The sequence below is a fragment of the Somniosus microcephalus genome, chromosome 12, assembly GCF_052327205.1.
Source record: "Somniosus microcephalus isolate GS21.2 chromosome 12, FLI_Smic_1.0, whole genome shotgun sequence".
NCBI classification, from domain to species: domain Eukaryota; kingdom Metazoa; phylum Chordata; class Chondrichthyes; order Squaliformes; family Somniosidae; genus Somniosus; species Somniosus microcephalus.
The window spans coordinates 27619916-27908273 of NC_140998.1; the positions used below are offsets into that span (position 1 = coordinate 27619916).

At 47.3% G+C, this 288358-nt stretch overlaps 1 protein-coding gene across 3 annotated transcripts; it reads right to left on the reverse strand.

Moving 5' to 3' along the window:
• Positions 1-41897: 41897 nt before the first annotated feature.
• Positions 41898-217520, reverse strand: syndig1l (synapse differentiation inducing 1-like). Of its 3 annotated transcripts, XM_086002703.1 has the most exons (5): positions 216913-217520; positions 173675-173802; positions 145976-146578; positions 112723-112860; positions 41898-42519 (listed from the first exon to the last, which is right to left on the reverse strand). In XM_086002703.1, the coding sequence occupies exons 3-5, from the start codon at positions 146411-146413 to the stop codon at positions 42361-42363; spliced, it is 735 nt and encodes a 244-aa protein (XP_085858829.1). In that variant the 5' UTR covers positions 146414-146578; positions 173675-173802; positions 216913-217520; the 3' UTR covers positions 41898-42360. The 3 variants fall into 3 exon arrangements, with proteins under 3 accessions (XP_085858829.1, XP_085858828.1, XP_085858830.1); XM_086002702.1 differs by lacking the exon at positions 173675-173802; XM_086002704.1 differs by lacking the exons at positions 173675-173802; positions 216913-217520 and adding an exon at positions 214684-215170.
• Positions 217521-288358: the final 70838 nt, after the last annotated feature.

Sequence of the window (288358 nt, forward strand, 5' to 3'; positions counted from 1 at the left end):
AGGAGACCATTCGGCCCATCTTGTCCTTGCCTGCCAACAAAGAGCTATCCAGCCTAATCCCACTTTTCAGCTCTTGGTCCGTAGCCTTGTAGGTTGCAGCACTTCAAGTGCATATCCAAGTACTTTGTAAATGTGATGAGAGTTTCTGCTTCTCCCACCCTTTCAGGCAGTGAGTTCCAGACATCCACTACCCTCTGGGTGAAAAAATTTCTCCTCAAATCCCCTCTAAACTTCTGACCAGTTACTTTAAATCTATGCCCCCTGGTTATTGACCCTTCTGCTAAGGGAAATAGGTCCTTCCTATCTACTCTATCTAGGCCCCTCAATTTTATACACCTCAATAAGGTCTCCCCTCAGCCTCCTCAGTTCCAAAGAAAACAACCCCAGCCTATCCAATCTTTCCTCATAGCTAAAATTCCCCAGCCCAGGCAACATCCTCGTAAATCTCCTCTGCACCCCCTCTAGTGCAATCACATCCTTCCTGTGGCCTAACTAGTGTTTTATTCCTGGAGACTCCAGGGCAATCCGATCTGCAGATTGCCCAAGACTAAATTACCAAAAAAAACACTGCCATAAAGGACTGGGACATGGGTTTGCACTTCAGCTCCCTGCTCTGCTGCTAAGCCTGACTACCTCACCTTCTACCTGCAACTTAGAATACAGAATAACAGCAGGTCAGGTAATGGAGACAGGAACTGTTAACTAAACTACTTTTGACAGCGAGGCTTAAAAGCAGACTGAATCACAGTGCAATCCCCATAGCAATATATACACACATTCGGAGGAAGGGGGGGAAAAAAATCAGCTATAGGAGATGCAGGCTGTAGATTTATTTCTGGGGGGTGAGTATAGCTCGGCTCATTTAAGAAGGGGAAAAATTGGGTTGATTTGAGCCTCTAGGGGGCGCCAACGGGGCACAAATCCCCCAGCGCCCAGGTGCAGCGCTGCTAACGCCTCCTGCGAAATTCAGCCTGAGGTTAACGGCAGCGGTAGCCGGTAGCACTGCGAGCGATGACATCATCGGCGTGCACAGCGCCCCGCTTGCGCCCTGGCCGCAACCTTCCCTTGCGCCCCCTGACCTATCGCCGGACAAGATGTCCGACAGGGTCAGGGTGGTGTTTTTGCAGTGGCGGCGGTATTTAAAGGGGCAGGTGTTGGGCGGCCATTTTTATTTTGGCCGACTGCCAGCACCTGCCCCCTTTCCCTTTTTTTTTTCCCCCTCGGGGTGCCGGCCGCGATCGCTCAGCCCGGCACTCCTCTTGTTTTCACAGCACTCCGCTCCCCAGTGTTCTAGCAGAGCCCCAGTGCACGCAGCGCTAGGCCCTTCCCCTTTAATCGGGGGGGAGGCCTGCAATGATGCAGCGCTATGTGCCTCCACGTGTGGCACTGTTGTACGTAGTGCCACGATCTTCAGTGGTAGCGCCCCAAGAAGGAGCTTGGGGTGCGGCGACTGAATTTCCGGTGGAAGGGCGTTAACATTTTCGGGGCTATAAGATGAGCGCCCCGGTGACCTTCGTGCCACAAAAGGGGTGACACCCAATTTTTCCCCCCCATAAACTGTTGTATGTTTATCTCCATCTCATCTGAAATGAAGCTCAATGTAAACTCGAGGAACAGCACCTCATCTTTCTATTCGCCGCTCTACAGCCTTCCGGACTCAAAATGGAGTTCAACAATTTCAGACCATAACCTCTGCCCCCATTTCCTTGGATGGCAGCTGTTGCTGATGATTCTGCTATTCTCATTTACACCTCCTCGAGACCAAATTTTTGTTTCTTTACTTGTCCAATTACCATCTCCTTTTGCCTTGCACCATCATTCCCTTTTGTCATTTAATCACCCCTGTCCTCCACCCCATCACAGGCCTTCCCTTTTGTTCTTTCCTCCTCTTCCCCCCCACCCGCCCCTTTCCCTGCCTCTGCACTTGCTTAAAATCTGATAGATCTCTAACTTTTTTTCAGTTCTGACAAAAAGTCATCGACCTGAAATGTTAACTGTTTCTCTCTCCACAGATGCAGCCCAACCTGCTGAGTATTTCAAGCATTTCTGATTTTCTCTCTAGATTACTAGTCCAGTAACATAACCACTGTGCTACAGTACCCTGCTGGCTTTTGTGGAGCTAAAGTGAATTCCCACGTAGTCCATGATTGGTCCTGCATGAATCTTTGGTGCAACTGGTTACAGGACTTAAGTGACCCCATGAGAAGTGGCACCACACACACACACTGGTATCATGGTGCAACAGGTCTTATCAGAAATCTTCACTCGAAACAATCAGCAGCAGCAAGAGCTGGTAATGAGTCAACTGGAACGGGCAAAGATCAGAAAAGGAGTGAGGCAAGGATATGCTACAGGAAACTTTCGATTTACCGGCACCTAAATAACCGGAAATCTCGGTTAACCGGCAAAATTCAGGAGTAGGTTCATACTTCATATTACTTGCCTTCCTCGATCTGTTGCTGTGCAAGGGTGTGGCTGCAGCAGTTGCTAAGCTGCAGAGACGCTTGGAACTTGTGGCCATTGTTCTGAACCTGTTGCTAAGCAACAGGGTTTGTTGCTTTATAAGGAGCTCTCAGCTCTCCGTATCTTTTACTATAGCGCTCGGTTATCCGGAATTTTTGATGAACTGGCACCACGTCGGTCCCGTTGGTGCCGGATAAAAAAAAGTTTCTTGTATATCATCCAATTCTATCAACGTATACTCTGAATTCATTCTGAGTGAGTCAGGAGGACTGAGAAGTTGGATTAAAAATCAAAAGTAAATTATATAACCTAAAGCATGCTGATAATACAGTATTGATTGCAGATACTAAAAGAGAGATTACAGGGGATAATGGAAGAGGTAAATCAGACAACTGTGGGATATGCATTGATAGTAGACACTGATAGTAAACACTAATAATAAAGGGTGCATCCAGGCTACAATTGTAGCATTGGTGTGAAGTGGTTTCATTTCTCCCCGATGCTATAGTGACGGCATGAATGCAGCCTAAATCCAGAATCAGGGTCTGACCCAACTCTGGGGTGAACATAAGAACATAAGATATAAGACGTAGGAGCAGGAGTCGGTCATTTGGCCCCTCGAGCCTGCTCCGCCATTCAATAACATCATGGCTGATCTGATCTTGGCCTCAACTCCACTTCCCTGCCCGCGCCCCATAACTCTTGACTCCCTCATCGTTCAAAAATCTATCCATCTCCACCTTAAATATATTCAATATCATTTCTCATTACTGCACTGATCTCATCCCTTATTAACAGAGCTACACCACCCCTTTTCCTTTCTGCCTATCCTTACGAAATGGCAAATACCCCTGAATATTCAGTTCCCAGCCTTGGTCACCTTGCAGCCACATCTCTGTAATGGCTATCAGATCATACCCATTTATTTCTATTTGTGCTGTCAACTCATCTATCTTGTTACAAATGCTGCGTGCGTTCAGATAGAGCTTTTAATTTTGTCTTTTTTACCATTTTTCCCTACTCTGATCCCTCTTTCTGATGCACTTATGTGTATACGCTCTGTCCCTTCCTGTCACACTCTGGTTATCATTACCCCTATCGCTACTCTGCACTTTTGCCTTCTCATTTTTCTTTGAACTTTTAAATTTCCGCTCAGCGTATCCCTCCCCCCACTATTTAGTTTAAAGTCCTATCTACAGCCCCAGTTATTCGATTCGCCAGGACGCTGGTCCCAGCCTGGTTCTATTTCATTCATTAAAAGATAGTCTCACAACCCTGCAAATGTTCCCTAAATTTCTTTCTCACCGCAACAGGAAAGAGCAGTGGGAGTAGACCCTTTAAGAAAAACCCCTCTGGAGAAGCCTCTCCCTCTCACTTCAACAGTAACCTGTGGGTTTTTTTTCTGTCTAGAAGCTGACAGACCTGCTGTGTGCTTTCCAACATTTCCTGTTCTTTAACTCTGATTTCCAGCAGTTGCAGTATTTTTCCTTCATATCTCTACAGCTAATCCTGAACTCTGTATGTGACAGCTCTATCAAGATGAAGGCAGCTTTCTTCCACTGCTTAGTGATGACAGTATCTCTGCATTCCGGTGAAAAAACTATGTATTTTGCTCCACAAGAAGCTTTTTGATGCTCTTTATATAACATTCATCCATTTACTTTTAGAAGAGTTGCTGATTGTTTGGAAGTGTGCAGTGACATTCACGACCATGCATTTTACTTTCCCTGTCTATTGTTTTGCTTTCATTTATCGAGACAAGCTACTAAAGTGGGACCACTGTCTCTATAGAAAAATATTTGGCACACCTTTTACTGTTCAGGGAGGGAGGAGATTAGGAAGCGACAGCACGATAACTTTATGTATAAATGCGTTTCAGCGTGACTGACATTGGACAGTGACAAAGGGCCATCCACCAGAAACGTTAACTCTGTTTCTCTCTCTCCACAGATGCTGCCTGACCTGCTGAGTATTTGCAGCACTTTCTGTTATTTTATATTGGATGGTGGGCGCGGTAATGTAGTGGTTATTTTACTGGACTAGTAATCCAGAGAACCTGAGTTTAAATCCCACCTGGGCAATTTGTGAATTTGATTCCATGTTAAAAAAAAAGTTTCCGATTGTCGTAAATTGCACCTGGTTCCCTAATGTCCCTTAGGGAAGGAAACCTGCCGTCCTTACCCGGTCTGGCCTATATGTGACTCCAGTCCCATGCCAATGACTCGTAACTGCCTTCTGAAGTGGTCTAGCAAGCCACTCAGTTGTATCAAACCAGCGGACCAAGAAGGAGGCCCACCACCACCTTCTCAGGGCACCTAGGGATGGGAAATAAATGCCAGCCTTGCCAGAAATGCCCACATTCTGAGAATTTTCGTTTATTTTTTAAAACACATCCCTGTTTTAATGTTTGCTACCAATTTGTTTTCCCCCAGAGAGACACTGCCCCTTTAACCAGCAGGTTTGTGCTGAATAAAAACGCAAGTAGGAATGAAGAGGCTTTTTTCTGTATATAACGCTGCTGCACTTTACTGGGCTGTAATTTAATAAATCAATAAAGCCCAATATGGCTGTTGAAATGTTTCAGCCTCTTCATAAAATCACTATCTATTATAAAAGGCCTTGACACACGATAAATTACATGGAACAGAATGGCAGCTGTCTGTCCGTCCACTGTCATTTCAGTCACTATTTTTAAACCCCTGGAAGGTTGGTGCAGCCTCTTGATTTTGATGTCAGATATATAAAGAAAGAACTTACATTTATATAGAGCCTTTCACAACTTCAGGACATCCGAAAGTGCTTTCCAGCCAATTAAATACTTTCAAAGTCACTGTCATAATGTTGGGAAACGTAAGATGTTGTTGCTCAAAATATTGTATCGTGATAAAGATGAGGGGGGTGATTTTGCCAGTGGGGAGCTTTTGGAGGTGGGACTCCCACTTGTCGGGTTTTAGTCCCGCCTCCATCAACTTCTGGCCAACCCACGCTATTTTCCCTTGATTGACCTTGTTAAGGCCACCCAGTGGGCATAGTAGGCCAATTAAGGGAAAGCCGGTTGCAGAGAACGTCAACGTATGACGTTTCATCTGTCAAAAATTTTTGACAGATGAATTGTCATCATTTGACAGCTCTGTGAAGCTGTCAAACAGTAACATTCTCTGTAGTTTGATGAGGTTGTAGGAACGGAGGTTCCTAGCTGAAGAATTGAGATCAACGCAGAGAATCAAAAACAATAAAATTTAATGAACAAACGAAGTTAAACAGTAAACTGCTGGATACAATGCAAATAGGTCTGGTCTGGTTGAAAGCCTCTCTAGAACTGCTAGAAGGTTCCGAGCACTGACATCATGACGTCATCACGTTCTTCCCGCCATTGGGGAATCACGTGACGGGCGGCATGACGTCATCACGCGGAGTAAAGGAAAGAAGCCATAGTACAGTTAACAGATACATTAAAGGTGCAGCCCCCGGTTGCACTACATTGCTGTTAAAGGAATTATAAACAATTGTCCTGAATCCCCTGGTGGCTCTGCCACATACGCCCCCCCAGAATTGTCTTTAACAGAAAAGGTAAGACAAGAAGGGGGTCTGACGAGTCTGTCCGAACGACTGCGATACTCTGGCAACTGGAACGGAGCGCTAGAAGACAAACTGGCAGTTGGCCGTGGCTGAGATGGTGCCGTAGGTGTAGGAGAAGAAATGGCTGGCTGTGGCTGTACTGGACTGACGGTCGACGGTGGACGCCCATGTCGAGGCGGTTGAGCAGTGACGACTGGCTTGCTCAGGTCCAGATGAGCCGGTTTTAACCAGTCGATGGAGATGTGGTCAGGCTTACCGCCGACGTCGACTGTGAAAGACTTGTCACCTGACGAGATGCCGCGGAACGGACCAGTGTAAGGCGGTTTGAGCGGGTCTCTGTGAGCATCTTGATGAATGAAAACGTATTCGGCGCTCTTAAGCTCCACCGGGACATGGGAGCGCTGCAGGTCATGATGAGACATAGGCACTGGGATGAAATTCTTAGCTGCCTCTTGGTGGCTGACGAGCTGCTGAGCTGCGGACCAGGGTTCCGTGTGAGGAGGAAGAAAATCGCCAGGAACTCTGAGTGGTTGGCCGTAAACCAGTTCTGCAGAAGAAGATTGCAGGTCATCCTTAGGAGCTGTGCGAAGACCCAGTAGCACCCAAGGGAGCCTGTCCACCCAACCAGTCCCACGAAGACTAGCACGCAGTGCAGCTTTAAGGGACCTGTGAAATCTCTCGCACAGACCGTTTGCTTGTGGATGATAGGCAGTGGTGCGATGAAGCTTGGTACCCAAGCTCTGAGCCACGGCATTCCAAAGTTCTGAGGTAAATTGAGGTCCTCGGTCGGAGGAGATGTCGGCCGGTACCCCGAACCGAGCCACCCATGACGAGATAAAGGCTCTGGAAACGTCCGCCGCTGTGGTGGCAACCAAAGGAATTGCCTCTGGCCACCGTTGGTGCGGTCTACCACGGTGAGGAGATGCGTGAAACCACGAGAAGAAGGGAGAGGGCCAACCAGGTCCACGTGAACATGGTCGAAGCGACGCACTGGAACTGGAAAAGTGGCCACTGGGGCCTTAACATGGCGTTGGATTTTGGACTTCTGGCAACTCACACAGGTATTGGTCCAGTCACGGACGTCGAGATGCATGCCTTTCCAGACGAACTTCTTTGCCATGAGTCGTTGTGAAGCCCTCATACCAGGGTGCGACAAACCGTGGATTGCGTCGAAAACTCTCCTGCACCATTCAACTGGTACAATTGGTCGGGGGACTCCCATCGAGATGTCGCAAAGGAGTGTGTTCCCTGCGGCCTGAAAACTGACATCAGCCACTTGTAAGCTGGAAGATGCGGTCCGGTATACCTGCACTTCAGGGTCTGCCATCTGTTCTTCTGCCAAACCAACATAGTCGATTCCCAGGTGGACTGCGTGGACCGGGGCGCGGGAGAGACAATCCGCCACCAGGTTGTCCTTGCCAGACACATGTTGTATGTCTGTTGTAAATTCTGATATGAACGTAAGATGACGTTGTTGCCGAGCCGACCATGGTTCCGCTGTCTTGACCATGGCAAATGTAAGTGGCTTGTGGTCTACGAAAGCTGTGAATGGGCGTCCTTCCAGTAAGAAGCGAAAATGGCAGTTGGCCAGGAAAAGTGCCAACAACTCCCTATCAAAGGTACTGTATTTGCGTTCATTTTTTCGCAATTGGCGGCTGAAGAAAGCCAGTGGTTGCCACGTGCCGTTGACCAATTGCTCCTGTACTGCCCCGATGGCATAGTCAGATGCATCTGTGGTAAGGGCGATGGTTGCACCTGGAAGAGGATGTGCATCAGCCAAAGCATCCTTAGTGTTGAGGAACGCCTGGTCCATCTGGGGTGTCCAGCCGATGGGGTCTTTACACGATTTACCTTTTAGAGCCTCGTACAACGGTTGCATTAACAGGGCCGCCTTGGGGACGAAACGATGATAAAAATTGACCATCCCCAGGAATTCCTGGAGAGCCCTGATGGTCTGAGTATGTAGGAATGAGGTAACTGCCTCCACCTTCATAGCCAGCGGAACGGTGCCTTCTGAGGTGATTCTGTGTCCCAGAAAATCAATGCTTTGTAAGCCAAACTGGCACTTGGCCGGGTTGATAATAAGGCCATGCTGGCTGAGATGAGAAAAAAGGGTACGCAAGTGCGTAATGTGCTCTTTGGTGCTGGTACTGGCGATGAGGATGTCATCAAGGTAGACGAAGATGAATGGCATATCGCACAACACAGAATCCATGAGACGCTGGAAGGCTTGCGCTGCGTTCTTCAACCCAAATGGCATACGAAGGAACTCAAAGAGCCCGAAAGGCGTGATGATAGCGGTTTTGGGGACATCCTGAGGATGAACGGGCACTTGATGATACCCCCGGACAAGGTCTACTTTGGAAAAGATGGAATTCCCTGCCAGGTGGGCCGAAAAATCCTGTATGTGCGGAATCAGGTACCGATCTGGAGTAGTAGCTTCATTCAGGTGTCTGTAGTCGCCGCATGGTCGCCATCCGCCACCTGGTTTAGGAACGATGTGTAATGGTGAAGACCAAGGACTATTCGATCGTCGAATAATTCCCAGGCGCTCCATGGTATGGAACTCCACCTTTGCGGCTGCGATTTTACCGGGTTCCAGCCTTCGAGCCCGTGCATAAACTGGGGATCCTGTCATGGTAATGTGGTGCGCCACACCGTGCCTCGCGACTGAAGAAGAAAAAGTGGGCCTGGTGAGATCCGGAAACTCACCGAGAAGACGAGAGAATTCATCTGGAGATGGGACTGCACAGGCAACTGACCAAGACACAGCGGTGCTGCGGTGGCAGGGGACCGAATGAAAGGTGGACGCGTTGATTAACCGGCAGTGCTGGACGTCGACGAGAAAACCATTGGCGCAAAAATATCTGCCCCCAGGATGGCCTGTGAGACTTTCGCCGTAATGAACTCCCAAACGAAATTCTGGCCACCAAAACGCAACTGGACCCAACGCTTTCCGAACGTGCGGATGGCTGCACCATTGGCTGCCTCGAGGGAGGGACTGTGACCGCCGGATTGAAGATCGAGCTTCGACACTGGCAGGATACTGCACTGGGAGCCAGTATCACAGAGAAAACGTTGACCTGACAGGGAGTCTGTGATATAAAGGAGTTTCCCTGCGGAACCGACGGCCATCGCAACTCCGGCGTGTCCCTCAGGCCCTGTCGCCCTTCTCAGAAACCGCTGGTTTGAGGTAGGTTTTTTTTGGGGAAAAACTGCAGGGCGGACGGCAATTTCTGGCCTTCGCGCTGAAACGAGCGTGGTATGCACACCAGCCTGCTGGCGTAGGAGTCGGCTTCGCTCTTGTGGGGGATGGGCGCCTCGTGGCTGCACAACCTTGTTGTGTGACAGTGAAAATTTTATCCGCTTCTGCAGCGAGTTCAGCACAGTCCGTGATCGCAGAATTGGCCAAGGCCGCCTGTACTGGCTCTGGCAACTGGCAGAGAAACAACTCCCAGAACAGAAAACATTCCGATTCCAAGCCCAAGAGCGTGAGCATCTGGCTCATGAGCTCTGATGGCTTTGAGTCCCCGAGGCCGGGCATGGAGATAACTCTGCGAGCGCGCTCCGACTTGGACAGACCGAAAACCTGCAGTAACCGTGTTTTTAAAGCTTCGTACTTGCCATCGTCCGGAGGACTCCCGAGGAGGCTGACGACCCGCGAGGCCATGGCGCTGTCGAGGGTGGAGACCACGTAATAATAACGGGTCGAATCCGCTACTGCTCCCCGGATTGCAAATTGGGCTTCCGCCTGGAAAAACCACGCAGCTGGTTGTTGCTCCCAAAATTGCGGCAGTTTGAGGGTGACGGCGTTCGTGTGCATGATGTAACTTCAACGAAAATCGTTCGAAGAAATCGGGGTCACCAATGTAGGAACGGAGGTTCCTAGCTGAAGAATTGAGATCGACTCAGAAAATCAAAAACAATAAAATTTAATGGCCCAGAAATTCGGGTCGGGGGCTTCCCGCGGGTGCAAGCCCCCGACCTACACTTACCTAGCGCGCCGGCAGTTGACCTCTTGGCCTGTGTGGAATTCCTCTCCGAGGCATGTCCCAGAGGCCGGCGCGCTATGCTGGCGTGTCCCAGGGGCGTAGTTAGTGCGAAGCGTCCCCTGGGATCACGTGAGCAACAGGCAGCCAATCGGAGCAGGGAATGCTCCATTCATAAGTCTTGACAGATAGACCTGTCAAAACGTATAAATGCTGAGGCTGTAAAACTGTACTTTACCTTCAAATACATTAAAAAAAAAATCACACTTTGTAAATAAACTATAAATGACATTAAATAACTATTTTAAACAAAAATTTAAATTTTTGAAAAAAATTATTTTATAAAAAAATGGGGCTAAAAATAAACTTACCTTGCTTTAAAGTATTTAAAAGTAAAAAGCCTGTGGAAAAAATGTTTTATTTTTAAATAATTGACCACTTACCTTTGAAAATGAAGTCCTTACGGCTGCTTTTTACATTTCTAAAATGTACAGACTTACCCGCACGTTAAAACCTGAAAAAAAAAAGGAAGTTCAACGCGCACGCGCAGACTCCCGCGCGCACGCGTTCGACCTCTGAACCCCTCGGTTCAGAGGGTCGGAAGTGCCAGTTTCCGCGCATGCGTAGTGCATGCAAGATTCCGGCACTTCCATCGGGTCCACGCGTGAGTACTCCGTCCGTACTCACGCGTTGGGACCCGAATTTCTGGGCCAATGAACAAACGAAGTTAAACAGTAAGCTGCTGGATACAATGCAAATAGGTCTGGTCTGGTTGAAAGCCTCTCTAGAACTGCTAGAAGGTTCCGAGCACTGATGTCATGACGTCATCACGTTCTTCCCGCCATTGGGGGATCACGTGACGGGCGGCATGACGTCATCACGCGGAGTAAAGGAAAGAAGCCATAGTACAGTTAACAGATACATTAAAGGTGCAGCCCCCGGTTGCACTACATTGCTGTTAAAGGAATTATAAACAATTGTCCTGAATCCCCTGGTGGCTCCGCCACAAGGTCTTCAATTCAAGACCTCATCAAACCTCTTTCTGTTAACAGGCAGTTAATTGGCTTTAATCCCTTCCCGCCTCCAAGGAGACGGGACCTGACGCGGGACTGCTACCCGCCTCCTGGCAAGATGGCATGGAGGCAGGTTGGGGGCAGGTTTGCCACCCGCCCCCAAATTCTGCCATTTTCCCGGCAGTTTCACCTCCATTCCCGCCTCCCCAGGGCTGGCAAAATCGCCCCCAAGGTGTGGGTTCTCCCCAGGCACTGATTTCCCATGTGACGAGTTCCTACTTTGTAAGACTCTTGAAGAGGAGGTTAGGGGGTGGGGTTACTAAGCGGAAGCAGATCCCGCAGGGAGGTAGTAGTACTGGAACTGCAGGCCACATCAGGGGAAGTCATTCATTCATGGGCAGTTGCTAACAGACTATTTTCGACCAATCTGTGGCTTTATCCAACCTTTGGCCTGTTGACAAGGCACCAAGAGACAAAATAACTTTTAATAAAGCATTTTTTTTAAATTACACGTGGGCTTGATTTCTTCTGGAAGTTATTTTTTAGCAGGCTCATCAACACATTGGGATAAATTCTGTGGAAAATGTCAGTTTGGTTCAGTTGGTCATCTAGGCTCAGTTGGTTGTCTTGGTTCAGTTGGCTGTCTTGGATCAGTTGGTTGTCTTGGCTCAGTTGGTTGTCTTGGCTCAGTTGGTTGTCTTGGCTCAGATGGTTGTCTTGGCTCAGTTGGCTGTCTTGGCTCAGTTGGTTGTCTTGGCTCAGATGGTTGTCTTGGCTCAGTTGGTCATCTTGGCTCAGTTGGTCATCTTGGCTCAGTTGGTCGTCTTGGCTCAGTTGGCTGTCTTGGCTCAGTTGGTCATCTTGGTTAAGTTGGTTGTTTTGGCTCAGTTGGCTGTCTTGGCTCAGTTGGTGGCCTTAGCTCAGTTGGCTGTCTTGACTCAGTTGGTCATCTTGGCTCAGTTTGTTGCCTTGGCTCAGTTGGTCATCTTGGCTCAGTTGGCTGTCTTGGCTCAGTTGGCTGTCTTGGCTCAGTTGGTTGCCTTGGCTCAGTTGGTTGTCTTGGCTCAGTTGGTTGTCTTGGCTCAGTTGGTTGTCTTGGCTCAGTTGGTCATCTTGGCTCAGTTGGTTGTCTTGGCTCAGTTGGTTGTCTTGGCTCAGTTGGTTGCCTTGGCTCAGTTGACTGTCTTGGCTCAGTTCGTGCGCCTGGCGCGATATTGGGTTGCTTCGCCCCCAAAGGGGATTGAGGCGCTAAATCAGCCATTGCACGGTGCTCTTAAGGCGCAAAAGGTCAGGCGCTACTCAATATCGATGCGGACGGGCGCAGCGCAGGTGAACTCAATTACGGGAAAGCACGAGACCTACAGGCGTCGGCCGGCTCTTAAAGGGGTGGGTCAGTCAGACTGAGCTTCAACACCCAACGCTCTGCAGGCCTCAGATTCGGCACTCGCCCTTGTCTGGCGGTACAAGGTGATCATTATGGAGAAGGTTAGGCAGAGAGCAGAGCGCTTCAGCACTGAGGCTCTGGACCACTTGGTGGCTGCAGTTGAACACCGTCGGGAGGTCCTGTACCCGGATAATGGCAAGAGGCCAAATCAGAAGGCTTACCGACGATCTTGGAGGGAGGTTGCTGTGAGGGTCAACTCCAGCAGCATGGCGACCAGGACCCCTGTTCAGTGCAGGAAGAAATTCAACGACCTCACATGGATCGTTAGGGTGAGTGATGGTTTACCAAACTTGTGCTTCCCTCCATCTGCAGCTGACTTCGGGCACCCTGCTGCAATGATGCGCCAATGGCCATCTGTCAGTATGCACCCATGGCCCTTTCTGGGCACACACATGGACAGATGTCTCAAGGCCTCATGTAAGGGCTCTTGCACCATGGGGGGCATGCGATGAGGTCTCAAGGCCTCATGTAAGGGCTCTTGCACAATGGGGGCATGCGAGGAGGTCTCAAGGCCTCATGTAAGGGCTCTTGCACAATGGGGGGATGCGAGGAGGTCTCAAGGCCTCAAGTAACAGAACCTCCCCTTCTTTCCCCTGCAGTCCAAGATGGCGCAGATTCGGAAGGAGCAACGTCAAACCGGTGGCGGACCTGCACAAGTGGTCACTCTAACGGATCTGGAGGAGAGAGGGCACCAGATACTTGGAGGATGTCTGTCTGGTCCAGTCACCACTGCATCTGCCGACCCCATTACCGACAGCGAGGGTAAGACTCTCACCTTTTCCACCTGTTGCCTTCCACTTGGTCCCCCCGCCAGCATGCATCCTCAGTGTGCAGCCATGTCAGAGCCTTGCCGCAATCTGGCATGCCTTTCAGCAAACCTGTCCTTCTGCTAAAGCCACTCTTCCACCTCCCACTTTCAGATGAAGCAGCACCAACTCGGGCTCAATGCGCTGAAGCTGCCAGTGCCAGTGCCACCGGAGGCGAGGACCAGGAGGAATCCGGACCAGCCGCTGCAGAATCCGGGGAGCTGAGACATCTGCAGACTGGGGATAGCAGTCCCCTGGAGGGGAGGGGGGGTGGCTCTGAGGATGAACCAGTTGCCGGACCAAGCGGCATGGAGCAACGCAGGGGGGATAGGCAAGTTCGGCCACTGTCTCCCCGCAGGGCAAGGCAGGTCGTCATGACTGCCGCACAGAGTGCAGATGAGGTCCGTCGCCTGGCAGAGATGAGCAAACAGGCCCGGGTCAGACACACGGAGCTGATGGCTGCAGTGGAGAAGATGCCTGAGTCAATAGATTCATTGGCTAGGAGTATGCTGGACTTTTGGGCAACAATGGAGAGGGCTCTGCAGGGCTTTGGCGCAACAATGGAGAGGTCTCTCCAGGTGTTCGGGGAAACAATGGACAGGTCTATCCAGGGCTTCGGGGCCACAATGGACAGGACTATCCAGGGCTTCGGCCCAACAATGGAGAGGACTGTCCACGGCTTTGAGTCGGCAATGGAAAGGACTGTTCAGGGCTTCAGACAACCCCTGGAAAGGTCTGTGCAGGGCTTGTCCGAGGCAGTGGAGCGGTCGGCTCCTGCCTTGTCCGAAGCCATGGGAAGAACTGTCCAGGCATTCTCCGAAGCACTGGCACCTGGCACACAGGTCCTCACTGTTGCCACACAGTCACTTGCTGGGCTCCTCCACAGCCAGATTGAAACAACGCGATGTCTGACTGCAGCCACCCTCTCTGCATCAGATAGGATCACCCCGGGCCCTTCCACTCCCGTACAATGCCAGGAATCCGTGGAGCCTGCGATTGTGGCGGATGAGGCGAGCCGCTCCCCTCAGATAGCCAGTGTGTCGTCCGACCATGGTGCAGGTGTCCTCTCTCATCAGGAGACCGTTGCACATGCCAGCGCTGGGACGCCTGCATTGCAGCTGCCACCACCTGCAGCCCACACTGCTTCCAGCCATGCTCAAAGCAAGCATCCTGCGTCCGCACCCTCCAAGCCCAGAGGTCAGCCAGGCCATACCTCAGGGGCTTCTGCGCATCCAGACAGTCAGCAAGCGTCCCCCAGCCTTGAGCCCGCCACTGGGGTGCAATTACGTAGGAGCAGCAGGGAAGGAAGGGGCCGGGCGCGAAAGAGAAGTCGTTCTCCCTCAAGGGGCCAGTTGTAGAGGGAGGTGGTGAGACGTTTGTTTGTCCAAATTGAAGGACACCCTCAGCTGCTGTTATAGTTGCAGATTTTTGTTGAGTTTTGCGGCTTGGCCGAACAGGTCACATTTATTTTGTAAGTTATGGTTTCTGCTCACTTTACGTTGTTTAGCTGTAATGAAAGACTTTTGTGTCAATAAACAGAAGTTTCAATGTTGCTTGGTGCATGTGACTACTTTCAGTGATGCTGGCATGCAGAGGCCCTCAAATATCCAAAGTGCGCATGAGGTAAAACTCTCATCATTCCGCCACAGGGGTGTCGAGACGAGTCCAGAGGAGCCTCTGACGTATGGACCTTCCACTTTCAGCAGCCCTTCCATCTTCCTCCTCCTCCTCCGCCTGCTCTTCCTCCTCCTCCTCCTCCTCCTCATACTCCTCCTCCTCGGCCTGCATGTGCAGGGTCCGAGGGAAGGTAATGAATGGACGCGTTCGCCTATAAGGGCCTCTGTCACTTGCCGGATGCAACAGCGGACTTCAGCCTGAGCGTCAGTCGCATTGTCCCCAATGGCTGACTGAAAGGATCCGTTGGCATAAAAATGGAGGCCATCAGTCAGTGTAGCCATCACGGACAGAGAGGTTCTGCAGCGTTCACGCGGCTGCAGATCCTGACCAAGCAGGTGGCACAGATCAGTAACAATGTCCCTCCAGATTTGGAGCCTTCGCTAACACTGCTCCTCCGAAATGTCAAGGCTTGTCACCTGCTGCCTAAAGACCCTTGCAGCATCCTGTCGGATTGGCCGACCTCCATTGCCCCTCCTCCTTCTGGCCAATCCCTGCCCTCTCTCCCGCTGTCTCTCTGCCCCTTCACAGTGTTGGGTGATGAGGCCGTCGCCCTCCGAAGAAGCTCCCATTCCGATGCCAGTTGGTCAAAAGGCTTTTAGGTGTAGTGCTGCAAGTGCTTTGGACAGGGTTGAGGGTCCCAGGTACTGTGAAGCTCAAATCCCAGAACTCCGCTCCACATTGGCTCGCCAACTCTCTCTAGCAGCGATCGCAATGAGCAGGCCAAGTGGCAGAAGATTCTGCACTAGAGCTGTCCCCTTTAAATAGCGCCGCCCTACTCCGAGAAGGGCCTGTTAGCCCTCCCTCGAACTGTCACTAATAGCGCTGGGCGCTAAGGCTCCGGGCGCCACCCAATATGCGCTCAGGCGCTCCTAAAAGGCGTTGCACACTGAAATGACATCATGAGCTGCTTGCGCTCGCGGGCGCGCGCAAACACTTAGCGCAGGCGCTAAATGTATAGTCAATTTCTGAGTTGGCGCTATCTTCATAGCGTCCGCCCCAACATAGGGCTTCGCCCCAATTCTAGGTCTCTTTAGGCGCTCAGCGCCGGCGCTACCAACCCAATTTCTAGGCCATAGTGTTATACAGCACAGAAAGAAGCCCTTCAGCCCATCGTGTCCGCACCGGCCATCAAGCCCTATCTATTCTAATCCCATTTTCCAGCACTTGGTTCGTAGCCTTGTATGCTATGGCGTTTCAAGTGCTCATCTAAATGCTTCTTGAATGTTGTGAGGGTTCCTGCCTCTACCACCATTTCAGGCAGTGAGTTCTGATTCCAAACACCCTCTGGGTGAAAAAGCTTTTCCTCAAATCCCCTCTAAACCTCCTGCCCCTTACCTTGAAACTATGCCCCCTGGTTATTGACCCCTCTACTAAGAGGAAAAGTTCCTTTCTATCTACCCTATCTCTGCCCCTCATAATTTTGTACACCTCAATCAGGTCCCCCCTCAGCCTTCTCTGCTCTAAGGAAAACAACCCCAGCCTGTCCAGTCTCTCTTCATAGCTGAAGCATTCCAGCCCAGGTAACATCCTGGTGAATCTCCTGTGCACCCTCTCCAATGTAATCACATCCTTCCTATAATGTGGCGACCAGAACTGCACACAGCATTCCAGCTGTGGCCTAACTAGCGTTTTGTACAGCTCCATCATAACCTTCCTGCTCATATAGTCTATGCCTCGGCTAATGAAGGCATGTATCCCATATGCCTTTTGAGCCACCTTATATACCTGTCCTGCTGCCTTCAGGGATCTATGTACATGCACACCAAGATCCCTCTGATCCTCTGTCCTTCCTAGGATCCTACCATTCATTGTGTATTCCCTTGCCTTGTTAGTACACCCAAAATGCATCACCTCACACTTTTCAGGGTTAAATTCCATTTGCCACTATTCTGCCCATCTGACCAACCCATCTATATCGTCCTGTAGCCTGAGGCTTCCCTCCTCGCTATTTACCACTCCACCAATTTTTGTGTCATCTGTGAACTTATTAATCATACCTCCTACATTCATATCTAAATCATTAATGTACACTACAAACAGCAAAGAACCCAGCACCGATCCCTGCGGTACACCACTGGACACAGGCTTCCAGTCACAAAAACAACCTTCGACCATCATCCTCTGCCTCCTGCCACTAAGCCAATTTTGGATCCAATGAGCCAAATTGCCCTGGATCCCATGGGCTCTTACCTTCTTGACCAGTCTCCCATGTGGGACTTTGTCAAAAGCCTTACTGAGGTCCATGTAGACTACATCAACTGCACTACCCTCATCCACACACCTAGTCACCCCCTCGAAAAATTCAATCAAATTGGTTAGACATGATCTCCCCCTGACAAAGCCATGCTGACTATCCTTGATTAATCCTTGCCTCTCCAAGTGGAGACTAATTCTGTCCCTCAGACTTTTTCCAATAATTTCCCTACCACTGATGTTAGGCTCACTGGCATGTAATTTCCTGGTTTATCCCTACTACCCTTCTTGAATAATGGTACTACGTTAGCTGTCCTCCAGTCCTCTGGCACCTCCCCTCTGGCCAGAGAGGTTCTGAAAATTTGTGTCAGAGCCCCTGCAATCTCTTCCCTTGCCTCACACAGTAGCCTGGGATACATCTCGTCTGGGCCTGGGGATTTATCCACTTTTAAGCCCGCTAAAACCGCTAGTACCTCCTCCCTCTCAATACTAATTTGTTCAAGTATATCACAATCCCCCTGCCTGATTTCTATGCCTACATCGTCCTTCTCCATAGTGAACACAGATGCAAAATATTCATTTAAAACCTCACCCACTTCTTCCAGCTCTACACACAGATTCCCACTTTGGTCCCGAATGGGCCCTACTCTTTCCCTGGTTATCCTCTTGCCCTTAATATACTTATAAAACACCTTGGGATTTTCCTTTATTTTGCCCGCCAGTGTTTTTTCATGTCCCCTCTTCGCTCTCCTAATTTCTTTTTTAAGTACCCCCCTGCACTTTCTATACTCCTCTAGGGCTTCCACTGTTTTTAGTCCTTTGTATCAGCCAAAAGCCTCCCTTTTTTTCCTAATCCATTCTGTTCCAGGGAGCAGCGAGGCAAGGAGGAGCCCGGTATAAAAACCGGCGCGAGTACCGAGGCCCGACCAGTTCCAGGGAGCAGCGAGGCGAGGAGGAGCCCGGTATAAAAATCGGCACGAGTACCGAGGCCCGACCAGTTCCAGGGAGCAGCTAGGCGAGGAGGAGCCCAGTATAAAAACCGGCGCGAGTACCGAGGCCCGACCAGTTCCTGGGAGCAGCGAGGCGAGGAGGAGCCCGGTATAAAAACCGGCGCGAGTACCGAGGCCCGACCAGTTCCAGGGAACAACGAGGCGAGGAGGAGCCCGGTATAAAAACCGACACGAGTACCGAGGCCCGACCAGTTCCAGGGAGCAGCGAGGCGAGGAGGAGCCCGGTATAAAAACCGACGCGAGTACCGAGGCCCGACCAGTTCCAGGGAGCAGCGAGGCGAGGAGAAGCCCGGTATAAAAACCGGCGCAAGTACCGAGGCCCGACCAGATCCAGGGAGCAGTGAGGCGAGGAGGAGCCCGGTATAAAAACCGGCGCGAGTACCGAGGCCTGACCAGTTCCAGGGAGCAGCGAGGCGAGGAGGAGCCCAGTATAAAAACCGGTGTGAGTACCGAGGCCCGACCAGTTCGGACCAGGGAGCAGCGAGGCTTACCAACTCAGCAGCGGGGAGAGAGGTAAAAAGTAATCAGAGTGTGATGTCACCAGGGAGCAGGTAAGTGATTGGTTGGTGATTATTTCTCTTTTTTAAACTTTAACTCTGTGGTTTATAGTTGCTAAGGTCTTTTCTGGTGTAGCGGGGACTGTTGGTAAACCATACAAGCGCCTTAGAGTTTATCTTTAATTGGTGATAGTGAATTAATTTAAATTAATAAAGAGTAAGTCATGCCAGGAGAGCCCAGCCCCGTGTTATGTTCCTCTTGCTCTATGTGGGAATTCAGGGACACTGCCGGTGTCCCTGATGACCACGTGTGTCAGAAATGCATCCAGCTGCGGCTACTAGCAGACCGCATTGCGGCGCTGGAGCTGCGGATGGATGGGCTTTGGAGCATTCACGATGCTGAGAGGGTCGTGGATAACACATTTGATGAGGTGGTCACACCGCAGGTAAGGGCTGCACAGGCAGAAGGGAAATGGGTGACCATCAGGCAGAGCAGTAGAGGCAGGCAGGTAGTGCAGGGGACCCCTGTGGCCATCCCCCTCTCAAACAGGTATAACGATTTGGATACTGTTGAGGAGGATGACTTACCAGAGGAAGGCAGCAGCAGCCAACTTCCCGGCACCAGGGATGCTTCTGCTGCTCAGGAAGGGAGGAAAAAGAGTGGGAGAGCAATAGTGGTAGGGGATTCTATCATAAGGGGAACAGATAGGTGTTTCTGCGGCCGTAGACGTGACTCCAGGATGGTTTCTTGCCTCCCTGGTGCCAGGGTCAAGGATGTCACTGAACAGCTGCAGGGCATTCTGAAGGGGGAAGGTGAACAGTCAGAGGTCGTGGTTCACATTGGGACCAATGACATGGATAGGAAGAGGGATGAGGTCCTGCAGCAAGAATTTAGGGAGCTAGGTAGCAGATTAAAGAGCAGGACCTCAAAGGTTGTAATCTCTGGATTACTCCCGGTGCCATGTGCTAGTGAGTATAGGAATAGAAGGATAGAGCAGATGAATGCGTGGCTAAAGAGTTGGTGCAGGAGGGAGGGCTTTAGTTTCCTGGATCACTGGGCCTGCTTCTGGGGAAGGTGGGACTTGTACAAGTCGGACGGGTTGCACCTGAACCAGAGCGGGACAAATATCCTTGCGGGGAGGTTTGCTAGCACTGTTTGGGGCGGTTTAAACTAAAATGGCAGGGGGTTGGGAACCTGAGCAGGGAGACAGAGGAAAGGGAAACAGGGATAAAAGCAAAAGATAGGAAGGAGAAAAACAAAAGTGGCAGTCAGAGAAATCAACGGTTTAACTCAAACGTGGCCACAGTAAATAATAATTCTAAAAGGTCTAAGAGCGTTAAAAAAACAAGCCTGAAGGCTTTGTGTCTTAATGCGAGGAGCATTTGTAATAAGGTGGACGAATTGGCTGCGCAAATAGAGGTAAACGAATATGATTTGGTTGGGATTACGGAAACGTGGCACAAGGATGGCCAAGACTGGGAACTCAACATCCAGGGGTATTCGATATTCAGGAAAGATAGGCAACAAGGAAAGGGAGGTGGGGTAGCATTACTGGTTAAAGAAGGGATTAATACAATTGTAATGAAGGATATTAGCTCTGATGATGTGGAATCTGAATGGGTAGAATTGAGAAGTACTAAAGGGGAAAAAAACATTAGTGGGAGTGGTATATAGACCTCCAAACAGTAAGGCGGAGGTTTGGGATGGCATGAAAAGGGAAATTAAAGAAGCGTGCAATATGGGCACAGCAGTTATCATGGGTGACTTTAATCTACATATAGTTTGGGCCAACCAAATTAGTAACAATACTGTGGAGGAGGAATTCCTGGAGTGTTTACGGGATGGTTTCCTGGACCAATATGTCGAGGAACCAACCAGAGATCAGGTCATCTTAGACTGGGTATTATGTAACGAGAAAGGATTAATTAGCAATCTTGTTGTACGAGGCCCCTTGGGTCGGAGCGATCATAATATGATCGAATTCTTCATTAAAATGGAGAATGAAGTAGTTGACTCAGAGACTAGGGTCCTCAATTTAAATAAAGGAAACTATGATGGTCTAAGGAGCGAGTTGGGTAGGATTGATTGGGGAACGGCACTCAAAGGGTTGCCGGTGGATAGGCAATGGCAAACATTCAAAGACCAAATGGATAAGCTACAGAATTTGTTCATCCCAGTTTGGCATAAAAATAAAACAAAAAAAGTGACTCAACCGTGGCTAACAAGGGAAATTAGGGATAGCATAAGATCCAAGGAGACGACATATAAATTGGCCAGAAAAAGCAATAATCCTGAGGATTGGGAGCAGTTTAGGATTCAACAAAGGAGGACAAAGGGATTAATTAAGAAAGGGAAAATAGATGAGAGTAAGCTAGCTGGGAACATAAAAACTGACTGTAAAAGCTTTTATAGATATGTGAAAAGAAAAAGATTGGTGAAGTCAAGCGTAGGTCCCTTGCAGTCAGAATCAGGGGAATTTATAATGGGAAACAAAGAAATGGCAGACCAACTAAATTCATACTTTGGTTCTGTCTTCACAAAGGAGGACACAAATAACCTCCCAGAGATGCCGGGGAACATAGGGCCTGATGAAAGGGTGGAACTGAAAGAAATCAGTATTTGTAGGGAAATGGTGTTAGGAAAATTGATGGGACTGAAGGCCGATAAATCCCCAGGGCCTGATAATCTACATCCCAGGGTACTTAAGGAAGTGGCCCTAGAAATAGTAGATGCATTGCTGGTCATCTTCCAGAACTCGATAGACTCTGGAACAGTAACCATGGATTGGAGGGTAGCTAATGTTACCCCACTATTCAAAAAAGGTGGTAGAGAAAAAGCGGGGAATTATAGACCGGTAAGCCTGACATCGGTAGTGGGGAGAATGCTAGAATCTATTACAAAAGATGTAATAGCAGAGCACTTGGTAAGCAGTGACAGGATCGGACAAAGTCAACATGGAATTACAAAAGGTAAATCATGCTTGACTAATCTACTGGAACATTTTTGAGGATGTAACTGGTAAAATAGATAAGGGAGAACCAGTGGATGTGGTGTATTTGGACTTTCAGAAGGCTTTCGATAAGGTCCCACATAAGAGATTAGCGTGCAAAATTAAGGCACATGGGATTGGGGGCAAGGTATTGACTTGGATAGAGAATTGGTTGGCGGACAGAAAGCAAAGAGTTGGAATAAACGGGTCGTTTTCCGAGTGGCAGGCAGTGACTAGTGGGGTACCGCAAGGATCGGTCCTAGGACCCCAGCTGTTCACAATATATATTAATGATCTGGACGAGGGAATTGGATGTAATATCTCCAAATTTGCAGACGACACAAAGCTGGGTGGGAGGGTAAGCTGTGAGGAGGATGTCGTGAAACTCCAGTACGATTTGGACAGGTTGGGTGATTGGGCAGAAACATGGCAAATGCACTATAATGTGGATAAATGTGAGGTTATCCACTTTGGTGGCAAAAACAGGAAGGCAGATTATTATTTGAATGGCAATAGATTGGGAGAAGGGGAAGTGCAAAGAGACCTGGGTGTTCTTGTGCACCAGTCACTGAAGGTAAGCATGCAGGTGCAGCAGGCGGTTAAGAAGGCAAATGGTATGCTGGCCTTCGTAGCAAGAGGGTTCGAGTACAGGAACAAGGATGTCTTGCTACAGTTGTACAGGGCCTTGGTGAGACCACACCTTGAGTATTGTGTGCAGTTTTGGTCGCCTTACCTGAGGAAGGACGTTCTTGCCATGGAAGGAGTGCAGCGAAGATTCACCAGGCTGATACCTGGGATGGCAGGAATGATGTATGAGGAGAGATTGTGTCGATTGGGCTTATACTCACTGGAGTTTAGAAGATTGAGAGGGGATCTCATCGAAACCTATAAAATTCTGTCAGGCTTGGACAGACTGGATGCAAGAAGGATGTTTATGATGGCCGGGGAGTCCAGAACCAGGGGTCATAGTCTAAGGATAAGGGGTAAGCCATTTAGGACTGAAATGAGGAGGAATTTCTTCACCCAGAGAGTGGTGAACCTGTGGAATTCTCTGCCACAGAGGGCAGTGGAGGCCAGTTCATTAAATATTTTGAAAAAAGAGTTGGATATATTTCTTAACGCTAAAGGGACCAAGGGATATGGGGAGAAGGCAGGGACAGGGTACTGAATTTGGATGATCAGCCATGATCTCATTGAATGGCGGAGCAGGCTCGAAGGGCCGAATGGCCTATTCCTGCTCCTATCTTCTATGTTTCTATGTTTCTATGTATATCCCTTGACAACCAGGGTTCCCTGGGCTTGTTGGTCCCACCCTTGACCTTTACAGGAACATGTTGGCGTTGTACTCTCTCTATTTCCGTTCTGAAGGACTACCACTGCTCTGATGTGGATTTTCCTACAAGTAGCTTATCCCAATCCACTTTGGCCAGATCCTGCCTTATCCTATTAAAACCGGCCTTCCCCCCAATTTAGAACCTTTATTTCCGGTCCTTCTTTGTCCTTTTCCATGCCTACCTTAAATCTCACCGAATTATGGTCCCTATCACCAAAATGCTCTCCTCCTGACACTTCTTCCACTTGCCCGGCTACATTCCCTAGAATTAGGTCCAGTACCGCCTCCTCTCTTGTAGGACTTTCTACATGCTGGCTCAAAAAGCTCTCCTGGATGCATTTTAAGAATTTCGCACCCTCTAAGCCTTTCACACGCTGACTATCCCAGTTAATATTGGGGAAGTTGAAATCCCCTACTATTATTACCCTATTATTTCTACACTTCTTTGAGATTTGCCTACATATCTGTGCCTCTATCTCCCCCTGACTGTTTGGGGGCCGATAGTACACTCCAGCAAAGTGCTTGCCCCCTTTTTGTTTTTAAGTTTTTAAGTTCTACCCATTTGGCCTCATTAGAGGAACCTGCTAAGATCTTGGCTCAGTTGGTTGCCTCTTCCACCCCGACCACACTCTAAGGAATTTGTTGAACTTACGCATTTTAAAAACCAGTAGCAATGAGAGCAAAGGAACGTTCGGTGGCTGTTCACCTTTTCCAATTATGCATCATCAACGCATTCAAATGTTACAGGAAAAAAATAACCTTTTCCCAGCACACTGCTGGTCTGTGACTGCTTCTCCCAGCACACTGCTGGTCTGTGACTGCCTCTCCCAGCACACTGCTGGTCTGTGACTGCCTCTCCCAGCACACTGCTGGTCTGTGACTGCCTCTCCCAGCACACTGCTGATCTGTGACTGCCTCTCCCAGCACACTGCTGATCTGTGACTGCCTCTCCCAGCACACTGCTGATCTGTGACTGCCTCTCCCAGCACACTGCTGGTCTGTGACTGCCTCTCCCAGCGCACTGCTGGTCCATGTTGCCTCTCCCAGCACACTGCTGATCTGTGACTGCCTCTCCCAGCACACTGCTGGTCTGTGACTGCCTCTCCCAGCACACTGCTGGTCTGTGACTGCCTCTCCCAGCACACTGCTGATCTGTGACTGCCTCTCCCAGCACACTGCTGATCTGTGACTGCCTCTCCCAGCACACTGCTGGTCTGTGACTGCCTCTCCCAGCGCACTGCTGGTCCATGTTGCCTCTCCCAGCACACTGCTGGTCTGTGACTGCCTCTCCCAGCACACTGCTGGTCTGTGACTGCCCCTCCCAGAGCACTGCTGGTTTGTGACTGCCGCCCCATCAGTCTACTCTCAATCATCAGCAAAGTGATGAAAGGTGTCATCGGCAGTGCTATCAAGCGGCACTTACTCACCAATAACCTGCTCACCGATGCTCAATTTGGGTTCCGCCAGGAACACTCGGCTCCAGACCTTATTACTGCCTTGGTCCAAACATGGACAAAGGAGCTGAATTCCAGAGGTGAGGTGAGAGTGACTGCCCTTGACATCAAGGCAGCATTTGTTCGAGTCTGGCATCAAGGAGCCCGAGTAAAACTGAAGTCAATGGGAATCAGGGGGAAAATGCTTCACTGGCTGGAGTCATACCTAGCACAAAGGAAGACGGTTGTGGTGGTTGAAGGTCAATCATCACAGCCCCAGGACATCGCTACAGGAGTTCCTCAGGGCAGTGTCCTAGGCCCAAACATCTTCAGCTGCTTCATCAATAATCTTATTGATGCGCCTCAATAACTTCAAGGCTCAAAGTTAACTGGATAAAACAAGGCTTTTATTAGCAAAGAAAGATGCCTGTGTCTTCACCTAGCTTCACCTAGCATTCTGCTGTTCTGCTGCAAGACAAGCCTGGACTTGTCTTAAGTAGGGCCAGGTATGGGCGGAGCCGACACACCCAATGGGGAGAAAGGGGGCGGTGCACTATATACAATACAAGGTAAAACACCGGAGCAGGCAATACAATATATGTAGTTAAATACAGAGTCTGATGAATGACATATTTCATCACATTCACCCCTTCTACAGATTTAGTCTGTCCGGGGGTGTGATAGTCCTCTGTGACCGACGTAACGGTTGCGGTGCCGGCTGGGTGTCCCGGGTGACCTCCTGGGTCTCTGCCGGGGGCGCCACCGGGGTTGTTGAAGGAGTAGGTGGTGGGGGTACCGTTGGCTGGTGTTCTTCCGGGGGTGATGAAAGAATAGTGGGTGGAGTGGGTGGGTAATAGTTGTTGTGGTTGTTGTCGTTGTTGCTGTTGTTGTTGTAGTCGTTGTCGTTGTTGCTGTTGTTACCGGCTGGGGCGAGGTCTTTTATGGACACAGTTTCCTCCCGTCCGTCGGCGTGCCGGACATACGCATATTGTGGGTTGGCATGGAGCAGGTGCACTGGCTCCTCGAGAGGGTCCATCTTGTGGCCCCTCACATGCTTCCGCAAAAGTACCGGACCTGGGGTGGAGAGCCATGACGGTATGGATACGCCTGAGGTTGATTTCCGGGGAAACACAAACATTAGCTCATGAGGCGTGGCATTAGTGGCGGTACACAATAGTGACCGTATTGAGTGGAGCACATCTGGGAGGACTTCCTGCCAGCGGGAGATAGGGAGGCCCTTGGTCCTTAGAGTTAGGGTGACTGCCCTCCATACTGTCCCGTTCTCTCGCTCCACCTGACCGTTACCCCGGGGGTTGTAGCTGGTGGTACGGCTCGTGGCAATCCCCTTGGACAGCATGTACTGGCGTAGCTCTTCACTCATGAAGGACGCCCCCCTATCCGTGTGGATATAGCTTGGCATACCGAACAGGCAGAACAGGCTGTTGAGGCATTTAATGACCATGGCGCTGGTCATGTCTGGGCAGGGGAAGGCGAATGGGAAACGGGAGTATTCGTCCACAATGTTCAGGAAGTAAACATTGCGGTCGACGGACGGGAGGGGGCCCTTGAAATCTAAGCTAAGCCGCTCAAAGGGCCGTGTAGCTTTGATTAGGTGGGCTCTATCAGGGCAGTAGAACCGAGGCTTGCACTCAGCGCAAGTGCGGCAGTTCCTGGTCAGGGACCGAACTTCCTCAATCGAGTAGGGTAAGTTGCGGGACTTTATGAAGTGGAACAGCCGTGTGACCCCTGGGTGGCAGAGGTCGTTGTGGAGGGTCTGTAGCCGATCCCCGGTGGCGTTGGCACACATCCCTCGTGAGAGGGCGTCGGGGGATTCGTTAAGGGTTCCCGGCCGGTATATGATGTCGTACTCGAAGGTGGAGAGTTCGATCCGCCACCTAAGAATCTTATCATTTTTAATCTTCCCCCTTTGTTTATTATTGAACATAAACGCTACCGATCGCTGGTCGGTAAGTAGGGTGAAGCGTTTGCCGGCTAGGTAGTGCCGCCAGTGGCGCACTGCCTCCACGATGGCTTGGGCCTCCTTTTCCACGGAGGAGTGTCTGATCTCGGGCCCCTGGAGGGTCCTCGAGAAGAAAGCTACGGGCCGCCCCGCCTGGTTGAGGGTGGCCGCCAAGGCAAAGTCAGACGCATCACTTTCCACTTGAAAGGGAGTGTTCTCGTCCACTGCCTGTAGCGTGGCCCGCTCAATATCCTGCTTAATGCTTTTGAAGGCAGCATGGGCCTCAGCAGAGAGCGGGAAAGAGGATGCTTTCAAGAGGGGGCGGGCTTTATCGGAGTAGTTAGGGACCCATTGGGCATAATACAAGAATGACCCCAGGCACCTTTTCAGGGCTTTGGGAGTGTTGGGCAGGGGCAGCTCCCGTAGGGGGCGCAATCGGTCGGGCTCTGGTCCGATTTCCCCATTCTCCACCACGCTGCCTAGTATGCAGAGGCGCGTGGTGTTGAAAACGCACTTGTCCTCGTTGTAGGTGAGGTTGAGTTTTTGTGCGGTTTTCAGTAACCTCGTGAGGTTTGAGTCGTGGTCCTGTTGGTTGTGGACGCAGATGGTGACGTTGTCGAGATAGGGGAAGGTTGCCTGCAAGTGGTGGTCATCGACCATGTGGTCCATCTCCCTCTGAAAGACCGAGACCCCATTCGTCACCCCAAAGGGGGCTCTGAGGAACTGGTAGAGGTGTCCGTTTGCCTCGAAGGCGGTGTACGAACGGTTCTCTGGTCTGATAGGGAGCTGGTGGTACGCTGACTTGAGGTCGATAGTGGAGAACACCCGATATTGGGCGATTTGGTTCACCATCTCGGATATGCGGGGTAGCGGGTAGGCATCTAGTTGGGTATAGATGTTGACTGTTTGACTATAGTCAATCACCATCCGCTTCTTCTCGCTACCCCTCACCACCACCACTTGGGCGCGCCATGGGCTGTTGCTGCGTTCAATAATGCGCTCCCTCAGGAGCCTGTCTACCTCGGTCGCGATAAACCGCCTGTCCTCCCAGCTGTACCTCCTGCTTTTGGTCGCTATTGGCCGGCAGTTAGGGGTAAGGTTCGCGAATAGCGAAGGCGGCTTTACCTTCAGGGTAGCCAGACCGCACACTGTGAGGGGCGGCTGGGTCCCACCGAAATTGAGCGTGATGCTTTGGTGGTGGCACTGAAAATCCAGGCCCAAGATCACGCTCACACATAAATCCTTCATAATTAACAGTTTAAAATTATTATATACAGTGCCTTTAACGGACAATCGTACCGCGCAGTAACCCGCAATAGCCGATATCTGGGTTTTGTCGGCCATAGAGATCGTGCCCTGAGTAGGGACTATAGTTAGAGAGAGTCGTTGTACCAGACCAGGGTGAATGAAGCTCTCCGTGCTCCCGCTGTCAATTAAACATTTAACCTTGCACCCGTTTACCTCGATGTCCACCATCGATTTGGATAGTGGGTGCGGTCTGGACTGGTCCACTGTGATCGACGCCACTGTAGGGCCCTGATAGGGACAAGATGGTGGGCCACACGAGGCCGGATAAGATGGCGTCCACGATGTCTGCTCGCGAGATGGCGGACCCCACGAGGTCGGACAAGATGGCGTCCAAGATGGCCGCTCCCACGGCGCGCACGCGGCGGTGGCGGGTTTGCCTGCGGGGTTCCCTCTGCACACCTTCCCAAAGTGCCCCTTCTTACTGCACTTACAGCAGGTGGTGCCTTTCGCCGGGCACAGGTTCCTGGTGTGCTTCGGCTGCCCGCAGAAGTAGCATTTGGGGCCCCGATGCGTCGCGGCGGTCGTAGGGCTTCTGGGGGGAGAGCAGGGCCCCGACGGTGTTGGGCTACCGGGCGGGGAAGCAGAGGCGGCGTGGGCCGCGTGGCCTGACGAGTAGGAGTCAGAGTTCTTCTGAGCCACATCCAGCGATCGCGCTGTGTCCACAGCCTGTGTCAGATCTAGGCCTGTTTTCTCTAGCAGTCTCTGCCGGATGTAATTAGAGCTAAGGCCTGCGATAAAGGCATCCCGAATAAGCTCGTCTGTGTATACCGTGGCTTTCACGTCTTTGCATTTGCAGTCTTTGCCAAGCACTTTTAGGGTGACTAGAAAGTCCTCTAGCGACTCTCCGGGTCGCTGTGTGCAGGTAGCAAGCAGATGCCTGGCGTACACCTCGTTGGTAGGCCGCTGATAGTGGGCCTTTATAATGTTGCAGGCATCCAGGTAGGTGGCGGCGTCTTGGATGAGTGGAAAAACCCGGTGGCTTACCCGATTCTGCAGGATCCCGAGTTTCACATCTCCGGTGGCTTTAGAGGCTGTGACGGCTTCGGAGTTGGCCATAAAAAATTCCAAGCACTGCAACCAGTGTCCAAACCGTGCCGATGCATCCGAAGCATGCGGGTCCAAATCCAAGCGTTCCGGTTTCAATAGTTGATCCATCGTTGAAAGTTTGCTAATAAAATTGATGCGCCTCAATAACTTCAAGGCTCAAAGTTAACTGGATAAAACAAGGCTTTTATTAGCAAAGAAAGATGCCTGTGTCTTCACCTAGCTTCACCTAGCATTCTGCTTTTCTGCTGCAAGACAAGCCTGGGACAAGGTAAAACACCGGAGCAGGCAATACAATATATGTAGTTAAATACAGAGTCTGATGAGTGACATATTTCATCACACTTTCCTCCAATATAAGGTCAGAAATGGGGATGTTCGCTGATGACTGCACAGTGTTCAGCGCCATTCGCAACTCCACAGCCTCTCCCAGCACACTCTGCTCTGTGACTGCCTCTCCCAGCACACTGCTGGTTTGTGACTGCCTCTCCCAGCACACTCTGCTCTGTGACTGCCTTTCCCAGCACACTGCTGGTCTGTGACTGCCTCTCCCAGCACACTCTGCTCTGTGACTGCCTCTCCCAGCACACTGCTGGTCTGTGACTGCCTTTCCCAGCACACTGCTGGTCTGTGACTGCCTCTCCCAGCACACTCTGCTCTGTGACTGCCTCTCCTAGCACACTGCTGGTTTGTGACTGCCTCTCCCAGCACACTCTGCTCTGTAACTGCCTCTCCCAGCACACTCTGCTCTGTGACTACCTCTCCCAGCACACTGCTGGTCTGTAACTGCCTCTCCCAGCACACTTTGCTCTGTGACTGCCTCTCCCAGCACACTCTGTTCTGTGACTGCCTCTTCCAGCACACTCTGCTCTGTAACTGCCTCTCCCAGCACACTGCTGGTCTGAAGATCGAGGGGGTGATTCTAGGCAATGCTCTCTACTATAGTTCTACATGTGGCAAGGAAAGGGGCGGTGGGGGGTGTGGCTGGTGCTGGGGCGGGGGGGAGCACTTGTGATTCACGGCCCCCGTAACAGAGGAAGCCGACCGCATGTAATTTCAGAAGCTCATTCTACAATTATTGTGACTCTCCCAGCACAGATTCCTGGCGCGCAGGCCAATTGGGTAGGATATCCAGCAGGAGCAGTTCTTAAAGGGCCGCTACTCATGTCTTAAAGGTACCTTGCTCATTGACATGGCTGAGATTTTCCACACACACAATTACCACGCAGCAAAGAGGGCAAGGAGCAGGACTCCTCCTTTTTGAGAACAGAGCTTTGGAGATTTTGCTCCACCAGGTAAAGAATGGTGGTCCTCTTCAGAGCTCAATACTGGCTAATGCGTGCAATGCCTTGATAGAGCTGGTTGAGCACATGAATGCTGTTTCACATGTGAATAGGTTTTGTCAGCAGATGAGAGAGAAATGTTCAGGACTCAGGAAAATCACCAAGATAAGTGTTCTGACACATTTGGTATCAAGCCTTGCGATGAAAACCCCTTGTTTGGAAATACACCTACATGCCCAAGTTGCTGCAATCCACACTTTGTTGGGAAGGATTTCGAGCTGTTGATACTTGTCTTCAAGAAGAGCAAAATGATGGACCCTGAAACCCTCGATTTCTTGCTAACGAACACAGAACTGTCAGCTTGACTGAAAATCAGGATCCATGATGGTCTTGGCTTATTGTCCACAATGCTTGGAGAGAGAAACGTGTGTGTCAGCAGGACAAAATGGAACCTTCGTCAGATAAAACGTGAAGTAACTAGTAAGAAGGAACTATGCGGACAGCTGCAGAGATAAGGAGCCAAGGCCTGCAAACTGATAAGAGATACTTTGATATTTAAAACACCCCTTGAACGGTATGATAATTAAACAGCAGAATTTGGAAAGAAATCCATATAAAACAGCCCATTCTACAAGGGCATTCAGGAGAACTACATCCGACAGCGGGACCAGACGGTGTAGGAAAGGAACTTTCTTCTCCCAAGACTTAACAACTTAATCAATTCTTTAATAACAACAGAAAATGTTGGAAATACTCAGCAGGCCAGGCAGCATCCATGGAGAGAGAATCAGAGTTAACGTTTCAGGTCTGGGACCCTTCATCAGAACTGGAAAAAGCTGGAAATGTAACAGATATTAAGCAGGTGCAGAGACGGGGGCGGGGGTTTAGGAGGGGAGGAAGGAAGTGAAAGAACATCCTGTGAAAATGTTGCAAATGGGAATGGCAAAATCATACTGCATGAAAAATGGGGGCAGGGATTATTATCTGAAATTGTTGAACTCGATATTGAGTCCAGAAGGCTGTAAAGTGCCCAATCGAAAGATGAGGTGCTGTTCCTCAAGCTTACGTTGAGCTTCATTGGAACAATGTAATAGGCTGAGGACAGAGAGATCAAAGTGGGAGTGAAGCGGAGAATTAAAGTGACAGGCGACCGGAAGCTCAGGGTTACCCTTACGGACTGAACGGAGGTGTTCCACAAAGCGGTCGCCCAATCTGCGTTTGGTCTCCCCAATGTAGAGGAGACCGCATCGTGAGCAGCGAATACAGTACATTAAATTGCAAGAAGTACAAGTAAATTGCTGTTTCACCTGGAAGGGGTGTTTGGGGCCCTGGACAGTGGGAAGGGAGGAGGTAAAAGGCCATGTGTTGCATCTCCTGCGCTTGCACGGGAAGGTGCCAGGTGAAGGAGAAGGGCTGTTGGGGGTGATTGAGGAGTGGACATCCAATCCCTCTAGACCTCCATCCCCCACCAGGATGGCCTCCGGGCGCTCCGTTTCTTCCTTGAACAGAGGCCCAACCAGTCCCCATCCACCACCACCCTCCTCCGCCTGGCTGAACTTGTTCTCACATTGAACAACTTCTCCTTTGACTCCACTCACTTCCTCCAAATTAAAAGTGTTGCTATGGGAACCCGCATGGGCCCTAGCTCTGCCTGCCTGTTCATGGGATATGTGGAACATTCTTTGTTCCAGTCCTACTCAGGTCCCCCCCCTCACCTCTTTTTCTGGTACATCGATGACTATGTTGGTGCCGTTTCCTGCTCTCGCCCTGAACTAGATAAGTTCATTCACTTTACTTCCAGTTTCCACCCTTCCCTCACCTTCACATGGTCCATCTCCGACTCTTCCCTTCCCTTCCTTGACTTCTCCGTCTCCACTTCTGGCGATCGGCTTTCGCCAAACATCCACTACAAGCCCACCGACTCCCACAGCTACCTGGACTACACTTCCTCCCACCCCGCTTCCTGTAAGGACTTTATTCCATTCTCCCAGTTTCTCCATCTCCACTGCATCTGTTCTGACGATGCCACCTTCCATACCAGTGCTTCCGACATGTCTTCCTTTTTCCTCAACCGAGGATTCCCCTCTACTGTGGTTGACACGGCCCTTGACCGTGTCCGTTCTATTTCCCGCACTTCTGCTCTCACCCCTTCCCCTCCCTCCCAGAACCATGATAGGGTTCCCCTTGACCTCACCTTTCACCCCACCAGCCTCCAAATTCAACAGATCATCCTCCGCCATTTCCGCCACATCCAACGTGATCCCACCACCAAACACATCTTCCCCTCACCTCCCCTTTCAGCATTCTGAAGGGACCGCTCCCTCCGCGACACCCTGGTCCACTCCTCAATCACCTCCAACAGCCCTTCTCCTTCACCTGGCACCTTCCCGTGCAAGCACAGGAGATGCAACACATGCCCTTTTACCTCCTCCCTTCCCACTGTCCAGGGCCCCAAACACCCCTTCCAGGTGAAACAGCAATTTACTTGTACTTCTTCCAATTTAGTATACTGTATTCGCTGCTCACGATGCGGTCTCCTCTACATTGGGGAGACCAAACGCAGATTGGGTGACCGCTTTGCGGAACACCTCCGTTCAGTCCGTAAGGGTGACCCTGAGCTTCCGGTCGCCTGTCACTTTAATTCTCCGCTTCACTCCCACTCTGATCTCTCTGTTCTCAGCCTATTACATTGTTCCAAAGAAGCTCAACGTAAGCTCGAGGAACAGCACCTCATTTTTCAATTAGGCACTTTACAGCCTTCCGGACTCAATATCAAGTTCAACAATTTCAGATAATAATCCCTGCCCTCATTTTTCATGCAGTACGATTTTGCCATTCCCATTTGCAACATTTTCACAGGATGTTCTTTCACTTCCTTCCTCCCCTCCAAACCCCCGCCCCCGTCTCTGCACCTCCCTTAATATCTGTTACATTTCCAGCTTTTTCCAGTTCTGATGAAGGGTCCCAGACCTGAACCGTTAACTCTGATTCTCTCTCCACGGATGCTGCCTGGCTTGCTGAGTATTTCCAGCATTTTCTGTTGTTATTTCAGATTTCCAGCATCCGCAGTATTTTGCTATTGATCAATTCTTTGTCTTGAGTTGTACTGGCTAGGAAAAAGATTGTATGAGAAGCTACTACATTCTTGCTGTTTGTAAAGATTAAGGGGGAAAAATTTGGTTGCTTTGCACCTCGCATTAGTGCCCCAAGGGGGTGCTAACAGGGTGCAAAGCAACCAGCGTCCGGCGCAGTGCCGCTGACGCCTCCCCCGAAATTCAGCGGCGACGGTAGCCGGTAGCGTCCTGCGGCGTTGCGCCTCTGGCGATGACGTCATCACCGTACACAGCCCCCCGCTCGCGCCCCGGCCGCAAACTTGGTTCGCACCCCCGACCTACCACCAGACGATATGTCCAACAGGGTCAGGAGGGCGTTTCTGCGGCCGGGTGGGGGCAGTGATAATTAAAGGGCAGGTGCCAGGCGGCCATTTTTTTTGGGCTGCCTGCCAGCACCTGCCCCCTCTGGCCTCCTCCTGTGGGGTGCTGGCCGCAATCGGGCAGCCCAGCACTCCTCTTGAGTGCCGGGCTCTTTTGCCGGCACCCCGCTCCCCGGTGGTCCAGCAGGGCCCCGGTGCACGCTACGCTAGTCCCCTCTCCTTTAATCAGGGGAAGGAGGCCAGCAGTACCGCGGCGCTACGTGCCAACGCGCGTGGCACTGCTGCACGTAGCGCCGCTATATTCAATGGGAGCGCCCCAAAAGGGAGGGCGAGTGCTTCCAGCAGTGCCTGCCTCCTGCTTGGGACGCTACCATTGAATTTCGGGCACGGGGGCGCTAGCTTTTTGGGTAGCGCCCCGGCGAAGCTATCGCCCCAAAGGGGGCGCGAGCCAAATTTCCCCTGTAAATTCTTTAAAGTTAGAAAATAACGGCAATATCTCTCTTGATTAGCCTTTTGTATTCTAAACAAGAGAGAAAAGTAATCTTACAGTTGCTGGCACAGAAACACACTGGGACCATCAAGCATGCTGCCAACACAAACCACCCTCACGCTGCAGGTTCATGGACTTGCACAAAATGCCTGTTTGGCAGGACACACGGATGGCAAGGCTTTGTATTTTCCTCCACGATCCTACCTGTGACAGAGAACGAGAGAACAATTTTGTCAGTGGTGCCTAGTGCGACCTCACTGCCCCTGACCTGTGTTTCCCTCCACCTTGGCCATGCCGACCCTGCTACTGGCTGCTCTTTCGCCACCCTGCCACATGAAAATCTATGGTGGGGGAGCAGGCCCACAGCACCGGTGGATTTTCCTGGTGTCGGCTCTCCTCGCTGTATAGAAGGTGATTGTAGGCCTTGGAAAGTGGTGGTAATGGCCCCGAGTTCCCCATACTGAGGGAGGGGCCTTGCAGCATCCTCCTCTCCCTCCACCTACCTTCTTGTGTAAGCCTCGGTCTCTGCCGGGGCCTACCAGGTTGTAGCTTTCCTGATCTTTAAGGCTCTTCAGTCCCTTTCACAGCCTATTCCGGTGCTGCAGCAGCAGTCCATTTATAGCTGGAGAGTGGCAGGCTCCCTCTTGGTGGTGGGAGCTTGTTAGGCATCATAGATGACCCCTGACCCAGAAAAAAGGCAAGGTTATCCACTTTGGTGGCAAAAACAGGAAGACAGATTATTATCTGAACAGCAATAGATTGGAAAAAGGGGAAGTGCAACGAGACCTGGGTGTCCTTGTGCACCAGTCGCTGAAGGTAAGCATGCAGGTGCAGCAGGCGGTTAAGAAGGCAAATGGTATGCTGGCCTTCGTAGCGAGAGGGTTCGAGTACAGGAGCAAGTATGTCTTGCTGCAGTTGTACAGGGCCTTGGTGAGACCACACCTTGAGCATCGTGTGCAGTTTTGGTCGCCTTATCTGAGGAAGGATGTTCTTGCCATGGAGAGAGTGCAGCGAAGATTCACCAGACTGATACCTGGGATGGCAGGAATGACGTATGCGGAGAGATTGGGTCGATTACGCTTATATTCGCTAGAGCTTAGAAGAATGAGAGCGGATCTCATTGAACCTTATAAAATTCTAACAGGACTAGACAGACTAGATGCAGGAAGGATGTTCCCGATGGTGGGGAGTCCAGAATCAGGGGTCACAGTCTAAGGATAAGGGGTTAGCCATTTAGGACTGAGATGAGGAGGAATTTCTTCACCCAGAGAGTGGTGAACCTATGGAATTCTCTACCACAGAAGGCAGTTGAGGCCAATTCATTAAATATATTCAAGAAGGAGTTAGATATATTTTTTAAGGCTAAAGGGATCAAGGGATATGGGGAGAAAGCAGGGACAGGGTACTGAATTTGGACGATCAGCCATGATCTCATTAAATGGCAGAACAGGCTCGAGGGGCCGAATGGCCTACTCCTGCTCCTATCTTCTATGTTTCTATGTAAAATGGGTCAGTCTTCGGGCGGGTAGAAACCTTATCCTGCCAGTACTCTGCCCCCAAAAGCAAAATCCAGCCAATGGCCTCTGCTCTTTCTATTTCCAACATACGTTCCTTTTGTATCGACAGAAGAAGGGTGCACAGAATAAGGAAGTGCAGATGTGAAACGTAAGGGACCTCCCGACCTGCTACCACTGATTCCTTATGAGGAGTCAACCCTCCAAACCTGGGGCTGGAGTGTCTCACCTCCTGACTCCCCAAAGCCTTTCCACCATCTACAAGGCACAAGTCAGGAGTCTGATGGAATACTCTCCACTTGCCTGGATGAGTGCAGCTCCAACAACACTCAAGAAGCTCGACACCATTCAGGATAAAGCAGCCCGCTTGATTGGCACTCCATCCACCACCTTCAACATTCACTCCCTCCACCACCGGCGCACTGTGGCTGCAGTGTGTACCATCTACAAGATGCACTGCAGCAACTCGCCAAAGCTCCTTCAACAGCACCTTCCAAACCCGCGACCTCTACCACTTAGAAGGACAAGGGCAGCAGACGCATGGGAACATCACCACCTACAAGTTCCCCTCCAAGCCACACACCATCCTGACTTGGACCTGTATCGCCGTTCCTTCACTGTCGCTGGGCCAAAATCCTGGAACTCCCTTCCTAACAGCATTGTGGGTGTACACCATATGGACTGCAGCGGTTCAAGAAGGTGGCTCACCTCCATCTTCTCAAGGGCAATTAGGGATGGGCACTAAATGCAGGCCCAGCCAGTGACGCCCACATCCCATCAATGAATTAAAAAAAAGTGAAAGTGGAGAATGGGAGGGAGCGAGGGAGAGATAGAGAAGTTTCCTCCATGCTCATAAGAACATAAAAACATACAAACTAAGAGCAGGAGTAGGCCATATGGCCCCTCGAGCCTGCTCCGCCATTCGATGGCTGATCTTCAACCTCAACAATGGCTGATCTTCAACCTCAACCTCAACTCCACTTTCCCACCTGATCTCCACGTCCCTTGATTCCTAAACTCTATCTCAGCCTTGAATGTACTCAACGATTCAGCATTCACAGCCCTTTGGGATAGAGGATTCCAAAGATTCATGGTTAGTGCAGTTCTCACCTTTTATTCTTTCTACCCCGGCTCACTCATTCATTCATTCATTCATTCCCTGACAGACACGCATTACAGCAGCACAACACATAGGGGTGAAGCCTCTCTCAGCACACGGCTCTCCTTTGTGTAGAGTCTCACTCAGCACACCGCTCCTCTGTGGCTGAAGATTGACCAAGTTAGAAAGTTACCAATCCCATGTACAGCTGGTGATTATCCTGACCAGCTTTTAAAACCAAAAACAGCTGTTCGAAAACAACAACAAAAAAATACCTTTGCAGAGCTGAAGCAGATTGAGTGTTTATTATGGATTATAACATTGCTGCTCAATCAATCAGAGTCCACTACCCATAATCGAATGGTTTTTATTCGGGCTTTACCTCAGAAAACTTGCAAAGCTCCCACTGACCACACCTCATGACAAAAAGCAAAAAGATGTCGGAAATTACAAATAGAACCACTCCGAACCCAAAATATACAAAATACTCCACATTATACAACAGTTGATTTTATAAATTACATTACAGTGTTTAATAAATATTATACAAATTACAATGTTTAATAGATATTATACAAATACAATACTGACCAAAAAAACAAAGAGGTGTTTTCGAGGAAATCTGGTACAGAAGGGTGGGGCAGTCTGGGAGAAACACGTCTGACATCAGGCGGTCGTCCAGTGTCAATCAGAACACACGTGGGAAATAACAAATTGCTTTGGGGTTTACAAGGCTTCGCGGTATATAGGTTGCTGAAATATATTCTGACACCCTGCACTGAGCCAATAAGTGAGTCATGAGGTGGGGGGGTGCTGTGGGTGAGAGAGTGTGTGGACCAAGTTGCGGAATGAGAGGGGAAGGTGGAGAATGAAGGCACTCCACAGAGATGAAGAGGATACTGGAGGATGGGTCAGTTTGATGAAAAGTAACTTGTCCTGGACTCGTTGGCAAGTAGTGTTTCCAGCCCATGCATGTGGAGGGGGAGGGTGCAAACTAAAACTATTTAGACAGTCAGGACTTCATAATACATCATGTAATCCCATTGTGCCAGTTTGTAGCCCTCTCCCCTCTGGGTTGAAAAGGTCGTGACTTGAGTGTGTGAAGCTCCCACTCCAGAGCAATACTGAGGGAGTGCTGCATTGTTGGACGCGTCAGTGAAGATGTTATGGTGAGGCCCTATCTGCCTGTTCCAGTGGCTCAGGTGAATGTTAAAGATCCCATGGCACTAATCAAAGAACAGGGATTTCTCCTGGTATCCTGGTCAACAGTAGTCCCTCAACCAACAGCACTATCCAATACACGACCGGAGTTAGTGATTGAAGAAGAGACCATGTCAGCCCTTAAGAATAGGTTGTGTAGGAGCTTGAAGGAAAGGGGGGTGGGGGATAAAGGATTAGGATTACTCCTCGTGGCATGTGCAAAAACACCAACAGGGGCTGGTTGGGCTGAATGGCCTGTTTCCGTGTTGTAATTTCTATGTAAAAAAAAAAAAATTCGATGTAATTTTCTCTTTGGAAACAACTCTTTAAAACTAAATGAAACAAATCATGCTGAAACAATGTATTGGCACAGGATGGTGAAATGCTGGGTTCGTGCCAAAAACAAAAAATGACTGAAGAATCATAGAATCACAGAATGGTTACAGCACAGAAGGAGTCCGTCGAGCCTGTGCCGGCTTCAAGAGCACTTCAGCTCATTCCATTCCCCTGCCCTCTCCCCGTAGCCCTGCAAATTTTTTCCCTTCAGGTACTTATCCAATTCCCTTTTGAAAGCCGTGACTGAGTCTGCCTCCACCACCCTGTCAGGCAGTGCATTCCAGATCCTAATCACTCGCTGCGTATAAAAGATTTTCCTCATGGTCAGTCATCTCATTGCTGCCCATCAGATGTGGCAGCTGCAGAATGGCTGCAGTGTTTGCTGACATAACACTAATGATTGTACTTCAAAAAGGTAATTCTTAATGTATAAAGTGCTTTGGAGAGTATTCATGTGAGAGGTGCTATGTCAATGCAAGTATTGGAATTCTTCATTCAACTGAATGCACTGTTCCCATTCACTCCCATTATGCAGAATTCTTGGTTGTTTATTATTCCTCTCAGAATGTAAAACACCAGAAAAGAACAATGTGTTCCACCTTTCTGTCCCAAAGTTCAAAAAATTCTATACGGTATTTCTTCTCTTATACGCCTCAAATGCAAATTAGCTATAAAAAAAACTTAGCACGCTCACTTTGGAACTTGCTGGCATTATCTTCTGTCATTACATCTGTGCGGGCAGTCTGTTCGCTAAATTCTCCACCCTCTGTGTAATTAAATGGTTGTCGATTCTGGGCTAAGTGCTGGGATGGACATGCCGGTGACTCCAACACTGACCTCGCCAAAGTTTCGGGGGTCGGGGGAGTTCACCCTCTTTACATAATCCCGGGCATCTGCCAGAGGGCGAAGACTGCAAAATGAGGTGGAGGGTGCCCGCTCCCACGTATCATATTGGCCCCCTTCCCTTAAAAGGAGGCTGAAAGAAACTCTTAAAAAAGTCTTTGGGGGTCCAGGCCATGGCACAGGCCTGGATGCTGCCCCAGGTGGGCCCCACTTCTGCTGGACAGCCAGGCTGGTAGACCTCCTCTTACTTGATGTACTGCTGCTCGTCCAGAGCAGTGATGAGAAAACCCCCTGGCCTGGCTATCTCCTCCCCCCAGCCACGCTGCCTCTGATACAGGGGACCATGTTTGGGGTGCACAGAAATTCTGATCCTAACCAGACCAGGCAGAAACCAGCGAAGAAGATACCAGAGGGTCCGGCCCCCAGTTTTTTATGCATCTTTAGATTTTTATTTTCTTCGGTACAAACAACCTCTGTTAAGGGTTTAATTACCTTAACTCTGTAGCCAAAGCCACGATGTCCCCACTGTTGTATGGTGCCCAAAACTGTAAACATTACTCCTAGTGGGCTGAAGCTGTGGTCAATAAAGCTCACCTTTACTCCCTTTGTTCTAACCCTTTAGTTGTACACCCCAAGGTCTTGTGTGCTGGGCATTGCACCAATAGCTTTATTGAGCTATTGACCAGTACCTTTGATCCCATAGAACCTAGAACGCAAGAAACATTATGCTGAAACTATTGGCACAGGATGGTGAAATGCCGGTTTCGTGCCAGAAACACAAAACGACTGAAGAATCATAGAATCACAGAATGGTGGAACACATTGACCCAACTGGTCAATGCCGGTGTTTACACTCCACATGAGCCTCCTCCCACATCCCACCTCGGCCCCAGTATCTCTCCGTTCCCCTTTTTGTGTTGAGTAGTCTACTATTGTCCATTTTATGGCTCCTTATTCCTAATTCCCAGTCTTACCACCTTGCATTTGTCCACATTAAAATTCATCTGCCACTTTTCAGTTTAATTCCCAATCTATCTCGATCCTCTGTGAATGTTACCCGCTTGTTACCTGCGACTGCCCCAGTTTTGTATCACAAGGAAGCTCAGACTGCTTTGTTTCTGTTCCCACTTCCAAATCAATCACAATGTAAATGGTAATAGTGCTCAGTAGTGACCTCCCATCACCCCCCCCCATCCGAGGAGACCCCTTCTTACATTCTCATGCAGCTCCAGGCAAACGTCCTCGAGATTGAGCCAATCCATTCCCCACACCCTCACCACCTGCCTATTCTGTACCTTCTGAGCTTCGGGACCAATCTCCTCTTCGCTCCCGTGTCAGAAGCTTTGCTAAAATCAAAATATTAATGTTAAAAGACTGAAAAGACTGGGTTGAGTGAACATAAATTCCTGACTCCGGTGAGTGAGGCAATGCGCCGTGATCGGGAAAGTGGAAAATGTGTCTACTGAGCACCTCTTGTCCACTAGGCCTATGCTCTCCATGAAGAAGTCGAATAGATGCGTCAGACATGATCTTTCTCTCACAAACTCATACTGGCTCCCTCTGACTGTACCATATTTCTTTGGGTGCTTCAACATTGCCTCCTGCAGGATGATCCCTAATATTTTACCACTGGCCTATCATTCCCAGGATTATCTTTATACCCCTCGTCATAAATGGGTGAGAAGTTTGCCCTTATCCAATCACCGGGCACTTATTTGAACCAGACCCTAGCAATGCTTGCCAGGATGTGACCAATTTCATTAGCGACTGCCTAAGTATTTGCCCTCGTGTGGTATCTGTGGGGGCCAGGTGTCTTGTTCCCTTTATGTGCTCTCTGCTAATTAAGAAGCCGAGCTGTCCTCATTCTTACTCGATAAGAGTTCTTCGTTTGATTAAATGTAATATTAAGCTTTATACAAAATTCCTTATCTAAACAAGAGTTAAGTACATTGTTATTCCTGTGCAATCTCATTACATAATTTCTCCATTTGGGTTAAATGCGCTATTTACATTCCCTCCCATTCAGTTAAATGCACTGTTCCCCAGCACTCCCATTGTGTAGAATGCCTCTCTGCGAAACATTCTGCTGATAGAAAGTTAAATATATTCGTGACTTACAAGCCCATTTGAATCCTTCAGTTGGTGCAATCCTGCTGAACTCTCTCATAGGTATCCAGTCTTGTATCTGTTGCTGACATTTTGCCGAACATCAGGCTATCTTGATAAAGCTGGCGCCGAGGTATGGTAAATGTCAGGAGCGAACCAATATAACCCAGTTAAACAGCTCGTCGCTTTGATTAATTCATATACTTTGAAAAAAACTGAGCTTCTAATTTAAGGAAAGCTACTAACTCTGGTGAGATGTTAGTGTGTGATTGTGAGGGGGAGGGGAAATATTAATATTCACCAGGATAAACCCAACTTATGCTCATGAGGGGGTGATGAATAGTGAAACAAATATTCCTTATTAGTTAGACCCAGAAGGTCATAAATTATGCTTTTGTACCTGTGTTTGTCATGTCGGAGTGTTTGACACATAGGCTGATCATAGTCAAGATGTGATATTAGTTTTCGATGAAATCAGATTTTTTTTTTTAAAGTCACATTTAATTTTCAGAAGATTCTTGACTTTCACAAAATAAAACAGTATGATTGTAGATTTATAGTGGGATCCAGGCCTTTTTATTTCACACAGCGTTTATAATGGACCAGGCATAATCAAAGAGGTAGCCTTTATGACACAGCTACATTAACGTTGAACAGCTAATTATGGCATAATTGGCTTACTGAGAGAGAATGATCCAGGGCATAGTTTGCTTAGCAACAGCGAATGGCCTATTTTCATATCAATGGCTTATCCACTCTTGCCCTAGACCAGTTATTTACATTTTTACAGAGTAGTTCCCCCGCCCCCCGCCACCGCCCCCCACCCGCTCCCCCTCCCCCCCACCCGCTCCCCCTTTTCCTTCCACTTAGGCATGTTCTGCTTCTTCCAGCTTCCTTTAAGCTATCAGGACAGGGGAGACGAGGCCACAATTTTTCCCCGCACCACCATCCCCAGTGCCATTCTGTGTTAGCTCAGCAGGGTGAGATGGCTTTTCCTCGCCCCCGCCTCCCTCCCACAGTAAAGTGCTCTGCTTCTGCCAAGGCATCTCATGTGGTTGCCCGGTCAAGAACTGAGGAGACTCTGGTGGACTTGAGTGTCGGCTACGGTTGTCGCTCAAAGCTCCCAGTGCGGAAGTGTGATGCAAGCATCTTAAACCTCCTCATTACCAGGCACCACACATTCCCTAGATCCAAAATGGCCATACAATGAATAATACACACAATTTACTCAATTAACAGGGCAATAAAATTGGCTAATCAAACAGCTGAAGGACTGTCTTTCAAAGATCTTCACATTGAGCAGACTGAAGTTCAACACTATACATGTCCTGGTTTTGACAAGTAAGCAATAAGAGCCACAATGACCCCGACATAAACTCCTGTTCCAATGGTGATGGAGAGTGCTGCTAGGAACAGGGCTCTTCGCGATGCTGAGGTTGCACGTTGATAGTCTCCTTTCGCAATAGCCTTGCTTGTCTGTAAATGGAGAAGTCATTTGTTACCACCAATATTAGCAATTCCAATCATGAAGGTTTTAATACAGTCTCACCCAGGGTGAGTGAGTGTGTGCTAACCAGTTAGATAAACAATAGACATTTGAAGGATGAACTGTAGCCAAACATTGTTAATGACATCTCACACTATCCTTGGCACAAACGTTCCATCCATCACATTACCATTCATGCAGTCATCTCAACTTCACACTGCCATTAACACGGCTATTTCAACCTGCCATTGACAAACAGTCACTTCAGCCTCCCGATTCAAGTTACTGTTAATATAGAGCCATTTCCTGTCTCTTTGGAAGATGGCCCAGTACAGACAACTACGATTCCGAAAACATCTCCTCCTCCAAAGAACATGGTACCAGTGAATGGGCAGATGGACACATGTTCTTCAGCCCCCATATTTGTTAAGTGTGCACTTAACAGTTTCCTCCATCATTGGATGAGTGGTTGCCATTTATGCAGGAACCGTGGCAACAACAGCGTAGGACCCCGATTTACATATCAGGACAGGTGGGTGTGCTGTTTGCCGATTTAATGAAAATTGCATCAGGCAGGCCTTGGCCATCTCAGGGCGGGGGGAGCTGCCAAGTTGCCCCCACCTCCCCCCCTCCCCCCGTTTCCAATGCCACCCTCAGATAAGACACGGGCAGTTGAAAATCTCCCCGGCACTGTGCTGTTTTCAGAGGTAAGTTCATTATCATTTTGTGCACCGCCAGGTGTAGATTTAAGGCTAAAGGGATCAAGGGATATGGGGAGAAGGCAGGGACAGGGTACTGAATTTGGATGATCAGCCATGATCTCATTGAATGGCGGAGCAGGCTCGAGGGGCTGAATGGCCTACTCCTGCTCCTATCTTCTATGTTTCTATTTGGATATGCGTGGCGAGCACAGTGGTGATGGGAGTGGAATAATCATGTGTGAGCGGAATTAAAAGGGGAGTAAAAGAAAAAATCAGAATCTTTGGAAAAGCTTAAAAGGCATCTCAACCCATGATGCCACCAATGCCAAGGCTGAAGTAGGTGAGGGCCAAGAAGTGCCTGGTAAAAATCAAGATGCGTTATGGAGCAGCCCAGCACTGGACCCTGTTTGATGACCGTTGAAGTTGAGGTGATGCTACATGAGATACTTTCGAGGAAGCATTTCCATGGCACAATCCTCATGGGTCAGCATTGCTGCATCCTGCAAGGAGGTGAAGCCGCTTCAGGCCACAGCTAACCGCCACTGTCACCGCCTATGACAGCCCCTGTGCTGCACCGTAGCTGCAGGTACCCTTGGAGCACACGACAGGGTTCGGCATCAGTTGGCTATAACATTCTATGGAAAATTCTATGGGATCAGAATGTGAAGACAAAGGGTGGAATGCCTTCAGAGCTGCTCCCACTCTGCTGCCGCAACTTTCACCCAGCTTGGGAAGAAACGTTTTGCCAAGAGTGCGGTTTCTCTTGGACTGCAGAAATACTGAAGCAGGTACACATTTCCAGCACTCAGCACCTTTTTTTTTTGCAGAGTGAGCACTGACATGACTGTATCAGCCAATGAATTGGAGATGGGGCGGGACTTAAGGCAGGACTTACAGCAAACAGTCTATTTTACAGCAAACAGAGTTTATTTAAACAATCTCTATGAACTACAGCGAACAGAACTCTTGATCGAAACTACAGCAAAGTCTCCCAATAAAAGTAAGTTTAATTCCCCAGCAAAATGCAGTGAGTAGGAGAGATTAACTTAATGCAAATTGATTATTTCTCCAGCAAAATGCAGTGAGTGGAGGATAGTTACATAATAGAAATTCTGTGTGTAAAATCAATCCCACTCATTTACAGCAGTGCGGCCTCCAGGCGTGATTGACAGGGGAATTATCCAATCATCTTCACTTTGGCCGGGACTTGTGGTGACACTACATGCCGCATTTTTTTCATCTCTCTTGCTCATATTGGCAGCAGCAGAAGCAGTCATTCTAACTTCTAACCTTTTCCCACAATTACAGCTTCATTGTCGCTGGGTCAAAATCCTGGAACTCTCTCCCTAACAGCACTGTGGGATTACCTTCACCACACGGACTGCAGTGGTTCAAGAAGATGGCTCACCACCACCTTCTCAAGGGCAATTAGGGATGGGCAATAAATGCTGGCCTTGCCAGCCACGCCCACATCTCATAAACGAATCTTACATTTTTTTTTACAAATCACGAAGGAAAGATGCTAACAGTGTAACCCGGGGATTAACACGATGGGCAGGATTTTCATTGGGCTGTGGAGGCGGGATTGGAGGCGTGTGGGGGGTTAAAATCCCGAAATCGGGGGGCACGAACCCATCCTGCCCCCAACCCGCCTCCATGCCAGTTTCAAAGGAGGCGGGTACCCGACCCGTGCTGGGACCTGCCCCCCCGAGGCGGGAAGGGGATTAGTGCCAATTAACTGCCTGTTAACAGGTAGTTAACAGGCAGTTTTTAGCCTAATCCCTATTTTTATTGCTGAAGTGTGGGATCCCCGATGGCTCCAAACCACGGCAAGTTAGCGAGGCGAGCCGTCGGGATGAAGGGCTTGGAGGGGTCGAGATGTCCGGTGTTCAGGTGAGTGATGGGTGCATGAATGCAGAGGTAAGTGTGTTTGATGTGTGTAAAGTGTTTAAAGAAGTTTTACTTACATGTACTTACCTTTACAGCCTTCCTTCCTTCAGGTCTCAGGAGTCCCTCATCTCACCAGCACAGAAAGCAGAATGGCCACGAGCTGTCAAAAGTTGCAGCATTCAGCTTTCTGTTCCGGGGAGATCTCTAAATCATCCTGAGAGGAAGGAATTAACCTGGAGTACAGATTGTCAGTGTTTGACAGCTTCAAACAGCTGTCAAATGCTGATATTTAATCTGTCAAAAGGTCTTGACAGATGAAATATCAATCTGTGACGTCACCTGTTGCCGGGTGGCCCTTAATTGGCCTGCTGAGCCCGCTGGGCGGGCTCAACAAGGTCAATCAAGTCAAAATCGCGTGGTTTGGCTACAACTCGATGGAGGCGGGACTACAACCCCAAAAGTTGTAGTCCCGCCTCCTACCCGCATCCTCAATGAAAATCTAGCCCGATAACTCCCCCTCCCCTATAAATCATTGTCAGGTTACATGCAATAAAACGAAGACCACCTCCAGTCAACATAAACACAGTGGCGAAATAAAAACACAACGAAGAAGTTCAAGAAGAAATTAAGTATCTCGTAGATAAACTTTACCGAAGCTGGTTCATTTACTCTGCAGCAGTAACAACTAGGTCCATTACAGTATAATTGATTCAGATTGTTAATGGGTTTCACACCATCTGTCACAATGTGTAACTGTGTCTAACAATGAGGTCTATAATAGAGCTATCAGCTCATCGCATATTGTAATATATTGAAGTTGACTCAACCCATTCTTTGGCCAAATAGACAATTACCCAGTTCAGACAGAAAAAGACTCATGCAAATGGAATTGATTTCTGTGCGTACTGGAAAAACCCCTGCTGAGTTGACTACTGAAAGATCTATTCGATGCTCTTCCTCACTGCTGACCTGGAGATATTATGCAGTTATTATGCAAACACGCAACATCCTCAAATACCTCAGCATAGAAAGTCGGAGTTGATCAGACTGAACGCTGTTCACTAGAATCACAGCACAGGAGGAGGCCATTCAGCCCGTCTTGACCAGTTTAATAAGTTTTTATTTTGAAGGTAATTTCTCAGCTAGGAGGCAGGGTGGGAAATCTACTCTCAGGTACCTGCCATTGGCACTCTGAAAATGGTCGTTTGGAGATGCACAGAAGCAACCCAGGATGATGGTCCTTCGGATATTACCCACCATTCTGATTTCTGTCGAGTACCTCACCCCATGGCATAGCTGAGACTACTATGTGACAGACCATGGCTGTCAACATCCATCCAAACCCTTTTGCTGACCTTTGATGTTCAAACATGCTATGCCACAGAAGTCCTGTAGTAATAGCTGTAACCTGTGCTGATGAGGGATGAGGGATGCTCCAACCTCCCCCTGGTTGGACTGGAACCAAGCTTTGGACTCAACTGTTCAATCCTGACCCATTAAAACAAAGCTCAAAAATGTTCTCCTCACTAATACAAATGATTGACAAAAAAATGAGAGGATGAGTTTTCTTCATGCAGTCAATAAGTCAAGCCAGGAGTGTCCATTGAGGATAGATTTGAGAATATTGCAGTGATGTTGAAAAATACTACTTGAGCACTTCAAGCAAACCTACTATCAAGACGCAGCACTTTCATAACAGTCTGTCAAGGACCTTATGAGAGGACCTAGCGCAGAAAACCCTGATCATTGGTAGCTGACAGGTCTGACATGTCTACTCTACAGAGGAGCCTACAGAATTGATAATGAAATCTTTGAACATCTGTAAAGGAAAATAGTGGTTTACGAGGGGTAATTTTGAGAGTCCATGCAGTGAGTGGATGATCAGAAAATGGTGGGCAGTGCGTGCTGAAGTCCCAGTGTGCACTGCTGGCATGGGAGGCTCCCAATCGGCAATGTGCTCCTCGTAAAATTACCGCTCTGAATTTTCACCAGGGAATCCCAGAGAGTAGATTGGAAAAATCTCAAGTGTCTGTAGTGGGCAGACCAGAAGCACCCATTATGAATTGTAAAGTGATACACTTTGTGGGGACTAATATGGGAAGACAATATACTATAAATGGCCCGATTTTGAAAAGTGTAGATGAACAGAGAGACCTTGGTATCCCTATGCACAAATTCTTAAAGGTGGCAGGGCAAGTTGAGAAGGCGGTCGAAAAAGCATATGGGTTACTTGTGTTTATAAATAGAGGAATAGAATATAAAAGCAAAGAGATCGTGCTGGAACTTTAACAATCACTGGTTAGGCCTCAGCTGGAGTATTGTGGACAGTTCTGGGCACCACACTTCAGGAAAGATGTAAAGGCCTTAGAAAGGGTACAGAGGAGGTTCACCAGGCTGCTACCAGGGATGAGGGACTTCAGTTTTGCAGTTATGAGGAGAGGTTGGAAAAGTTAGGCCTAGTCTCCTTGGAACAGAGAAGGTTAAGAGGTGACCTAATAGAGGTTTTCAAGATGATGAGAGGTTTTGATAGAGTAGATAGAAAAAAAAAACCTATTCCCTCTGGTGAGTGGGTCAATAACTAGAGGCAAAACATCTAGAGGGGAGATGAGGAAAACTGTTTTCACTCAGAGAGTTGTCGGGATCTGGAACGCTCTACCTGAGAAGGTGGTGGAAGCTGATTCCATAAATAATTTTAAAAGGGAGTTGGATAGGTACTTGAGGACGAGGAACTCACAGGGTCACGGACAAAAAGCGGGTGTGTGAGACTAAGCATGACTGCTCTTTCAAAGAGCCAGCACAGGCACGACGGGCCGAATGGCCTCCGTCTGTGCTGCAAGTTTCTATCATTCTAGGATTGTTGAAAGTCTTCAAGTATCAGTCAGACAACGAGGTGCATCTGTTGGGGAAACCATAGCAATTGTACATTATGAGAAGCCTGGAGCGATTATTGGGACAAAGGCCACTAAAGAAAAGGCCTGGATAGAGGCGACATTAGAAAAGGAATCTGGAATGGGAAGTCCTTATTGATCTTGGAACTGGAACTTATCATCAATGAGGCCATGGATGATGGATACAAGTAGGGAACCTTTGTGGCAGGGGCATAATTTTAAGTGAGTGAGCCAGTGTTCGGGCCTGTATGTGCTAGAGTTAGCAGCTTAGACAAAGGGATAATAGTGTGGGAGACTACGGTCTCCCGCGTAAAGAAATAGGCAACACAGCGAGCTACAAGAAATAGGTCTTTACTCCAACTTTCACAATACAGTACTGAATTCGTAAAGCCCGCGAACCTGTGATGACTCACAGATTGGTCACCTGCTGGAACCTGATTGGTTTTCCTTCTCTCAGCAGCAGGCAAGTCTGAACGTGCCTTATTCCTCTCAGCTTGCAACTGTCTTGCGGGGGGAGGGGAATACAGCAGTTAAAAGGGGATTATACAGGTTTATCTACATACACACAGTGTTTCCCCAATGTGGCAACGCCACATAAGCCCCCCCAGAATCCTCGTTAACTGTAAAAGTCAGTCTCTGCGGAGGTTTGACCAAACGGCCGTAGCGGCTGTAGTAGCCATCTGGCGTGTGAGGAGGGCTGTCTGGGAGGTCGGCCGGCTGGTTCGTCGGCTGGTCTGGCGGCTGGTCTGCCGGTGGGCTGGCTGGACGGGCTGCCGGCGAAGGTGGGGCGGCGGCCGGGAAGTAAGGTTCTGGCGTGTCTTGGTCCTCTTGTGGGGCCGCCGCCAATGCGGGAGGTCTGCCCCGCCAGGCGGATGGGACGACCGGCCTAGGCGAGGGGACTGAGATGTCGCACAGGAGGGTTGTGCCGGCTGCGTGGAAGTGGATGTCGGCCAGAGTGAGGCTGGTGGTTGACGTCCTGAGGGCCTGGATCTCCGCGTCGGCGGCCTGGTCTCTCGCCATGCTGGCGTAGTCGACGCCCAGGTGCACTGCGTGGAGCGAGGGTCTTGAGAGGCAGTCGGCCACCAAATTGTCCTTGCCGGCGACGTGGCGGATGTCCGTGGTGAACTCCGAGCTGAAGTTGAGTTGGCGCTGTTGGCGCGCGGACCAGGGTTCGGTTACTTTGGCCATGGCGAAAGTGAGCGGCTTGTGGTCCATGAATGCGGTGAACGGCCAGCCTTCCAGGAGGAAACGGAAGTGCCAGATTGCCAGGAACAGGGCCAGGAGCTCTCTGTCGAATGTGCTGTAGGCCTGCTCGTTCTTGTGCAGCTGTCGGCTGAAAAATGCCAGTGGCTGCCACGCGCCTTCGACCCACTGTTGCTGGACAGCGCCGACGGTGTAATCCGAGGCGTCCGTGGTGAGGGCGGTCTTGGCGCCCGGGATGGGGTGGGCCAGTAGTGTGGCGTTGGCCAAGGCGCTTTTGGTCTGGTGGAAGGCTGTCGTCATCTCCCTGGACCAGGTGAGTTGCTCTTTGCCCGTTTTGCCCCTGGTGGCTTCGTAGAGGGGGCGCATGAGTGAGGCAGCCTTGGGCACGAAACGGTGATAGAAATTGACCATCCCCAAAAATTCCTGCAGCGCCTTGACCGAGGTGGGCTGGGGAAAGTCCGCCACCGCCTGCACCTTGGAAGGTAGGGGAATGGCTCCCCTTGGCGAGATTCTGTGGCCGAGAAAGTCAATTTGGGCTGCTCCGAACTGGCATTTGGCCGGGTTGACGATTAGCCCGTGTGGGCTGAGGCGCTGGAAAAGAGAGCGCAAATGCGCGATGTGCTCGGCCTTGCTGGTGCTGGCCACGAGGATATCGTCCAGATAGACGAACAGGAAGCTCAGGTCCCGTAGGACGGAATCCATGAGCCGTTGGAAGGCCTGTGCGGCGTTCTTGAGCCCGAAGGGCATGTGCAGGAACTCGAACAGTCCGAAGGGGGTGATGACCGCCGTCTTCTGGACGTCTGCGTGGTGGACGGGGACCTGATGTTAGCCGCGAATCAGGTCGACCTTGGAAAAGACGGACTTTCCTGCTAGGTGTGCCGAGAAGTCTTGGATGTGCGGAATGGGGTATCTATCGGGCGTGGTGGCATCATTGAGCCGTCTGTAGTCGCCGCAGGGGCGCCAGCCACCACCCGGCTTGGGCACAATGTGGAGGGGGGACGACCAGGGGCTGTTTGAGTGGCGGATGATGCCCAGTTTCTCCATCGTGGCGAATTCTTCCTTGGCCACCGCCATCTTGGCTGGGTCCAGGTGTCTGGCTCGGGCGAACACTGGTGGTCCCGTAGTGGCGATGTGGTGCTCGACACCATGCTTGGCTGCCGCGGCTGAGAAGGTCGGTTGTGTGAGCCTCGGGAAATCTGCGAGTAGGCGGGCGTAGTCGTCATCCGCCGGGACAGAGCAGGACCCGACGAGGGCCGGGCTGTTGCTCTGCTGGCAGGCCAGTGAAGCGAAAGTTGCTGCGTCGATCAGGCGCCTGTCGTGGACGTCGACCAGGAGTCTGTGGGCGCAAAGAAAATCGGCGCCCAGCAAGGGATGTGCCACCGAGGCCGTCACGAAATCCCACGTAAGTCGCTGGCCGTTGAAACAAACCTCGGCCCGTCGCTTTCCAAAAGTAGCGATGGCTGCGCCATTTGCCGCCATGAGGGGTGGGCCGCTGCAGCCTGCCTGGATGGCGAGCTGGGAGGCAGGAATTATGCTGCATTGAGCTCCGGTGTCACAAAGGAATCTGCGCCCTGAAAGGGAGTCGGTTATGTACAGCAGTTTACCTGCAGTGCCGATGGCCATCGTGGCGGCGGGGGTGCGGTCGAGCGGGCCTAGACGGCGGCGCTGGGCTGGCGCGTTGGGCCGGGCGGCCATCTTGGTTTGATCGAAAGAGCAGGGTGCTCTGCAGCTTTGGGCCTTGTGGCCGAAATGCGCGTGGTAGTAGCATAGTTCTGTGGCCTGGCGTGGGGGCGCACGCTCGGTGGTGTCGGGGAGCCTCGCAGCTGCACAGCCGAGTTGGGCGATGGCGAAGACTTTGTCCGCGGCGGCTGCCAGTTGTACGCAGTCCGTGATCGGGGACCCCGTGAGGGCAGTCTGTACCTGCTGAGGAAGCAGGCTGAGGAAAAGGGCCCGAAACAAGAAGCACTGCGGCTCAGAGCCCAGGAGCGCAAGCATCCGGCTCATCAACTGGGTCAGGGTAGAGTCGCCGAGGCCTGGTAGTGAAAGAAGCCTGTGGGCCCTCTCCTCCCCGGACAGGCCGTAAGCCTGCAGCAAGCGGCCCTTAATGGTTGAGTACTTGCCGGTCTGTGGTGGGTTCCCCAGCAGGTCGAGAACTTCGGCGGCGGTGGAGCTTGCTAGTGCTGAGACTACGTGGAGGTACCTTTCTTCATCGTCTTGAACCCTGTGAAGGGTGAATTGGGCCTCCGTGTGCGCGAACCAAGCCGGTGCTTGGTGTTCCCAGAAGGTGGGGAGCATCAAGGACGCGGTGCCGGCCGACATCGGGCTGCTGCTGGTTGCCGTCGGGTCGTTGCTGGCCTCTGTAGGGCTACGTGAGTCAGGGGCTTCGGCCGCCGACATTCGGGGTCACCAATGTGGGAGACTACAGTCTCCCGCGTAAAGAAATAGGCAACACAGCGAGCTACAAGAAATAGGTCTTTACTCCAACTCTCACAATACAGTACTGAATTCGTAAAGCCCGCGAACCTGTGATGGCTCACGGATTGGTCACCTGCTGGAACCTGATTGGTTTTCCTTCTCTCAGCAGCAGGCAAGTCTGAACATGCCTTATTCCTCTCAGCTTGCAACTGTCTTGCGGGGGGAGGGGAATACAGCAGTTAAAAGGGGATTATATAAGTTTATCTACATACACACAGTGTTTCCCCAATGTGGCAACGCCACAATAGTATATTTTAGATTATAATAGTAGAGGGGACTGAGTGTGTTCATCTGCTTTGTTCAGGCAGTGGGCTGGTTGAAATATAACTCGTCCAAGCCAATGAACTTTGGCTGGTTTACTTATTCTACCAATGACTCATTACTACCATTAAAAAGTGAAGCATGCTGAAAATCTGAAACAAAAACAGAAAATGATGTAAACATTCAGCTGGTCAGTCAGCATCTGTGGAGAGAACAGACTAGTTGACGTTTTGGGCGAGGAACCTTCGTCTTGGCAGGGTTCACACCTGAAACCTTTCTGTTCTCTGAAGAGATGCTGACTGACCTGTTGTGTGTTGGCAGCATTCACTGTTTTTGTTTCTCAGCACGGTGGCATAGTGGTTAGCACTGTTGCCTCACAGCGCCAGGGACCCGGGTTCGAATCCGGCCTCGGGCGACTGTCTGTGTGGAGTTTGCACATTCTCCCCGTGTTTGCGTGGGTTTCCTCCGGGTGCTCCGGTTTCCTCCCACAGTCCAAAGATGTGCGGGTTAGGTTGATTGGCTATGATAAAATTGACCCTTAGTGTTAGGGGGATTAAATACGTGGGGTTACGGGGATAGGGTGGGATATGTGTTGGTGTAGGGGTTACGGGGATCGGGTGGGATATGTGTTGGTGCAGGCTCGATGGGCCGAAATGGCCTCTATCTGCACTGTGGGGTTTCTGTGATTCTGTGATTCTGTGATTACCACAATACCCTACAGAGAGCTAAAGGCTCTGATACATCTCCTGCATAGATGAAACTCTGAAGAAGTGTTCGATCAACAATTCACACATGTTCCACTTTGGACAATTCAATACAAAGCTCTGCGATCGGGGGGTGATTTTATCAATGGGGATGTGGTGGAGGCGGGACTGCTGATTGTCGGGTTTTAGTCCCGCCTCCATCGACATCCGGCCAACCCACGCTATTTTCCCTTGATTGACCTTGTTAAGCCCACCCAGCAGGTTTAACAGGCCAAGTAAGGGAAAACCAGTAACAGAGAATGTCAGAGAATATCATTTTTGACAGATGAATTGTCCTCATTTGACAGCTTTGAGAAGCTGTCAAACACTGACAATCTCTGTTGTTTGGTGAGTTCTTGTATTCAAGACTCACCAATCCTATTTCCTGAGCAGAAATCAGATGGCTGTTGCATTGGAGAATGCAGCAGCCTTTCTGTCACCTCTGCCGTGGAGATGCCGGAGCCTCCGGATCCCCAACGATTGAAGCCTGCAGGAAGAAACAAAGGTAAGAAAAAAATTTCTAAGACATTTCACTCACCTCTCCACACTTGCACCCATCGCTCACCTCCACAGCGCACTTTTTGAACCCTCTGGCCCCCGCAGGCACACTGCTCGCCTCGCTGACCCTGACGGGTTTTCCCGACGTCGGGAAGCCCGCACTTGTGTTGGAAAAATGGGGACAAACCTCTTTACTGCCTGTTAATCCTCTTTACTGCCTCGAGGAGGCAGGCCCCAGCGCAAGTCAGGGACCCGCCTCCCGGGAAGATGGCACGGAGCCGGGTTGAGGGCGGGTTCGGTACCCGCTCCCAGTTTCTGCCATTTTCCCAGCAGTCCCGCCTCCATACCCGCCTCCGCAGGGCTGGCAAAATTGCCCCCAGTTGTTGCGGACTCTCGATGAGATCTGGTTCCTTGAGTCACTGGTAACCCGACCCTTAGAGGACTAGTATTCAATCTGCTATCTCCGAGGGCCCAATCCATTCCACACTAATATCGTACCAAAAGAGATGTTCAGCATGATATCAAATTTTAACAGCTATGGGAAGTGCAAATGTACAAATGACCTCTTTATTTCATCAACCTTGTAAGAGGGATGCACTGTTGAGAATTCACTGTAGATTTTAATTGATTCAGCTTGCTTTTTAAAACATTAAACTGTGTCACCTTGGGGTCGGTTGGTACCACTCTCATCTCTGGATCAAACGGTTGTGGGTTTGAGCTCATGATTCTAGGTTGACACCCTAGTGCAACACTGAGGGAGTGCAGCATTGCTAGCAGTTCCATCAGTCAGGTGAGCTGTTATAACAAGTTCCAGTGGTTTCAGGTGGTCATTGAATCTTCTGACATTTCTTAAAAGAACCAGAGTTTTCCCAGTGTCCTCTGTCACTCAATACCACACAAACCGATTCACAGGTCAACGGCCTCATTGCAATGGTGAGATGTTGCTGGTGCACGATAACTGCTGTGTTCCACACACAGCAGCCACTGAACTTCAAAGCTAATTCATTATGTTAGGAAAAAAATAACTTGCATTTCTATAGCGCCTTTTATGACCTCGGGGTGTCCCAAAGCGCTTTACAGCCAATGAAGTACTTTTTGAAGCGTAGTCACTGTTGCAATGTAGGAAACGTGCCAGCCAATTTGCGCACAGCAAGCTCCCACAAACAACAATGTGATAATGACCAGATAATCTGTTATGATGTTGGTTGAGGGAAAAATATTGGCCAGGACACTGGAGAGAACTCCCTTGTTCTTCTTCGAAATAGTGCCATGGAATCTTTTATGTCCACCTCAGAGAGCAGATGGGGCCGCAGTTTAACGTCTCATCCAAAAGATGGCACCTTCGACAGTGCAGCGCTCCCTCAGTACTGCCAGTCTAGACTTTGTGCAAGACTTTGGAGTGGGACTTGAGCCCACAACCTTCTGACTCAAAGACGAGAGTGCTAACCACTGAGCCACAGCTGACTTATGTTAAGTGTTTTGAGATTTTTTTAAACTAATAAAGTACTATATAAATGCAAATATTATGTTAGCTATGTTGTGTGGTTACATAAGCAAAAGGAACAATGCACATGCTTGCCATGGTACATCCAGAGCCCAATACAATTGCTTTGGAGTGAGCTGTAATGTTGAAAGAGAAGGTTTTCTTCCCTCACATCCTTCCGTAAGTTAGAATTGAAACAGCCCTCAGGCATAAAGAATGATCAACCCCTACAGATCCAATACATGGTTTCCAATATCTTCCTCACAGTTATGCAGGAAAATCTGACCTAGCTCCTACACAAACGTCAAGGATTTAGTTTAAGACTCCTGTGTAATAACAACCTATTCTCCAGACTTCTTTCTATCAAAACATTACCTAAGAAGTAAGAAATCTAAAGATGAAGATTCTGAGATCCCTGATGGAATTCCTGATGGATTTATATGGCACCAATTCGCCCACTTTTTACCCTACTTAGCAAACTTTACCCTACTTAGCAATCTGACACTGAGAATCCCCAAGGGCAGATGGTGTTGGGAGTGGAGCTGCCACACTCTGCAGTCAGGGACACCTTGCTGAGATCAGAGGCACTGCACATATCATAGGGCTAAGACGTACATTTAAAAGGTCACTGGCTCCATAAAAGATGTTTGCAAAACCTCTTCTCAATTGATGAGATAGACAAGTAAGAGCCATCATAGGTCATGTTTGCTAAGCCGCACAAGTGACACAATAATGCATTTTGGAGAGACCTTTGCAGTTATCTGCTTGGCAAAGAACTATTTCAAAAAGATGGTACCTGGCCCATTCAAACTAAATGGACTATTAGAAATAAACTCAGGTTTTCTCAAAGAACTGAAAGGTCAGTGGCAGGCAGATGTCATCATTCAATGACAGGGCCTGTAGATGGAGCTCACTGTTGAAGGAGGCTGGCTATGCACAGGTGTGAAATGCTGCATGTCTGAGCAGGTCCCATCTTACAGCTGCTGAATGTAGGGTTGCTCTCGACTGGAGACATGCCACCTGTCCTGTGAGTGCTTGACATTGTAACTTGCAACAAAAAACAGGTAAATATTCTATTCTCCAGTACAGTGCTCCAGCGCAGTCCTGAGGGAGTGCTGCATTGTCGGAGCTGCCGTCTTTCGGATGAGACATTAAACCGAGGCCCCGTCTGCCCTCTCAGGTGGACGTAAAAGATCCCATGGCCACTATTTCGAAGAAGAGCAGGGGAGTTATCCCCGGTGTCCTGGCCAATATTTATATCTCTCAACCAACATAACAAAAACAGATTATCTGGTCATTGTCACATTGCTGTTTGTGGGAGCTTGCTGGGTGCAAATTGGCCGCCACGTTTCCCACATTACAACGGTGACTACACTCCAAAAGTACTTCATTGGCTGTAAAGCGCTTTGAGACGTCCAGTGGTCATGAAAGGCGCTATAGAAATGCAAGTCTTTCTTTCTTTTCCAGCAACATTGCCTCTCACCTTTATGAACATTCGCACAATCCACAAGAAAAGTAGACCAGGGGCATATTTTTTCTAAACCAGGAAATAGTTGTAAACATTTGGATAAAGGGAGTCTTGCGCCTCCAGCCTCTCACTTATTTTGACGTTTTTCATTCTGTGTGAGAATATGATTGCCAAATTAGCTTGATGCCCTCAAGCAGCACAATTTCACTTTTTCTCATTTTGAATAATTCATAATCCACAGAAAAGTGTTAGCGAATTCTCTAAATGTACGAGTGTGTAAATGTACTGAACAATATTTACCTCAACAGGACAGCTTGATCCCCGTTTGTGCTGAATTAATTGACTTCAACTGTGTCACAATAGAGGTCACCATAATTGTCTTTAATTTCCCTGGGCAATAGGAGCCGAAAATTGGTCTTCATTACTGCCCAGTGATCATGTGTGTGTCTGGGAAGGCCAATCAAGAATAGGACAGGGCCTGGTTACAGAATCCCTTACAGACAAACATCCATTGCCAGGCATAAATGAAGAAATAGCATTCACTTGGGTGACGTACCAGAGAGCCACGGAAAACATTGGACCTGTATCTCAGCACCAGTCTTTGCCTTCAGGAGAAGAGAGGGTTGAAAATTGGAGGGTGAAGAAGAAAATGATCTAAGTACCCATCTATTTCTTCATACTAAATTGTGGGTTTGCATTTGACTGACAGGAGATGTTCAGATCTTACTGCCACACAGGTTAACGTTTTAGTCGGTTCCTGGCTGAACTTCTATGTGTAACTCATTCTTGGACTTGGACCATGTACAGCAGGCACCTCAAAGCACTGAAGAGGTACCACCAACACTACCTCCGCAAGATCCTGCAAATCCATTGGCAGGATAGGTGCACCAATGTCAGTGTTCTTGCTCAGGCCAACATCCCCAGCATCGAAGCTTTGACCACGCTCAATCAGCTCCGATGGACGGGCCACATCGTCCGCATGCCCGATACGAGACTCCCAAAACAAGCGCTCTACTCGGAGCTTCGGCACCGCAAGAGAGCCCCAGGTGGGCAGAGGAAACGCTTCAAAGACACCCTCAAAGCCTCCTTGAAAATGTGTAACATTCCCATCGACACCTGGGAATCCCTGGCCCAAGACCATACAAAATGGAGGAGAAGCATCCGGGAAGGCGCCGAACACCTCCAGTCTCTTTGCCGGGAGCAAGCAGGAGCCAAGCGCACGGAGCGCACGTCAACCTAAGCCCCCCACCCACCCGCCCCTTCAACCACCGTCTGCCCCACCTGTAACAGAGACTGTAGGTCCCGCATTGGACACATCAGTCACCCGAGAACTCAGTTTTAATGTGGAAGCAAGTCATCCTCGGTTCCGAGGGACTGCCTAAGGAGAGGAGAACTCGTTCTTCTATAAATGAGAAGGGTTGGGGGGGGGGTGCAGGGGGCACAGGTAGAAAGAAAAGGTTTACTGGAATACTTTGTAGTGGCCAGCCGAGTACAGGGCACCTCTGCAGGAGGAGAGTTTAGAATAAAGAGAAAGAAAGAAGGGAAAGAAAGAAAGAAGGGAAAGAGAGAAAGAAAGAGAAAAAGAGAGAAATAAGGGAAAGAACGAAAGAGAGAAAGAAAAGAAAGAAAGAAGGGGAAGAAAGAAAGAGGGAAAGAAAGAAAAAGGAAAAGTGAGAAAGAAAGAAGGAAAGAAAGAAAGTAAAAAAGAAAAAGAAAATAATAAAAAGAACTTGCATTTTATATAGCGTCTTTCAAGACTAGCTGAGAGTCTGCAGAGGCTTGATGGGCTGAATGGCTTTCTTCCGTGCTGTAACCATTCTATGATTCTATGAAGACATCAGAACATCCCAAACGCTTCACTTTTGAAATGAATTCGCTGTTGAAATGCAGGCAAAAATAGATGGGACACAGGTGAAATAAGCTGATCAAAATCAATTGACACTGCTCCCTCACCACCTTTTCATCCAGGTGAGACTGTAAGCTCTGCTAAGGCTTTTTGGCCTTGCTACAATTCTATAATAATTAAGTTTCAAATGGCCTTCAAACTGGATGCACAGAGGCATATAGATTGACCACTACATAGTATTGACTCTGGGAGTCACAGTCTATTTATGGAGGACATATTGTGTCAGCCATTGTTAAATACTGACTATGTCTCTTGATGGCTCTGAAAAAAATTAAGTTATATATAGAAGCATAGAAGATAGGAGCAGGAGTAGGCCATTCGGCCCCTCGAGCCTGTTCCGCCATTTGAGCTAATAAGCCGCAAGTGCAAGGCATTTCTGATCTGGAAACAGCAACAGAACTCGAGTGCAAGAAAGCAGCTCTACAGAAGCCTGAAGGCCGAGGTCCAACAAAAAACTCGCGACCTAAAGAACAGATGGTGGGTGGAGAAAGCGCAGGAGATCCAGCAACTAGCCGACAACCACGACGTGCGTGGATTCTTTACTGCAGCCAAGACCATTTATGGCCCAAGCACCCAAGGCCCTTCCCCGCTGCGCGCCAAGAATGGAGAGGTACTCATCAAGGACAGGGAAGCAGTCAGTGCCCGCTGGAAGGAGCACTTCGAAGATCTCCTTAACCATGACTCTGTCTTCGACACGAGTGTCCTCAACTCCATCCCACAGTATGCTACCCGCTACCATCTCAGCACAACCCCAGCCCGGCATGAAGTTGAAAAGGCCATCCGACAACTGAAGAACAACAAGGCCTCAGGAGCAGATGGAATCCCCGCCGAGGCACTAAAGCATGGCGGAGAAGCAATACTGGCGCGAATTCATGAACTTATTCCTCTTATCTGGAAGGAGGAGAGCATGCCAGGGGATCTCAGAGATGCCGTAATTGTGACCATCTTCAAGAAAGGTGGCAAGTCCGATTGTGGTAATTACAGAGGAGTTTCCCTGCTATCTGCCACAGGGAAAGTCATTGCAAGAATCCTCCTCAATCGCCTTCTCCCAGTGGCCGAAGAGCTCCTCCCAGAGTCGCAATGCGGATTCCGCCCACTAAGGGGCACAATGGACATGGTCTTCACCGCACGTCAATTACAAGAGAAATGCAGGGAACAGCACCAACCACTGTACATGGCCTTCTTTGATCTCACAAAGGCCTTCGACACTGTCAACCGTGAGGGATTATGGAGTGTCCTCCTCAAATTCGGCTGCCCTCAAAAGTTTGTCACTATCCGCCGCCTGCTTCACGACGACATGCAAGCCATGATCCTGACCAACGGTTCCACCACAGACCCAATTCATGTACGAACCGGGGTCAAACAAGGCTGTGTCATCGCACCAACGCTCTTCTCAATCTTCCTTGCTGCAATGCTCCATCTCACCCTCAGTAAGCTCCCCACTGGAGTGGAGCTAATTTACAGAACAAACGGGAAACTGCTCAACCTCCGTCGCCTCCAGTCCAGATCCAAGGTCGTCCCATCCTCTGTCGTCGAATTACAGTATACAGACGATGCTTGCGTCTGCGCTCACTCGGAGGTCGAACTCCAAACCATCGTAAACACCTTCACCAAAGCATATGAGAGCATGGGCCTTACACTAAACATCCATAAGACAAAGGTCCTCTACCAACCTGCCCCCGCCACACAGTGCTGCCCCCCGATGATCAAAATCCACGACAAGGCCTTGGACAACGTGGGCCACTTTCCATACCTCGGGAGCCTACTGTCAACAAGGGCAGACATCGATGACGAAGTCCAACACCACCTTCAGTGTGCCAGTGCAGCCTTTGGTCACCTGAGGAAGAGAGTGTTTGAAGACCAAGACCTCAAACCCGGCACTAAGTTCATGGTCTACAGGGCAGCAATGATACCTGCCCTGCTGTATGCCTCAGAGACATGGACCATGTACAGCAGGCACCTCAAAGCACTGGAGAGGTACCACCAATGCTGCCTCTGCAAGATCCTGCAAATCCATTGGCAGGATAGGCGCACCAACGTCAGTGTTATTGCTCAGGCCAACATCCCCAGCATCGAAGCTCTGACCACGCACAATCAGCTCCGATGGACGGGTCACATTGTCCGCATGCCTGATATGAGACTCCCAAAACAAGCGCTCTACTCGGAGCTCCGGCACGGCAAGAGAGCCCCAGATGGGCAGAGGAAACGCTTCAAGGACACCCTCAAAGTGTCCTTGAAAAAGTGCAACATCCCCACCGACACCTGGGAATCCTTGGCCCAAGACCGCACAAAGTGGAGGAGAAGCATCCGGGAAGGCGCCGAACACCTCGAGTCTCTTCGCCGGGAGCAAGCGGAAGCCAAGCGCAAGGAGCGCACATCAACCCAAGCACCCCACCCACCGGCCCCTTCAACCACCGTCTGCCCCACCTGTGACAGAGACTGTAGGTCCCACATTGGACTAATCAGCCACCTGCGAGCTCATTTTAAGGTGGAAGCAAGTCATCCTCAGTTCCGAGGGACTGCCTAAGAAGAAGAAGATTGACCACTACATAGTATTGACTCTGGGAGTCACAGTCTATTTATGGAGGATATATTGTGTCAGCCATTGTTAAATACTGACCATGTCTCTTGATAGCTCTGAAAAAAATTAAGTTGTGGCGGTACCACTGGTTGTCCCTTACATTGAGACACTGATGCGCCATCAATTACTCAAAAGACTGAGGTTAAGCGAGTAACAACCAGGCTTTTATTAACTAAAGAATGAAGGTCTATTCTCGAGTGGTCGACCCGTCCAGAATACTAAGGGACTGGGAGGTAGTCACTTATATACCTGGAATAGTGGGAGGAGTCAGCCGAGGCATGTCCAGACCTGTACCTAGTGGAATACACATACACATACAGACAGGTATAACAGTGGTTTACCACATTCACCCCTTGTTTAAAAATGAGTCCGGCGGGGTGAAGTGTATTTAAAAGTTCGTGTATTGGAGTCTCTCCGGAGGTCTTGTCTGCCGCTGTGATCGACATGGCGACGGCAGGGCTGGTGGGGCTTCCGGCGTCGCGTCCCGTGTAGGTTGGGGCACTGGAGTGTAGTCCTCGTGGGTGACGGTCCAAGGCGAGCCGGCTGCTGGGGTTGGATATCGGGTCGTGGGGGGGGTGGTAATGGGTAGTGGGTTACAGCGGTCCCCGAGGGTGCGAGGTCTCGTATGGAGACTGTGTCCTCCCGCCCGTCCGGGTACGCAATGTAAGCGTACTGGGGGTTGGCGTGGAGGAGGTCGACCCTCTCGACCAGGGGGTCTGTTTTATTGGTCCTCACGTGTCTTCTCAGTAGTACCGGCCCTGGGGACGTCAGCCATGGCGGTAACGCTGTCCCCGATGTGGACTTCCTTGGGAAGACAAACATTTTCTCATGAGGGGTGGCATTGGTGGCAGTGCAGGGCAGTGACCGAATCGAGTGGAGCGCATCGGGGAGCACCTCCTGCCAACGGGAGGTCGGAAGGCCCCTAGACTTTAAGGCTAGTAGGGCGGCCTTCCAAACTGTTGCATTCTCTCTTTCCACCTGTCCGTTCCCCCGGGGGTTGTAACTGGTGGTCCTGCTTGTGGCTATACCCCTAGCGAGCAGGTACTGGTGGAGTTCGTCGCTCATAAACGATGAGCCCCGGTCGCTATGGATATAGCTGGGGAAACCGAACAGGGTGAAGAGGCTGTTCAGACATTTAATGACCGTGGCACTGGTCATGTCCGGGCAGGGGATAGCGAACGGGAAACGGGAGTACTCGTCAATGATGTTGAGGAAGTACACATTGCGGTCGGAGGAGGGGAGAGGCCCTTTAAAATCAACGCTCAGGCGTTTGAATGGGCGAGTGGATTTTATCAGGTGGGCTCTGTCTGGTCTATAAAAGTGCGGTTTGCACTCAGCGCAGACTTGGCAGTTCTTGGTCATGGTCCTGACCTCCTCAATGGAGTAAGGCAGGTTGCGGGCCTTGATGAAGTGGAAGAACCTGGTGACCCCCGGGTGGCAGAGGTCATTGTGGAGGGCCCTCAGCCTATCGATCTGTGTGCTGGCGCAGGTGCCATGCGATAGGGCATCTGGGGGTTCATTGAGCTTCCCAGGCCGGTACAAGATCTCGTAATTGTAGGTGGAAAGTTCGATTCTCCACCTCAAGATCTTGTCATTTTTGATTTTGCCCCTCTGCTTGTTGTTGAACATAAAAGCAACTGAACGCTGGTCAGTGAGCAGGGTAAATCGTTTTCCGGCCAGGCAGTGCCTCCAATGACGCACAGCCTCCACAATAGCCTGGGCCTCCTTCTCGACCGCGGAGTGTCTGGTCTCCGGGCCCTGGAGGGTTCGTGAGAAGAATGCCACAGGTCTCCCCGCCTGATTAAGAGTGGCGGCCAGAGCGAAGTCGGACGCATCGCTTTCCACCTGGAAGGGGATGGATTCATCCACTGCGTGCATGGTGGCTTTGGCAATGTCCTCCTTGATACGGTGGAAGGCCGAGCGGGCCTCTGCCATCAGGGGAAAAGAGGTGGATTTGATCAGCGGACGGGCTTTGTCTGCATAGTAGGGGACCCACTGGGCGTAGTAGGAAAAAAACCGTAGGCACCTCTTCAGAGCTTTTAGGCAGTGGGGCAGTGGGAGTTCCATAAGGGGACGCATCCGGTCCGGGTCGGGACCGATGACCCCGTGTTCCACAACACAGCCCAGGATGGCGAGGCGGTCTGTGCGGAATATGCACTTCTCCTTGTTATATGTCAGGTTCAGGAGTTGGGCGGTGCGGAGGAATTTCTCGAGGTTTGCGTCATGGTCCTGCAAGTCATGGCCGCAGATGATCACATTGTCTAGGTAAGGGAAAGTGGCCTGCAGCGCGTTTTGATCGACCATCCGGTCCATCTCCCTTTGGAAGACGGAGACCCCGTTGGTAACGCCAAAGGGAACCCTAAGGAAGTGATAGAGGCGGCCGTTTGCCTCAAAAGCAGTATACTGGCGGTCTTCGGGGCGGATGGGGAGCTGGTGGTACGCTGATTTCAGGTCAATGGTCGAAAAGACGCGGTACTGCGCGATCTGGTTGACCATGTCAGCTATGCGGGGGAGTGGGTAGGCGTCCAGCAGGGTGTAGCGGTTTATTGTTTGGCTGTAGTCGATGACCAGGCGTTGTTTCTCGCCGGTCTTAACGACCACAACCTGGGCTCGCCAGGGGCTGGAGCTGCCCTCAATAATCCCCTCCTTCAGGAGCCGCTCCACTTCAGTTTTGATGAAAACCCTGTCCCCGGCACTGTATCGCCTGCTCTTTGTGGCAATGGGCTTACAGTCGGGGGTGAGGTTAGCAAACAGTGGGGGGGGGGTGGGACTCTGAGTGTGGAGAGGTTGCATCTGGTGTGCGGCGGGCAATTTGGAGGCTGCTGGCTGCGGACTGTGAGTGGGGGGAGGGGGCCACCGTACGCCATCGTAATGCTTTTGAGGTGGCACTGGAAATCCAACCCCAGTAGAACGGCAGCGCAAAGTTGGGGCAAGACCAGGAGTTTAAAATTATTGAACACAGTCCCGTCTACTACTAGTGTCACCACGCAGTAGTCGCCAATGTCCGCTGACTGGGACTCGGCGGCCATAGAAATCCGCTGGTGCGCAGGCAGGACTGGGAGAGAGCAACGCCGCACCGTGTCGGGGTGGATGAAGCTCTCTGTGCTCCCGGAGTCAAAAAGGCAGTTTATTGCATGGCCGTTTACCTTAACGTCCATTTTGGACCGAGCTAGTTGGTGCGGTCTCGTTTGGTCCAGCGTAACAGAGGCCAGCATAGGGGTCGGTGTGTCGCTGCGGGTATCAGATGGGGGGGGGGGGTTGGCGGCCTGCTGCGTCCCGGCTGGTGTCCAAGATGGCGGCGTCCATGATTCCCATGTGGCTGGAGTCGTCCATGATGGCTGCTTCTGCGGTGGTTCGCACATGGCTGGGGAGGCCCAAGATGGCGGCCCGCACGGCCCACACGCGGCGCTGTTGGGGGCCCAAGATGGCGGCTCGCACGGCCCTCGCACGGCCCACATGCGGCGCTGCTGGCGTTCGGGGTGGCTTTGGCCTTGCAGACGCTAGCGTAGTGTCCCTTTTTCCCGCAGCCCGAGCAGGTCGCATTCTTCGCCGGGCAGCGCGCTCTGGGGTGTTTGGCCTGGCCACAGAAGTAGCATTTCTGGCCTTGGGATACTGCTGTCTGGCTTTGGGACACTGCTGCGGTGGTTGGGCCGTTGTTGGGCTGTGGCTGGGGTGGCACGGTGCTATGGAGCTGTCCTACCGTGTCCCAGGTTGTCGTTCCCCGCGGCGTCCATGGTGCAGAGGAGTAGGCATCCATGCCCCGGTAGGCTGCGTCCAGCGTTAGTGCGATTTCGGAGGCTTTGTCGAGGGTGAGGTCACTCTGCTCCAGCAGTCGCTGTCGGGTGTAGTTGGACCTGTGGCCCGCTACGAAGCCATCCTGGATCAGATCCTCCGTGTACTTAGTGGACGTTACCGCCTTACACCCACAGGCCCGGCCAAGCACGGACAGTGCTTGGAGGTATTCCTCAGTCGATTCCCCAGGTTGTTGCTTGCGACTCCCCAGGAGGTGCCTGGCGTAAACTTCGTTCACAGGGCGCGTGTACTGGGTCTTGAGGAGCTGGAGGGCGGCTGTGTATGAGGTCGCGTCCCGGATGACTGAGTAGACTCGATGGTTCACCTTGGAGATCAGGACAGACAGTTTGTTCGCATCCGTTACGACCGCAGTGGAGGCAGTCAGGAATGCCTCGAAGCACATGAGCCAGTGAGCAAACTTGCTGGAAGCGTCCGCTTCCCGACTGTCCAGGTCCAGGCATGCTGGTGTGAGGATCTTCTCCATTATAAAAAATTTAGTTAATAAAATTGATGCGCCATCAATTACTCAAAAGACTGAGGTTAAGCGAGTAATAACCAGGCTTTTATTAACTAAAGAATGAAGGTCTAGTCTCGAGTGGTCGACCCGTCCAGAATACTAAGGGACTGGGAGGTAGTCACTTATATACCTGGAATAGTGGGAGGAGTCAGCCGAGGCATGTCCAGACCTGTACCTAGTGGAATACACATACACATACAGACAGGTATAACAGTGGTTTACCACAGACACATAATTCCCTTTAACTTACCTTTTGGGGCCGTTGCCCTTTTAACTTACCTGTTGGGGCCATTGCCCCTTTAAGGCGCGCCCTAGCGCGCTGATGTCACGTCACGTACGACGTGATGTGCGTGCGCCGGCACAGCCCGGCCTAGCGTCTTCGGCCTCAACGGTCAGCCGACAGGAGCGACACAATCTTCCGCTCCCGCAGCAAGCACCGGCACAGCCCGGCCTCCCGACTTCAGCCTCAACGGCCAGCGACGCAAATCACGTGACGCCCTAAGCGCGGGAAACGCGAGCAACGTGATAACGTCACAACACAAACGCGATGACGTCATCACACTCCCCACAGGACTGCGAACTCAGTCCTCGTGGTGTCCCCGCTGGGACAAGACCTACACCACGGTGCTCCTACAGTCAGCCATCTTACCTGCTATCTTACCTGCTGTAATTAGTCTGTTCCTGTAAATAAACAACTTATTTATAGCTCGTCGAAGTCAAACTCTCTTATTTAGTGGCGATCTACACAAACCGCTACATTGGTGAACCCACGACGTGAGTACGGGAGCTCATCAATTCCAACGCTACAATTGGTGAACCCGTATCCGTGAACGATTTTCACGGTAGCAACGCAGCCTGACCCTCATCTTCCCACAAGATGACCAACGCACAACCGACGAACAACCACGGAACAGCAACCGCCTAACACCGATTCCAGCACAAGCGACCCCGTCTTTGCGAACGTCTTCGCAATGAAAGCGCAGCTTGGAGGTGAGCCCGTTTTTCACGAACGATGTCACAGAGGTAGAGCACGACCAACGGCAACCGTCATCCACCAGCGCTACAATTGGTGGGTTTGTGAACGTCTTTCACAAACGAAGCACGCTATGGAAGCATCAGCCGTTCTGCTGTCGCTACCGCAATCCAGGGAGCCACGGTCTCCCTCGTGCTTTGTGCAGGTAGAAGCCCTGTTCGCCAAGGACATTGATGCGGCACAGACCACGCACGTGCTCACGGTCTCCGTATTCGACTCTTCTACCGCCACACGGATCGTCCGCCTCTACATCCAAAGCAACAGCAAGTATACATCTCTCCAAGCGCGGGGTACAGCATGTTCGAGCCCACAAGATCAGAGCTCGCCCCGCGGGGATACCACGAGGACTCACCCCCGCAAAACACGAGGACGCACTCCTCGCGCACGAGGATCCATCCCTCGCGAACCACGAGAACCCATCCCTTGTGAACACCGACGATTCTTTCCCTGCCGATGACGCACCAGCCCTTCAGCCTGCTGGTTGTGTTACCTACTGTACGATTTGGCGTGAACAAAAGGCGTGCCGCCCTCCCTGCTGTTTTCTCCTAAATCTACAACTGTTACAAGTGTTGCCGCCCTCCAGGCAGAGTTAACCCCTCCTGAAAGCAACAACAACCTGGACCGTTGCCACCCTTTCTCCAGTTTTCCCTTTAACAAACACAAACGTCGACTGAAGCTGCACACATCGAGGACGGGTCCAACGGGCATCCTGCGGCCGCAATCAGCCACGTGAAAGTTGCTAGCCTCACCGATCACTGATCAACGCAGCAACTCTTCACCCTCCGTTGTGTTCACGTCGTAGCACTATGGCACGCACCGTTCCGTGCATTCCAGCCTCCCGAAGATTTCGCTCACCAGCCAACGGAGACATCACCCGTGTCTGCCCAACCTGCCCGTCACTGTGACAAGGACTGCTGTTTCGCACATCTCCACGGTCCTTCGCCTGGCGGATATGTTTTATTCGCCACGACGCGCGTAAGGATCCGCTCACGAGCAGCATCTTCATACCTCGCCTACCAAGCCGAGACAGCACGACCGCCGAGACCACCAGCTCGTCAGACCATCTCATCCTTGGACTTTCGTTAAAGCAAATTCTGGGGGGGCCTATGTGGCGGTACCACCGGTTGTCCCTTACATTGAGACACATAATTCCCTTTAACTTACCTTTTGGGGCCGTTGCCCTTTTAACTTACCTGTTGGGGCCATTGCCCCTTTAAGGCGCGCCCTAGCGCGCTGACGTCACGTCACGTACGACGTGATGTGTGTGCGCCGGCACAGCCCGGCCTAGCGTCTTCGGCCTCAACGGCCAGCCGACAGGAGCGACGCAATCTTCCGCTCCCGCGGCAAGCACCGGCACAGCCCGGCCTCCCGATTTTGGCCTCAACGGCCAGCGACGCAAATCACGTGACGCCCTAAGCACGGGAAACGCGGGCAACGTGATAACGTCACAACACAAACGCGATGACATCATCACGCTCCCCACAGGACTGCGACCTCAGTCCTCGTGGAGTCCCCGCTGGGACAAGACCTACACGGTGCTCCTACAGTCAGCCATCTTACCTGTTATCTTACCTGCTGTAATTAGTCTGTTCCTGTAAATAAACAACTTATTTATAGTTCGTCGAAGTCAAACTCTCTTATTTAGTGGCGATCTACATGAACCGCTACAAAGTTATATATAGAAACATAGAAGATAGGAGCAGGAGTAGGCCATTCGGCCCCTCGAGCCTGTTCCACCATTTAATGAGATCATGGCTGATCATCCAAATTCAGTACCCTGTCCCTGCTATCTCCCCATATCCCTTGATTCCTTTAGCCTTCTTGAATATATTTAATGAAATGGCTTTAACTGCCTTGTGTGGTAGAGAATTCCACAGGTTCTCTGGGTGAAGAAATTCCTCCTCATCTCAGTCCTAAATGGCTTATCCCTTATCCTTAGACTGTGACCCCTGGTTCTAGACTCCCCAGCCATCAGGAACACCCTTCCTGCATCTAGTTTGTCTAGTCCTCTTAGAATTTTATAAGTTTCAATGAGATCCCCTCGCATTCTTCTAAACTCGAGCGAATATAAGCCTAATCGACCCAATCTCTCCTCATACGCCATTCCTGCCATCCCAGGTATCAGTCTGGTGAATCTTCACTGCACTCTCTCCATGGCAAGAACATCCTTCCTCAGATAAGGCGACCAAAATTGCACACAATACTCAAGGTGTGGTCTCACCAAGGCCCTGTACAACTGCAGCAAGACATCCTTGCACCTGTACTCGAATCCTCTCGTTATGAAGGTCAACATACCATTTGCCTTCTTAACCGCCTGCTGCATCTGCATGCTTACCTTCAGCGACAGGTGCACAAGGACACCCAGGTCTCGTTGCACTTCCCCTTTTCCCAATCTATTGCTGTTCAGATAATAATCTGTCTTCCTGTTTTTGCCACTGAAGTGGATAACCTCGCATTTATCCACATTATACTGCATTTGCCATGCATCTGCCCAATCACCCAACCTGTCCAAATCATACTGGAGTTTCTCTGCATCCTCCTCACAGCACACACGCCCACCCAGCTTTGTGTCGTCTGCAAACTTGGAGATATTACATTTAGTTCCCTCGTCTAGATCATTTATATATATTGTGAATAGCTGGGGTCCTCGAACCGATCCCTGCGGTACCCCACTAGTCACTACCTGCCACTCGGAAAAAGACCCATTTATTCCAACTCTTTGCTTCCTGTCTGCCAACCAGTTCTCTATCCAAGGCAGTACCTTACCCCCAATCCCATGTGCTTTAACTTTGCACGCTAATCTCTTATGCGGGACTTTATCGAAAGCCTTCTGAAAGTCCAAATACACCTCATCCACTGGTTCTCCCTTATCTATTCTACCAGTCACATCCTCAAAAATTCCAGTAGATTAGTCAAGCATGATTTACCTTTTGTAAATCCATGTTGACTTTGTCCAATCCTGTCACTGTTTTCCAAGTGCTCTGCTATTACATCTTTTATAATGGACTCTAGCATTTTCATAAGAACATAAGAACATAAGAAATAGGAGCAGGAGTAGGCCAATCGGCCCCTCGAGCCTGCTCCGCCATTCAATAAGATCATGGCTGATCTGATCCTAACCGCCAATCTACTATCACAGAACCATCTCCTGAATCTAACAGAATTAGACACACGAAATAGGAGCAGGATCAGGCTACACGGCCCCTGGGCCCGCTCCGTTACCCACAGGGCCATGACCGATCCGAACCTAGACTCATGTCCAAATTCCTGCCCGCTCCCCGTAACCCTTAATTCCCTTTACTTCTAGGAAACTGTCTATTTCTGTTTTAAATTTATGTAATGATGTAGCTTCTACAGCTTTTTGGGGCAGCATATTCCATGGACCTACCACCCTCTGAGTGAAGTAGTTCCTCCTCATCTCAGTTTTGAAAGAGTAGCCCCTTATTCTAAGACTATGCCCCCTAGTTCTAGTTTCACCCATCATCGGGAACATCCTCCCCGCATCCACCCAATCCAACCCCTTCACAATCTTATATGTTTCAATAAGATCGCCTCTCATTCTTCTGAACTCCAATGAGTAGAGTCCCAATCTACTCAACCTCTCCTCATATGTCCATCCCCTCATCCCCGGGATTAACCGAGTGAACCTTCTTTGTACTGACTCGAGAGCAAGTATGTCTTTTCTTAAGTATGGACACCAAAACTGTATGCAGTATTCCAGGTGCGGTCTCACCAATACCTTGTACAACTGAAGCAATACCTCCTTATTTTTATATTCTATCCCCCTAGCAATGAAAGCCAACATTCCATTGGCCTTCTTAATCACTTGCTGCACCTGCATACTAATCTTTTGAGTTTCGTGCACCAGGACCCCCAGATCCCTTTGTACTTCAGTACTTTCCAGTTTCTTGCCATTAAGATAATAACTTGCTCTACAATTTTTCCTGCCAAAGTGCATAACCTCACACTTTCCAGTATTGTATTCCATCTGCCAAATCTCTGCCCACTTACTTAGCCTGTCTATGTCCCCTTGCAGGTTTTTTATGTCCTCCTCACTCACTACTTTCCCTCCCATCTTAGTATCATCTGCAAACTTTGATATGTTACACTCGGTCCCCTCCTCCAAATCGTTAACATAGATTGTAAAGAGTTGGGGACACAGCACTGACCCCTGCGGAACACCACTAGTTATTGATTGCCAGTCTGAGAATGAACCATTTATCCCAACTCTCTGCCTTCTGTTAGATAGCCAATCCTCTATCCATGCCAGAATATTACCCCCAATCCTGTGATTTTTTATCTTAAGCAATAATCTTTTGTGTGGCACCTTGTCAAATGCCTTTTGGAAGTCTAAATACACTACGTCCACTGGTTCCCCTTTATCCACCCTATATGTTACTTCCTCAAAGAACTCCAGCAAATTTGTCAAACATGACTTCCCCTTCATAAAACCATGCTGACTTTGTCCTATTAAATTATGATTATCCAAATGTCCTGTTACTGTCTCCTTAATAATGGACTCCAAAAAGTTACCTACCACAGATGTTAGGTTAACCGGTCTATAGTTTCCAGCCTTCTGTCTACTGCCCTTTTTAAATAAGGGTGTTACATTAGCAGTTTTCCAGTCTGCTGGGACCTTTGCTGAGTCCAGGGAGTTTTGCAAAATTATTACCAATGCATCCACAATCCCTACCGTCACTTCCCTCAAGACCCTAGGATGTAAGCCATCAGGCCCAGGTGATTTATCCGCCTTGAGTCCCATTATTTTACCGAGTACCACTTCCTTAGTGATTTTGATCATGTTTAGCTCCTCCCCCCGTATAGCCCCCTGTTTGTCCAGTGTTGGGACATTCTTAGTGTCCTCTACTGTAAAGACTGATACAAAATATTCATTCAGTGTTTTAGCCATCTCCATATTTCCCACCATGAATTTCCTGGTCTCATCCTCTAAGGGACCAACATTTACTTTAGCCACCCTTTTTCTTTTTATATAACTATAAAAACTCTTACTATCTGTTTTTATATTTTTTGTTAATTTACTTTCATAATCTATCTTCCATTTCTTAATCAATCTTTTTGTTATTTTTTGCTGTCTTTTAAAGTTTTCCCAATCCTCTATCCTCCCACTAGATTTGGCTACCTTATATGCCCTTGTTTTTAGTCGAATACTATCCTTAATTTCTTTACTTAGCCACGGATGGCTGTCTTTTCTTTTACACCCTTTTCTTGTCAGTGGAATATATTTTTTTTGGAAGTTGTAAAATAACTCCTTAAATGTACACCACTGATCATGTATCGTCTTACCCTTTAATCTATTTTCCCAATCCACTCTACTCAATTCCGCTCTCATACCTTCATAGTCTCCTTTATTCAAGCTTAGCATGCTTGTTTGAGATCCAACCTCCTCACCCTCTAATTGAATATGGAATTCAACCATGTTATGGTCACTCATTCCAAGGGGATCCTTTACTAGGACATTTTTAATTAATCCTGTCTCATTACACAGGACCAGATTTAAGGTTGCTTGCCCCCTGGTCGGTTCAGTTACATACTGCTCAAGAAACCCATCCCTAATACACTCAATGAACTCATCCTCAAGGCAGCCCTGCCCAACTTGATTTGTCCAATTAATATGATAGTTAAAATCCCCCATAATTATAGATGTTCCCTTATTACAAGCCTCAACTATTTCCTGATTAATACTCTGTCCAACAGAGTTACAACTGTTCGGAGGCCTATAGACTACGCCCACTCGTGTTTTTTTCCTCTTATTATTCCTTATCTCCACCCAAACTGTTTCATATTCCTGATCTTTTGACCCAATATCATTTCCCTGTATTATAGTGATTCCTTCTTTTATTAACATAGCCACCCCACCTCCCCTTCCTTCCTGCCTGTCCTTCCTGATCGTTAAATAACCTGGTATGTTTAATTCCCAGGCATTGTCACCCTGCAGCCATGTTTCTGAATTGGCCACAAGATCATACCCATATGTAGTTATTTGTGCCATTAACTCGTCTATTTTGTTACGAATGCTACATGCATTCAGATAGAGAACTTTCAAATATGTTTTGTGACACTTAGTTCCTGCTTTTGCCCTTTTTATTACTTTACCTTTTACTCCATACCTTCTGCCCCTTCCTGACACGCTCTGGTTTTTAATTTCCCCAATGCTACCTAAGTCTATGACCTTCTCTGTTGTCATTTTTATTATTTGCTCTCTAGGAACCTCCCCCCCACTAGTTAGTTTAAAGCCCTCTCTACAGCCCTAGTTATATGATCCGCCAGGACTCTAGTCCCAGCACTGGCCAAGTGAAGCCCGTCCCAACGGAACAGCTCCCTCCTGCCCCAGTACTGGTGCCAGTGTCCCAGGAAGCAAAACCCATTTCTCCCACACCAGTCTTTGAGCCACGCATTTAACTCTCTAATTTTATTTGTCCTAGCCAAATTCGCTCGTGGCTCAGGTAATAGAGATTATTACCCTTGAGGTTCTGTTTTTTAATTTGTCCCCTAGCTGCTCATACTCCTTTAACAGAACCGGCTTCCTTGTCCTATCTATGTCGTTTGTACCAACATGGACCACGACAACTGGATCCACCCCCTCCCACTGCTAGTTTCTTTCCAGCCCAGAGGAGATGTCCTTAACCCTGGCACTGGGTAGGCAGCACAGCCTTTGGGACTCTCGCTCTCGGCTGCAGAGAACTCTATCTATCCCCCTAATAATACTATCCCCTACCACTACAACATTTCTATTTACTCCCCCCTCTTGAATGGCCCCCCGTTCCACGGTGCTGTGGCCAGGTTGCTCATCCTCCCTGCAGTCCCTGCTCCTGTCCCCACAGGGAGTAAGAACCTCGAACCTGTTGGACAAGAGCAAGGGCTGCGGCTCCTCCAGCTCTACCTCCTGGATCCCCGTACCTGCCTCACTCGTAGTCACACCGTCCTGTCCCTGACCATGGGCTACATCTGAATTAATTAACTTCATAGGTGTGACCACCTCCTGATACACAGAGTCCAGGTACTTCTCCCCCTCCCTGATGTGTCGCAGTGTCTGAAGCTCAGACTCCAGCTCATCAACACGGAGCTGGAGTTCCTGTAGCAGCAGACACTTGTCACAGATGTAATCACTGTGAGCCTCAATGGGGTTCACCGGCTCCCACATCTTGCAACAGTAACACATCACCTGTTCCATTCTATGTAATTAATTAAAATTTTTATTGTTAGTTATGGACACCCTCTGCCCGATTTTAGATGCTAGTATTCCCTTTAATTCATTGGATTTAAATTAAATCAATCCCTCTAGTTACACCAGTTAAATGGTTTACCAACAGTCACTCTGCACCAGAAAGGCCTTATTAACTACAACCCACAGTTAAAGTTTGAAAAGAGCACCTAACACCCCACTTACCCTAACTCACACTTACCCAAACTCAGAGCACTCTCTGCTGACTCACACTCAGTGCTTGCTCGCACTAGCCTGGTCTTTTTATACTGTTTGTTTGTTTACAGCCAAATGAGTCACCCCTGCTGATTGGTTAGAAAACTGGTTTCCACTGCCTGCTGTGCCAATTTACTCCTACTGCAGTGTAACCTTGTTTTACTCTTCTTAAACCAACAGAATCCCAAATATTTAACTTTTCCCCTTTACTTAAACTGCTTAAGTAATCTTATCAAGAATGATTTAAAGAGAAATAACAATTAAAGAACTCTCACACTTACCCAAACTCAGAGCACTCTCTGCTGACTCGCACTCAGTGCTTGCTCGCACTACCGATGTCAGGCTTAGCGGTCTATAATTCCCCGTTTTCTCTCTACCACCTTTTTTAAATAGTGGGGTTACATTAGCTATCCTCCAATCCATGGGAACTGTTCCAGAGTCTATAGAATTTTGGAAGATGACCAGCAATGCATCTACTATTTCTAGGGCCACTTCCTTAAGTACCCTAGGATGTAGATTATCAGGCCCTGGGGATTTATCGGCCTTCAATCCCATCAATTTCCCTAACACCATTTCCCTACAAATACTGATTTCTTTCAGTTCCTCCCTCTCATTAGACCCTATGTTCCCCGACATCTCTGGGAGGTTATTTGTGTCCTCCTTTGTGAAGACAGAACCAAAGTATGTATTTAATTGGTCTGCCATTTCTTTGTTCCCCATTATAAATTCCCCTGATTCTGACTGCAAGGGACCTACGCTTGACTTCACCAATCTTTTTCTCTTCACATATCTATAGAAGCTTTTACAATCAGTTTTTATGTTCCCCGCAAGCTACTCTCATAATCAATTTCCCCCCTCTTAATTAATCGCTTTGTCCTCCTTGTGGGAAGATGAGAAGTAGGAAAGTTTTCCTTTGAAAGCAGTTCTTCAAACCGTATTATTCTCCCTTGGGCAAGAAAGTGGCATTCGAAAGGAGACCCCGAATTATCAAAACATTAGTCTGTGAAAAATGACAGACTCCTAGACATCAGAATGAAAAAGCAAAGAATTCCTTAAGGCCTTCCTGTGGCTGGATGTAAATATTATTGTAATGTTCTATTAGTTCACCTCTCTTGAAACACGTGCCTTCATGTAGGATTTTGTTTTAATTACCTGCTTACATTTCTGAAGATTGAAGGGTCTCCACGGGCCAGACTTCACAGAGCCACATCTGTTGTGAATGAAGTGAGTTATCCACCTAATGAGTTTTCTGCAGCCAGTCATGAATGATATTAATGGCACATAACAGCCCATCTTTTACATTCAAGTGAGTGGTTTTAGTTAAGACGGGAACTGTTGGTTGAGTGAAAGAAACAAATGGAGCGCCAGACCGATTAGTAGACATTTATCACCAAGGAAACTGTCAGGAAGGCGCGCGAAGACTTTGAAATATAGGCAGAATATTCCAGGCAGGCATCTGTGATGGAACTGCTTGTTTTAAGTGAAGGAATGTATTATTTCACATACGTGTTGTATCAGCTGCTGCAAAGGTAATGACAACATGGAGAGGGCCTGAGAGGGGCGCTGGAGGAATTGGACGAAAGTTGATTATGTGAAACAAAATAATATACTGGTTATTAAAGTGTGCTCGATTCATAACGCTAAGGTTAGAGATGCATTGAGGGAACCTGTGACACTGTGGATTCAGAACCAAAACGAGATTGAAGGGGTGAATTTTTGCTCTCCTCGTTGCTCTCGTGTTATCTCGCTGGACACTCTACAGACCATGGGATCTTCAGGAAATGATGAATGTCCCTCACCAAACCCTTGGGCACAAAGTTTTTAAAAATTCACCCCGCACCCCCCACCACCCCCCCTGCCTCAAGCGATAGGTGCCAGCTGTAACAGCAGAAATTCTTGTGGAGGATCAGTTCTACTCCCTGGAAAAATGTGACAGAGTGCAACTGCTTAAAAAGATAATTGGTACAGAATTCTCCCTTTGAAAACTTCAAGGAGTCTTTCAGTAAAGGTTCAGTGCGCCGTACTTCAATACTCCTGAGAATGCTGCATTTGGAAACAATTTGTACCTGCAGGAGAAGGTATTATAAAATCCTTGATAGATGCCAAGAGCCTACGCACCCAACCAACTGCACGATGTGGCCGTTGCATCTGCACCCAGCAGATGGAAGAAGCCCCCAGGGAAGGAGAACTTTGCTAGAATCAACGTCATTATGATAGCGACAAACTTACCTTTAATGATTTCTGCAATAACCTCAGAATTATTTGTAAAACTTTTGTAGAAATTGCTTAGATAATATAAGAAAATGAAGAGAAGTAACAAAGTAAAGCTTTAATAGGACTGGTTTCAGTTCCTCCACAGAGACTGTCAGAAGTCTTGCTCGTGAAAGACAAGAGTTTCCAATCAGTGCTATTTTAACAGCTGTGCTAGCCTGTTTAAGATGGATGGATTAACAACAATTGGAAAATTCAAGCTATGCCAACCCCTTCATTTATTTTTTAATTTGCATTCAGCAGCAAAACATATAGGGGTCACCACAAGGCTAGTATCTTCCACTTGACACTTTTTGTATTCGCTCATGGGATGTGGGCATCGCTGGCAAGGCCAGCATTTATTGCCCATCCCCAGTTGCACTTGAGAAGGTGGTGGTGAGCTGCCTTCTTGAACCGCTGCAGTCCCTGTGGTGAAGGTACTCCCACAGTGCTGTTAGGGAGGGAGTTCCAGGAGTTTGACCCAACGACATTGAAGGAACGGCGATATATTTCCAAGTCAGGATGGTGTGTGACTTGGAGGGGAACTTGGAGGTGGTGGTGTTCCCTTACGCCTGCTGCCCTTGTCCTTCTAGGTGGTAGAGGTCGCAGGTTTGGGAGGTGCTGCCAAAGACACAATGGCGAGTTGCTATAGTGCAACTTGTAGATCTTCAGCCAGAAGTGCCGAGTGGATGATCCATATTGGCCTACTCCTGAGGTCCCCACCATCACAGAAGCCAGTCTCCAGCCAATTCGATTCACTCCACATGATATCAAGAAATGGCTGAGTGCACTGGATACAGCAAAGACTATGGGCCCCGACAACTTCCCGGCTGTCGTGCTGAAGACTTGTGCTCTAGAACTAGCCGCACCTCTAGCCAAGCTGTTCCAGTACAGCTACAACACTGGCATCTATCCGACAATGTGGAAAACTGCCCAGATATGTCCTGTCCACAAAAAGCAGGACAAATTCAACCCGGCCAATTACCGCCCCATCAGTCTACTCTCAATCATCAGCAAAGTGATGGAAGGTGTCATCAACAGTGCTATCAAGCGGCACTTACTCACCAATAACCTGCTCACTGATGCCCAGTTTGCTAGGTATGACTCCAGCCAGTGAAGAGTTTTCCCCCTGATTCCCATTGACTTCAGTTTTGCTAGGGCTCCTTGATGCCACACTCGGTCAAATGCTGCCTTGATGTCAAGGGCAGTCACTCTCACCTCACCTCTGGAATTCAGCTCCTTTGTCCATGTTTGGACCAAGGCTGTAATGAGGTCGGGAGCCGAGTGGTGTTGGAGGAACCGAAACTGGGCACCAGTGAGCAGGTTATTGATGAGTAAGTGCCGCTTGATAGCACTGTCGACGACACCTTCCATCCCTTTGCTGATGATTGAGAGTAAACTGATGGGGCGCCATTTGGCCAGATTGGATTTGTCCTGGTTTTTGTGGACAGGACATACCTGGGCAGTTTTGCACATTGTCGGATAGATGCCAGTGTTGTAGCTGTACTGGAACAGCTTGGCTAGAGGCACGACAGCTGGGATGTTGTTGGGGACCACAACCTTTGCTGTATCTAGTGTGCTCAGCTGTTTCTTGATATCACGTGGAGTGAATCGAATTGGCTGAAGACTGGCTTCTGTGATGGTGGGGACCTCAGGAAGAAGCCAATATGGATCATCCACTCGACAGTTCTGGATGAGCAAAAATTTTCTTCAATTAAATATCGGGAAAACCGAAGCCATTGTTTTCGGTCCCCGTCACAAATGCCATTCCCTAGCCACTGACTCCATCCCTCTCCCTAACATCTGTCTGAGGCTGAACCACACTGTTCGCAACCTTGATGTCATAGTTGAACCTGAAATGAGCTTCCGACCACATATCCACAGCATAACAAAGACCACCTACTTCCACCTCTGTAACATCGCCTGTCTCCGCCCCTGCCTCAGCTCATCCGCTGCTGAATCCCTCATCCATGCCTTTGTTGCCTCTAGACTTGACTATTCCGACGCACTCCTGGCTGGCCTCCCACATTCCACCCTATGTGAACTTGAGGTCATCCAAAACTCGGCTGCCAGTGTCCTAACTCGCACTAAATCCCACTCGCCCATCACCCCTGTACTCGCTGACCTACATTGGCTCCTGGTTAAGCAGCGCCTCAATTCAAAATTCTCATCCTTGTTTTCAAATCCCTCCATGGCCTCGCCCCTTCCTATCTCTGTAATCTCCTTTAACCCCACAACCCCCGAGATATCTGCGCTCCTCTAATTCTGCCCTCTTACGGATCCCTGATTATAATCGCTCAACCTTTGGTGGCTGTGCCTTCTGTTGCCTAGGCCCTAAGCTCTGGAATTCCCTGCCTCAGCCTCTCCGCCTCACTACCTCTCTTTCTTCCTTTAAGACGCTCCTTAAAACCTACCTCTTTGACCAAGCTTTTAGTCACCTGCCCTAATTTATCCTTATGTGGATCGGTGTCAAATTTTTTGTTTTAAAATACTCCTGTGCAGCACCTTGGGATGTTTTACTATGTTAAAGGTGCTATATAAATACAAGATGTTGTTGTTGAAGATGGTTGCAAACGCTTCAGCTTTGTCTTTTGCACTGACGTGCTGGACTCCACTATCATTGAGGATGGGGATATTCATGGAGCCTCCCCCTCCCGTTAGTTGTTTAATGGTCCACCGCCATTCATGACTGGATGTGGCAGGACTGCAGAGCATTGATCTGATCCGTTGATTGTGAGATCGCTTAGCTCTGTCTATAGCATGCTGCTTCTGCTTTTTAGCATGCATGTAGTCCTGTGTTGCAGCTTCCCCAGGTTGGCACTGCATTTTTAGGTACGCCTGGTGCTGCTCCTAGCATGCTCTTCTACACTCCTTATTGAACCAGGGTTGGTCCCCTGGCTTGATGGTAATGGTAGGGTGAGGGATATGCTGGGCCATGAGGTTACAGATTGTGGTGGAATACAATTCTGCTGCTGCTGATGGCCCACAGTGCCTCATGGATACCCAGTTTTGAGCTGCTAGATCTGTTCTGAATCTATCCCATTTTGCACGGTGGTAGTGCCACACAACACGATGGAGGGTGTCCTCGGTGTGAAGACGGAACTTCGTCTCCACAATGACTGTGCAATGGTCACTGCTGCCAATACTGTCATGGACAGATGCATCTGTGACAGGTAGATTGGTGAGGACGAGGTCAAGTAGTTTTCTCCCTCATGTTGGTTCTCTCACCACCTGTCGCAGACCCAGACTAGAAGCTCTGTCCTTCAGGACTCGGCCAGCTTGGTCAATAGTGGTGCTACTGAGCCACTCTTGGTGATGGACATTGAAGTCCCCCACCCAGAGTACATTCAGTGCCCTTGCTACTCTCAGTGCTTCTTCCACATGGGGTTCAACATAGAGGAGTACTGAGGGAGGGCGGTAGGTAGTAATCAGCTGGAGGTTTCCTTGCCCATGCTTGACCTGAGACTTCATGGGGTCGGGAGTCAATGTTGAGGACTCCCAGGGCCACTCCTCCCCAACTGTATACCACTGTGCCACCACCCCTGCTGGGTCTGTCCTGTCGGTGGATGGAGATGGAGATGGAAGAGTTCGGGACATTGGCTGAAAGGTCTGATTTTGTGAGTATGACTATGCCAGGCTGTCGCTTGACTAGTCTGTGGGACAGCTCTCCAATTTTGGCACAAGTCCCCAGATGTTAGTGAGGAGGACTTTGCAAGATCGACTGGGCTGGGTGTGCCATTGTTGTGTCCGTAGCTGGTGCCGAGGTCGATGCCGGGAGATCCGTCCGGTTTTGATTCTTATTTGTAGCAGTTTGTTACAACTGAGTGGCTCGCTAGGCCATTTCAGAGGGCAGGTAAGTGTCAACCAGAGGGTCTGGAATCACAGATAGGCCAGACCAGGTAAACACTGCAGATTTCCTTCCCTAAAGGACATTAGTGAACCAAATGTTTTTTTTTTTTTACGACAATCCGATAGTTTCATGGTCAACATTACTGATACTAGCTTTTCTTTTATTTAGATTTATTTAATTAGCTGAATTTAAATTCCCCAGCTGCCGTGGTGGGATTTGAACTCACGTCTCCAGACCATTAGTCCAGGCCTCTGGATTACTAGTCTAGTTCCCGCTACTGTCGCTAAGGTTGCGCAGTGTATGTCCAGATTTCAGGCACAAGTTGACTCTGGAATTAAGTGGGTGAGGCTCCCTCCAACGTGAAGCTTCACTCTGCTCTTCTCCAGTGTCACGTCAGGACCATGTGCTGGATATAGGCTGCACTAGGGGAGTAATTCTTTGAGTATTTGCCAGCAGCAGGAAACTTTGCCCAGTGACCCCACTTGTCGGTAAATCATGGGCAGCACGCCCATGTTTAGTAAATTCATATAGGCTTAAGTGTGGTCAGCACAGGTCAGAGATCTGCACTCCTTTACGACTCATCGTGGTCTTCTCTAGATGGCAGATTGATGTGTGAAGTAAAGTTCTCCCAGCAGTTCAACAGGTGTTAGAGTACAGGTGGTCTCATGTCAGTTCAACAGGTATTAGAGTACAGGTGGTCTCATGTCAGTTCAACAGGTATTAGAGTACAGGTGGTCTCATGTCAGTTCAACAGGTATTAGAGTACAGGTGGTCTCATGTCAGTTCAACAGGTGTTAGAGTACAGGTGGTCTCATGTAGGTTAAACAGGTATTAGAGTACAGGTGGTCTCATGTCAGTTCAACAGGTATTAGAGTAGAGTACAGGTCAGTTCAATAGGTGTTAGAGTACAGGTGGTCTCATGTAGGTTCAACAGGTATTAGAGTACAGGTGGTCTTATGTCAGTTCAATAGGTGTTAGAGTACAGGTGGTCTCATGTCAGTTCAACAGGTATTACAGTACAGGTGGTCTCATGTAGGTTCAACAGGTGTTAGAGTACAGGTGGTCTCATGTCAGTTCAACAGGTATTAGAGCACAGGTGGTCTCATGTCAGCTCAACAGGTATTAGAGTACAGGTGGTCTCATGTAGGTTCAACAGGTATTACAGTACAGGTGGTCTCATGTAGGTTCAACAGGTGTTAGAGTACAGGTGGTCTCATGTCAGTTCAACAGGTATTAGAGTACAGGTGGTCTCATGTCAGTTCAACAGGTATTAGAGTACAGGTGGTCTCATGTAGGTTCAACAGGTGTTAGAGTACAGGTGGTCTCATGTCAGTCTAATAGGTATTAGTGCACAGGGAGGTCTTCCAGCAGTTCAGTAGGTATCAGAGTACAGGTGGTCTCTCAGCGGTCCAGTAGCAATACATATATCTGATCTGCCTGTTGATAACAGTACACAGTTCAGTGGAAAAGATCTTCTACACACAAAGTTGTTGGACAAGGGTTGGGGGGGGGGGGTGAAAGTGAAAAATTATGAACTTTGCGTACTCCCCGAATACCTTCCTCAATGATCCATCCTTACATCTTTGACATTTCCCAATAATTGAGATAAATGTTGGAGGTGCTGATCCCGAACTGAGAACCCGTATGCTTAATATGATGGTTAAAGACCCCAGTGGACTGACTATTAAGAGCAGGTGATAGCCTTATTATCTTAGCCAACATTGCTCATCATCATGCCCTGCTCTCCCCAAGGCCCCTAGGAAATGAAGCATCGCATTAGACGATTCTGATTAAATAGGCTTATGGTCCTCATCACTTGCAGGGTAGGCAATAAACATTTCACTGAGGGTTAAAGAGCAGCTCCACAGGGCGGCGTGGCTATATTAATTGGTCTCTGTGTGTCTGGCGCTGGTCTGGAAATTAATTTATGGGGAGTTCTTACTGATTAAAGTACAAACGTTACCCAAAGGGATTGAGAGCAGACTCAATGGGCCCTAATGTCATCGTGACAAATTTACTTCATGCTTTTCGTGGCACTTGTCTGTAATTATGTTTATTGTTGGTGGAGCCAGCTGATTAAACAGCACACATTTCCCTGAGGGATAGAGAGCAGGCACGAGAAGTTGCATGCCAATGGGCTAATTTATGACTCTCTTTTTCACAATGGCATGCAACCCCTCTTTAATTACATTCATTGCTGCATCTGCTTGTACATTAGTTAGTTAGTTTTCTGAAAGTTTTATGCTTCACAGTGGAATGGGAATTTGGGGAGAATTTAGGAATTAAGGAGGTTAAAACTGTTCTTTAGAGACAAGGAGGTGGTAGTGACTTTAATATGTGGTAAAAACTGGAAATAGAGAAAATAATGGAACTAAAGACAGACAGGATTCCAAGACCAGGTGGGAAATTGCAATCATAATTTCCCCAAACACTCGATATTCAGGAATTGTGCTTTTGGATTGGGAAGTTGCAAATATTTAAGAAGGGACGGAGGGAGAAACTAGGTAACTACACATCTGTCAGTTTAACATCAGTTCTGGTGAAGTTACTGAAAGCTATCAGAGACAGAGTGACTGAAGCTAGCAGAGACAGAGTGACTGAAGCTATCAGAGACAGAGTGACTGAAGCTATCAGAGACAGAGTGACTGAAGCTATCAGAGACAGAGTGACTGAAGCTATCAGAGACAGAGTGACTGAAGCTATCAGAGACAGAGTGACTGAAGCTATCAGAGACAGAGTGACTGAAGCTATCAGAGACAGAGTGACTGAAGCTACCAGAGACAGAGTGACTGAGCACTGGGGACAAATATGAGCTGATCAAAAAAGTGTCAGCATGGATTTGTGAAGGGTAGGTCAGGTTCGACTAATCTAGTTGCATTTTTTGAGGAGGTAGATATGGACGTTGTCTGATATAGATTTGCAGAAGGCATTTGATTAGGTACCGCACATGAGATTATTAGCAAAAATGAAAGTGTACAGAATTGGAGGTAACGTCGTTGTCCCTCTGAATTCATTGCCCTCCTGTCATTTCGAAACCTCTCCCTTCATATAAACACTTCTGCCCATATTCCTGACCATCCCCTCAACCTTGCCATTTCTTGTGGCCTTTCTACTCTCATTGTCTCGGTCACTGACAAAACCATCTCCAACCACTTCTTTGTATCCCTCACCGACCCCTTCCAACCCCACTTCCCACAGCATCTGTCCCTGGAAAAAAACTCTCCTCCAAGTCATTTACAACTACGCTTTCATACTCCCAACAACCTAGCTTTTGACCTTCCAGTCGCCACAATACTCCTGCAATATGTAAATTTGCTCAGCCAGATGCTCACCTCCATCTTTGTAGCCCCTGTCCTTAGTAAAAAAATCTTTCCTCTCTACCAGCCTGCTCCTTCCACATTAGGGGCCCTATCCTTGCTTCCGCAAGTCCAAGGAGATGCAGATTTGAGTGTATCTGCCACACAACTGGTTTAGTCATCATTGATTAGAAGTGATTGGACCACATCTAGCGCAACTGGGCCTCACTCACACTCTGCCAAAACTACCCACTTCTCCAGGATCATCCTGGAATTTAAAGATAACTCCACGACTTCTTTCCTCTACTACCAACCATCTCTTTAAACCCCTCTCCCTCCACTTGCACTTGTTTTTGGAGGCACAAGGAGCTCATGGACTTCTTTGTCACCAAGATTGAGACCATCGATTCAGTTGCCTCTGCTGCCTCCCCGCCTTCATTTTGCCCACACCAAATCAAACCCTCTCCCCCTGCCCTAGCCCTCAACCTGTCTCTTTCTCTCTAGTTTGTCTCCTATCTCCGCTCATGCTCTCTCCAACCTCATGCCGTCCATAAGACCCCTGCTCCTTTGACCCCATTCCCACTAAACCATCGACGCATAATCTCCCATCCTGTCCCCAATGCTAACTGACATTGTAAATCGTTCCCTCTCATCATGTACTATACCCCTCCCGTTCAAACTCCATCTTCAAAAAAACCACCTTTAACCTTGCTGTACTTGCAAACTTCTACCCATCTCCAATCTCCCTCTTCTCTTCAAAATCCTTGAACTTGCTCTCACCTCCCAATTCCGTGCCAATTTTCTTGCTTGAATCTCTTCAGTCAGGTTTTCATCACTGTCACAGCACCAAAATGGCCCTAACTAAAGTCACAAATGGCATCCTTGTCCTTCTTGATCTCTCTGCAGCTTTTGGTAAGATCGACCACACCACCTCAAAAAATGAATTAAGTTTTCTGCTCAATTTGCCATGAAGGGTATGTTTAGTTGGTAGTATAGGTAAAGTGATGGTGCATGTGATCGTACATGGTGTGACTTTTCTGTTCACTGACTGGAGGGACTGTTTCCTAAAAATAGAAATCCCTTGAAAATCTTCTTCTTAGGCAGTCCCTCAGAACCGAGGATGACTTGCTCCCACACTAAAAATGAGTTCTCAGATGACTGATCAGTCCAATGCGGGACCTACAGCCTCTGTCACAAGTGGGGCAGACGGTGGTTGAAGGGGCGGGTGGGTGGGGTGCTTGGGTTGATGTGCGCTCCTTGCGCTTGGCTTCCACTTGCTCTCGGCGAAGAGACTCGAGGTGTTCGGCGCCTTCCCGGATGCTCTTCCTCCACTTTGAGCAGTCTTGGGCCAGGGATTCCCAGGTGTCGGTGGGGATGTTGCACTTTTTCAAGGAGGCTTTGAGGGTGTCCTTGAAGCGTTTCCTCTGCCCACCTGGGGCTCTCTTGCCGTGTCGGAGATCCAAGTAGAGCGCTTGTTTTGGGAGTCTCGTATCGGGCACGCGGACGATGTGGCCCACCCATCGGAGCTGATCGAGCGTGGTCAGAGCTTCGATGCTGGGGATGTTGGCTTGAGCGAGAACACTGACGTTGGTGCGCCTATCCTGCCAATAGATTTGCAAGATCTTGCGGAGGCAGCGTTGGTGGTACCTCTCCAGTGCTTTGAGGTGCCTGCTGTATATGGTCTATGTCTCTGAAGCATACAGGAGGGTGGGTATCACTACTGCTCTGTAGACCATGAGCTTGGTGCCAGGTTTGAGGTCCTGATCTTCAAACACTCTGTTCCTCAGGTGAGCGAAGGCTGCACTGGCACACTGAAGGTGGTGTTGGACTTCGTCATCGACGTCTGCCCTTGTTGGCAGTAGGCGCCTGAGGTATAGCTCTTTGTTGGCCAGCGCAGACATGATGGGCTGAAATGGCCTCCTTCCATGCTGTAACTTTCTATGATTCTATGTATGGAAGGTGGTCCAGTTGTCCAAAGCCTCGTCCTTGATTTTGATAATCGGAGGGGGGGGGCAGTACTGTGTGGCGGGGGCAGGTTGATAGAGGACCTTTGTCTTACGGATGTTTAGTGTAAGGCCCATGCTCTCGTACGCTTCGGTGAAGGTGTTGACGATGGTTTGGAATTCAGCCTCCGAGGGTGCGCAGATGCAAGCGTCGTCTGCATACTCTAATTCGACGACAGAGGATGGGATGACCTTGATTCTGGACTGGAGGTGACAGAGGTTGAACAGTTTCCTGTTTATTCTGTAGATTAGCTCCACTCCAGCGGGGAGTTTACTGAGGGTGAGATGGAGCATTGCAGCAAGGAAGATCGAGAAGAGCGTTGGTGCGATGACACAGCCTTGCCTGACCCCGGTCCGTACGTGAAGTGGGTCTGTGGTGGAACCGTTGGTCAGGATCACGGCTTGCATGTTGTCGTGAAGCAGGCGGAGGATGGTGACAAACTTTTGAGGGCAGCCGAATTTGAGGAGTGTAAAGTCCACGCCTCAATAATACACGGACTTCGGGAGAACAGTTTATCAGGTACTTTACTGAACAAGAGGCAGATTGAAACTGAAACTACAGAAGCCTGCTAGGGCCTTTTATACAGGGGTGGTCACTGCCAGTACTGCAGTCTAAGACCAGTTATTCCCTTAAAGGTACATACACAACAATTCCTCCCCTTTTAGATAAACAGTACATAACATTCATTTAACAACTAAATAATAACTAATTACAATTACAATTTTCTCAATAATATATACATCAACTGAAACAGTCATTTATAAGTTCAGTCTTTGAGGAGGCTTCCTGATCCGGACTGGATAGCGCCTTTCTCGAGTATCCTGTTCTGGCAGTGGAGTCAATTCTGGCTCATTGTCATTGGTTGGTTCGTCAGCTTCCAATACCCCTGCTTCTGAGGTAGAAGCAATCTGTACTTCGGGCTCATTACCAGGTGCACATGCTTGTGGGACAGGTTTGGCTTGTTCCTGTGACTCTAGAGTCTGGTCAGCATGGCGTCTCACGATGCTCTCTCCAACGTCCACTGTGTACATTAGTGGTCCCTGTTGTGTGCATATCGTGCCTGGCTGCCATTTTTCTGTGTGGTAATCGCGGGCCAAGACTGGTTGACCTATCTTGAAGCTCCTGATTGGCTTCTCATTTATGTGCTGGAACTGCTTATCCTCAACATCTCGTCTTATGTTTGGTTTGAGCAAATCTTAGACTCCGGTTGAAAAACAGTGCGGCTGGAGTTTGGTTGGTTGTCGCATTCCGGTAAGCAAACAGGAAGTTATCCACCTTGTGTTGCAGTGGTATGTCATCATTATACATTGCCTTGATGGCCTTTTTAAAGGTCTGAACAAACCTCTCAGCCAATCCATTTGTGGCTGGATGATATGGGGCAGATGTGTAATGTTTCACCCCATTATTCTTCAGGAACCTCCGGAAATCCTCAGACACAAACTGGGGGCCATTGTCGGAACAGATCTGTTCTGGCAACCCATTCCTGGCGAAGATGGTCCTTAGGACTGCAATAGTTTTCTCCGTGGTGGTGGAGGACATTTTAATGACCTCTGGCCATTTCAAATGGGTGTCCACAGGAATTAGAAACATTGAGTCCATAAATGGACCAGCGAAATCAATGTGTACCTGTTGCCATGGAGATGAGGGCCACTCCCATGGATGTAGCGGGGCCTGTGGTGGAGCGTTTTGGACCTTCTGGCATTCTGTGCATCTCTTGGTCATATCCTCGATTTCTTTATCGATTCCCGGCCACCACACTAATGCCCTGGCTAGGCTCTTCATTTTTACCCCTCCCAGATGACCCTCGTGAAGCTCATTGAGTACTCTATCTCTCAACTTGGGTGGAATTACCACTCGGGATCCACACATCAAGGTTCCCCGACACACTGACAGCTGTTCCCTCCTTGGCGAGAATGCTGGCAACAGTGAGTCGCCATATGCTGGCCATCCCTTCACCTTCAAATCATAGACCCGAGAGAGTGTCGGGTCATTTCGGGTTTCCTTCTTAATACTTGTGTTTGTAACAGGCAAACATTCGACTATGGTCGCATGGAATATCTCCACCGGGTCCACTGCAGGTGCTTCTTCCGCCGTAGGCAACGGTAGGCGCGACAGCCCATCAGCGTTTCCATGTTGTTTCGTACCTTTGTACTCTATGTCATACTGATGTGCCCCTAGAAAAAGTGACCATCTTTGCAGCCGTTGCGCCGTTATCACCGGAACGCCCTTCTTTGGGTTAAAAATTGAGACCAGGGGTTGATGATCAGTCAGTAGGGTGAATTTCTGCCCGTGCAGATAGTGATTGAACTTCTTCACCCCCCACACCAGGCTGAGGGCCTCCCTGTCAATCTGGGCGTAGTTACGCTCGGCTGAGGTTAGTGAGCGCGATGCAAAGGCTATTGGCTTCTCTGAACCATCACGGAATTTGTGTGACAGCACCGCTCCAATGCCGTAAGGTGACGCATCACATGCCAACCGAATCAGTAGTGTTGGGTTGTAGTGGGCCTGTGGTGTATGTAACCTGTTCCACCTTAAGAGAACTTAAGCCTGGTCCACCTTAAGAAAGGTACTACTTTCTTTGGCTGCTGTATACGTAATACCGGTGGTGACCACACCGGTATATAAGCACAGTGTAATAATATTGTATTCAGTATAGTCCTGACCTCCAACCAGTAAAGACCTGTTGAATTTACTCTTGTGGTCTGTGTAGTAATTCTCACTATAACACACAGACTTAACAGTGGCGACGAGTCCGATTCTTACCCTGCTGCAGTAATTTCCACGGCGACTTCATCCACAGACAGGACGTCGAAGAGAGGTTTCCACCCTCATCACCTACGGGAAGACATGTCGAGCGGCAGGCATCGAGCAACCGCAGTGCAGAAGACATCCTGACCTCGAAGCCTCCATCAGCGACTGTCAGCTTCTTCTACTACCTCGTGGTGGGTAAGCCGGGCAGCGACGCGACAGAAAGTCAACCGCGTTGGCTGTACAGACGGGGCTGGGAAGACGGAGGAATAAGGGCGGTGAGGTCGATCGCGACCAGAGATAAGGGCCGGGCCGCTTTCGAGCGAGAGGCGCAGCGCGGGACATCGATCGCGACCGGAGATAAGGGCCGCATTCGGGCTAAAGGCGCAGCGTCTGGGGAAACTGAAGGCGCGAGAGCCACGGTGAAGCGGAGACAGCGTCGGGGGACGGGTGAAAACCGCCAAGCGCGGGAAAACCGCCATTTTGTGGGCGGAGGACGACGGCAAGAGCGGGAAGCCGCCATCTTAGATAACATTAAAAATACGATAAATTGCTACGATGCCTAAACATGGGAACATTAATGCCTTCGACAGTGATATAGAAGACTGGGCTATGTATGTAGAACGCATACAAAACTATTGTAAGGCAAATAAAATTCCTGAGGCAGATAAAGCACTAACATTACTAAACTTAATGGGTGCGAAGACATACGGGCAATTGAAACACCTGTTATCACCAGATGAACCGGCGGATAAGACGTTCGAACAGATTGTTACTGTCCTAAAAAATCACCTTAACCCCACGTCGCTGATGCTAGCGGAACGATTTAAATTTTACGATAGAAGACAGCTGCAAAATGAAAGCAATGCTGAATATTTGATGGAATTACGTAAGCTAGCAAAATATTGTCAGTTTGGAACGGGACTGACAGAGGCACTTCGAGATAGATTAGTGTGTGTGGTTTATTTAAACAGGATACACAAAGGCGACTGCTCGAGGAGAATGAGCTGTCTCTCGAGAAGGCGGTCACTATGGCAGCAGCACACGAGGCCGCAGCGAGAGGCACGGCAGTAATGCAGCTACGGCCACCGGAACTCGGTACAAACAAATTGGGTTTGAGTTCTGTCAAATGTTATCGTTGTGGAAAGACAACGCACGATCAGAACCAGTGTTGGTTTAAAAACCAAGAATGCAGAACGTGTGGCAGGCTTGGCCACATAGCTAAAGTATGCCGGTCAGGAAAGAAGACCAGCAACAAAAAGTCACCGCAAGGAAAATATGCAAAGGTACACAAGGTGACAAAGAACAGTTTGACCGAACAGAAGTCAGATTCAGACGCTAGCAGTAATGAACTGGATAGCTTAAGAATACACAACGTTGGTAAGGATCAGACCTCCAGACAATTTGGGTCACTCTTAAGATAGCAGGAGTCCAAGTAAAAATGGAATTGGACACTGGATTGGCATTGACGGTCATGAATAAGAAAGATTAAAGAAGGTTATTCCAACGTATTCCCTTACAGGATACGGAGATTATATTGAAAACGTACACGGGGCAAAGAGTGTACCCCATCGGAAAAATAGAGGTAGAAGTGCTCCACAAGGGCGAAGGAAGCCAAGTAATGGACTTATATGTGCTACCTGAAGGAGGTCCACCACTACTAGGACGGGAGTGGATTAGGAAAATGAATATGGACTGGCACTCCTTGAAAGCACTAACGGTAGATTCCGGGGAAACAGCTGTCAAACCTAAACGATTGTCCAGAATATTGGATGAGGCTAAAGAGGTGTTCCAGCCGGGACTGGGAACACTGAGAGGAATTACGGCAAACATCAAGATTGATGAACATGCACAACCAACATTTTTTAAAGCCAGACCGGTACCCTATGCAATACGACCTGCGGTTGAAGCGGAGCTGGAAGCACTAGAACGTTCAGGTGTACTGTCTAAAGTAGATTGGAGTGAGTGGGCTACGCCCATTGTTCCCGTTATGAAACGTCCTGCGAACAATAAGCCAGGAGATCCAGGGAAGGTTCGCATCTGTGGAGATTTCAAAATCACCGTTAATCCGGTGCTTCACACGGTGCAGTATCCGCTTCCACGGATTGAGGATATTTTCGCTTCACTGTCTGGCGGGAAACACTTCACCAAGATAGACCTGGCGCAAGCGTATTTGCAGATGGAGGTTGAAGAAGAGTCACGCCAATACCTCACGATCAACACGCATCGAGGGTTGTACCGGTACAATAGGCTGGTTTTTGGAGTGGCATCGGCTCCAGCAATTTGGCAGAGGGCCATGGAGCAGGTATTACAGGGAATTCCAGGCACACAATGTTACCTGGACGACATTCTGATCACAGGTGATGGTGATGAACAGCATCTCGCTAACTTGGAACTGGTGCTCAACAGACTGAAAGAGTATGGACTTAGAGTAAATCGGCAGAAATGTGAGTTCTTCCAGAAGCAGATCTCGTACTGTGGTCATGTCATTGACCGGGAGGGGCTTCATAAGTCTCCTGATAAGATAGCGGCAGTTGTAAAGGCTCCCGCTCCGGAGAATGTCTCTCAGTTGAGGTCGTTTCTAGGATTAATTAACTATTACCATAAATTTCTGCCAAATCTATCCATGGTGCTGCATCCGTTGAACGCTCTTTTACAGAAAGGGGTACCATGGGACTGGGGCGAAAACTGTAAGAAGGCATTTCGCAAAAGCAAAGAATTGATCACCTCAGAGGAAGTGTTGGCTCACTTCAACCCGACACTGCCTATTCGGTTGGCTTGTGATGCTTCTCCATATGGTATTGGGGCAGTACTCTCACATAAATTGCCAAATGGCACGGAAAGGCCAGTCGCGTTTGCATCCAGATCATTGACCTCCGCTGAGCGCAACTATGCGCAGATCGATAGGGAGGCCCTTAGCCTTGTATGGGGAGTGAAGAAGTTTAATCATTACCTACAGGGCCAAAAATTCACACTTCTGACGGACCATCAACCGTTGGTGTCCATTTTTAACCCTAAGAAGGGTGTTTCGGTGATGACAGCACAGCGTCTCCAGAGATGGTCTCTTTTCTTAGGGGCGCATCAATATCAGATAGAATTCAAAGGTACGAAACAGCATGGCAATGCTGATGGCCTGTCGCGCCTGCCACTGCCTGAAGATGAAGACACGACGAAAGTTGACCCTGTTGAGTTATTTCATTCGACCATTATCGAGTGTTTACCTGTCACCAACGCAAGTATTGAAAGAGAAACCAGGAACGACCCGACACTGTCCAGAGTCTACGAGGTGACAGTGAAAGGATGGCCAACACGGGGTGATCCTCTGTTACCGGCATTCTCGGCAAGGCGAGACCAGCTGTCCGTCTGCCATGGTACTTTGATGTACGGGACAAGAGTGATTATTCCTCCCAAGTTAAGGGAAAGAGTTTTAAAAGAACTACATGAAGGTCATCTGGGGGGAGTTAAAATGAAAAGTCTTGCTAGGGCTTACGTATGGTGGCCGGGTATTGACCAACAGATTGAGGAGTTAACGAAAAGCTGCGCTGGGTGTCAAAAAGTGCAAAATGCACCTCCGATAGCACCGCTACACCCATGGGAATGGCCTTCAGCCCCATGGCAACGCGTACACATTGACTTTGCTGGTCCATTCATGGACTCCATGTTCCTAATCGCGGTGGACGCACATTCCAAATGGCCAGAAGTCATCAAGATGAATACCACTACTTCAGAAAAGACAATTGCGGTGTTAAGAACAATATTCGCAAGGAACGGATTGCCAGAACAGATCTGTTCGGACAACGGACCACAGTTTGTATTGGAAGAATTCCAACAATTCTTAAAGAAGAATGGAGTTAAACATTATACCTCTGCCCCATATCATCTGGCGACAAACGGGTTGGCTGAAAGATTTGTCCAGACATTCAAAAAGGCTATTAAGGCCATGAATGATGATCAGATTCCGCTGCAACACAAGGTCGATAAGTTCCTGATGTCATATAGAAACGCCGATCATGCCGTGACTAACCAAAGTCCTGCTATGATGTTTTATAACAGGAGGTTGCGGTCCAAGTTGGACTTGTTAAAACCAAATGTGCGGAGGGAAGTGGAAAACAAACAGTTTCGGCATATTAACAGCAAGACCACTCGAACTTTCGACGTAGGACAACCAGTGATGGCAAGGGGCTATGGAAACGAAAAATGGCAGTCCGGAAGAATCCGGGCCAGACAAGGACCTCTGATGTACACCGTAGATATTGGTCATAATGTGATAAGGCGTCATGCGGATCAACTGGTAGAGTCGAGAGCAAGGGTCGAACCCATGGTTGTGACAGAGACAGCTGTGGAAGACGTTCATGAACCTGAAGCATCTACCTCGGCCGAGAATGTATTTGATGATGATGACACCCAATACATTGGCAACCAACTAGAGGAGGCACCTCAACAACAAGAATCAGAGACCACTGAAAGGCGTTATCCAAGCCGAATCAGAAAGCCTCCTGAGAGACTGAACCTTTGAACTGTTATACCTGAAGTTATATATGTATATATGTTATGTTTATTTGGGGATATGACTGTTAAGCTAAAAAGGGAGGATTGTGGTGTATGTAACCTGTTCCACCTTAAGAGAACTTAAGCCTGGTCCACCTTAAGAAAGGTACTACTTTCTTTGGCTGCTGTATACGTAATACCGGTGGTGACCACACCGGTATATAAGCACAGTGTAATAATATTGTATTCAGTATAGTCCTGACCTCCAACCAGTAAAGACCTGTTGAATTTACTCTTGTGGTCTGTGTAGTAATTCTCACTATAACACACAGACTTAACAGGGCCAATACTTCTTTTGAAGTGATTTGGCATTTACATTCCTGAAAGGCACGCTTACACTCATCACTCCATTTCCATGTTACACCAGTTTGAAGGAGGGCGTTCAGTGGGTGCAGAATTGTAGATAAATTCGGCAAGAACTTATGGTAGTAGTTCACCAACCCGAGGAACGACCTCAGTTGCGACACATTTTCTGGTGCTGGAGCCTTGACTACAGCCTCAATCTTGTCCGGCGACTTATGCAACCCTTCCTCATCAATCATGTGGCCACAATACGAGATTTGTCTCCTGAAGAACTCGCATTTGGGACGGTTGGCTCGTAGCCCATATTCCTGCAATCTCGTGAGCACCTGTTCCAGGTTGGCAAGGTGTTCATTGTCATTTTCGCCCGTAACCAGGATGTCGTCCAAATAACACCGGGTCCCCGGGATCCCTTGCAGGACTTGTTCCATTGCCCTCTGCCACATAGCCGGGGCCGATGCTACCCCAAATACCAGTCGATTGTACTGGTAAAGGCCTTTGTGAGTGTTTACCGTGAGGTATTTCCTAGATGCTTCTTCCACCTCCATTTGTAGATACGCTTGAGCCAGGTCAATCTTTGTAAAACGTTTCCCTCCAGATAGTGAGGCGAAAATATCTTCTATCCGCGGAAGCGGATACTGTACTGTGTGCAGGACTGGGTTCACAGTCACCTTGAAGTCCCCACAAATGCGAACCTTCCTGGGCTCCCCAGGCGTGCTGCTCACTGCTTTCTTCATTACAGGAACGATGGGTGTGGCCCACTTGCTCCAGTCCACCTTAGACAGCACCCCCGAACGCTCCAGACTCTCCAGTTCAGCTTCCACAGCTGGGCGTATCGCGTATGGCACCGGTCTGGCCTTGAAAAATTTTGGGGTTGCGTTATCCTCAATCTTTATGGTTGCCTTTACTCCTTTTAGAGTCCCAAGTCCTTGTTGGAAAACCTCTTCCGCGTCAGATAGAATTTGTGACAGACGTCCAGGTGCGACGTCATCATCTTTTTTGTCAGTCACAGTTAGTGCCAGAATGGAATGCCAATCCAATTGTAGTCTTCGGATCCATTCACATCCCAATAATGGTGGTCCTCCATCTCGTAGTATATACATGTATAGTTTCTGTGTTTCCTTTCCGTTATATTCAACTGGCACGCTTATTTTTCCTCTGGGGTAAACCTTTTGCCCCGTGTATGTCTTCAATACAATGGACGTGTCCTTTAAGGGTATGTGTGAGAATAGCCGCTCATAGTCTCGTCGATTCATGACAGTTAGGGCTGATCCTGTGTCCAATTCCATCTTCACTGGGGACCCTGCTATCATGAGGGTGACCCAAATGGTTCGGTGATCTTCTTTTGTGATCACGTTGTGTAATTTTAAACAACTTAGTCGCCTGCTCCCGGAGTCCTTATCACTCTCCTGATCTTCGGAACTACTATCTGTCAGTTTCTTTACTTTCCTGTACTGTTCCTTAGTAGTTCTTGTCATGTTGGTCTTCTTTCCCGACCTGCAGACTCTTGCTATATGTCCCATTTTCCCGCATTGCCTGCATATTTTGTCTTTAAACCAGCAGTCCTTCTGCTCATGTGTTGTTCTGCCGCAGCGATAGCACTTTTTGGCTCCATACACCATTTCGTTAGTGCTGTATTCTTGTGGTTTCTGTTGTATTTCCGCAGCTCCCTGTGCTGCTGCTTCATAGGATACTGCCACGCTGAAAGCCTGTTCTAGCGTCAGGTCCTTTTTTGAAAGTAGTCGTTCCTGGGTTCCTTCACTCTGGAGCCCGCAGACAAACTTATCCCGTAAGGTGTCTGCCAGTCCTGCTCCGAACTGGCAGTGCTTCGATAACTTGCGTAGTTCCGTAAGATAGTCAGCATTGCTCTCATCTTTGTGCTGGTTTCTTTTATGGAACTTGAATCTTTCTGCTATCAGCAGTGGTGTAGGGCTTAGGTGTTCCTGTAAGATATGAACAATCTCCTCAAAACTTTTCTCCATTGGTTTAGCTGGGGTAATTAAATTCCGCAATAGGCCGTACGTGCTCGCACCCATCAGATTTAATAATACCGACGCCCTCTTTCCATCAGCCACCTCATTTGCCTTGCAGTACACTTCGATTCTTTCTACATACGTGGTCCAGTCTTCTACCTCGTTGTCGAAAGCAGTGATACTGCCACTTTTCGGCATCTTGGGCGATTTAAAATGGCGCCTCCCGCGCTTTTGCTTCTTCCCCAACGGGATAAAATGGCGCCTCCCGCGCTTTTGCTTCTTCCCCTTACTGCCACGCTGCTCCTAGCGTTCTACGGGGTAATGGCGGCGACCCGCAGCTTCGGCGCGTCTCGCTTTCCTTCCCCCCCATTTGGTTTCTCTCCGCTGTCCTGTTCTCGAGCACTGACCGCGCCCTGTGCGCTCCACCCTCTCTCTCTTGTTTTCTTTTCCCGGCGACGCTGCGCGGCCCGTTTCGTAGAGCCGCTCGATCGAGCTTGAGCCCGCCGCAGTCCGGAAGGGTCAGCGCGCTACCTGCTACCAGCACGATTCGCTGGAACCACAGTCTCTCCCACAATTCTCCAAACACCGATGGATTCTTTGGGCGGTTGCCCTCGGTCGACGCCCGTTGCTCAGACTACGACCTTCCAGGACCTTCCTTTCAGGCGAGATCCCCGTGAGATGATGCCACACTGCAGGTGAGTTCGAACTTACTCGTCGCCACTGTAAAGTCCGCGCCTCAATAATACACGGACTTCGGGAGAACAGTTTAACAGGTACTTTACTGAACAGGAGGCAGCTTGAAACTGAAACTACAGAAGCCTGCTAGGGCCTTTTATACAGGGGTGGTCACTGCCGGTACTGCAGTCTAACACCAGTTATTCCCTTAAAGGTACATACACAACAAGGAGGACACTCCATAATCCCTCACGGTTGACAGTGTCGAAGGCCTTTGTGAGGTCAAAGAAGGCCATGTACAGCGGTTGGTGCTGTAATATGGCATAGCTCACAAAATCCCCATGTAGGTGAAAGCCTACAACTTCTTATAAAATATACTTCACCTTGAAAACAGGCCTTTTCTTCATTTCCCGCAGGTGCAACATTTAGTCATAAAGTTAAGTGTCCCCTTTTATCGCCATAACAAACCTTTCTACTTTGCAGGAAAGTTTAATAAAGTTGGACTGGATGAACACAACCACTGCTGACAAAATTCATTTCAGTTATTGTATTTTGCCTTAAGCAAAAAAAAAACTAAAACAGAATGAAAACAGCAGCCGTGTTTCTGGAGGTCGAGGCGATATCGGAGAAGAAAGCTTTAGACCCTGGAGCACAGGGTTGAATCAAATCAAATCAAATCAAATCAACTTTTATTGTCATTGTTAGTGCACAAGTGCAGTACAACGAAACGAAGAACATTCTTATGGAGCTCACCAGCGAGTACAAATATAAATCTACCTGGTCAGTAGCTAGAAGGGAGGTGCCAGTACAGTGGGCAAATTCTAATGGCTTGATTATTGGTTTGCTGAATCTGGGCCTGTTTCATACATGTTATTAGATCCCATTGTCCACATTCACACATCTTCATCTAGTCCACAATACCCCTTCCTCTATTATCAGCTGAATGTCAATATTCCAATCCATTTATGTGTTATCGACTGGTTTTTTATGCTCTCCAAGGATTTGAACACTTCTTCTGAGAAAATCTAAAAACAAATATCTGCTGCAGGCAGAATCTGACTATTCAATCAGATTGCACGGCCTGTTGGCACAACACGAGTAGAAATGGCCATTTTCTATTGACTAGTTTATTGAGTGAATTTCAGAACTTGCTGATAAATAGCTTTGACCTTTGGTGAACAAGTAGGAGATAAAGACATTCCCAGCATCGCATTGTATGAATGAGTCACTGGAACATGAAAATCAAGACAACTACCAATAAACAGGGACAAGAGGGATGAAAGAAGACTCACATTTATACAAGATCTTATTATGTCTTTCAGACCATCTCAAAACACTTCACATATGGTTCCATGGGTAGCACACTTGCCTCTGAGTCAGAAGGTTGTGGGTTTCAAGTTCCAGTCCAGGGATTTGAGCACATCTCTTAGGCAGTCCCTCGGAACCGAGGATGACTTGCTTCCACATTAAAAATGAGTTCTCAGGTGACTGATGAGTCCAATGTGGGACCTACAGTCTCTGTCACAGGTGGGGCAGATGGTGGTTGAAGGGGCGGGTGGGTGGGATGCTTGGGTTGACTTGCGCTTGGCTTCCGCTTGCTCCCAATGAAGAGAGTAGAGGTGTTTGGTGCCTTCCCGGATGCTTCTCCACCACTTTGTGTGGTCTTGGGCCAGGGATTCCCAGGTGTCGGTGGGGATGTTGCACTTTTTCAAGGAGGCTTTGAGGGTGTCATTGAAGCATTTCCTCTGCCCACCTGGGGCTCTCTTGCCGTGTTGGAGCTCCAAGTCGAGCGCTTGTTTTGGGAGTCTCGTAGCGGGCATGTGAACGATGTGACCCATCCATCAGAGCTGATCGAGCGTGGTCAAAGCTTCAATGCTGGGGATGTTGGCCTGAGCGAGAACACTGACATTGGTGCACCTATCCACAGTGTTGGTGGTACCTCTCTAGTGCTTTGAGGTGCCTGCTGTACATGGTCCATGTCTCTGAGGCATACATGAGGGCGGGTATTACTACTGCTCTGTAGACCATGAGCTTGGTGCATGAGCACATAAAGCTAGGCTGACACTCCAGTGCAGTGCTGAGGGAGTTCTGCACTGTCGGAGGTGCCGTCTTTTGGATGAGACGTTAAACCGAGGCCCCATGTGCCCTCTCAGGTGGATGTAAAAGATCCCACGGCACTGTTTCAAAGAAGTGCAGGGGAGTTATCCCTGGTGTCCTGGCCAATATTTATCCCACAACCAACATGACCAAAAACAGATGATCTGGTCATTATCACATCGCTATTGGTGGGAGCTTGCTGTGTGCAAATTGGCTGCCGCATTTCCTACATTACAACAGTGACTCCACTTCAAAAGAAAGTACTTCATTGGCTGTAAAGCACTTTGAGACGTCTGGTTGTCATGAAAGGAGCTATATAAATGCAAGTCTCTCTTTATAGAACAAATTGCTTTGAAATGCAGTGACGCTTGTTAAGTAGCCAAACACAGCAACCAAAACCTATCCCTTCCATGGACCATGCATCAACTACCACAAGATAAATACAGATGAGGAAGACCCATCTTAGCTCCCTAGCCTAGAAAAACCTAAAGTCCTAGAACACCCAACTACCTCTTAAATGCCTCCAAGATTTTTGCTGTTACTACCCTACCCAGAAGTCCATCTCAAGTGGGTAAAGAACCTGACATCAGTCCCAAATACCAACTTATTTAACTCATTGAGGGAATGCTCTGCAAAATGTCTCCCTGCCCAACAAAGGTAATTATAAGAAACTGTGGGACTCTAGGCAAAGTTAGGCGGAGAGTCACCATGGAGCAGTCCCGCAGCAGATTTCAGAGTAACGCGGGTGGATCTAAGAGCAGGGATCTCACGGTTTGTTCTTAGGCTGGGGTGCGTGGTGGGGGAGACCTTTAAAGGAAAACAGTGGAGAAAATAACAAGAAAGAAAGAAAGAAAAAAATCGTACCCTTAGAAACATTGATTAGTTCTATTGATGGGGCTCACTCCTTTCAACTGCATTGAGTTTATCTCACTGAATACTCTTGTCGAATCACTGCAGTGTAACAGAAGTCTTTTCAGCTTATAATGGAGAGTTGTAAGTTCTTGAAAGCTTGCAAATTGCAAAGCTGATAAAGACAATTAGACTGCAGCAATGAAGTGAAATCTCCCATTACATCTTCTTTCCAATCTAACTTATATGCTTATATGAGAGTGCAGACATTTGTACAGGGCAGGAATACCTCAATAATAGACTGGGAATGCTATTGTAGTGTACATAGAAACATAGAAGATAGGAGCACGAGTAGGCTATTCGGCCCCTCGAGCCTGCTCCGCCATTCAATGAGATCATGGCTGATCATCCAAATTCAGTACCCTGTCACTGCCTTCTCCCCATATCCCTTGATCCCTTTAGCCTTAGGAAATATATCCAACTCCTTCTTGAATATATTTAATGAATTGGCCTCAACTGCCTTCTGTGGTAGAGAATTCCACAGGTTCACCACTCTCTGGGTGAAGAAATTCCTCCTCATCTCTGTCCTAAATGGCTTACCCCTTATCCTTAGACCGTGACCCCTGGTTCTGGACTCCCCCGCCATCGGGAACATCCTTCCTGCATCTAGTCTGTCTAGTCCTGTTAGAATTTTATAAGTTTCAATGAGATCCCCTCTCATTCTTCTAAACTCCAGCGAGTATAAGCCTAATCGACCCAATCTCTCCTCATACGTCATCCCTGCCATCCCAGGTATCAGTCTGGTGAATCTTCGCTGCACTCCCTCCATGGCAAGAACATCCTTCCTCAGATAAGGCGACCAAAACTGCACACAATACTCAAGATGTGGTCTCACCAAGGCCTTGTACAACTGCAGCAAGACATCCTTGTTCCTGTATTGAATGAACTATTTATATATTTATCTACATATTGCCTAAGTAATTGTTTTAAAGGTTTTTTATTGTACAAACTGATGTCCCGTGATACTGTTCATAGTAGGTCTGTGGATCCACTCTTTATACGGACAGGAAGGTTATGGATGAGCTGCAATTTCCTCTAAACATCGGGATGACTGGAACCATAATTTTTAGTCCCCACCTCAAGATCCCTACAGTCGCTTCCGATTCCAGCCCCCTCCCCGGCCATTGTCTCAGGCTGAACCAGACAATTTTCAATCTTGGCATCCAATTCAACCCGGACTTGAGCTTCTAAAACATAGCCACTCCATCACAAAAACTGCCTACTTGCATCTCCGTAACATCTCCCACCTCCGCCCCGACATCAGCCCATCAACCGCTGAAACCCTCGTCCAAGCCTGTGTCACCTCGAGGCTCGACTATTCCAATGCTCTCATGACCAGCCTCCACCTTCCATAATTGCAATTAATCTGAAACCCTGCTGTCCATACCCTATCCCGCACCGCCCCGCTCAGGCATCACCTCACCCTTGCTGACCTACATTGACTCTCAGTACCGCCAAGACATCAAACTTAAATTCTTAAGCAGGCAAAAAATGAATGTGCCAATCCAATATCTAGGCTGTAGAGTCAACCTATTGCAGTATTCTGGTGAAGTGGGATTAGAGGGAGGGGAATACTTAGAGTAGGTTATGCAGACATAATTTAGTCCCCATTTTAAACTCATATTCTCCCATTATTATGACATAATACTTTGATTTATTATTGTATTAAATTATAAAACGTATGGCAAATTGTGAAGCAGAAAAGTAAAGTTGGTTGGAGCAGAGGAGTTTCTCTGCAGTGCAGGTCGAACAGCTGAGAGATGAAAAATATGAGCTGCCACAGCACCACCACTGGCAGAAGAGTGTAATTACAATGTGACAAGTTTACATAGGAAGTTTCCATTATAAATGTGGACATAGGAATGTGGTAAAAGTTGACGTAAAAATGTAACAAAATGTGACAACAGGAAATAAAGTTTTGTGGACAGGAAGTGCATGCAAATGTAAGATATATAGGGGTAGAGTTTCCGCTTTGGGCGCAATCAGTAAGCTGGTCACAAATTGCACTGGTTTTCAGATGTGAAATTATAGTTCACGTTTCCGCTCAAATGCTTTTGCGTAATCACAAACATAAAATCTTCCATGAACCAGCAGAATTGGGCAGCGTAATAGAACGCAATTGTTTTTGTTCCATGCATTAAAAAATATTCATTGATGTATTTAAGAGTAGTTTTTATTCATACAGCTGAAAATGGGTTTATCACAAAGTCCAAGCATTTTTAATAAGAGTGTCCAGTCCACCGCCTGTGAGCAACCTGATTTCAAATCACTGAAAATGACTGAATCCATTTACTAGTTTCATTGCTGTACACTAGTCAGTTTCTTAGTAAATTAAATATTTTAAAACTTTTAAAATGCACCTACTAGTGCTTTTGTGCCTAAAAAAAAGGTTTAATTTGAAGAGCCTCCGCAAAGGCCCACAAACGGGCATAATCGGCAGAAAATCGCCACGCTCATTATTTCAATCTGGGGGCACAGCCGGTTTTATGGGCTGGGCCGGCTTCAAGTGCGATATTTCTTAAACCAGCATTAAAGATCGCGGAAACTCGATTTTCGCTTAAGGTGAATTGTGCTTAAAATTCCTCAATCTTTTACGGTTGGTTTGGCCGATTTAAGGTGAATTGCGCTGGTCAAACCAACACAAACTGGCAGAAACTCCAGGCCATAATATATTGGGCCTCAATTTGCGGTCGGAGGCGGATGCCTCTGAACCTCAATAAATCTGCGCGCCTACCTGCTGGTCCTGGATCCATGGGGACTCGCGCTCCTGGGCCTCTGCGCCTAGGCCTGCGTAGAGGCCCACGTATCCCAGGGGTGCAGGCGGTTCCCAAATGCCCCTGGGAGCACGTGGGCCGGCCCAGCCAATCAGAAAGGAGATTCCCATTTCGGTTATGGGGATTCTATTTACGTACAGAACCCCATAAGCATAATAGGAATCAGCCAAAAAACACATGTACAGACAACCTTGAAATAAAAAAAAATTATGTTTAAAATTAATGAAAATACTATTTCATTAAACATTTAAAACAAAAATTTTATTTTTTGAAAAGTAAATTTAAACACTTTTTAAGGGGCCAAAAAAACACAAAACTTATTTTGCAGGTTTTTGAATGTTAAAATGATTTTAAAAACTTTATTTTAATATTTATTTCCACCCTTACTCTGGTAAAAGCAGACCTCATGCCTGCTTTTACCAGGCGTAAAGAGTTTCATGGGCATTCGCTGGGCAAGATTAGCCCAATTCTCCGCCCGCGGATGTCCACTTCCCGGGGATGCGGAGGATCTGTCAAGATTCTTGACAGTTTGCAAGTTCCGGGTTTTCGCGCGTTCACAGCCCATCCGTAAAACCGGAACTTGCTTGGCACTTACGGCCGCGTACACGATCATAGGCCACGGAAAAACAGGGCCAGTCTTCTTCTTCTTAGGCAGTCCCTCGGAACCGAGGATGACTTGCTTCTACACTTAAAAATGAGTCCTCAGGCGACTGATGAGTCCAATGCGGGACAGGATCTACAGTCTCTGTCACAGGTGGGGCAGACGGTGGGTGGGGTGCTTGGGTTGACGTGCGCTCCTCGCGCTGCCTGTGCTTGGCTTGCGTTTGCTCCCGGCGAAGAGACTCGAGGTGTTCGGCGCCTTCCCGGATGCTCCTCCTCCACTTTGTGCGGTCTTGGGCCAGGGATTCCCAGGTGTCGGTGGGGATGTTGCACTTTTTCAAGGAGGCTTTGAGGGTGTCCTTGAAGCGTTTCTTCTGCCCACCTGAGGCTCTCTTGCCCGTGTGGGAGCTCCGAGTAGAGCACTTGTTTTCGGGAGTCTCGTATCGGGCATGCAGACTATAGATGCGTAGTTCACACTTTACAGTGTTCAACGTTGGAGCAGTGATAAGCTCTGTTCATATAATTTGCATGTTGGGCAATATTTATACAGAGCATTTTCATAACTTATGGAGAAAAATGATTTGAAAGATAAAATAATTCTCCCTTCCTCAAAGTCTATAATACTTGCTCTTAGTCTCACATTTAATTTTTTTCCCCCAAAAACATCTTTATTTAGAAAAGGTAGCTCGAGAGTGCCGTGTGTTTCATAATGTGCTTTTAATGAAAAATCAATGTGTCAGTGAGAGCAGACAGAATCACGAGTTCTCTCATCTTTGAGTTTGCTCAGGGCAGGAGGTGCGAAATAAATAAAGATTTCAATTTCTTGCCTTCTGCCTTCTCCTGTGGAGCCTGACGAGGTCAGGGAGATGTTCCACTTTCTCTGATGCCAGCGAGAAATATATTCTGTCTTTTTTGCGCTTGCTGTGAAGGCGAGGGATGAAAGTCTGGGCAGCTGGAGCAATTTTTTTTTTTTTAAAAAGCACATTTCCAACTCACAGTCACCTCTTCTCCAGCTGTTTCTCGAGTGATAGCCCAAAAGTTATCACTGCAGAAACATCTGGAGAAGGGGAGACTGCGAGCCGACCTCATTATACACGGTGATGAGGAGTTCACATACCGGGATACACAAGTTGAAAAGTGAGTTTAATAATAAGTAGGAAAGTCAGGTGGAACTTTTTGTACCAAAGGGTTGTGGAATACGTTGCCAGGGAAGGTTATCGAAGCAGACATTACAAGTCGGCTCAATAGCAATCGGATGAGTTTTTGGAGAAGGGATTTTTTATAAACACAATTATTTTCAATGATTTTTCTGCTGGTTTTGCTCTCAGCCCTGCCCTGGAGATTAGTCTTTAATTCCTGGAGTCTCCAGGGCAATCCAGGAGGGTTGGCAACCCTGACCCCCACACGGTGTCAAAAGAGGATCTGCGACGGGGTGCGAGAGGCTAACCGACAACTCACTGGCACCAGAGTCTCACTGATCTCCTGTCAGCCCCACCAGGCCCATAGCTGCACATAGCTGCCCGTCTCCCAAGCACACAGCACACCACACTTGCACAGTGCTTTTGACTGGGGAAATAAATCATTTTTAATCAGCGGAAAATAAATCGCAGTGCCTGCAAATAACATTGCACCAGGGAGGTTCTGCATGGCTGGGAGCAGAGGAGAAACAGTATTTATTCAACATCCTCCCCGTTGTGCACCAGACCTTGTTGATTCTGACACTCAGTACTAAACGTGGAAAAGCTTTGAATATTTTTTTTGCAAACCAAGAATATCAGTGGGACTTTTTTTTGTGCTTGACGAGGTGGAGAATGGAATATTTTTTTCCCCAGCTTCAGCCACAATCAATGCCATCTACTTTATCCCATCAACCATTTGCAGGTTAGAGTTGGCACAGATTAGATATGTGGTGAAGCCCTCTCTATTCTGCCCCACCAACATGCCTTAATCGTTACCTCAGGAAAGCATCCTCTGCTACCTCTTGCTACAATTGTACAGGGCCTTGGTGAGACCACACCTGGAGTACTGTGCACAGTTCTGGTCTCCTTATCTAAGGAAGGATAAACTTGCCTTGGAGGCGATGCAACAAAGGTTCACTAAATTGATTCCTGGGATGAGAGGGCTGTCCTATGATGAGAGATTGTGTAGAATGGGCCGATACTCTCTGGAGTTTAGAAGAATGAGAGGTGATCTCATTGAAACATATAAGATTCTGAAGGGGATTGACAGGGTAGATGCTGAGAGGTTGTTTCCCCCTGGCTGGAGAGTCTAGAACTAGGGGGCATAGTCTCAGGATAAGGGGTCAGCCATTTAGGACTGAGATGAGGAGGAATTTCTTCACTCAGAGGGTTGTGAATATTTGGAATTCTCTGCCTCAGAGGGCTGTGAATGCTGAGTCTTTGCATATATTCAAGGTTGAGATAGATAGATTTTTGGACTCTAGGGGAATCAAGGGATATGGAGCTCGGGTGGGAAAGTGGAGTTGAGGTCGATGATCAGCCATGATCTTATTGAATGGCGGAGCAGGCTCGAGGGGCCGTATGGTCTACTCCTGCTCTTATTTCTTATGTTCTTATGTACCTCAGTGCAATATTTCCATTTTCCGCAGCAGGGGTCTCTTGGCAAAATTGCCAACTTATCACCATTTGTGTTCAGTTGGACTTGGAACTGGGTCAGGCCCACCTACCCGAATTAATTTCATTTACAGTGTTTACCGCCAACAGCCGCAGCTCCCAGAAGTGAAAGGTCAGCGCGTTAACTGCCCGTCCCCGAGGAGAGCTCGTTTGTATTTGCACCGGCGTTTCTCTGCAAAGAAATGCCATGGAAAGGTGTAACCATGAGGCAGGCAGAGCATCTCCTCCAATTATCCCAGTTTTCAGAGCTCGCAGCGTTGTCAGCCCGCAGAATATTTCCAGCCTAATGCACGTCAATCAGCTTTTGCCGCCTTGTATTTTGTGTGATAACGTCTCCCGATTCAGTCGCAGCACAAGTGATTAAATTCCTTCTGGTATGATCATTTTTTTTAACAGGGACGTAGCCTTCTTTTTGTTTGACTCATTTGTGTTGTCAAACACAGGGTGCAATATTGTAAATTGAGTTCAAACACATAGCCGTATTATTCGCTTGTAAGCTCATTGTGTGAAGACTATTGCACTACTTCTGGTTCTACCTGAATAAAATAAAGCTTGCCGCACACTTTTACTGGTAGATGCTGTTCCTTTATTCAGTTGAACTCCAGATCCAAGCACAGCCCTAATCTGAACATAGCATTTCTTCAAACATTTGTTTTTAAGTTGAGAAGTCCCACTTCAATTAAGGATCAACCTGTGCCACCATCATGTTTTCTTTTATCCAATTTTGTCCTTTGTTCCCCCTTCCCTTTATGAAAGCAGTGACTTATGCTAAGGTACAGTTTCTTTGGTGCTGATAGACCCGACATTTGTTATATGTGAGCCTGTGTAGTGAGATATTCAACTGTGGCGAGCCAAGAGAACAATGTCCTCACCCAAAGTCCACACACGTGCATTGCCTCTGGTGAAATGTCACTGACACCAGATTTGCTTTTCCCTGCCTCGTCCAAGAATGTCAATAGAGACCAGATTTCCAATGTGGGACCTTCCCGATTTTTATGGCTTAGTATTGCACCTTGGTATTCATACCCACTGAATCACTGGTGGAGCTGCATAACTATACAGTGAGCCTGGTTAAAACCAACTGTGTTGATATGGCATTCCCCTCTTGCTGTGTTATCCAGTGGACAGTTGACGTCTTCATTTAAGCACTTGCCTGGATGAGTGCAGCTCCAACAGCACTCAAGAAGCTCGACACCATCCAGGACAAAGCAGCCCGTTTGATTGGCACCCATCAACCACCTTAAACGTTCACTCCCTCCACCACCGACGTACCGTGGCTGCAGTGTGTACCATCTACAAGTTGCGCTGCAGCAACTCACCGTCTTCTTCTCTTCTTAGGCAGTCCCTCAGAACCGAGGATGACTTGCTTCCACATTAAAAATGAGTTCGCAGGTGACTGATGAGTCCAATGCAGGACCTACAGTCTCTGTCACAGGTGGGGCAGACGGTGGTTGAAGGGGTGGGTGGGTGGGGTGCTTGGGTTGACGTGCGCTCCTGGCGAAGAGACTCGAGGTGTTCGGCGCCTTCCCGGATGCTTCTCCTCCACTTTGTGTGGTCTTGGGCCAGGGTTTCCCAGGTGTCGGTGGGGATGTTACACTTTTTCAAGAAGGCTTTGAGGGTGTCCTTGAAGCGTTTCCTCTGCTCACCTGGGGCTCTCTTGCCGTGCCGGAACTCCGAGTAGAGCGCTTGTTTTGGGAGTCTCGTATCGGGCATGCGGACGATGTGACCCATCCATCGGAGCTGACCGAGTGTGGTCAAAGCTTCGATGCTGGGGATGTTGGCCTGAGCAAGAACACTGACATTGGTGCGCCTATCCTGCCAATGGATTTGCAGGATCTTGCGGAGGCAGCATTGGTGGTACCTCTCCAGTGCTTTGAGGTGCCTGCTGTACATGGTCCATGTCTCTGAGGCATACAGCAGAGCGGGTATCACTGCTGCTCTGCAGACCATGAGCTTAGCGGCGGGTTTGAGGTCCTGGTCTTCAAACACTCTCTTCCTCAGGCGACCGAAGGCTGCACTGGCACACTGAAGGCGGTGTTGGACTTCGTTGTCGACGTCTGCCCTTGTTGACAGTAGGCTCCCGAGGTATGGAAAGTGGTCCACGTTGTCCAAGGCCTTGTCATAGATTTTGATAATTGGGGGGCAGTACTGTGTGGCGGGGGCAGGTTGGTAGAGGACCTTTGTCTAACAGATGTTTAGTGTAAGGCCCATGCTCTCGTACGCTTTGGTGAAGGTGTTGACGATGGTTTGGAGTTCGACATCCGAGTGAGCACAGACGCAAGCGTCGTCTGCATACTGTAATTCGATGACAGTGGATGGGACAACCTTGGATCTGGACTGGAGGCGACGGAGGTTGAACAGTTTCCCGTTGAACAAGGCTTCGTCGGCAGCAGCTCCCAAACCCGGGACCTCTTCCACCTAGAAGGACAAGGGCAGCAGGCGCATGGGAACACCACCACCTCCAAGTTCCCCTCCAAGTCACACACCATCTTGACTTGGAAGTATATCGCCATTCCTTCATCATTGCTGGGTCAAAATCCTGGAACTTCCTCCCTAACTGTGGCACTGTGGGAGTACCTTCACCGCACGGACTGCAGCAGTTCAAGAAGGCGGCTCACTACCACCTTCTCAAGGGCAATTAGGGATGGGCAATTAATGCCGGCCTTGCCAGCGGTGCCCACATCCCAGGAACAAATAAAAGAAAAGTTGAGAGTTCAGCTAATGTTGGGGAGGTGGGAGTGGGGGGGTGCTGAGCAGGGAGCAGTTTTGAAACTTGTACCTGACATGGCTTCAGGAATTCGGGCCTGGATTCCCAAGTGGGCCAAACTTCCACTTCCACCAGGGGAGCAGCAGTAGGCCTCCTTTCACTGGGCTTCTTGGTTGCCACAGCTCTGCCAGACCTCTCGGAGGCCAACGCTGTGACAACTTCAAACATAGAGTACTTGCCTCTGCCCATCCCCTCCCAATCACTGGCCTTGTAAGGGGTAGGCAGAGGATCCTCCCTTTACCAGGCCGCACAGGAGCTCCCAGAGCAGATCCAGCACCTGGACTCCCGGAGTTATAGTGGGAGTGTCCTGGGAGGGCCGATAATTTTTGTTTCAACACCTTCCCCCCACTCCTCCGTCCAGTGTCAGCATCAATAAATCCCAGGTCAAGTGTAGTATACCCAGATGCAGAGGAAAGATGCCCTATCATGTACCTCAGCCCCAACCTTCGGCCTGCACCCTCTACTGTACCCGTGCGATAGTTGACACAGCAGCCTCTCTGAGTGAGATTGTCAATTAGTGCCAAATTAGGGCAGATTTTCGACTGTAAGGCAATCGGCACTAGAATTGGATTGAGACAGTCCAAACTCATTTCACACAGGTCTCTTACAGCCATTTCATACCATCAATGCCCAGATCCTAGAGGTGCAAGACCACTGTACCACACAGTTCCCCTCGAGCCCCCTTTAAGTGGGATCCTGCTGGTGAGTCTCTCTCTAAACCAAAATATTCAGCAAAAATCAATAGGGTGGAACAAAACACTTATACAAGAAGTGTGGAATGAGAAAAGGGTATGGAGTTCAGCAAACCTGCTCCTTCTAATAGATCGCGTGCAGTATCACTGCAAGGGGGGCTCTCCCCAGACTATTCAATCCCCTGAGCCAGGGTGAATATCCCCAGGGAAAGCTGCCAGAAGACATCACAGCAACATTGGCTCTTGAAGGTAATTGAGCAAAAAACTCCAGCCATCAAGCAATCTACCGTTAACTACCTCCATTATTCAACACTGACAGGCTGCATTCCACAAATACACTGCCTGGCATTCAGAACGGGAGGCTTTATAATTGACCTGTAGTTGATCATCAGTGCCGCATTTTTCCCTACAATAATTTCAATTCTAAGTAGAAATGATTGCAAGTTTCACATTTTTTTTTCCCTCTCAAAATTGCATTCCCCTTCCAAAATTGTCGGAATTATCTGCTGTGAAGAAAGCCAAATGCATCAATAAACGACATTTAATAAAGCAGTTATGTCGTGTAGAACATCCCATCGCATCAGGGAAATTACCGGTGCTAATTCATTGTAACTGTTGTACAGAGGTTGGTGAAGACAGCACTCCCTGCTTAAACCCCCAAACTGCTGTACAGATACAGGGGAGGGGGGCTTCTCCCAGCCCACAGTGGTTAAGATTTTAAATTATTGAGGATCTCGGATTCCTTCCATGCATCATGGGATCTTACAGGCGCATACTTTCATTTATAAAATTACTCAGCTATTCATTTAATTCCTTTTGCCGGAGAAACATTGATTTCTATTACTACATTTATTAGACATTAGATTGTGTATTGCAATAAGAGTTTATTAATCTCATTTAACAAATGGACAGAAATGAAATATGACTCTGAAACAGAGCGTTGACAATTCAGCCAGTTATTCACATAGAACACAAATTTGTACATGCAAACATTTAAAATTATATTTCAGAATTACCCTGGTTAATGAATTTTTAATACTTAGCACAGCCATGTATTCTTACAGTCTTAAGATAAAACCTACTGTTACTCGCCATCTCCTATCTGCCCCCAGGCTGGTCATCTGTCTTCTCCAGTCAACTGTTCCTGTTTCAATTGTAATTGCTATTTCTACTTTATAAATGTACATGTATATATTTCTTGCCTATTTTTCTGCGAGTTCCCCCCCCCCCCACCCCCCACCACTCCCCCACAAGGAACTTGGAAATGTAGTGAACAGTGAGGAGGTTAGTAGCAGACTTCAGGAGACTACAGACAGACTGGTGAAATGGGCAGACACACGTCGGATAAAATTTAATGCAGACAAGTGTGAAGTGATGCATTTTGAGAGCAAGAATGAGGAGAGATAACACGAGCTAAATGGTACAATTTTAAAGGGAGTGCAGGAACAGAGAGACCCGGGGGTGTCGGTACGCAACTCTTTGAATTTGGCAGGACAATTTGATAAATCTGTTTTCTTAAAAAAAGCATGTGGGATCCTGGGCTTTATAAATCGAGGCATTGAGTACAAAAACAAGTTATGCTAAACCTCTATAAATCACTAGTTAGGCCCAGCTGGAGTACTGTGCCCAATTCTGGGCATCGCACTTTAGGAGTGATGTCAAGGCCTAAGGAGAGGGTGCAATAGAGAATTACCAGAATTATACCAGGATGAGGGACTTCAGTTGTGTGGAGAGACTGAGAGAAGCTGGGGTTGTTCTCCTTAGAGCAGAGAATGTTAAGGGGAGATTTAATAGTGTTTTTCAAAATTAGGAGGAGTTTTGATAGAGTAAATAAGGAGAAACTGTTTCCACTGGCAGGAGGGTCGGTAACCAGAGGACGCGGATTTAAGATCATTGGCAAAAGAACCAGAAGATACATGAGGAGCATTTTTTTTTATGCAGTTACGATCTGGAATGTGCTGCCTGAAAGGGTGGTGGAAGCAGAATCAATAGTAACTTTCCTTTGGGAATTGGATATAGACTTGGAAGGGAAAACATTTGGGGAAAGAGCAGAGGAGCAGGACTAATTGGAGAGCTCTTTCAAAGAGCCAGTACAGGCACGGTGGGCCAAGTGGCCTCCTTCTGTGCTATGAGATTCTACGATTCTAGGAGTCAAAGTTCTACAGGCACCAGGCACCCTCCAGTACCTTGCCGAGTATCCATTATTCATGCATAAGCCTGGACATAGAAACATAGAAGATAGGAGCAGGAGTAGGTCATTCAGCCCCTCGAGCCTGCTCCGCCATTCAATGCGATCATGGCTGATCATCCAAATTCAGTACCCGGTCCCTGCTTTCTCCCCATATCCCTTGATCCCTTTAGCCTTAAGAAATATATCCAACTCCTTCTTGAATATATTTAATGAATTGGCCTCCACTGCCTTCTGTGGTAGAGAATTCCACAGGTTCACCACTCTCTGGGTGAAGAAATTCCTCCTCATCTCTGTCCTAAATGGATACCCCTTATCTTTAGACTGTGACCCCTGGTTCTGGACTCCCTGACCATCGGGAACATCCTTCCTGCATCTAGTCTGTCCAGTCCTGTCAGAATTTTATAAGTTTCAATGAGATCCCCTCTCATTCTTCTAAACTCCAGCGAGTACAAGCCCAATCGACCCAATCTCTCCTCATACGTCATCCCTGCCATCCCAGGTATCAGCCTGGTGAATCTTCGCTGAACTCCCTCCATGGCAAGAACATCCTTCCTCAGATAAGGCGACCAAAACTGCACACAATACTCAAGATGTGGTCTCACCAAGGCGAGTGCTGGCTGGCTATTTGACCTCAGTTGGGAGGGAGAGCCTCACAGCCAGCCCAATCCTGCCCTCACCCACAGCACTTCCAGCAGGAACCCTGACAGAATTTCTCCTCCCCAACCCAGGAGCACTGGTGCCATTTGTAGCATGCCTATCCTTGTGCGCTTGGGACTTCCTGGCCTCGATAGCTCAGGTGACTCACGAAGAAATAGGATGAGCTCTTGGGGGAAGCTCGTTCGAGTTCCTAGTTTCCCCGCTCGTCACTTTTCATAACAACTTGCATTTATATAGTGCCTTTAACGTAAAGAATAAACACAAAGCGCTTCACAGAGGTGTAATCAGAAAGAGGACGCTGAGCTAAAGGAGGAGCTATTAGAAGGGGTGACCAAAGATGTGGGTTTTAAGGAGATGGGGAGGTGGAGGAGTTTAGAGAGGGAATCCCAGAGCCTGGCTGCCAATTGCTGGGTGTAAGAAGGCAGGGATGTGGGGGGGAGGGCACTTGTTACAAAGAACCACCTCCAGGGCCAGTTTTTTCCAAGCATGGTGGACATTTCTGTACATGTCAGATACCCGTCTCTCACTTTCTCGTTCCTATTTTTTTCTTGCCTACTTTCACTCCTGACATTTCTGGTTTCTTCCTTCTGCTCTCCCCCTGCTGTCAGTCGCTGCCGTTTCTGCCTTTCTCTGACAGGCAAATCTATTATTTCTCCTCTGAATTTCACTGACCGTTAAGCTCTCTTGACTAATCTCAGTGTCAGCTGTTTTGACTGAATGTTTGCTGTAATTTCCGTGCCGTGTCTGGAAACCTGCTCCTCTTCCCTCTTGTGGCTGTTTCCTTTCATCAGCTTTTGTTTCTCCCTCTCTCACTAACTGCTCCCCTGTAGTCACTTATTTATTTAAACCAGAATGTCTATAAACTCAGGGCTCTGACACTCACAGGCCAGATTGACTCTTCCCTAGTTCGCTGCCAGTGTTTAAAATTGTTTTTTGTTATCAGCTGTGGCTCAGTGGGTAGCACACTCGCCTCTGAGTCAGAAGGTTGCGGGTTCAAGTTCCCACTCCAGGGACTTGAACACAAATATCTAGGTTGACACTCCAGTGCAGTGCTGAGGGAGTGCTGCACTGTCGGAGGTGCCGTCTTTCGGATGAGACGTTAAACCGAGGCCCCGTCTGCTCTCTCAGGTAGACGTAAAAGATCCCATGGCACTATTTCGAAGAAGAGCAGGGGAGTTATCCCCGGTGTCCTGGCCATTATTTATTCCTCAACCAACATAACCAAAACAGATTATCTGGTCATTATCACATTGTTGTTTGTGGGAGCTTGCTGTGCACAAATTGGCTGCCATGTTTCCCACATTACAACAGTGACTACACTCCAAAAAGTACTTCATTGGCTGTAAAGCGCTTTGAGATGTTTGGTGGTCGTGAAAGGCGCTATATAAATGTAAGTCTTTCTTTCTTTCATTCTCAGTGCCATGGTGGGATTTGAACGCACTGCCATCTGGATTACTAGTCCAGGCCTTGGATTACTAGTCCAATAACATAACCACTACACTACCGTACCTACTGCAGATATCACGGTGCGCCACCTCTCAAAAGATGTGACTCAATGTCAACATTCACTGTCCTGCCTTGCGCAAGAAAAAAGAAAAAAATCTTGCATTTATATAGCGCCCATGGCCTCAGGATGTCCCAACGTGCTTTACGGCCACTTTTTCAAGTGTAATCGCTGTTGCAATGTAGGAAACACGGCAGACAATTTTCGCTCAGCAGAGGCCCGCGCACAGTAGTTTGATAATGACCAGATAATCTGGGGCTATTTTCACGTGGTGTTGATTGAGGTATAAATGTTAGCCAGGACACCAGGGAGAACCCCCCTGCTCTTATTTGAAACAATGCCATGGGATCTTTTACATCCATCTGAGGGAGCAGACAAGGCCTTGGTTTAACATCTACAAGACGGCACCTCTGACAGTGCAGCACTCCCTCACAGCTGGCACTGAAATGTCAGCCTAGATTTTTGTACTCAAGTCTCTGGAGTGGGACTTGAACCCACAACCTCCTGACTCAGAAGGCACGAGTGCTACCCACTGAGCCACAGCTGACACTGCGTGAAATTGCTCTGTAGGTGAGGTACTGGAGTGCCTCCTGTGCCTGTGCCTTCTTACCCCAGCAAAAGTCTCTAGCTACAGTAAAGAGGGGCAAGAAAGGCCCTGGCTTGATCTGGGCCCTTTCTCTCATGCGGTTGTGACAGCTCCTCCGTAAACCGGGTCCCTCCCCGCCAGTACTCAGCAAACAACACGCCTGTCGCAACACATGCTCACATCAACACGTACAAACGCACACGCACATGCGAGTCATCGTGCTCGTGGGTCACGTAGAAAAATGAAGGCGCACGAGTCTTACCCCTTGGGAGAAGTAGAAAGCAGCAATGCCCAGAGGCCAGAAACAGCACAGCATGGAGAAGATGGCCAGTCCCAGGTGGTCACGCGGCGGGACCATAATGAAGTTGTCCTCGCTGTCACTGTCACTTGAGCAGTCACTCTGGGGAGGAGAATGATTGAGTCCATCAGCGGCAGCTCAACACTGATTGTCATTAATGGTACACAAGCAGATAAAGACTGAATTACCAAAGTCATTAGGAAATCATTCCCAGTAATCTCATCAGATCACACAACGAAGAGAAATGCTGGCAGGGAAGAAAATATAGGTCATGGCCTTGGGGATGTGTGTGTATCACAAAATAAGGAGCCCCTTCCTCCCATTTTCTCTCTCCTTCATCATACTCAATTATTTCTGTGTATCTGTGAAAACTTATTGCTTCCTACAATATCTCTCTCTCTCCGTGTGGGTGGCTATTGTGTGTCTGCCTGTGTACAGAGGTTCAGAAAAAGGGTTTTTTCACGCAGCGAGTTGTTACAATCCGGAATGCACTCCTGAAAGGGCAGTGGAAGCAAATTTAATAGTAACTTTCAAAAGGGAATTGGTCACATACTTGGAAAAGGAAAAAATTGCAGGGCTACGGGGAAAGAGCAGGGGAGCGGGACTAATTGGAGAGCTCTTTCAAAGAGCTGGCACAGGCACGATGGGCCAAATGGCCTCCTTCTGTGCTGTATGATTCTATGATTCTAGGAGTGAGCGCAAAGTGACAGAAACAATAACGTGAGAGACCAAATAAATTGGCAGCAAAACCAGGGGGAATAAAGAGACAGAATGAGCAAAAAAAACACACCACCATTTTCTGAGGTCAGCCTTAACTCCAGATGCAGATTTGGTTGTGTGCAGGCAGCAATCTAGTAGTTGGAGCAGTAGATTGGTGGTTAAGTCAAATTTAAAGGGATGGGGGCAATTAAAGAAGTATCCGACTAAGGGGGCTAAAATTCGGAAAGCCTTTGGAAAGGTTCAACAGGTCATCTGAGCACATTAGCAGCTTTTGCCAAGGCTAAATGAGTAGGGAACCAAGCAGGGACATGCATAAACATTAAGAGTAATCGACACAAATCCCAAGGTATAGGGCCAGATTTTGCGACCCCCACGGGTGCGTACGAGGTGTGTACGCGCCCGTAGGGGCCGCGCAAGTGCCGGGTTGAGGCGTGCGAAGTGCATGCGCTGAAAACCGGCACTTGCGATCCGTCAAGAATTCTCTTGACAAATCATCCGCCTGCCCGGGAAAAGAGCGTCTGCGGGTGGAGAGTTTCGCTTTTGGCACAACCTCCGCCCACTGAATGCCTGTCAAATTCTTTCACCTGGTAAAAGCAGGCATAAGGCCGGCTTTTACCAGCTTAAGAGGTTAAAAAAATAGAAAAATGAAATTTGATAACTCATTTATAAATTAAAAATACTCTTCAAAATGGTACGTTTATTTTTAGACCCGGCCAGACTGGGTAAGGATGGTAGATTTCCTTCCCTAAAAGAACCAGGTGGGTTTTTACGACAATCCGGTAGTTTCGTGGTCACCTTTACTGATACTAGCTTTTTATTCCAGATTAATTTAATTAACTGAATTTAAATTCCCCAGCTGCTGTGGTGGGATTTAAACTTACGTCTCTGGATCATTAGTCCAGGTCTCTGAATTACTAGTTCAGTAAAATTACCACAATGCTACTGTACCCGATATCAATGGTGCATGAGCAGGAATGCCAGAAGAGCCAGTAAAGGACCTCAAAAGGGGCAGAAGCATTTTGGAGATTAGATTAATATCCTACCGGGACCTAGAGCAGGTAAGTGTTGGGGGCTAGACTGGAGAGAGGGGAGACTGTTACAAAGCCCTCTCCCACTGGGGACCTCAAGGCCATTACCACCACATCCTGGGGCCTGCTGCTACCTTCCCCCACGGTGGCCAATCCTTCAGTGCCCTGCATCCTTTGCCACCATTGGTGTGCAGCGGGAGGGCAGGGAGCAGTCAGACGCAACCCCCCCCACCCCCCCGAGTGAGAATCCCGGCCAAAGAACCCAAGTTCCAACACACAGAAAGAAAAGCAGCACAGAAAATGCTGAAACACCTTTCCCTTAATACTACTGTGTCCTTTCCCTGATCTTCCGTATACTTGCCATTACTTAGAAACCCTAGATGCCCATTGATATAGGGGGTGATTCCAAATGGATTGCTGTATGCCTGAACATTGGGAAATAACATGCAGGATGTCCCTACCTCCTAATTTATATTTAAATGAAGCTTCCACCCTGCTTGAGATGGGCACCCCCATCACCTTCCCTACCCATGAGAAATGACATTTTAATTAATTTTAAATATGTAATGTTTTTAAAAATGTATTTAATGTGTCGGTAATTTGTGATTCCCCATTCATATTTTTGACAGTTCTGTATGTACAGAACTGTCAAAAGGTTGAAGGGGGATTCCCTTCTACCATTGGTTGGGCCGGCCCACATGATCCCAGGAGTGCCTACGAACCACATGCGCCCCTGGGATACGTGGAGCTATGCCCGCGTGGACCCAGAGAGGCCCAGGAGCACAAGCCGCCATTCTTCCCAGCCACCAGGTAAGTCCGTGGATTTTTTTCCGATCGGAGGCATTCGCTCGCAGGAAGCCTCCGATGGGAAATTCAGGGCCATTCTCTTTGGGTTGGAGTTCCTGGTAGGGTAGGACTCTCCTGAACCCGCTCCAACCCCAACCTCTTTCCCCAGGTTATTTATGATGCATGGTGGGCATTTGGTATGATTCTCGCTGCCAATAAAAGAACTAGAGGGGAAATGAGGAGACATTCTTTCCACACAGAGGCTCGTTATGATCTGGAACTCACTACCTGAAAGGGTGGTGGAAGCAGATTCCACAGGAACTTTCAACAGGCAATTGAACATGTACTTGAAGAGAACCTTGAAGAGGCCTGTATTCTCTTGAATTCAGAAGAATGAGAGGGGATCTCATTGAAGCATACAAAATGATGGCTTGATTGGGTGGATGATGGGAGAATGTTTCCCTTGGCTGGGGAGTCTAGAACCAGGGGCCACAGCCTCGGGCTAAAGGGGTAGGCCTTTCAGGACTAAGATGAGAACAAATTTCTTCACACAGAGGGTGGTGAATCTTTGGAATTCTCTACCCCAGAGGGCTGTGGAGGCTCAGTCATTGGGTATATTCAAAACAGAAGTCGAAAGATTTCTGACTAGTAAGGGCATCATGGGATATGACGATAGGGCCGGTGAATGGAGTTGAGGCAGAAGATCAGCCATGATCACATTGAATGGCAGAACAGACTCGGAGGGCAGAATGGCCTACTCCTGCTCCTATTTCTTATGTTGTTATGTTCTTAACTAATTTTCAGGGTTATGGGGAAAAAGCTGGCTTGTGGGACTAAATTGGACAGCTTTTTCAAAGATCCGAACGACCCCCATTCTGTGCTGTAAGATTCTATGATTCAATTATAAGATGTGAATTTCTTTTTATTCATTCACGGGATGTGGGCGTCGCTGGCAAGGCCAGCATTTATTGCCCATCACTAATTGCCCATGAGAAGGTGGTGGCGAGCCGTCGCCTTGACTACTGAGTGGCTTGCTAAGCCATTTCAGAGGGCCGTTAAGAGTCAATCAAATTGCTGTGGGTCTGGAATCACATATCGGCCAGACTGGGTAAGGACGGTAGATTTCCTTCCCTAAAAGAACCAGGTGGGTTTTTACGACAATCCGGTAGTTTCGCGGTCACCTTTACTGATACTAGCTTTTTATTCCAGATTAATTTAATTAACTGAATTTAAATTCCCCAGCTGCTGTGGTGGGATTTAAACTTACGTCTCTGGATCATTAGTCCAGGTCTCTGAATTACTAGTCCAGTAAAATTACCACAATGCTACTGTACCCGATATCAATGGTGCATGAGCAGGAATGCCAGAAGAGCCAGTAAAGGACCTCAAAAGGGGCAGAAGCATTTTGGAGATTAGATTAATATCCTACCGGGGCCTAGAGCAGGTAAGTGTTGGGGGCTAGGCTGGAGAGAGGGGAGACTGTTACAAAGCCCTCTCCCACTGGGGACCTCAAGGCCATTACCACCACATCCTGGGGCCTGCTGCTACCTTCCCCCACGGTGGCCAATCCTTCAGTGCCCTGCATCCTTTGCCACCATTGGTGTGCAGTGGGAGGGCAGGGAGCAGTCAGACGCAACCCCCCCCACCCCCCCGAGTGAGAATCCCGGCCAAAGAACCCAAGTTCCAACACACAGAAAGAAAAGCAGCGCAGAAAATGCTGAAACACCTTTCCCTTAATACTACTGTGTCCTTTCCCTGATCTTCCGTATACTTGCCATTACTTAGAAACCCTAGATGCCCATTGATATAGGGGGTGATTCCAAATGGATTGCTGTATGCCTGAACATTGGGAAATAACGTGCAGGATGTCCCTACCTCCTAATTTATATTTAAATGAAGCTTCCACCCTGCTTGAGATGGGCACCCCCATCACCTTCCCTACCCATGAGAAATGGTGCATTACATAATGTGGGTGGTGATTTGGGGGGCATTGCTGGAATGGTGTTAGAGGCAACTAAAACATTCAGTGACTCGGGACAAAGGCTGGTGAGAACCTAAGTGCTATCGCAGTAAAAGGGAAAAAAAAACCCACATTTCCGATCAGGGGTGTCAAATTTACACCAATAAATTGTGCGCATCAGATGGGAAAATCCAAGCTTATATGTTTATATACCTGCAGTTTTCCATTTAATCTTCAGTTCTGCTCTCAACAGATGTTAAGCCAGCTATTTAACAAAAAGTTAATCAGCTACTTTTGGGGGACTATTCCACATATTTACCCCTATTTAAGGTCAACAGGTTAACAGCTGCATTCAAAGGCAGTGGACAGAAGAATGTCTGAACATTGGGAAATAACATGCAGGATGTTCCTACCTCCTAATTTATATTTAAGCGAAGTTTGCACCTGTTTGAGATGAGCACCTCCATCACCATTCTTCCCCGCCCATGAGAAATGATGCGCATGAGACAGCGGACAAAGTATTGACTGTACATGGGCCGATATACAAGCAGTAATTTCAAGGCTCCAATTGCTCATCAGGTGTCAGGCTACTGCTTACACACTTTGCAGTCATACTCATGTTGTATATGACCCCATTTCATCCACATTATTCCTCTTCTTCACCATGTTAAGGGCTTGGATCATAACCTCTCAGTTTTATTTTCTCCGGTGAAAGTTTGTTCAATTGCATATGAGCTCACATATTATTGAAAAGCAAACTGAAGCATTTAAATTGGAAGTGCATCCTAAATTCAAGTTGATCATTTATTTCCTGGGGAATGGTCAAGTTTGGGGTGCACCCTATGTGCAAGGGGAAGCCTTTATGCACGCTTCAACGGTAGCGCGAATCTCTCTTCCTAATCTGGAGGTTTAATTCTCGGGATCAACCTGGCTGCTCTTTTCAGGAATCGAGGATTGATTCCAGGCCAAGTGGATTAAATGCCTTCCGTCTTTCTGCTGGATGGAAGGCGTCATTGGAATTACAAAGGTTGGGAGACTCTCGGTTCAAAGGTCAGCAAATGCAGGGTCTAAGCTACAAAATTCCCCAGAACTTGGCATCAGCAATTTCATTCACAGAGGCTGCACCGGGAAAATAAAAGCTGGACATTGGTGCAGTAAGGTTGGGTTCAGGTACATGGAACAAAGAAGAGGGAGCTATACTTTGGAATAACAACTGAAAATGCTGGAAACACTCAGCAGGTCAGGCAGCATCGAGGAGAGAGAAACAGAGTCAATGTTTCAGGTCGATGACCCTTCGTTAGAACTGGAAAAGGTTAGGGAAGAGTGATTTTTAAGAGGGGGCAGGGTGGGAAGAACAAAGGGAAGGTGTGTGATAGGATGGAAGGCAGGAGAGATTGACTGACAAAAGGGATGATGGCACGTGGAGACAGAAAGCAATGAAGGTGAACAAGGTTGAAGAGACAAATGGAAATCCTGTTGGAGAGAAGAGCAGAACTTCTTCAAGGTGGGCATATCCTCCCCTCCTCCCTGTTCCAGCTTAAAAATCTCTCTTCCCTAACCTATTCCAGTTCTGATGAAGGGTCCCAGACCTGAAACATTGACTCTGTTTCTCTCTCCACGGATACTGCCTGATGTTAAGTCCGTGAATGATTGAGACACGGACTAGCAGGAGTGAAAACAAACAAGTCTTTACTGGTGGAAGTCAGTAGTGAAACTAAACAACAGAGGCTCTCTAGCGCCTTTTATACAGGGGTGGTCACTGCCGGCACTGCAGTCTGAGACCAGTTATTCTCTTAAAGGTACATACACAACACCTGACCTGCTGAGTGTTTCCAGCATTTTCTGTTGTTATTTTGGATTTCCAGCATTTGCAGTATTTTGCTATTGTGTAAGCTATACTTTGGATCTCACCTATATTCTGCCTGGCCTAGGAGTGTTTGATGCCAAGCAGAGTGGAAATGTGTTTTATTCACATCCTCACCTTGATGAGCAAAACAATCTCAATTAAAATTTATACATATTGCTGCTGGAAGCAGTGAATAGATTAATAATGTTTCATTAAACTCCTCCGGCATCGTGAATATTCATAAGGTTAATTCCTCTCTTACTGTAGGGGGTACAGCATTTAGCAAATTCATCAAATTAAGTGCTGATGGATCTGTTCGAATGTAAAGCTTTATATTGAGGATGAGCTGAATGACTAACTGAAGGAGATGACAGTAAGGTGATCTCTCATTAACCCGTTAATGAGCTGCAATCAAAGGACCTTGACCAATAGTTGGATTTGGACCAGAACACCTCTCAATTTCTTTTTGGTCGTCACCTCCCCAGCATGTTGATGACGGGCAAGATTTCATTTTAAATGTATCTTCAAAATTTCTTAAGTACGCAAGTGCGGAAATGATAGGAGCAATAGTGCGAAGAGACGGTACTTAGCTTCCTCATTTTTCTGTAGAACAATGTCTGTTTTCAAAATGCTCTGCCTCTTTTGCAACCTGGCCTGCATTTTCTGCTGCCACACAAAAGGTCTGCTATCCCCCATCATATAAATAGGGGGAGAAATTCGGTATCGACCCATTTGGGGCGCAATTATCGGCCGGGCGCAAAGATTAGCCCCATCGTATATATAGGTTCCGTTATTCCCATCATATATACAGGGTCTGCAATGCCCCCCATCATATGTACAGAGTTCCTATAATATAGAAATGGTTTTTTTTCATAGAATCATAGAAATTTACGGCACAGAAGGAGGCTATTCGGCCCATCATGTCTGCCCGTTGGTTTGCCTGTCAATATATACAGCTTCTGGTATTATATATAGGTTTTATACACCCTATATACAGCGTCAGTTGTTCTATATAATGTATGCTGGGTGTTGCTTTCTTCACCCAGGAGACTGTCCTGTACATAATACATGCAATATACATTTCCCTAATGTAACACAGTGCAGCCTGTGTGTTATTTTCTCTGTGCATTACTTTCTGTGTAACACACTCCAGCCTTGGCGGTATCTGGTGTGTAACTCTCCTCAGTCTGCGTGCTGTCCTACCTTTCTTCTGCCTCGTCACCCTCTTAAGTCTATGTTGCTGCGCATTGACACTCGCTGTCGTACCCAATCCCAGAGCCACTTTGTTCTCGGACTAAAATAAAATGGGTAGAAGTCGAATGAAGTGAGTGATGTAATCGAGAGATCGTGATGCGGTTGCCTACACTGCAATCCAGCCACGGACAAGTGGGGTGGAATTTAAATATTCAGGTTTCAAAATGATTCAATTGAACTGTAAGTAGCATGATGGCGCAGTGGAGACCTCTCATTGCTTTTTTTTAATCTTAATTTGGTAATCATCCATTACCTTTTCACCTTGCTCCCTCTCTAAAATTGAATGTAATGTAAAGCTCTTGTTGGAATAAAACATGACCACCTACGATGCAGTCAATTAAACGCCAACGTTATAAGCACCAAGACTGAAAGGATTTTTTCCTATAACCACCTCGTGATGCCTGGGCACTGACGATGCACATGTTCCGGGCCCTCTGCAGTCGTGGCAGTCGGGTCCACAGTGAATATACCGGTGCACGCAGGGATGGTGTTTGCAAGTGACATGAATCAGTCATTCATGAAAGAAAGACTTATGAAATAATACAGAGCGGCCTACGGGTGGCGATGTCCAGGGAGAGTATAAATACTTGGGCACGGGCCCAGCTTGTGCAGGATATTCATAACAGGAACTAGTGAAGGACACAACTAGACCTCCATGTTGTAAAACAGTTGTTTAACGCTTAGACCAAGTGCCTAGTAATTTTCTTACGTCAGCAAGTACTTGTCGGCGCCTGCAACCTACCGCACTTGCCTCCTCCGTTTGTTGCATCCGGAGATATGATACGGTAACCTCGGCAACCGAAACAACAACTTGCATTTATAGAGCGCCTTGAATGTCCCAAGGTGCTTCAGAGGAGCTTTATCACATAAGGAGATATTAGGGCAGGTGACCAAAAGCTTGGTCAAAGAGGTAGGTTTTAAAAAGCTTCTTAAAAGGAGGAGGAGAGAGGTAGATTGGGAGAGGTTTAGGGAGGGAATTCCAGAGCTTAGGGCCTAGGCAGCTGAAGGCGCAGCCGCCAATGGTGGAGCAATTAAAATCGGGGATGTGCAAGAGGCCAGAATTGGAGCAGCGCAGAGATCTCGGAGGGCTGTAGGGCTGGAGGAGATTACAGGGATAGCGGCGGGCGAGTCCATGGAGGGATTTTAAAACCAGGATGAGAATTTTAAAATCAAGGCTTTACCGGACTGGAAGTCAATGTAGATCAGCGAGCACAGGGGTGATGGGTGAACGGAACTTGGTGCGAGCTAGGTTCCAACACGGTGTTAGAAATGAAAAGTTTGGACTTTGTGATTTAAGGTTCTAGCTTCTCAAATGAAACAAATAACTTTGGGGTTTTTTTCTGGCACTATTTTAACCTGCGCCATATCTCCTGGCATCACGTGATCTAGGATATGGCGCTCCGTAGGTTTTAGACAACTCCTGCATTGTTGGCATAGCAACAGCGTGCAGCTGGAAGCAACTGTAATGAGGAGAGTTCATTGTCAGGATTTGACCCTGGTGGCTGCTGAAAAGACAGATAGGCTTGGGAGAAATTGTTGAAGGTGCCAACAGACAAGTCATGTGTTTTCTGCAGCCTGACGCACAGCAGTGATGCCCACATCCAGAGAATGAATTTTAAAAAACAACACTGGGGGTAATCTTGCTAATATCACAAAAGCAAAAGTATGGATGAGGTAGGCCATTTGGCCCATTTAGTTACTTCCTCCTTCAGAAGCTACAATTCCCCTCCCCCTCCCCCACCATCACAGCACCACACAAAATAATCTGCACACCAGAACTAGCCGCTCCCTTAGCCATGACACCGACATCTGCCCAACAATGTCGAAGATTGTATGTCTTATCCACAAAAAGCAGGATAAATTTAACTGGTTCAATTACCACCCTATCAGCCTCCACCCAATCATCAGTAAAGTGATAGAAGGAGCCATCGATAGCACCATCAAGCGTCATCTACTCATAATTAACCAGCTCATTGACCAGAACCGCTCATCTCCAGACCTCATCACAGCCTTGATCGAGGTATGGACATAAGAACTGAATGCCAGAAGAGTGGTGAGTGAAGCTGCCCTCAACATTAAAGCAGCATTTGACCAGGTATGGCACCAAGGGGCCCGATTAATAATGAGATCAAATACGGGGGTCGAAGGGAAACCCTTGCAGTGGCTAGGAAAATGCTTGGGGCTGTCAGAGGCCAATCATCACAGCCCCAGGACATCACTGCAGGAGGTCCTCAAGAGAGATGTCCTTGGCTGAACCATCTTCAGTTGTTTCATCAATAATCTTCCCCCTGTCATAAGGTCAGGAGTGGGGCTGTTTGTTGATGATTCCAGTGTTCAGCTCCATTCACAATTCCTCCAGTAATGGAACATCCCATGCCAACCTACACAGGACTGCGACAATACCTAGACTTAGACTGAGAAGTGCCAGGTAAAATGCAAACAACGCAGGTGCTAAGCAATGACCATCTTGAACAAGAGAACATCCAGCCATCTCCCCCGACCTTTAATGGTATCACCATCGCTGAGTCCCCCTCCATCATCATTTTTTGGGGTCACCATTCACTAGGTGTTGAACTGGACCAGCAAAATCAACACCATGGCTTCAAGAGCAGGGCAGAGGCTGGGTACCCTGCGATGAGTGACTCACCTCCTGACCCCTCAAAGCGTCTCCACCATCTACAAGGTTCAGGTCAGGAGAGTAATGGAGTGCTCGCCACTCACTTGGATGGATGCAACGGCACCAGCACTCAAGAGGTTTAACCCCATCCAGAACAGAGCAGTTCAAATGACTGGTGCCTCTGCGACTGGACTCAATATCCACTCCCTCCACCACTGGCATACTACGTGACATGAATCAGTCATTCATGAAAGAAAGACTTATGAAATAATACTCAGCGGCCTATGGGTGGCGCTGTCCAGGGAGAGTATAAATACTCGGGCACGGGCCTAGCTTGCGCAGGACATTCTTAACAGGAACTAGTGAAGGACACAACTAGACCTCCATGTTGTAAAACAGTTGATTAAAGCTTTGTTTAACGCTTAGACCGAGTGCCGAGTAGTTTTCTTACGTCACTACGGATGTAGTACTTATGGTCTACAGAAAGCACTGCAAGCTTACATTGAAAGAACCTCCCCAGCACACAAACTCTAGCTTCAAGAATGATAAGAGCAGCAATGTCATGGGAACACCATCACCTCCACCTTCCTCTCCAAGCCACACACCATCCTGACTTGGACATATATCACGTCCCTTCATTGCTGCCTGGTCAAAATCCTGCAATTCCATTGTGTGGGGGGGGAACCATCACCGTCAGGACTGAGGCAGTTCAAGAAGAAGGTCCATAACCACCTTCTCAGGGCAACTAGAGATGGACAATAAATGTGGCCTTGCCAGTGTTGTCCACATCCTGAAAACAACTAAAACAATTAATCTGCTTATTTTAAATGGGCTAATACCTCTGCCTACCGGCAAGACATATTTCTTGAAGCTTGAACTCAGTACTGACGTTATTGGTCAATCAATAGTTCAGATCTCTCTTCTGCAATTCTGTAAGTGGCCAATGGTATCACCATAGAGCAAGCAATGCTGTGGAGAAGCTTCAGAAGGTGACATTGGCACACAACAGTAAGAAACAGAGGAGGTCGGATCTGAGAAACTGAGGGGAAAAAGGCAACGGAAAAGCAAACCAAGGAGGGTGGCTAAAAAATAATGAATCATCCTGGATGCAATGTTTGTTTTTCCCTTTCCAAAATTAGCAATAAAGGCAAGTAATGACAGCACCAGTACTTGTAGGGGATGTGATCTTCACCTTAAGTGTGGTGATAAAAGATTTGTTTTGATTGCAGACAGATTTGAGGCTTCCCTTCCTGCTTATATTTCTGGCAAAGCACTTTGTAAGCTTCCCAGCTTACCCAGCCAGGATCATCCTATCCATTAGGGCAGGGCTGTCCAACCTCCCAGCCCACCTAGACCGCTTTGCATCGTCAGAGAGCGCAAGGAGGGGAATCCAACAGATAGGCAGAGCTCCTGGCTTTCTCAGAGGGTTGATGCCCAGCTCCCACTACAAGCCCCTACAGTCGGGTCCTGCAGTGTTGGGCACTGAGTCAGGTCCTGACTACGGGAGGAGAGCAGTGCTGAGAAACAACAAGGAAAGAGTAAATGGGTGAAAAAGTAAAGGAGTAGGGAGAAAGAGGGATAGTCAAAAATGGAGGAGAGACAGTAGTGAAGGAGGAGAGAGTGACAGGCAAATGTTAAGGGTGGGTGGGCGAGGAGATCAAGCCCGGCCACCATACCCCCTCCCTGTGGTGGAATAGCCTGACTATTAAGAATGACACGTAACTAATGGCCATGTGGGTGAGTAATCCAAGGGCAGTCAGGGAAGGGTAACCCAGCACAGAGTTAATGCCTTCAGGAGCAGAGGGCAAGAGAGAAAAAAAGGGGCACAGACTTTGTCTAATAGTTTCTGGCAAAAATAAAATTCTGTTTGTTCCAGTCACTTGACAAAATCAAACACAAAAAACCATCAGTGCATGGGACAATATTGTCCTGTGGCCAGTCAGCCTTTTGTTCTTCCTTGAGATGAGGGCAGAGTCCCTTTAAAAATAAACAAATGCCAAGATGGTTTAGGCTCAGTAACACTTGACAGTGATGTCATCAACACTCTTAAAAACAATACAAAATAAAAATGATCTTTAAATGTAATCAAATTCTATTAAGTAATATCAGCTTAATTAAATAAGAGATCCATATGTGGATCGAGCCTTCCAATGGCTTCCAGTTAAATTGTTATTTAGCACTTCTCCTTAAATCAGGCCCAATGTGACCATTATAGTTGGCTGACCTGCACCATAGGATCTTTAACTTCCACCTAAATAGACAGATGGGACATCAGTTTGATGGCTCAGCTGGTTGATGGTACCTCCAACAATGCAGCACTTCTTCAGTAACGTACTGCAGTAGTAGCCTAGTCCATGAATGATGTGGAGCCCAAACCGTTGACAACCTTCCGACCCAGAAGCAAGACTGCTGTCAAATGAGACATTAAAGCAAAAGAATTTAATCAAACTGGTTGATCTATCACTGGCACTAGTCATTGGAAGGTTCTGTACAGCAGATATCTGCTCAATATGATAGCATTAGGTTACCATCAGTGAATTACAAGGCAGAATCCAATCAAAGGGTTTAGACAATGACATCAACCAGATAAAGCAAATTTAGATGGTGTGGGCATCCTGAGATTGAATACTTCCTTCCATTCAGGGAGAGGTAGCAGTTACTGCTCTAGAACGATCGTAAGGGGCAAATCTTCACTCCAGGGTAAACTTGAGGCACCACCTCTCACCAAAAATCTGAACATGGTCAATAGCAGCAAGTTGCATGTAGTGTATAAACCTGGCATCAGCGCACCCTTCAGTACTGTACAAATCTGGTATTGGTGCACCCTTCAGTGCCGTATGAAACTGGCATCAGTGCACCCTTCAGTGTTGTATAAACCCTCAATTCCATTTTTTAAATATTCGTTTATGGGATGTAGGCGTCGCTGGCAAGGCCAACATTTATTGCCCTTGAGAAGGTGGTGGTGAGTCACCCTCTTGAACCGCTGCAGTCCGTGGGTGAAGGTACTCCCACAGTGGTGTTAGGTAGGGAGTTCCAGGATTTTGACCCAGTGGCAATGAAGGATCGGCGATATATTTCCAAGTCAGGATGGTGTGTGACTTGGAGGGGAATTTGGAGGTGGTGATGTTCCCATGTGCCTGCTGCCCTTGTCCTTCTAGGTGGCAGAGGTCGCGGGTTTGGGAGGTGCTGTTTAATTCAGTGTAGAAAACACAAACATGCAAGAATTACATTGAAAAACACAACTAGGTCAAAATAACCATATATTTTATTTTGTAACATTACCAATGATACAACAACCCTGGCAATTCATTAGTCCAGTAACATAACCACTATACTACTGTACCCTACAACTCATCCCTGTCTGATTGCTGAAGCTAAACCCAACTACCCATATCCTCGGCATCTTGTTTGACCCTGGCCCAAGCTACAAATGTCACATTCTATACATCACACCAGCAACTGCTATATCCACCTCTGTAACATTGGCCGCTTCTAACCCTACCTCACTCCACAGCCCGTGAAACTCTTATCCATGCCTGACACCTCGGGGGCGAAATTCGGCTCCTTTGTGCCTGACATCATCGGTGAGCGATGTGACCCCTTAGTGTCCCACGGCAGAAATTCAGCTGCGCCCTGCGTGGCTGCCACGGGCGATGTCAGCGCCAGCCTCGCGGGTCACGAACCCGGGCTGACCTCGGCTCGCGGGGCGGCATTTAAAGGGGAGGTGCGGCTGCGAACCCACGTCGCCATTTTCTTCTTTTCTCCAGGCTGGCCCTTCGCGGCGGCCCTTGGCGTGGTCCGTGGCCGCCCCGGTGGCCTCGCGTGAGCGATCGGAGGCCCTGCAGAGCTCGCAGCGTCTCTCCCCTTTAACGGAAGGGGAGGGATGGCAAAACGCATCGGCGCTACGTGGAGCAGCCACATAGCGCTCCGGCGTTCCAGCGCTTTGTGCCCCCGACACCACCCCCAAGAGGAAACGGTGCACCCGAGATAGCGCTCCACTTCCTCGCCGGTAAGCCGAATTTAGCGGCCGGGGCGGTACTTCTGCGCCGGACGCTAAATGTCCAGCGCTAATTCGGTTACCGCCCCCAAACGGGTCATAATTGAATTTCGCACCCCTAGAATTGTAGAATGAAGCAGCCCAGGAGGAGGCCTTTCAGCCCATCGTGCTTGTGCCGGCTCTTTTAAAGAGCGAACCAATTAGTCCCTTTCCCCCACTCTTTCCCCTGCAAATATTTTCCTTTTTCAAGTATTTATCCAATTCCCTTTTGAAAGTTACGATTGAATTTGCTTCCACCGCCTGTTCAGGCAGTGCATTCCAGATCATAACCACTCCGGCCCTGTAGTGTATGTACCTTTAAGAGAGAACTACTTTTACTGCTCCTGTATACTGTAGTACCGGCAGTGACCACACCTGTATATAAACCCTGAGTAGGGATCTGTACTGTTAGTTTTTAGAATACCCTCATCCAGTAAACACCTGTTGATTGTTCATCTGCAGTCTCCGTCTATTTATTGAAGAACACCATACCTTAAGATTCACGGATTTAACAGTGGTGACGAGGTCGATTCGAAACTACCTGCAACTCTGCATTTCCTTCCAGGGATTCGCTCCTGGAGGACAGTGGAAGAAAGTCGAGGCCAGAAGCACGGGCGTCGACCACGAGCAACCGGCCAGTCATCCGGCAGAGAGTGAGCATCGCAGGGGAGGCTGTTGAGAGCTGGGCTTGGTTCTCCAGCCACGACGATCCAGCAACAGGCTGGCAACAGGTACAGCGCAGACCCTTCCCGGACAGTGGCGGCTGGAGCCGACCGACGGCACAGAAAAGGCCGAGCAGCGTCGACGGGGTAAGAGAGAGGGTAAAGCGCACAGGGCGCAGCCGGGGGTTGAAGACGAAGACCGAGCGGCGTCGACGGAAAACAAAAAGAGAGAGAGGGTAAAGCAGAGCCGGGGTTCAGGGCCGAGCGGCGGCAACGAGAGAGGCGCACAGGAGAATGCGCAGAGCGCAGCCAGGGCTCAAGGGCTGAGCAGCATCCGCAGGGGAAGAAAGGAAGCGTGGGAGACGCCATTTGAGCCGTGGAGAAGAAGGGAGAGCGGGGGAGACGCCATTTTTGAAGCCGCAGCGGAGAAGAAGGGCGAGCGCGGGAAGAAAAGGAAGCGTGGGAGACGCCATTTTAGCCAGTCTAACCACACCCAGGGATGCCGAAGAGTGGCAGTGTCACAGCGTTCGACAATGAAGTCGAAGATTGGGCGACATATGTGGAACGCATTGAGGTGTACTGCAAGGCGAATGAAGTGCCAGATGCCAGGAAAGCACTGGTTTTGTTGAATTCCATGGGTGCAAAAACATATGGCTTACTGCAAAACCTAGTAACCCCAGAGAAGCCAGTGGATAAGGATTTCGAAAGCATAGTGGAAATCCTACAGGGCCACTTAAACCCCACACCACTGCTGATAGCAGAAAGATTTAAGTTTCACAAAAGGAACCAGCATAAAGATGAAAGTAATGCTGAGTATTTAACGGAACTGCGCAAGCTATCGAAACACTGCCAGTTTGGAATGGGACTAGCAGATACGTTAAGGGACAAGTTTGTGTGTGGGCTTCAAAGTGAAGGAACCCAGAAACGGCTTCTATCAGAAAAGGATCTTACGCTGGACAAGGCTTTCAGCATGGCAGTATCACACGAAGCAGCCGCACGGGGCGCTGCAGAGATACAACGGAGACCGCAAGAATATGGCACCAATGAAATGTCATATGGAGCAGGGAAGTGTTATCGTTGTGGCAGAACAACACACAACCAGAAGGATTGTTGGTTCAAGGACCAAGTGTGCAGACAGTGTGGAAAAGCAGGACACATAGCAAGAGTCTGCAGGTCGGGGAAGAAAACCAGCAGCAAGAAATCTCCACAGGAGAAGTACAAAAAGGTACATAAGGTGACGGAGAGTAGTTCAGACGAACAGAAAAGTGATACAGACTCCGGAAGCAAGGAGCTGGGTTGTCTGAAACTACATAATGTAATCAAAATGGAGGATCACCAAACTATCTGGGTCACGCTCAAGATAGACGGAGTCCAAGTGAAAATGGAATTGGACACAGGATCAGCCCTAACAGTCGTAAACCGAAGGGACTACAAGCGGCTATTTTCACATATACGCTTGAGAGATACAGAGATTGTCTTGAAGATGTACACGGGGCAAAAAGTCTACCCCAAAAGAAAAATAAGGGTGAGCGTGATATACAACGGCCAGGAAACACCAAAAATGGACCTATATGTATTGCCAGATGGAGGACCACCACTACTAGGATGTGAATGGATCCGGAAGATACAGTTAGATTGGCATTCCATACAGGCACTGACGGTAGAGGCCAAAAAGGATGACGACGTCACACCTGGATGACTGTCAAAAATGCTAAATGACGCACATGAAGTGTTCCAGGAGGGACTCGGAACACTAAAAGACATAACAGCAACGATTAAAATAGAGGAAAATGCAAGCCCAAAGTTTATAAGGCCAGACCGGTGCCTTATGCGATCTGCCCAGCCGTCGAAGCAGAGCTGGAAGGTTTGGAACGTTCAGGAGTACTGTCCAAAGTGGACTGGAGTGAGTGGGCTACACCCATTGTTCCTGTAATGAAGAGGTCGTTGAGTAATACGCCTGGGGAACCAAAGAAGGTTCGCATCTGTGGAGACTTTAAGGTGACAGTGAACCCAGTCCTTCACACGGTACAATATCTGCTTCCGCGGATTGAAGATATTTTCGCCTTGCTATCTGGAGGAAAACGCTTCACTAAGATTGATCTGGCCCAGGTGTACCTGCAAATGGAGGTAGAAGAAGCCTCGAAACAATACCTCACGATCAACTCTCACAAAGGTCTCTACCAATACAACCGGCTGGTGTTCGGGGTACCATCAGCTCCGGCTATTTGGCAAAGGGCAATGGATCAAGTCCTGCAAGGGATTCCAGGGACCCAATGTTATTTGGACGACATCCTGGTCACGGGTGAAAATGACAGTGATCACCTCGCCAACCTGGAGCAGGTGCTCACTAGATTGAAGGAATATGGGCTACGAGCTAATCGCCACAAATGCGAGTTTTTCCAGAAGCAGATCTCGTATTGTGGCCACGTTATTGATGAAGAGGGGTTACATAAGTCCCCTGAAAAGATTGGGGCAGTATTCAAGGCTCCAGCACCGGAAAATGTGTCACAACTGAAGTCGTTCCTCGGGCTGGTGAACTACTACCATAAGTTCTTACCAAATTTGTCTACAGTATTACACCCACTGAACACCCTACTGCAAACGGGGGTACCATGGAAGTGGAATGATGAATGTAAACGAGCTTTCCAGAAGTGCAAAGAATTGATCACATCAAAAGAGGTGTTGGCTCATTTCAACCCAGCACTACCAATTCGGTTGGCGTGTGATGCATCACCCTATGGTATTGGAGCGGTGCTGTCGCACAAATTTCCAGACGGGTTGGAGAGGCCAGTAGCCTTTGCGTCTCGGTCACTAACCTCAGCCGAGCGCAACTACGTCCAGATTGACAGGGAGGCCCTCAGCCTAGTATGGGGAGTGAAAAAGTTCAACCACTATCTGCACGGGCAGAAGTTCACCTTGCTGACTGACCACCAACCACTTGTCTCCATCTTTAATCCAAAGAAGGGCGTTCCGGTGATTACTGCGCAACGGCTACAAAGATGGTCCCTTTTTCTAGGGGCGAACCAATATGAAATAGAGTATAAGGGCACGAAACAGCATGGAAACGCTGATGGGCTATCACGCCTGCCACTGCCTACTGTGGAGGAAGCACCAGCAGTGGACCCTGTCAAAATATTTTATTCAACCATAATTGAACGCTTGCCAGTAACTAACGCGGATATAGAGACCCGAAATGATCCGACACTGTCTCGGGTATATGATTTGACGGTGAAGGGATGGCCAACATATGGCGACTCACTGTTGCCAGCATTCTCATCCAGAAGAGAACAGCTGTCAGTATGCCAGGTGACAGTGATGTGTGGATCCCGAGTGGTAATTCCACCCAAGTTAAGGGAGAGAATGCTCAATGAGCTTCACGAAGGCCATCTGGGAGGGGTGAAAATGAAAAGCCTTGCTAGGGATTATGTGTGGTGGCCGGGGATCGATCAACAAATCGAGGACCTAACGAAGAGCTTCTCAGGATGCCAGAAGGTCCAAAATGCACCACCACATGCCCCTCTACACCCATGGGAGTGGCCCTCCTCTCCATGGCAACGGGTGCATATTGATTTTGCTGCTCCATTCATGGACTCAATGTTCTTAATAGCAGTGGATGCGCACTCGAAATGGCCTGAGGTGATCAAAATGTCCTCCACCACTACGGAGAAAACGATTGCAGTCCTACGGACCATATTTGCCAGGAACGGCTTGCCAGAGCAGATTTGCTCTGATAACGGACCACAGTTTGTGTCCGAAGAGTTTCGGAAATTAATGAGAAGGAATGGGGTATGGCATTACACATCCACCCCGTATCATCCAGCCACAAATGGATTGGCTGAGAGGTTCGTACAAACCTTTAAAAAGGCAGTAAGGGACATGTGTGATGACGACATTCCACTGCAGCATAAGGTGGACAATTTCCTGTTAGCCTACAGAAATGAGACACATGCAGTTACCAACCAGACCCCGGCCATGATGTTCTTTAACCGAAGGTTGAGATCTCGTCTGGATTTGCTCAGACCAAATGTGCGAAGAAATGTTGAGAATAAGCAATTCCAGCACATCAATGAGAAGCCAACAAGGAGCTTCAATGTAGGACAACCAGTCTTGGCCCGCGACTACCGAACAGAGAAATGGCAACCCGGAACGATATGCACACGGCAGGGGCCACTAATGTACACAGTGGATGTTGGGGAGAACATTGTGAGACGCCATGTCGACCAGATCCTAGTGTCACAGGAACGAGTCAACCCCATGTCTCGCATACCTGGTGATGAACCCGACATACCGGTAGCATCTACCCCAGAAACAGTAGCATCGGAAGCTGATGAACTAGCCGACGACAGGGGGCCAGAATCGCCACCGCACCAAAAGCAAGATACTCAGGAAAGGCGCTATCCAGAAAGGATCAGGAAGCCGCCCCAAAGGCTGAATCTATAAATGGACTATTTCAGTTAATGTGCATGTTAAAAGTGTTAACTGTTATTTGAATGTTATGGTATTGTTAATCTAAAAGGGGAGGAATTGTAGTGTATGTACCTTTAAGAGAGAACTACTTTTACAGCTCCTGTATACTGTAGTACCGGCAGTGACCACACCTGTATATAAACCCTGTGTAGGGATCTGTACTGTTAGTCTTTAGACTACCCTCATCCAGTAAACACCTGTTGATTGTTAATCTGCAGTCTCCGTCTATTTATTGAAGAACACCATACCTTAAGATTCACGGATTTAACAGGCCCCATTTTCTCTAATGCTCAAACTGACCTTTAGAACTGGTCAAGATTTCACCTGATTTTGCTACTTTTCTACATATTTTATGTAAATGAAAGCGGAAATCACTGATAAAGCGGGATACTGGTGCAACCAAGGAGTGGCTAGAACAAACACAAGACCTGGAAAGCCGGGCTTGAGGTTTTCACCATCTCTACGCCTGCTGGGATAGTTTTGGCTCCGTTGCTTTTTCTCGCTGTCCAGGAACAGAAAACAAGAGCGATGCAGAAACCTCCAGCACAGGCAGGTTATGAGACCGCGGTCGGCTGGGACCCTGCCGAGTTCGAGAATGTTTAGGAATTGAGGTTACCCTTGACTCAAATTGAGAAGTCCTAAAAGAATGATAAAAAACTTGCATTTATGTAGCACATTTCACATCCTCTTTACAGCCAATGAAGTACTCTTGATGTGCACTGTTGTAATGTAGGAATTTTTATTAAAATGCAAGTTTGAAGATACTCTCGGTAGAACAGAACCCACAGTTTATAAGAAATTGGTTGAGAATTTCTTTAGACATAACAGTCCGGATGTTCCGGGGCCGATGACCGTGTACGCTGCCGTAAGTGTCCGCAAGTTCTGGGTATCCGCATGGGCTGCGCATGCGCGAAACCCCGCAGCTTGCGATCTGTCAAGTTACAGATCATCCGCATGCGCAGGAAATGGACAGTCGCTGGCGGAGAGTTGGGCTATTTCACAGAATCATAGAATGGTTACAGCACAGAAGGCAGCCATTCGGCCCGTCGAGCCCGTGCCGGCTCTCTGCAAGAGCACTTCCGCTAGTCCCACTTAGCCCCCCGCCCTTTTCCCCATAGCCCTGCAATTTCTTTTCTTTCAGGTACTTATCCAACTCCCTTCTGAAAGCAGCGATTGAGTCTGCCTCCACCACCCTTTCGGGCAGTGCATTCCAGATCCTAACCACTCGATGAGTACTAAGGTTTTTTCTTATGTCGCCTTTGGTTCTTTTGCCAATCACCTTAAATCGGTGTCCTCTGGTTCTCGACCCTTCTGCCAATGGGAACAGTTTCTCTCTATCTACTCGGTCTAGACCCCTCATGATTTTGAACACCTCTATCAAATCTCCTCTCAACCTTCTCTGCTCCAAGGAGAACAACCCCAGCTTCTCCAGTTTATCCACGTAACTGACGTCCCTCATCCCTGGGACCATTCTCGTAAATCTTTTCTACACCCTCTCTAAGGCCTTCACATCCTTTTTGCCCAACTACTGCCCAGCAAATGCCCACAAAACTCTTGTGCCTGGTAAAAGCAGGCATAGGGCCTTCTTTTACCAGTGTAAGGGTGAAAATAAATATTAAAATAACATTTTTAAAATTATTTAAACATTCAAAAATCTTTAAAATTACTTTAGGTTATTTTGGCCCCATTAAAAGTGTTTTAATTTATTTTTCAAAAACTTAAACTTTTGTTCTAAATGTTTAATTAAATTGTGTTTTTAATAATTTTAAACATGTGGTGATTTATTTTTATTTAGGCTGTGTGAAAATGTATTTTTTGTTTCATTCTTATTGTGTTTATGGGGATTCCGTACGTAAATGGAATCCCTGTAAGCATATTAGGAGCCCCCCCTCTGTGATTGGTTGGGCCGGCCCACGTGATCCCGGGGCGTTTGCGAACTGCCTGCGCCCCGGGATACGTGGGCCTTTACAAAGAAAGAGAGATTTGCCTTTATATAGCGCCTTTCACGACCTCAGGACGCCCCAAAACGCTTTACAGTCAACAAGGTACTTTTGAAGTGGAGTCACTGTTGTAATGTTGGAAATGTGGCAGTCAATTTGCACACAGCAAGCTCCCACAAACAGCAATGTGATAATGACCAGATAATCTGATTCAGTGATGTTGATTGATGGATAAATATTGGCCAGGACACCGGTGGTAACTTCCCCTGCTCTTCTTCAAAATAGTGCCCTGGGGTCTTTTACGTCCCTCGGAGAGAGCAGACGGGGCCTCGGTTTAACGTCTCATCTGAAAGACGGCACCTCCGACAGTGCAGCACTCCCCCCAGCACTGCACTGGAGTGTCAGCCTAGACTTCTGTGCTTCAAGTCTCTGGAGTGGGACCTGAACCCACAACTGACTCAGAGGCGTGAGTGCTACCAGCTGAGCCACGGCTGACACCTAACTTACATCACAGAAACAGACTATTCAGCCCATTGGTTTATGCCGGTGTCTATGCTCCACATTTTAACATTTACCTCCTGTCCCCCTCCTCTGGTACAATGAAAATTCACTGCTTACCTGTGTATGTATTTACATGCCGTAATTTGGGATACAGTAGCACAGAGCCCACAGTGGTCTAGTAATTCAGAGGCCTGAACTAATGATCCAGAGAAATGAGTTCAAATTTAAATTTAACTAAATATATCAGTAATGGTGACAATTACAGGGTTGTTGTAAAAACGCATCTGGTTCACTAATGTCCTTTAGGGAAGGAAATCTGTTCTATATGTAACTCTTAACTGCCCTCTGATGGCACTCAGTTGTATTCAAGAAGGCGGCCCACCACCTTCTCAAGGGTAATTAGGGATGGGCAATAAACGCTGGCCTTGCCAGCGATGCCCACATCCCGTGAACGAATAAAAAAAAAGGTCAGGGACAGAGAAACACAGCACAATGAATTCTGCTGTCAGCCAATGTAAATCATCCTGTCAGACTGTAAGTAAAGAGCTGAGGTAAATTTAAACAAGCTTATTAAAGAAGGAACTTGATAAGATTTGCCTCCCGTGAGCTCAGTTGCTAACTTAATTTCCTATTTCAGAAAGCATGCAGCAGAGAGAAGTCACGCTCCCTCAGTGCAGAACTTCTTCTGTATGATGAGGATTAGATTTTTTTCAGGATAAGTTTGACAGGAAGACCTGTCAAACCTAAAATACTACAAGCCCCAAAACATCACTAAATCTTCAAATAAATTTTAAAAAACCATCACATTTTTAAAATAAACTATAAATTACATGAAATAACTATTTTAAACAATAATTAAAATTTTTGAAAAAATTAATTACATTTTCTAATGGGGCTAAAAATACACTTACCTTTCTTTAAAGTATTTAAAAATAATAAACCTGTGGGAAAAATGTTTTAATTTTAATTAATACACCACTTACCTTGTAAAATGCAGGCCTTGCGACTGCTTTTTACATGTCTAACTCCTAGAGACTTACCCTCCCAGGAAAACCTGCAAAAAAAACGTAAGTTCGATGCGCACGCGCTGCCTCTCCTGCACACGCGTTCGACTTCTGAACCGCTTCTTTCAGGGGAACGGAAGTGCCGGTTTCCTGCGCATGCGCAGTGCATGCAGGAAACCGGCACTTCCATTGGGCCTACGGGTGAGTACCCCGTGCATACTCACCCGTGGAGACCCGAATTTCTGGGCCATTGTCAACTGTTTCACCAAGTACCCGAGTACCCCTCTATCCCCCTCTTAGAGACGCCATGTCCTCAGTGACCGCCATGCACCCTTCCATCTCCCATCACAGAGTAAGCCGAGCAGTTTCTCCAACTTGTCCTCAGCCCACATGCAATCAAGGCTCGTGCTGAGCAGCTTCGTATTTTCTTTTGACTCACTTGCTCAAAACCAGTTCCAAAGTCAGCACTGAATTTTCTACCACTCTAAAACAAGCTAAAGAAAAAGAGAGAGAGAAAGAGAGAAATTTAGCCCCTTCTTTAGTCATATAGCTAGTATAGAATATATTATAGAACGTGCCTCATGAACCCTCCTCCAAAATGTCCAATTTGCAGTTATGAAGCCCTCCTCCGTGTAATACACAATCCTTTTGAATGTTCGAGAAGACTTCATTTTATTAGGGCTTCTCTCGCCATTGTGGATCGGCATAGCAATGCATATGCTCACAATTCAAGGCATATAGATTACCATGCCCAACGCCTGAACTATTGGGAAGAGCTGCCAAGCGGAGGCCAGGCGCCCCCTTTCACAGGAATGGTTGGGGAATTCATCAGGCAGCTCACCATTGGCACGTGGTGCCCTTCCTGGCCTCTGGGTGCAAAATGGGTGCAGAGGCCTAGAACTAAGTGTGATACAAGGGGTGAAAGAGGAACAAAATAATCTAATAAAAACAGTGTTATCCTTCAGCGAAGTCCTGAGTGATTCTGAATTTAGTTTAAGTATCTTCCATACCTATTTGTAATTTTGCAAAGTGAACAGAGATAAATCCAACTGAGATGATCAGAAACGTGAAATTGACAGCAGCAATGGGTAATTTGAGGTGGGACTGCTCGATAATTAGAGGCTATTGTTATTAAATTTACATTTAAAGAAGAGCACAGTAAATGTCTCGCAACGTGCTTTTTCCAAGGCATCAGAGAAAATGGTCAAATCAAAACTCCTTATGCAATGATCTTCATGCTTCCTTCAATCTCACCCAACTGTCAAAAGTCCAATTTCACACCAATTATGCTGTACGTCACATCATTCTGTTCAGCTTCCCCTCTACATCTTTCACAGGGCCAAGAAATCACTGTCTTCCCGTGTAATGGAAAAATGTAAAATGAACTTGAGACAAGCCCACTTTCTCACACAGCCCTAAGCAAAATGGGAACGGTGACTTATATCGGGTGAAGAGGAGGTTGGGTTGAATGGAATGATGTACTTCATTTGAAATCATAATGGGAAGGTTTGAAGCTTTATAAAATAAATTCACTTGCTCCACCTTGGAGGATACGGTCATTAAGAAAATACCGTCGCATTGTCAACTCTCCTGGGTGTGTTTTTCTCCAGTCACTAAAACAGGAGTGAGAAGTTGATACAAGATTAAACCAGTGTTTCAATTTATTGGAATTATGCATCTTACTGAAACAAGCTACGACCTCAGCTTGGAAATCAGCTTAAGCTTTTGTGATTGCATCTGCTATTTTCTGTGAACAGGGAAATAAAGATATGACCTATGAATTTAATACACAGTGTAACACTGGAACCAGTTAGAAAATGCTTGATAACATTGGGAAACAAGAACAAAAATTTCCCAAGAGTCCTTCTGTCCCCACCTCCAGCCTGAAATCATTGAAGCAATGTAATTAACAATTTGGTTAGATGTATGAGATACAACCTGAAAAGTAAGAAAACATATTGTGACCCTTAGCCATGGGGAAAGAGATACACTGGTCTGTTAGCCATTGGCCCAGAAATTCGGGTCTCCACGGGTGAGTACGCACGGGGTACTCACCCGTAAGCCCAATGGAAGTGCCGATTTCCTGCATGCACTGCGCATGCATGGGAAACCGGCACTTCCGTTCCCCTGAAAGAAGGGGTTAAGAGGTGGAGCGCGTGCGCAGGAGAGGCAGCGCGTGCGCATCGAACTTACGGTTTTTTTGTAGGTTTTCCCGGGAGAGTAAGTCTCCAGAAGTTAGACATGTAAAAAGCAGTTGCAAGGCCTGCTTTTTACAAGGTAAGTGATGAATTAATTAAAATTAAAACATTTTTTCCACAGGTTTATTATTTTTAAATACCTTAAAGAAAGGGAAGTTTATTTTTAGCCCCTTTAGAAAATGTAATTAATTTTTTCAAAAATTTTAATTATTGTTTAAAATAGTTATTTCATGTAATTTATAGTTTATTTTAAAAATGTGTTTTTTTTAAATTTATTTGAAGATTTAGTGATGTTTTGGGGCTTGTAGTATTTATAGGTTTGACAGGTCTTCCTGTCAAACTTATGAATGAAGCATTCCCTGCTACCATTGGCTCTCCATGGCCCACGTGATCCCAGGGGACGCATCAAACTAACTGCACCCCTGGGATACGCAAGCACTGCGCGCTGGCAGTTGGAGAAGGCCCAGGATCGGAACCCCATGCGGGCCCACAGCTCAACGGCCGGTGCGGTCTCACCAGGGCCCTATATATTTGCAGTAAGACATCTTTACTCTTATACTCAAACCCTCTTGTAATAAAGTCCAACATACCATTTGCTTTCTTAATTGCTTGCTGTACCTGCATGTTAACTTTCAGTAATTCATGTACAAGGACACCCAGTTCCCTCTGAACACCAACATTTCCCAATCTCTCCCCATTTAAAAAATACTCTACTTTTCTATTTTTTCTACCAAAGTGGATAACTGCAAATTTCTCCACATTATACAGGTAGACTATCCTTTATCCGAAAACCTCGGGACCAGCCGTGTTTCGGTTTTCGGAAAATTTCAGATTTCGGAAGGTATTTTATAAGACTGGGAAATTTGTCGGGGGTGGGTTGGCGGGGGTCAGGGTCGGCGGGGGGGTCGGCGGGAGTCCGCGGGGGGGTCGGCGGGGGTCGGCGGGGGGTCGGCGGGAGTCGGGGTCGGCGGGGGGGTCGGCGGGAGTCGGGGTCGGCGGGGGTCCGCGGGGGGGTCGGCGGTGGGGTCGGCGGGGGTCCGTGGGGGGTCGGCGGGAGTCGGGGTCTGCGGGGGGGTCGGCGGGGGGGTCGGGGTCGGCGGGGGTGTCGGCGGGGGTCCGCGGGGGGTCGTCGGCGGGGGTCGGGGTCGTGCGCCACTCTGGTCATGTCGTGCGCACGACTTACGCTGAACGAAAAAACCTTCGGTTTTTAGAGGGTTTCGGTTTTCGGAAGTTCGGATAAAAGGTAGTCTACCTGTATTCCATTTGCCATGTTCTTGCCCACTCACTTAGCCTGTCTATATCCCCTTGAAGCCTCCTTGCATCCTCCTCACAACTTACATTCCCACCTAGCTTTGTATCATCAGCAAACTTGGATACATTACATTTGGTCCCCTCATCCAAATCATTGATACAGATTGTGAATAGCTGAGGCCCAAGCACTGATCCTTGCGGTACCCCACTAGTTACAGCCTGCCAACCCGAAAATGACCCGTTCACCCCTAATCTCTGTTTCCTGGCCATTAACCAATTTCCAACCATGCTAGTATATTGTCCCCAATCCCATGAGCCCTAATTTTCTTTAATAACCTTTTGTGTGGCATCTTATTGAATGCCTTCTGAAAATCCAAAAACACCACATCCACTGGTTCCCTCTTATCTATTCTGTTAGTTAAAAACTCAAAAATCTCTAACAGATTTGTCAAATACGATTATTATTTTCTGAGTGCCCTGTTACCATGTCTTTAATAATATATTCTAGCATTTTCCCTACTATTGATGTCGGACTAATTGATCTGTAGTTCCCTGTTATCTCTCTCACCCCCTTTCTTAAATAGTGCGGTTACATTTGCTACCTTCCAATCCACGGGAATCATTCTAGAATCTATGGAATTTTGGAAGATGACAACCAATGCATCCACTATCTCTATAGCCACCTCTTTCAAAACTCTAGGATGTAGGCCATCAAGTTCAGGGGATTTATGAGCTTTCAGTCCCATTAATTTCTCCAGTATAAGTTTTTTACTAATACTAATTTCTTTCAGTTCCTCATTTTCACTAGACCCTTTGTTCTCCACTAGTTCTGGGAGGTTTCTTGCGTCTTCTTCTGTAAAGACAGACACAAAGGGGAAAAATTGCGTTGTGCCCCCTTTGGGGCGTTTTGATAGAGCAGATGCAGAGAAACTGTTTCCACTGGCAGGACGGTCAGTAACCAGAGGACACAGATGTAAGGCAATTGACAAAAAAATCCGGGGTGGGGTGAAATGAGAATTTATTTTACGCAGTGTGTTGCTATAATCTGGAATGCACTGCCTGAAAGGGCGGTGGAAGCAGATTCAATAGTAACTTTCAAAAGGGAATTGGATAAATACTTGAAGGGGAAAAATTTGCAGGGCTACGGGGAAAGAGCGGGACTAATCGGATAGCTCTTTCAAAGAGGCAGCACAGGCACAATGGTCCGAATGGCCTCCTCCTGTGCTGTGTGATTCTACGAAAGAAAGAAAGACTTGCATTTATATAGCGCCTTTCATGACCACAGGACATCTCAAAGCGCTTTACAGCCAATGAAGTACTTTTTGAAGTGTAGTTACTGTTGTAATGTGTGAAACACGGCAGCCAATTTGCGCACAGTAAGCTCCCACAAACAGCAATGTGATAATGACGAGATAATCTGTTTTTTGTTCTGTTGGTTGAGGGATAAATATTGGCCAGGACACTGGGGATAACTCCCCTGTTCTTCTTTGAAATAGTGCCATGGGATCTTTTAAATCCACCTGAGAGAGCAGACGGGGCCTCTGTTTAACGTTTCATCCAAAAGGCGGCACCTCCGACAGTGCAGCACCGCACTGGGAGTGTCAGCCTAGCTTTATATGCTCAAGGCCCCTGGAGTGAGACTTGAACCCACAACCTTCTGACTTAAAGGCGAGTGTGGGAGGTGTCTGGGTTGTCCCGACTCACGTGCAGGTGTAGCCTGCCAAGAAATAAGAACATAATGGCCCAGTCATTCGGGTCCCAATGCGTGAGTACGGAAGGGGTACTCACGCGTGGGCCCGATGGAAGTGCCGGTTTTCAGGATGCACAGCGCATGCGCTGAAAACCGGCATTTCCTGTCCTCTGAAGCAAGGGGTTAAGAGGCGGAACGCGTGCGACGTTTCAGGCAGCGCGTGCGCGCTGAAATTCCTTTTTTTTAAAGAGTTGCCCGTGCGTAAAGGCCTCCGGTTTTTACGCATGAAAAAAGCAGACGTAAGTACTTAGTTTTAAAAGGTAAGTGGTCTATTAATACAATTTAGAAAATTTTTCCACAGGTTTATTATTTTTAGACCCGATTTGTTAAAAAATTATTTTTTTCAAGAATTTGATTAATTGTTTAAAATAGTTTTTTTACAGTTATTCATAGTTCATTTATTCAGTGGGATTTTTTTTTAACTTTTATTTGAAGTTTAAGTACTGTTTTGGGCGCCCTGAGTTTTCATGAGTTTGACAGTTCTTACTATCAAACTCATGAATGAACTTTTGCAACCTCCAATTGGTTGCCCAGTGCTCACGTGATCCCAGCCGGCTCATCGAACTAACTACGCCGCTGGATCACGCAAGCACAGCGCGCTGGGAGCTGGACCGGGTCACAGAGCGGAAATCCACGCAGACCCAGGCCTCAAATGTCGGCGCGATAGGTAAGTGTAGGTCGGGGGCTTGCACCCGCGGGAAGCCCCCGACCCGAATTTCTGGGCCATTGAGAGAATTGAAGCCTATTTGCAGTCTGGGTCTCTCCGACTGAAACGCGGCCTGCGTCCCCCGCGAGTTCACAGCCGGCGAGAGCTTCCACCGAGCTCTCCACAGGAGCAATCCACTCGCCGACGTTTACGGCCCGGCATCTGACACAAGCAATGAAAGATACTCAGAGGCGATAATGCCGTGGAAGTACTCGATTTGCCCTTGTCATGTTCTGTATTCATAACAAGTTTATGGGAGTAAGATTTTGAAAGGTGCTGCTTTGTATTCTGTCAACATTCCTGATATGCACTGACAGACAAGATTAAGAGATTACTTTGCCCTTGAAGCCTTTTTGGAAAACAAGAACATTTATATGGTAATTTCTTTTTTATCTTTCAAGATCATAAAGGAAAAAACACGATGGAGCTTTTGATGGCAGTTAAGTCGGCTTTTTATTCCGCAGATGTAACCCTCACATTTGGCTCCATCCATTTAATGTAAGACTATTTCTTCGTCAATTTTGTGCAAGGCAGAAAATTTAAAAACGCGCTGCATTGGGGTTTAGCGGATCTCTGGTTAAGCCCCTTTTAAGTGCAGGTTTGGCGAGGAGGGGCTGACATCCATCCTTTGGCTTCCAGTGGGAGGAAAGACGCTTTCTCAAAAGTTAATGAAGCTCGAAATGAAATTGCAGGAATGCCCGGCTCCCAAATGGGCGATTCCGGAGAATCGTGTTTTAATGAGCAGCAACGAGAATGCTGCAGCCAGTCGCGGTGCACATGCAGCGATGAGCCTTCAACTCTTCCCTCCCCCCACCCCCCCCGAAAAAAAAACAGTTAACGAGTTACTTAATGAGTACAAATGTCGAACAGGTTCATTAATCCAGCTGTGAGGCGCACAGTCACTGAAGAGGCTGTCTCAATGCCAATGGAAGAGTGGAGGGAAATCAATAAAGGCCTCGCGAGTGCTGGTACACACCGTGCAGTACACAGAGAGCAAGGCAGCCGGTTCTGATGAGAGAGAGGAAACTCCTTTGCGTGCAAAGAAGGTGGCCAGGATGGCAATGAGTGATAGACAGCGTCAATACTACCCCACTGCTTTGGAAGACCAGGCTGAAGGCCCAGAAGAGGCAAAGGATCCGTTATAGAGAGAGAGAGGGAATGAAAGTCCGGCTGGCTAAAGCTACACACAATAGGCCAAGAGTTTACATCTCACCAGTGCACTGACTGAAGTGAGTGGCACAGAGGAGTTTTCTGGCATGCAGCTCGTGTGGCGGAGGGGGTGACCCGGCAGCAGAGCTTTGAATTTCCCGGATAGCCCTGTTGGGGCACACAGTGGGCAGGGCAGAACCTCTATCCACCCCTATCACTAAAACAGATTACCTGGTCATTATCACATTGCTGTTTGTGGGAGCTTGCTGTGCGCAAATTGGCTGCCGCGTTTCCTACATTACAACAGTGACTACCCTTCAAAAAAAAGTACTTCATTGGCTGTGAAGCACTTTGGGATGTCCTGAGGTCGTGAAAGGCGCTACAGAAATGCGAGTGTTTCTTTCTTACCCTGACCCCAGCTCATTCCCCAGGATCATTTATATACCAGTGGGGCACCTGCCTCGAGTAGAGAGGGAGGGATTTAATTGTGGCACTTTGCAGCAGCACAGGGGGATCAAAATGCTTGGGGAACATCCAGAAAACACTCAAATTAGCAAGTTCACTGTTCTGCCAGTTTCTGCTGAAACCAGCCTATTAAATTTAAAATTCTCCCCCCTCCCCCCCACCACCTTTAGCAGCACTGGTCACCAGGAGATTACAGACAAACCTTGCAAACAGCTTTGTTGGGACTGTGGAAGATATGTTGTGTATTATTTTTCTCTCACGATGTCAGCTGTGGCTCAGTGGGCAGCACACTCGCCTCTGAGTCGGAAGGTTGTGAGTTCATAGTCCCCACTCCAGGGACTTGAACACAAAAATCTAGGCTAACGCTCCAGTGCAGTGCTGAGGGAGTGCTGCACTGTCGGAGGTGCCGTCTTTCAGATGAAACGTTAAACCGAGGCCCCGTCTGCTCTCTCAGGTGGATGTAAAAGATCCCATGGCACCATTTCGAAGAAGAGCAGGGGGAGTTCTCCCTGGTGTCCTGGCCAATAGTTATCCCTCAACCCACATCACTAAAACAGTTTATCTGGTCATTATCACATTGCTGTTTGTGGGAGCTTGCTGTGTGCAAATTGGCTGCCGTGTTTCCCCACATTACAACAGTGACTACACGTCAAAAAGTACTTCATTGGTTGTAAAGTGCTTTGGGACGTCCGGTGGTCGTGAAAGGCGCTATAGAAATGCAAGTCTTTCTTTTCTTTTATTTGCCTCTGGTTACAGTACACCTGCCCATATTTGGATGGGTGTGATATTTGCCTGATGAAAGTTCCGGTGGACAATAATAGAAATGGCGCTGGGAGCTGGGAGCTGTCTCACCGCCCTATTTTCTGCTCTCGCCCAGTTTCCCCAGTGTATCCTAATAGGAATTTGGGGCCCCAAGTCTACTGTAATGGAGTCAACTATCTGGGCATGAAGGAAAAGAAAGATCTTGCATCATCATCCTTAGGATGTCTCAAACTGCTTCAAAGCAAGTGAAATGCTTCTGAAGTGTAGTCACTGTTGTGTAGGCAAATGTGCCATCCAATTTTGTACACAACATCCCACAAATTGGTTAATTGATTCATTTTAGCCAGGGCACTGGGAGAACTCCTTGCTCTTTTTTATATCATGCCATGGGATCTTTTACATCCAACAGGGCAGGCAGATGGGGCCTCAGTTTAACGTCTCCTCTGCAAATTGGCATATCAAGTAATACAATGCCTTCTCTGTGTGGCATTGAAGTGTCATCCTAGATTAGTTACTGAGTCTTGGAGTGGGGCTCGAGGCTCCATGTGCAGCCGCCTCATATCTGCCATTTTAAGAAACAGCCTGGAATTTCCTCATGATTAGTTGTTCCCGCCCTGTCCCGCCCGCCGCCGTAACTTGGTCGGAAGTGTGACCCAGTCGCATCACGGCGACGTTACCGCAGCGGAAGTTGGGGGACCAGCTGACCTCCAGGAAATTCCTCATCTGCCGTGTTCACAAGTGCAACTGGTAAGCAAAATTACTAAATAAAGTCTATGAAAGAAAGAGCTTGCATTATTATAAAGTGCCCTCCATGACCTCAGGACCTCTCAAAGCGCTTTACAGCCAATGAAGTTCTTTTTGAAGTGTAGTCACTGTTGTAACACGGCAGCCAATTTGCACACAGCAAGCTCCCACAAACAGCAATGTGATAATGACCAGATCATCTGTTTATTTTTAGCGATATTGGTTGAGGGATATATACTGGCCAGTACACTATGGGCTCATTCTCCTCTCCACTATATAAGGTCTGCTGTTCTTAACTGTGCACTGCTCATTCTTTTTAAATGAACAGTCTGGGGCACCTGGCACATTTCTTCTCAACTCCATTACCCTCTCCATCCTGAAAAGTGCCACTTTGAATTACACAACATATTTACATTTCACATATAAAAGAGGAGTTTGCCTGGTCAGATGAACCGGGTTACAGGGCATCTGGATCTGGGTTTGCCAAGCCTGCCGGATTGTCCAGGTGTCTGCCAGGCACTGCTGCTAGCAATCCAGGAGGATGGTCGAGTTCACACTTCACCGTGTTTGCGGTTTGTGCCCGGCGCACTTTCTTCGCCTGCTCGCGCGCGGGTGGCCTTCTGGTTCTCCGAAATCTCGCATGACAGCTGCTGCCGCAAAACCGCGACCAAAGGTACTCAACTGCGGGGGATCCAACCTTATATTGGGTAAGTGCAAGAACATTTGCAAACTGTGAGCAAGGCGTCACGTGATCAGGCATTCGGGTATACCAGAGTTGACAACCCCATCAGAGATCTGGGCTGTGTGGTAGAGCCATTTCAGATAACATCTCTGCAATAGCTCTTACCCTGGCAGAGAATCAATACCAGCAGGCGCTCGAGCAAACAAAGTCCCACACTGAGAAAATATTTGCTGAGGCAAAACTTGGACTGGTCAGGGAGAGGCCACTTAACTTTCTGACAGTCTGCAAAATTAAAGTGGTACACTTCACGTTGCACAACTTCATGTTGGAACATGAGAAATCTTCCTATTGTAATTCCTTAAAACCTACTGCTGACCAAGCTACTAGTAACAAAGGCTTCATCTCAGAGAAAAATGTTCTTGATTAATCAGAGACAGGACCAATACTGGACCAATCACAAAGTTGAGACATGAGCTGGGGACACAGAAACATTATTGGATAGATAGATAGACCCTGAAATCGGATGGGTGTTCTCCCCAACTCCCACTGTAATTCCACCTACCCCCCAACAAAGATCATTATACAAGCCCTAAAAACAGCCAAACATGTGTAAACATATATTATTCAGTCGAGGGTTCTGATAGTAAGGAAGTAAAAAAAAAACCTCAATAGAGCGAGTCTGACTCTACCTCACAGTCATGAAATTCCTCTTCCTCCACCTCGTAGGAGACGGTTTGAATTTTAGCATCATTCTCCGTGTATTCCACAAGTTTAGATTCAGAATGGTCGGGGGAGTCAATAGTCAAGTTCTTCCTCTCCGTGAATGTCGTCTCACAGCTGTCGTTCCTGTAACCCTTTACACTCTCTTTCGTCTCGTCCTTGTACAAAATAAAGTTTGGGCGGTAAAAGGCCTCGACGGCCAGGTGCAGGGAGCTGGCGTCCAGGAGCTGGTGGGTGAAGTTGGGTTTGGGTTTGTTCTTGGCAGAACTGCTGTTCACAAAGTAGCTCAAAATCTTCTCCTTGTAGTGTTGCTGCCCGCTATAATCGCCCTGGTAACCGTAATCATTTCTGACATGTTTGTTGTTTTTCTCCAGCAGAGGATTCTGAAGTTCAGCCAGGTTTTCCATTATTCAGACTCAGGGGAGGGTGGGTGATGGAGGGTGGAGGGAGAAGGGAGGGGGTTTGGGGTGGGGGGAGGGGGAAAGTAGGAGTCTTGTCTTGCGATGAAACGAGGATGATTGATTGACCTGTTAAGAGCTGTTAGACCGTGAGGATGATCACTGGCCCGAGGCCTGCGGAGAAGAAGGAGAGAAAATGATATTTACTTATCCTTGTGCTAACATTTTAGAATTCAACAAACAGAGGATTTTCATTCGCAGCTCAGGATGTCGGTTTTAGGGGACATTGGTGCTTTTCCACCCTGGTCTCCATCACCAACCAATACATTGGCTTCTAAGCTGCTGCGCTTGACTGAACATGGGACCATTTTTTGACCATTGGTGCTAAATCAGAAACCAGGCAGTGAAGTCCCTGATGTAAAATACAAAAGCAAAATACTGCGGATGCTGGAAATCCCTGATGTGTTGTGTTGTTCAACAATAAGCCGCGATCTGCAGTTAAGCCTGCGATCTTCCCTACCCCGTCGTGCCACTGTGGGGATGTGGTGAGAGGAAGTCACACACTTCACCACAGGGGTGGGGTGATGGGAAGGAAGCAAAATCGGAGTCATTTGCACTCCTGAAAGGCCAATTTCAGAGCAACGTGGGCAAAGGCCTAAGAGAGCGAGTTGCCTGCTCGCGTTCTCAGTTGGGGTGCAGTCAGGCAGACCGGAAAGACCCATAGAAAGTGACGGGGGACACTCTCCTCCTCTATGTAGAACTCCACCACTCCCATTTAACCTGCTGAAAAATCTTGCACCAGGTTGTTTGGAAGGATGGGCTTAATAGGTCAAAAGGCCTTTTCTTGGGTCAGGATATATCATGACATTAGCGCCCATATTGGTTCCCCTGGCATAGATCCATGTAATGTAGATCCGATTGGAATTTCGAGCCAACCTCTATGCATTTCTCCAAACACACTAACACTTCAAACATCTCTATCTGATGCTGACTCAGTTATAAAAACCACACCCAAGTCTCAGGGAACTGCGGTGGTAAAAACATTGGTCCACTTTGGAGCTGGAAATATCGGCTTGATGCAGCATTTGATGTTATCTGCCAACAGCTAGCTTGGGCCTCAAGGCATTCACTAACGATAGAAAGTTGAAACATAGGAACAGCAGTCGGCCATTCAGCCCCTCGAGCCTGTTCCGCCATTCAGTTAGATCATGGCTGATCGGCTGATCTGTATCTTAACTCTTTCTACCCGCCTTGGTCCTGTAACCCTTAATACCCTTGCCTAACAAAAATCTAGCAATCTCAGTTTTGAAATTTTCAATTGACCCACAGCTGCAACAACTTTTTGGGGGAGAGAGTTCCAGATTTCCACTACCCTTTGTGTGAAGAAGTGCTTCCTGACATCACCCCTGAACGGCCTAGCTCTAATTTTAAGGTTGTGCCCCTTGGTTCTGGACTGCCCCCACCAGAGGAAATAGTTTCTCTCTCTCTACCCTATTAAATCCTTTCATCATCTTAAACACCTCAATTAGATCACCCCCTAATCAAGGGAATACAAGCCTAGTCTATGCAACCGGTCCTCATAATTTAACCCTTTTAGCCCCGGTATCATTCTGCTGATAGTTAAAAATGATCGCTCTCATTTTTAATCTGTGACTCAAAGGCAGCATTGCTAAAAGTGAGGAGCTACTTGTTTCTTAACATTTACACTTTGCTGCTTAATTTGCATCGATTGGCCAGGATCGGCCAAATTCACGAGCGAGAAGACACCCATGCAGGAATGAAATTGATCTGATTTAGAATAAGCAGTGCCTGTAATCAACTGCAGATTATTCCTTGATAAATCTGAAGTGATAACGTCAGAGTAGTTACTCCTTCAGTGCGAGAGGAGTCAAATCTAATGCTTCAGCACCAACAGCCACAGGCAGCATTGGTCCAAAGCGTGCTGACTGCAGTTCATTAGCGAAGGAATTGGGCTCCTTGGAATGATCCACAATGACCACGGCAGGATTTGAATTCATGAATTCTGAATTGCTAATCCAGGGCCGTGAACTCTCGGCTACTGTACTCGCAATATTCTGTTCTTTGTCACACAAGTGTTTTCAGATCCGAATAGCAAAACCCTCCACTGTAATAACACGTCAGATGATGCCTGTAATAGATCAAGGGCTACAGATGTAGACTGCGCAGTCTGAATGATTCAGGAAACATTGAAACAGGCCAGATAGTACTGGAGCGCGCCATTACATCTGTTCAGTTCAGGATTTCAGAGAACGTCTGGTTTCCAGTGGCTGCCATACTGTCCTGATGTCCAGGGCTGTTGGCAGCAGATGTCACTTTTCCACCAATGCTACCCCCACCTCGTGCACCAACTGGCCATGTATTTTAGGGGATCCAACAGCGTTCTCCGCCCCTCCAACAATAATGTTGAATTTTTTACATTATAAATTGCGCATTCTGATTAATTTTAAACACTCTTTGCTTCACAATATATAGATTTGTAATCTGAAAAAAAGGAAGAATAAGCAAAGTTTTGGTCTTCAGCAGACCAGCCAGACCATCGCTTCCTCAAATGCTCCCTCAATTCCCCGTCCCCTTTACAGAGACTCTCTCCTCCTCTGTTTAGGACTCCACCAGCCCTATTTAACCTGCTCAGTCAAAGTGCTTGCACCAGGTTGTTTGGATGGATAGACTTCATAGGGCCAATAGGCCTTTCCCTGGGTGTATGTTAGCCGTGGCCCAGTGGCAGCACTCTCGACTGTGAGTCCTGAGAGTTGTGGGTTCGAGCCTCACTCCAGAGACTTGAGCACATAGTACTGTACTGAAGTGCTGCACTGTCAGAGATGCCGTCTTTTGGATTAGATGTTAACCCGAGGGCCAGTATGCCCTCTCTCATAGACGCAGAAGATCTCAAGGCACTATTTGAAGAGCAGGGGCGTTCTCCCTGGCACATATTTTATCCTTCAACCAACACATAAAAAATACCCAGATAATCTGGTCATTTATTTCCTTGCTGTTTGTGGGAGCTTGCTGTGCGCAAATTGGCTGCCACATTTCCTACATTACCAGAGTGACTACACTTCAAAAGTACTTCATTGGCTGTAAAGTGCTTTAGAACATCCCAAGATTGTTAAAAACGTTATGTAAATCCAAATTATCTTTTCCCTTTTCATGGTGAGTCCCTGATGTGTTGCTTCCTACAACAATGAGCGGCGATTTGCGTTGAAGTCTGCGATCTTCCCTACTCCGTCGAGCCACTGTGGGGATGTGGTGGGAGGATGTCACACACTTCACCACAGGGCGGGGGAATTAAAATCAGAGTCCCTTGCACTCCTTAAATTTAAGTTCAACGTGGGTAAAGAGAGCGAGTTGCCTGCTCGCATTCTCAGCTGGGGTGTAGTCAGGCAAACTGGGAAGACCCAAAGAAAGTGACGGGGGACACTCTCCTCCTCTATGTAGAACTCCACCGCTCCCAGTTAACCTGCTCAAAGATCTTGCACCAGGTTGTTTGGAAGGATGGGCTTAATAGGTCAAAAGACAACAGCGCCCCTATAGGCTCTGCTGGCATAGATCCACATAAAGTAGATCCGATTGGATTTTCGAGCCAGCCTATATCCCTTCTTCTTCTTAGGCAGCCCCTCGGAACCGAGGATGACTTGCTTCCACACTAAAAATTAGTTTGCAGGGGACTGATGAGTCCAGTGCGGGACCTACCGTCTCTGTCACAGGTGGGGCAGACGGTGGTTGAAGGGGCAGGTGGGTGGGGTGCTTGGGTTGACGTGCGCTCCTTGCGCTGCCTGTGCTTGGCTTCCGCTTGCTCCTGGCGAAGAGAATCGAGGTGTTTGGCGCCTTCCCAGATGCTCCTCCTCCACTTTGTGCGGTCTTGGGCCAGGGATTCCCAAGTGTCAGTGGGGATGTTGCACTTTTTCAAGGAAGCTCGGAGGGTGTCCTTGAAGCGTTTCCTCTGCCCACCTGCGGCTCTCCTGCCGTGTCGGAGCTTCGAGTAGAACGCTTGTTTTGGGAGTCTTGTATCGGGCATGTGGACGATGTGGCCTGTCCAGCGGAGCATTATATGCATTTCTACAAACACACTAACGCTTCGTTGCTCTGTCTGATGCTGACTCGGTTGTTGACCTATAGCATAGGTTTGTTTTTGCCATTATTTCCTGAGGGACAGTGTAAGGTTTCGCAAGAATTTTGAAAATTTCTACAGCTCCGAAGACTATTTTTTTGATTAAAGAAAGCCTGGGTGGAATACCTTAAAAATCCAGGGCATCAAAAAATGGCTGTCAGACCTCGTGGCAGGAGACAAAAGACAGCCTGCTTGTGTGTCTGCAAAGGATTTGAAAAAAAAACACCAGCCTGTGCGAAATGCATGAAGTACTTGAAACTGTCAATCAACTGCAGTTTAGGAAGTTTCAAACCGCAGGACAAAGGGGTTGTTTGTTTACAGAACTCTCTACAATGTTGACACAAAGGCTTAAGTACTTAAAGCTGTGAATCAATTGCGGTTGGACTGACCACAGACAATGGGTTTGTTTACAAACCACTTAGTGCTATTGACTATTCATTTGTCCAGCACGTGAGATATCGATAGGACATTTTAAACTGGGCACATACCAGTTTAAACGAATGGGGAATACATTCAAACCCATCACAGTCAATGGGGACAGATCGATTCCCTTTTGTACAGCCCAGATACATCCGGATTTGGGCGCGAAGATTATGGCTCCCAATGGGTATAAAATAGCCTCTCAGGAAGCCGTCTCTCTCTCTCTCTGCCGCCTCGCCTCCATGCTCTGCCTGCAAGAAGAACAACTCAGGAGCCCACCCAAAGGAGTGGAGTACCAGCAGTTACTTTTGAATTACTGGGGTATCTCCACTTCGGGGCGGTGAAGAATCTAAGACCGCAAGCGCACAGAGCAGGCGTTCACTGGTGAGCATAGATTTTTCTGGCCCATAACAAGGCAACCTAGATAGGTATTAGGGGTGGGAATTAAGGGGAATTTTTGTTAAATTGTAATTTTAGTCAATTTTCCCTCGATGTGTCTGTTTTCTCCTCCCCTATTAAGTTAAAGTGTGCTGCATTAAGTAAAAGTCTGCTGCATTAAGTAAAAGTCTGCTGTACTAAGCAAAGGTGTGCTGTAGTAAGCAAAGGTGTGCTGCATTAAGTAAATGTGTGCTGCATTAAGTTAAAGTGTGCTGTAGTAAGCAAAAGAGTGTTGTATTAAGCAAAAGAGTGCTGTATTGAGTAAAAGTGTGCTGTATTAAGTAAAAGTCTGCTGTATTAAGCAAAAAGGTCTGCTGTAGTAAGCAAAGGTATACTGTATTAAGTAAAAGTGCTGTATTAAGCATAAGAACATAAGAAATAGGAGCAGGAGTAGGCCATACGGCCCTTTGGGCCTGCTTCGCCATTAAATAGGATCATGGCTGATCTGAATCTAGACTCACGTCCACTTCCCTGCCCTCTCCCCGTAACTCCTAATTCCCTTATCTGCTAGGAAAATGTCTATCTCCATTTTAAATGTATTTAATGTTGCAGCTTCCACAGCTCTCTGGGGTAGCAAATTCCATAGATTTACTACCCTCTGAGTGAAGAAGTTTCTCCTCATCTCAGTTTTGAAAGGGCAGCCCCTTATTCTAAGATTATGCCCCCTAGTTCTAGTCTCACGCATCAGTGGAAACATCCTCACCGCATCCACCCGATCAAGCCCCCTCACAATCTTATATGTTTCGATAAGATCGCCTCTCATTCTTCTGAACTCCAATGAGTAGAGTCCCAACCTACTCAACCTTTCCTCATACGTCAACCCCCTCATCTCTGGAATCAACCGAGTGAACCTTCTCTGAACCGCCTCGCGAGCAAGTATATCTTTTCTTAAATATGGAAACCAAAACTGCATGCAATATTCCAGGTGTGGCCTCACCAATACCCTGTATAACTGCAGCAAGACTTCCCTGTTTTTATACTCCACCCCCCTTGCAATAAAAACCAAGATTCCATTGGCCTTCCTGATCACCTGCTGCACCTGCATACTAACTTTTTGTGTTTCATGCACAAGGACCCCAGGTCCCTTTGTACTGTAGCACTTTGCAGTTTCTCTCCATTTAGATAATAACTTGCTCTTTGATTTTTTCTGCCAAAGTGCATAACCTCACACTTTCCAACATTATATAGCATCTGCCAAATCTCTGCCCACTCACTTAGCCTGTCTATGTCCTTTTGCAGGTTTTTTATGTCCTCCTCACTCACTGCTTTCCCTCCCATCTTTGTATCATCGGCAAACTTGGATATGTTGCACTCGGTCCCTTCCTCCAAATCGTTAACATAGATTGTAAAGAGTTGGGGTCCCAGCACTGACCCCTGCGGAACACCACTAGTTACTGATTGCCAGCCCGAGAACAAACCATTTATCCCAACTCTTTGTTTTCTGTTAGATAGCCAATCTTCCACCCATGCCAGTATATTACCCCCAATCCCGTGATTTTTTATCTTGATCAGTAACCTTTTGTGTGGAACCTTGTCAAATGCCTTTTGGAAGTCCAAATACACTACATCCACTTTTATTGATTATTTTCAATTTATTTCAATAAATACTGGTCTTCTTTGCACCCAACCACGAGTCTCGTTTTGTCTACATCGCTACTGAATAAGTCTGGCGGTCAGAACCAGAAAAGGGGAGCGATTCGAAACCGCACGGGGCTCTGGAGCAGCTCGGATACTCTGACTGGCCAGAGACAATAACCCCAGTATACCCCCCATCCCCTTAATTTCTACAACAGCTACTGCTCTAACCCATAGGGCTCGCTCCAAAATTCCAGACGAGAGTCCACAAGAATTTTTTTTTTAAACTGTACAAATGCCGAGCAGTCCATCACCCTCTGAAGAAAGGGTTAATGGTTTAGGTGAACTGGATCTTTTGATCAAGACCAGCTGGAGGGAGGGCACGGCTCCAACAGTGGCCTGCTGGCTGGGAAGGTGCAGAATTACCAGGAAAGTCCAAGGAGTTGCGTCCAAGGCTTCATCTTAAACAGAGAGATCTGCTTGACAGAGCTGGAGATTAATCCATTATGTGAAGGGTAAATCCATACTACGCATGGGGATGCTTCCTTGCATAGAAAATCATAAAAGGTGAGTCAGATGATTGATGCAACTTTAACTGCTATATTATTTCATTTCTATTGATCAGACTCGGGGGCACCGAGTAAAGTGGCACACCTGGAGAATATTAATCAGGATTAACCCACTCAGGGCTCCGAAAGCCCTTCTCCGTGGTGCTGAATCAAAATATAAGGAGATGGCAAACCTTTAACATTTTGGGCAAATCTACTTTCAGAACGGCATGAACAAGACAATTTTTCATTCAAATTTTATGATAAAACTTCCCATGGCATTGCACACTGGGAGTCAACATCAAGTGCAGTTTTGAGGTGAAGCGGGTTTAGAATAATTGGACCAGGGCCGTAAAGATAATTCAGTCCCCATTGTAAAGCCATATGTTGTGTCTATATTTTTATGCATTACTTTGATTTGATATTTTAAAAATAAAATAGAAAAACTTGAGAAGCCGAGAAGTACAGTTGGTTGGAACATAGGAGGAGTTTCTCTGCAATATGGGCTGAGGAGATGCAAAACTGAGGTGCTTATAGCCTCCTCTATCGTGCAAGGATGTAATTACAGTGTGACAAGTTTAGGTAGGCACTTTCCATTTTAAATATGGACATAGTTTATGTACTTCTGATATTACATGCCTCTTGGTCAAAGGGCCACTTGATCAGCACCCCATCCACCACCTTAAACATTTCCTCCCTCCACCACCAGCGCACCGTGGCTGCAATGAGTACCATCTACAAGATGCACTGCAGCAACTCGCCAAGGCTTCTTCGGCAGCACCTCCCAAACCCGTGACCTCTACCGCCTAGAAGGACAAGGGCAGCAGGCGCATGGGAACACCACCACCTCCAAGTTCTCCTCCAAGTCACATACAATCCTGACTTGGAAATATATCGCCGTTCCTTCATCGTCGCTGGGTCAAAATCCTGGAACTCCCTACCTAACAGCACTGTGGGAGTACCTTCACCACACGGACTGCAGCGGTTCAAGAAGGCGGCTCACCGCCACCTTCTCAAGGGCAATTAGAGATGGGCAATAAATGCTGGCCTTGCCAGCGATGGCCACAATCCGTGAATGAATAAATAAAAAGAATCTATTAAAAAAATATTTAAATATAAAATACTTCTCTTTGGGGATCCAGGTCTCTTGACTGGCATGGACCCCACTGAGGGGCCCACAATCCCCCCTTCCAGAGGCTAGGTTCGTTACACATCCTCCAAAGATATGCTGGGTCCAGACTGAGCCCAAGGAGCAGGAATACCCCTTGTAGGGGTCCCTGGCTTCGCCCCCTTGCCTTCATTTGCCTCAATGGTTGGATGGAGGTTCTGCCTCTTAAAGGGAAAACAAGAAACTCCCAGAAACAGCGGAGACCAGGTGTCCACCATTTTCTAAGGAGTTGGGCCAATCTCTTGCTGGAGTTAAAGTGGGAGAGTGGCAGAACCCCTGAGGAATTTCGAAACCATAATTTCTACAAGGTCTGCTACTCATAGTATATATAGGTTCTTCAACTCGTTGTAATATATGCAGTGTCTGACATTCGCTGTGATATACATACAGCAACAACAACAACTTGTATTTATACAACGCCTTTAACATAGTAAAACGTCCCAAGGCACTTCACAGGAGTAATATAGGACAAATAATTTGACACCGAGCCACGTAAGAAGGAATTGGGGCAGATGACCAAAAGCTTGGTCAAAGAGGTAGGTTTTAAGGAGCATCTTAAAGGAGGAAAGAGAGGTAGAGAGGCAGGGAATTCCAGAGCTTAGGGCCTAGGCAACAGAAGGCACGGCCACCAATGGTTGAGTGATTATAATCAGGGACACTCAAGAGGGCAGAATTAGAGGAGTGCAGATATCTCGGGGGGTTGTGGGGCTGGAGGAGATTACAGAGATAGGGAGAGGCGAGGCCATGGAGGGATTTGAAAACAAGGCTGAGAATTTTGAAATCGAGGCGTTGCTTAACCAGGAGCCAATGTAGGTCAGCGAGCACAGGGGTGATGGGCTAACGGAACTTGGTGCGAGTTAGGACACCGGCAGCCGAGTTTTGGATGACCTCAAGTTTACGTAGGGTAAAGCGTGCGAGGTCAGCCAGGATTGCGTTGGACTAGTCAAGTCTAGAGGTAACAATGGCATGGATGAGGGTTTCAGCAGCGGATGAGCTGAGGCAGGGGCGGAGACGGGCGATGTTACGGAGGTGGAAATAGGCGGTCTTTGTTACGCTGCGGATATGTGGTCGGAAGCTCATTTCAGGGTCAATATGACACCAAGGTTGTGAACAGTGTGACTCAGCCTCAGATAGATGTTAGGGAGAGGGATGGAGTCAGTGGCTAGGGAACGGAGTTTGTGGCAGGGACGGAAAAGAATGGCTTCGGTCTTCCCAATATTTAATTGGAGAAAATTTCTGCTCATCCAGAACTGGATATCGGACAAGCAGTCTGACAATTTAGAGACCGTGGAGGGGTCGAGAGAAGAGGTAGTGAGGTAGAGCTGGGTGTCGTCAGCGTACATGTGGAAACTGATGCTGTGTTTTCGGATGATGTTGCCAAGGGGCAACATGTAGAAATAGGAGGGGGCCAAGGATAGATCCTTGGGGGACACCAGAGGTAACGATGCGGGAGCAGGAAGAGAAGTCGTTGCAGGTGATTCTCTGGCTACGATTAGATAGATAAGAATGGAACCAGGCGAGTGCAGTCCCACCCAGCTGGACGATGGTGGAGAGGCATTGGAGGAGGATGGAGTAGTCAACCGTGTCAAAGGCTGCAGACAAGTCAAGAAGGATAAGGGAGGATAGTTTACCTTCGTCACAATCACAAAGGATGTAATTTGTGACTTTGATGAAAGCCCTTTCGGTACTGTGGCAGGGGCGGAAACTGGATTGGAGGGATTCAAACATGGAATTGCGGGAAAGAATAGAATACATACGCACACATACATATACATTCACAGACATTCTCTATTCACCCTAATATATGCAGGGTCTGCTGTGTTGGAGGAAAATTTAAAATGGCACCGTAGTGCCTGCTGAAATACTTGACATTTATTGACATTTTGCAGACACTGGCATAACAGACAGCTGACTTGATCTGCTTGCACCAACTTGTGATATCACTTGTACAGATGTAAGACAGGAACGGCTAGTCAACTGTTGGGGTAAAACTGTAAGAGCGAAAAATTATGTTTAGGAAGAACAAGGGAGGTAAAGGGTGTTTAAGGGCGGGGTTATGCAACTGGCAGGACATAGGTATCACTGTGAGAATAGGGTTGTGAAATACCAACCTGTCACATGAAAGAAGCTAGCTAACAGTAATATAATTAAGTTGTTTGTGAAAGAAGCTAGCTAACGGTATAATAATATAATTAACTTGTTTTTGACAGAATGTGATTAAGGGTTGCTAAGGTATCGGATTGGCCAAAGTTGAAGGATGCTAAAGTACCAGATTGGCCAAGGAATTAATGTAATAACTGCCGATATGGTACCTTTCCTGTCTTTAAACTGTATAAAAGAAGCTCGGCTACTATTGTAAAACCGAGAAGCTGGCAGCTGAGACCGCGGGGTCTACTGTTCTTCTTCTCCCAGAGCGCTCTGTACATTAAACTGTGCATTTTTACTTCTCTCAAACTATTTGGTTGTGTGAGTTTATTCACATAAGTCTAAGTTGGGTAATGCGTCAACCTCATATATTACTTGGCCTGCTCAGGCTCCAATTAGACCCTAACAAATTGGCATAGTCGGCAGGATCAGCTCGGAGGGCGCCGGAGCACCCAGAGGTGATCTCGGGCGAGTAGTCAAATTTTTGACCGTCCATCAATTAGCGACGCTAGACGGATGACACCGGAGCACCGACTGATCAAAACAACAAGAAAGGGGTTTGACGAGAGGTGAGAATTCACAGTTAACCGAAAGTTTGTGGTATTCTTTGTTTGTTTGTATCTCGTAGGGCATTTATAAGGATCATAAGGTAAAACTCATAGACGTCGCTTACTACCTTCGGGGTTGGACCGGCAGAAGGTCCCGGGGAACCACCGATACATAGGCTGCACGTACGCTCGCTTCTCTTCGTGAGGAGGACGTACCTCTGACAACACAGGGTAAGGAAAGGATTTATAAGATGACAGGTAAGGGTCAAACATGGGGGCCTTCGGGCTCCCTTAGTAATCAGTATATGGCTGATAGGAGAACCCTAATAAAAAAAAATGCGGAGAGATGGATGGGATACGAGTCAGACATTGGTAGCACAAAGAGAATGGTGGGAAAAGGAGAAAAAGGACAAGACTAAAAAGGCAGGAATACTCTTGGTCCACCAATTGATTGGCTTACAAGAAGCCATTGAAAAATGTAAGATTGGAATAAAAGAAAGAGATAGTAAGTTAGAAGCCAAAGACGTCAAAATTAGGGAACTAGAGAAGAAACTCGAGTATTTAGAATCAAGTAAAAATACGTATGGAATGATGCCAGTATTGGGAGATATGGGAGAACCCGTCCCACCCTATGAAGAAAAAACAGCTGCCACGGCCCCAAGTACGGGGGAAGAGGCAGGAATTGAAACATTTGCCATGGTCCCTGTGGCACGGGGAGGCACGATAGCCGCCCCCTCTGCAAAATGGACACCATTCACGCCAGGTGATAGACAACAGATAATGCAATTTTTGGGATCATTAAAACCCCGTAGCAATAATAGAGAGTTCTGGAAAAACTTAGAACGAACATGGCAAAGTCACCAATTACATACTAGAGATGTACATCAATTAGTGAGAGCAGCCTGTCCCGCGGACAGATGGAGACTTATGGGGCAGGGAGCCGCACCACCTACCCAATTTAGGGATGGCCAGTGGGCACTTCAATTGCCTCACATTACTGAAGTAAATGCATTGCAGGCAATTTTTATACCATTTAAGGCAGAAGTACAAAGGGTGTTGGGGGCAGCACAGACAAACTGGAATAAAATCACAGCTTGTAGACAACAAAAAGGAGAAGGGTCTTCTGAATTTGGTGAACGATTGTTTACGATATACGAAGAGAGTTTGGGCCAAATTAACCCCTAAATGGAAGACCCTGCCTTTGTACAATTATTTAAAGATGGGTTGACAACCAAACACCAAAGGATCCTAAAAATGGGAGTTGTAGCTGCTAGTACCAATGATGCAGTTGTCCAATGGGCATGCTCTGTAGATGCCCTGGAGGCCCAACAATCCCACGCAGTCCGTATCAAGCAAGAAAAGGTAGCAGCCGTACAAGGAAACGGCCAGGAAGCATGACCCAAAACGAAGGGAAATTGTCACAATTGTGGGAAACAAGGACACTTTGCTAAAGAATGTAGAGCCCCGCGACAGGAATGCTCATTTTGTAAAAAGAGAGGTCACATATGGGAAAAATGTTATAGTAGATTAAATCAAGAACAGGGAAAAATGACCAGTGATGAATACCGAGAACTCCAAGCCTTTAGGGATGCTCGGGACAGAGGACACTGACATGCAGCGGCCCCCGTAATTAAAGATAAGGGAGATAGTAGAATTTATGTGTCCACACTAGTAGGGGGCCAACAGTGTAACATGCTAGTGGACACTGGCGCATCTATGTCTATAACCGATTTACCTTTACCCATCACAAAAACTAAAATTTATTTGACCGGATTAGGGGGAACAAAGACCCCCGCCTTTTTAAGTACAGTGCAAGTGGTCGAATTAGATGGCCATTTGATCCCGATGAGATTTTATGTGTGTAAAAATAATGAAGGAACTATAATGGGAAATGACCTTATGAGGGAATATAAAATCCTGATTGACTGTCATAAAGGAAAATTGATCTGGCCTAGACAGAATGGAAGTAAAACTGAAGTAAACCAATATGCTGCAAATTGCACTAAAATAGCAACTGCTAAACCTCTTTTCCGGGATTGGAAATTAGAAACTGGTAATTTTGGAACAATATGTAATGCCGTAAAAGGCGTATGGGCAGAGGATAAATTAGATACCGGAAAAGTAAGAATGGAACCAATTAAAATCCCTGGACCAGAGCATAAACCGCATAGACAATGCCCAATAAAACCCGAAGCTAAGAAAGCAATTACGGAAATAATTAAAACATTGGAAGAACAGGGAGTAGTGCGTAAAACGGAAAGCACAACCAATTCCCCTACCTGGCCGGTAGGAAAACCCGACGGAACTTGGAGATTAACTATTGACTATACCGCTTTAAATAAAGTAACACCAAAGTTACATCCTATTGTAGCAAGTCCAGCGACAATATTAAATGGGTAAAGCGCAGAACATAAAGTTTTCACGGTATTAGATATTGCAAATGGATTCTGGTCATTACCTTTGGACCCAGGATCCCAGGAGAAATTTGCGTTCACTATAGGAGATACGCAATACACATGGACCCGCTTGCCACAAGGGTTCCATAACAGTCCGGCTATATTCCATAGAGTCATGCAGTCTCTACTGGAGACAGTTGACCTCCCGAAGGGAAGTACTATTCCACAATATGTGGATGACCTCCTCATTGCTTCAGAGAAGGAGGAAGACCACAATTGTGCACTCTATTTGGTGTTACGAGCACTAAATAGTAAAGGGTTTAAAGTGAACCCCAAAAAAGCGCAAGTTGGGAAATCAGAAGTAACCTATTTGGGCCATAAAATTTCGCAAGGAACTAAAACAATGCCAGAAGATAGAAAAGCGGCTATACGGGCTATGCCCAGACCCAGTACAGTTAGAGGAGTTAGGAAAGTATTGGACTCTTTAACTATAGTAGGAACTTCATCCCCAACTTTGCTAAAATAGCGGAGCCAATACAAAGATTAGTAAAAGGAGGGAACGCGGCCCTCGATCAGATAGGATGGGGATCGGAACAAGAAAATGCGTATACCGAACTAAAAACTGCCTTAACATTAGCTCCAGGATTAGGATTACCCAATATAGGTAAGCCATTTCACATCTATTGTGAAAATGAAGGAGGCTTCTACGCTGCGGTAGTCACTCAAGACCACGGGGGTGATAATAGACCGGTAGCCTATTATTCCACACGATGATGTCCGGCAGCAGCCGGACTTTCTCGGTGTGTAGCTGCCCTGGATTGTGCAGCATGGGCGGTAAAGGTTAGTGAGCCCATCGTAATGACAGGAGAAATTATCCTCCATACCAAACACACCTTGGTAGAAATGTTAAATACCGGAAGATTAAGGTCAGTTTCAAATATGAGGAGGGCAAGATGGGAAGCCGTATTAGTACCAACGGATAAATCAGTACGAATAATTCGGGACACCGGAGTTAACCCAGCCGCAGGAATGTTAAACAAAGGAGAACCACATAAGTGTGGGGATATAGATGAGGAAGCTGAGGAAAGTTGGATTAAGGAAGAAGCTTTGGAACAGACAGAAGAGGTCTTCTATGTAGATGGATCCCGCAAATATATTAACGGCTTACCTAGAACAGGCTGGGCAATAGTGGACAATACTCTTAAAACAGTAAAATCCGGGCGATTAGACGGAGGACTATCCGCACAAGTTGTGGAGATAGTCGCCCTAACCAAAGCCCTTGAATTAGCAGAAGGAAAAACTGTCAATATTTATACAGATAGCCGGTACGCCTTTGGGGTAGCACACGACTATATGACAGCCTGGGGAAGACGTGGATTTGTAACCACTACTGGGGAACCTATTAAACATCAACAACGAATAAGAGCCTTATTAGATGCGGCGGCAAAACCAAGTAAGGTAGCTGTTATAAAAATAAAGGCACACCAGAAGGCCCCAGAACAGGGTAACCCTGACTGGCTAAATCAACAGGGTAATCAGGCGGCCGATTTGGTGGCCAAGGCAGCTCTAGAATTAGAGGAAGAGGAAGACAGTTATCCTGTAGGGAGCGTACAAATGGAAGAAATTGAAATACAGAAATTGCAGAAAGATACCTCGCCAGTAGAAAAGGATGAATGGAAACAGAAAGGGGCAGTACAAGGATCAGATGGAATCTGGAGGAAGGATACTAAAGTATTAGCACCAGAGTGTGTAAGGTTAACGTTACTGGATCTGCATCATGGCCTGATGCATTCAGGACGAGATGCCATGCAGGAAGCTCTCTCAAGAGATTGGTGGTGGCCTGGAATGGGAAGAGATATAGCAAAACACTGTCACCGGTGTGTGACGTGTGCACAATATAATCCAGGCAGGCCTGTAAAAATTAGAATGGCACATCAGCCTCGACCTAGGGGACCTTGGGAACACTTACAAATTGACTTTACTGGCCCCCTGCCATCATCACATGGAAAAAGATATTGTTTAGTAATAATTGATCAGTTTACAAGGTGGGTAGAGGCTTTTCCTACCCGAAATTGTACCGCATTAACAGTTGCGCGTCTTTTGGCAGAAGAAGTTATCCCAAGGTGGGGAGTACCATTGCAAATAGATTCTGATCAAGGAACGCACTTTACTGGAACAGTGGTAAAAACCATTTGCAAATTGATGGGAATCAAACAGAAATTCCACATACCCTACCACCCCGAAAGCTCCGGGATGGTAGAGAGAATGAACAGAACTTTGAAATTAGCTCTGGCCAAAGCTATAGCCGAAACTGGAAAAACATGGGTGGAGGTGTTACCCATAATATTAATGAAGTTGAGAGCAACTTCCAATCGTACCACTGGACTAACCCCTTATGAATTAATGACAGGACGAGCAATGCAATTACCAGAAGGCATTATAACAGGTGGAGCAGATGTGGGGCCCTTAAAAGGCAGGCTAAAACGATATGTGTTGGAACTAAGTAACCAACTAAAAGAAATGAGGGCGGGGGTTAGGAACCGTCAACAGGAAAGGGACGAGGAGCTGAAATTACAAATGCTCCCCAAGGTTCCACCCGCTGGATCTAAGGTAATGTTAAAAAACTTACCTGGAAAACCGGGATTTGCCCCAAAATGGTATGGACCCTATGAGGTTATAATCAGTGGAGACACCTGTGCCTGTCTGGACATAAGGGGTGTAGGAAAGTGGAAACATTGGACCCAATTAAAAGTCTACCCATAAATTGTTCCCGAGAGAAAAAAAAACATGTAATTTAAACCTACAGATTGAATACTGCAAGCAAAAGGTGACAGCCCCAAAACAACATGAGGCTGTTAAGTGTTTTATGTATAGTTGTGTTAATTGGTATTGTCACGGAAGGTATACTTAACTCCCACAAGAAAAGGGAGCTGCATGTAAATACGTTTTTATATATGTCATATAAGTATGCCAAACTGAGTGGGATAGATGCCTGTTGGGTATGTAGCCATACTCCCACTCATGCGAAAGGAGGGATACCCTTGCGACCAATACCCTTGAACCTCACAGATATGGCAGAATGGATAATTAATAAAAATCATACGAAACAGAAAAATACCACCTTATCCACCTTCGGAAAAACATGGGAACAGAAATGGACTAGCCTAAGGAATGAGTTCCGGGGGGGAGGATATGCGTTAGAAAATTTTAAAGAATGGTATAAGCCAACATATGATTATACGAAAGAACCCCCCTTTTTAGTCCTTACCAATAGGTCAGGAAAGGGCCAGCCGATCGGGGAGATATGTTGGGAGCGCGGTACAGAACAGACTGAAGGGATCAGAATTGATGTGGGGAAAAGTCATTGCATACAAAATTTTACCACATATAATGCAGGAAATTCCATGGAAAGCTGGTGGTTCAATACTACCAATTTGATGAATTTGACCAATAATAAACCATGGAATGGGACCAGGTGAACAGATACTGACAACCAGATGGGTTTTACCGTCTTCCACGCCAACATAAACCCCGAACAACCGGGACAGATAATGACAGCCTATAATGGGACATACTTCATATGCGGTCATAGAGCATACCCCTGGCTACCAGAGAATTGGGCAGGATCATGCTATTTGGGGTATGTAGTACCATACGTACATAGAAACATAGAAACATAGAAGATAGGAGCAGGAGTAGGCCACTCGGCTCTTCGAGCCTGCTCCGCCATTCAACGAGGTCATGGCTGATCATCCAAACCCTAGCACCCGGTCCCTACACCGACAGCCATCCCACACAAGCCCTATCCCCGTAACCCCATGTATTTAATCCCCCCTAACACTAAGGGCCAATTTTTTATCATGGCCAATCAACCTAACCCGCACATCTTTGGACTGTGGGAGGAAACCGGAGCACCCGGAGAAAACCACACCACATAAAGGAATTGAAAGACCACCACAAGCATAGTCGTACTAAAAGAGAACTTCCCACCTGGCAGGTGGTACTAGGAGCTATGTTCCCCACGGCTGGAATAGTGTTTACTTCTCAAGAAATATGGTTATTGGCAACCATAATTGAGGGAGCAGCCAATGACATGGCTGAATCCCTGAGAGAGATGAGTGCTGAAATGGTAGCCCTAAGAACTGTTGCCCTACAAAATAGAATGGCACTAGATTACCTACTAGCTGCACAGGGAGGTACATGTGCCATGATCGGAGCAGAATGCTGTACATATATCCAAGATAGTTCTGAAAATATTACCAACCTAGCAGACCATATTCAAAAACAAGTAGCTTTGCTCCATCAATCCAATATTGGAGGCGGATGGTTTGATTGGTTACTGGGAGGATCAGGCTGGGGTGCTTGGCTAATGCAAATGATATTGATCATAGTTGTGATATGTATACTGCTGTGCTGTGCATTGAGTATCATTAAAATGTGCTGTCAAACTGCTGTGAAAGCTGTGCTGCCAGTAGCTTCTGTCGAAGAATACACCGACCTCCTGCCCAGAAATACGGGTGAAGAAGAAGAAACGTATGATGACGTGGCCGGAACGGCCGGTTCTCACGAGATGAGTCAGTGGTTGTAAACCAACCCTGTGAAGAAACGAAGAACGATGGTCATCTGGGAGCAAGAGGATCGTGCTCCAGGACCAAAAGGGGGGGCTGTTGGAGGACAATTTAAAATGGCACCGTAGTGCCTGCTGAAATACTTGACATTTATTGACATTTTGCAGACACTGGCATAACAGACAGCTGACTTGATCTGCTTGCACCAACTTGTGATATCACTTGTACAGATGTAAGACAGGAACGGCTAGTCAACTGTTGGGGTAAAACTGTAAGAGCGAAAAATTATGTTTAGGAAGAACAAGGGAGGTAAAGGGTGTTTAAGGGTGGGGTTATGCAACTGGCAGGACATAGGTATCACTGTGAGAATAGGGTTGCGAAATACCAACATGTCACATGAAAGAAGCTAGCTAACAGTAATATAATTAAGTTGTTTGTGAAAGAAGCTAGCTAACGGTATAATAATATAATTAACTTGTTTTTGACAGAATGTGATTAAGGGTTGCTAAGGTATCGGATTGGCCAAAGTTGAAGGATGCTAAAGTACCAGATTGGCCAAGGAATTAATGTAATAGCTGCTGATATGGTACCTTTCCTGTTTTTAAACTGTATAAAAGAAGCTCGGCTACTATTGTAAAACCGAGAAGCTGGCAGCTGAGACCGCGGGGTCTACTGTTCTTCTTCTCCCAGAGCGCTCTGTACATTAAACTGTGCCTTTTTACTTCTCTCAAACTATTTGGTTGTGTGAGTTTATTCACATAAGGGCAGCACGGTGGCATAGTGGTTAGCACTGTTGCCTCACAGCGCCAGAGACCCGGGTTCGAATCCGGCCTCGGGCGACTGTCTGTGTGGAGTTTGCACATTCTCCCCGTGTTTGCGTGGGTTTCCTCCGGGTGCTCCGGTTTCCTCCCACAGTCCAAAGATGTGCGGGTTAGGTTGATTGGCTATGATAAATTGACCCTTAGTGTTAGGGGGATTAAATACGTGGGGTTACGGGGATAGGGTGGGATATGTGTTGGTGTAGGGGTTACGGGGATCGGGTGGGATACGTGTCGGTGCAGGCTCGATGGGCCGAAATGGCCTCTATCTGCACTGTGGGGTTTCTGTGATTCTGTGATTCTGTGAAGTCTAAGTTGGGTAACGCGTCGACCTCGTATATCACTTGGCCCGCTCAGGCTCCAATTAGACCCTAACATACTGGTTCCCCTTTAGTAAATACTGGGTATCGTTTATATTATGAATATAGAGTTGGGATATCTATTCAGTTCACATTTATTCTAATCATTGAAACATCATCGTTTTTGCTATCTCACCTCTGACTGACGCGACAACAGCGGCAGGTTTAGATTGCTGAGCTTCAGTGTGCTCAATAGTTTTTTTGCATCCTCGATTCTCAGAGTGTGCCTGCAAAGCGATGAAAATGTTGGCACCGTATTTATTTTTTATTTTCTTTGGAGGCTGATTTCAAGATGCGCTGGGTATTGGTTTAAATTTGCAGTGCTCTGCTCACTGTGCTGTGACAGTTCCTGAGACAGAGTAATGATCGTTTGGCATCAGAGTGTGTAATATTGTGATGTATTTGACTGAACGGTACACGCTACAGCTTGATGTATTTTGCATCTCTGAATGGATCGTGTCTCATACATTTAATAGCCTCAACCAGTGTGAACTGGTTCACCCCAAGGTGCTTCATAAATGAGTGTAATGAAAATGGAGGCTAAGCCAGGAAGCGATAGATTAGGAAAGATGACTGAAAGTTTGGCCAAGGAAATTGGTCTTGAGGAGGATATTTGAAGAGGTGGAGAAGTTTAACGAGAGAGTTCCAAAGAGTCAGGCCAAGGAGACAGAGAGCCCCGCCACCAATGGTGGAGGACAGGCGGGGATGGCTGGATGCACAGGAGGCGAGAGTCAGAGGACTGGAGGTTTTGAGCGGAGCGGGGTGGGAGGGAATATAGGGCTGGAGGAGATGTATAAAAAAGTGAAAGCAAGGCTGTCATTTCATGCTAGTCAGAAATGTACTTACACCTTCTAATCTGCGAACTCTACAACCTGGCGACATAAGTTAAAGCTTAGAAGGAAGACGACTTATTTAACTACTTCTCACAGAGAGTGGTGAATGTGTGTGGCGGCAATTGTGTGGTCAATTTAAGGGGGAATTGGATAGATATTTGAGGGAGTGATTGATTGAGGGGTATTAGTTTTTGGGACCGGTCGGATGGGCTGGGGATGTCTCATCAAACAGCAATCAAAACTGAGTTACTTCAGGTTGTGTTTACTTACAACAATTAGGCTTTTTGGCTTTAAAGGAATAAGCCACTTTAAACACACTGTCATCATAGCAGAAGAATTGTACAGGACACAGGGAGTGACACTCCTTAAATTATTAAACAGCATATCATGTGACTTACTCTGAGCAAGGCTATGGACGATACAAGCAACAATAAGCAAAGGCTGGGAGCATTGGATGGATTTTTCCGAGATGTGCAAGCCTTGCGACATTGAAGACATCAAAAAGAAAATCGGGTGACGTATGAAGCAAGTAACATTTGCATCACACAAGTGCCAGGTAATGACTAGCTCCAACAAGAGAGAGTCTAACCACCTCCCCTTGACATTCAATGGCATTACCATCGCCGAATCCCCCACCATCAACATCCTGGGGATCATCATTGATCAGAAACTTAACTGGACCAGCCACATAAATACTGTGGCTACAAGAACAAGTCAGAGGCTGGGTATTCTGCGGCGAGTGGCTCACTTCCTGACTCCCCAAAGCCTTTCCACCATCTACAAGGCACAAGTCAGGAGTGCAATGGAATATTCTCCACTTGCCTGGATGAGTGCAGCTCGAACAACACTCAACAAGCTCGACACCATCCAGGGCCATTTTGTCTACTTCATCAGCACCCCATCCACCACCTTAAACATTCACTACATCCACCACCTGCACACCGTGGCTGCAGTGTGCATCATCTACAAGATTCACTGCAGCAACTAGCCAATGCTTCTTCAACAGCATCTCCCAAACCCACGACCTCTTCCACCTAGATGGACAAGTGCAGCAGATACATGGGAACACCATCACCTCCAAGTTCCCCTCCAAGTCGCACACCATCCTGACTTGGAAGTATATCGCCATTCCTTCATTGTCGCTGGATCAAAATCCTGGAACTCCCTCCCTAACAGCACTGTGGGAGAACCTTCACCACACGGACTGCAGCGGTTCAAGAATCATAAAATCAAAGAATGGTTACAGCACAGAAGGAGGCTATTTGGCCTGTTGAGCCTGTGCCGGCTCTCTGTAAGAGCACTTCCGCTAGTCCCACTCCCCCGCCCTTTCCCCATAGCCCTGCAAATATTTTTCCATCAAGTACTTATCCAATTCCCTTTTGAAAGCCACAACTGAATCTGCCACCACGACCCTTTCAGGCCGTGCATCCCAGATCATAACAACTCGCTGCGTAAAAAAGTTTTTCCTCATGCCACCTTTGGTTCTTCTGCCAATCACCACCACCTTCTCAAGGGCAACTAGGAATGGGCAATAAATGCTGTCCTTGCCAACGACACCCACATCCTGTGAATGAATAAAAATAGATTCGCTATCACCCGTTTTGCACAACCACCCAGGACCAATTTCACCTCCAAGATGGCAGATAGCATGCAGCGTCCCTTCACTTCTGATTCAGAAGATAAACACTCAAAATATTCTTCATGATGACATGTGTCCTGTTAAAAGCACATGAATGGCCAGACTCATCTTTTCAATTTCAGATGATTTATGAAAAAAAACTCCGAATATTATAGGATACCAGGATATAATATATTAGAGGTCATCCAGGAGAAAAAGGAAGAATTAAGCAATGCCTTGATTTTAAAATTCTCATCCTTGTTTTCAAATCCCTCCATGGCCTCGCCCCTCCCTATTTCTGTAATCTCCTCCAACCCCGCCCCCCACCCACCGAGATATCTGCGCTCCTCCAATTCTGGCCTCTTGAGCATCCCCGATTTTAACCACTACACCACTGGTGGCCGTGCCTTCTGTTGCCTCGGCCCTAAACTCTGGAATTCCCTCCATAAACCTCTCCACCTCTCTCTCCTCCTTTAGGACACTCCTTAAACCTTATCTCTTTGACCAAGCTTTTGATCACCTGTCCTAATATCTCCTTATGTGCTTCCCTGTCACATTTTGTTTGGGGCGTTTTACTATGTTAAAGGCGCTATATAAATGCAAGTTGCTGTTGTTGTGAAGTGTGGCCACATGTTCTTTTAGGAGATGGCGGGAGAGAGACACAATGCTCCAGTCCTCCAAGGGCTAAAGCTTCAAAGTCTTCATTAATCAGCCAATTTCCGTGCTCGCCCGGTACACGTAAACATGCAAATTGTTCTGTCTTTTGCAAGTTAAAAGGGTTTTAATTGGATTCTGTTTGATTATACACAGCCTGCTGAGAACGAAAAGACTTTCAAATGTTCAAATAATTGAAAGTGGTGCATGGGTTTTTACAGACCCGCTGATAACGTGAACATCTGAACACGGGGCATGTGACCAGAACAGGATGTGTCAACATCTTTCTCATGTGTCACTGCAGTTTAATGCACGTAAACGCTGCGCATTGACTTATCCTGCTGGCTTTTAATTTCACACCGATTAATGCCATGGAAAGAATAAAATAAGACGTGTGCGGCAATTGGAAAAATGATGATGTTGTACATCTGGAGTACGCATCATGTTAATCAACTGAAGCCACTTCTCATGTATTTCCATGTACGATCAAGGTAATTCATTAGCACTGTAAAAAAAATTCCGACAGATCAAAACAAATCAATTCACCAGCACCGTGCACGATTGAAGTGGGCTGAATCCGTTCCATTCACCAGCACTGTGCAGCATTGAAGTGGGCTGAATCCGTTCCATTCACCAGCACTGTGCAGGATTGAAGTGGACTGAATCCGTTCCATTCACCAGCACTGTGCAGGATTGAAGTGGACTGAATCCGTTCCATTCACCAGCACCGTGCAGGATTGAAGTGGACTGGATCCATTCCATTCACCAGCACTGTGCAGGATTGAAGTGGACTGAATCTATTCCATTCACCAGCACTGTGCAGGATTGCAATGGACTGAATCTATTCCATTCACCAGCACCGTGCAGGATTGAAGTGGACTGGATCCATTCCATTCACCAGCACCGTGCAGGATTGAAGTGGACTGAATCTATTCCATTCACTAATGCGGTAATGGAATTCCAATGGGGAAATAAATTTCATTCAGTAGCACTCTTCAGAATTCCAATGGACAAATTACAAATTCCTTATTTTACACTATCTTAGCAGACCACAATATTTCCCTATCACTCCCATTCACGAGAATACCAATTCCTATTTGCCATCATTGTACAGAATTCCATTCCCCTGTAGAATCCCAATTGACTAAATCCCATTCCATTCATTCACACTCCAGGAGAGCAGAGCAAGACCCAGTCACTTCCACAGTATAGAATTCCTGATCCATACATAGCAAGTTAAACTCAGAATCCTCATTCAAGCATAAACTGCACTCCAATTATCCAATTTTTTTTAATGAACAGCACAGTTAATGCCATCAATCTACTCCTAGATTTGACCTAGAGTCAGCAACACATTTCAGAAATCTAATTAGTTTTATGTAAAATATATACTTTTGTTCAGTGCTTTCTGGTTATTTGTGTTTAGATTGAATTCTGAATGAGTGGATTAAATGGTCCGTGATACAAAAATTTGAGAGTTGACTATTTTCCCTTTATTTTCTTCCCCATTCTCTCTTCTTCACTGAAAGAGAATTTTCCAAAATTCCATAGATTCTAGAACGGTTCCCGTGGATTGGAAGGTAGCAAATGTAACCCCACTATTTAAGAAATGAGGGACAGAGAAAATGGGGAACTACAGGCCAGTTAGCCTGACATCAGTAGTAGGGAAAATGCTAGAATCTATTATTAAGGACGTGGTAACAGGGCACTTAGAAAATAATAATCGGATTGGGCAGAGTCAATATGGATTTATGAAAGGGAAATCGTGTTTGACGAATCTGTTAGAGTTTTTTGCGGTTGTAACTAGCAGAATTGTTTTTTTATTTGCTTATGGGATCAGGGTGTCGCTGGCAAGGCCAGCATTTATTGCCCATCCCTCGTTGCCGTTGAGAAGGTGGTGGTGAGCTGCCTTCTTGAACCGCTGCAGTCCGTGTGGTGAAGGTACTCCCACAGTGCTGTTAGGGAGGGAGTTCCAGGATTTTGACCCAGCGACGATGAAGGATCAGCGATATACTTCTATGTCAGGATGGTGTGTAACTTGGAGGGGAACTTGGAGGTGGTGGTGTTCCCATGCGCCGGCTGCCCTTGTTCTTCTAGGTGGAAGAGGTCGAGGGTTTGGGAGGTGCTGCTGAAGAAGCCTTGGCGAATTGCTGCAGTGCATCTTGTAGATGGTACACACTGCAGCCACGGTACGCCGGTGGTGGAGGGAGTGAATGTTTAAGGTGGTGGATGGGGTGCCAATCAAACAGGCTGCTTTGTCCTGGATGGTGTCGAGCTTCTTGAGTGTTGTTGCAGCTGCACTCATCCAGGCAAGTGGAGAGTATTCCATCACACTCTTTACTTGTGCCTTGTAGATGGTGGAAAGGCTTTGGGGAGTCAAGAGGTGAGACACTCGCCGCAGAATACCTAGCCTCTGACCTGCTCTTGTTGCCACAATATTTATGTGGCTGGTCCAGTTAAGTTTCTGGTCAATGGTGACCCCCAGATGTTGATGGTGGGGGATTTGGCGATGGTAATGCCATTGAATGTCATGGGGAGGTGGTTAGACTCTCGCTTGTTGGAGATAGTCATTGCCTGGCACTTCTGTGGTGTGAATGTTACCTGCCACTTATCAGCCCAAGCCTAAACGTCATCCAGGTCTTGTTGCATGCGGGCATGAACTGCTTCATTATCTGAGGAGTTGTGAATGGCGCTGAACACAGTGCAGTCATCAGCGAACATCCCCATTTCTGACCTTATGTTGGAGGGAAGGTCATTGATGAAGCAGCTGAAGATGGTTGGGCCTAGGACACTGCCCTGAGGAACTCCTGCAGCGATGTCCTGGGGCTGTGATAATAGATAAGGGGGAACCAGTGGATGTGGTGCATTTGGATTTTCAAAAGGCTTTCGATAAGGTGCTACACAAGAGGTTATTAAACAAAATTAGGGCTCATGGGATTGGGGGTAATATACTAGCATGGATTGAGAATTGGTTACAGAAAACAGAGAGTGGGAATAAACGGGTCATTTTTGGGTTCGCAGGCTGTAACTAGTGGGGTACCGCAAGGATCAGTGCTTGGGCCTCAGCTATTCACAATCTACATCAATGATTTGGATCAGGAGACCAAATGTAATATATCCAAGTTTGCTGATGATACAAAGCTGAGTGGGAATGTAAGTTATGAGGAGGATGCAAGGAGGCTTCAAGGGGATATAGACAGGCTAAGTGAGTGGGCAGGAACATGGCAAATGGAATATAATGTAGAGAAATGTGAAGTTATCCACTTTGGTAGGAAAAATAGAAAGGCAGAGTATTTTTTAAATGGGGAGAGATTGGGAAATGTTGGTATTCAGAGGGATCTGGGTGTCCTTGTACACGAATCACTGAAAGTTAACATGTAGGTACAGCAAGCAATTAGGAAAGGAAATGGTATGTTGGCCTTTATAACAAGAGGATTTGAGTATAAGAGTGAAGACATCTTACTGCAGTTATATAAGGCCCTGGTGAGACCACACCTGGAGTGTTGTGTACAGTTTTGGTCTCCTTACCTAAGGAACGATATACTTGCCATAGAGGGACTGCAATGAAGGTTCACCAGACTGGTTCCTGGGATGGGGGGATTGTCCTATGAGAGATTGAGTAGACTAGGCCTATATTCTCTGAAGTTTAGAAGAATGAGAGGTGATGGCCCAGAAATTCGGGTCGGGGGCTTCCCGCGGGTGTAAGCCCCCGATCTGCACTTACCTTGCACGCCAGCCGTTGAGCTCTGGGCCCCCGTGGAATTCCAATCTGGGGCCTGGTCCATCTGCCGGCGCGCAGTGCTTGCGTATCCCAGGGGCGCAGTTAGTTCGATGCATCCCGTGGGATCGCGTGGGCCATGAGGAGCCAATCGGAGCAGGGAATGCTCCATTCATAAGTCTGACAGGAAGTGCTGTCAAGACTTAAAAATACTACGGCCCCAAAATAGCACTAAATCTTCAAATAATTTTTTTTTTTAAATCACATTTTTTAAATAATCTATAAATGACATGAAATAACTATTTTAAACAATAATTTAAATTTTTGAAAAAACATTTATTTTCTAACGGGGCTAAAAATAAACTTACCTTGCTTTAAAGTATTTAAAAATAATAAACCTGTGGAAAAAATGTTTTAATTTTAATTAATTCACCACTTACCTTGTAAAAAGCAGGCCTTACGCCTGCTTTTTACATTTCTAACTTCTGCAGGCTTACCCTCGCGGGAAAATCTATATAAAAAAAAAGTTCGATGCGCATGCGCAGCCTCTCCCGCGAACATGTTCGACCTCTGAACCCCTTTGTTCAGAGGAATGGAAGTGCCGGTTTCCCACGCATGCGCAGTGCATGCAGGCAACCAGCACTTCCATTGGGCCTACGAGTGAGTACCCCGTGCGTACTCACCCGTGGAGACCCGAATTTCTGGGCCGATCTCATTAAAACATACAAAATTCTTACAGGGTAGATGCAGGGAGGATGTTTCCCCTGTCTGGGGAGTCTAGAACCAGGGGTCACAGTCTCAGAATAAGGGGTTGGCCATTTAGGACTGAGATGAGGAGAAATGTCTTCACTCAGAGGGTGGTGAATCTTTGGAATTCTCTACCCCAGAGGGCTGTGGAGGCTCAGTCATTGAGTATATTCAAGACAGAGATCGATAGATTTTTGAATATTAAGGAAATCAAGGGATATGGGGATAGTGCAGGAAAGTGGAGGTGAGGTAGAAGATCAGCCATGATCTTATTGAATGGCGGAGCAGGCTCGAAGGGCCAAATGGCCTCCTCCTCCTCCTATTTTTTATGTTCTTATGTTAAGGCATTGGCTTTTTGCAGGGGTACAGTTCCAGGAGACGCCAAAGTCCTTAGCCAAGTGGCCATTTGTGCCCTTTGACAGCAAGTGTCAGCAGTCAAGACAATCTTTAGAGAAATGCACAGAACTAAAGATTATTTCTTATCGCAAAAAGTAGAAATCCGTGTGGTTTTCAAAATCTTTGTCTATAACCTTTTTTAATTATCCTGATAAGCAACATTACATGTGATTGCAGTTCCACAGAACTCACAATTAGATCTGGATTTATTGGTGTGACACGTCAGTGATCTCAAATCCCCATACTGCCTCCAAGGAGTGAAAATCGAGTGGAAGTTGGTGCAGTAATGAGGTACTTCTACTAGATGACTCCAGTGTGCGCTAAACAGAAGGAGAGAAGATTCTGTTAGATTGTTATTCATCAGCAAGATCATAAATACAAGGGAGAAGATTCCTTTGGTTAATATGGGGCTGAAATTCCTGGGCTGGAGAGGAGACTTCCATTGCGCGAGTCTGGCAAGGTGGGTCCATTCTATCCCTTCCTTCTCTTCTTCATAGTCATCCATCTGTTCCCTCCTGACTATCCTTCATTGGCATCCTTTCCTTTTCTCTCTCTCCTTCATTACTAACCATTTCACTGTTTCTCTCTCCTTTCCACTGCTGTCCAATTACATCCTCCCCCCCCCACCCCATCTTCCCTCCCCCTCAGCACTGCTCCTACCTCAATCCTGGTGCTCCTGGGTGTGATTCCGGCTGCTGCATTGTGCAGGTGGGAATTCCTGTTCTCATGAGAATTCTCAGCTACAGTAAGCAGGGCCAGAATCACTTATATTAACAGAAGGATTCAGGTAGCAGCGGTGCCCCACATCAGTGTTTTGGGGGTCGAGGCAAAAATTAACAGTCCATGCTCATTTTTGCCTCGACCCCCAAAACACTGATGTATGCAATAGATTAACGGAATGCTCCAGAAAACACACAAAAAATAGAGTTTATTAATTAAAATGGATCCACAAAATTCTACAAATGCTTTATCACAAAATAGAAATTAAGGGATCTTACAGTGTTTTTCATATTTGGAGTTTGTTTTGCAGTATGTTGCGCTCAAAATTCCTGCCCAATGGCACACAATTGCCTTACTTACCATTGGGAGTCATGATAGGCCATTGCAAAAGGTTGGGAGGTAATAGAAAGCTATTTTGAACATAATAACTTGAGTGTGGCAGGTAGAATGGCAGTAGCCACCCACCACAGATACAATTACACAGTGCACCAGGAAATCAATCTTTAATAAGCGAAACAAGAGGAAAAGAAATACTTGGGGACTCAGCCGATAACAGTAAGTGCTACATTGTGATTTTTTTTTATAAAGCACGAAACTGGAGCATTCCCTTAACTCAACGGGAACGAACCTGAGCATTTCTGCCAATAATTTAATTTACAGTAATATTTTATTGCACGTGATTCGGGGGGATAGAAAGAAGTGGGAGAAAAATTCCCTCCTTCTATCCCTGTAAATTGTGCCCATTGAAAGAATAAAAAGACTCCCATTTATGTAATGGCTCATCATATCACCTGAAAACTCTTCACCCAATTAGCAGGTGCAGTGAGAACATGGTGACCATTCTGCAGCAGCAGCAATGTCCTTCTAACCGAACAGGATGAATGACCGGTTAATCTCTCATTTTTCAGTCGAGGGAGTAATGTTGGTCAGGGTAACCTCTTGCTTTTCTCTGAATAGTGCCACGAGATCTTTAACATCTACCTGAAACAGGCAGATAAGATCCTCATTCAAATAGACAGCAATATAGCACTCCCTCAACACCAAACCCGAGTGTCAGCACAGAATATGAGCTCAAATCCTAGTGTGGGATTTGAACCTCTAATTGCCCGAACCAGAGGTAAGGGTGCTCCTGACCAAGCCAAGCTGATGTAATGAGGCCAAATCAATATATTGTTAAAGAAATAAAAAGACAAATGTTGGCAAACCTGTAGACTTGGAAATTCAAATCTCAAGAGTGGAACGGAGCAGCAATGATCTTAAATTAATCCGTGCACCTTGTCGCATAGCTTGGTACTGGTTGGATAGCTTTATCTGCCTGTTATTGCCACTCAGTACAGTAAGAAAGAAAGCCAGATATTTTTGTTGTTTAAATGGGGAAAATAAACATGCTAAACATACTGCAAATTAATGTTATCTTAATAAAACCACCTTACTTACAGCCACATCCCATTGTTCCTTACCGGTACAGCAGAACAGGCCGGGACTTGCCTTAGCCAAGGCCTAGTGAAGCTCGCCCACTCAGACAATCCCACCGCTCGGCAAGAATCAGTGAATGCAATGGTCCAGCACCAGCCGAAAGTGACTGAAGCACGTCTACTCGGGGTGTCCCATGGCTCAGCTAGAAACCGGCAAGTCACGCTGGTTGATGCCAGCCAACAGCCCAGCAAAAACCAGTCAAGCTTGCAGACTTCCAATGCGAGTCAAGAATGTAGCACAAATCAGCAACACACAAGACGCTGAAGCTATCGTAGTGTTTCGTGTAAAGAGAGGGGGGTTTCTTCCATTTAACATAAAAAGAATCTCATCAAAGTGGTTGCCAGATTTGTACTTGTGCCGATCAGGACAAGAAAAAGCACCGGGGACTTGCGCACTGTACAGCAGCAATAGTCAACGTCTGCAGGTTTGAGCTCAGTCAGTGCATGGCAAAGCAGCTCAACAACATCATGGCAAGTGTGTTGTGACCGGCTGCTCAGTTGTGCATTAGTTATAGGGCAACCCATTGACAAGAAAGCACAGAGAGTGAGGCTGCTCATTCCTGAAAGCATGCTTAAAAAACTCCCACTGGCGAAGCAATTAATTCTCATTTAACACACTTAGTGAAAAACAAAGGGGCTATGCTTCTTGTGGGGAGCTGTGCTCGGAAACAGGGTTGCAGGAGTGCCCTGAAGTCTACAGGAATTGAAGATTAATCTCCATAGGGGATAGAGAAACACCATAGGGGCTTTAAAAAAAATACAGGATTTGTTTTATTAGTCATAAATATATTGGAGATGCAAAATTATTGGAGATGGGAAAAATAAGGCCGTTTGACTGCATGGGGTGGTTGGAGGAGGAGATCACACGATGTAACCTTCAGGAACACGTCCCGCCACAGATGGCAACTACTCGGAGATACGGCTAACACACTGTGGCCCCGGTTCTCGGACGCATGCTCCCTGTGTGCAGCTCCCCAGGGGAAGACCAGGATCATAGAATCACCCCTTAAACCCCAGAGGAGCATCCCTGCTGCACCAGGGGAACTTTTCCATTTGCCTCTTCGGCCATTCTTGGGGAGTGGGACTAATTGGGCAGCTCTTTCAAAGAGCCAGCACAGGGACAATGGGTCGAATGGCCTCCTTCTGTGCTGCAAGAGTCTGTGATTTTAGAATTGAATTGGCCAATTCTTTCAACTAATTGCAAACTTACTTACCCAAGGGCGGTTTTTGAGGGAATCTTGCTTTTAGTTTCCCAATGGATTAGTCGCTGGTAGCAAGTAAATGCTGGAGCTACAGTATCAAGTTTGGGGAAATCAATTCCATTTGTTATTGCTCAGAAGAACAGAAGAAATAGGAGCAGGAGTAGGCCATTCGGCCCCTTGAGCCTGCTACCCCATTCAACAAGATCATGGCTGATCTGATCTTGGCCTCAATTCCACTTTTCCTGCCTGTTCCCCATAACCTTTGACTCCCCTGTAGCTCAAATATCGGTCTATCTCAGCCTTGAATATATTCAATGACTCCGCCTCCACAGCTCTCTGGGGTAGAGAATTCCAAAGATTCACGACCCTCTTAGAGAAGAAATTCCTCCTCATCTCAGTCTTAAATGGGCGACCCCTTATCCCAAAACTAAGCCGCCTAGTTCTAGATTCCCCCACGAGGGGAAACATCCTCCCTGCATCTACCCTGTCAAGCCCCCTCAGAATCTTATATGTTTCAATAAAATCACACCTCATTCTTCTAAACTCCAATGAGTATAGACCTTTTCTCATAAGACAACCCTTTCATCTCAGGAATCAACCTAGTGAACCTTCGCTGAACACCCTCCAATGCAAGTATATCCCTCCTTAAATAAGGAGACCAAAACTGTACACAGTACTCCAGGTGTGGTCTCACCAATGCCCTGTACCATCCTCCTTTGTCACCATCCTCCGCCTGCTTCACGACGACATGCAAGCCATGAGCCAGTTCCACCACAGACCCAATTCATGTACGGACCAGGGTCAAACAAGGCTGCGTCATCGCACCAACGCTCTTCTCGATCTTCCTTGCTGCAATGCTCCATCTCACCCTCAGTAAGCTCCCTGCTGGAGTGGAGCTAATTTACAGAACAAATGGGAAATTGTTCAACCTTCATCGCCTGCAGTCCAGATCCTAGGTCGTCCCATCCTCTGTCGTCGAATTACAATATGCAGATGACGCTTGCGTCTGCGCTCACTCGGAGGTCGAACTCCAAACCATAGTCAACACCTTCGCCGAAGTGTACAAAAGCATGGGCCTTACACTAAACATCCATAAGACAAAGGTCCTCTACCAACCTGCCCCCGCCACACAGTACTGCCCCCCCGATTATCAAAATCCACAACAAGGCCTTGGACAACGTGGACCACTTTCCATACCTCGGGAGCCTACTGTCAACAAGGGCAGACGTTGATGACAATGTCCAACACTGCCTTCAGTGTGCCAGTGCAGCATTCGGTCGCCTGAGGAAGAGTGTTTGAAGACCAGGACCTCAGACCCGGCACTAAGCTCATGGTCTACAGAGCAGCAGTGATACCTGCCCTGCTGTATGCCTCAGAGACATGGACCATGTACAGCAGGCACCTCAAAGCACTGGAGAGGTACCACCAATGCTGCCTCCGCAAGATCCTGCAAACCCATTGGCAGGATAAGCGCACCAACATCAGTGTTCTCGCTCAGGCCAACATCCCCAGCATCAAAGCTTTGACCACGCTCGATCAGCTCCGATGGATGGGTCACATCGTCTGCATGCCCGATACGAGACTCCCAAAACAAGCGCTCTACTTGGAGCTCCAACACAGCAAGAGAGCCCCAGGTGGGCAGAGGAAATGCTTCAAGGACACCCTCAAAGCCCCCTTGAAAAAGTGCAACATCCCCACTGACACCTGGGAATCCTTGGCCCAAGACCACACAAAGTGGAGGAGAAGCATCCGGGAAGGCGCCGAACACCTCGAGTCTCTTCGCCAGGAGCAAGCAGAAGCCAAGCGCAAACAGCGCAAGAAGCGCACGTCAACCCAAGCACCCCACCCACCCGCCCCTTCAACCACCATCTGCCCTACCTGTGACAGAGACTGTAGGTCCCACATTGGACTCATCAGTCACCTGAGAACTCACTTTTAATGTGGAAGCAAGTCATCCGAGGGACTGCCTTAGAAGAAGAAGGAGAAGAAGAGAAGTACAGTTGTAATAAGACTTCCCTACTTTTATACTCCATCCTCCTTGCAATAAACGCCAATATTCCATTTGCCTTCCTAATTACTTGCTGTACCTGCATGTTAACTTTTTGTGTTTCCTGTACGAGGACCCCCAGATCCCTCTGTACCGCAGCATTCTGTAGTCTCTCCCCATTTAAATAATATTTTGCTTTTCTATTCTTCCTACCAAAGTGGATAACCTCACATTTTCCCACATTAGACTCCATCTGCCAATTTTTTGCCCACTCACTTAACCTATCTGTATCCCTTTGCAGACTCTGTGTGTACTTCTCACAACTTGCTTTCCCACCTATCTTTGTATCTTCAGCAAATTTGGCTACAGTACACTCGCTTCCTTCATCCAAGTCATTAATATAGATTGTAGATAGTTGAGGCCCCAGCATTGATCCCTGCGGCACCCCACTAGTAACAGTTTGCCAACCTGAAAATGACCCATTTATCCCAACTCTCTGTTTTCTGTTAGCCAATCCTCTATCCATCCATGCTAATATATTACTCCCAACACTGTGAGCTCTTGTCTTGTGCAATAACCTTTTATGTGGCACCTTGTCGAATGCCTTTTGGAAATCCAAATACACTACATCTACTAGTTCCCCTTGATCCAGCCTGCTCATTACATCCTCAAAGAACTCTAATAAATTTATCAAACACGATTTCCCTTTCATAAAACCATGCTGACTCTGCTTGATGGTATTATGGTTTTCTAAATGTCCTGCGACTACTCCCTTAATAATGGATTCCAGCATTTTCCCAATGACAGATGTTAGGCTAACTGGCCTATAGTTTCCTGCTTTCTGTCTCCCTCCTTCGTTGAATAGGGGCATTGATTATTTCAGTATGTATCATGGGGAGGTTGAGGTGGGGGAAGAGTTTGATGCCTGGCAGCTTCAGGTACTGTATGGCTTGTGTACATCTCAGTGTTATTGCCTGTTCATGTCTGTTGTGTATGTGTACCTTTAAGAGAATAACTGGTCTCAGACTGCAGTACCGGCAGTGACCACCCCTGTATAAAAAGGCGCTAGCAACCTTCTGTAGTTTCAGTTCCCGATTGTCTCCATTCAGTAAAGACTTGTTAAATCAACTCCTGCATTCCGTGTCTCCATTAACACACGGATTTAATACTGGTGACGAGTAAGAAACTAACTTACCTGCAACTCGGCAGCACCTCAGACGACGTTATTGACGGTCGAAGCCAGAACAGAGAAAATTTAAAAAATAATCCACAGAAACTCGAGAAACGGGCGTCGACTGTGGGCAACCGCCCTCCAAATCATCGACTTGAAAAGTGCAGGAGAGACTGTCAAGAGCCAGGCTTGGTCTCCAGTCTGTGGTTTCCCAGCCAATCGGGCTGGTGGCAGGTAGTGCACTGATCCTTCCTGGGCTGCGGCGGGCTAGAGCTCGATCGGGTGGCTCTGCAACAGGGCCGGGCAGCGAGTCGGGAAGTGAAGAGAGAGAGAGAGGGTGGAGCACACAGGGAGCAGCCGGTGCTTCGCAGCCGGGCAGCGTTCGGACCTAAGAAGAGGGAGGGAAGTGTCCCAGAGGGTCCGCTCCACGACGGGGAACAGTTACAAATAAAAATACCGTGGAGAGCGGCATTGACAGCAGCGGCAGCGGCGGGAAAGCGTGGGAGGCGCCATCTTAACTCGGCGGGGAAGAAGGAAAAGCGCGGGATGCGCCATTTTGTTAAATCGGGGACGAAGGCAAAGCACAGGAGGCGCCATCTTAGATTTTCAAGATGCCAAAGACTGGTGATATCACTGCCTTTGATAATGCTCCCCGTGTTTGCATGGGTTTCCTCCGGGTGCTCCGGTTTCCTCCCACAGTCCAAAGATGTGCGGGTTAGGTTGATTGGCTATGATAAAAAAAAAAAAAAAAAAATTGACCCTTAGTGTTAGGGGGATTAAATACGTGGGGCTATGGGGATGGGGTGGGATATGTGTTGGTGTGGGGGTTACGGGGATCGGGTGGGATATGTGTCGGTGCAGGCTCGATGGGCCGAAATGGCCTCTATCTGCTCTGTGGGGTTTCTGTGATTCTGTGAAGACTGGACCACGTATGTGGAAAGAGTCGAAGTATGTTGCGAGGCAAACGAAATAGCCGAGGAGAAAAAGGCATCGGTATTGCTAAATTTAATGGGCGCAAGAACGTACGGCCTATTGCGGGACCTGATTACTCCAGCCAAACCGAAGGCGAAGAGTTTTAACGAAATTGTTGCTATCCTACAGGAACACCTAAATCCTACACCGCTGCTGATAGCAGAAAGATTTAAATTTCACAGGAGAAATCAGCATAAAAATGAGAGCAATGCTGATTTACTTACGGAACTACGCAAGCTATCAAAGCACTGCCAGTTTGGAGCAGGACTGGCAGATACCTTACGGGACAAATTTGTCTGTGGACTCCTGAGTGAAGGAACCCAGAAGAGGTTACTCTCAGAGAAAGAGCTGACGTTAGATAAGGCTTTCAGCGTGGCAGTATCGTATGAAGCAGCAGCAAGGGGAGCTGCGGAAATACAACAAAAGCCACAGGAATGCGGCACCCATGAAATGACACGGGGATTTGCAAAATGTTATCGCTGCGGCAGAACAAACCATGACCAGAAGGACTGCTGGTCCAAGGACAAAAATATGCAGGCAATGCGGAAAGATGGGACACATTGCATGAGTTTGCAGGTCTGAGAAGAAGACCAACGACAACAAAAAGGCTACTAGGGAACCGTACAGGAAAGTACAAAAGATGACGGACAGTAGTTCCGAAGACCAGATGAGCGATAGCGAATCCGGGAACAAGAGACTAAGCTGTCTCAAACTTCACAACGTAATCGCAAAAGAGGATCACCAAACCATGTGGGTCACCCTCACGATAGCAGGGTCCCAAGTCAAAATGGAATTGGATACAGGATCAGCTCTAACCGTCATGAATCGATGAGCCTACGAGCGGCTATTCTCACACATACCCTTGAGAGAGACATCCATTGTCTTGAGGATGTATACGGGGCAAAAAGTATACCCCAGAGGAAAAATAAGGGTGCCTGTCGAATACAACGGCAAGAAAATACAGAAATTGTATCTCTACATTCTGCAAGATGGTGGACCACCGTTATTGGGACGTGAATGGATCAGAAAGATAAGTTTAGACTGGCACTCCATTCAGGCACTGACGGTGGCTGGTAAAAAGGATGACGACGTCACTCCTGGCCGATTGTCAACAATCTCAGCTAACGCCAAAGAGGTATTTCAACAAGAACTGGGCACTCTTAAAGGCGTAACCGCCTCGATAAAAATAGAGGAGAATGCAATTCCCAAGTTTTTCAAAGCAAGACCGGTACCATATGCAATTCGCCCAGCCGTTGAGGCAGAGCTGGAGAATCTGGAGAATGCAGGCGTGTTATCTAAGGTAGACTGGAGCGAGTGGGCGACACCCATCGTTCCTGTCATGAAGAAAACGTTAAACAATAAGTCTGAGGAGCCAAGGAAGGTTCGCATCTGTGGGGACTTCAAGGTGACAGTGAACCCAGTCCTTCACACAGTACAATATCCTCTTCCAAGGATAGAAGATATCTTCGCCTCACTATCTGGAGGGAAGCGTTTTACAAAAATTGACCTAGCACAAGTATATTTGCAGATGGAGGTTGAAGAATCCTCTAGGAAGTATCTTACGATAAACACTCACAAAGGTCTTTACCAGTATAATCGACTGGTATTCGGAGTAGCATCAGCTCCGGCGATATGGCAAAGAGCGATGGAACAAGTCCTGCAAGGGATTCCGAGGACTCAGTGTTACTTGGATGACATCCTGGTGACAGGTGAAGATGACAGTGAACACCTTGCCAACCTAAAGCAGGTGCTCACTAGACTACGTGAACATGGGCTACGAGCCAATCGCCCGAAGTGCGAGTTTTTTAAGAAACAGATATTGTATTGTGGCCACGTGATTGATGAAGAGGGGTTGCATAAGTCCCCTGACAAAATTGAAGCGGTAGTTAAGGCTCCAGCACCTGAAAATGTGTCGCAACTGAGGTCATTCCTCGGATTGGTGAATTACTACCATAAGTTTTTGCCGAATTTGTCCACAATTCTGCATCCATTGAACGCCCTACTACGAACGGGAGCAGCATGGAAATGGAGCGGTGAATGTAAGCGGGCCTTTCAGAAGGGTAAGGACCTAATCACTTCAAGAGAAGTATTGGCTCACTACAACCCATCACTACCGATAAGATTGGCGTGTGATGCGTCTCCCTACGGCATTGGGGCGGTACTGTCACATAAATTCCTTGATGGTTCTGAGAGGCCGATAGCTTTTGCGTCACGCTTGTTAACTTCAGCCGAGCATAACTACGCCCAGATTGACAGAAAGGCCCTCAGCCTTGTGTGGGGGGTGAAGAAATTCAATCACTACCTGCACGGTCAAACATTTACTCTAATAACTGATCATCAACCTCTTGTCTCCATTTTCAACCCTCAGAAGGGCGTACCGATAATGACAGCACAACGGCTACAGAGGTGGTCCCTTTTCCTAGGGGCACACCAATATGACATCGAGTACAAAGGAACTAAACAGCATGGGAATGCTGATGGATTGTCGCGCCTACCGTTGCCGACGGTGGAAGAAGAACTTGCAGTGGATCCAATGGAGATATTCCACTCGACCATAGTCGAATGTCTCCCTGTGATGAATGCAAACATAGAAAAGGAAACACGAAATGACCCGACACTATCCCAGGTCTATGATTTAACGGTGAAGAGATGGCCAGCACATGGCGAACCACTGCTGCCAGCATTCTCGCTGAGAAGTGAACAGCTGTCAGTGTGCAGAGGAACCTTGATGTGTGGATCCAGAGTAGTAATTCCACCCAAATTGAAGGATAGAGTGCTCAATGAGCTTCATGAGGGCCATCTGGGAGGGGTAAAAATGAAGAACTTAGCTAGAGCGTTTGTGTGGTGGCCAGGAATCGATAGAGAAATCGAAGAGATGACCAAGAGCTGTACAGGATGCCAGAAGGTCCAAAACGCCCCACCACAAGCCCCTCTACATCCATGGGAGTGGCCCTCATCTCCATGGCAAAGGGTGCACATTGATTTTGCTGGTCCCTTCATGGACTCGATGTTTTTAATTGCGGTGGATGCACATTCAAAGTGGCCAGAGGTAATAAAAATGTCCTCAACCACTACAGAAAAAACTATTACAGTCTTACGAACCATATTCGCCAGGAATGGGCTGCCTGAACAGATTTGCTCTGACAATGGACCACAGTTTGTGTCTGAAGAGTTCCGGAGGTTCTTAAAGAACAATGGTGTTAAGCATTACACATCTGCCCCATATCATCCAGCCACTAATGGATTGGCCGAGAGGTTTGTTCAAACATTCAAGAAGGCTATCAAGGCAATGTGTAATGAAGATATACCCCTACAACACAAGGTGGACAACTTCTTGTTTGCCTACCGGAATGCGACACATGCGGTTACCAACCAAACTCCTGCCATGATGTTCTTCAATCGAAGACTACGATGCCGCTTGGATTTGGTTAAGCCGAACATCAGAAGAGATGTGGAGAACAGGCAGTTTCAGAATATGAATGAAAGGCCGACCAGGAGTTTTAAGATAGGTCAACCAGTTTTGGCCCGGGACTACTGCACAGAGAAATGGCAGCCAGGAACGATTTGTACACGGCAAGGACCTCTCATGTATACCGTGGACGTTGGAGAGAGCATTGTAAGATGCCATGCTGACCAGATTCTAGAGTCACGGGAAAACCTCAACTCCACACCACGATCTGATACACCTGGTGATGAAACCGACGTACCAATTGCATCTACCGCAGAATCGGTGATATTGGAAGCAGATGAACCAAACAACGACATTGATCCCGACTCAACCTTGCCAGAAGAACCTGATACCCCAAAGAGGCGTTATCCAGACAGAATCAGGAAGCCTCCTCAAAGACTGAACTTATAATTGATTAACCTCAACCAATGTATCTAGCAACCGTAATTGTGATTGTAATTAGTTATCATTTAGTTGTTAAATGAATGTTATGTACTGTTTATCTAAAAGGGGAGGAATTGTTGTGTATGTGTACCTTTAAGAGAATAACTGGTCTCAGACTGCAGTACCGGCAGTGACCACCCCTGTATAAAAAGGCGCTAGCAACCTTCTGTAGTTTCAGTTCCCGATTGTCTCCATTCAGTAAAGACTTGTTAAATCAACTCCTGCATTCCGTGTCTCCATTAACACACGGATTTAATAATGTCGAGTCCACACACTAACAGCTAACAATTTACCAGTCACTTCGGTTTGGCTCGTGCATGGCAGTGCTACCTCCTCTTTGTACAGTGCGTTCACATCAGCTTCTGTACGGCTCGTGTCTCCGTACATTTGGAGTAATGCTCTCAAGGTTCATGCATATCTTAGTGCTATCCGCTTAGTGTATGCAGTGCACGTTTCCAATTTATTCACATCCAGTGTTATTACACTAATTACTATTTTTACACATACTGCAAGCTTCATTATCACAGACAATTAAAACAATTTGGGAGCCCTTTCTCGGTGTCATCCAGATTCTGAGAAAATGTATTTTGGGATGACTGTGTTTAAAGGGCCCATCTTATCATTTAACTTGTGCAGGATATTATACAATAGTGAATAACATCCTTTACATCTCGTGTTATGCCTGCAAATATTTATTTTTTTGTGTCCAACACAGAATTCTGTTTCCACAGGAAAGCCCACACTCCCTTTAAACTGAGCTTATGTGCAAAGTCATCTGGGTAGTGGGTCACAGGAAAAACAATGAACCATTCTTACCATTAGGGTATGCACTTTAAGTAGTGTGCCTCCTCACTATACATTCTGATCTCTAAGATTGACAGGCAAATAACACTCTCGCAGATCGTATATCTCAGGCTAAAATTACAAAAAAAGAGTTTATTAAGCAGTAAGATTAACAGAAGAAAGATGAAATTGAAAAGTAGATTTTAGTTGGATTATAATATTTCATTTAACTCAGAGGGGGCGAAATTCGCCTCCTTCGCGCCCGCTGTTAGCGCCTCCGGGGGCGCTAACGGGGCACAAAGGGCTTATTGCCCAGGCGGAGGCGCTAATAGCGCCTGCTGAGAAATTCGGCGGGGCGTTACTGAGGTGCTAGCCGATAGCGCCGCGCCACTTCCGGAAGCGCCCCTGGCCGCTGTGCCGCCGGCGATGACGTCATCACCAAGCGATGCAACCCCTTAGTGCCCTGCCGCAGCTCCTTAGCGCTCCGCGGCCAAAATTCGGCTGTGCCCCACGAAGTTGCCATGGGCGATGTCAGCGACAGCCTCGCGGGTCGTGAGCCGGGCTACACACCGCTGGTGGGGTGCTAATTAAAGGGGTGGCCCGGCTGCGCCCCACGCTGACATTATTTATTTTAGCCGACCTCCAGGTCGGCCCCACTTGGCGGCCCTTGGTGTGGTCCATAGCTGCCATTGCGCCGTTTGGCACCACGTGTCAGTGCCGGGCTGCGGCCACAGCTCCACGCCATCCTACTGGGCTAGTGGAGGCCGTCAAATGGCCCACAGAGGGCACAGCAGCCCTCCGCTTTAATGGAAGGGGAGGGGCGCTGAAACACATCAGTGCTACGTGGAGCGGCCACGTTGCCCTCCGGCGCTACCGCGTTTTGCACCCCATGCACCGCCCCGAGAGGAAGTGGAGTGCTCAAGATACCGCCCTGGCGAGGAAGCGATGCGCTAAGCCCAATTTACCGGCCGGGGTGGTACTCCCGCCCCGGGTACTAAATGTGAGGCGCTAATTTGGTTACCGCCCCCAGCCAAGGCGGAACCAAATTTCGCCCCCATGATGTCTGTTTAAAAACAGCAAAAACCGTTCTTTTCCTGACCAGTTCTTTGGGTGTAAAAGGTTCAGAAAAAGGACCTGTCTGTCTTTGACCCTTTAATGTTGTCCCAGGATTTCCAGGACTTTTGTGGGGGCACATACAGCTTAGTCTGTAGTATGAGCAGGTCGGTCAGAGGCATTTTAAATGAGGTTGGTGAGGGCATTCCTGGCCTCCAGTCTCATTTTCCTGATGGAACGTTGGTCTGGTTTCAATGGGGTGGGGCAGGGAGGAAATTCCCAAGTTGGGAATTTTCTTGACTCTGACCTCGTGACCACCTAGTGACCTGGATGTCGGGCTGAACCTACGTATGGGTACTTTTGAGCAGTAAAAGTATGACCCACCGAGGATCCAGGCCTGGACCGCCACATAAATGGCGACATCCATTCAAGGCTGAGATCGATGGATTTTTGGACTCTAGGTGAATCAAGGGATATGGAGATCGGGTGGGAAAGTGGAGTTGAGGTCGATGATCAGCCATGATCTTACTGAATGGCGGGGCAGGCTCGAGGGGCCGTATGGCCTACTCCTGCTCCTATTTCTTATGTTCTTATGATCTTATCTATATCAGTTTTTGCTCCCCCTTAGGGTTCCTGGGGCAGATGTTAATAATATTCTCAAGTGGTGCTGGATGCAAAAGTTTTAGCTGGTCAGTACCACTTTGGCCAACCCCTCATCCTCTGGCACTACCCAAGATGTGCCCATAGTGGTGCAGGTGCCTGGCAGGGCCAGTAGTGAAGGTCATCAACGCCTGCTCTGCCTCCTTTCCACCATTGGAGCAGGGCTGAAGATTTTCAGCCCCAAAATATTTTCAGTTCTTTTTGCTGCTGGCTCTCTCGCCAGTGCTGCTCGTATTTATTTGCCCCTTTCTGGTTGCTCATTGCCATTGTTTAGTTCACAGCGATTTGTTGCTTTTTCATGAATATGATATTTGGACACTTTGCACATGTGCCATCTTACGTGACAGATATTTTGTGACTGCGCCATTTTCCCATGCCCATGGCCATGTTCTAGATGCAAGACTTTAAATTATATAGATAAGAAAGCAGACCCTGCATATATTATATGCAGTGACAATGACAACTTGCATTTAGATAGCACTTTTAAGGTAGAAAAACATCCCAGGGCACCTCACAGAGTCATGAAGAAGATGCACTCCAAGCCAAGGAAAGAGAGAGACACAGTTGGAAGGGTGAACCAAAACTTGTACAAAGAGGTAGGTTTTAAGGAGGGTTTGAAGGAGGAGAGGGAGATGGAGAGGCAGAGGTTTAGGGTGGGAATTCTAGAGAGGGGTACCTAGGCAGCTGAAGGCTTGGCCACCAATGGTGGGGCGAAGCAAGGGAGCAGGGGTGGTGGGGAAATTGCACAAGAGGCCAGAGTCAGAGGATGGGAGATTTGCATATCACATTAGCATTTCACCCATTACCTTTTTAAATAAAATACATCAGCACTTAACTGAAGTGCAATCATTTTTCATTTGCTCTCAGAATGTGGGTAATGCTGACAAGGGCACATCTTTTGCCCTATTCCTGATTATGGGAACGGTAGTATAGTGGTAATGTCACTGGACTAGTAATCCCGGTAGGCCTGGACTAATGATCCAGAGACGTGAGTTCAAATCCCACCGCGGCAGCTGTGGGAATTTAAATTTAGTTAATTAAATAAATCTGGAATAAAAAGCTAGTATCAGTAATGGTGACCATGAAACTATCGGATTGCCGTAAAAACCCATCTGGTTCACTAATGTCCTTTAGGGAAGGAAATCTGCCGTCCTTACCTGGTCTGGCCTATATGTAACTCCAGACCGACAGCAATGTGGTTGACTCTTAACTGCCCTCTGAAATGGCCGAGCGAGCCACTCAGTTGTAACAAACCGCGACAAAATACAATAATAAGAATGAAACCAGACGGACCACCTGGCATCGACCTGGGCACTGGCTACGGACACGGCAATGGCGCACCCAGTCCAATCAACCCTGCAAAATCCTCCTCACCAATATCTAGGGACTTGTGCCAAAATTGGGAGAGCGGTCCCACAGACTAGTCAAGCAACAGCCTGACATAGTCATACTCACAGAATCATACATTTCAGCCAGTGTCCCAAACTCCTCCATCACCATTCCTGGGTATGTCCTGTCCCACCGGCAGGGCAGACCCACCAGGGGTGGTGGCACAATGGTATACAGTCAGGAAGGAGTGGCCCTGGGATTCCACAACATTGACTCCAAACTCCATGTAGTCTCATGGAGCATGAGCAAGGAAACCTCCTGCTGATTACCACCTACCGTCCTCCCAAAGCTGATTCAGTACTCCTACACATTGAACACCACTTGGAAGAAGCACTGAGAGTAGCAAGGGCACAGAATGTGCTCTGGGTAGGGGACTTCAATGTCCATCACCAAGAGTGGCTCAGTAGCATCACTACTGACCCGAGCTGGCCGAGTCCTGGAGGACATAGCTGCCAGCCTGGGCCTGCGACAGATGGTGAGAGAACCAACACGAGGGAAAAACCTACTTGACCTCGTCCTCACCAATCTACCTGTCGCAGATGCATCTGTCAATGACAGTATTGGTAGCAGTGAGCAACGCACAGTCATTGTGAAGACGAAGTCCCGTCTTCACACTGAGGACATCCTCCATCGTGTTGTGTGGCACTACCACCATGATAAATGGGATAGATTCAGAACAGATCTAGCAGCTCAAAACTGGGCATCCATGAGGAACTGTGGACCATCAGCAGCAGCAGAATTGTATTCCACCACAATCTGTAACCTCATGGTCCGGCATATCCCTCACTCTACCATTACCATCAAGCTAGGGGACCAACTCTGGTTCAATAAGGAATGTAGAAGAGCATGCCAGGAGCAACACCTGGCATACCTAAAAATGCAGTGCCAACCTGGGGAAGCTGCAACACAGGACTACATGCATGCTAAAAAGCGGAAGCAGCATGCTATAGACAGAGCTAAGCGATCCCAAAATCAATGGATCAGATCAAAGCTCTGCAGTCCTCCCACATCCAGTGTTGAATGGTGGTGGACCATTAAACAACTAACGGGAGCAGGAGGCTCCATGAATATCCCCATCCTCAATGATGGTGGAGCCCAGCACGTGAGTGCAAAAGACAAGGCTGAAGCGTTTGCAACCATCTTCAGCCAGAAGTGGCGAGTGGATGATCCATATCGGCCAATTCGATTCACTCCACGTGATATCAAGAAATGGCTGAGCGCACTGGATACAGCAAAGGCTATGGACCCCGACAACATCCCGGATATCTTGCTGATGACTTGTGCTCCAGAACTAGCCACGCCTCTAGCCAAGCTATTCCAGTAAAGCTACAACACTGGCATCTCCGACAATGTGGAAAACTGCCCAGGTATGTCCTGTCCACAAAAAGCAGGACAAATCCAACCCGGCCAATTACCGCCCCATCAGTCTACTCTCAATCAGCAGCAAAGTGATGGAAGGTGTCATCGACAGTGCTATCAAGCGGCACTTACTCACCAATAATCTGCTCACTGATGCCCAGCTTGGGTTCTGCTAAGACAACTCAGCTCCCGACCTCATTACAGTCTTGGTCCAAACATGGACAAAGGAGCTGAATTCCAGAAGGGAGGTGAGAGTGACTGCCCCAGACATCAAAGCAGCATTTGCCCGAGCGTGGCATCAAGGAACCCTAGTAAAACTGAAGTCAATGGGAATCGGGGGGAAAACTCTCCACTGGCTGGAGTCATACCTAGCACAACGGAAGATGGTTGTGATGGTTGAAGGTCAATCATCACAATCGCTGCAGGAGTTCCTCAGGGCAGTGTCCTAGGCCCAACCATCTTCAGCTGCTTCATCAATGACCTTCCCTCCAACATAAGGTCAGAAATGGGGATGTTCACTGATGACTGCACAGTGTTCAGTGCCATTCACAACTCCGCAGATAATGAAGTAGTCCATGTCAGCATGCAACAAGACCTGGACGACGTTCAGGCTTGAGCTGATAAGTGGCAGGTAACATTCACACCACAGAAGTGTGAGGCAATGACTATCTCCAACAAACGAGAGTCTAACCACCGCCCCTTGACATTCAACGGCATTACCATCACCTAATCCCCCACCATCACCATCCTGGGGCTCACCATTGACCAGAAACTTAACTGGACCAGCCACATAAATAATGTGGCAACAAGAGCAGGTCAGAGGCTAGGTATTCTGCGGCGAGTGACTCACCTCCTGACTCCCCAAAGCCTTTCCACCATCTACAAGGCACAAGTAAGGAATGTGATGGAATACTCTCCACTTGCCTGGATGAGTGCAGCTCCAACAACACTCAAGAAGCTCGACACCATCCAGGACAAAGCAGCCCGCTTGATTGGCACCCCATCCACCACCTTAAACATTCACTCCCTCCACCACCGGCGCACCGTGGCTGCAGTGTGTACCATCTACAAGATGCACTGCAGCAACTCACCAAGGCTTCTTCGGCAGCACCTCCCAAACCTGTGACCTCTTCCACCTAGAAGGACAAGGGCAGCAGGTGCATGGGAACACCACCGCCTCCAAGTTCCCCTCCAAGTCACACACCATCCTGACTTAGACGTATATCGCCGTTCCTTCATCGTCGCTGGGTCAAAGTCCTGGAACTCCCTCCCTAACAGCATTGTGGGAGTACCTTCACCACACGGACTGCAGTAGTTCAAGAAGGTGGCTCACCACCACCTTCTTGAGAGCAATTAGGGATGGGCAATCAATGCTGGCCTTGCCAGCGACACCCACATCCCATAAACAATTTTTTTTTTAATTGTCCGAAGAAGGTGGTGGTGGGCCTTCTCCTTGAATCCCTGTAATCCTTGTGGTGATGACATTCCCATGATGGTGGTAGGTAGGGATTGCAGGCGTTTGAACAGCAACAATAAAGGAATGGTAATATATGTCGAAGTCAGAATGGTGTGTGACTTGGAGAAGAATAAGGAGGTGATTTTATTCCCATGATCTTGCTGCTTTTGTGCCTCAGTGGTAGAGCTTCAGGAGAGGAGGGAGGGTGGCAGGGGGGGGTGGGGGTGGGGGGGGGTGGCAATGGGGTTTGCGGTTAAGGTAACCTTGGCAAGTTACTGCAATGCATCCTGTAGATCATACATATTGCAGCCACAGTCACTGGTGGTGGACGAGTTGATATTGAGTTCAGAATGTAATGTAAACAAGTCAAGATCCTTGTCCCCTTCATAATCCTTCACCTCTGTTACCTATATATGAAAGTCTTGCATCGATACACATCCATAGGATGTGGGAATGAATGTCCTATGTGTTCGATTGTCCAAAGGTTTCTAATGAATACAAATTTCATACTGAATAAAAAGCAACCAATTAAAAAAAACTTATTTAACTACTATATGCTGATTGGTTGAAATGGGATATACATTGAAAGCAACCAACAACCAGCAACCCCACAGAAAACAAATGACAAAAAGCACAAAATGAACCAAATCAAAAAAAAAATGCAAATAGTTTGTCGCCCACAGGATACGTCACCCTTCATCCGCCACCCTGGCCATTCAGTTGCCCCACGCTGCTGCTCAATATTCCCGCACCTCTACTTGTTTCCCACTCTATGCGGCTAGGGCTTGTGTATCTGAGAAGCCTGAGATTTGCCTGCTACTTTCTTTCACAACTCCTAGTCTTCAGCTCAGCCTTTACCCACCTTTCCTTCTTCAGACTGGCGCATGCACCCGACGAGCTCCAGAGCCACCCCAACCTCCACACCCAGCCCCCGACTCAAGGGTTCAGTCGCTCACTCTTTGCCGGCATCTAGGGGTCTTTTCTTTTTCCCCCAGCCGACATTTCCATCCCAATATTATAATATATACGGAGACCTGACTAGGATAGAGGCAATTAGATTCCAAATTAAAATATCATGTAAACCACTGAACTTTTGGATTGAAGCAGACCCTTAGATCACCAGCAATTCCATCATTTCTATTTGTTGTTATCAATCCTCTGATAAACACACAAGGACTTTGGAAGCACCTGGACGCCAAGTGCTGTGAGACAGTTTATCAAGTCCAGTAGCTTCACAGGGATATCTTTATGATAGATCAGGGCCATCATGTCAGGGTGCAGTGATAGACCGGCATTCCCTTCACGGGAAGAACTATTTTGTGCAAACGTCATGGTTTAGCCATTAGGGTTAGGAGTTTATAGTTTCAATTAGTTCCTGAAGCCCAGTATTTAATCATGGGGAGAGGATATACTGCGGAACTGCGAGCTGCCAAAACAAATCTACTTGGCCACAGCTGTGAAAGGAATGCATTAATTGATAAGGGGACTACAGTCCTTCAGTGAGACAGAAGGTCTCTGTCAGCCCATTCATTTTATCTTGGTGAGATTGTTTGTTCTGTAACTTTTCACCAGTATAAAGATTTAATTGGCAGATGTGTCGAGGTTCACGTAGGCAATAGTTTCTTGCCTTAAATAGAGTGGCAGTGAGCAGCCTCGTTGAGGGTGGGCCCCCAGGACTCGAAAGCCGACAGCTACAGTTAAGGTGGAACATCTTCTGGTGCCTTGGCAACCAGCAATCTGTTCAGTTTGCAGACACAGCTTGTTAGATGAAGGAATTTACCATAAACACCATCTCATTATATGCATCTTATATCAAGCGAATAATAACTTTTGTAGAATCTCATACAGTAAATGTTACGTATATGAATCATATTACTGTGGAATCTACATTTTAAACATGTGACAGAGACTGTAGGTCCTGCATTGGACGCATCAGTCACCTGCGAGCTCATTTTTAATGTGGAAGCAAGTCATCCTCGGTTCCGAGGGACTGCCTAAGAGAGAAAGCCTGACCTCAGGGGGACTAATGTGTGCGGAGTGCTTCGTTGAAGGTCTCGAACCAAAAATAGAAATACAAGTGGACCCTTGGATCAATAATCTAACAATTGGCGACCCCATCCGGACCTTCTGTGAAACGTATCCACTTTATGTGACTTTGATTGAAAGGTTACCTCAGGTACTGGCCTCGGTCACCCGTCTTAGTCTAAGGCTGATGCACTGGTCTTGCCGTATTGATGTAGTGGCTTAGAGATTCCTTAAGAGAAAGATTCATTAAGAAAACAAAAAAAAAGATTCACAGATAATTTTTAAAAATAGTTAAAAGAAGTTGTAGAAAAGCGTGGTTTTGAGCGAAGGCGATTGGTAAAAGAACCAAAGGCGACATGAGGAAAAACTTTTTTTTAATTGGTTCGGATCTGGAATGCACTGCCTGAAAGGGTGGTGGATGCAGACTCAATAGTGGCTTTTAAAAGGGAAAAAAATTGCAGGGCTACGGGGAAAGGGCAAAGGAGTGGGCCTAGCTGAAGTGTTCTTGCAGAGAGTCAGCACGGGCTCGACAGGCTGAATGGCCTCCTTCTGTGCTGTAACCATTCTATGATTCTATGATTCTAAGGGGTCACAACCTACCTCACCCGCCTGTAAGGTTCACAAACTTAACGTAGATGCCTACCTTGACCAAAATGATGGCCACTGATGAGATCTTTGAATTAGACGAATTTGTGATGAACTTTGTAAGCGATCACCAGGTTGGAGACTTAGCCCCAGCTATCAAATCACGACGTGACACATGGGGATATGTAAATAACTGCTTTAGAGTATCAAATGTCGATCAGCGTAAAACAAAAATGACTCATTGGGCCGTAATTTGCGGCCCGTGCGGGTGCGTACGAGGTGTGTACGTGCCCGTTAAGGGCCGTGCAAGTTCCGGGGTTAGTCATGCACTGCACATGCACTAAAACCCGGGACTTGCGAGCTGTCAAGAATTCTCCTCTTGACCGATCCTCTGCATCCCCGGGAAAAGGGCCTCCGCGGGCGGAGAGCTGGGCTATTTGCCCAACTTCTGCCCAGCGAATGCCCGTGAAATTCTCATGCCTGGTAGAAGCAGGTGTAGGGCCAGCTTTTTTTTTATCAGCGTAAGAGTTTTAAAAGACAGATTTAAAAAGAAATTTTAGCATTAATTTATACATTAAAAAACCTGTGAAATAAGGTACATTTATTTTTAGCTCCTTTAAAACATGTAAATTTATTTTTCAAAAAATTCCATTTTTGTTTTAAATATTTAATTCAATGCAATTTAATCCCATAAGGATGAATGGGGATTCCCTTCTGTCATTAGTTGGGCCGACCCACCTGATCCCATGGGCGCTTGTGAACCGCGTGCGCCCCTGGGATACGAGGGCCTCTGCCAACGGGTAGCCGGAGAGGTCCACGACCGCCAGTCTCCGTACCTCATGGGTAACATGGCACGTGGGCATTTAACGATAGCAAAATACTGCGGATGCTGGAAATCCAAAGTAACAACAGAAAATGCTGGAAAAACTCAGCAGGCCAGGCAACATCCGTGGAGAGAGAAATAGAGTCAACGTTTCGGGTCGAAACTGTTGTGTGTGTACCTTTAAGAGAAGAACTGATTCTATACTGCAGTACCGGCAGTGACCACCCCTATGTATAAAGCCATAGCAGGCTTCTGTATTTCAGTCTTGAATTACTCTCTGTTCAGTAAATACCTGTTTTATTGTTCTCCTGCAGTCGGAGTATAATTGATCCTCGGACACTACACCGGCGACGGGCAGGTTTGAACTCACCTGCAGTACTGCATCACCTCACAGGGATCTTTTCCCTGAAGAGAAGCTTCTTGGAGGTCGAAGTCAGAACGGCGGGCGTCAACCACGGGCAACCGCCCAGGGATCCATCGGAGAGTTGCAGAGGAGGCTGTGGAGAGCTGGGCCTGGCTCCCCAGTCGAGGTGTTCCAGCAAGTCGTGCTGGTAGCAGGTAGTGCGCTGACCCTTCCGGACTGCGGCGGGCTCGGGCTCGATCGAGCGGCTCTGCAAAGGGGCCGTGCAGCGTCGTCGGGAGGAAGAGAGAGAGGGTGAAGCACACATGGCGCGGTCGGTGCTCAAGAACAGGGCAGCGTGGAGAGGATAGAACGCAGGGAAGGAAAAGTGAGATGCGCTGAAGCCGTGGGTCGCCGCCATTACCCTGTAGAACGCTAGGAGCAGCGTGGCAACAAGGGGAAGAAGGAAAAGCGCGGGAGGCGCCATTTTATTCCATTGGGGAAGAAGGAAAAGCGCGGGAGGCGCCATTTTATTACATTGGGGAAGAAGAAAAAGCGCGGGAGGCGCCATTTTAAATCACCCAAGATGCCGAAGAGTGGCAGTATCACTGCTTTCGACAACGAGGTAGAAGACTGGACCACGTATGTGGAAAGAAGTGAAGTGTACTGCAATGCCAATGAGGTGGCCAATGGAAAGAAGGCATCGGTATTATTAAATTTGATGGGCGCGAGAACGTACGGCCTATTGCGGAATTTAATTACCCCAGCTAAACCAATGGAGAAAAGTTTTGAAGAGATTGTTAATATCTTACAGGAACACCTAAACCCTACACCGCTGCTGATAGCAGAAAGATTCAAGTTCCATAAAAGAAATCAGCACAAAGATGAGAGCAATGCTGACTATCTTACGGAACTACGCAAGTTATCGAAGCACTGCCAGTTCGGAGCAGGACTGGCAGACATCTTGCGGGATAAGTTTGTCTGCGGGCTCCAGAGTGAAGGAACCCAGAAACGACTACTTTCGGAAAATAACCTGACGCTAGAACAGGCTTTCAGCGTGGCAGTATCCTACGAAGCAGCAGCACAGGGAGCTGCGGAAATACAACAGAAACCACAGGAATACAGCGCTAACGAAATGGCGTATGGAGCAGAAAAGTGCTATCGCTGCGGCAGAACAACCCATGGTCAGAAGGACTGCTGGGTTAAGGACAAAGTATGCAGGTAATGTGGGAAAATGGGACACATAGCAAGAGTCTGCAGGTTGGGAAAGAAAACCAACACTACAAGAACTACTAAGGAAAAGTACAAGAAAGTAAAGAAATTGACAGAGTAGTTCGGGAGATCAGGAGAGTGATAAGGACTCCGGGAGCAGGAGACTAAGTTGTCTAAAGTTACACAACGTGATCGCAAAGGAGGATCACCGAACCATTTGGGTCACCCTCATGATAGCAGGGTCCCCAGTAAAGATGGAATTGGACACAGGATCAGCCCTAACTGTCATGAATCGACAAGACTATGAGCGGCTATTCTCACACGTACCCTTGAAGGACACGTCCATTGTATTGAAGACATACACGGGGCAAAAAGTCTACCCCAGAGGAAAAATAAGGGTGCCAGTTGAATACAACGGCAAGGAAACACAGAAACTGTATCTATATATACTACCAGATGGAGGACCACCATTATTGGGACGTGTTTGGATCCAAAAAATACAATTGGATTGGCATTCCATTCAGGCGCTAACTGTGACTGATAAAAAGGATGATGACGTCACACCTGGACGACTGATAAAAATTCTAACTGACACGAAAGAGGTGTTCCAACAAGGACTTGGGACTCTAAAAGGAGTAACAGCAACGATAAAAATCGAAGATAACGCAAACCCAAAATGTTTTAAGGCCAGACCGGTACCTTACGCGATCCGCCCAGCCGTTGACGCAGAGCTGGAGAGTCTGGAGCATTCAGGTGTGCTGTCCAAGGTGGACTGGAGCGAGTGGGCCACACCCATCATTCCTGTAATGAAGAAATCATTGAGCAGCACGCCTGGGGAACTGAAGAAAGTTCGCATCTGTGGGGACTTCAAGGTAACTGTGAACCCAGTCCTGCACACAGTACAATATCCACTTCCACGGATGGAAGATATTTTCGCCTCACTATCTGGAGGGAAACGCTTTACAAAGATTGATCTGGCCCAAGCGTATCTACAAATGGAGGTGGAAGAAGCGCCTAGGAAATACCTCACGATAAACACTCACAAAGGCCTTTACCAGTACAATCGACCGGTATTCGGGGTAGCATCAGCCCCGGCTATTTGGCAGAGGGCGATGGAACAAGTCCTGCAAGGGATCCCGGGGACCCAGTGTTATTTGGACGACATCCTGGTTACGGGCGAAAATGACAGTGAACACCTTGCCAACCTGGAGCAGGTGCTCACGAGATTACAGGAATATGGGCTATGAGCCAACCGCCCCAAATGCGAGTTCTTCAGGAGACAAATCTCGTATTGTGGCCACATGATTGATGAGGAAGGGTTGCATAAGTCGCCGGACAAGATTGAGGCTGTAGTTAAGGCTCCAGCACTGGAGAATGTGTCGCAACTGAGGTCGTTCCTCGGGTTGGTAAACTACTACCATAAGTTCTTGCCGAATTTATCTACAATTCTGCACCCACTGAACGCCCTAACTGCAAACTGGAATAACATGGAGATGGAGTGATGAGTGTAAGCGTGCCTTTCAGAATTGTAAATGCCTAATCACTTCAAAAGAAGTATTGGCCCACTACAATCCAACACTACCGATTCGGTTAGCATGTGATGTGTCTCCCTACGGCATCGGAGCGGTGCTGTCACACAAATTCCCTGACGGTTCAGAGAGGCCAATAGCCTTTGTGTCACGCTCGTTAACCTCAGCCGAGCGTAACTACGCCCAGATTAACAGGGAGGCCCTCAGTCTGGTGTGGGAGGTGAAGAAGTTCAATCACTATCTGCACGGGCAGAAATTCACCCTACTGACTGATTATCAGCCCCTGGTCTCCATTTTCAACCCAAAGAAGGGCGTTCCTGTGATGACGGCGCAACGGCTGCAAAGGTTGTCACTTTTTCTAGGGGCACATCAGTCCGACATAGAGTACAAGGGTACGAAACAGCATGGAAACGCTGATGGGCTGTCGCGCCTACCGTTGCCTACGGTAGAGGAAGCACCTGCAGTGGACCCTGTTGAGATATTCCATGTGACCATAGTCGAATGTCTACCTGTTACAAACTCAAGTAGAGAAGGAAACCCGAAATGACCCGACACTCTCTCGGGTCTATGATTTGACGGTGAAGGGATGGCCAGCACATGGCGACTCACTGTTGCCAGCATTCTCGCCAAGGAGAGAACAGCTGTCAGTGCGCCGGGGGACCTTGATGTGTGGATCCCGAGTGGTAATTCCACCCAAGTTGAGAGAGAGAGTGCTCAATGAGCTTCATGAGGGTCATCTGGGAGGGGTAAAAATGAAGAGCCTAGCCAGGGCGTTTGTGTGGTGGCCGGGAATTGATAAAGAAATCGAGGATATGACCAAGAGATGCACAGGATGCCAGAAGGTCCAAAACGCTCCACCACAGGCCCCGCTACATCCATGGGAGTGGCCCTCATCTCCATGGCAACGGGTACACATTGATTTTGCTGGTCCATTTATGGACTCAATGTTCCTAATCGTTGTGGACGCCCATTCGAAATGGCCAGAGTTCATCAAAATGTCCTCCACCACCACGGAGAAAACTATTGCAGTCCTACAGACCATCTTCGCCAGGAATGGCTTGCCAGAACAGATTTGCTTCGACAATGGGCCACAGTTTGTGTCAGAGGATTTCCGGAGGTTTCTGAGGAATATTGGGGTGAAGCATTACACATCTGCCCCATATCATCCAGCCACAAATGGATTGGCTGAGAGGTTTGTTCAGACCTTTAAAAAGGCCATAAAGGCAATGCATAATGACGACATACCACTACAACACAAGGTGGATAATGTCTTTTTGCTTACCGGAATGCGACACATGCAGTCACCAACCAAGCTCCAGCCATAATGTTCTTCAACCGAAGGCTAAGATGTCGCCTGGATTTGCTCAAACCAAACATAAGACGAGATGTTGAGGATAAGCAATTCCAGCACATAAATGAGAAGCCAACCAGGAGCTTCAAGATAGGGCAACCAGTCTTGGCCCGCGACTACCGAACAGAAAAATGGCAGCCAGGAACGATATGCAAACAGCAGGGACCACTAATGTACACAGTGGACGTTGGAGAGAGCATCGTGAGACGCTATGCTGACCAGATTCTAGAGTCACAGGAACAAGCCAAACCCATACCACGAGCAGGTGCACCTGGTAATCAACCCGAAGTACAGATTGCGTCTACCTCAGAAGCAGTGGTATTGGAAGCTGACGAACCAACCAATGACAATGAGCCAGAATCAACTCCGCCGCAAGAACAGGATACTCGAGAAAGGCGCTATCCAGTCAGGATCAGGAAGCCTCCTCAAAGACTGAACTTATAAATGATTATTTCAGTTGATGTATATAGTACAGAGAAAATTGTAATTGTAATTAGTTATTATTTAGTTGTTAAATGAATGTTATGTACTGTTTATCTAAAAGGGGAGGAATTGTTGTGTATGTACCTTTAAGAGAAGAACTGATTCTATACTGCAGTACCGGCAGTGACCACCCCTGTATATAAAGCCATAGCAGGCTTCTGTATTTCAGTCTTGAATTACTCTCTGTTCAGTAAATACCTGTTTTATTGTTCTCCTGCAGTCTGAGTATAATTGATCCTCGGACACTACAGAAACCCTTCTACAGAACGTGGGCATTTTATTTGCGGATTGGCAGCATTTCCCCGCGGGGAGCCTCCGACCGCAAATTCAGGGCCAATGTAATTAGCTTCAACTGAGTCCACGTTATGAAGAAAAGGTGACAGAAACCAAGCAGAAGGCAAATGAGGAGCCAACAGCTCCCCCACCCCATTGACAGCAAACAGAGCCTGCGATGCAATTATGAAAATGACCCGCGGTTAGTTATGCAGAGTGTAGGAAAAGAATTAGGGAGAAAAAAGAGATTAAAACCCCCATGTTGGTGCTATCCAGACCCAGGAGAGTCAATACAAGCCTGAGTCCCCGACATGTGAATGAGCTTTTAAATCATGACCAAAAAAAACTGGATTAAGCAGCAAACATCAGAGATTGAAAGAAGAGATGAGAGAAAATTAGTAAATAATCCGAAACAGGAAATATTTCGTGACATTTTTGCAAGCTGGAGTGCTGAGTGTAAATCAGTTGAAATTGTTCAAATGAAATAAGAATGATTAAGTTAGTGAAGAAAGGGAAAGGGAGGATTAACAGAACCGTTCGGGTGTCAGGACCCGGGACCTGATAATTCGGAAACATCCCCGGAAGCCCTCATCAACCCTCTCTGTTACCTCATCAAAGAACTCAGTCAAGTTGGTTAAACATGATTTGCCTTTAACAAATCCATGCTGGCTTTCCTTAATTAATCCACACCTAAATAAGTGACTGTAATTTTGTCCCTGATTACTGTTTCTAAAAGCTTCCCCTCTACCAAGGTCAAACTGACTGACCTGTAGTTGCTGGGTTTATCTTTACACCATTTTTTGAACAAGGGTGTATCATTTGCAATTCTCCAGTCCTCTGGCACCACCCCCATATCGAAGGAGGATTGGAATATTATGGCCAGTACCTCCGCAATTTCCTCCCTCAATTCCCATCCACTCCAGGTGATTTATCTACTTTAAGTACAGCTGTGAAGGAATAAGCAATATGCCATCTTCAGAAAAATACACCATCCTATGAAAATATTCATTAAAACATGACAAACTGGGTTTGAAAATCTGGAAACCTCAACAATCTAAAGGTGTAAACAGCATACAGGATATTGAGATAAGATAAGTTGTTGATACTGAGACAATAGCCTTAATGAAACAGAAGGTTAGAGGTTCCAGAAGTCTGAAGCCTTGGAAATTAAAGAAACATATGCCTTCATAAAAATGACATCAAATGAAACACGGAGACACGATTATGTGTTGCAACCAACTGAAGTAACTAAGAAGACAATGGTGCACCCGGTCGAGGTGTTCTAAATGCAAAAGATGCAAACAGAAGACCTTCGTAAGAATGATATCAAATAGATGCACAGCCATCATATTGTTTTTATGATAAGTTTTGAACACCTAAAGGTAGAGACATGATTCTTAATGCTACCAGCTGAACTGACTATAAGAATAGAAGGGGTCAACAGAAAAATGACTAGAGATAATTAGCTTACATCAGCAGAAAACTTCAAAGGATATACCACTGAGAAAGAGTATAAAAATTGGACTTTCAAATGGGAAGACAGATTCGCTTGAAGGGGCAAAGCAATTCTCAGGCTTCAGAGGCAAGCTCTGTAAGTCTACAACTCTTTGAGTCTCGGGGATTAAAAAGGTACTTGTATTTGATTTTGGTGGATATCCTGAAATAAGACTAAGAAATGTAAAAATGTAATGAAGTTAAGATTTGAAAATAAGGATCTCTGATAAGAATTGTAAAAGCTTTTTGTATTTGGAACTGTTAATGTTGCGATTGAAACACCTACTATAATTACATGTTGGTTCTTTAATAAATCTATATTATTTTTAGAAATGTCTCACATAGTACTTCTGTATCAAACTTGCAAACTCAATCTCTGTACACTCTTTGGTGAGGAGTTGCAGAACTCTGGGGGAGTTTTCCGGACCCTCATAATATTCGAAAGTTTACAGTCTAGCTAAACTTATTAAAAGTGCTATCTGGAGGACGGTAACATCTTCAGGCTGTTCCTTTCCTTTAGGGAGAGATAATCTGGACCTTTAGACCCAATTAAGCGTCTTTAGGATTCGGCTACCTCTAACTTTAGTTGAAAATGAATGTCTGGGGAATACGCCTGATCTGGGTAGCCCTAAAGGGGCTAGGACTAGTAATAATCCTTTCACAGCCAGCCTTTCAAGTACCTGTTCTTTATCAATTTTTATCCTATCAAGTATCTCCACTACTTCCACCTTCACTATGTCTATGGCAGCATCCTCTTCCTTGGTGAAGACAGATGCAAAGTACTCATTTAGTACCTCAGCCATATCCTCTGCCTCCATGCATAGGTCTCATTTTTGGTCCCTAATCAGCCCCACCCCTCCTCTTACTACCCTTTTACTATTTATTTGCCTATAGAAGACTTTTGGATTATCTTTTATGTTGGCTGCCATTCTATTCTCATACCCTCTCTTTGCCCCTCTTATTTTCTTTTTCACTTCTCCTCTGACCTTTCTATGTATAGCCTGATTCTTAGATGTATTTGCAATCTGACATCTGTCATATGCACTCTTTTTCTGCTTCATCATATTAGAACATAAGAACTTAAGACGTAGGAGCAGGAGTCGGTCATTCGGCCCCTCGAGCCTGCTCCACCATTCAGTAAGATCATGGCTGATCTGATCTTGGCCTCAACTCTGCTTCCCTGCCCGCTCCCCATAACCCTTCACTCCCTTACCTTTCAAAAATCTGTCTATCTCCGCCTTAAATATATTCAATGACTCAGCCTCCACAACTCTCTGGGGAAGAGAATTCCAAAGATTCACAACCCTCTGAGAGAAGAAATTTCTCCTCATTTCCAATTTAAATGGGTGCCCCCTTATTCTGAAATGATAATAAGAACATAAGAAATAGGAGCAGGAGTAGGCCAATCGGCCCCTCGAGCCTGCTCCGCCATTCAATAAGATCATGGCTGATCTGATCCTAACTGCCAATCCACTATCACAGAACCATCTCCTGAATCTAACAGAATTAGACACACGAAATAGGAGCAGGATCAGGCTACACGGCCCCTGGGCCCGCTCCGCTACCCACAGGGCCATGACCAATCCGAACCTAGACTCATGTCCAAATTCCTGCCCGCTCCCCGTAACCCTTAATTCCCTTTACTTCTAGGAAACTGTCTATTTCTGTTTTAAATTTATGTAATGATGTAGCTTCTACAGCTTTTTGGGGCAGCATATTCCATGGACCTACCACCCTCTGAGTGAAGTAGTTCCTCCTCATCTCAGTTTTGAAAGAGCAGCCCCTTATTCTAAGACTATGCCCCCTAGTTCTAGATTCCACCATGAGCGTAAACATCCTCTCTGCATCTACCCTGTCAAGCCCCTTCAGAATCTTATATGTTTCAATAAGATCTCCTCTCATTCTTCTAAACTCCAATGAGTATAGGCCCAACCTGCTCAACCTTTCTTCATAAGACAACCCCTTATTCTCTATCTCTTTCGTCATCTAGGGAGCCCTGCCTTTCCCCCTACTGGGAATGTACCTCAACTGTACCTGAACTATTTCCTCTTTAAAGACAGCCCATTGTTCCATTACAGTTTTGCCTGCCAATCTTAGATTCCAGTTTACCCGGGCCAGATCTATTCTCATCCCACTGAAATTGGCCTTCCCCCAATTAAACATTTTTACTCTAGATTGCTCCCTTTCCTTTTCCATAGCTAATCTAAACCATACGATACTATGATCACTGTTCCCTAAATGTTCACCTACTGACACTTGCTCCACTTGACCTGCCTCATTCCCCACAACCAAACCCAGCAATGCCTCCTCCCTCGTCGGGCCGGAAACTTACTGATCAAGAAAGTTCTCCTGAACACACTTCAGAAATTCTTCCCCCTCTCTGCACTTAACACTATTACAATCCCAGTCTATATTAGGATAGTTGAATTCCCCAATTATTACTACTCTATAGGTGACCTTGAATATCGGCACCTCTCAGACACAACGGTGAGGAGGGACTGCCTCCTCCTCTTTCATTACCATAGCTGCAGCTGTTCTAGAGGCAGGCCCAGGACCACCTGTCTCCGGAAGGCTCAGAATCCATGGGGAAATGTAAAGTCCGACGGAGAGCAATATTGGGGCCGAGATGTCTGGTGGGAGTGAGAGAGCCTGGCTGGGAGCTGGAGTTTCAGCCACTGCTGGACCATTCATGGGAGTGACATCAACCAGGGGCTTGCAGCCAAGCTTTGCACCAGCTACTGCAGAGTACCCTAGGCATCTCCTCCAGTCTGGCTCCTTACTCACCTCTGAGAATTGGAATGGTTGTCCTTGCAGCATTACAATTATGCTTAGATCAGCAACTGTTAAATCTAAATCATCAGCATTATTATTCTCTGCTATAACTTAAACATTGAGGGCTGGATTTTCATTTAGGAGGCGAGACTACAACTTTCAGGGTTGTAGTCCCGCCTCCATCGAGTTGTAGCCAACCTACGCGATTTTGACTTGATTGACCTTATTGAGCCCGCCCAGCGGGCTCAGCAGGCCAATTAAGGGCCACCCGGCAACAGGTGATGTCACAGATTGACATTTCATCTGTCAAGACCTTTTGACAGATGAAATATCAGCGTTTCACAGCTGTTTGAAGCTGTCGGACACTGACAATCTGTACTCTAAGTTAATTCCTTCCTCTCAGGATGATTTAGAGATCTCCCCGGAACAGAAAACTGAATGCTGCAATTTTTGACAGCTCACGGCCATTCTGCTTTCTGTGCCAGTGAGATGAGGGACTCCCGAGACCTGAAGGAAGGAAGGCTGTAAAGGTAAGTAAAACTTCTTTAAACACATTAAACACACCAAACACACTTACTTCTGCACTCATGCACCCATCACTCACCTGAACACCGGACATCTCGACCCCTCCAAGCCCTTCAGCCCGACGGCCCGCCTCACTAACTTGGCGTGGTTTGGAGCTGTCGGGAATCCCACACATCAAGAATGAAAATAGGGATTAGGCTAAAAACTGCCTGTTAACTACCTTTTAACAGGCAGTTAATTGGCACTAATCCCCTTCCTGCCTTGGGGAGGCGGGTCCCAGCGTGGGTTGGGTACCCATTGTTATGTTCATAATAAATAGACGTTTTCATTATGAACAGCTAGCTTGAGCTAGTCATTTATTTAGCCATGTGGACTAGTGTACAGGCATCCATCTTGACTACTGCCTTGTGGGTAGCCCACTGCTAAACATACAGCTCCACCTAGTGTACCATTCTAGAATGACATGTTACTGATCATTACACCCGCCTCCTTTGAAACTGGCATGGAGACCGGTTGGGGGTGGGATGGGTTCATGCCCTCCCTGATTTCAGGATTTTAACCCCCCACACACCTCCAATCCTGCCTCCACAGCCCAATGAAAATCCTGCCCATTATATAATTATTTTATATATGCTGCGTGCACAGAGCTGGAAGAATCTGATCTTGCTAAACAGAGTGGCAGAGGGGAATTTGGCGAGAGTGGGAATTAGGTGCAAAGGGGGGAGGAGGTGCTCAGTAATTTAAACCAAGGGGCAACAAGTAAATAAGCAAATATTTGCACCAGAGGAACTGGAAAAAGTGACATCAAAATCAACACAGAGAGGAGCGGCAGAACCCGAGGAAATTAAAATAAGTATATCGGTAAGTATCTAGATATCCCTTTGTGTGTTTAGTATCTTTAGTGTTAAGCTCGAGTAAGTAAGGATTTAATATTAGTGCAAACAAGTGTAAGTCAAAGGAAAACAAGCTAAGTGATTAAATACTAATTGCATTTAAAGATGATAACTGATAAATGGCTAAGTAATTAATCACAGTAACTAACTAATTTAAAATTAAGCTAAATCCACCTATTGAATAGAACTAGACCTCAAGTGACCAATTAGTTCAAAAAATAAAACTACGGATAACTAACAAATAAATACATAAAATGAGTAAACGACATGACACTGCAGGCAGTGTGTCGGGATTGTCGTGTGTGGACAATGAGACTGTCTCAGATTGCCACGTCTGTAAGAGATGTCTCTGCCTCGAGACACTCTGGCTCAGAGTCGTTGAGCTGGAGTCCGAGCTAGAGACACTTCGACACGTAAGGGAGGAGGAGGAATTACTGGATAATTTACTCCAGAATACAATCACGCCCCAGAGGAAAGCACATGCGCAGGAAGAGGAGAGTGTGACTGTCAGTCAGCAGGTAAGGGGAACGTAGGCGCGGTAGTGAAGGAGATCCAGCAGACCACGGCTCCTGTCCAACTTGGACAAAGTACTCAATACCCGTGAGGATAAGGAGAAAGACTGTGGGAAGGACGGAAGCCAGAATTCCAACCAAGGCACCGTGGAGCAGGAGGCTGCCCAAGGGGAGGAGGTGCAGAGTAGAAAGGTGGTAGTTATAGGGGATTCTACAATTAGGGGGATAGCTAGTATTCTTTGCAGTTAGGATTGAGAGTCCCAAAGGGTCTGTTGCCTACCTAGTGCCAGGGTAAGGGACATCTCAAAATGGTTGGAAAAGAATCTGGAAAGGGAGGGGAAGATCCTGTTGTGGTGCTCCATGGTATGCACCCACGCATACTCAAGGAGACTAGGGAGGAGATAGCAGAGGCATTGGCAAGTTCCACAGAAGAGTGGATAGTGCCAGAGGACTGGCAGAAAGCCCAGAATAATTATCTTAGTTATATACAGAGCACTAATTACACCTAAATCATTCATATTTTATGGAGTAGATTAGCTGTTTCATCATAGTTCTTTAAAATGTTACAACCTTAAATGCGATATACTTGTATTGCATGCATTATATATTATGGAGCAGTAATTGACCCAAAAATTGGAAATCCAAAAGTGCTCCATTTTTATTCTATGTTGTATTTTAAGTCTAACTATCTGTTTGTCTATATCTATCTCTCTCTCAATGCTGTCTGTCTGTATCTACCCATGTCGATATCTACCCACGTCAATCCAATAAAGGGTTTTGCCTCTGTATTTCTGCCCGCATTGCCCCTCTTCCCCTCCTCGGTGCTCTGATGCATTGCAACACCTGCCCAAGCAAACGGAGACTGAGAGGGAAAGGGAAAGACTGGGAAAAAGAGCTGGCGACAAACGGGCAGATGCAACAACACAAGTGAAAGTGAGAAAGAGGAAGGCACAAAGTGAAAAACAGCAATAAACTCACATACATATAGCACCTTTAAAGTAAAAAAAATGTCCTAGATGCTTCAAAGATAGGACGGATGTCAAACCAGGAAGGTAGAGGGTAGGATAGATGACAGAAAGCTTGGTTGAAGAGGTGGATTTCAGAGGAGTTTGAAAGAAGAGAGGAAGATGGAGGTGTAGGGAGGGATATGAAGGGAGCTCCAGATAGTATGGTACATGTGGATGACGGCTCCGCTACTCATGGTGGGTGGCGGGGGGGTAAGGGGGAGGCAAGAGCACAAAAGACGGCAGTTAGAGGAACAGAGAGTTCGGGGAGATATAGGGCTGCAGGAAATTGCAAAGAAAGGGCAAAGGACAAAAGAGACCATGAAGAGATTTAAAGAGAAGGCCGAGGATTATAAATCTAATGCTTTGGGCGAGAAGCCACCAATGCACTTTGTGAAGATGGGGTGGAGGAGGCGGGCGAGTGGGATCTAATTCAGTATGTGCTGCAGAGTTGTGAATAAGTTGAAGTTTAGGGAAGGTGCAGGATGGTAGGCCAGCAAGGAGACTATTTGAACACTTGAGTCTGGAGATGATAAGGGCGTGTATCAGGGTTTCAACGGCAAAGACGTTGAGGCAGGGCCGAAGGTTGCACAGGTGGAATGAGGCAGTATTTCTGGATTGAAACTCAGTTCAGGATCGAACAAGACATCATGGTTGTGAACGGTCCAGTTCAGCCTGAGACAGTGGCCGGCGTGGAAAACTGAATCAGTGGCAAGGAAGTGATACTTGTGATGCCAGCCAAAGATGATGGCTATGGTTTTCCCAATGTTGAGCTGGAGGAAGTTATGGCTCATTCAGAACTGGGTGTCAGACAAGTAGGCTGACAGCACAGAGGTGGTCGAGAGTGGTGGTGGAGAGGTAGAGTGGAGTGTCATCAACGTACATGAAAGTGTTCCTGTGCATGAATTCACCAAGGAGCATCATGTACACAAGGAAAAGCAAGTGACTGAGGATAAATCCTCAGAGGGCTCCGATGTTGACGTTCGTAGCAAGGTAAGAAAGCAAAGCCATTGTACAGGCACAGAGGCTTTGGTCGGATAGGTAGGAGTGGAACCATGCAAGGGCAGTCCCATAGAGGAGAGTTGTTGGAGGAGAATGGCATGGTTTGATATAGCAAATTAATACAGAAAGGATTCAAATCTGAGACAGGAAGAAACGCAATTACACAAAGAAAGATTTTTAAAATGTGTTTTTTTGGTGAACATTACTGCTGTTATAACATAAGGTGCTTTAACTGGTATAGCATTGCTGCCATTATTTTAAAAAGCCTATCCTCTGACTCATCGTGAACACCATGGGACATCCACTACTAATATCAACATAATAAAGCTTGCATTTACACAGCACCTTGTGTCGTTAAGACATTTTAACTTGCTTCACACAATGAATTATTTTAAGTGCAGAGACTGTTGCGCAGGTAAATGAATACAGGGGATGGAGGTCAGAATTCCTGGTGATCAGCATTGCCAGCAAGTGCCAGTGAAAAATGATTGAAAACTGAATCACCTCCACTACCAATATACAAAGTAGAGTGTGCGCCCTGGGGAGTGAGCTCCGGCTGGGATACAATCTTATGGTAAGCAGACAGTTACAAACCATGCCCACTCTTGTGTGGTGTGGCATGACATCACTTGACCCCCGCGGTTAGAATGGATGCTTTCAGCAGTATCACTACCGGGCCCTTCCTCAAGCAGCACAGAGAATCTTAGAGTCACGGTGCCACAACAGCGAGCTGTAGGTTCTTTTCATCTCTAACAGTGAGCAGAGTGGACACCATTTGAACATAAGAACGTAAGAAATAGGAGCAGGAGTGGGCCATACGGCCCCTTGAGCCTGCTCCACCATTCAATAAGATCATGGCTGACCTTCCACCTCAACTCCACTTTCCCGCCCGATCTCCATGTACCTTGATAGAGTCCAAAAATCTATCTCAGCCTTGAATATACTTTATATTCACAGCCCTCTGGGGCAGAGAATTCCAAAGATTCACAACCCTCTGAGTGAAGAAATTCCTCCTCATCTCAGTCTTAAATGGCCGACCCCTTATCCTGAGACTATGCCCCCTAGTTCTGGACACTCCAGCCAGGGGGAAACAACCTCTCCGCATCTACCCTGTCAATCCCCCTCAGAATCTTGTATGTTTTAATGAGATCACCTCTCATTATTTTAAACTCCAAAGAGCATAGGCACAATCTCTCATCATAGGAATCATTCTAGAGCGGTACATTTTACTGGCTTCAAGTGTACTGATTGATATGATTCAACTCCCAGCTGGCACACATCAAAGAAAAAAAGTACAGGAAGTTCGAAGGTCCCTCTGAGTGTTGGATTGTCTCCATGTTATCCAAGGCTGTGTGTTTAGATATATTGTTCAAAATGCTTTCTTGATTTGTCATGTTTTTCACAGTAATTGAAATTCCCACAGAAAAGGGTTTAAACATAATAAAGATGTTTTTAAACTATTTCACAATAAGATAATTAAATTGAATTACCCTTCATTAATGGTTTGACTTAAAAGCCGCAGCCTTTCCCAAATGCTTCGTCTTGATATTTTTGCCTCGACCTGTGACTCTACGAGCTGATTTCGGATTATGCCGTGTGAAACATATTCAGTGTATTGAATTCCCCAAGGTGTATCAGTACTGTTCAGGCTGTGGGCAACACTGACAAGGCAGTATTTATTGTTCACCTCTGTTTGGACTAAGGGCACTTAAGAGTCAACCATATAGTGTGGAACTAAAGTGACATGCAAGTCAGACCACGTAGAGAGCGCAAGTTCCCATCCCTGAAGGATATTACTTGGGTTTTTACTCCATGGTAATTTTCTGTTGCTAGCCCACTAATTAACAGATTACTTTCACAATTTTCCATGAGGTTTTACAATCTCTGGATTGCTGGTCCAGTACCATAACCATTCGGCTACCATACCTGCAGCTGGACTGTTGAAATATTTTATTTTGTTTCTAGTACTTTTTACCCAGTAACTTTTCTTCAAATAATTTTGAAAAGGGACACATTTATTGAGGTAAAATTTGTATAAATGTTTTTTAAAATACAGAGAGGCAGGCAGGGAGAGTGAGAGATTATATACCTATTGAAGCTTTTGTCTTGTATGCTCTAACCTTCAGAAAGTGTTTAAGTGGAAAGGGAGATAATTAACGAAAAGGTCAGGAGAGAGAGCAAGAGAAGGAACATGAGATGAGGGGCAGTGAGGGAAGACAGGTTAATGTTAGTTCAATTTTCAAAGACAACACCAGTAGAATTTTAAAGCAAACTAATTATCTCATTTAGGATTTATTAATTAGAAAAGTTAATTGCTAATTATTGTTTACACAAATAAGACAGATTCTAGTTGCTAACATCTATGAGACAAAGTGGGCGAGAGATAGAGATAGAAATAATGGACCGTATTTTGTGACCCCCACGGGTGCGTACGAGGTGTGTACACACCCGTAGGGGCCGCGCAAGTTCCGGGTTGAGGCATGCAAAGTGCATGTATTGAAACCCGGCACTTGCGATTTGTCAAGAATCCTCTTGACCGATCCTCCGCATCCCCAGGAGATGGGCCTATGCAGATGGAGAGTTGGGCTATTTGCTCAACTTCTGTCCGCTGAATGCCGGTGAAATTCTTACGCCTGGTAAAAGCAGGGGTAAGGCCTGCTTTTACCAGCAGAAGAGTTTTAAAAAATAGAAAAATAAAATTTTATCACTCATTTAAAAATTAAAAATACTCTTTAAAAAGGTAAGTTTATTTTTAGCCCCATAAAAACATTTTTTTTTTCAAAAAATTAAATTTTTGTTTAAATATTTAATTAAATGGCATTTTAATTCATTTTAAATATGTAATTAAAAAAAATATTTCATGTGTTGGTGTATTTTTTATGTGATCCCCATTCATACTTATGATATTTCCGTACGTACAGAACTGTCAAAAGTATGAATGGGGATTCCCTTCTGTTATTGATTGGGCTGGCCCACATGATCCCGGGAGCACCTACGAACCGCTCGCGCCCCTTGGGGTACTTGGGGCTCTGCCCGCGCAGACTCAGAGGCCCAGGATCGCAAGCCTCCATACCTCCCGGGCCACCAGGTACTATCGTAGACATTTTGCAGGTCGCCTGTAGGAAGCCTCCAATCGCAAATGTTGGCCCATTAACACATCTTTCCTCAGTCTAATTTATTTTTTCATAGAAAGTAAGTTGAATTATGACAGCAACAAAGCCTCTGTGGAAAAAAAAACAGGAAGGAAGGGTATGATGGGGGAGGGGAGGAGGGAGGCAGGTTACGGATGAGGAAGCCTCGAGCTACCCACTCTTTGGGGGAGCGAGTAGGAATAGGAACAGGCATGGGAACAGTAAAGGAAAGGTTAAGAGTGAGGTGGGTTACATCAGAGCAAGAGAAAGTGAAGGATACAATGGTTGAATGGGGTAGTTCAAAGGGGAAGAGGTCGTGATGGGAGTGAAGGCATAGCAGGAATTGGAGAAAATAGTGGAAAGGTGAAGGTGACATGTTGGGAGTGAGGGAAAAGCATAAATAATTGGGAGAGGAGATGAGAAGGGAGCCAATGAGGGCTACATTTTCCCCACAACCCCTATCCCAAATGCTTGAAGCCACTAATGGCTTATTTTCCCATCACACCATGCTATCCGCCACTTTGCACTCAATGGGAAAGAAGAACAGAAATCAACAGAGAAGCTGAAGAGGATGGAAAGTGAAGCAAGAAGTGACGTTAAGGGGAGAGAGGCAGAAGAGAAGAGTAAGAAGGGGACAGAGAGTGAAACAGCAACATGAAGTAACAATGACAGATAAGAGCAGGTCATATTCTTCAATTCACCATATGCAAAAGCTTGGGAGATAGACTAGACCAGTCTACGTAATGAGTTCTGCATTATTCTATATAAAAACCATCTGAACCCCTTGATTAGATTCCAGTCTGTAACTTTTAGGTATCTATTAATCTCTGTATAAATTTTCCAGTTGCTTTTCATGTCCAACATTTTACTTATTGAACATATCTTTCAGTACATTTGGGAAGTGCACATACCCTCATTTACCCCTTGTTTGTTTTATCACCTTAATTTAGATTTGGATCGATCATGTGAAACCTGACAGTTGACTCAGTACTGTTACTTTACAGCTCTTATACCTTTCAAAATCAACTCAATTGCATGTTCACTGCACATTGGCAAAAGCTGTCACTGTGCAGCTCATTTATGTCTCAAGTGTCACCGACTGTAATGAACTGTTTATGTTGTGCTCTCAGGATGAGAAAAGGTCATCCGGCTCATATGTGCTCACCACACTTCTCAATGCATCTGTTCTAATACCCCCGCCCTTCCTTCCTCCACTTCCTAAGAGATACAAAAAAACACTTGGACCCAGAACCAATTCAGGAACCTGTCAAAAATTCCTCTCCAACCTCTCAAAGGTGATCAGCCAAGCCCCAGGAGGTCCTAACTCATTGGTTATTACTGGAAGTCTTATCTTCATTCTGCTGTGGTCTCAGCTTCATTCTGCTGTGGTCTCGTAGTTATCCTAAAATAAATCTAATGACTACTTGAAGGACTGAAAGGAGTCAGTTCTCATTATTACTTCCAGAATCCTGATTTGCAGCTTGATCACCCTCTGATAAAAATAAAACTTCTGCACATCCAATCTCACTCCCTGCTTCCTCAGCTAAACAAGTGACCCCTAGTTCCACACGACCCCATCACATCGATGTTATTGATGCCCTTAACAACTTTAAAGGCTTGAAGCAGATCACCCACTAAGTCTACGCTTCTCCAATGAATCCAAGCCCAAAGCATAAAGCCTAGTGCCATAGCTCAATGTATTCGGGCCAGGGATCATCTCCGTTGCCCTTTCTCTGTATCTTCTCTACAGCCACGATGTCCTTCTTGAGGTAGGTGGTCCAAAATGGTAAACTGTACTCCAGGTGAGGCCTCACCAAAGTCTTGTATAGCTGGGGAGACATTTACATCTGGTTGTGGACAGCCCCAATATGTCTGAATGTAGCTCTAGTAAATGATAAGTTGAATATAAGTTGGCAGCTCACTGAAATGTGGTACTGTACTTCCATTGCAGCAACATTTTCTTTACAAATGGTGTTATAAGCTGGGCAAGTTTGGACTGTCCATCACAGCAGAGGAACTAGCATGCGAGAGCACGTTATGCTGGTTATAAAAAAAGCCAACATTCCTTTACCCAACACTGAGAAAGTAATACAGCCACATAAAGGGTGCTGTCCTCTCGTAAGGATGATGTGCAACACATGCCCCAGTGTCAGCTTTCGATCTAGTTTCTTTTCTTTCCAGTTTTGAAGAAGGGTCCGACCCGAAACGTCAACTCAAATTTCTCTCCACGGATGTTGCCTGACCTGCTGAGTTTTTCCAGCATTTTCTGTTGTTATGTCAGCTTTAACCTGATGTGTGTACATTCATTGCAGGCTTGGTCTGAGGTCATCCTCTCCGCCAGAAAGTAGCACAAGATAATTGGGACTGGGAAAAAGGTTTTTTTTTTCTGATCTGTAGAGTGAGCTCTGACAACGGCAATGCAGGAGCAGTCTCCACTGTTAAAGAGGACGTGAGCTGACAATACACTGATGTTCAGATGGTTTAAATATAGAATACAAGCGATAGCCAGAAGTGAATTGCAGGCTTGAATCTAATTGCAGGGTCCGAATACGTTATGTACAGAACAATGAGTTACTGACCACCAGCTTGTGCTGTTTATATAGTACAACTCGTAAACTTCAGAATTTTAAATTATTGCAGCCATAATAGCAATGGAACGAGCAGATTTATTACCAGTAATATTAATAAAAGATAGTAAAAAAAATGTATTCATATTGCACCTCATTATGTTTAAATGTTCAAAGTGCTTCACATAATGAATTTCATTGTCGTTCTGCAGCCATTAGCATAGCAGCCATTCCACACCAGCACCGACCCACAAACAGCACACTTAACACTTGGTGTGCAATTTTAACTACAAATAGTAAACTTTAAAGACTTGCGCTCATTCGAAGGCTGGAGCTTCCGATCAGTGAGGTCCACACCGCTCATACTATCACTCCATGGGCCCGACTGTTGAGCAGGCATTAACCCGTTTATTTTAATCCCGACATTGAGACAGCACAAACAGGACTGCCGCCTGAGCAAGTTCGGCAGCTCTACTTTCTGTGCTTTCACCCATCCTCTTTTTTTTCACCTGCTCTTAACCAATTCCTTTCTTCCTTAAAATATACCCCGAATATACTTACGCGCCTTCCCCTGCCACCTGGGTCCTAAGTCCAATTTCGAGGCGGGCCTCATATCAAAAGGTTGTTTTCTGAGCGACTGAAAAATCACTTTGAGAATCCTTTTATAAGCTCACTGCGGCCTAGAAGTGTGAAGATTTCCATGGTCGTGTCATGGATGTAATCGGGTCAAATTTGGCGTGGTTTTCTGCTTTGATGCAAGTGTGCTACAGCAGGATCTCTCATGTCTTCAACTGTGCAGGTTATCTAACCCAGCCACAGTGTGCCAGGAACTAAATGACGCAAACCTCCAGTTTGGCCTCCCATTAACTTTCGATATCATATTTTTGTGTCTTTCGGCTCATTTTTTCCTTTCTGATTTCATTAAATGTTTGACCACATTCCACCAAAAAAACCCCACTTGCCCTGAAATACAGCTGCAATGATACTTCTCTACCGGACTAGATCTCAGCCCTAACATATCGTAGAATCATAGAAAATTACAGCACAGAAGGAGGCCATTCGGCCCATCATGCCCGTGCCGGTCGAAAAACGGCGATCCAGCCTAATCCCACTTTCCAGCACTTGGTCCGTAGCCCTGTAGGTTACCGCACTTCACGAGCATATCCAAGTACTTTTTAAATATGACGAGGGTCTCTGCCTCTACCACCCTTTTAGGCAGCTACGGAAAATAGGTCCTTCCTACCCACTCTAACCTCCTACCTTAACCAGCCCGAGCAGCAGTGGAACAGGTCGTTTGGAGACATCCCTATCTGCTTTGCTCATTCCCCACCTGCAAATCTCCTATTCCGGTGGACATGTATTCCCAGAGGAGAGTTACTCTTCATTGAAGGTACTGTTGGAAGCAAGAGGGAGGTCTGCCATTGGGGGCTTCATGGACCCACATTAGAAAACAGCTTGGCCCCGACTCAACACGAGCAACGCCATGGGAGATCGGCCGGTCATATAACGTTCAATGTAATGGCCTACGGTTTGGGTGCTACAATTGGCCCAATCGCCCCTCGGTTAGGGAGGAGAGAGTCAGCCTCGGTCCCCACTCTGGAAATTGCAGCAAGCCCTACTGGAAGTGTGCCCGGGTGGAGGGCTGGATTGGGTTGTGATGCCCTTCTGCAGTCAAATAGCCGACTGACACGGCCGGTGCTCACACACACATCATAGGAGGTAGCAGAGGATGGCGGGTGTGAGTGGGACTGCAGCCCCACAAGGAGTTAACACCTTCGGGGGTGGGGAGAAAGTTAATACATTTTAAAAGGGATATTTAAAATCAATGATCGTACCAATGAATAATGACAATTAACTTTTCACATCCTTTTTAATTTTTCTGCCCATCTCCTGTTAACAAAATAAATATTTATATCAACCTCTCTATTCTGTAACGAGAATAATTTGATAAAAATAATTTCTTACAGCCACTACTTCCCAAAGGGGGAGAAAACACATACAACCCCTCAGAAACCATGTTGGACATGATGAGTGTAATTCACATTATAATCAATGAAATACCCAATGAAGCTGCAATATGTTTGCCCAAGGACTCTCATTATCACTAAACACACAATGGATGTAAATAAAAGGAACCGGTTTTCAGGTGGGAGGGCTGGAGATTTCTCAGTTTCTAGTCAGTGATAGAATTGGTTTCTCAGGATGTGACACTGGCTGATAATGTGGAACAGATCTTAGACCGAATGTGGAACAGACCTAATTTCACTTACGCGTATTTTTTTTCCTCCTTCACTTTCCTGGACTGCACATCAGTGAAGGTTTTTTTTGAACAGATCTGAACTGTGTTAGCCTCGGATTCTCTTTACACTGCTGTCTCAGGGCTTTAGTCAATAAGCTGTCACACCTGTATGTGTGTGTGTGGGGTTACTCTATGGACACGCAAGTGACACAATCCCAACAGAGATCACACTAAAATCTATATTAAAAAAAACCCCACAACAGATCAAATCCCCGTCCACACACAACTTCACAAGAAGCAGAATTTAGTATCGGACTGAGATCCCTCGCTAAACCGCAGTGAGCTGAAAGAATTAAGAGGATTCTGATGCTCGGAGCACACAAGTGACAATGTTGAGGCATCCCTCGTCTGTGTGGAAGACAAATACAAGACATAGCCACGCGTACCTCTTCTCCCCCACCCCCTTCCACCCGACCCCCCCGCCGCCACCCCAGCTGTCTTCCTAACAGCTCCGGGGCCAGTCTATCTCCGAATGTTCGTCGCTTCCTTACCTGAACACTAGCCACAAGCCATCGGCAGGAAAGTTGAGTAGGACAGGAACATCGAGACATCTGTTCTGCTGAAAGAAACGCCAGCGGGATGGCTGCAAACTCCCCGCAAAGGCTGTTTCCACCAGCCCACTCCCCTTCTAGGAGCTGGAGAGAGCGCCAATGGCAAGGGGGGGAAACCGTATTAAAGCGCTTGAAGGTGTTTTAACGAGTCACTTGTAGATCCTGCCGCACTCTCACGCCAGTTGATTCAGTTTCTCCGGCTCGTAGTCCTTTGCAGCGCCCTGTGCCCTCAACAAATCAAGGGGAACGCTGGGGTTGAGCTCGGTGACCTGCAAGATTTCAGGCAGGTAACTCTTGTGTGGGTCTACAGGCAGTGTGTGTGTGTATGTGTCCAGTGGCGCTGGGACGAGCCTTCGATGTGCTTGTGCTCACTATAGTGTGCCTTGCCAGCTCCAGACCTGGCGCTGGTGGCGGGGCTCAATGATTGCCTCTCACTGTACTGGGCTCCTCAGGAGCAGAGATGTGAGCTGAATACTAATCAGTTACAGCATAACACTTCACCATTTCTCTTCTCCACTTTCTTTTACAAGATTTCTGGCGAAACCTGCAGCCTTGTCCTTGTTATAATGTCGTGTCTGTTTGTTTACAATCAGTATTATTTCTATTTTTTTTTAATTTATTCATGTTTTCACCGAGTTTCATTCTGCTACTCTTTCCCTCATTCAGTTTCATTTCCGTTTTGTCCTTGTTAATTTCCTTTCCCTTTTATTCCTTCGTCTTCCTCCACTTGTTTTTCTCTTTCTCTGCACTTCCTTTTTATTCTTTGACGCGTTCTCGATTTTGAACATCCGTTTCCCTCGTTCCGCATTTTACCAACCAATTTCCAGTTTATTTTTCTTTGCCCACTCATCCCTGTTCCTCAGTCCAAGAGAACAGGAAACCTGCTCCAAGGCCTCTGCTCTTTAGCTGTCCTCGTCTTATTCTTTCTCATTGTGCGAAATCTTAATGGGCCAAACCACTTGCCATTTCCCACCTAGAATTGAAGCATCCACTCAGGGACCAAACCACTCTTTATTGACTCCTACTTATCTATATTTGAATTGGACCTATTCACTTTCGCTTTACTGAATTCTAATTTAAATGTAAAATGTCCCATGTTTGGCCAGTTTGGAATTCTCTGAACAATATACAGTTAGGTTTTAATTCAGTATTTTCTGTCGTTTCAGTTTATTGTAGAACAGAGATTTATAAGCTTAATATTTATTTTGAAATGATTTAATCCCAGTGACTGAAGCCATTAAAGTGCCTCCAAGAGGCTCTGAAAACACATCGAGCTTAGGACACAATCTGGGGTCTAGTTCAATGCCCCATTAATGGCACCCAATGCTCCTCTACATTGTGTCATTTGCTTCTTCGGGCCATCTGATTGGCTTGTTCAGTCTGTGCGACCTTCTATCAATCTGATTGGTCTATGGAAATCACATGATAGATCCCCCCCCCCTCTCCCCAGAGATTCCATCACGTAGCCTGCGGTGGGCGGGGCTTGCAGGTTCCCCTTTCTCCGGTCAAGGCAGATGAGCACCCAAAGTGATTGGGTTCTGCTCTCAGCGAGGTGGGATGCTTATTTTGACATCTTCTTTAGTTTGATTGGACCATCCCATATTAGTAGTGCCCTAACAGGGGCAAATGCGGTGATCTTTTGTTTGGTGACCTTGGGGCAACCCAGTGTCACCCTAATGTTTCCTACATTACAACAGTGACTACACTTCAAAAAGTACGTCATTGGCCGTAAAGCGATGTGGGACGTCCGATGGGTGTGAAAGACGTTATATAAATGCAAGACTTTCTTTTTCTTTTCCTAATTGGTCCATCAAAAAAGGCCCAGCTAGTTGGGCTTGGCTGAATCCTCCAGCTTTACATCTGCCCTGCCTCTCACCCAGAGAGAGAGAGAGAGAGAGACTGGCTGACCCTATTTGAGGGAGAGGGAAAGAGGTCCTATTCTAGGTTATTCATTCCATATTTCACTATATCTCCCTCTTTTTTTCTCCTCAGCTACATCGAGCACAGAGAGAACGCGGGCAGCTAAGAAGCATCCACTGTCTGAAACACACACATACACATGGCATTCGAAGCAGGGAGTCCCTAGCCTGAGCAGCAGCAAGGACTGACCTGAAGGCTAATGGTAGACGGACCAGCTTCTAGAACCTATACACACAGACCCAGTTAGAAGAAGACAGCAGCAGCTCAGACCTGATGAACACACACACACACAGAGCCAGAGCCTGCAAGGACCATTTCCATACAGTCCAAGTGTAAGCTCAGTCAGTGAGTAAAGTGCTGCGTTCCTGTGAATTTAGTAAGTTATGGGGCAGATGAGAGCTGTTGATGAAATTCTAACTGTTCACTTTGAAAGATATTTATATTTACAAAAAGTATTGCAATATTTATAGGTTTCTATATAACATTTAAAGTTGTATTCCAATTATATACACAACTGGATATATTTAGATTTACATATATTTATACAATTACATATATTTTGAATTTTTGTATACTACATATATTCTATTTACTATTTGATCTCCTCTGATGTTGCTCATGGGCAAGTCAGATAATGCACAATTTTATAACCACAGGCGATAAGGAGCGTTTTACCGTGTAATGTTCGATGTATTATTCTGTTTGTAGAGTAACACTTAGGCTTGTTTAATCCGGCCTGTACCCGGCAGAGGGGAGATGAGATTTTTTTTTTACACAGCAAATTGTTACGATTTGGAATGCACTGCCTGAAAGCAGATTCAGTGGTAACTTTCAAAAGGGAATTGGATAAACACTTGAAAAGGAACTATTTTCCAGGGGAGTGGGACTAATTCACAGAGCCAGCACAGGCACGATGGGCTGAGTGGCCTCCTTCTGTGCTGTATGATTCTACGAGTTACTGTAAACAGGGTGGCCATGAAGTCAATTGGAAGTTAATGGCCATCAGTGAGGGAAATTTGCAGATTGGCAAGTGTTCCTAAATTTCTGGCTCCATGCCAGAAGAAACCCATATTAAATGATAGCCTTGCTTTCTCTCTTTTTATATGTTTTTGACACTTTGAAGTGTAAGAGCTGTAGTGTGATGCACCTTTAAAGTAGCAAAGTTGCCAAGCCTCACCATAGAGGTAAAAATAAGCACTGAGCAGAAGTAGATCCGGAAGGCGATTCCATCATCTGATGCAGTTAATTTAAAAGGAAACTTCATCCTTGAGCAATGCCACGGAAGGTCCACAAGTAATGAAGAAGATTCAGAAGGTATCAGCTAGAGAGTGCATGAAAGGAGAAAGTGGGCTTCCAGCAAGGGATGGCAGACATTGGGAGTGCATTCAGAGTTGCTCTTCCTGCAAGCATTGTGTCCTGCTGGAATTGTGGATTCTCTCCTGTAACACCATCAGTTGTATTTTTCTCATAGCTACTTATTCTAATCATTGTGTAACAAGTGCCAGAAGTAGACGGGAGCAGTGTTATTTATGGAACTGTGATGTGTGAGCGATGCATCTATATTTCACAGTATGATGCATACACAGATTTAGATTTTATTTAACTGCAGCTTGTGAGGGCATAGCTTTATTATCAGGTGTAGTGGGTGAGGAATAAACTCCCTGCTCTTGACTACAGGCAGCACACATCGAGAAATTGAGTAGACTAGGCCTATTGAGTAGACGAGGCCTACATTATCTTGAGTTTAGAAGAGTGAGAGGTGATCTCATTGAAACATATAAAATTCTTACAGGGCTTGACTGGGTAGATATTGGAAGGATGTTTCCCCTGGCTGGGGAGTCTAGAACCAGGGGTCACAGTCTCAGAATAAGGGGTCAGCCATTTAGGACTGAGATGAGGAGAAATTTCTTCACTCAGAGGGTGGTGAATCTTTGGAATTCTCTACCCCAGAGGGCTGTGGAGACTCAGTCATTGAATATATTCAAGACAGAGATCGATAGATTTTTGAATATTAAGGGAATCAAGGGATATGGGGATAGTGCAGGAAAGTGGAGATGAGGTAGAAGATCAGCAATGGTCTTATTGAATGGCAGAGCAGGCTTGAAGGGCCAAATGGCCTAATCCTGCTCCCACGTCCTAACTCACACCAAGTCCCATTTGCCCATCACCCCCATGCTCACTGGCCTACATTGGCTCCTGGATAAGCAGCGCCTCGATTTCAAAATTATCATCCTTGTTTTCAAATCCCTCCATGGCTTCTTCCCTTCCTATCTCTGCAATCTCCCCCAGCCCCACAACCCCCCACGATATCTGCACGCCTCTAATTCTGCCCTCTTGAGGATCCCTGATTATAATCGCTCCACCATTGGCGGCTGTACCTTCAGTTGCCTGGGCCCTAAGATCTGGAATTCCCTGCCTAAACCTGTCCACCTTGCTACCTCTCTTTCCTCCTTTAAGACGCTCCTTAAAACCTACCTCTTTGACCAAGCTTTTGGTCACCTGCCCAATTTATCCTTATGTGGATCAGTGTCAAATTTTTTTCTCTTAAAATACTCCTGTGCAGCGCCTTGGGATGTTTTACTGTGCTAAAGGCACTATATAAATACAAGTTGTTGTTGTTGTATTTCTTACGTACTTATGTTCTTATGCACACTCCCAGCTCGTGATTTTTCGGCCATTGCCATTATGGTTTGAAGTGGTAATACTGTTCAACCATTTAATTATGCAGTCAGTTTAAAAGAAAATTTCATCCTTGAGCAATACCACGAGAGATCCACAAGTAATGAAGAAGATTCACGTGTGGGCCGTAATGTTTTCACGTAGAGGGGAGTAGGTGTATCAGCTAGAGAGCACATGACTGGAGCAAATAGGCTGCTGAGCATATTGCACAGTGATCCCCAACCAATCAGGCTGTTTAATCACAAGGAATCTGAGCTAATGGAATATTTTCTGTACCGCTGTCACCTACTATGTATCCTTCATTTAGCGAAGCATTATTTTGGCATGGTTTTCCAGTGTCCTAACTAGCACCAAGCCCCGTTCACCCATCAGCCCTGTGCTCGCTGACCTACATTGGCTCCTGGTTAAGCAACACCTCGATTTTAAAATTCTGATCCTTGTTTTCAAATCCCTCCATAGCCTCGCCCCTCCCTATCTCTGTAATCTCCTCCAGCCCCACAACCCTCCGGGATATCTGCGTTCCTCCAGTTCTGGCCTCTTGAGCATTCCTGATTATAATCGCTCAACCATTGGTAGCCGTGCCTTCAGCTGCCTAGGTCCTAAGCTCTGGAATTTCCTCCTTAAACCTGTCCACCTCACTACCCTTCTTTCCTCCTTTAAAATGCTCCTTAAAACCTACTTCATCTGCCCTAATATCGCCTTGTGTGGCTCGGTGTCAAATTGTGTCTGATAATCGCTCCTGTGAAGCGCCTTGGGATGTTTTACTACGTTAAAGGCGCTATATAAATGCAAGTTGTTGTTGTCCAAAGATTGTGTCTGGATTTCTTTCTGCAGGGGGGTGAGGTGGGATCATTTATTTTTGATATCCTTTCCGTTCTCTGAACCTCCCTTACACCACAAACCAACCTCAGCTGAGGTGGCCCAGTCAGTATATGACCTGTTGCTAGCCTACTGTTAACGTTCTTGTAGGAGGCAGCCCAGAGTAGACTCCCAGATTGAGCAGTAACTTGCTTGCTGGTAATATTCTACTGCGGTACCCAGGTTATTACTGACTTTGTACTAACTCAAATTATGCAACAGGGCAATGCCATCCACCCAGTTGTTCTCTTTCAGCTCCTCTTGTTCGAACTTGTTCTTGCCATGTTTCCTACATTAAAACAGTGAAAACACCTCAAAAGTGCTTCATTGGCTGTAACACTCTTTGGGACATCCTGAGGTTGTGAAAGGTCCCATATAAATGCAAGTCTTTTTTTTATTTCTTGAAGTTTTCTCTCATTTACCTTCTTAATTCTTTTATCGTACTTATTTACATTTTATTTTCTTCTGTATGTCTCCCCCTGTCACTGTCCCCATTCCCTTCTTTCTATCTCAGCATTATCTTTCCCTTCCTTCCTTTCTACCTCTGCTTCTACTCATCTTAGTTCTCTATCCGTGCCTCTCAGTAATCATTGGTAGACTGAGCTCCTTAGCAAAGCAGAGAGACCATCCTGGATAACAACAGAAAACGCTGGGAAAACTCAGCAGGCCAGGGCAGCATCCATGGAGAGAGAAACAGAGTCAATGTTTCAGGTCGAAAACCCTTCGTCAGAACTGAGAAAAAAGCAGGAAATGAAACAGATTAAAAAAGCAAGTTTGGGGGCTGGGAAATGGGGGAGGGGATGAAAGAACAAAAGGGAAGGTCTGGGAGAGGTGAAGAGACATTAAGAGATATTCAAGGCGAGACGAGATGGTAATAGGACAGGTAAAGACACAAAGGATGGCTCTAGATGAAGTGTGAAATGCGCTGGCAGAGTGAGAGACAGCTGCCATGTGGGAGAGAATAAAAAAGGAAAAGGCACAAACCAAAAGTGAGACTATCCTGGTCAGTGTTGCTGTGTCCAGTGTAATCAATAGAGGGAGCCTGTGTACTGAAGAGACTGTGGAGCTCACCGTGTCTGCGTAAAACAAACTTTATGCTGCTTTTCAGATGAATGCATATTCATGTGTGACGATTGCTTGTAATTCTGCCTCTGGGAGACAGTGCCTCCAGTTTGGTGTAGTCAGTTACGGTGTATAACCTGTAACCAGGGGCTCGAGTAAGCAGCTTTCAATTGCTCCTGAAAACTGAAGAATGGGAAGTGACAGCCACGAAACGTTCATTAGAGGCTGTACTGCAGGTCTCTGCGGGGGCGTAGCAATAGAAGATAGCACGGCGCGTCTCATGGAGTCAGTGGGGCTGGCTTTACCGTGCCGGCGTTTAACCGGCGGGAGGCCGGCGCGGCAGGATAACACCCGCCGGAAGCACAAGTGCTGCACACAGCTGAGTTTCCAGTTCAACTTCGGTTAGCATATATTTTTTGGCGGGCTGCAGGTGTGAGCAGTGCCTGGGTTTTTGTAGCTCAGCCACTGGAGGACGGGAAGCTGTGAGCTGCTGCAAGTCTTAAAGGACTGCAGCAGCTTAAAGGGGCAGTTTGCTTTTTTTGAGGCCATAGGAGAAGAATCACTGTCTACCATGTTGACCAGCGGTCAAGGAAGCGACAGGGTACCCTGGTGCTCTGATGGTACTGTCATATCATTACTGGGGCAAGTTTGGGGGTCAGGAGCAACGTTCTTTGTCCCACAGTAGATTGGGAAAGAGGTCGGCAGTCATGTAAATGCCAACAGTATTTATCCAAGGACCTGACTGCAGTGCCATAAATAATGCAAAGATGTCAGCAGTTTGCCAGGGTGGGACACCCTGGTATCATCCCTCACTGTGCCATTTCCTCCACCCAATATGTCAGTTCCTTGGAGGTTTCCCATGGTTGGTCATTCTGCAGGAGGGGAGACTGTACTGCACCTCCTTCTGCTTGTACTCACACCTTGACTTGCTGCTCCCTCGACAGCTCCTTCCATCTATTGTAATAGCATGATGTGTTCTTGTCAGTATACATCCTATGGGCATCGGGCTAATTCAAAATGATGAAGAATTTTATAGAGTGCCTTTAAATGTCCTCGGGACATCCCAAAGCGCTTTACAGCCAATAAAGTTCTTTTAAAATGTAGTCATTGTTGTAATGTAGGAAAACACAACAGCCAATTTGTGCACAGCACGGTCCCACAAACAACAATGAGATCAATTACTGAATAATCCGTTTTGGTTGAAATGGCTTGTGATCGTTGAAGGCCGCTTGAGAGGGCAGACAGGGCCTCGGTGGAATGGCTCCTTCCAAAAGATGGCACCTCCGACAGTACAGCACTCGCTCAGCATTGCCCTGAAGTGTCAGCCTAGATTATGTGTTTAAGGCACTGGAGGGGGTGGGGGCTTGAGCCCATGACCTTGTGCCCAGGGGCGAGCGTGCTACCACTGAGACAGGGCTGAAAGAGTGGTTTCATCCACGCTGAGGAACAGGAGTAAAATCCACCGCTTTTAACAACAATAAACTGAAACAGGCTGTGAGATGGAATGTTCCCCAGAGCTGGTACAGGATATCCTCCAGAGACTGTCTCATGTAAATTTATGACTGCAGAAATATTTCCTTAGGGTATAACATGCATCTTCTTGATGTGTTACCATTGTCTCCACATGTAGTCTCCTTCTCACTGGAGGCTTTTCTTTTAGTATAACTCTGTACACAGCTTATCGGCACAGTGTGAAGCTTCCACTCCACACAGCCTCTTACACCACCAGCTTGTTACATCAAAGTATGAAGTGAAGAAATGTTGTTGTTCCGTGAAGTGCTCTTTGAAACAAGCTCTTGGTTTGAATCAGATGGCCATCCCACTGGTTGCAGGCCTACTTTGCACCTGGGTTGTTTTGGGATCTGCTTTTGTCGTAGTTTCTGACAGAAGTTGGTGTAAAAGTTACAGATGCCAACTTGACTAATTCAATTGGCAGTGCAATGGTTTTCATAGGGATCTGCTACTTACCATGTACTCCAAGCACCACACTGCTTATCATATATTAGGATTGCCTAGCACATACTTTGAACTGCCTGTCATATATCACCCACTACCTGTCATATATCACACACTGCCTGTCATATATCACCCACTACCTGTCATATATCACACACCACCTGTCATATATCACCCACTACCTGTCATATATCACACACTGCCTGTCATATATCACCCACTACCAGTCATATATCACACACCGCCTGTCATATATCACCCACTACCTGTCATATATCACCCACCGCCTGTCATATATGACCCACTACCTGTCATATATCACACGTTGCCTGTCATATATCACACACCGCCTGTCATATATCACACACTACCTGTCATATATCACACACCGCCTGTCATATATCACACACCGCCTGTCATATATCACACACTACCTGTCATATATCACACACCACCTGTCATATATCACAAACTGCCTGTTGTATATCACACACTGCCTGTTGTATATCACACACTACCTGCCATATATCACACACTGCCTGTCATATATCACACACCGCCTGTCATATATCACACACCGCCTGTCTTATATCACACACCGCCTGTCTTATATCACACACCGCCTGTCGTATATCAAACACCACCTGTCGTATATCACACACACCGCCTGTCCTATATCACACATCACCTGTCATATATCACACACAGCCTGTCATATATCACACACCGACTGTCACATATCACACACCGCCTGTCATATATCACACACCGCCTGTCGTATATCACACACCTCCTGTCATATATCACACACCGCCTGTTGTATATCACACACCACCTGTTGTATATCACACACCGCCTGTCATATATCACACACCGCCTGTTGTATATCACACACCACCTGACATATATCACACACCGCCTGTCGTATATCACGCACCGCCTGTCTTATATCGCACACCGCCTGTCGTATATCACACACCGCCTGTTGTATATCACACACCGCCTGTCGTATATCACACACCGCCTGTCCTATATCACACACCACCTGACATATATCACACACCGCCTGTCACATATCACACACCGCCTGACATATATCACACACCGCCTGTCGTATATCACACACTGCCTGTCATATATCACACACCACCTGTCATATATCGCACACCGTCTGTCGTATATCGCACACCACCTGTTGTATATCACACACTGCCTGTCATATATCACACACCATCTGTTGTGTTTCATACATCACCTGTTGTATATCACATACCGCCTGTCGTATATCACACACTGCCTGTCGTATATCACACACCATCTGTCATATATCACACACCACCTGTCGTATGTCACACACCGCTTGTCGTATATCACACACCGCCTGTCGTATATCACACACTGCCTGTCTTATATCACACACTGCCTGTCATATATCACACACTGCCAGCTGTATATCACACACTGCCTGTCATATATCACACACAGCCTGTCATATATCACACACTGCCTGTCTTATATCACACACCGCCTGTCATATATCACACACAGCCTGTCATATTTCACACACTGCCAGCTGTATATCACACACTGCCTCTGGCATCCCACTCCTTGTTGTGTATCGCAGACTGTCTGTTGTGTATCACAGACTGTCTGTCATTTATCAATAGGATCAGAAGGGCTGAAACACTATCCAAAAAAGAGCCACCAAATTTTGGAATCACCTACAAATGAGCAACCCCCAATGCTATCACTACGACGCCCTGAAATGCCAAGAGCTGACCATAAAGAAAAATACCCTCAGTCAACTAGTCCTGGGACTCAGTGAAGTAACTACTAACAACACTAACAATAACCAGTCCCAGGACAGTGACAGGGTAACACAAAGAATTCGACCCAACACAATCGTCGCTAAGCAAAAGGAAAAATATCTGACATATTGGGCAGAAACAACAAAAACCCAAAGCAAACTCAATTGCTACTTGGCCCTAAACAGACAATACAACATAGCTGATTACCTGACCATGGTAAAGGATAACAAACTGAGAAGAACCTTGACAAGGTACAGACTTAGCGAACATAGCCTAGCGATCGAAAAAGGCAGACACAGGCAAACCAGGCTGCCAAGAGAAGACAGGATATGCTCTCACTGCAGTCCGGGAGTAGTTGAGACAGAGATGCACTTCCTCACAGCCTGTGGAAAATATCAGGACATCAGGGAGAATTTCTACCAAAAATTCTCCCAAATATGCCCTGAATTCAGAAATCTGAATGACAACCAAAAACTCCCTTTCCTACTGGGGGAGGAGAGAAGCTGTGTAACACTGGCGGCACACTATGTTACAGCTTGCCATGAACAGAGGGACAACCAGTAAACTAAGACAAGAATATATACAAACAAGGCGAATGTATATTTATAAACTGTATGAATAGAACCGCGTTTATGTGTTCAACCATAAATGTATTTTGATGCTTTGGCAACATAAGATGTACCTTATCATGCCAATAAAGCGATTTGAATTGAATTGAATTGAATTGAATTGAATTGAATTGAATTGAATTGAGTAACTGGAACAGAGGCAAAGGTGTCAGGAGAAGAGTTCAGCATCGAGTTTGGAATGTATTGAGGTGGAGGTATAGAGCGATGAAGCAGACACCCTTTCTGGGGGCTAATCGCTTCCTCTGACCTTAATATTGACTTTAGAAACCGCAGACCTTAACTTTAGTTCCCATTTTATGGTAGGAGATGTTTCCAATGTGAGATGGATGTGTTAATGTTTCTTAGTGGGGGAGGAGAGGTGGTTGGTAAGAGATAGGGTGGTGCTTGGGGTGGGGACCCTCTGTCATAACACTGTGCTGGTGGGGGTGTCTGGGTGTTGGCCTACTTTGTTCTTCTAGGCTCGAAGAGTACATGATCTGTTTTGCCTGCTTCCCTTTCTGCATGGCCTGGTCACTGTTTCAGTTCTCTAAAGCAGTGTTTCTCAAACATTTTTGGTTGAAGGACCCCTTTTCAAATGGATTAGTAATCAAGGACCCCCCATCTAAATGATTATACTATATAATACTCATAATATGAAAGTACTGCATGTAAAGAGTGATTTATTAAAGCATCGCTCCTTCGCTTATGTCAAATTTCCCTTTACCACCTCCCAGCAAAATATAAAACTAAATTAAGCGAGAAACATTCAATAATAAAACTACAACATGCAGTTTCCATTTAAGCCAATCTGCAATTTATACTTATTTACAATTTTTATTGTTTGTTTTATGTATGTCCACAAATTTGCACTTTCTAAAAGTTCTATACTTTATTTGATAGCCAGCGATTTGTTGGCTATGGATGAAGCTATACTATTATAGGTTGTTGCATTTTTAGCTCATTTTGGGGAGTTTTTATATAACACTGCAAAAAAAGATTTATCATATATAAATCACAAGAAAGAAATTCCATTACTGATCTGAGGACTGCCTTGCTAACCATTGCTCATCTAGTGCGATTAGGTCATCATTAAAAGTATTCAGCTCGCCTGTGATTTTATTGTGGGTTATTTGAGGTGCATATTAAATGATTATGCATTGATATCACTAAAAACTTGTAAAATCATAAACATGCTTATTTAAGACGGCAGATGTGACTTCTAGTACGCCGAACATCCCGAATACCCTGTCTTGGGGCTGCTGGTTTTTGTATCGGGCAGCCTCTGCCTATTTCGGGTAACCTCTGCCTATTTGAGGGTTGTGCCACTTCCAGCACCCGGCAGGAGTGGTAAAATCTGCACCAATGCTCATCTACAATTTATACGTCAATTTAAATGAGTAATTCCTAGCTGCACTTCAGCACAACAGGTGAGTTGCGGGCCATTACAAACATACCGTCGACACCTGTGGGAGGCGTTTTTGAGTTTAAGATATTTATAATCCCGTTTCCCGAATTTGAATTTGCAACCATCGTGTGCGCGTTAAGTATAAGTGTTTAATTTCATAAACTGTCACCGATTCATCCTTCAGCAATGTATTAATGTGGGCCGTTTTCCGCTAATACTTCATTTCAGCTCTCTAATTTCATTCAATGATGTGTGAGGTCTCTCCGTATTTGTCAAACTGGAGTATTTATTTCGATCTGTGCAATCCTTTGAGTGAAGGAAGCAAGGTGAGCCAAACTAACCCGCCATCCTTTAACACAACTAGAGGCCATCAATATAAGATGGTCACCGAGAAATCCAATAGGGAATTCAGAAGAGCCTTCTTTACCCAGAGAGTGGTGAGAATGTGGAACTCGCTGCCACAGGGAGTGGTTGAAGCGAATAGTATAGATGCATTTAAGGGGAGGCTGGACAAACATATGAGAGAGAAGGGAATAGAGGGTTACGCTGATAGATTTAGATGAGGAAATACAGGAGGAGGCTCGAGTGGAGCATAAACACCAGCATGGGCTGGTTGAGCCGAATGGCCTGTTTCTGTGCCGTACGTCCTATGTAATGTAATCCTATGTAAACTTTAGATGTTAGGTGTAAGGCCGGCCCTGCTCGGTAAGCACTTGCACGTTATCTCGCGGACCCCCTGGAAGGTCTCTATGGCCCCCAGGGATCCTCAGACCGCAGTTTGAGAACCACCGCTGTAAATCTCTTTACTTTCTCTCATACTCCTCCTATTGTCTCATGTTAATATACCATGTACAGCAGGCACCTCAAAGCACTGGAGAGGTACCATCAATGCTGCCTCCACAAGATTCTGCAAATCCATTGGCAAGATAGACGCACCAACGTCAGTGTTCTCATTCAGGCCAACATCCCCAGCATCGAAGCTTTGACCACGCTCGATAAGTTCCGATGGACGGGTCACATTGTCCGCATGCCCGATGCGAGACTCCCAAAACAAGCGCTCTACTCGGAGCTCCGACACGGCAAGAGAGCCTCGGGTGGGCAGAGGAAATGCTTCAAGGACACCCTCAAAGCCTATTTGAAAAAGTGCAACATCCCCACCGACACCTGGGAATCCCTGGCCCAAGACCGCACAAAGTGGAGGAGAAGCATCTGGGAAGGCGCCGAACACCTCGAGTCTCTTTGCCGGAAGCAAGCAGAAGCCAAGCGCGAACAGCGGAAGGAGCGCACGTCAACCCAAGCACCCTACCCACCCGCCCCCTCAACCACCGTCTGCCCCACCTGTGACAGAGACTGTAGGTCCCACATTGGACTCATCAGTCACCTGCGAACTCATTTTTAATGTGGAAGCAAGTCATCCTTGGTTGCGAGGGGCTGCCTAAGAATTGTCTCTTGTTAATATCATTTAAATCATTTGATCATTTTTTGTTTCCTATTTAAACATTTTACAGGTCATTCTGTATCTCCACATGTGTGTGTGTCAGTGTGTAATTCCCTCCCCCTTCCCTTTGCTCTGTTCCTTTTCGAATGCTGTTCATCTGTAACCTTTTCCAGTTCTGATGCCGCATCCACACCTGAAACACTGGGGTATAAATTTTCTTGGGTGGTATCGCAGAATGGACGATAGTGAGTCTGCCCGAGAGGAGTGTAAACCCATTTAATTTCTCTGTTCACTCAATAAGTGCCGACTGATCTCCTGAGCATTGCCAGTATTTTCTGTATTTGATTCAAGATTTATTTAAATTGGGAAATATAGTGCAGATGCTGAAAGTGGACTCGGATTTAAAAGGTAAGAAAAGAACTTGTAATTATATGGTGTCTTTCACATCCTCGGGGAATTCCAAAGCACTTCATAGCCAATGAGTTGCTTTTGAAGTGCACTGTTCTGTAGGCAGATGCCGTAGCCAATTTTCACACATCAAAGACCCAAAAACAGCGATGAGACAAATGACTGATTATTACGTTTTATTACGTTGAAAGTGCTGTATAAATATAAGTTGTTGTTAATCTGTTTTGGTGGTGTTGGTTGTGGGATGACTCATCAGGACACCAGGAGAACTCCCTTAGTCTTCTTCAGACAGGGACTCGGCGATGTGTCAGCCGAGATTACATGTTCAAACCCTGCAGTGTGGCCACTGAGCTGAGTTCATGTTAGCCTTCATTCAATGGTAGCGCGCTCACCTCTGAGTCAGAAGGTCGTGGGTTCAAGCCCCACTCCAGAGACTTGAGCACAAAAAACCCAGGCTGACTCTCCAGTGCGGTACTGAGGGAGTGCTGCACTGTCAGAGGTGCCGTCTTTCGGAAGGGATGTTAAACCGAGGCCCCATCTGCCCTCTCAGGTGAACATTAAAGATCCCCTGGCGCTATTCGAGGGAGAGCAGGTGAGTTCTCCTATTCTCCCTGGGCCAATATTTATCCCTCAACCAACATCACTAAAACAGATTATCTGGTCATGGATCACATTGCGGTTTGTGGGACTTTGCTGGCTGCCTGCCCCCCCTACATTATAACAATGGCCACACTCCAAAAATACTTATTTGGCTTTGAAGTGCGTTAGGACATCCTGAGGTTGTGAAAGGTACTTATATAAATGCCAGTTCCTTCCTTCTCTGTTCATGTTTGCCAATGGGCCAGGCCATCCACAAGACAACTCGGTTCCTTTTTTAACTGTTGATTAGAGGGGGCAGTAATCTTTTCCTTAATGTGTTGTGTGAAGTTATCAGAATTGTTGTAATTTTCACACCGGGAGCCCTTAATAATGCTCCTGCGTTGGTAAGAAGCACAAAGCTGGGTAGGAAATGCATCGGTGATGAGCCGCGTGAACGGAACCGTTGGGCATACGGCTCGCAGTCCCTCTCGCCAAGGAACTGCCCGTGGCCTCCTTTGGAGAATCACAGAATCACAGAAACCCCACAGTGCAGATAGAGGCCATTTCGGCCCATCGAGCCTGCACCGACACATATCCCACCCGATCCCCGTAACCCCTACACCAACACATATCCCACCCTATCCCCGTAACCCCACGTATTTAATCCCCCTAACACTAAGGGTCAATTTATCATAGCCAATCAACCTAACTCGCACATCTTTGGACTGTGGGAGGAAACCGGAGCACCCGGAGGAAACCCACGCAAACACGGGGAGAATGTGCAACCTCCACACAGACAGTCGCCCGAGGCCGGATTCGAACCCGGGTCCCTGGCGCTGTGAGGCAACAGTGCTAACCACTATGCCACCGTGCTGCCGCAGTAAAGGCAGCATAAAAGCTGCCCCCCCGCCCCAGTATAATTGTTGCCATTTTGGTAAGCACTGGATCAATTACCCCGGGGCTGTAAACCACACCCCCGCCCCCCCGTCTTTTGTGTTGTAAAAACAAAATGTGAAGTTGTGAGTTGTATACCAGATTTGACAATAATTAGCGACCTTTTAAAATGCTACTGAGTGGATGACTGGGAGGCGAGTTTTAATTATGTTGCTGGAATCAACCAGCCTCAATTATCTTGTTCGGCAATGCAGCTGCTGCTCCAGATGTTACTGCTCGGAATGCCATCCAAGTCGGAGTCCATATTTTCCCTGTACATGATGAGAACAAGTGGCCTTACCCCCGCAAGCGAGTGAAATTTATCCAGCTGCATAAATCGGGAGAGTTCTTTTCTTCTTGGCAGCGACAGAAGTGACATCTGTTGATACCAGAATGAGACGTTGCAAATAATGCCTGCCCGACAGCATCGAGGGGACAACAGGCACTCACAGACCAGAGAGGAGGCATCCCTGATAAATCACACCTTCCTTTATTAGAAGCAAAGTGCTCATTTCCTGTTCCCGCTATTGGTGTACCCTGTCCCAATTATTTATAAGCAGGCTTTCTGATTGTCAGGTTTTATTTTATCTTGATTTTGGATCAATAGGAATCTGTCCTCCCTGGAATCAAAACCCCCCCAGAATGATTGTAATCAGGAAACATTTATGTTTTAATCAAACCAAACGATTTTAGAAGAAAGTGAATACTTTAAATAATAAATGCTTGCAGCTATGCTCATGTATAATTTATAGACTTCAAGAGGACATAGACAAGCTGGCGAACACCTCTGTATACCTTCCTCCGGTCCGAAAAACCACCGTTCACCACTAGTCTCTGTTGCCTCTCACTTAGCCAATTTCGTATCCATGCTGCCGCTGTCCTGTAGAGGGTGGCGGGTGGCGCGTGCGACCAGTCAGTTATGCCCCTGACTGTCTGTGAGCAGTTCGAATCGCTCCCACGCCCCTGGGTTCTAGACACCGGACTTAGGTACAGGCGGCGATACAGAAAATCGAGTAGACAAGTGGTTTGGTGCAAGAAAACCAAGATTTTATTGAACAGAGATAAAACACAGTCTTATGAGAAATTACTGGTAAACAATTACAGGCATAAACAAAATAACTATACTTATACAGGGAATGGGGAACACGCGGCACATCGAGGGAAAAATAACTACATTAACAGTCTCCTTATCCTTATCCCACCCCCTATACCTAACTAGGTTAAGCTATGAGGGGCCAGAATTCATGCTCACCAATCTAAAGCCTGTTGCTTTAACGGATGTGAGTTTTGAGGTTTGGTCTTCTGTCCTTTTAGGTACCCCGTCGCTACATGGTCTCAGGGCGCGGTGCTGGAGCTGCTGCTGCGACACACCTTTCTTCTCCTCAGCTACCGTCGTCGTCTCGTCACGATGGGTTCCCTTCTTCTCCCTCGGTCGGTCATCGGCGGTAACGTTGCGTCAGCGAGACGGTTGGCAGTCTTCACTACTTAGATTTTCCTACCCATTCTTAGAATGCCAGCATATTTGTTATGGCATGGACACATGCGTTTAATGCCAGCTTATTTGCAGTGTTCAACTAGCCAACTTAGTCTCACTGTCCTCAGATATTTCTTCCCCAAGCGTCAGCTTATAACTCGGTGCTCGGTCTTAATTAATACGTCTTCTGCTGCCCTTCTCTGCTCTTTGTCGGGTCTACCTTACTCTTCATCTCGGTTGGTTTTGCCTCATTTCCTCTGCCCTCTCTCGTGGCCCTGGTGTCCTGGGTGACTTTGGACTCGGGTCTCGTTCCCCTCCCCTGCGATTGGTATGGATGTCCTTGACTGCTGAAAACTTACTGCGGGGAGCGAGGAGAGAACCTGCCACGAGGCCAGGGCACGAGTACGGGCGGCGGCAGCCCAAGGCCCGACAAGAGGTCAGAGTCAAGAGCAGAGCAAGAGTCAAGAGAGCGATTGCTACTGAGGGCCTACAGTTATACTCCTTTCGATGGCCCTTATCTGCGCGCCAAATCAGGTCCATTCATTGTTTCAGTTTTGGCGGGCTGTTTTAAATGATTATACCAATCTAAGTTAACTGGTTTTAGATGGCCGTTTATCGCACCTAATAGCCTGATGTCCGGGCTGTATTGTCATTAATGCATTCTAATCGGCCTGTCCATCCTTGATGGCTTCCATAAGCTGTTTCCGATTATTCATGCGGACAAACTAATGGCCTCATGCATAGGCCTAACTGGGTTTGATCTGTCTACGATCTGACGTAATGCATATTCAGTGTTTGCTTACCTGTCTGATTTTTCAAACACAAAAGTCCTTTTCACAGAAATGCATTTTAAGTTTCGATTTCCCAAAGCTGCCTGCGCTGTTGCAGAGTCCAAGCTTTAAAATCTTACAGGCTTTTGGTCACGAGGTGCGGACGCCATCTTTTGGGTACCCTTTTTTTTAAATGTCCATGCAGGGTCCCTTTTATTAATAACCTTGGGGGAATGTGGGAATTTTGCAATTCTTACAAGCCGATTATGTGACACTTTGTTGAATGCCTTTTGGAAATCCATGTACACCACATCAACCACATTGCCCTCATCAACCCTCTCTGTTACCTCATCAAAAAACTCAATTAATTTAGTTAAACATTTTTTGCCTTTAACAAATCCGTGCTGGCTTTCCTTCATTCATCTACACTTGTCCAAGTGACTGTTAATATTGTCCCGGATTATCGTTTCTAAAAGCTTCCCCACCACTGAGGTTAAACTGACTGGCCTGCAGTTGCTGGGTTTATCCTTACACCCTTTTCTGAACAAGGGTGTAACATTCGCAATTCTCCAGCCACCCCCATATCTAAGGAAGATTGGAAAATTATGGCCAGTACCTCCGCAATTTCCACCTCTACTTCCCTCAGCATCCTAGGAAAAACCTTTTTACGCAGCGAGTGGTTAGGATCTGGAATGCACTGCCTGAAAGGGTGGTGGAGGCAGACTCAATTGTGGCTTTCAAAATGGAATTGGAAAAGTACCTGAAGGAAAAAAACTTGCAGGGCTATGGGGAAAGGGTGGTGGAGTGGGACCAGCTGAAACATAGAAACATAGAAGATAGGAGCAGGAGTAGGCCATTCGGCCCTTCGAGCCTGCTCCACCATTCAACGAGATCATGGCTGATCACCCAAACCCTAGCACCCGGTCCCTACACTGACAGCCATCCCACACAAGCCCTATCCCCGTAACCCCGTAACCCCACGTATTTAATCCCCCCCTAACACTAAGGGCCAATTTTTGTCATGGCCAATCAACCTAACCCGCACATCTTTGGACTGTGGGAGGAAACCGGAGCACCCGGAGAAAACCCACGCAAACACGGGGAGAATGTGCAAACTCCACACAGCTGAAGTGCTCTTGCAGAGAGCCGGCATGGGCTCAATGGGCCGAATGGCCTCCTTCTGTGCTGTAACCATTCTATGATTCTTTGATAATGCTGAAACAAAGTTAGCGTGCACCTTAGCTTACTCCTTTATGTTCGCGATGTAGACGGCAGCAGAGGTGCTGTATATTAATGTTGTGAGTTGGCCTGGGGAGCACTCCCTGCTCCAAACAGCGAAAGCAACTGCACGTGTGATGTGCCTTCAATAACCACAAAACTAGAAGTTATAGACTTTAACAAGTTGGCTTTTAATCACTAAGATCAGAGCTAACATCTCAACACACTGACTGGCTCACAGGAATGAGTCATACAGATCCTGGGATCTTTAAGTAAGAGAGGTCAGGGGCGGAGCCAAGAGCCAAGACCTGGAACCTTCCAGGTTAGTCAGGGAAGAGGAAGTGAAACTATACACCGTGTGGGGGAGGGTAATATACATGAGTGCAAAATGAACACAGTCAAGACAAACCGATTTCATTACAACGTGTCACACCAGAACTGGAGGCTGTCATCAACAACGGTTCCAAGATTTATTGGCTTTACTAAAATAGATCTTATTATTTGGATACACTGACCCAGTTATCTCTAAACAGATCCTGGTGCCCTATTAATTCCATACTCTGAGCCAGTTATCTTTAACAGAAATAAAAACAGTAAATGCTGGAAATACTCAGCAGGTCAGGCAGCATCTGCGGAGAGAGAGACAGAGTTAACATTTCAGGTCAATGACCTTTTGTCAGAACTGGAAAAAGTTAGAGATGTAACAGATTTTAAGCAATTGTAGGGGCAGGGAAAGGGGGGAGGGGAGGAAAGAACAAAAGGGAAGGTCTGTGATGGGATGGAAGGCAGGAGAAATTAAATGACAAAAGGGATGATGGTGCGAGGCAAAAGGAGATGGTAATGGGACAAGTAAAGAAACAAAATATGGGTCGAGAAGAGGTGTAAATGGGAATAGCAGAATCATCAGCTCCCGTCTGAAAAAATAAAGGCAGTGTTGCATCTCCTCCACTTTTACCACCTCCCTTCCCACCGTCCAGGGCCCCAAACACTCCTTCCAGGTGAAACAGCGATTTACTTGTACTTCTTGCAATTTAGTATACTGTATTCACTGCTCACGATGCGGTCTCCTCTACATTGGAGAGACCAAATGCAGATTGGGTGATTGCTTTGCTGAACACCTCCGTTCAGTCGGCAAGCGCGACCCTGAGCTTCCGGTCGCCTATCACTTTAATTCTCCGCCCCACTCCCACTCTGACTTCTCTGTCCTCGGCCTCTTACACTGTTCCAATGAAGCCTAACGTAAGCTCGAGGAACAGCACCTCATCGTTCTATTAAGCATTTTACAGCCTTCTGGACTCAACATCAAGTTCAACAATTTCATGTCATAACCTCTGCCCCCATTTTTTTGGATGGCTGCTGATGATTCTGCTATTCTCATTTACACCTCCTCTAGACCAAACTTTTGTTTCTTAACTTGTCCCATTATCATCTCCTTTTGCCTCGTACCATCATCCCTTTTGTCTTTTAATCTCTCCTGCCTTCCACCCTATCTCAGACCTTCCCTTTGTTCTTTCCTTCCCTCCCCCCTTTCCCTGCCCTTGCTTAAAATCTGTTACATCTCTAACTTTATCCAGTTCCGACGAAAGGTCATCGACCTGAAGCGTTAACTCTGTTTCTCTCTCCACAGATGCTGCCTGACCTGCTGAGTATTTCCAGCAGTTTCTGTTTTTAGTTCAGATTTCCAGCATCCGCAGTATCTTGCTTTTGCACCTCCTGGCCTTATCATTTGGATACGCTGACCCAATTATCTCTAACATATGCTGGTGCCCTTCTGCAGGAGGGCTGGTCAATACCTGTCCGAGCAACATTTATTTCAACAAGTTATTGTTGATTTTGTTGCAACAGTTATTCTTATGTTCATAGCTACACAGCAGTTTCTATAAACAGATGAAGGCCCCTATGAACTGAAACCTGTGTCCTTATTCAAACTGTGTGCATGGAATAGCATGCCCAGCTTTAATAAGGAATCCCTAATCACTATGAGATGTGTACTGGAGAATAAATGGGATGCCCACTACATTCTCCCCTCAGCTTTGAAGATGAAAAATAACTACCCGTATTTTCCGATGCCTACGGGTGGGTACGAGCTGTGTACACACCCGTAGGGACCTTGCAAGTACCGGTTTCAGGCATGTGAAGCGCATGTGCTGAAAACCGGCACTTCTGATCTGTCAAGAATCCTCTTGACAGATCGGATGCCTGCCCTGGAGAAAGGCCTCTGCGGGGGGAGAGTTCCGCTTTCTGCAGAACCTCCACCCGCTGAAAACCTTTAAAAATCTTACGCCTGGTAAAAGCAGGCATAAGGTCTGCTTTTACCAGCATATAAGAGTTTATAAAAGAGTAAAAAAGGAATATTTTTTTCACTCATTTATAATTTAAAAATACTTTTAAAAAAGCTAAGTTTAATTTTAGCCCCGTAAAAAACTTAAATTTCTTTTTTCCAAAAATTAAATTTTTGTTTAAAGGTTTAAATGTTTTCAAGAGGATTCTTGACAGATCAGAAGTGCCGGTTTTCAGTGCATGCGCTTCGCATGCCTGATATTTAATGTAATTTTAACTAATTTTAAAAGCGTGATTTAAAAAAATATATATTTAATGTTTTGATGTGTTTTTTCAGTGATCCCCATTCATACTTTTGAGATGCCTAAGCTGTCAAAAGTATGAAGGGGGATTCCCTTCTGGTTGGCAAGATGTAATGAGTGGCGTGCCTTAGGGATCAGCGCTGGGGCCTCAACTTTTTACAATTTATATAAATGACTTGGATGAAGGGACCGAAGGTATGGTTGCTAAATTTGCTGATGACACAAAGATAGGTAGGAAAGTAAATTGTGAAGAGGACATAAGGAGGCTACAAAGGGATATAGATAAGTTAAGTGCGTGGGCAAAGATCTGGCAAATGGAGTATAATGTGGGAAAATGTGAAGTTGTCCATTTTGGCAGGAAGAATAAAAAAGAAGCATATTATCTAAATGGTGAGGGATTGCAGAGCTCTGAGATGCAGAGGGATCTGGGTGTCCTAGTGCATGAATCACAAAAGGTTAGTATGCAGGTACAGCAAGTAATTAGGAAAGCTAATAGAATGTTATTGTTTATTGCGAGGGGAATTGAATACAAAAGTAGGGAGGTTATGCTTCAGTTATACAGGGCATTGGTGAGACCACATCTGGAGTACTGTGTACAGTATTGGTCTCCTTATTTAAGGAAGGATGTAAATGCATTGGAAGCAGTTCAGAGAAGGTTTACTAGACTAATACCTGGAATGGGCGGGTTGTCTTTTGAGGAAAGGTTGGACAGGCTAGGGTGTATCCGCTGGAGTTTAGAAGAGTAAGAGGTGACTTGATTGAAACATATAAGATCCTGAGGGGTCTGGACAGGGTGGATGTGGAGAGGATGTTTCCTCTTGTGGAGAATCTAGAACTAGGGGTCACTGTTTAAAAATAAGGGGTCGCCCATTTAAGACAGAGATGAGGAGAATTTTTTTCTCACAGAGGGTCGTGAGTCTTTGGAACTCTCTTCCTCAGAGGGCGGTGGAAGCAGAGTCTTTGAATATTTTTAAGGCAGAGGTAGATAGATTCTTGGTAAGCAAGGGGGTGAAAAGTTATCAGGGGTAGGCGGGAATGTGGAGTAATCGGATCAGCCATGATCTTACTGAATGGCGGAGCAGGCTCGAGGGGCCGAGTGGCCTGCTCCTGCTCCTAATTCGTATGTTTGTATGTTCTCCTATTGGTTGGCCTGGCCCACGTGATCCCAGGGATGTTTGCGAACCGCATGCGCCCCTGGGCTATGTGGGCCCTGCACATTTCATCGTGGAGAGGCCCAGGATCGGAAATGGCCGCACCTCGGGAGCCCTCAGGTAAGGGCGTAGATTTTTCTCCAGATCGGAGGCCTCCGCACGCAGGAAGCCTCCGATCGGAAAATACGGACCAACATATTTCTAGGCCAACGTACACTGACTAAAACTATTTGCAGGTGAAATATACAGAAGCAAAAAGACCCAAGAACAGCAAAATCTTGAAAGAAAATAAAAGAACTTGAATCAGCCCACAAGGGGTTAACATTCCATTTTTTCCAGAAAATATTTTTTTTTATGTCCTCTTCTTGGCAAATTCTTGAAAATAAAATCTTGAAAGCTGAGTTACCTTGGAGAGTGAGCTCAAAACTTGAGGCCTGATGCTTGCGGCAGACGAAGCTCCATTGTAAACTTGAAAACCTGTAAATCATACCCGTGTCATAAGAAAGGGGAAAATCGACTTTCCATTTTAAGAAACAGACTACGGTGTCTTGTTTGTCTTTTAGAAATTTCCAGAGGGCCCCACAAAATCTGGACTATCTGTTTCACAAGCAGTCAGGTGACAGCCCTGCCCTTGGGCCCACCTGATTTCAATACATTGAAATGTATCTACTGGTTTCTCCTGGCGTTAATTTATTCCCTGTGCATAAGTTTGGAAGCACTATTAACCATTCCCACCCAAGGGTAATTTTGCTGTCTTAATCGTTCGACGCCTCCGCAGAACTCAAGTGGTTCTGGCTGTTGGCATGGCCATTATTTTAAAATGGAGTCCATTTATCAATGGGCTGGTGGTGTGGGCCCTAAACCAGCTCACTTAAATAACTACTAAATTTCTTTTAAGTATCTACTAACAGCTGTTAACCGATAATTTCTTTCTGAACAGCTCGGTACCTAAGCAACGTGGAGATTGTAAAATAATAAAACAGAACTTGCTGGAAATAAACGGCAGGTCTGTCAGGACCTGTGAAGAGAAAAGACAGTTTAATGTTTTGGATGTGGACCCTTGGTCAAACCTTGGAGATGTTGCAGTTCTATTAAAAACGATGAGCCGAGAATGCGCAGGAAGAATATGCAGACGCAATTGCTGGGATGTACCAGCGGGCCACCTCCGTTCCTGACCCTGCCAAGGTATCTGGGGTCAGGCTGAGGCCACCTTATTAAAGTATTGCTGATTGGGGACCCTTGCTGCCTGATCGGGGAGGCCAGTAAATTTGGCCACTCTGGGTGGGTTGATGCCCCCCCCCAAAAAAAAGGAAGGATCAGATACTCCCAGAGGCTTCCTTTTAATAGGCCTGAAAAAAATCAAACCAGGCTTCAATCCCTATTAGATAAGCCCACAGTCTTGTGCCTCACTCCACATTCTCCAAGTGGCTCATTGAGGCACTCGTCATTACCTCCTTATGAGCAACAACCCCAACTGTCCCTTCAAGCATGTCACCTTGTTCCAACCCTCTCACTTCTTCTTTAAATTCCTCGTTCTCTACACACACCTGGAGTTTCTCACTGAGATATCCTCCCTCGTTCCCTACCATCACCTCTGAGTTGAGTGACTTCTCATGTTTGGTGATTTCAATCTCCATCTCAACTCACCTTGCCCTCTCTGCAGCCTTTGACATGGTCATCCTCCTCCAATGCCTCTCCTGGTAACCAACTTCGGTTGGTTCCCCTCTTATCCAATTCTAGCCAGCGCATCTCCAGCAATGGCTTCTCTTCCCACCCCCATCTCTGGAGTCTCCCAAATATCTATCCTTGCCCCACCCCCCCTCCCCCCACTCCTCTTCCTCATCTCCATGCTGCCCCTTGATGACATCATCCAAAGTCATGGGGTCAGGTTCCACATGTACCCTGATGACACGCAACTCAACCGCTCCATCACTTCTCTCAACCCCTCCACTACCTCTGTGTTGTCCGACATCAAGTCCTGGATGAACTAAAATTTCTTCCAGTTAAACGTGGGGAAGACTGAAGCTATCATCTTTGGCCCTCACCACAAACCCTTGCCATCAATTCCATAGCCCTTCCTAGTTGCTGTGCTGGGCTGTACCAAACTATTCACAACCTTGTGTCCTATTTGATGTCAAACTGAGCTTCTGACCCCATATCATCTCCTTCACAAAATAATGAGCTTGAAGCAGACTCAGTTCTATTGCTATTGGTCGTGGGTTCACAATATCAAACCATTCATAATTCAACACCACTCAGAGAGGTGTGGGAAGTGGAGATATAAGACTGTTAGAATAGGAGAAGCTCTTCTGAGATTGGGGCAAGACAGTTTAGAATGGAAGAGAGGGAGATTTACTCTGAAGCTAACCTGTGCTATGACTGATCTGAAAGTGCTCGCTGTTGACACTAAGGGGGAAGATTTTCTCCGTGCGCTATGTGTAATGAAATCGAAAATTTGTTCTTTAGAAACAGTTTAATAGCTTCATTACACACATTACAGCACACAGAGGAAATCTTCCCCTATAAAGGGAAAAAGAGAGCGGTTCATTTCTCAGCAACAACATCATTCACCTCAACCAGCAGAAACATTTAGCAAAATTTATAAAATTAGAAGTTCTGCGCTTTATATCTGTTGTATGTTTGGCGAGGTTGCCTCTGATGCTTCACATTCGTATCAATGATATGCAGAGGTTATTACTGGCACTTCTCTAATGTGCGTGTAATTCCATTTTGCCTCCAGTGTTCTTCTACTGTGAAGATTTTTCAACATTGTTGATGCAAATTTAGTTTTAATGAGTGTCTACACAACTGGCTTAAGTGGCTTAAGGTCAAAGCACACCATGTGCAAAAATTCTGCCTTTGAGATTAGAAGCAATATTTCTCATCAGTACGCAGTTGATAACTGGAACAGACTTCGAGAGAAAGCAATTAATACCCCGTTTGTTAACACCGTTGAAAAAGAGCTGGATGAATATCGAGCTTGGAATAGAATTGAGGCTTATAAAGATCAGTGTAGATAGGAATGATTGTGTACTTTATGTAGCATGTGGTTTCTGAACTGCTGGAGCTTTTGAAAATGTCATGTCAAGGAACTAACCATTGGGAATCAGTAATGTAATTTCAGACACATACAGTGGAATTGTACTATACTTGTCTGGGGCTGGGGGAGGTGGGAGGGAGAACCTTTACAGAATCTTTGCTCAGATCAAATTGTTGTGTGGCGTCCATGATGGAGCAGATTGTACAATGGTCTGTGGAGGGAATGGGTTGAATCTTTTGTTCAAACTTTTTATTGATTCTAAAGTTAACTTTTTTTTATTCCTGGGATGTGGGTGTTGTTAGATCTGTGATTCTGAGAGTATGATGTTTTTCAATAACCACACGGATGCTGTAACTTAACAATCAACAGGTATTTACTAGAGTAGGGTAGTCTCAAGACTGGGGGTACAGAGGCATGCTCAAGGCTTATATACAGGTGTGGTCACTGCCGGTACTACAGTATACAGGAGCTGTAAAAGTAGTTCTCTCTTAAAAGGTACATACACTACAATTCCTCCCCTTTTAGATTAGCAGTACCCATAATATTCAAATAACAATTAACACTTTAACATGTACATTAAACAACAATAGTCCATTTATAGATTCAGTCTTTGGGGTGGCTTCCTGATCCTTTCGGAATAGCGCCTTTCCTCAGGTTCTTGTTCTTGGTGCGGAGGCGATTCTGGCCCCTTTTCGTTGGTTAGTTCATCGGTTTCCACTGCTACTGGTTCTGAGGTAGATGCTACCGGTATGTCGGGTTCATCCCCAGGTACTTGAGACATGGGGTTGACTCGTTCTTGTGACGCTAAGATCTGATCGACGTGGCATCTCACAATGTTCTCCCCGACATCCACTGTGTACATTAATGGCCCCTGCCTTGTGCATATCGTTCCGGGTTGCCATTTCTCTGTTCGGTAGTCACGGGCCAAGACTGGTTGTCCTACATTGAAGCTCCTTGTCGGCTTCTCATTGATGTGCTGGAATTGTTTATCCTCAACATTTCTTTGCACATTTGGTCTGAGCAAATCCAGACGAGATCTCAACCTTCGGTTAAAGAACATCATGGCCGGGGTTTGGTTGGTGACTGCATGTGTCGCATTTCTGTAGGCTAATAGGAAATTGTCCACCTTATGCTGCAGTGGAATTTCATCGTTGCACATGGCCTTTATCGCCTTTTTAAAGGTTTGTGCGAACCTCTCAGCCAATCCATTTGTGGCTGGATGATACGGGGCGGATGTGTAATGCCTGACCCCATTCCTTCTCATAAATTTCCGAAACTCTTCGGACACAAACTGTGGTCCATTATCAGAGCAAATCTGCTCTGGCAAGCCGTTCCTGGCAAATATGGTCCGTAGGACTGCAATCATTTTCTCTGTAGTGGTTGAGGACATTTTTATCACCTCAGGCCATTTCGAGTGAGCATCCACTGCTATTAAGAACATTGAGTCCATGAATGGACCAGCAAAATCAATGTGCACCCATTGCCATGGAGAGGAGGGCCACTCCCATGGGTGTAGAGGGGCATGTGGTGGTGCATTTTGGACCTTCTGGCATCCTGAGCAGCTCTTGGTTAGGTCCTCGATTTGTTGATCGATCCCCGGCCACCACACATAAGCCCTAGCAAGGCTTTTCATTTTCACCCCTCCCAGATGACCTTCATGAAGCTCATTTAGCACTCTCTCCCTTAACTTGGGTGGAATCACCACTCGGGATCCACACATCACTGTCCCCTGGCATACTGACAGCTGTTCTCTTCTGGATGAGAATGCTGGCAACAGTGAGTCGCCATGTGTTGGCCATCCCCTCACCATCAAATCATATACCCGAGACAGTGTCGGATCATTGCGGGTCTCCTTCTCTATATCCGCGTTCGTTACTGGCAATCGTTCAATCATTGACGAATAAAATATCTCGATAGGGTCCACTGCTGGTGCTTCCTCCACAGTAGGCAGTGGCAGGCGTGATAGCCCATCAGCGTTTCCATGCTGTTTCGTGCCTTTATATTCTATTTCATATTGATTCGCCCCTAGAAACAGGGACCATCTTTGTAACCGTTGTGCAGTAATCACCGGAACGCCCTTCTTTGGATTAAAGATGGAGACAAGTGGTTGGTGGTCAGTCAGCAAGGTGAACTTCTGCCCGTGCAGATAGTGGTTGAACTTTTTCACTCCCCATACTAGGCTGAGGGCCTCCCTGTCAATCTGGGCGTAGTTGCGCTCAGCTGAGGTTAGTGACCGAGACGCAAAGGCTACTGGCCTCTCCAACCCATCTGGGAATTTGTGCGACAGCACCGCTCCAATACCATAGGGTGATGCATCACATGCCAAACGAATTGGTAGTGCTGGGTTGAAATGGGCCAACACCTCTTTTGATGTGATCAATTCTTTACACTTCTGGAAAGCTCGTCTACGTTCGTCATTCCACTTCCATGGTACCCCTGTTTGCAGTAGGGTGTTCAGTGGGTGTAATACCGTGGACAAATTTGGTAAGAACTTATGGTAGTAGTTTACCAACCCGAGGAAAGACCTCAGTTGTGACACATTTTCCGGTGCTGGAGCCTTGACTACTGCCTCAATCTTTTCAGGGGACTTATGTAACCCCTCTTCATCGATGACGTGGGCACAATACGAGATCTGCTTCTGGAAAAACTCGCACTTGTGGCGATTAGCTCGTAGCCCATATTCCTTTAATCTGGTGAGCACCTTCTCCAAGTTGGCGATGTGATCACTGTCATTTTCGCCCGTGACCAGGATGTCGTCCAAATAACACTGGGTCCCTGGAATCCCTTGCAGGACTTGATCCATCGCCCTTTGCCAAATAGCCGGAGCCGATGCTACCCCGAACACCAGCCGGTTGTATTGATAGAGACCTTTATGAGTGTTGATCGTGAGGTATTGTTTCGAGGCTTCTTCTACCTCCATTTGCAAGTACGCCTGGGCTAGATCAATTTTGGTGAAGCGTTTACCTCCAGATAGCGAGGCGAAAATATCCTCAATTCATGGAAGCGGATATTGTACCGTGTGAAGGACTGGGTTCACTGTCACCTTAAAATCCCCACAGATGCGGACCTTCTTTGGCTCCCCAGGCGTATTACTCAAGGACCTCTTCATTACAGGAACGATGGGTGTAGCCCACTCGCTCCAGTCTACTTTGGACAGTACTCCTGAACATTCCAACCCTTCCAGCTCTGCTTCGACGGCTGGTCTGATCGCATAAGGCACTGGTCTGGCCTTAAGAAACTTTGGGCTTGCATTTTCCTCTATTTTAATCGTTGCTGTTATGCCTTTTAGTGTTCCGAGTCCCTCCTCGAACACTTCTTTTGCGTCAGTTAGCATTTTTGACAGTCGTCCAGGTGGGACGTCGTCATCCTTTTTGGCCTCAACCTTCAGTGCCTGTATGGAATGCCAATCTAATTGTATCTTCCGGATCCATTCACATCCTAGCAGTGGTGGTCCTCCATCTGGCAATACATATAAGTCCATTTTAGGTATTTCCTGGCCTTTGTATATCACTTTCACCCTTATTTTTCCTTTGGGGTAGACATTTTGCCCCGTGTACGTCTTCAAGACAATCTCTGTAACTTTCAAGGGTATATGTGAAAATAGCCGCTTGTAGTCCCTTTGGTTTATGACTGTTAGGGCTGATCCTGTGTCCAATTCCATTTTCACTTGGACTCCGTCTATCTTGAGTGTAACCCAGATAGTCTGGTGATCCTCCATTTTGGTTACCTTATGTAGTTTCAGACAACCCAGCTCCTTGCTTCCGGAGTCTGTGTCACTTTTCTGTTCGTCTGAACTACTGTCCATCACCTTGTGTACCTTTTTTGTACTTCTCCTGTGGAGATTTCTTGCTGTTGGTTTTCTTCCCAGACCTGGAGACTCTTGCTATGTGTCCTGCTTTTCCACACTGTCTGCACACTTGGTACTTGAACCAACAATCCTTCTGGTCGTGTGTTGTTCTGCCGCAGCGATAACACTTCCCTGTTCCATAGGACATTTCATTGGTGCCATATTCTTGCGGTCTCCATTGTATCTCTGCAGCGCCCCTTGCGGCTGCTTCATGTGATACTGCCATACTGAAAGCCTTGTCCAGCGTAAGATCCTTTTCTGATAGAAGCCGTTTCTGGGTTCCTTCACTTTGAAGCCCACACACAAACTTGTCCCTTAACGTATCTGCTAGTCCCACTCCAAACTGGCAGTGTTTTGATAGCTTGCGCAGTTCCGTTAAGTACTCAGCATTGCTTTAGTCTTTGTGTTGGTTCCTTTTATCGAACTTAAATCGTTCTGCTATCAGCAGCGGTGTGGGGTTTAAGTGGTCCTGTAGGATTTCTACTATGCTTTCGAAATTCTTATTCACAGGCTTCTCTGGGGTTATTAGGTTTCGCAGTAACCCATAAGTTTTTGCACCCATGGAATTTAACAAAACCAGTGCTTTCCTAGCATCTGGCACTTCATTCGCCCTGCAGTACACCTCAATACGTTTCACATATGTCGCCCAATCTTCGACTTCATTGTCGAACGTAGAGATACTGCCACTCTTCGGCATCCCTGGGTGTGATTTAACTGTCAAAAATGGCGTCTCCCGCGCTTTCCCTTCTTCTCCGCTGGCACAAAATGGCGTCTGCCTCGCTTTCCTTTCTTCCCGTGCTCGCCCTTCTTCTCCGCTGCGGCTTCTAAAAATGCCGTCTCCCGCGCTCTCCCTTCTTCTCCCCGCGGACACTGTTCAGCCCTTGATCCCTGGCTGCGCTCTGCGCATTTTTTTTTTCTGTGCACCTTTCCTGTTTCCGCCGCTCGGACCTGAACTCGGCTGCTGCTTTACCCTCTCTCTCCATTTTGTTTTTCCTCGACGCCGCTCTGTTTTCAACCCCCGGCTGCGCCCTGTGCGCTTCACCCTCTATCTTACCCCGTCGACGCTGCTCGGCTTTTTCTCTGCCGTCGGTCGGCTCCAGCCGCCACTGTCCGGGAAGGGTCTGCGCTGTACCTGGTACCTGTCGTCAGTCTGTTGCTGATCGTCGTGGCTGGGGAACCAAGCCCGGCTCTCCACAGCCTCCCCTGCGATGTTCACTCTCTGCTGGACGACTGGGCGGTTGCTCGTGGTCGACGCCCGTGTTTCTGGCCTCGACTTTCTTCCACCGCCCTCCCGGAGCGAATCCTCGAAGGGAAAGGCAGAGTTGCAGGTAGATTCAAATTGACACTCGTCGCCACTGTTAGATCCGTGATTCTGAGAGTATGATGTTTTTCAATAACCACACGGATGCTGTAACTTAACAATCAACGGGTATTTACTGGAGTAGGGTAGTCTCAAGACTGGGGGTACAGAGGCATGCTCAAGGCTTATATACAGGTGTGGTCACTGCCAGTATTACAGTATACAGGAGCTGTAAAAGTAGTTCTCTCTTAAAGGTACATACACTACAGGTGTCACTGGCAAGGCCACATTTATTGCCCATCCCTACTCGCCCCGAGAACCTGGCGGTGAACCTTCTTCTTATACAACTGAATGGCTTGCTCGGTTACTTCAGAGGGAAGTTAAAAGTCAACCGCATTGTTGGGGGACTGGAGTCACATATAGGCCAGACTGGGTAAGGACAACAGGTTTCCTTCCCTAAAGGACATTAGTGAACCAGCTGGGGTTTTCACACCATTCTGACAGCTTCATGGTCACTTTTACTGATATCAGTCTCTTACTTCCAGATTATTTTAAACAGAATTCAAATTCTCAAACTGCCCTTGTGGGGTTGAATTTACGTTCTCTGGATAATTAGTCCAGGCTTCTGGAATACTAGTCCAGTGACATAACCCACTACTCTACCCAGACCCATTAAACTACTCAGCAATGAGTTAAATGTTTGTGTTTGAGTTGTCCCTTCAATCTTTTGAAGCAAGGAGTTGGTAGGAATCCTCTAATATTGTCACCGTGATCATTTACCATCTGAAATTTAGTGTGAAGTTGGCTCAGATGAACGGAAAAGCCTCCCACCGCTTGGCTTCCATGGAAACAGCCATGTTTCCATATGCAAATCTATGACCACATGGGCATGCCTACACCAGCCGTAGAACAATGATATCAGGGAATAACATGGCATGGGATGATCTACATCATTGGGTTGTTCTTATTCATTTCTCTTTGTCTGAGATTAAGACACTGTCATTTCCTTCACATTCCCATGTCTCCTCAGTCCACGCACTGATGGCAGCTGAGAGGGCAGACAGGCAACCTGCTCTTTGGTATTTGCCAATACTGCACTAGACCCAAGACCAGCATGACTGTGGATAGGGAGCTCTCTATGTGAAGGAGTTAACGGGCGATGACTTATGACCAACAATTTCACCATCATAATGTGTTGGAGCTCAGAAAAACAGCACCACCCCCACCCTAATTTCGGATTCAAGTTGACTACTCACTTAGCTGTCAGATTGAATACTGATGCTTGACAATGATGTGCTCCTCACGGAAAAAAATAATATTATAAGAGCTTATAGTAACAAAGAAAAAGATTAGTTACTTTAATTATCGATGGATAGAACACTTTCTGTAAGGCTGCAGTGAATAGCAGTTCTGGTCATTGAATCATAATGATTAAGCTGACTTTTTGGATCCTTTAGATTAATGTTAAGTAATAAAATGCCTCATAATAGTTAAATGCATCGTGTGCATTAAGCTGTTGACACTTGTGAATGATGCTGGCTTGGTTGTGGCGCAGCATCACAGTGCATAGCAGCTCCAGTCCACTACTGCCCTCCTATGGGCTTCTATAGCCAGGCACATCCTGTCGAGAGGATGGGCAGTATGAGAAATGTCACAATGGTGAAGGAGGGGGCTCTTCTGAAGTTAAGGTTTCTGGGGAAGCTCCACTCTGCATCTAACCTGTGCTATATACTTGACCTGGGAGTGCTTGTTCAGGTAGAGTAAAAGGAGCTTCCCCTTACTGTGTGGGCACGCGTGGTGGAACAGTGTAGACCAGGACCGTCTGGTTTTGATCGGCAGTGCAGAGTTTTGAGTGGGCTGTTCAGAAATACCTGATATGTAAAGCAGGCATTAAGGGGCCGAAAATGTGATGGTTGGCACCTTATCGGGACACAGAGAGTCTTTGAGACTTACGATGGGCTTGATGGGTTCAGCATTGCCAATGCAGCCGACAGTGCAAAGAGCATTTCTGGAGCCCCCATTCCCAATGGGCACTTAAGGGGGGGTCCAATAAAGAAATACAAAACTATTTGGCCTGGGCTAGGGGCTGGGGGCAGGGGGTGGGGGTGCGGGGGGAGCTTTTACCTTTCCCGAGAGCTAGCCAGCTTGCCATTATTTTGTACTTTGGTCTTAAATGCTTTGCTGCCACCACCACTGTCTTTCATCCTCTCCCACCAAAAGGACGAAATTCTGGCTTTCCACAGGCAGTCAGCATCCCTTTGCTGGCTGCTGGCTCCTGAAATTCCCGCCCCTGCCCTCTGACCCTTCTCAGGTATTACCCCAGCAAAATATTTAAATGAGCGTTATGGGGCCAAGATCAGCTCATTTGTGCACAGGCACACAGAGTACCTGAACGGTGGCGGCGTTATCAGCCCCTAATAGTCTGCTTATTAAACTAGAACCGCGTTTTTTGTACTGCACACTGTGCCTTAAAGTTGTGACATGAGACGCCAGGGATGTTAGGATTTCAATTCACTTTCGGCATCAGCAGAACAAACAACAGAGCTGAAGCCGGGATCCCAATCCATTCACGACCATGATTTTGCTCCTCCGTCTGATTTTGGTGTCAGCCTTGGCTCAACGGTAGCAACTCTCATCTCTGAGTCAGGTCAGGTCGTGGCTTCAAGTCCCACTCCAGAGACTTGAGCACAAAATCTGGGCTGATATTCCAGTGCTGTGCTGAGGGAGCGCACACTGTCCGAGGTGCCGTGTTTCAGATGAGACGTTAAACCGAGGCTCCGTCTGCCCCCTCAGGTGCACGTAACAGATCCCGTGGCACTATTTCAAAGAGGAGCAGTGGCATTCTCCCTGACCAATATTTACCCCGGAACCAACATCACTAAAACAACAGATTATCTAATCATTATCTAAATACTGTTTGTGGGAGCTTGCTGTGCATAAATTGGCTGCCACGTTTCCGACATTACAACAATGACTAAACTACAAAAGTACTTCATTGGTTGTAAAGAGCTTTGGGGTGTCCTGAGGCCGTGATAGGCGCTATATAAATGCAAGTCTTTCTTTTTTTGGATTTGACAAAATTTGCCTATTGTAAAGGGAAAATTTACTGAACGTTTGATGAATGTTACATGTAATATGGGAATGCTCGATGTTAGCACTCAGGGAACAAAACAATGTAACATAAAAAGGTAAAAATAAATCAAAATGAATTGTTGAAGGGTTAAAGAGCCTTTGAAACAGGGCTCAATATTACAAACAAAAGGCATAAGTTTCTGCTATTAACACATTTTCATAAGTACAATTAACACAAGTGTCAAAACTGGAGAATCAAACTGCTCTAAAGGCAGGGAATCTTACATTATAGAGAAAGTAGCTGAATAAATTAAGATGGATCTCACACCTCTTTCCCAGCGCTGTGAAATTCTTTGCCTGCATCACAGTTTAATTTTCACAATTCAAGATTTGCATAAAAGCAATTACATATAAGATGAAGTAACTGGGTGGCTGCTGGCTTTAACAATGGGGGCGCTGAACTCCGAACCATGGGCTTAAATTCAAATCCCAGCCCAATTGACATTTGGGCTCACTGCATATTTTTAGACAAGCCTTGCCAGAGGTAAGCTGACTCTTTGTTGGCATGCTCTGTTTTTGTGAGTTGGAAATATTAATAAGGACCAAAGAATGATTGCACAGACCTCTACTTCCTGTGGGATGGTCAGTAAAAGGCACTATCAGGGGTGGACACCATGGGCTAGAGCTAACTGAGACCCAAAATAACTCCTGCCATAAGAGTGTGGCTTGAGAAAATGTGCCCTATCTAGCACTATCTTCCAAGTCCTTATCCCAGTGCCCTCAATGTGGCATGGCCTAGATCTAAATGTATGCCCTTTTTCGTGAGGACATGAATATCTCTTCCCTCCCACCTCCACCAAGTTACTTTTTTGCCATACACTTGGGAAGACGATGGCCGAGAATTTCCTCAGAGCTGCTCCTGCCCCGCTGCCGTAACTTTGCTGGAAGTGCCGTGGAAATTCAGTTTGCTCCCATAAACAGGGTTTCCACCGCACCTCCAGCAAAATGAAGGCCGTGGAGCGGGAGCAGCTCCGAGGAAATTCTCAGCCTGTGTAGTTGAAAAAGCGGACAAGCGACTTGCTCGTAGGCCTCTAATAACACAGGCACACTTGTCATTGGAAAAGGTGTGAAGGGCGGGCTGGCAATGACTGTCACTCTCCCCCGGTACCTACATCACAACAGTGCTGCACTTCAAAAGTAATTTGTGTGAAACACAGAGACGCTTGTGAGAAATATGAGTTTTTCTTCCTTCATCTGGCATGCTGAGCTCGCCCACAATAACACAGTTGATATCAGTTACACGGCAATGTCAAGGTTCATGGATTCAAACCCATCAAGACTCACCATTCTGATGACTACTTGTGTCGATGCTCTAAGTACTACACCACTTACATACAAACATACAAAAATGACAGGTAGGGAAAGACCAGCTGGCCCATCAAGCCTGCCTTACACCCTCCTGACTACACTTGATGGAACCGAAATGCATTAAACTGAAATAATACATATTCACTGCAGTGGATGATTACTTATTCTACAAATCAAGAGCTCTAAGCAGGGAATTCCTTCTTAATTCTCATTGAGCGTAATGTTTCTTAATTTTAAAATCAAGCTTTCATCCTTATTCCAGATTCAGTTCAAAGCATTTATTATCTTCCATTTTGTCTACTCTGCACACTATTTGACTTACTTTAATCACATCTTCTTTCAAGTTCTTAAATCGAATAATCTTATTTCCCTTAACTAAATCCATTGATTTAAGTCTGGATGTTATCTTTGTTTCTCGCCCATGCTTTGATGTCTGTTTTAAACCATCGTCTCGAAAGATAGTCTAAGTGCAGTCTCACTCATATGTGATTATTAAGAGTCTGAGCATAATTTCCTGTGACTCATCTCCTTGCTTCTCAATGATACTTCACGTTGTGTTTGCTTAATTAATTGCTCTCTGCCGAGACCTGTACCGGCTCCCAAGCTCCTCTCTTCTTCCATTTTCATTGGGGTATGGCTATCCATCCTTTGACAAGAATTAACTCTTGATAAACTATCCTGCCCAGCAAAGATTAGGCTACAGGAGCTGTGGGCAAGATAACTTGTCCAGTGCCAGTACTTGAGAATCGTAGGTGAGAACTTCGCATCAAAGAACTGCCTGGGAGTATCTGTGAAACAGCCATGTCAGTGCTTACAGTTCTGAGTGTTAATAGGGTGTTTGAAACCAGGGGGTCGATTTTAACCCAGACTGGATTTCGAGTGGGGCAAGTGCAAAACGCACTTGCTGGCCTAAGTGTCAGGAACTGGGTATTTTAACTCCCGGGTCCCATTTAAATGCCACTGGACCACTTCTGACCCATGCCGGGCAGGATTGAGAGCAGTTGCTGGCAGAGAAAGATCAAGCGACCTTTGCCTGCCAGCCGACCTTCAGGTAAGCGGCGGGGAGGGAGTTTTGGGAGGATCTCGTGGAGGGAGAAAAGGGGGAGTCTGGGGCAGGGGAGGCCGCGACGTTCCTTGCGAGGAGCACCTTTACTCTTTCTGGAATCACAAAGGAAATTGTTTGACCTGCTAGAGGGCCTCTTCATCCTTCCCACCCACTGCCGACCTGCTTCAGTCCGGCAGGAAAGCCATGGCAGCTACCCTGCTCAGAACCGAGTTATATAGATTCTGGAACAGTTCCTGCAGATTGGAGGATAACATAGAAACATAGAAGATAGGACCAGGCGTAGGCCATTCGGCCCCTCGAGCCTGCTCCGCCATTTAATGAGATCATGGCTGATCATCCAAACTCAGTACCCTGTCCCTGCCTTCTCCCCATATCACAGAATCACAGAAACCCCACAGTGCAGATAGAGGCAATTTCGGCCCATCGAGCCTGCACCGACACATATCCCACCCGATCCCCGTAACCCCTACACCAACATATATCCCACCCTATCCCTGTAACACCACGCATTTAATCCCCCTAACACTAAGGGTCAATTTATCATAGCCAATCAACCTAACCCGCACATCTTTGGACTGTGGGAGGAAACCGGAGCACCCGGAGAAAACCCACGCAAACACGGGGAGAATATGCAAACTCCCTTGATCCCTTTAGCCTTAAGAAATATATCTAACTCCTTCTTGAATATATTTAATGAATTGGCCTCAACTGCCTTCTGTGGTAGAGAATTCCACAGGTTCACCACTCTCTGGGTGAAGAAGTTCCTCCTCATCTCTGTCCTAAATGGCTTACACCTTATCTTTAGACTGTGACCCCTGGTTCTTGACTCCCCCGCCATCAGGAACATCCTTCCTGCATCCAGTCTGTCCAGTCCTGTTAGAATTTGTACATATAAATGTAACCCCGCTATTTAAGAAAGGAGGGAGAGAGAAAATGGGGAACTACAGACCTGTTAGCCTCACATCAGTAGTTGGGAAAATGCTGGAATCTATTATAAAGGATACAATAACTGGGCACTTAGAAACTAATACAGGAAACTCTCTTTTACCTGGCACCTAAATATCCGGAAATCTCTCTTAACCAGCAAAATTCAGGAGTAGGTTCAGGTAAGTTTTACTATATATTAGTGGCTGTGCAACAGGGACTCCTGGATCTGTGGCCGTGCAACCGGGGTTCCTGCACAAGTGCCGTGTAACCGGGGCTCCTGCACCTGTGGCCGTGTACGGGGCTCTCGTACCTTGGTAAGTATACCTCTCTATAATCTGGACTTTTTGATCAACCGGCACCACACCGGTCCCGTCGGTGCCGGATAAAAAAAGAGTTTCCTGTAGTAAGATTGGGCAGAGTCAACATGGATTTATGAAAGGGAAATCCTGTTTAACAAACCTATTGGAGTTCTTTGAGGATGTAACTAGTGGAGTAGGCAAAGGGGAACTGGTAGATGAGCTGTATCTGGATTTTCAGAAGGCCTTCGATAAGGTCCCACACAAGAAGTTGGTGAACAAAAGTAGGGCACATGGAATTGGGGGTAATATACTAGCATGGATTGAGAATTGGTTAACAGACAGAAAACAAAGAGTAGGGATAAACGGGTCTTTTTCAGGATGGCAGGCTGTGACTAATGGGGTACCGCAAGGATCGGTGCTTGGGCCCCAGCTATTCACAATCTATATCAATGATTTGGATGAGGGGACTAAATGTAACATTTCCAAATTTGCTGATGATACAAAGCTAGGTGGCAGTGTCAGTTGCGAAGAGGATGTGGAGAGGCTTCAAGGGGATCTCAACAGGCTCAGTGAGTGGGCGAGAACATGGCAGCTGGAATATAATGTGGATAAATGTGAAGTTATCCACTTTGGTAGAAAAAACAGAAAGGCAGAGTATTTCCTAAATGGTGAAAGATTGGGGAATGCAGATGCTCAAAGGGACCTGGATGTCCTTGTACATGAGTCACTGAAATTGAATGTGCAGGTGCAGCAAGCCATTAGGAAGGCAAATGGTATGTTGGCCTTCATTACAAGAGGATTTGAGTACAGGAGTAAAGAAGTCTTACTCCAATTATATAGGGCTTTGGTGAGACCACACCTGGAGTACTGTGTACAATTTTGGTTTCCTTACCTAAGGAAGGATATACTTGCCATAGAGGGAGTGCAACAAAGGTTCACGAGAGTGATTCCTGGGATGGCGGGACTGTCGTATGAGAAGAGATTGAGTAAACTAGGCCTGTATTCTCTTGAATTCAGAAGAATGAGAGGGAATCTCATTGAAGCATACAAAATTATTACAGGGCTTGATAGGATGGATGCTGGGAGAATGTTTCCCTTGGCTGGGGAGTCTAGAACCAGGGGCCACAGCCTCAAGATAAAGGGTTGGCCATTCAGGACTGCGATGAGATGAAATTTCTTCACACAGAGGGTGGTGAATCTTTGGAATTCTCTATCCCAGCGGGCTGTGGAGGCTCAGTCATTGGGTATATTCAAAACAGAAGTCGATAGATTTCTGACTAGTAAGGGCATCAAGGGATATGGCGATAGGGCCGGTGAATGGAGTTGAGGCAGAAGATCAGCCATGATCTCATTGAATGGCGGAGCAGGCTCGAAGGGCTGAATGGCCTACTTCTGCTCCTATTTCTTATGTTCTTAATATGGCATTGGGGTCCTGTTGACACAAATTCATGAGGTTCCCACCTGCTTTAGGCGGGCGCCTCATCTGCCTGCAGAATCCTGCAGGCTAAAGCCAGGAATGCCGGGAAAGAGTCCAGTTTCCGCGTGAGTGAGTAACCTGCTTGTTAAATAGCGTTAAAATCGAACCCCAGGCTTTGGAGTCGGTTTTCAGCCCATCAGCGGTCAACCGTTTGGTTACGCCGCCCATTTCTAAAATGGACACCTGAGAGATAGTAGAAAATAATAACAACAACTTACATTTATACATCACTTCTCATACAATGAAAGGCCCCGAGGTGCTTTCGGTTGGGATTTGAGGACACTCGATAGAAGCAGAAGGAAGATTAGGGGAGGGGCCTGAAGGTGTAGTCTCAGAGGTAGATTTTGAAGGTGGAGAGCATGTTGGCTAGGCAGAGGCATTTAGGAAGAGAATCCCAGAGTACAGGGACATGGTAACTAAATGCTCTGTCACTGATTGTGTAGAGGAACAGGGGAAGAAGGTTGCACAGCAGAACAGATCCAAAGAGTGCACGCTGGGACACAGGGCTGGAGAAGATTGCACAGGTAGGGTAGAATGAGGTGTAGAGGGATTTGCAAATGATGATGAAGTAATGCAGTTTGGTAAGGACACTGGGTGCAATTGTTTGGGACTTTGTACAGAATAGGATACAAACAGCAGGGTTCTGGATGAGTTGGAGTTAGGCAGTGTGGCGTTTCAAAGGCTGGCAAGAAAAGCATTGAAGATATCGAGCCCTGAGGTGCCAGCGGTGTGGATGAGGGCTTTGGCGATGGTGAGGCCGGGGCCATGATGTAGGTGGATAATGCTTCAGAAGTGAAAATTGACAGTATTAATGATAGGCCAGTTGTGAGATTTGAGGATCAGCTCAGGGTTGAATATTATTCAGCAGCACCTCCCAAACCCGCGACCTCTTCCACCTAGAAGGACAAGGGCAGCAGGCGCATGGGAACACCACCACCTCCAAGTTCTCCTCCAAGTCTCACACCATCCTGACTTGGAAATATATCGCCGCTCCTTCATCGTCGCCGGGTCAAAATCCTGGAACTCCCTCCCTAACAGCACTGTGGGAGTACCTTCACCACACGGACTGCAGCGGTTCAAGAAGGTGGCTCACCGCCACCTTCTCAAGAGGCAGTTGGGGATGGGCAATAAATGCTGGCCTTGCCAGCGACGCCCACATCCCATAAACGAATTTAAAAAAACATTGGATTCAGCCTGCGCGAGCAGCTGAGAAGAGAAATAGCATCTGCAGCTAAGGTGAAAAAGTTTCTGATGTGAAACCAAGAAGAAGCTTTCGGTCTTGTTGATGTTGAGAGGAATAAAGTTTAAGTTCATCCAGCACTTAAGGTCAGAGGGTGGTGTCAGAGAGATAAAGTTAGGCTGGCCCCCTAAGAGGAAAAAGGAAGAAAGAGTGAGTAGAAATAACGGGGTAATTTTTGGACCTTCCTTTCCTGGTGGAGAGCCTTACCTGCCATGAGCACATATTGGAAAGCGAGCTACATGTGGTTCTCCAATAGTTCATTGAAATGGTTGGAAACGTGTGCACAGCATATGTCCACATTTCAAAATTGCAGTCCAAGTGAGTAAGGCTCCCTGTTTGCAACAGAGCAGAAAATGACCCCAGTTATTTTCATTTAAATGTTTTTTAGATGTTTATTTTATTATACTATTTGCTACTATTACAGTAACAAAGCTACTGCGGACACCGGAGTGTATTATTGAGGCTTGTATCAATGTCACAGTGTATGAATTTAAAACAGAACAAAATAACCAGGCCAGAGAGCCTGAAACTTCCCGATTAGCATCTGACGGGCTTCAGCTCCCTGCGTTATTGAGTGTGGAGGTCTGCAGCATGCCCGAGATACCCAGAACGGTCCAATGAGAGTGGCCAGTGCAAAGGGGCCCTGATAAAGTATTAAAATTGGCGGGGGGGATGGGGGGGTGTGTGCTGAACCATAATTTAGCTGGAGCGCCAGAAACTACCATTACAAAAACACCCGGTCCTCCGGTGCCCGGTGTCCCACCCCCACACCACCTGTTGCAGAGTTGGCAGCCACGCGCTGGTCCCGGGAGCCCTAAGTTGTGGCCCCCTGACGCTCTCAAATGTGTCGTGAGCAACATGCTCAGAGCATTAGAAGCTGTGCTGACCTTGCGCTATCGGGCGGTGCCAGATCATTTAAGTGTAGGTATACGCAGCACCCGTACAATGTCCTGGTCCTGGTCCTGGTCCTGGTCCCGGTCCTGGTCCCTGTGTTGGATCTTCTTTGCATTTATCCACAGTTTACCAATCATCACTACAAGTGTCAGCTGTGGCTCAGTGGATAGCACACTCGCCTCTGAGTCAGATGGTTGTGGGTTCATAGTGCCACTCCAGCGACTTGAGCACAAAAATCTAGGCTGACACTCCCAGTGCAGTGCTGAGGGAGTGCTGCACTGTCGGAGGTGCTGTCTTTCAGATGAGACGTTAAACCGAGGCCCCGTCTGCTCTCTCAGGTGGATGTAAAAGATCCCGCGGCACTATTTCGAAGAAGAGCAGGGGAGTTCTCCCCGGTGTCCTGGTCAATATTTATCCCTCAAAAAACAGATTACCTGATCATTTTCACTTTGCTGTTTGTGGGAGCTTGCTGTGTGCAAATTGGCTGCCGCATTTCTCACATTACAACAGCGACTACACTCCAAAAAAATACTTCATTGGCTGTAAAGCGCTTTGAGACGTCTGGTGATCGTGAAAGGTGCGATATAAATGCAAGTCTTTCTTTGAGCTGTCCAAACCCAACCACACTGCCCCCAACCCCCCCCCCCACAAATCTGCTTAAATAACATTCACCTCCGCTGTCTGCAGTTTTGTGTCATCGGCATAATTAAAACATTTGCTTTTTAGGCCTGCTGTCCTGCTAATCTATGAAAATTGTTAGCTCAGCAAAGAAGATTTAAAGAGGCATCTGAGCGGAAGGAAGCAGCACAGTGAGAAAGAGACTCGAGTCAAACTACTTAATGGGCGAAAAAAGCTAGAGAGCAGAGGCGAAGATGAAATCAGTGTGATGGAGGGCAGCTTGTTGTCTAGACCATGATGTGTTGGCTGGGTTCTTACCCAATTTGCAGACTCTCCAATCCTGCAGCCTTTCCCCAAATGCTCATTTCTACAAGCTCCCTGCCGAGGTTCTCAGAGAAAATACACAGGTGTTGAGATACCGCGGCAAACGTGTGAGTCGAGACCAGAGCTATTGAAAACACAACTGCTTTATTCCAACCACATGACAAACAGGAACTAGAAAAGCCCGCGCATCCACTTAAATACTTCCCAGACAGGAAGTGCTCCCGGCAGCCTGTCCCTGCTGGAAACAAGTTGCTGGAGGAAAGGGCCCCTGGCTGGGGGCTTCTGCTTAGACTGTCTGTGCCGCCGTGAGCGGATTATGTCCAGTGGTGGCGTGTCGCCACAGAGCTCCCCCCAGAATCCGCTTAGGAGGAGTGGACGAGTCGTGACGGTGGTCTAATGGTTCTGCCGCAGCGGCTCTGAGTGGTCGCCGGTCTGGTTGGCTGGGTCGGGCGGTTCGCCGCCGGCTGTGCTGGCTTGCCGGGGGGACAGCCTCTAGTTGGAGGCTGGGCCACGGGGACCTGTTCCCCTGGTTCTGTGTGTGCTGGTTTGAGCCGGTCGATGGAGACTGTCTCGACCCTGTCGCCGAGTCGCAGCTTGAAGACCTTGTCCCCGGTTTGTAGTACCTCGTACGGACCGTCGTACAGGGGTCGCAGGGGCCCGCGGTGCGCGTCGTGTCGCACGAAGACAAAGTGCGCCTGCTGTAAATTTGGCGGGACGTGAGGTGCGAGTTCGCCGTGTCGGTTGACCGGAAGTGGGGCGAACTGCTGAGCGGAAGAGAAAGAGTCGAGCCGCTGCTGTTCGGCTGACCAAGGCTTGGTAGGCTCCGGAAGGAATTCGCCTGGGACGCGCAGCGGTTGTCCGTAGACTAACTCCGCTGCCGAGGACTGGAGGTCTTCCTTGACCGCGGTGCGTAGGCCGAGTAGCACCCGCGGTAGGCGGTCAGTCCAGGTACTGTCCTGCAGGCCGGCGCGGAGTGAGGCCTTGAGTGACCTGTGGAAGCGTTCACAAAGTCCGTTGGCCTGCGGGTGGTACGCCGTGGTGCAGTGGAGCGTCACCCCGAGGTTGCGTGCTGTGGCCGTCCAGAGTTCGGAGGTGAACTGGGCGCCTCTGTCGGAGGTTATGTCGGCCGGTACGCCGAACCTCGCAACCCAGGTGTTAACGAACGCCCTGGCGATGTCGTCTGTGGTGGTGGAGGTCAGTGGCACTGCCTCAGGCCAGCGTGTGTAGCGGTCGACCATCGTGAGGAGATAAGTTTGGCCTTGCGATGGCGGCAGGGGACCGACGATGTCGACGTGTACGTGGTCGAAGCGGCGGCTGGGTACCTCGAAGTCTCCCAGGGGTGCTTTGGTGTGCAGCTGTACCTTAGCCCGTTGGCAGGCGAGGCAGGAGGTGGCCCAAGTCCGAACATCTCTGCTGAGGCCGCGCCAGACGAAGCGCTTGGAGAGGAGTTTGACGGATGCGCGGGAACCCGGGTGAGAGAGCCCGTGGAGCGCGTCGAAGACGCGGCGGCGCCAGGTCTCAGGGACGACCGGCCTGGGTTGGCCGAGTGAGACGTCGCACGTGACTGCCGTGGCTTCGGGCCCATGCGCGACCTTGGCTAGGCGTAGCCCTGGCAGGCTGGTAGCCGCCGAGAGGAGGTCTGGGTCCGTGAGCTGGGCCGCTGCTAGTTGTGCGTAGTCGACCGCGAGGTGATTCGCACAGACGGCGGGACGGGAAAGGCAGTCGGCGACCACGTTGTCTCTACCGGAGATGTGCTGAATGTCCGTAGTAAACTCAGAGACGGCCGCGAGCTGGCGTTGCTGCCTAGCGGACCAGGGTTTGGTGTGCTTGGCCATCGCGTATGTGAGTGGCTTGTGGTCCACATACGCGGTGAAGGGGCGGCCTTCCAGGAGGAACCTGAAATGGCGGACCGACAGGTGGAGTGCGAGAAGCTCGCGGTCGAAAGTGGAGTATTTGACCTCCGGGGGGCGCAGTTGGCGGCTGTAGAAGGCAAGTGGCTGCCACGCGCCATTGACCCACTGCTCGAACATGGCCCCGACCGCGTGGTCGGAGGCGTCGGTGGTGAGCACGACCCGGGCATCGGCCCTCGGGTGCGCGAGCAGAGTGGCGTCGGCGAGCGCGTTTTTGGTGGCGTCGAAGGCGGCTGCCGTGTCAGTGGTCCAGGCTACGTCCATCTTGCCGGATTTTCCTCGGAGGGAGTCGTATAGGGGCTTCATGAGGGCTGCGGCTCTGGGGATGAACCTGTTGTAGAAGTTCACCATCCCGAGGAACTCCTGGAGGCCCTTGATGGTTGTGGGGCGGGGGAATTGCTGGACGGCCTGCACCTTGTTGGGCAGGGGGACGGCCCCAGCAGGGGTGATGTGGTGACCGAGAAAATCGATCTCGGTTAGGCCGAATTGGCACTTCGCCGGGCTGAGGATGAGCCCGTGTTGGGCTAGGCGCCCGAACAGGATGCGAAGGTGTTCGAGGTGTTCCTGTTTGGAGGAGCTGGCCACGAGAATGTCGTCTAGATAGACGAATAGGAAGTTCAGGTCCCGGAGGACTGAGTCCATAAGGCACTGGAAAGCCTGTGCTGCATTCTTGAGGCCGAAGGGCATCCTCAGGAACTCGAACAGGCCGAATGGGGTGATGACGGCCGTTTTGGGGATGTCCGCGGGGTGTACGGGGACTTGGTGGTAACCGCGCACCAGGTCGACTTTGGAAAAGACGGTTCGTCCGGCCAGTCGGGCCGAGAAGTCCTGGATGTGTGGCACCGGGTATCGATCGGGGGTGGTGGCGTCGTTGAGGCGGCGGTAGTCCCCGCAAGGGCGCCAGCCTCCGCCGGGCTTGGGAGCGATGTGGAGGGGCGAGGCCCAAGGGCTGCTGGAGCGGCGGATGATGCCGAGTTGTTCCATGGTGGTGAACTCGGCCCGCGCGATTTCCAGCTTGGCCGGGTTGAGTCTGCGGGCGTGGGCAGAAACTGGGGGGCCGGTGGTGGGGATATAGTGTTCCACACCGTGCTTAGCGGCTTTGGCCGAAAAGGTCGGGTTAGTGAGGGCGGGAAACTCAGTTAGGAGTGCCGAGTAGTCGTCCGTGGCTCTGGCGAGGCAGTAGGTCGTCAGGCCGGCCGAACGGGCCGGGGTAAAGGCGCCGGGGATGGGGGCCATAGTGTTGATGTCGACATTCCGAGGCACCGCCTCGTCGACATCAAGGAGGCCGTGGGCGCGTAGGAAGTCGGCGCCGATGAGTGGGCAGAGGACCTTGGCTGTGAGGAACTCCCAGCGGTAGCGGCGGCCCGCGAGGTCGAGCGTGACCATGCGGGTGCCATATGTGCGGATGTCAGAGCCGTTGGCTGCAGCCAGTGTGATACCCCGTGTGCCGCATTGGATCTCGAGGGCGGAGGCGGGGGTGATGCTGTGCTGGGCCCCTGTGTCGCACAGAAATCGGCGGTTGGTTCTGTCGTCAGTGACGTACAGTAGGGGCTCCTTCTGCCCCGCGGCCATCGCGGGGGCCGGTGCGGGGGGGGGTTTGAAGGTACACGGTGGCGTGCAGCGTTGAGCCCTAGCGCCAAAACGGGTGTGGTAGTAGCAGTGACCCGGAGTGGTAGGGCGGTCGGGCCTAGCGGCCCGGGAAGACCGCGTGGTCGTTGCCGTGAGGTCGGGCGCGATGTCGCGAGCGGCCTGTGCAGAGAGCAGCCGGTCGGCCTTTTCGGCTATATCATTCAGGTCCGTGGAGCCAGACTCCACAATGAGCGGGCGGATGCTGGCGGGGAGCTGCCGAATGAAAAGCGTGCGAAAAAGGGCGCCGGGATTTTTGTCGTCTGAGAGGGACAGCATGTGGGAAAGCAGGTCTGATGGTGAAGCGTCACCAAGGCCGGGGAGGTCCAGGAGTTGGCAGTGGCGCTGGTAAGAGGACGTTTGAAATTTTTTAAGTAGCGCAGCCTTCAGATGTTCGTACTTGCCATCCGTTGGTGGATTCTGCAGCGCTGCCCAAACCTTGGGGACTGTAGCGTAGGTGAGCGAGGCGACGAGGTAGTCGTACTTCGTGGCGTCGACTGTAATGCCTTTCAGCCGGAATCTGGACTCAGCTTGAACGAACCAGGCTTCGGCGAGGTTCTCCCAAAAGTCTGGTAATTTAACCGTGACTGCGTTTGTATCCGCCATGCTAGCTTAGGATTCGTCCTGAGCGTCGGGGTCACCAGTGTTGAGATACCGCGGCAAACGTGGGAGTCGAGACCAGAGCTATTGAAAACACAACTGCTTTATTCCAACCACATGACAAACAGGAACTAGAAAAGCCCGCGCATCCACTTAAATACTTCCCAGACAGGAAGTGCTCCCGGCAGCCTGTCCCTGCGGGAAACAAGTTGCTGGAGGAAAGGGCCCCCGGCTGGGGGCTTCTGCTTAGACTGTCTGTGCCGCCGTGAGCGGATTATGTCCAGTGGTGGCGTGTCGCCACACAGGATTGATTTGCTATCCCCAAGAACTTGGTTGTCATTTTGTTACAGCGCGCTTGCTGCTTGTCATCCGGGGAAGGGGGGGGGGGGTGCGGTCTGTGATGATGCAAATTCTTCCAACAAGTAAAATGAAATGAAAGGCATGTGGAAGAGAGGAACAAGAGAGAGAAAATGTGGCAAAGAAAGCAGGATAAAGGGAAAGGAAAAAGGCAGAGAGAGAACACACATTGTCGTACTGTCCTAAACATAGGGCTACAGCCGCAACATAGGCATTGTGTGTGGGCAAGCATTAGGAAGAGATACCCTTGTATTGCCTATTCTGTTCGTGTAGAACAGGGCAGCTTTGGCACAAAGCCAATCCTCCTTTAATAGTCAATCTCCTGGTCTAGTCCAGAAACAGTTTTTCATGAAAAATGGATAGAGTGCTGACTGAGTGGAGCCTCGTACATCCAGACTCGTATGTGTGCAGTCAGGCCAATTACTGTCAGGAGATGCACCACATGACTAATCTGCTGGAATTTTTTGAGGAAGTAACTGGTAAAATAGATGGGGGAGAGCCAGTGGATGTGGTGTACCTTGACTTCCAGAAAGCCTTCGATAAGGTTCCACACAAAAGATTATCATGCAAAATTAAGGCTCATGGGATTGGGGGCAAAGTATTAACGTGGATAGAGAGCTGGCTGGCGGATAGAAAACAGAGAGTTGGAATAAACGGCTCGTTTTCGGAGTGGCAGGCAGTGACCAGCGGGGTGCCGCAAGGATCTGTCCTGGGACCCCAGCTGTTCACAATATATATAAATGATCTGGATCAGGGAATTGAATGCAATATTTCCAAATTCGCTGACGACACTAAACTAGGAGGAGGGGTGGGCTCTGATGAGGATGTCAGGAGGCTACAGTGCGATTTGGACAGGTTGGGGGAATGGGCGGATACGTGGCAGATGCACTATAATGTGGATAAATGCGAGGTTATCCACTTTGGGGGTAAAAACAGGAGGGTGGATTATTATCTAAATGGCAATAGATTGGGAGATGGGGAAGTGCAGAGGGACCTGGGTGTTCTTGTGCACCAGTCACTGAAGGAGAGCATGCAGGTGCAACAGGCGATTAAGAAGGCAAATGGTATGTTGGCCTTCATATCAAGGGGGTTCGAGTATAGGAATAGGGATACCTTACTACAGCTGTACAAGGTGCTGGTGAGACCGCATCTGGAGTATTGTGTACAGTTTTGGTCGCCCCATCTGCGGAAGGATGTTCTTGCCATGGAAAGAGTGCAGCGGCGATTCACCAGGCTGATACCTGGAATGGCGGGAATGACCTACGAGGAGAGATTGAATAGTTTGGGCTTGTACTCACTGGAGTTTAGAAGACTGAGAGGGGATCTCATCGAAACATATAAAATTATGGCAGGCCTGGACAGGCTGAATTCAGAGAGAATGTTTCCAATGGCAGGGGAGCACAGAACCAGGGGCCACAGTCTAAAAATAGCGGGCAAATCATTTAAAACAGAGATGAGGAAGAATTTCTTCACTCAAAGAGTGGTGAGCCTGTGGAATTCCCTGCCACAGAGGGCTGTGAAGGCTAAATCAATAAATATTTTCAAGAGAGAATTGGATATATTTCTGAATGCTAAGGGGATTAAGGGTTACGGAGAAAAGGCGGGGACGGGGTACTGAACTGGTAAGATCAGCTATGATCTCAGACGAAGATCAGCCATGATCTCATTGAATGGCGGAGCAGGCTCGAAGGGCCGAATGGCCTACTCCTGTTCCTATCTCTATGATTCTATGATTCTATGACAATGCCAACCAATCACCTTCTTGTCATGTCAGTGCCAATGGACAGATATCTGCTACTGCTTCATCCAGTGGTTAAAATGAAATTTGTTAAGAAGGGGTGCTCATCTCCAGCCCGAATTACCTTTGACCCCCACGGCCCTTGCTCTTGTCTGCACACAACACACATACAATACCTTCCCCCATCTCGCTCACTCCTCTGTCTCCTTCCGCAACTCTCACTCTACTCCAAAATCTGTCTCTGTCCACATTTCTCTCTCAACACACTTTGCTGTCACATCTATTTTGTCCTAAGTATTTCCTAATCTCTCTACAACATATTCCGGCCTTTATTCCTTACCCATTAATTCCATATGTCATATTCTTCCCATTCCTCTTGGACTTGAATTCCTGGGGATGTGCTCTGCCGGCATAAGTGCAGTGGACCAGAACCCACGACTACCCTAACTCCAAGGCGGAGGAGACCCGCTTTCAAATCCTGGGGGGTCGTTTGCATGGTTTGCACCACAGCTGCAGGGGTGCATCAGCGGTGCCCACCCTGAATTGCCAGCCAGAATGTTGGACTAGCACCGTACCAGTCTGCAACAGAGAGGAGGCCTGATGGGTGCCCAAACAAAATCTTGCCTTTGGCATCTTCTGCTACCAATGAAACAAACCAGCCTGTTGGGGAAGGCACCATCCATGCAAGCAAATAGTGCTAATCACATTTAGGCACCCTGTTCCCATATCCCTTTACCCGCTTGTCCTTCACCCAACTATTCAATATAATCTAGAGTGTTTCTGCCTCCACACTAACTCTAGAAGTGAATTCCACAGCCTCACAACTCTCTGTGTAAAGATTCCTCCCCCCCCCCCCCCCCCCCCCACCGGCCCTTTGTTCTAAACCTCTTACATTTAATCCTGTATCTATGGGCCCTAATGGAAACAGTTTGATTCTATCTACCCTGTCCCGGCCTTCCATCATTTTCAACACTTCTATTGTATTGCACTGAGGCCTATGGAGGGCATAATGAGTGGAATTCTTGGGGTAGCCCACGAACTCCCACCCCCCAACCCCTGCCCCCAGACATGCCCCCTTGATGCAGCGGGCATGGACAGAAGATTCACCTATGCAAACCCCCCCCACCCCAGAATTTAAAGGGCCGTAGGAAATGGCGTTTTTTTTTTTTAATTTATTCGTTCACGGGATGTGGGCGTCGCTGGCAAGGCCAGCATTTTTTGGCCATCCCTAATTGCCCTAGAAAAGGTGGTGGTGAGCTGCCTTATACAACTGAGTGACTTGCTGGGCCATTTCAGAGGGCAGTTAAGAGTTTACCACATTGCTGTGAGTCTGGAGTCACATATAGGCCAGACCGGGTAGGGACAGCAGATTTCCTTCCCTAAAGGACATTAGTGAACCAGATAGGTTTTTACTAGCGTTCTATTCCAGATTTATTTAAATTAGCTGGCCTAGAAATTGGGTATAGCCCCGCTTGGGGCGGTAGAATTGGCGCTGCACAAATTTTATAGCCAGACGCAACTTATCACCACCTCACGTGATATTGGGTTGCAGCGCCCCTAAAGGTGATTGCGGCGCAAAATCAGGCATTACATGGGGCTCCTAAGGCGCTAACTCGGCGGCGCTACTCAATATCGGCGCGGGCGGGCGCAGCGCAGGTGCTGTCAATAATCGATGACCACGAGACTTTCAGGCGCCGGCCAGCTCTTAAAGGGGTAGGTCAGTAAGGATCAGCAGCCACACTCTGCGACTTGTAGGCCTCAAAATCGGCGCTGGGCATTCTGTGGCGTTAAAAACTTTGAGAAGATGGAGAGGGTGAGGCAGAGAGCGGAGCGCTTTACCAATGGATGCTTTGGTGGGCGCAGTGGAGCGCCGGCGAGCTGTGCTGTACCCAGACAATGGCAGGAGGCCTAATCAGAAGGAATACCACAGAGCTTGGAGGGAAGTTTCTCAAAAGGTCAACTCCAACAGCATGGTGACCAGGAGCCCTGTGCAATGCAGGAAGAAATTCAACGACCTCACTCGGGTCGTCAGGGTGAGTGGTGTTTCGGCAATCTTCTTCATCCCTCCATCTGCACCTGACTTTATGGCCAGAGGGTGCGCGATGCCCCATTGGCCATCTGTCAGCAAGCACCCATGGCCCTTTCTGGGAACACACATGCACATTAAACTCAGGGCATCATGTAAGGGCTAGTCCACCATGGGGGGCATGAGATGACAACACAGGGCATCATGTAAGGGCTAGCCCACCATGGGGTCATGAGATGACAACTCAGGGCATGATGCAAGGGCTATTCCACCATGGGGGGCATGAGATGACAGCTCAGGGCATCATGTTTCATCACTTCCCGTCCTTTCTCCTGCAGGCCAAGCTGGCCAGGAACCGCAAAGAGCAGCTTCGGACCGGAGGAGGACCTCCTTGCCTCCAGACCCTCACAGACCTCGAGGAGAGAGTTCACCAGATTGTTGGAGGCCGGGTGATGTCACCACTGGAGCTGCCGACCCCATTGTGCACAGCGATGGTAAGGTCATCACCTTTTTGATCTGTCTCCTTCTACTTGTTCCCCCCACCAGCATGCTTTTCACTCTGGACCCATGTCGTAGCATTGCAGCAATCTTGCATCCCTTGCTGCCACCCTGTCATGTCAGAATGGCTGAGGTTGCTAATTTAGTGTATGAGGCATCATGGACACAAAACCAAATTGGCATGTCATAGGCAAGTCATTGATCTCCATTACGATATTTTATATTGGAGTGAATAAATATGGACTGAATCATAATTGTTCTCAATTGAGAAATGATTTTATCGGAGCAGATGGTTTTCAGGATTCTTGGTATCTGCCTTATTGATCTCCTGAGCTGTTGCTCACCCGTGGGATGGGGCTCACAGCCCTGCAGTGTGATGGATCTATATTAATGTCAGCCATGGCTCAGTTGGTAGCACTCTCGTCTCTGAGTCAGACAGTTGGGGTTCAAGGCCCCCTCCAGAGATGTAACCATATAATTGAGGCTGACACTCCAGCACGGTACTGAGGGAGAGCTGCACTGTCGGATTTGCCATCTTTCCGATGAAATCACACGGCACTATTTTGAAGAAGAGCACGGGGAGTTCTCTCTGGTGCCCTGGCCAATACTTATCCCTCAACCAACATCATTAAAAAAACATTATCTGGTCATTATCACAATGATGTTGGTGGGAGGTTGCTGTGCACAAATTGGCTGCCGCGTTTCCTACATTACAACAGTAACTACACTTCAAAAAGTACTTCATTGGCTGTAAAGCGCTTTGGGACGTCCTGAGGGCATGTAAAGTGCTATATAAATGCAAGTTTCTCTCTTTCTTTCTTTTAATTGCTTCTGAGCGCCTAAGAAAATATTGGTGCGGCCGGACCTGCTGTGATTTCCAGCAAAAAAAATGTTTTTTGTCATTTTTTTTGTTTTTCATACAGACCCCAACATCTGCAACATTTAACCCCTTGTGACCCGACCTCATTGTTCTTTGATGTAATGTTTTCCTGACTGACCTGTTTGGACACCATTCACACCTTTGATTGCTGTGATTATCTCTCTGCCGAGGTGTGATAAATGGCAGTTGGAAAGATTACCTGTAAACATCTGACATGATTCTCTGACTATATAAGCTGTGTTTTTATGCATTTCTCCACTTCACCTGACAAAGGAGCAGCGCTCCGAAAGCTTGTGATTTCAAATAAAGCTGTTGGACTATAACCTGGTGTTGTGTGATTTCTTACATAAGAAAATATTGACAAGTATTGTGGTACATTCTTCAGTCCCTGCCTGTACCTCCCTTCAGTTCTCAAACCCTTGTGCATGTCACTAATGTGTTATCCCTCTGCTGAAAGGGCAAAGCCCTCACCTGCCTGCTGCGTTCTCTGAACTACAAGGAAGATTTTCTGGCCCTGCGCTGCCTGAAAGTGGGGTGGAAGCAGATTCAATAGTAACTTTCAAAAGGGAATTGGATAAATATTTGAAAAGCAAAAATTTGTGGGGCTATGGGGAAAGAGCGACCGAGTGAGATTAATTGGACAACACTTTCAAAGAGCCGGCACAGGCATGATAGGCTGGATGGTTTCCTTCTGTACTGTACGATACTATGATTCTAAGATCAGTCTTTCTGGCTCTCTGCCTGTTCTGCGTGAACATTTAATGTAGCTTAAGGGAGGCCTCGGGAGTTCTCACTGAAAACAGGGAGAATTTAATTTTAATATGTTGATGTCTTGCTTATAATGACATGTCTGTTTCTGACTGGAAATACACTGTGCCCTGAGGTCACCATCATAAAAACATGCCCTTGGGCCATGTGTGTTCTGGGCTGACAGGAAGTCAACGGTTAAAGTGGCACCTGCTGTTTTTCCAAAAGAATATCTGAAAATCTTACTTTTCTTTATATTTGTGCTAGGTTTTATTTTGAATAATTCCTTTTTTGGGGTCAGTTTATTTTTTTTGAGGGTCGAGCTCTCGCCCAAATGTTCTGGCTGGTACATTTTTAGTTGCTACAATTATGATTTTGAAGATGGCAATTCCGCTGCAGAATCTTGTTTCTCTGTACTATTTGGAGGATATTGAAGAGACTGGAAGAAGGAATATGAGGCAGTTCCACACCCACAAAGCCATACCTACAGGCAGAGGCACGCCTACCCTAGGATGGTAAAGAAAGAAAGACTTGCATTTCTGTAGCGCCTTTCACGACCACCGGACATCCCAAAGCGCTTTACAGCCAATTAAGTCCTTTTTGGAGTGTAGCCACTGTTGTAATGTAGGAAACGCAGCAGCCAATATGTGCACAGCAAGCTCCCACAAAGAGCAATGTGATAATGACCAGATAATCTGTTTTTGTTATGTTGGGTGAGGGATAAATACTGGCCCAGGACACCAGGAGAACCCCCCAGCTCGTCTTCAAAATAGTGCCATGGGATCTTTTACGCCCACCTGAGAGAGTAGACGGGGGCCTCGGTTTAAAGTCTCATTCGAAAGACGGCACCACCGACAGTGCAGCACTCCCTCAGCACTGCACAAAGAGGCTAGGTGTGGGAGAAAAGTATTTTTCGCCGACAGAGCTCCACTAAGGAGGCAATGACAGAACTATGCCATCACCTGGAAAATGACTTCTGGCCAAACTCCAGCACAGGAAGAACACTGCCAGTGACTGTGAAGGTTACCATCACCCTGAACGTCTATGCATCTGGCTCTTTTCAAGCTGCTACATAGGCCAGATGCATCAAGTAGGTGATTGATGCTTTGTTGGCGAAAGACAAGAACGTCATCACTTTTCCCGTGGCCTGCTGGCAGCAGAATGGTCACGGGGAAAAGCCAAGATGTGATATATGGTCTTTGGGGAGTTTGGTGGTTATTAGAGGAAAAAGCCACCGTGGCTTAGAAAACCTAGGTCCTGCCTCTCTCACCTTGAGGAAGTGATCAGAATGGTGAAATAGTCCAGTTGATGTAGTAACTCTTGAATGCCATTACTGCTGACACCGTGGGCCACTTCATACAATCCTAACATCTTCAAAAACTGCAAGGGCTTCCACTCCATCAACGTGCTGGTCATCTGTGACCATTAAAACAAGATCATATAATTGGCTGCCCACTTCCCAGCCAACAGTTATGACGCCTTCATTTTCAGGCTTGTTAGAGGTCTCCTGATAGCTACTTAAGGCTGTGCTGCATCTTGTGTTAGTCATTGTTTGTACAGCTGTAGTTGTTGGAAGGCTTATTAAAGTCCAGCTATGCCTATTCGTACAGGGGTACCTCCCTATTTACAGACACTGGAGGAGAAGGCTGGTCAGAAGAGGCAGGCCAGACAGGCGAATTTGCAGCTTCGATCCCCCATTTCAGCACATTGTTACGCTGACATTTGTGTATTCAGATGTAGGGTCCCTTATGTGGACTTGTCTGAAGAAACCTGCCAGCACCACCTTAGATTCCCAAGGTTGCAGCTGCGTTGAACTTTCTACGGGGCAGGTTCTTTCCCGACAAGTGCGAGATATCCGACACATCTCCCGACCTTCAGTCCACAGCTGTATCAGGCGTGTAGCTGATGCATTCTTTAGCAGGGCCAGAGATTCCATCACATTTCTGTGCGAAGCAGGCAGCAGCAAGAAAGAGTCAGTCCTACACTTCTAGCATGTGGTAGGACTCCCCCCGCATTTCATTGACTGCACTCATGGCCCCATGTGCCCTTAGCATGAATGCAGTATCATTCCATCAGTGTACAGTCATCTGTGACCACAGGAGCAGAATCACGCGGTTGAATGTGTGTTTCCATGGCAGCTGCCATGATTCATTTATCTTGCAGCAGTCAACCATGAAAACCTTATTTGAAGGGCTAAAGAGACTCTACCGATGTGCTTCAGGGCAGAACAAAGATGTGCCCCCAACCATGGCACAGCACCAAAGAGCAAGAGCTCAGGAGAGTTACAATGTGGTCATCACACCCACCAGGGCCATCGTGGAGTGGCAGATGATCAGGAGAAAGCCCCGATGTGTGTAGGTGTTGGGTGAGGACAGGATTGGGCTCGGCTGTGATTCCACATGTGAGGGAATTTCCTGCCGTTGCATCAATGATGGCTACCTGGTGGAGGGAGATCAGCAGCTGTGGGACAAAAAAAAAACACTCCTTGAAGAGAAAGAAATACTTGCATTGAAATAGCGCCTTTCATGACCACCGGACAGCTCAAAGCGCTTTACAGCCAATGAAGTACTTTTTGAAGTGGAGTCACTGTTGTAATGTGGGAAACGCAGCATCCAATTTGCACACAGCAAGCTCCCACAAACAGCAATGTGATAATGACCAGATATTTTGTTTTTGTTATGTTAATTGAGGGATAAATATTGGCCCGGACACGAGGACAGAGGGGAGAAAACTGCTGAAGAAAAAAAAATGGAGGTTAAAAAAAGTGAAAAATTACATCTTCGCTGCTTCTCTCAGCACCCAGAGCTCTACTTACTCATCACAAGCCTTAATGTCCCTGATGGTCATTTTCTCACAGCATTGGTGAGCCAGACATACATCTTCACTCTGCACACAGATGGATTAAAATGCTCCCTGTGGTGCTGGACTAAAAATGGACTTCATCTGATGCATTTAGCAAGCCTCCTGCTATTAGGAAATGCATTAAGGAAGAAACCCTGCTCGAAAGTACTTTGAAAAAACTCCTGGACACAAAGTAGTGGGCAAAGCTGATTTTTATATTTCTAGTTTTTAGTCTTTGTAAAGAATTTCACACAGTGGCGTTGTTCTGTATAGAGAGGGAATCTAGACATCACTGCCCCATTTTAAAAATGAAACCATTGAAAAGAAATACTAACAGGAAGAAGCATGGAGCTCCAGCATGTTCAGGGGTCTCAGCTGTGCTGGCGTCAGATAGTGTCGAATGCAGGCTAGGCACCTTCTCTTGTAAAGGGATAGAGGGCGTCACACTTTTTGTGAAGGGATGGAGAGTGTCACATACATCCCAAGTGTTGGGTGCCGCACATAGGATTCCCAGTCTAGCCACTCAGCTGGGGGAGGTGCATAACAATACTATAACAATACCCCTCATTACAAACCATTCCTAATCATCCGTGAAATATCTGTGTATTTTTTACCACACATTCCGAGCAAACATCAATCAGGTTACCAGCTAATTCATGCGTCTTCTCCTCCTCTGCTTTGCTCGAGTCCTGCAACTCCATACATTATCCATGGCCAACAGGGTTGGCAGATGCCTTGGGCACATGTGCGAGGTAGCCCAGGGATGAATAATTATGTATAGTTATCCGTATAGCGTTTCTTTTGTGCAAGCAACCAGCCCAATGGATCCAAGGGAATTTCGGACTATCCAGTCCAGATTAAAGGGTTATGCACACTTAAAGATGAATGCCTACAAAACGGGGCAAGTACTTATCTCAGCTTCGTCAAGCTTCAGAATCAATTTCATTTATTTCTGAGCCTTGGCCAAAGTTAGGAGGGAGGAAAGAAGTCACATATAAATGAAGTGAGAAGAAACCCAATGCAGATCGCTCATAATGGATTCCTTTGAGCAAGAGAATGAGCGGTATGGCAGTTATTCCTTGTCTCAGGGATGGATAAATGGACATGTCGATATATGAAGTGGGGGGGCAAGGAGGATTGCCCAATGTGGCACCTCCCAGACTAAAATTGTACGTCATTCATGGCAGCAGGTAGTAAGCAGGCTCAACACTGCACCATCTACAGAACCTGGGACCAGATGGAGAAGAAGACAGCCCACCAAGGAATCCGGGAAGGAATCATTACCCAATTGTATCTCGTAGACTGTCCAAAGGTTGCTTGCTGCAAAGTTTTGCTTGTTCCATGAGTACTTCTCACCCATGACAAACCCTCACTCCTTGCACCTTGCAGCTTGTTCTTTGCATCTCGGCCCATCAGAAATTGGAGCGGGTGTGCGCACAAATGGGCGGGTGCATTATGATGCCATGCAAAGGAGGGAAAGACATCGTACGATATGTTTCGCACAATTTTCACCCGAGCAACACTGGGCATGAGGAACGACTGTGCGAATCTGGTGTTCAATGTTCATATTTCAATGGTTGGTTTCCAGAAAGAAGTCAATCGCACAGCGATGGATTGTTTTCGAAAAACTGGCCAGCAAAGAAAGTGCCAGCTTATTTCAGTTTCTAATTTCAGCTTCCCTGTGTTGCTTGGCCCACTAATGCTGGACCAAGGCACTGCAGCAAACTTCCCCCAGCACCTGAGGCGGGTGCCCCAACTGCACCATAAATGGCACAAATGCTCTGACCCGCCCCTCCTCCCCCCCCCCCGAAAATTATTTAAATGCCCCTTACCCCAGGAAATCGAAGAGGGTCAGGAGCTTCACTATTGGATGGATGGTATTCCCACCTCACTGTCATTACAGCAGCAGAGTGGCCCGGGAGGAAATTCTGTCTAGAATCCTATTTACAATATGTCCAGTTCAATCAAACAGACATAAAAGCACATAAAACTCAGGACGATGCATCACGATCAGGGAAAATGCAGAATCGCTGACATCAGGTGCATTGAAGATTGCTCATACCTCAGGTGACACAAGAAGTTAGTTAAGCTTCTTCTTCACTGTCCCAAAGTTATTGGGTCTTATTTGACTTATATTAAATCTAAGACCATTAAACGGGATTATAAATACAAAGATTTGCAACGTAGAGCCTGAAAATCTAAAAATAGCTGTGAAAAGGATTACCTGCCAGAGTTGGGTCTAAGCACAGCTCTCTGAGTGCTTCAACATGCTAATATTTCAAAGATTCCTGACAGAAACGGAAATTACTCCAATAAACATATGTTGTCCTTCCACCATTAGCCGGACCAAGGACTCTGCCTTGGCTGCTGAAGGCAGTTACTTTTATTCTCAGACAATAAGAATTACAAACTTAATTTTTCCTCAGTGACATATTACTAGTGACAGAGCCCACAGACAGGTGAAAACATGGGAGCTTTGAACATCATAATGAATATCTATACATCTGCTATTTATTTATCTCACTATACAATTAAAAATGTCAGCTCCTTCTTTGTTTCCAATGATTTGATTGGTTTATGGGAATTACATGCTCCCATTGCTAGGTTTTTAGGCATCGTATGACGGTTAGTATTACTGGCCATGTGATTACCATGAACCGATTGTCGTTCTGTTACTCTAAAGCAAATATCGGTGCTCCCCTTGGCCCTTGCTCCCAGCTCATCCACAAACCTGCAGCTTGCCTGCACCCGAGCCCCTCTCCTAAATCTACCCACACAACACCAGGTGCTGCCCAGTCTCAAAACCCCCACAGATGGCTCCAGACTCACCACACCTGCTTCCGGAGAACAGGCTCTCAGTCTTCAACCCTGCAGCCCAAGGTCAGGCCCTGAGTTCCTATTGATCAGGCCTCAAGTCTCTGCAGCTGCCCCAGCCCCCAAATAAAATCACAGCAACCAGCAGACCAGGCTCAAAACAATGGCTAGCAGCAGTGTGGGGAATCTACACACACTTAACACCGGTATGGTGTCAGACTGCCACGGAGACTGAGAGCTTACACCTGACATATGGGACAAAATTTCTGCGTGGTACATGCAACGAAATTGTAAATCCATCCTTCATAAGCAGGTTCAGAATCTCATTACACATCGTGCACAGAAGAAAGTGTTCCCCTTTGTATCTGGCAGTGGCCTGCTAGCCTATTTTGAGCATTTGGCTACCCTCTTTGACATTTGGCTACCCTCTTTGACATAAGAACATAAGAAACAGGAGCAGGAGTAGGCCATTCGGCCCCTCGACCCTGCTCTGCCATTCAATAAGATCATGGCTGATCTTCTATCTCATCTCCCGCATGTAACAAGACCTGGACGACGTTCAGGGTTGGGCTGATAAGTGGCAGGTAACATTCGCGCCACAGAAGTGTCAGCAATGACTATCTCCAACAAGCAAGAGTCTAACCACCTCCCCTTGACATTCAATAGCATTACCATCACTGAATCCCCCACTATCAACATCCTGGGGGATGAGCATTAACCAGAAACTTAACTGGACCAGCTACATAAATACTGTGGCAACAAGAGCAGGTCAGTGAGGCTAGGTATTCTGTGGCGAGTGTCTCGCCTCCTGACTCCCCAAAGCCTTTCCACTATCTACAAGGCACAAGTAAGGAATGTGATGGAATACTCTCCACTTGCCTGGATGAGTGCAGCTCCAACAACACTCAAGAAGCTCGACACCATCCAGGACAAAGCAGCCCGCTAGATTGGCACCCCATCCACCACCTTAAACATTCACTCCCTCCACCACCGGCGTACCGTGGCTGCAGTGTGTACCATCTAGGGATGGGCAATAAATGCTGGCATTGCCAGTGACGTCCTGATCCCATAAACAAATAAAAAAAACTTTCCCGCCCGATCCTCATATCCCTTGATTCCCTTAATATCCAAAAATCTATCGATCTCTGTCTTGAATATACTCAATGACTGAGCCTCCACAGCCCTTTGGGGGAGAAAATTCCAAAGATTCACCACCCTCTGAGTGAAGAAATTTCTCCTCATCTCAGTCCTAAATAGCCGACCCCTTATTCTGAGATTGTGACCCCTGGTTCTAGACTCCTTAGCCAGGGGAAACATCCTCCCTGCATCTACCCTGTCAAGCCCTGTAAGAATTTTGTATGTTTCAATGAGATCACCTCTCATTCTTCTAAACTCCAGAGAATATAGGCCTAGTCTACTCAATCTCTCCTCATAGGACAATCCCCCCATCCCAGGAACCAGTCTGGTGAACCTTCGTTGCGCTCCCTCTATGGCAAGTATATCCTTCCTTAGGTAAGGAGACCAAAACTGTACACAATACTCCAGGTGTGGTCTCACCAGGGCCCTATATAATTGTAATAAGACGTCTTTACTCTTATACTCAAATCCTCTTGTAATAAAGACCAACATACCATTTGCTTTCCTAATTGCTTGCTGTACCTGCATGTTAACTTTCAGTGATTCGTGTACAAGGACACCCAGGTCCTTCTGTACATCATTGTAGATCATCGTCTTCTGAGCAACGATTGGGCCTCAGTGTTGACTAATTCGATGAGGAATACCCTCCAGAAGTGAGTAAAAGACCAAATAAAGAGGGGCAGTCACTGAAACATGACATAAATACAACATTACCATGTAAGCTGAGAAATAACATGGCAATGAATTCAAAGTGCTGAAAAGGTGAGCATTAACCCTGATTTTGGTGCAATGTTTTGGCACAATCTAAACCTGCTGCTCACATTCTCCCCAGCAGCAGAGCAATCAAACTGAGGCATGAGGAGTGGGCCTTCTGCCAGTTTAATTCCTTTCACTTCACATAACTTGCTCCCTACAGACAGATGTGTCAGAGTGTTGCATTAAAAGAGAAACTGCCAAGAGAAAGTTGGTCACTTCAGGTAAAAAAAAAAAATCTTTGGCAGTATTGGAGCTGCAGAGAATCTGAATTCTTCAGAGCTATCACTTTCAAATTTTAATAAAAGAAGGAACTTGCATTTTTTTTATAGCATGCCCTCAGAGGGGCCAAAGCACTTCACTGCTAATGAGATACGCTAGAAGTGTGGTCACTGCTATCGTATGGTCAACAATTGACACAGGCGCACTGCCAGTTAGGGTGACCTACTCTGGCCGGACGTGTTCCTGGACGTTTCACCACATCACCTCCAGTAAAGTGTCAGCCGGGGCTCAGTGGGTAGCACCCTCGCCTCTGAGTCAGAAGGTTGTGGGTTCAAGTCCCACTCCAGGGACTTGAACACCTAAATCTAGGCTGACACTCCAGCGCAGTGCTGAGGGAGTGCTGCACTGTCGGAGGTGCCGTCTTTTGGATGAGACGTTAAACCGAGGCCCCATCTGCTCTCTCAGGCGGACGTAAAAGATCCTATTTCGAAGAAGAGCAGGGGAGTCCTGGCCAATATTTATCCCTCAATCAACATAATAAAAACAAATGATCCAGCCATTATCACATTACTGTTTGTGGGAGCTTGCTGTGCGCAAATTGGCTGCATCGTTTCCTACATTACAACAGTGACTACACTTCAAAACAGTACTTCATTGGCTGTAAAGCGCTTTGAGACGTCCGGTTGTCGTGAAAGGCACTATATAAATGTAAGCCTTTCTTTCCAGTCAACCCGCCCAGTCAAACAGACATTTTTCCCCATCTCCAATGTTTTAATGACTAATATACAAAAGTGTTCAAAGAAAACAAGAAAAACACTGCTTGGATGAACAAGTGAAGAGGATCAAGAAGCTTGGAGATCTCATCACCAACTTGTGATTTCTCTCCCTGGGTTTTGCTCGCGGCGGTGCCCAGGAGATGAATCTTTAATTCCTGGAGACTCCAGGGCAATCCTGGAGGGTTGGCGACCCTACTGCCAGTTATTCTCTTTTTGGTGGTGTTGCTTGAGGGAGGAATATTGGGCGGGCCAACGTCCTAATTTTCTTTGAATAGTGCCATGGGATATTTTACATCAATCTTGAACACAGACAGACAGGGCTTCCTTTTAACATCTTATCTGAAAGTCGCACCCTCTGACAGTGCAGCACTCTCTCAGAACTGCACTGAAGCCTCAGCCTCAGTTATGTGCTGGACTGGGGCTTGAATCTCTAACTTTCTGCCTCGGAGGTGAGTTTGCGTCCAACTAAGCCAAGCTGGCACTAATAGACGATAAATCTACAACAACCTACATCGGGTGAGATAAATAGTCAGGGAGGAGTCTCAGATTTGGAAAGCATGATCATTTAATAATCAGGGAATAAAGCCAGGAGTACACATTCATGAACCTGAGACCTCACTGATTGTGACAGGGAAGAAAAAAAGAGTCTGTGAAGTTTCCATAAACATAAGAACATAAGAAGTAGGAGCATTCGGCCCCTCTAGCCTGCTCCCCCATTCAATGAAATCATGGCTGATCTGATCTTGGCATCTGCTCCACTTTCCTGCCCGTTCCCCGTAAACCTTGACTCCCCTGCAGTTCAAATATCTGTCTATCTCCGCCTTGAATATATTCACTGACTCCGCCTCCACAGCTCTCTGGGGTAGAGAATTCCAAAGATTCACGATCCTCTGAGAGAAGAAATTCCTCCTCATCTCCGTCTTAAATGGGTGACCCCTTATTCTGAAACTATGCCCTCTAGTTCTAGTTTCCCCCACGAGGGGAAACATCCTCTCAGCATCTAACCTGTTAAGCCCCCTCAGAATCTTATATGTTTCAATAAGATCACCTCTCATTCTTCTAAACTCCAATGAGTATAGGCCCAACCTGCTCAACCTTTCCTCATAAGACAACCCCTTCATCCCAGGAATCAACCTGGTGAACCTTCTCTGAACTGCCTCCAATGCAAATTGCTTTTCTGATTTTTTTTTGTGATCAGCAAGGGTTTGAATCCAGCCCGAGCTGATGTGGTGAAAGTTTCCTTAGAAGTGTGACCGTTTGAAATAAAATGAGTCAGCGATTGTTCAACCCACTGTGTGAAACATCTTAACTGGAGCAAACTGGGTGGGCTTAGACCGGCCACATGTATGACTGGTGTGCAAAATGGAAATGTTGCACTGGTTGTCACACAGGTTGCTAGGACCCCAGCTATTCACAATATATATTAATGATCTAGACGAGGGAACTAGATGTAATATCTCCAAGTTTGCAGACGACACAAAGCTGGGTGTGCGTGTGTGCTGTGAGGAGGATGCCGAGAAACTCCAGTATGATTTGGACAGGTTGGGTGATTGGGCAGATGCATGGCAGATGCAGTATAATGTGGATAAATGCGAGGTTATCCACTTTGGTGGCAAAAACAGGAAGGCAGATTATTATCTAATTGGCAATAGATTGGGAGAAGGGGAAGTGCAACGAGACCTGGGTGTCCTTGTGCACCAGTCGCTGAAGGTAAGCATGCAGGCGCAGCAGGCGGTTAAGAAGGCAAATGGTATGTTGGCCTTCATAGCGAGAGGATTCGAGTGCAGGAGCAAGGATGTCTTGCTGCAGTTGTACAGGGCCCTGGTGAGATCACACCTTGAGTATTGTGTGCAGTTTTGGTCGCCTTTTCTGAGGATATTCTTGCCATGGAGGGAGTGCAGCGAAGATCCACCAGACTGATACCTGGGATGGCAGGAATGACATATGAGGAGAGATTGGGTTGATTGGGCTTATATTCGCTGGAGTTTAGAAGAATGAGAGGGGATCTCATTGAAACTTATAAAATTCTAACAGGACTAGACAGACTAGATGCAGGAAGGATGTTCCCGATGGCCGGTGAGTCCAGAACCAGGGGCCATTGTAGTGTATGTACCTTTAAGGGGAGAACTACTTTTTACAGCTCCTGTATACTGTAGTACCGGCAGTGACCACACCGGTATATAAACCTGAGTAGGGATCTGTACAGTTAGTTTTAGAGAAACCCTCATCCAGTAAACACCTGTTGATTGTTCTCTGCAGTCTCTTGTCTAGTTATTGAAGGACATACAACATCAAGATACACGGATTTAACATTGGCGATGAGTAGATTCGAACCTACCTGCAACTCTGCAGAAGAAGGCCGATTCCAGAAGCACGGGCGTCGACCATCCAACGGAGACTCCAGCGAAACGGGCTGGCAACAGGTACGGCGCAGACCCTTCCCGCACAGCGGTGGCTAGAGCCGACCGACGGCACAGGAAAAGGCCGAGCAGCGTCAGTGGGGAAGAGAGAGGGTAGAGCACACGGGGCGCAGCCAGTGTTCGGAACCGAGCGGCGTCAACGGGAAAAGAGAGAGAGTAGAGCGCACAGGGCGCATCCGCTGTTCAGGACCGAGCGGCGTCGACGCGAGAAGAGAGAGGGTAGAGCGCACCAGGCGCAGCCGCTGCTCAGGACCAAGCGGCGTCAACGAGAGAGAGAGGCAGTGTTCAGGGAGCGAGCAGCGTCAGCGGGGAAGAAAGGAAAGCACGGGAGACGCCATTTTGAGCCGCAGCGGAGAAGAAGGGAGAGCGCGGGAGACGCCATTTTGTTTGAGCCGCAGCGGAGAAGAAGGGAGAGCGCGGGAGACGCCATTTTGTTTGAGCCACAGCGGAGAAGAAGGGAGAGCACGGCAGATGCCATTTTGAGCCAGTCTAACCACACCCAGGGATGCCGAAGAGTGGCAGTGTCACAGCGTTCGACAATGAAGTCGAAGATTGGACGACATATGTTGAACGCATAGAAGTGTACTGCAAGGCGAATGAAGTGCCAGATGACAGGAAAGCGCTGGTATTGTTGAATTCAATGGGTGCAAAAACGTATGGTTTACTGCGAAACCTAGTAACCCCAGAGAAGCCAGCGGAAAAGGATTTTGAAAACATAGTGTCAATACTACAGGACCACTTAGACCCCACACCGCTGCTGATAGCGGAAAGATTTAAGTTTCACAAAAGGAACCAGCATAAAGATGAAAGTAATGCTGAGTTTTTAACGGAACTGCGCAAGCTATCGAAACACTGCCAGTTTGGAACGGGACTAGCAGATGCTTTAAGGGACAAGTTTGTGTGTGGGCTTCAAAGTGAAGGAACCCAGAAACGGCTTCTATCAGAAAAGGATCTTACGCTGGACAAAGCTTTCAGCATGGCAGTATCACACGAAGCAGCAGCACGGGGCGCGGCAGAGATACAACGGAGACCGCAAGAATATGGCACAAATTAAATGTCATACGGAACAGTGAAGTGCTATCGCTGCGGCAGAACAACACATGACCATAAGGATTGCTGGTTCAAGGACCAAGTGTGCAGGCAGTGTGGAAAAGTAGGACACATAGCAAGAGTTTGCAGGTCGGAAAAGAAAACCAGCAGCAAGAAATCCCCACAGGAGAAGTACAAGAAGGTACATAAGGTGACGGAGAGTAGTTCAGACGAATTGAAGAGTGATACAGACTCCGGAAGCAAGGAGCTGGGTAGTCTGAAACTACATAATGTGATCAAAACGGAGGATTACCAAACTATCTGGGTCATGCTCAAGATAGCCGGAGTCCAAGTGAAAATGGAATTGGACACAGGATCAACCCTAACAGTCATAAACCGAAGGGACTACAAGCGGCTATTCTCACATATACCCTTGAGAGATACAGAGATTGTCTTGAAGACGTACACGGGGCAAAAAGTCTACCCCAAAGGAAAAATAAGGGTGAACGTTATATATAACGGCAAGGAAACACCAAAAATGGACCTATATGTATTGCCAGATGGAGGACCACCACTACTAGGGTGTGAATGGATCCGGAAGATACAGCTAGATTGGCATTCCATACAAGCACTGACTGTAGATGCCAAAAAGGATGACAACGTCACATCTGGACGACTGTCAAAAATGCTAACTGACGCACAAGAAGTGTTTCAGGAGGGACTCGGAACACTAAAAGGCATAACAGCGACAATCAAAATAGAGGAAAATGCAAGCCCAAAGTTTTTTAAGGCCAGACCGGTCCCTTATGTGATCCGCCCAGCCGTCGAAGCAGAGCTGGAGGGTTTGGAACGTTCAGGAGTACTGTCCAAAGTGGACTGGAGCGAGTGGGCTACACCCATCGTTCCTGTAATGAAGAGGTCGTTGAGTAATACACCTGGGGAACCAAAGAAGGTTTGCATCTGTGGGGACTTTAAGGTGACAGTGAACCCAGTCCTTCACACTGTACAATATTCGCTTCCGCAGATTGAAGATATTTTCGCCTCGCTATCTGGGGGGAAACGCTTCACTAAGATTGATCTGGCCCAGGCGTACCTGCAAATGGAGGTAGAAGAAGCCTTGAAACAGTACCTCACGATCAACACTCATAAAATGTCTCTACCAATACAACCGGCTGGTGTTCGGGGTAGCATCACAGAAATCACAGAAATCACAGAAACCCCACAGTGCAGATAGAGGCCATTTCGGCCCATCGAGCCTGCACCGACACATATCCCACCCGATCCCCGTAACCCCTACACCAACACATATCCCACCCTATCCCCGTAACCTCACGTATTTAATCCCCCTAACACTAAGGGTCAATTTATCATAGCCAATCAACCTAACCCGCACATCTTTGGACTGTGGGAGGAAACCGGAGCACCCGGAGGAAACCCACGCATCAGCTCCGGCTATTTGGCAAAGGGCAATGGATCAAGTCCTGCAAGGGATTCCAGGGACCCAGTGTTATTTGGACGACATCCTGGTCACGGGCGAAAATGACAGTGATCACCTCGCCAACCTGGACCAGGTGCTCACTAGATTGAAGGAATATGGGCTCCGAGCTAATCGCCACAAATGTGAGTTTTTCCAGAAGCAGATCTCGTATTGTGGCCGCGTTATTGATGAAGAGGGGTTACATAAGTCCCCTGAAAAGATTGAGGCAGTAGTCAAGGCTCCAGCGCCGGAAAATGTGGCACAACTGAGGTCGTTCCTCGGGCTGGTGAACTACTACCATAAGTTCTTGCCGAATTTGTCTACAGTACTACACCCATTGAACACCCTACTGCAAACGGGGGTACCATGGAAGTGGACTGAGGAATGTAAACGAGCTTTCCAGAAGTGCAAAGAATTGATCACATCAAAAGAGGCGTTGGCTCATTTCAACCCAGCACTACCAATTCGGTTGGCGTGTGATGCATCACCCTATGGCATTGGAGCGGTGCTGTCGCACAAATTCCCGGACAGCTCGGAGAGGCCAGTAGCCTTTGCGTCTCGGTCACTAACCTCAGCCGAGCGTAACTACGCCCAGATTGACAGGGAGGCCCTCAGCCTAGTGTGGGGAGTGAAAAAGTTCAACCACTATCTGCACGGGCAGAAGTTCACCTTGCTGATTGACCACCAACCACTTGTCTCCATCTTTAATCCAAAGAAGGGCGTTCCGGTGATGACTGCGCAACGGCTACAAAGATGGTCCCTTTTTCTAGGGGCGAACCAATATGAAATCGAGTATAAGGGCACGAAACAGCATGGAAACGCTGATGGGCTATCACGCCTGCCACTGCCTACTGCGGAGGAAGCACCAGCAGTGGACCCTGTCGAAATATTTTATTCGACTATAATTGAACGCTTGCCAGTAACTAATGCTGATATAGAGAAGGAGACCCGAAATGACCCGACACTGTCTCGGGTATATGACTTGACGGTGAAGGGATGGCCAACACATGGCGACTCACTGTTGCCAGCATTCTCATCCAGAAGAGAACAGCTGTCAGTATGCCACGGGACCTTGATGTGTGGATCCCGAATGGTAATTCCACCCAAGTTAAGGGAGAGAGTGCTCAATGAGCTTCACGAAGGCCATCTGGAAGAGGTGAAAATGAAAAGCCTTGCTAGGGCTTATGTGTGGTGGCCGGGAATCGATCAGCAAATCGAGGACCTGACAAAGAGCTGCTCAGGATGCCAGAAGGTCCAAAATGCACCACCACATGCCCCTCTACACCCATGGGAGTGGCCCTCATCTCCATGGCAATGGGTGCATATTGATTTTGCTGGTCCATTCATGGACTCAATGTTTGTAATAGCAGTGGATGCACACTCGAAATGGCCTAAGGTGATCAAAATGTCCTCCACCACCACGGAGAAAACTATTGCAGTCCTACGGACCATATTTGCCAGGAACGGCTTGCCAGAGCAGATTTGTTCTGATAATGGACCACAGTTTGTGTCCAAAGAGTTTCGAAGATTTATGAAAAGGAATGGGGTAAGGCATTACACATCCGCCCCGTATCATCCAGCCACAAATGGATTGGCTGAGAGGTTCGTACAAACCTTCAAAAAAGCAGTAAGGGCCATGTGCGATGACGGCATTCCACTGCAGCATAAGGTGGACAATTTCCTGTTAGCCTACAGAAATGCGACACATGCAGTCACCAACCAGACCCCGGCCATGATGTTCTTTAACCGAAGGTTGCGATCTCGTCTGGATTTGCTCAGACCAAATGTACGAAGAGATGTTGAGAGTAAGCAATTCCAGCACATCAATGAGAAGCCGACAAGGAGCTTCAATGTAGGGCAACCAGTTTTGGCCCGCGACTACCGAACAGAGAAATGGCAACCAGGAACGATATGCGCACGGTAGGGGCCACTAATGTACACAGTGGATGTTGGGGAGAACATTGTGAGACGCCATGTTGACCAGATCCTAGAGTCACAGGAACGAGTCAACCCCATGTCTCGCGTACCTGGTGATGAACTCGACATACAGGTAGCATCTACCCCAGAAACAGTAGCATCGGAAGCTGATGAACCAACCGACGACAGGGGGCCAGAATCGCCTCCGCACCAAGAGCAAGACATTCAGGAAAGGCGCTATCCAGAAAGGATCAGGAAGCCTCCCCAAGGACTGAATTTATAAATAGACTATTTTCAGTTATTGTTGCATATTAAAAGTGTTAATTGTTAAATGAATGTTATGGTACTGTTAATCTGAAAGGGGAGGAATTGTAGTGTATGTACCTTTAAGGGGAGAACTACTTTTTACAGCTCCTGTATACTGTAGTACCGGCAGTGACCACACCGGTATATAACCCTGAGTAGGGATCTGTATGTTTAGTTTTAGAGTAACCCTCATCCAGTAAACACCTGTTGATTGTTCTCTGCAGTCTCTTGTCTAGTTATTGAAGGACATACAACATCAAGATACACGGATTTAACAGTCACAGCTAAGGATAAGGGGTAAGCCATTTAGGACTAAGATGAGGAGGAATTTCTTCACCCAGAGAGTGGTGAACCTATGGAATTCTCTACCACAAAAGGCAGTGGAGGCCAATTCATTAAATATATTCAAGAAGGAGTTAGATATATTTCTTAAAGCTAAAGGGATCAAGGGATATGGGGAGAAAACAGGGACAGGGTACTGAATTTGGATGATCAGCCATGATCTCATTACATGGCGGAGCAGGCTCAAGGGGCCGAATGGCCTACTCCAGCTCCTATCTTCTATGTTTCTGAGGTTGGGTTCAGGGACGTTGCTAGAATATTTAAGGAGGATCTTTGCTTTGCACCTGCCCACAACAACAACTACTTGCATTTCTATAGCACCTTTAAAGTAGGAAGACGTCCCAAGGTTCTCCCAAGAGTGCTTGATGGGATGCTGTAGAATGGAATTCACCCAGAACTTGACCTGTAGTATTTGCCACTTGTAATAAAATGGCTGACGTCATGTCTGTAGGAGAGTCCCAGAAGTGGTACTGGATGGCAGGGAGCCTGTTGCTGGGCAGATTATGCTTTAGGAGGAATAAATGTAAGAAGTCACACAACACCAGGTTATAGTCCAACAGCTTTATTTGAAATCACAAGCTTTCGGAGCGCTGCTCCTTCTTCAGGTGAAGTGGAGAAATGCATAAAGACACAGCTTATATAGTCAGAGAATCATGTCAGATGTTTACAGGTAACCTTTCCAACTGCCATTTATCACACCTCGGCAGAGAGATAATCACAGCAATCAAAGGTGTGAATGGTGTCCAAACAGGTCAGTCAGGGAAACATTACATCAAAGAACAATGAGGTGGGGTCACAAGGGGTCAACTATTGCAGATGCTGGGGTCTGTATGAAAAACAAAAAAAGACAAAAAACATTTTTTTTTGGCTGGAAATCACAGCAGGTCAGGCCGCATCTGTGTCGAGAGAACAAGCCAATGTCGACTCGAGTCTGGATGACCCTGCGTCAGGTGGGGTTACATGTAGCGTGACATGAACCCAAGATCTCTGTTGAGGCCATCCTCATGGGTGCGGAACTTGGCTATCAGTTTCTGCTCGACGATTTTGCGTTGTCGTGTGTCTCGAAGGCCGCCTTGGAGAATGCTTACCCGAAGATCGGAGGCTGAATGTCCTTGACTGCTGAAGTGTTCCCCGACTGGGAGGGAACACTCCTGCCTGGTGATTGTTGCGCGGTGTCCGTTCATCCGTTGTCGCAGTGTCTGCATGGTCTCGCCGATGTACCATGCTCCGGGGCATCCTTTCCTGCAACGTATGAGGTAGACAACGTTGGCCGAGTCACATGAGTATGTACCATGTACCTGGTGGGTGGTGTCCTCATGTGTGATGATGGTATCTGTGTTGATGATCTGGCATGTCTTGCAGAGGTTGCTGTGGCAGGGTTGTGTGGTGTCGTGGTCGCTGTTCTCCTGAAAGCTGGGTAATTTGCTGCGAACGATGGTCTGTTTGAGGTTAGGCGGCTGTTTGAAAGCGAGTAGTGGAGGCGTGGGGATGGCCTTAACGAGGTGTTCGTCGTCATCGATGACATGTTGAAGGCTGCGAAGAACATGGCGTAGTTTCTCCGCTCCGGGGAAGTACTGGACGACGAAGGGTATTCTGTTGGTTGTGTCCCGTGTTTGTCTTCTGAGGAGGTCTATGCGATTTTTCGCTGTGGCCCATCGGAACTGTCGATCGACGAGTCGAGCGTCATATCCCGTTCTTACAAGGGCGTCTTTCAGTGTCTGTAGGTGTCCATCGCGTTCCTCCTCGTCTGAGCAGATCCTGTGTATTCGCAGGGCTTGTCCATAGGGGATGGCTTCTTTAACGTGGTTAGGGTGGAAGCTGGAGAAGTGAAGCATCGTGAGGTTGTCCGTGGGCTTGCGGTAGAGTGAAGTGCTGAGGTGTCCGTCTTTGATGGAGATTCGTGTGTCCAGGAATGAGACCGATTCTGAGGAGTAGTCCATGGTGAGTTTGATGGTGGGATGGAACTTGTTGATGTTATCGTGTAGTCTTTTCAGTGATTCTTCGCCGTGGGTCCATAGGAAGAAAATGTCGTCGATGTATCTGGTGTATAGCGTTGGTTGGAGATCCTGTGCAGCGAAGAAGTCTTGCTCGAACTTGTGCATGAAGATGTTTGCGTATTGGGGTGCGAATTTGGTCCCCATGGCTGTTCCGTGTGTTTGGGTAAAGAACTGGTTGTCGAAGGTGAAGACATTGTGGTCAAGGATGAAGCGGATGAGTTGTAGGATGGCGTCTGGAGATTGGCTGTTGTTGGTGTTGAGTACTGAGGCTGTCGCAGCGATGCCGTCATCATGGGGGATACTGGTGTAGAGTGCCGAGACGTCCATCGTGGCGAGGAGTGTTCCTGGTTCAACTGGTCCGTGGGTGCTGAGTTTCTGTAAGAAGTCTGTAGTGTCGCGACAGAAGCTGGGGGTTCCCTGTACGATGGGTTTCAGGATGCCCTCGACATATCCAGAGAGGTTCTCACACAGGGTTCCGTTGCCTGATGCGATAGGACGTCCAGGTGTGTTGGCTTTGTGTATCTTTGTGAGGCAGTAGAAGTCTCCCACGCGGGGAGTGCGTGGGATGAGAGCATGTAGGATGCTTTGAAGGTCTGGATCGAAGGTTTTGATCAGTCTGTTGAGTTGGCGGGTGTGTTCTTTGGTCGGATCT

What these genes read in the sequence shown, in the direction of transcription:
- syndig1l (XM_086002702.1), bottom strand. Translation starts at nt 146,413, where the DNA reads ATGGAAAACCTGGCTGAACTTCAGAATCCTCTGCTGGAGAAAAACAAC. An exon ending in AGGAATTTCATGACTGTGAG is followed by an intron (nt 112,861 to 145,975) that starts GTAGAGTCAGAC and finishes TCTCCTCCCCAG; the next exon opens with AGTGACTGCTCAAGTGACAG. An exon ending in CTTTCTACTTCTCCCAAGGG is followed by an intron (nt 42,520 to 112,722) that starts GTAAGACTCGTG and finishes CTCCATTTACAG; the next exon opens with ACAAGCAAGGCTATTGCGAA.